The sequence below is a fragment of the Pan troglodytes genome, chromosome 5 (assembly GCF_028858775.2).
Source record: "Pan troglodytes isolate AG18354 chromosome 5, NHGRI_mPanTro3-v2.0_pri, whole genome shotgun sequence".
Classification (NCBI taxonomy): Eukaryota; Metazoa; Chordata; class Mammalia; order Primates; family Hominidae; genus Pan; species Pan troglodytes.
The window spans coordinates 137,406,446-137,651,815 of NC_072403.2; the positions used below are offsets into that span (position 1 = coordinate 137,406,446).

Here is a 245,370-nt window from a genome sequence, read left to right on the forward strand (position 1 = left end):
GGGCAGGAGCCACGCACTCCTGGGGTATATGCCGTGCGGTGTTGTTTGGGGAGGCAGAAAGGGGCAGGCAGCTTGCTCCTGACTCCCACGTGGAGGGGCGCAGGGAGGCCTTCCCAGAGACTCCAAACCCAGGGGTACAGTCGGTTCTTCGGTGCCTTCTTGGCTTCTCTGCTGCTTGAGACTTCAGGAGCCCCCAAGACTTGGTCACCGAGGTGCCACAGGCGCCGGCCTTGACCGCACTCTCCCGCGGGCCCCGGGGCTGCTTTCCCCGGCTTTACCTTTGTTTTCCTAGTCTGTTCCTCCCTGAGCTTGTTTGTGTAAGAAACCCTCTCTCCCTGCTTCCTGTGTCTCTGTCATTTCCTCCCATTGCCATTCTACACTGTGGCACTGAGGGCCATTGTTTTTCCTTCTAACCACAATTCCAGACCCTGGGAATGGCAAGTAGGTGCGCGAGGACGCTGAGGCAGGCGGGACTGCGGGCTGGGGCCGAGCTCCGAGCCCGGGAATACTGGTGGGCTGCTGTTTGCCGGGCTGCTCGGGAAGGAAGAAACTCAGTAACAGGAGACAGCGTCTTGCCAGTTAATCCTCAGGCACTATCTAAATGAAGGCATGTTCCCAGAAGTGAAGATGGGAGATGTCTGAAAGTCCTGATAACCATCTTCGTCAAAGGAAGCTGTGACGGTCCCATTTGGTTTCTGAATTTTTAACATATCCTTATTACTTTTAAACGAACCGAAAAATAAACTAAACCTAATTTATAGGGGAGCTTAACAGAGATACGAAGCCAGGTGCTGGACACATGGATACCTAATTAGAAATGAATTTCCTTGCGCTTCTGTTCAGTGCTTCTGCGTTATCCGCTTTCATCAGCCTCACTATTCGTCCAGCCTGCGCTGTAGTGTAAGATAAACTACTTTATGTTTTCTTGGCAGCGTTTAAATCAGACAGGTTCTCACAGGAGCTCAGATTTTGGGTTGTTTCCCTGAGCACAGGGAGAAGGAACTGAAAAAGTAGCTGGCCTGGGGAAAGAAGAATGTAATGCCTTCTTATTTACCATTGAAATGCCAAAGCCTGGTTTATGTGTTGATTTCCAAATATAAACAGGAGGAACACTGTGGTCGATGTCCCATTGAAGGACTAAACCAGTAACACGTGCGTTTTGCTTTGTAACCCAGGACTTTTTTTTCTTTCTTTCTTTTTAGTGCAACTCTAACAAAGTAAACTGAGCAAGATTTACAGACAACTTCGGCGTGGTTTCATACGAGATGTATTGAAGCACATTTATTTTGTTGACTGTTACCTAGCAGAAGACGGTTGTCTATTTTGGTAGCATTTGTTCCATAAAACTCTCAAGGTTTTTGCCAGCTCCTTTCATTACACCTTTCCTGCCAGTTATGACACTAAGGGTCACTCATCAAAGAGATTTTGTTTATTTCAAGTTTTAATGGGCAATGTGGTTACCAGGAACGTGTAAATTTCCAGGTTTCTGTTAAAGCAGTAGAAAGTTATAAAGCACATAATGGAAAAGAAACATATCAAATTCCTTTATTTCAAATAAAGTTGTGTTTTTCATTAAAGGATTTAAGAGTGCCCTGTGCCACCCCCATACCACAAAGCTACTGATCTTGGAACATGATTTAAATATTGATCAGTCACCATTTACAATTTTAAAAAATAATGTACCCTACTACTTTGTATCAGGAGCAAACTTAAGATTACAAAATCCTTTTCAGGGAACCCCCCAAAAAATTAGATTCATAAAAATCATTTTAGAGAAGACATTCTATTAAAAATAGTGGAGAATTATTTTTAATGGAGAGAGATTTCCTTTTCAAAAGATGGTATTTTTTAAAGAGACTTTTATTGCTGGAATTACATTATTGCTCTTTTCTTGAGTTACAAATGAACTCTAGAGCATGCTGCAATATATAAGGATGAAACGAAATGATTTCTGAGTTCTACTTCAAAATAAAGAGAGGTGAGTTGGCAGAGGTTTCTATGAAAGAACACAGGTGAGGCATTAATAGTGTGTGGGGGTGATGGGTGCGGGAGGGTTCATTATAGCATTCTGGCTACTTCTGAACATTTCAATTATTCAATAATAACAATTTATGAAATGAAAAAGAACAGTGGAAGACATAAATAAACATGTTTTTTTAAAACAGAGAATTAAGTATCATTATTTCTGCATTTAGTAACACTTTATTGCCATGCTCTTCTGGTGCTATCTTCTTGCAGAGGCCAGAAGTGTTGGAACTCTTGGAAATACAAAAATCTGAGCAGATATATCACTTTTCAGATATCCAATGGAAGAAATGCAAATCACCTAACTGCATGCAAATCACCTAACTGCATGCAAACAGCTTGACTTTATTAAAGCAGTCAATAGCCCAGTCTAAACAATTTCCAATTCAGACTCTCAAATCACTGCTTCTTACACCTGGGTGGCCTCTTAAAGGCATTCCTTAGAAGTCTATGGTGACAATGTTTGGGGAACCAGTTACTTTCTTCATTTTACATATTTCTAAGTAGAAGATTTGGAAGAACTCTGAGAAACAACAATATTGGCGAATAAATCTCTTAGAAACATGTTTTTCCACCTCTGGCTCTACAACAAACAAGTATCACACAAACTTAGCTAAGAGTGTTCCAGAATTTGCTTCATCAAGAGGAAGCTGTTTTATGAAACAGTAAACTTCCTCCGCATGTGAAAGAGGAAAGGACATTTTACTCACAGAGACCACCATTCTTGATCCATGCAAGATCAAGACTTTTCTAAGATGACCTCTCGGACTCTTGTCGGTGTTCTTTCTCTGTGCTCCTGCAGACTGAGTCTCATGAATCAAGATTTTTCCATTTCTGGATGACCAATCAGGTAGCGCAACATCTTCCTCCTAGGATATTTCATTTTCCTGTTTATCTGTTTTACCCAATTACATTTATACAGACATATGCCAAGAAAATGTTCAATAATGAATTATTGACATGATTTTCTTATTTTCAAACTTCCCTGTGATGAAATCCTCAAAACATCCATTGCCAGCAAATACACTGCAGAGGAAAATAAATTAAGATCGTCCTGCCCCATAGACAGTTAACCAATTTCATTAGGTGGTCCAAATGAGGAACAGATAAAATGGCCCATTTTGTTTTAATCATTCATGGTATTTAGAGTTTACCCTCCTAGAGGAGATTGAAGAACCAACTTTTGGCATTGCATGGGGAAATACCTCACTTTGGCATGTGCAATATTTATCTATCAGGCCATTATGGATACTGGCTGTCCTCTAAACTGAGCTAAAATAGAAAAGAATCCTGCCTCTGTGTGGGTTAAATAAAGACCACAAGTTACAACAGCCAGCCTCAAAGTATTCCATGGGCCTCTCCCCAGACACTCATTCTACTTTTCTGGAATCTTAATCCTATTCTGCACCTTTTGATCAGGCCAAGCCCCAGACCATGGGTGACTTATCAAAAGGGCTGGAATTTGCACCGTGCCCCATACCCCCATCTCACTGGCCACTTGTAGGCTGGATTATGGGACTAACACTTCAACACTCCCAAGTGGAGGCCTGTGAGTGGTTCATGGTCTCCATCACAGGCAAGGTGCCACAAGTCAAGTGGGAGGTCAAGCAGAACACACCAAGCGGCTCCTGTCTCTGGCTCTTTCCAGCTCCATGTTAACAGAAATATCCTTCTTCACTCCACAGCACCAGGCTTAATTTTTTTTTTTAAATATAGACATGAGTTTTTGAGTTCTCCTTCCCTTCTGCATAGCCTTTCCTTTATGGGTTGGTTTTGCCTTGCCTTCTCACTGACTTCCTATTTCACCCAGGAGGCAGCTCCTACCTGTTCTGCAAGCCTCCAGGTGGCTTCTCATCTTCCAGTCTGACCAGGTTGCCTGTTATCAATCTCCAGGCTCACTGTCTCCAGGGGTCTGCTTTTAGGGACAGCAGTAGGCCCCAGCCCTTCCACCCATTTCCAAGTTAACTTGGACAGTTACTAAGATTAATTAGTATTCTCTGCTCCCAGCCTAATTTCCCATCATATGTGTCTCGACCCCTAATTTGTTACCAATCTTAGCTAAAAATTATAAAATAGTAGCTATGTAAGCCCTCGGTGATCTCTCTACCTGATCTTACCCCTCAATTCCCCCCACCCTCCCACTAATTCCTGGAATGGCAGAGGTCCCTCACTGCACTCCCAGCCTGCCCTGCCAACCTTGTGTAGTTTCTACTCCAAAACCTTCTTTCCCCCTTCCAGAGTATCAGGAGTAACAAAACGTACTTTTCTCACATGGCATTTCTAAAACCTGACCTATCCTATAGCTAACTGTCTTATGGAGAACAAGTGTCAAATACTAATTAACATAAAAATATTAATAGATAAATAGGGCTGAGTGCATGATACCTCGTGAAGTTATTTTAACAAAAGAAATGTTTTTAATACCAGAATTTCCAAGTACCCAGGGACATGATTGGCCAAAGAAAAATTTATTTAGAGGCTAAAGGTCCTTTCCTTTTCATATACTCATGCCAGTCATTATTCTATATGAATGATCCTATTTGGCTTCATGTCAACTTTTCTGGAGGTCATGTGGTGGCCATCCTCATTTCCGCTGGAACTCACACTCTTCCAGGTATGGATGGCTGTCATCAGTGCTACTACTGCTCTCTCAAGGTGGCTGTATGATGCAATGGAAATAATCCAACAGACTCGGGTTCCAGGACCAAGTTCACCACCTACTAGCCTGGCAATCTTGGCCAAGTTACTAACTTCTTTGAGGCCGCAGTGTCCTGATCTGTAAAATGGAAATTTATTACCTACTTCCGAGTTACTGAGCAGATTGAATGAGGCAACACATGCATTTGTTTCATGCAGTAGTTGCCTTTAAAGCTAGCGATCAGTAGTTCTTTGAATCATGGTTTGTTTTTTTTTAACATAAATGTCTGATAATTACAGTAAATATGGATTAACTTGCTTGTGACTTGTCATTTTTCAATAATAGTTGCTTCAGTCAGCACTGCAGAACTAGCAAATAACAGCCTACCTGCTTGATTTAAGTGCTAAAAAATTCAGGATAATATTGAGATCATTTGAAATTCAATTTTTGGCTTATTCTGGACTACTTAGTGTCCCTAACATGGGAAGTTTGGAAATAAATGGAAAAGATGTGGGAAATGAAAACATGGAATGTCTTGGCCGGGCACGGTGGCTCACTCCTGTAATCCCAGCACTTTGGGAGGCCGAGGCGGGTGGATCACGAGGTCAGGAGATCGAGGCCATCCTGGCTAACGTGGTGAAATCCCGTCTCTACTAAAAATACAAAAAAAAAAAAAAATAGCCAGGCGTCATGGCGGGCATCTGTAGTCCTAGCTACTCGGGAGGCTGAGGCAGGAGAATGGCGTGAACCCGGGAGGCGGAGGTTGCAGTGAGCCGAGATCGTGCCACTGCACTCCAGCCTGGGCGACTGAGCAAGACACCATCGCAAAAACAAAACAAAACAAAACAAAAAAACATGGAACGTCTTAATATCACTCTTCCTGTTAAAGACAAGAATTGCCTCCACATTCACGTTTTGAATATAAAGGTTAGCTAGCTTTTAAGTAGCACAAACATTGATTTTCTAACCTGTCCCTTGAGAATATTCACCATAAAAGGATAAGGCTCACTGTGAAGAAGTCTTCCTAAATAACAAACCTAAATTTCCCTTTTTCTCGACAATTCCAAAGGATCCTAATATATTCATGAATGAATGCTTGATCTGTGAAATGTCCTATTTCTGTATAATAAATAGTCTCCTAAGTATACCTTAGGAAAAGATAGCAGTTATTGATTTTTTAAATGTATCAGGAAAGGAAAATATATTTGGCTAAAGCTGTCGCCTACTCTTACACTAGTGATTGCTCTCTCCTCACCATGCCAGTCACTCAAAATTTGCTTTATAGATTCTTCTGTCAGTGTGTTTTCATATAAAAGTCAAAAATCTTCTCACTTCCTGGACTAGGAAAAGATATGCCAATACTTTATTTCCCTTGGAGTCACTGTTGTAAATCTGTGGCAAGTTAGTTGGTTAGAAAGTTAAAAATTATTAAAAGGTGGATATTATTTATTACCCCTGTTTCAGAGTTGAGGTTTTCCAGGCTCTGGGAGATGCCAGTTGTGCCAAAAGTCATCTAGGTCCAGGGGTAGAATTGAGATGAAAACCCTGGCAAATCTGTTATGATACTACTCTGATGTACTGAGGTTGGTATCACAGACTGGTCGCGTAGAAGCCAGTCAACTTTGTATTGTTTGCTTCACCTGAACCATAGCCAGGTATCATCCTTCCAGAGTGTGCTGTTGTCACGAGTGGTGCCAAGTGAGACAGCAAAAGAGCAGCACACACAGCCTCTGCTGGAACCAGCCTGCAGAGTGAATGCTCCAGGAATGCAGTGGCTGGCTGACTTGTTTTCTCTATTATTTAGACTCTGGTCTTCCTCTTTGTATTTCAGAAAAACAAACAAACAAACAAACAAAAAACCTAATATGTCTAATTCTGAGTTCACTTTCCCCATTTGCCTACACAGACTTCCCCTTCTGGCTTTAGTCACCTTTGATGAAACTTCATCCCTCTTTCCACCACTCAGGAGATCACAACTCTTCCTTTCAAGGATCTTCGTTCCTTCATTTCTACTCCTGCTGCCTCCACCTTGGTCCTGTGTGTTAGAGCTCCTTTTCTTCTCTTTAAAAAAATTATTTTTCTATATTGGGTCTCACTCTGTCACCTTGGCTGGAGTGTAGTGGCACAGTCATGGCTTACTGCAGCCTTGACTTCCCAGACTATAACAATCCTCCCACCTCAGCCTCCTGAGTAGCTGGGACTATAGGTGTGCACCACCACACCCAACTAATTTTTGTATTTTTTGTAGAGATGGAGTTTTGCCATGTTGCCCAGGCTGATTTCAAACTCCTGAGCTCAAGTGATCTGCCCACCTTGGTCTCCCAAAGTGCTGAGATTACTGGCATGAGCCACTATGCCAAACCCTTATTTATTTATTTAACACTTACGCCTTAACTGCTGGAGTACGGTTTCATATCTAGGTCCTTGTAAGAATCTCTACACTAATTTCTCACTCTCCAGAACCTTCCTACCACCACCCTCAACACACACAGATACTCACAAACAAACTTCCCAATCTATCCAGTTTATGTCCCTTGGTGCTTCCAGATTAAATCAGCCTGAAGTCCAATTGGTGTGGTGGAAAAAGCAGTGTGTGGAGTCAAAAGACCTTGTTCTAGTACTGGCTCTACTACTAATACATTATTTGACTTTAGTTGAGTTATAGAAAAGGTTGAATTGAAAAGCTGAAGTAGAGAAGTCAGTCAAGTGAAGCAGGGGCTGAGGATGCATATCAGAATGGCCCAATCTGCTGCTTATTTTTTCTAAGCCTCGCCATCTAGATCCATTCTTTGCCCTGATTGGTGTCCCAGGAGGCTGACCCCTGTAGACTGTATCATTGGATTCCTCTGACGGCTGTCTTCCTCTTGGGCAATGGGAGGTAGAGACAGAGAAGCAGAGACAGAGGGCAAGGGAGGAGAAAGAAATTGGAGTATTTCTCCTCTGCTATCTCTCTCCTGTTGAGAAGACTCTCTTACAAGATTCCAGCTCTCACTGGACTCTGGTAACATTATTTCCTTCGCTTGCCTGTGCAGACCTAAGGGCACTAATTCTTAGAGCGATGTGGCTCTTAAAGTGTTGTCCTCAGACCAGCAGCATCAGCATCACCTGGAAACTTCTTAGAAATGCAAATTCAGGAGACCCACCTCATATGCGTTGGATGAGAAATTTAAAACATGAGATCTGATAATCTGTGTTTTCATAAGCACTTCAGGTAATAAATTTGAGAACAACTGCCCTAGAGGAAATTGCTGGGCCTGACCCCAAGACTCTCTGATTCAGTAGGCTAGGAGGTGGACCCAACCATTTGCATTTTGAACCCTTCCTAGATGAAGACTTGGCTCTTCCCAAAACTAGACTTTGAGAACTACAGCTCTAGATCAGCTGCCAAGCAGCCCCTCCTCCCTGCTAGGAAAAAGCAAGCCTTTTTTTCCACTTAAAAACCTTTAAGTGAGTTAACCTGGAGCAGATGCTGGCTCAGGTAATGCCAACTCTCCTCAAGACCCACTTCCCCAATCCCCTAAATGCACAATGCCTATGGGCTCGTAAGGAGGGTTCAATCCCTGTGTGGTTTAGAAGAAATGCTAGGTTTGCTCCTGAAGAAGACGCAGCTCACTCAGCAAAGGAACTATGAAATCTTGCACATTTTTTATTAGCAGTGCTGGGGCTGCCATAACAAATACCACCCTGGATGGCTTAAATGACAGAAATCTATCAGTCACATTGGATTGAGGCCCACCCTTATGACCTCATTTTCCCTTATCTCTTTAAAGGCCTTATTTCCAAATACAATTATACTGAGATACTGGAGTTAGGACTTTAACATACAAGCAGGGAGTGGGCACAATTCGGTCCACAACAAGCAGGATCCTGGAAAACATAGTGCTATGGTTTGAATGTTTTTGTCCCTTCTAAAACTAATGTGCTAAAAATATAATCACCAATGCAACAGTGTTGGGAGGTGAGGCGTAATGGAAGGTGTTTGAGTCATGAGGAAAGAGCCCTCATGAATTGATTAGTGCACTATAAAATGGTCTTTTGAGAGTGGGTTCTCTCTCTTCCACTCTTCTACCATGTGAGGGCACAGAGTTCTTCTCTTTGCCTTCTGCCATGTGATGATGCAGCAAGAAGGTCCCATCCAGATGACAGTGCCTTAATCTTGGATTTCCCAGCCTCCAGAACTATGAGCCAAAATTTTTTTCTTTATTATAAATTACTAAATCTCTGGCATTCTATTATTTTATGCTATTATAGCAGCACAAAACAGACTGAGACACATGGGTAGAAATAGACTTGACCAAGAAACATAAAATATAAATTTTAATGGAATTGAATGTATTCATATGAATACACTTATCTAAGCTTAACACAGTGGTTCTCACCCTTGACACCACATTAGAACCACCTTTAAAAAATACTGATGATGCTCAAGTTCACTCACAGAGACTCTGATTTAATATTTCTGGAGTGTGATCTAGGCATCAGAAATTTTTAAATAGCCCCAGATATTTCTAATAGCCCAGTTAAGAAACACTGCAGAACAGTTTCCTGAGCCAGTTACTAGAACCAGTAAATGAGGCGGAAATATCACAATTGTCCTTGGAAAAACAAGGACAATTGTGAAAAACAAGGAATCCAAAAACACACAGGAGGTAGGAATGTTGGAGTGGATCTATTATGTGCAATCTACACAACCATCCCCACTTTTTTCATGCTTTTGCCTCCACTCAGGAAAACCCGCATGATGCTCCCTCAATTAAGAAATGCCGTGGTCAGAGAAGTGTAACCATCCTTAGAAAACTCTACATAAATGCAGGGGTGTCCCTGTGCCAGAGATCGGGGGAGGGAGAATATTGTAGAACTGGGCTACTGATTTCAGTGGCAATAATGAAATGCTGATGTGAAGACTTGGAGGGAATAATTACCTGTTATGGTAGAGTAGGTAAATATGGTATAATACGGCAGAAACAGGGAACGGCGATCAGAGTATCAAACCTGCAGAAATCTGTGGTGGTGACTTATTGATCACAGCACCTTTAAGAATGGGGAAGATGAACAGATTACCAGATAATTGGTTGATCTACATATCTGAAGAAATTCTAGGTTCATCAGCAGGAAGGAGACTAATTCACCTGGAGAAAACTTTAAGCACACAAATGCCATCTTTTACTACCTACCCCATCAGATGTACCAGCGTCTGCAAAGGGAAAGGAGGGGACTTTTTAAAAAAGTCTCCAAGTCACACTGTTGTGTTCACAGCATTTCCCACCCCCTCTTAGATTGAGAACAAGTGGATTAAATAATTTTTATTCAGGTCCTTCTTAGGTCTAAAAGCTCATGGCTCTATGACAATGCTAATCTTGGGTCAATTAAAATTCTTCAGTAGTTGTTCCTTGACTTCCAGGAAATATCAAATTCTTTAGCCTGGCATTCATTTTTTTGTGCAGTCAGGCTGAATGCTACCTTTCCTGTCTCATTTTCCACTAGTCTTCTAGTGGCGCTTCCCACTATATATATATATATATATATATATATATATATATATATATATATAATATATTATAGAATATTATATTTTCTTGGTGCCGTAGGATGAATGGTCAGAGCTGGTCACAGCTGAAGGTGGCTCCTCCAGTGGCTCTCACAAACCCAACCCCCTCCATGTCATCGCAAAGGCTGAGGAGATCAGTATTTCACCACACCTTTGTGCTTCACTTAGGTGAGTACTTCTGGTTGTGAAGCTCTGCAGGCCCACAGGAATCTGCTCCTCCATTCCATTCCTAGAACTATTAAAAAGCACTACTCATTATCACCTCAACATCTTAGCTTTCTCATTTCCTGCACTCACACCTCACTCCTCTCTGTCTATCCAAGACCAACATATCCTTGGATAAGCAGTGAAGCCCCAAATCCTTCAAGAAGACTTCCCCAACAAACTCAACCCTAGCGGAGTTCCTGGTGCTTATTCTCTGGAGCAGTAATTTGACATTGAATGTTAATCTACCTTGAATCACTATTACATTTCACATAAGTTCACATATCGCAGGATCATGGCTCCAGGAACTCAACAGTTTTGAGGAGGCACTACTAGCATTGCCACCTCTTTGGGCACTGGTAGTGAAAGAATCTACTGCCTGAGTAAGAATGAACTGGAATAGGAGAAGAGAATGGCAGATGCCAAGGAGTGGTTAAGATGACTCTTTTGCAAACAGCAGTGATTATGACACTGCTGCTGAGATGGCTTGGAAAACATGCTTTAGAGAGGAGAATGAGCTTCTGAAAATCAGAAAGCATATCTCATATCTTTGGGAGTGTGTACACAATGAACATAAAAAACTCAATAGATATTGCTTCTGATTAAAATCAACCCGGAAGAGAGCCTTTGTCAATGAATATTTGTAATGGCAAGAAACAAAACCTGTGACTAACTTACACAGGAGAAAGGAGTCTGTGACAAAATACTAGGCAGCTCACAGATTTGAAAGGAAGGCTAAACAATCAGACCTCAGGAAGGGCAGAAACCAGAGTAGCTAGGACCTCATACATAGGAGCTAGTAGATGCCATTGGGCACTATTGCCACTCCAATTCCTTTCATACCTGGATATTCAGGCAAGATCCCAGTTACTAGGAGACAGTCTGTGTGGTCTAGCCTCATTCATGTGTCCCCTGCTGCGGTTGGGGTAGGGCACAGCAAAGTCACATGGACTGGGGAAAGAGTGTTTCCCTAAGGAGAGGATGAACAGGAACAAAAAAGTAATAATTGCTCAGTAACTTTTCCTATTTGATTTGATACTAATATTTCACATCGCTCTACAGTTTATAGGACAATTTTTACATATTGTCTAATCTCATTTCATTTTAAAACTTGTGAGTTAGGTTTTGTTTTTATTCTCCTTGTAGAGAGGAGGAAATGGGGTCTCAGAAAAGATGTTGCTCACATAAGAACTGAAATTCACTTCTTCTGAGTACAAATTCCAGGTTCTTTTCATCATATGACACTGTTCCCTTTAAAATAAAAACTTAAAAATAATGTAACATTTTTTACTCAGGTTTAGATCAATTTGGACTCAGTGTATATTGCTTTTTTCCAAAATACAAAAATTCTGTAATAATATGAGCAAAAGAGTAAGTACAAAATACTACTTCTAAATCAATCATTTACTATATTTTACTTAATTAAATTCAATAAATTTATTTAAGCATATAGGATATTTCCCAGATGCTAGGGAATCAAATATATATGAGATCTATTCCTTGTGTTCACATAGTTCAAATTAAGTCATCTGGATAAATAGAAGCAGGCATCTAAATAAATAAGTGCAATAGAAATGCTTTAGGAGCATTATATTTTAATTGCCTATTTATTTATGCTCCCTAGACACCAACCCTCTTGAGTTAAGAGATCTGGTCTTTTTTATATTCCCAGCACTAAGCACAGTGTCTGAACAGAGTAGATTCTTAATAAATATTTGTAGAATAAATGAATTAATAAATTAATGAAAAGAAGAAAAGTGCAATGGAGACTCAGTTGAAGGAGCAATTAATTTTGACTTTATGCACTAAGAAAAGCTACATTTTGACAAATGGTAGAGTGAGTTTTTAAAGAATCCATGAAAGCAACTTATCTGCATACTGGAGTTTTATTGTGTAAGGGTACATTTTTTGTCATGCTCATAATTGGAAAGGCCTCAACAATGGCAGAGAGACATATTCTCCCCCATAGAGACCTAGTTTATTTCCATTAAGACCTAGTTAAAGTTTCCCACAACTGCATCAATTAAATCTAGCTCTACTCCAAAAACATCCACAGTCCAAATTTCCTGAAGCTGTCCATTTGTAGCATATGAACTGCCCTTCTAGCACTATTTTATCATTTTTTTGGTCATATAATTCACACTCATTCATTTATTTAATAATTTACTAAGCACAGAGCCATCTCCTTGCTTATTCTGCAATTCTGGTACCTACATGTCTCCAACTCAAATGTAAAGGGACTCCATTATTTTTCTCTAGGTTCATTTCTTCCATGCTGGAATTAACATACTGTTCATCAGACATTCAGCAAAATGCTTGCCATCTGACAAGCTAAACTGAAAGCACTTCCTCTCCCAGAGGAATTTAATTACAAGGACAACTGTTGTCTCTGTTAGTCTAGCATAGACCCCAAATGATTCATCCATTCAAGAGCAGTTACATGTAGTATCAAAGGGGCAAAACCTAGGGAGGGTACAAGAAAGATTGAGAGTCATTTGGAACTCTCTGACATCAGATGCCAGGTCACCAATAGGAAAAAGGGATTTTTGAAGTATCTGGGTCTGGAAAGCTTAGTAGTCCTACCTATGGGATCCAGAAAAGTGCCAATCAAAATTAAGCTGCAGTTTTGGACACACTTTGAAGCAAATCATTTTTGGCGGCCGATTTAAATGTTTGTCTTCAATTCAAAGTTTATATTTGATCCTTGGCCATGCTGAAATATGCATCCCTAATTGCAAACAAAGCTGTTAAAATACCCAGAATGGCCATAAGGACATAGTCTTCAGAAGCAGATCCAAAGGCTCATCTACAGCAAAGCCTTGTGGCCACTTTAAAGTATTGACATCAACTCAAAACATATGGCAGCCAGAGTATGAAAAGCCTCTGACTTCCTGGAGAGGTGCCAGTCTTCTACTGGTAGCACTGGGAAGTTCCACCACAGGAGAAGCTCATGGAGAGACACAGTGGCCTGCGCGAAACACATTGGTGGGCCCTCTTTCCTCACTGCCCCACGTGTGGATGATGGAAATTGTCCCGTCAGTTGGCATGAGTTGACATTTCATGCTGCCTAAAGAAACTTGGAAACAGCTTTAGTTTCATTATTCAGATGTGGGCCTTCTCATGTGGGAGTCTGGAGCCAAGTAAGATCCACTAATTAAGTAAATATTAATAAACATTGAATTCCTTAAGTGAATAGAGCTTGTAGCCACAACATTGTAAGTCTTAGATTATCCACAAAGATGAGAGAGTGCGATGTTCTGATTAATTGAGTCTTTTGCTTACACAAGGGCTATGGATAATCCCATAAATAAACCACCAATTTTCAAAAAATTAGAAGATAATATGGTCACCTAGTACTGAAACCATACTGAACAAAGCCATTCTTGATTCAGAAGGCGCCTCAGAGTGTAATGTGCCTCAGGGTCACCATTAAACATGTCATTTTTAAGAGCTGCAGAATAAACTCACTCCCCACAGACCTACTCTGGGATGTGCACTTTTAAACAAATTCTTCACATTAATTCAGTTGCTTGTGATTTATTTCTGTCTCATAAAATAGAGCTCAGTGCATGAAAAAATAAATCCTATTGGTCTGAATGTGGGAACTCAGATTCTCACATCCAGATATAACCAGCCTTTTATTTGTACATATTTTTACATAATTGAGGCGACACTGCATAGAAAAATTACATTATTTTTTCACTTAACCGTCTATGTAGCATGAGCATTTTTACATGTCATTAAGCTCTTTATTAGCAAATTATAATTGCTATATATTACCTCAAATAAATCAGTCATAATATGCTTTACCACTTCCCATTTTTAAACATTTATTTAAATTGTTTATTTCATTTAGGCATCATAAATATTGTTGTGATAATTGTTTTAGTGTGCTAATCTTTGATCATTTTATTTTTCTTTCTTCTTCTTTTTTTTTTTTTCTGAGACAGGGTCTCACTCTGTCGTCCAAGCTGGAGTGCAGTGGCACGATCTTGGTTCACTGCAACCTCCGCCTTCTGGTCAAGCGATTCTCCAGCCTCAGCTTCCAGAATAGCTGGGACCACAGGCACATGCCACCATGCTGGACTAATTTTTGTATTTTGGTAAAGACAGGGTTTCGCCATGTTTCTCAGGCTGGTCTTGAACTCCTCAGGTCAAAGCAATCTCCTTATCTCAGCTTCCCAAAGTGTTAGGATTATAGGCATGAGCCACTGCGCTCAGCCTTTGATCATTTTCTTAAAACAACTCCCTAGAAATGAAATTATGATCAAAGTGTTTGATCATTTTTAAGGTTATATGTATATGTATATACATATATATGCATACACGTACTATATATAAACACATACATATATTATGTATATGTCTGTATATATATATATATTTTTTTTCTCACAGGTTTACCAATTTATTCTCTATAAGCAGTATTTTTAAGTGTTCATTTTAGCACCATCAACACATTGAAAATACACTTTGTTTTTTATTTTATTTTAACTTCTAGTTATTTCTTTCCCACATCTCTCCTGGTAGGTTGTCTTTCTTATCCAACCATTTATTGGTTACCTGGCAAGTTCTTCTGAATGCATTTAAAAAAAATCATATTGTAAATCTATACCTGCTCTGAGGTTACAGTTTTCTGTAATAAAGCAAGATTGTTCTCATAATTTTATATGATTTGAGAAAGGAGGTTGCATATAGCTAGAACACAAAAACTCAGCTACTCTCTGATAAGTTTAACATGACAAGTAGAGGCTGGTATGCTTCTGTGTTTTCTTCAGGAGGGATATATATGACAGAAAATTTATCTGAAAATTCACATTCCTTTTCAAATTATTATATAGAAATATCATAAGATTTTGAAAAACAAATGAATATCCCAGAAACAAAGTTAAAGTATTTATGTTTTCTCTTTTTCTTTGAATAGGTATCGCAAGGAAGGAAAACTGTCTCCATCTGAAGAGGACATAGCCATGTATCAGCTTTGTTCTCTTCTTGATTTCCACGTTCCCCAAAATGGGCAGGGCTGGCTTAAAAAGCAATGGAGAAAAAGTTCTGGAGATGGATGATGGTGATGTTCTCACAACAATATAAATGTACCTAATGCTACAGAACTGTACACTTAAAAATGCTTAAAACGGCAAATTTTACATTATGTATTTTTGACTCTCTGTCTCCCCCAAAAAGCAATGAAGGCTCTTCCTTTTCATCTTCTTGGCCTCTCTGAGCCTCCCGCTGTCTGTTAACCAACCCCTATAATTCTGCACAGCTTGATAGCTGCTGGGAGTGGTGGGGTGAATTCAAATAACTCAGGAAAGCTAGTTGACTAAGAAACTGCCTCCCAGCCCTTCTTCCAAATTAGCAGCAATATGAGTACAGCCATGAACATGAATATATTTGAAAAAAAGAATACCAAAAGAGTAGCAGCTGCTGCTTTGCTGCTGCTTGGTGACTTGGAGACAAGGCTTAGGATTGCCATTAGAGCCCTAACTACAGGCAAAGTCACTCTATAAATGTACCTCACATTCCACAACGGGAAGATTTCCGGAAATGTGACGTGTAGATTGAAATCAATAAAATGACTCATTTATGCAGAGATGAAAATAGTAGTTGTATTTCAATTACATAAATAAAGCAAATGATAGAAAAGAGTCCAAACTATAGAATGCAACCTTTTAGAAATATTTGAAACATAAAACCCTGCTTTTGTTTAAATAGTTAGTGCCCATCCTCTCTTCCACCTGCAAGAAGCCCACAAAACTCAACTTACTTCTTGGCTGAAATTAAATGAGAACAAAACCAAGTATAAATAAAATGTTATAATATTCTTATATCAATACAAGAATATGTTAAAGAATTAGAGAAACAATTTTAAATATATGAAAAAGAAAAGCAGTAAACCAAAAGAATTTTTTTTAAGATCTAAGAGCAGCTAAAATGTTTTGAGTACATACTCTGAACCAGGCACTATTCCAAGTGCTTACCTGTATTAACCCTTTATTCCCCACACATCCCTACCAGGAAAGGTACTACCGCTGCCCCATCTTACAGATAAGGAAACTGAGAGCCAGAGAGTTTAGCAACTTGCCCAAGGTTAGCAATTAGCTTCAATGCTCTGAATCTCTATGTCATATTGCTTTTCTAGAATGTATCTAAAATTCTACTCTGTGTCTAAAGTTGGCAATAAACCGAAAGAAGAAAAACATGGTTGGATGTGGGCTGTAAATAAAAGCATCCGCTGGCTTTGCCAGGTTTGAGAAGCACTTCTTTGAGAAATAATGTTGATTCTTATTTAAAGAAAATTTAAAAGAGAAATAGATTATTTTCCACTGATTCTCAAGTTTGAGCAGTTAATGGAACTTTAGCTATGTCCCAGATCTTTCTTGTGATTTGAATTTTTGTTTGAAGCCTGTCTGAGTAGGGATGAAGAAAATCAGATTTGGCAAAAAGCTTAATGCAGGGTAGCATCTTTCCCTGAGCACTGGCATCCTAAGATGCGGATATTTTCCATCCCAGCAGCTGCTGCTGAGATGATAGTGAGGATGGAGTGTTGTACAAACTGAAGCTCACCCTCTTCAGACACTGCTTATCAGAAAGGCTCTGAGCCCTTCACATGCCCTCTGTTTCCTCTTCGGTGAAAGCCTTTGTTCTTTGCCTTGCCCCATCCTCGACTCCCACCATCAGCCCCAGGCTTCCTGGCCCACGTATAGTCTTAGAGAGGAATTGTGAGATCTTTAAACTTCTAATTGCTGATTTCAATAAAGGCAAACCCAGAAATTGGGGGTAAAGGTAGAATAACTTCAAAATGGCCCCTTGTGCAAATGTTTGGAAGCTTAGATCACATCTGGCTGGAAACTGGGGTTGCGGGTTGATAACTTATCAGTGCTTTGCACTACTCAATTAAACCAATGAGCGCAGTCTGGAAAAGTGGCCAGCATCAGCTCACCTCACCGTGGACGGAAAGGCACTGATGATTATATCCTCAACAAAGCTGGTGACTCAAGGGTTGCCATTAGTGACCAGCTTATTTACTTCTTTTCTTGAGTTTCCATTCTTACGACTACTTCCACATCTACAAAACAAAGACTCTGTATGCTACATTTATTTCCAAATAAAGCTTTCTGGCGCTGATATGGAAATTATGACCCCAGCAATGGACAGAGTATGGTTAACTGCCAGGGATTTGGGTTCTTTCTACAGAGGAGGCGCATTGGAGATGAACAGCATTCAGCAGAAAGAAACCTGGAAATCTCTAGGTCTTTCCATTACTATGTGACCAGAAGCAACTCAGTAAACTTCCAGAACTGCAGGTTCTCATCCGGAAAACAGAGCAAACACTCCTAGGTCTGCCTTTTTTCACCTGATTGGTTCAACAATCAAATAAAGTCATGTAAGTATCAGTGTAAATGAAAGTACTGTGAAAACGGTCACTGACTATTCGAGTAATAAGATATTACCCCACCTCACTCAGGTGATAAAGGTGTTCAGCCTATAATCAAACTAGACAATGATCTCTCAAGGGTGTTTCTAGATTTCATGTTCTGCAGTTTAGCAAATGGAAATAAACTTTGTTATTTAATACAATAAGACAGTCATCTTCAATGAGTCCACAATAACTTAGGCCGGCTCACAGTGATCACACCCTTCTCTAAACACATCACATGTTGTTCATACGATTCATTTGGAAATTAATCACATGCAGCTTGATGCTGTCAATCATTGTTATTTTCCTTTTTAATGTTTTTTTTGCATTCAAATATATATCTCATCTCTCCAACTAGACTATAAATCCCTTCAGGACTATTTGATGTGCTTCTTCTGTATATTAAATAAGATAATGTATATCAAGGACCTAGTATCATATCTAGCACATAGTAAAGCTCAATAAATAATAGTCACTGTTTTCTTTCAGATGACCTAGCATGAATTTCAGTCTAGAGTATAGACAGCAAGCTATCAATTAATCAATTCTAGTAGGAAATGCACATTGTGGGATATTGTTTGAAGACTTTTTGAACAATAATCACATAGGACTTAAAAAGAATACTCTAGGCTTTGTGTCAAATGACATCCTTAATTGAGAACAATATTTTAGACTCAAGAGGGGGCAGTGATGTTGACCACAGTTTTTGGAGTCAGATCCTGTTTTGAATGTCTACTCCAATTTTTACTAGATGTATGACCTTGGCCAAAGTACATCACTCTGTTAACTCCAACAGGAGAATGATAATACCCGCTCCAGGACTGTGGTAAGAATTAAAGGAATTAAAGTGACAAAATGGCATAGGGCCAAATAGTAGTAGTTACTCCTGTTATTAAGAGTCCAGGTCAGGCGAGATGGCTCACACCTGTAATCTGAGCACTTTGGGCGGCCTGAGGTCAGGAGTTCGAGACAAGCCTGGCCAATGTGGCAAAACCCCATCTTTACTAAAAATACAAAAATTAGCTGGGCATGGTGGTGCACCCCTATAATCCCCGCTACTCAGGAGGCTGAGGCAAGAGGATTGCTTAAACCCAGAAGGCAGAGGTTGCAGTGAGCTGAGATAGTACCACTGCACTCCAACCTGGGCAACAGAGTGAGACTCTGTCTCACAAAAAAAAAAAAAAAAAAAAAAAAAATCCAATGATTTTTATTCTAGGACTCAGTAGTCCATCATAAGAGAAAGATTAACATGCCCACAAGGGAAGAGAAATGAGAACATGGTCTGACAATCTCCTACTTCACCAGGCCAATCTTTTTACCCTCTGAGAACTAACTAGAATCGATAGCATAGGAATTAACAAATTTAATGCATTAATACTCTGGCAAAAAATTGCTTCAAATTCTAGGAAATGTATTTCCTATGTGTAGATAGGAGATTGAAAAGATAAAGCATGTGTACCAATCATAGAAACATAAGACTCCTTATCAGTTACATGTTTGAGTAGGCTACATAGCTATTAAATTTACGATTGTAAGACTATAAAGGCATTTTAAAAGAAAAGTAATTGCATTTTGTTTCCAACTGTGAGTTTATGTCATCACAATCTTGAAATATTTGTTTTTATAGAATTTTTAGATTTTTTTATTCAATCAATAGAAACATTATAAAAATTATGGAGAGGAAAGAGCTACCAAATATAGGTAGCTAGGAAATTGAAAAGATAAAGCATGTGTAACAATTACAATTTTTACAATTATACACATGATACAGTTTGAGAATTGAAATCAGATATTCAGTAATGTAGTGATGGGAGGGTGTCTTTTTACCTTTTTGGTGAAAATAATAGTAACTTTATAGAGTTTTCTTTTGGAGGGGATTCTAATACCTGCTTTCATTAATTTATGTATTGGTAAATATATTCAGGCTTTCCTGCATCAGTATTTGACATTTAATTTTTAAAATGGTTTTCTTCCCTAAGCTGGCATTATATTCCCATTTTTTTCAATTAAATAATTATTGCTCAAAAAACTTTGTTCAGCAAATGTGTCTAATATGTAAATAAAATATTTTCTTATGATTTCCAAAGCACTAATTTATAAAAAAACATTTAAAATAGGAAATACACGTTGCAATGTAATAAATAATGCTACTTAATTCTAATATCAAAAGAAGATAACTTACAATAACTAAATCTTTTTTTTTTTTTTTGAGACGGGGTCTCCCTCTGTCGCCCAGGCTGGAGTGCAGTGGCGCAATCTCGGCTCAGTGCCAGCTCCGCCTCCCGGGTTCACGCCATTCTCCTGCCTCAGCCTCCCGAGTAGCTGGGACTACAGGCACCATCTTTTTCCAAATGTATGTGTAAGTCTTTGCTCAAGAGAAATATATATTTTAATTGAGATTAAAATATCATTAAGATTCACATTTATTTCATTCCTAGTGTCCTTGTTTAACTTTTTCTCTTTTAAATTTGGCATCATTTTAGAGACTGTGACACACCTCTTAGTTTTAGAATTTGGTTCTAGTTTTATCTTTATAAAAATGTTCTTTAAAAATACAGCTAGAAAATATTTAATGGTAGTTGAAACTACCTCTAAAAACATTTAAAGTTGGAGATAGATTTAAAATGAAAACAATCTTTAAAACAAAGACCATTACAACAATTAAAATTCAAATTTTTAAATTTTTCCAAAATGTTTAAATGACCAAAAATTATTTGTGTTTTCAATATTTCAGATTTCTCCACCTGTCTGCTGTTCACCTTGCTATATTTCGTATAACAAATTGGAGGAAACAAACCACTTATACAAAGAATCACAATTAATACTAAGAAATATGTATGTCTCATCTTATAATTTCATAAAACAATTGAAAGATTAAATTTTAAAGACTTCTGAGAACTGTGTGAATTGAACACACATTACCTGTGTTTTGTACTAATTGTATTAATAGTAATTATATCTTCTTACCTTATTTAGAAAGGCTGAGTTGGTGCAGGGAGAATTTACATTTATATTTGAGGAATTTTCCTAACACTTGCTTTTAATTAAGGAACATGGATCACAGTGAATCAGCTAGCATGGGTTTACATAGAGCTTTAGCTAATTGCTTAACTTTCAGAGAAGTGATACTTTTTCAAATGAATCATGAAGAATGTCTTCAAAGGTCAACAGAGAGAAAAAACATCAGTTTTCGCTCCTACACAATAATTTGTACTTTTTTTTGTAGAAATCTGGAAGTAATTCTGATTTTAAAAGGCAACATTTTAAGCAGCTTCAATTTTCTAAGTGTCAATTAAAAGCCATGTTTGATGTTTCATTTTAATTGGAGCTGTTACCCTGAACACTAATAAGGTGATGATGGTGGGAAATATAAAATAATATACTAGAAACAATTTAATTTTATATAACTTTTACATAATGAAAATGCATTGACTCTATGCAACATGTTAACAAATTACTATAATGCCATTCATACATCTTTTAAAGTCAAAAATCAAGTTTTCAAAAACCTTTTATACATATTGTACTATCAAGAGAGACTAAATTAGAGTTCTCAAATTATTTAAATAAGTGAATTTATAATTACCAAATGGAAATAAATCGAGATTAGCTGAATTAATTTTAACTGCATAAAAAAGTCCATAATAATTGTATACTTAAATTTTTTTCCAACAATAAAATATATCCCAGGGGCCAAGCAATGTCACTGGAATAAATTCCTTTCACAGACGTAAAGGGCTTGATGACAGTTATTTTCCAAGTCTAGGGTCCCACAATCACATCTCTGAAAGATTTTCTACATGAAGTGTTTGAAGAAGTGGTGGACGTGTCACTGATCTCTGAGGTCCATTCCAGGTCTCCTTTAAGGCAGAGGTGGGGCACGCAGGAGAGAAGAAAAGGTAATACTGATAACAGAATCTGAACCAAATGTTGTTGCATGCTAGAAATGATTAGATGCCCTTGTCATGGAGCTGTTACAGAGGTCTGGGGTGAAAGAGGGAAAGAAGAGGTCAAGTGTAGGCACATGAGTACAAAAAATGTTTATGCTATATAGTGCAGGGAAAGTGAACCCTTAACCTACTCCTAAATCCTCTTTCCTTTTCCTTTCTAAATATCCTTTCGTGCTGTGAAGGGAAGAATGGAGGTGGGTCTTATTGCTACTTATTGACACATATCAGGTTTAGCTACACAATATGTTTGTAATTAAAAGCTTCAGCAAGAATATTCTGCTCCTTTCCTTTGAGGATTTGCAGAGCACAGGCTTAGGGCACTGCTACTGAACTGGCTCTCATTATACAATGCCTATTTTAGAAAGTCTATGTCTTATCACCACAGTTACTTTTGGTGGGATTCATGTCGTACACATTCATTCAATAAATATGCATTGTGTACCTGGTAGGTTTCAGGCCCTGTGCTAGACAGTAAACAGATAGACAAAATTCCTTGCTCTCCTGGAGTTTACATTTTCATAGCAAAAACAGGCACAGAACAAAATAAATGAGTAAATCGAGTATCATGTTTTATTGATTTTTTTAATACACACTTTTTCCCCACACTTTAAAACATGTAAATTAGTACATTCTAAAATTTATGGTGAGTCATATGTTACTTGTTGATATTTTTCTTTACAGTGGCCCATAAAATAATGACATAAACCTTCATTGATAACATTTAGGATTCAACAAAATACAGTAGGATATTAGGAAGTATTTTCAAAGATAAAGAATAGAAAGTGGAATCTTGCAGTTTTTAGTAGTGTGGTCAGGGTTAGCCTCACTGAGAGGTGTCATTTGAGCCCAGACTTGATAGATGAAGGAGCAAGCCCTGGAAGGCATCCCAAGCAGTGGAAACAGCAGATGCAAACGCCCTGCGACAGGAGGATACCAGACCATGCTCTGGGAAATATAAGACCAGAGTAGGTGGAAGCGAATGAGGTAAGAACAGCAATAGTAAAGGATGAAATCAGAGAAATCAAGGGAGCCAGACTGTAGAGGGTCTTGAAGACCATTGTAAGGACTTTAGCTTTCACTCTGAGTGAGATGGGGAGCCGTAGAGGGCTTTGAGAAGACACAATATGAATCATATTTGAAAAGCACAAAAGCACCTCTAATTGCTGTGTTGAGAATGGGTGGACTGAAGAGAACAAAGGTAAACGTAGAGACCAATTAGGAATCTATTGCAATATTTCAAGTAAGAGACCAACATGACTGTCTCCAGGTGTTAGCAATAAAGTGATGAGAAGTGGTCAGATTCTGAACAGATTTTGAAGATAAAGCCCATAACTTGGTTTATGCTGGATGCCGGGTTTGAGAGACAGAGGTGGGTCATGGATGACTCCAAGGTTTGGGCCCGAAAGACTAGAACTAAGGTGTCACCATCAGTCATTCTGATTGTAAACCAAAGGTTCCTCATGCTAAATCAGCAAGTTTCTGACTGTGTCTAGAGTTGTGTATCTAAAACTAAGTATTTCAAACAGTAATGACCATGAGAGTTTTGGCTCACCAAAGGAAGGGAAAGAGGAAGAAAGGCCAGATAAAAGGGGATTAACTATTCTACCAGGTTGTTCACATACAATATCATTGAATTCCAACAACCACCATTCAGTGTTGGTATTATTATCCCTGTTTTACAAGTAAGGAGATTGGGCCTCAGGCTGGTTAAGTAACTTGCCAAGCTCACATGGCTATTGCCACCCTCGTAGAGGTGGGAGTTTTCCCCTTAGAACTGGTTGCAGTTCTTTAACCAGTTAAGAGCTTCCAACTCTGCCCCACCTTATTCTCCTAGAGGCATTGAGATTTTTTTTTCTTTCTTTCTCCAGATCAGTGGAAGAATATTTCAGTTGATACAACATAGTATTGTTCCCAAAACCATCCTTCAGCCAAAAATAGATAAAAGGTAAAAAGGGTAAATATTATAGACTATCCTCATGACTTTCTTATAATAGATGTTTGAGGCAAAAATTATAAGACCACCTGATGTGGTCATCAATATACTTAAATGAAATAAAGAGAATTATATATTAAAACTAAGGGCTGAGAAAGGTGGCTCATGCCTATAATCTCAGCACTTTAGGAGGCAAAGGCAGAAGGATCTTTTGAGATCAGGAGTTTCAGACCAGCCCTGGCAACATAGTGACACCTCGTTTCTTTAAAAAAAAATTTAAAAATTATCTGGGCACGGTGGACATCTATAGCGCCAGCTCTTAGGGAGGCTGAGGGGTGAGGATCACTTGAACCTGGGAGGTCAAGGATGTGGTGAGCTATGATCATACAACTCAGTCTAGCCTGGGCAAGAAAGTGAGACTCTGTCTCAAAAAAAAAAAAAAAAGTAAGGAAGTAAGGACCTAAATGTAAGTAAGCTTTCTACACTTCACCTGAGGTAGTAAAACTGATAACAGTAGACTGTAGTATGTTATACGTGCATATTGTAATATGGACAGCAACCACTCAAAAGTATACAAAGCTATGTACTCAATAACACTATAAATAAATCAAGACGGAATGAATGAATAGAAATTCATTCTCAGAAATATCTAATTTAAGAGGCTTGTTTTCAACAACAAAAAAATCATTGCATATAAAATTTTAACATCGTCATGATATGTGATGCTGATCAAAGGATCTTTTGTAAATCACTGGATAAGATGATGAAAATTTTTAATCATGAAAAAATACAAAATCATTGTAAATGAAAGGTAAAATCAGCCTGACTGTGTCAAAAGCAGAAAGCCTGGGCATTTCATAATCACAATCATGTCCTGAACTCATAATTTCACTCATGTTAACATTTGTTTTTAAATTTACTGCCTCTAACCTGATCCAAAGCAGCTGCTTTCCCACAAGGAGGCTTATCTTTTTCAGCATGGAAAATAAAATGGGGTTAAAAATGCAACCAGATCCAGCCCATCGCCGGGAAATTTCAGTTCAGAAGAGGATATATGCAGTGCCAGAAGCTCAAACAGTTGGTTTGAAGGCAGGATTATCTTGTTCTCAAGACAGAGTCATTAGAACAAGGTAGAGGGCTGCTGTGCACAGGCGTCTCCACGGCGCACGAACGCCAGACCCCTTCCATTGTCCCTGGCTGGGATGAACTCTTCAAAGCTGGCCACTTGAAGCATGCAGGTCCTGGCTGAGGTCAGCTCTGCTGCTGCTCACCCAGTGACCCCTGGTCCAAGCAGACAGAGAAAGGGACACCGCCTCTCTGGAAGATCAAAGCCCAGCTTAATTCACTGTTTCTCTCAACTCTCCTGCTCGGGAGGCTGAGCTGGTTAATGAGGGAGGGGTGGAGGCAGAAAAAAGGAAAGGCATTTTAGCACAATGTAGAGCATTGCTAGCTCCACAAAAAACACTATGCTGAAGTATCACTGGCCATAGTGGCTAAAATGTAACTAGCCAGCTGCCCCTGCCATGCAGCATTGAGAAACACAAACAACTGAGGAAAATGCAGGGTTGACACAGGTAATGAGGTGAGCAGAAATTACGTCGGGAGAGTGGCTCTCACAGACAGATGCTCTCTCTCACCGGCTCACCTTCCAGCAGAAGTTCTGACTCATCACAGCTGTCAAAGAAAGGTCAGAAGGAGGAGAAGGAGCAGCTTGGGGCTGCTTTTTCTCAAAGGTATTTGCTTCCTCTTGTTTTGACATTGTCCCCACAACCTGTACTACAGTGATTTCTGAGCCTCCAGGATGGACATGTTGGTCACTCAGGCTCTGTTCTGCTATTCGGTGATCAACCATTCTGGTTTGCCTGGAACTTTCCTTCTACTGTCCTACGTCCCAGGAAATACCTCATACCTAAAACTCCCACATCCCAGAAAACCTCTCATGGTCATCCTAGTTGTGAGTTAGCAAGATTGCATAGATGACTGTGTGGTTTGGGGAAAGGTAACTATAGTAGGTTGCCTGGTGACCCCCCAGAATAAATGCCCATACCCTAATCCTTGGAACCTGTGAATGTGACCTTATTTGGAAAAGTGGTCTATATAGGTGTAATTAAAGATCTCAAGATGAGGCCAGCTGCAGTGCCTCACACCTGTAATCCCAGCACTTGGGGAGGCTGAGGCGGGCTGATCACGAGGTCAGGAGATCAAGACCAGCCTGGCCAACATGGTGAAACCTCATCTCTGCTAAAAATACAAAAATTAGCTGGGTGTGGTGGCACACACCTGTAGTCCCAGCTACTCGGGAGGCTGAGGCAAGAGAATCACTTGAACCCGGGAGGCGGAGGTTGCAGTGAGCCAAGATTGCATCACTGCACTCCAGCTTGGGCAACGAAAGCGAAACTCCATCTCAAAAAAAAAAAAAAATTAGCTGGGCGTGGTGGTACATGCTTGTAATCCCAGCTACTTGGGAGGCTGAGGCAAGAGAATTGCTTGAACCAGGGAGGTGGAGGTTGCAGTGAGCCAAGATTGCACCACTGCACTCCAGCCTGGGCAATAAGAGAGAAACTCCATCCAAAAAAAAAAAAAAAAACTCCAGATGAGCTCATCCTGGATTTAGGGTTCACTCCTATAAGAAACAGGAGATGAGAAGACAAAGAGACTCAGAGGGGAAGGCAATGTAAAGCCAGAGTCAGAAATGCCAACGCTCACGTGAAGCAGCAAAAAGAAAGGAACAAGAATGAATCCTCTTAGAGCCTTTGGAGGGAGTGTGGCCCTGATGACCCTGAATTTTCGGCCTTCTGGTCTTCAGAACTGGGAGACAATAAATTGTTCTCATTTTAAGACACCCAGTTTGTAGTAATTTGTCATGACAAACAAGGAAAACTAGAGCTTGGCATCTGGGTTTCTCCCCTGAGGCTAGAAGTTAAAAATTTTGGGTGAAGACACTGGATGGCTAGCAGGTGAAACAGATAAAGTATGAAGTCATTTAGGCCAAGAAAGAGCTTTAAGATGAAACTTAGAGTTGTATTAGTCCATTTTCATACTGCTATGAAGAAATGCCTGAGACTGGATAATGTATAAAGAAAAGGAGGTTTAATGGACTCCCAGTTCCACATGGCTGCTGGGGAGGCCTCACACTCATGGAGGAAGGCAAATGAAGAGCAAAGGCATGTCTTACATGGTGGCAGGCAAGAGTGTGCAAAGGACAGATCTCGTGAGACTTATTAACTATCACAAGAACAGCACAGGAAAAGCCCACCCCCATGATTCAATTACCCCCCAACAGTTCCCTCCCACAACATGTGGGCATTATGAGAGCTACCATTCAAGATGAGATTTGCGGGGGGACACAGCCAAACCATATCAGGAGTCATCAATGAGTTTAGCAAATTGACTTTTTTCATAAACACTGCTTATATACAAATTGGCCTGAGGGGGAAAATATGTATATAATATTTTTTTGCCCCCCCATAGGATGTTTGACAATAAGTAAAATATTGTCATATATATGTGTAATATATGAAATATATATTAAGATAATTTTTATATATGTGTGTATATATATATATACTTTTCGTTTTCATAAAAAGGAATTACCAATAACATTTGTTGACTGATGGCCTGATCTTACTGACCTCCCTCAGATATATCTATGCTCCCATAGAATAATATATCCACATATGAAACTTCCCTGGGTGAACTTACATTTTTTTCAAGATGAAGGAATCACCTAGTTTTACTCCCATTTGTAGATAAATAAATTTCTTTATATATTTTCCTTTTTAAATGTTTTTATTAGTACATAATTATACATATGTATGAGGTACATGTGATATTTTAATACATGCATACAATGTGTAATGATCAAATCAGGGTATTTAGGATATCCATCACCCCAAACATTTGCCATTTTTTGTGATGTGAACATTTCAAGTCTTCTAGCTATTTTAAAATATACAGTACATTGCTGTGAATTATAGTCACCCTACTGTGCCATTCAAATACTAGAACATCCTTCTATCTAACTTTATGTTGGTATGAATTAACCAACCAATGAACTTCTCTTCATTTCCCTCCTACCTCTATTCTTTCCAGCTTCTAATAACTATCACTCTATTCTCTACCTCCATGACACCCATATTTTTGGCTCCGCATCTGAGTGAGAACATGTAATACTGGTCTTTCAGTGCCTGGCTTATTTCACTTACCATAATGACCTCCAGTTCCATTCATGTTGCTGCAAATCACAGGGCATTTATACTTTTTTTTTTTTTTTTGAGATGGAGTCTCGCTCTGTCGCCCAGGCTGGAGTGCAGTGGCACGATTTTGGCTCACTGCAAGCTCCGCCTCCCGGGTTCACGCCATTCTCCTGCCTCAGCCTCCCGAGTAGCTGGGACTACAGGCGCCCACCACCATGCCCAGCTAATTTTTGTATTTTTAGTAGAGACGGGGTTTCACCGTGTTAGCCAGGATGGTCTCGATCTCCTGACCTTGTGGTCCACCCACCTCGGTCTCTCAAAGTGCTGGGATTACAGGCATGAGCCACCACCCCCAGCTGGCATTTATACTTTTTAATGGCTGAATAATACTCTATTGTGTGTGTATATATGATATATACAATGTGATATATATGTGTGTGATATATATAATGTGATATGTATGTGATACATTTTATATATATAATGTTATATATATATATCACATTTTCTTTATTTATTCACCTGTTAATGTACACTTAGGTTGATTCCATAGCTTGGTTATTGTGAACAGTGCTGCAATAAACATGGGAGTACAGATATCCCTTTTATAAGCTGATTTCCTTTCCTTTGAATAAATATCCAGTAGTAAGACTGCTGACTCATATTGTAGTTCTATTTTTTGTTTTTTGAGAAACCTTCACAGTGTTTACCATAATGGCTATGCTGATTTACATTCCCACCAACAGTGCACAGCCTCACCAGCAATTAGATATTTTTCTAACAGACTGAGGGCCAGAACATCTTACTCAGCAAAGCATTATACTGAAGACATTACAGTTCATTATTATTGAAATTCTTGGAGGCTAAAAATGAGAAGGTGGAAAGCAAATGCGTGAAATAACTTTGAAAGCTACAATAAAAGAGATACTACAATTAGCATCTTAGCCCATAAAAAACACATTAAAATCATTACAGGGCACACTTCAAATGATGCAACAAGTAGGGAAAAAGTCTACCAATATCCCCAAAGTCTACCCATATCCCCAGAGATATCAGTAGACTTTTTTCACAGGAAAAAAAGGGGTAAACAATATATTTTGTGTTTTCTAACTCTCTGTAGTATGATGTATACCAGGCCAGATGGGGTCTATTACTGATGTCAGTGACTATCTACTGCAGCCCACCAAGAGCAGCTAAATAAAATGTATCCATTTGTCCACTTTTTTGTTTTTCTTCCTGATGTCCTTTCTAGCCCCTAAACTGTAGAACATACGTCCTTCTTTATGTGCCCATGCACTCTCACCTCCCCCATGATCATTTCTGAAGTAGCTTTTTCTCTCCCATAGAAGTTGGTGTCAGTGGCAACGTCTGTCTTTTTAGCCATTGTATGCCCAACATTTTGTTACCTTGCTGTACCTATCACACTGCTTTGCCTGTGATATGCCAACCAAGTTAAAACAAACCACACCAAATGCTTTATTTTCTCTGTTAGGCTCTCCAGGAAATATTGGTGATCATAATCACTACTTAAGTTGGTTTCATATGAAGACATTGTCACTGTGTCATCCATGAGGTTCCTCAAGGGAGTATATGTGTGTGTGTATATATATATATATATATATATTTTTTTTTTTTTTCTCTTACCCACGCTGAGAGATGGATAGAGAAATGCCTCCAGAAAAGCTGGCTTTTTAAAGTGTATCTATTACCTTGGCAGGGAGTTAAGAACTCTAAATGGATGCTTCTGCTCAGGAGTTCTAACCTTGATACTGAAACTACTAATATTTGGGGCTGGATAATTTTTTGTTGTGTTGTTCTGTCCTCTGTTTTATAGCATGTTTAGCAGCACCTCTGGTCTCTACTTGATGTCATTAATGATTTCAATTATATTAACCAGATATTGCCAAATGTCCCCTGGGAGGAAAAATTGCCCCTGGTTGAGAACCACTGCTGTAATATTTTCTCATAAGCACATTGGAGGAGGAAAAAAATAGTTTTTCATCTTATTGTCACCTTGAAAAATACCAAGAATCTTCTCTGTAGAATGAAGCACCAGAGTGAAAGGTGTAAGTTAGGACAAAAACTCCAACTGTTTCTTCATTCTGATAGCTCCATCATGAATCTGTCTCCTAACTGCTCTCCCCTCTATGTCACCCCACCTCATTCTCAGAATTCAGTGGAGTAGCCAAGTCACCCACCTTTATTGTCTAAGCATTCTCTGATTGGAGAAAGGTTTCTGCATCCAAGAAGTGATATAGTGGTTCCCCCCAATAAAAAGAGCATGTTATATGATTGGCAAATTATATTCCCAGAGAGAACTGTGAATTTTCCTTTCTGGATGCTCCACTACAAATGATCAGGAGTGGTAACTATCTTATATGAGGGAAGCCATTTTTGTCCCAACTTAGATTATTAGACATTCTCAACACACCATTGGGAAAGCGACTTTCCCCACCAAACTGTTTATTTAGAGTAACAGATAATAGATCACTGAATTCCACAGCTACAAGTAAAATCTAACTTTAGTCCTAAATGTTGGCATACTCTCTTCTACAATCATGAATCAGAGCAATGAACAAATGACGGAACATGTGACTGCTTTTTCCTTTATGATTTCTCTTCCCACAAGCCTTATTCTGATGACTGTTGGAGTTAATCTGTAAAATGGCAAAACATGAATAGATAAATAAAAAAATCAAAAAGAGATAGGAAGTGGGAAGGAAAAGAAATAAAGTGCCTGGATGATTTGCAACATAATTAATCAGTCCTTGAATAATCAAGATCTAAATGTGCAGGAAACACAAGTAATAATGATAGAGGAGGAAAAAATGAGGCAGTCACAATGTAAGTGCTGAGGCCAACAGGTCCTCTGTAGGACCTCTTGGGAGCACAGCAGATGACTGTTCCGGTATGATGCCTGCTGTGCATTTCAGAGTCTGAGAAACAAAATGTTTGTTAGGAAAGCAAATGAAGGACTGAGAAATAATTCCTTCTCAGGTAACTGGCTGCCCATCACTACAGACATCACTGAGGAGAGGAAATAAAATAGAAAATTACCATAGAAGTTGCCAAAACCCCAGCCCGAATAAAACAAAGTCAGATGGCATGGAAGCCTTGCATGCCTGAATAAAACACGACTAAATAAAACCAAATTTTGTCCCACAAGAAGAATGGAGAAAACTTTTAACCAATTAGAGAAACTCCATCGTGATCAAATATGACCCACGTAATGATTATATGGAACGGTAAACATTTTAATAATATAATTAAATACAAATGTAAAGTTTTTGTTTTCTTCTTTTTGTGAGCTTGTATTTTCTGCTTTCATGGTCAGCCGCCTAACGTAGTGATTTAATTACCTCAGAGTAAGTCAGTCAAGCTGGCCGTCTGAAAACTGCCTTTTCACAATGCCCTCAACTGACCTGAAGTGAAACTCAAACTCACCCTTTGTGCCCAGGGTTTTCCTGACAACAAAAGAGGTATTGGTTCTCCTTCCCCAGATACCAGCCCTGGGCTGATTTTCCAGTCTCTCTCCTCCTCCCTAAGTCTCCTTCCTCTACCCTGTCTTTGCCTTCACTCCACCCTCCACTCACTCCCCACTCCCCACACACAATGGAAAAGAATGCGGAATCTGCCATCTTGTTTCTCTCAGTTATCACAGAGAAGAGCGTGGGGGTTGTCTTTTATTTCCAGGCGCATAAAATTCCTGTCTCTAACAGCTCGGACCTTGGTTATTACAACCAACTGTGAAACTGCTTCAGGAGAAGATCTCATGATAATGTTTTGGAGTCATAGGTAAGAGGAGGAATCAGAAACACTACCTGATAGAATGGACTGAGCAACCACATGGCCTATTGAAAGAACTGGAATTAGACCAGGGAGCATTCAAATCCACTCTTTTGATTCAGATCCTACCTAACTAAAGAGAAATACCTTCTACAAAATAGAAGGGCTTTAATGAACAGGAAGGATTCCCTAATATGTCTTTGTTGGCTTTTCCTGTGCAAACCACACTGCATGTGACAGGTACCAAGGTCACAGCACACTTGAGAAACACATTATGCTTGAGGGTAAAAACAGTACTCAGGACCTTGTAAGGAATCATCCCCTTTCCCTCAGTTACTCAGTTGGTACATTCAGATTCTCTATTAGAAGCTCTGTGTACAAATTTTGGATATTTATCCTTTTCAAGAAGTAGCAATATATCATAATACTGAATATCTAATGGTAGTCAATGCCATGGGAAAAGGTATAGGAGAGGAGAAAGCAAGCATCAAGACTTTTTCTTAAATTATTTAAATATGGTACAGGATATGGGGTATCCATCTGAATGCTAACTTGTTTAGTTCAATATGTTTTCTGTTTCTGTTGGCTAGGGTCTAAGAAAATATCTAACATAATGGGACATAAACTGATATTAAAATCTTCACACTTAAACTTCTTCCACATTAAAAAAAATGAATAAATGAATACACTGTGCATAATGATTCAAGAGTATCCCCTGATAACACTGAAACATCAACCCACAATTAGAAGCTTTCCGACAAACAACAAATTCTATAGCAATCTTATTCTGCAATATTTTTAAAACACAGCCTCACTGAGAACTGTGTAGTCTCCTCCTTCCAAAACTTCTTCAAATCACTTCTATAACTTACTTTCCAGAGAAAGCAATCAGTGGTTACACTTGTTCATTATTCCACAGCCTGTGATTCTCAGGAGCAACTAATGTGTGGGGCAATATGTTTAATGAGACTAATGACATAAACTTTTGTTCTTCAAAGAGATTTGCAGATTGTCTCTTGTAGGTTGACTTGTTTCTGTGGTTCAATTTCTTTACTCATAGAAAGGATGGTAGTTATGTGTCACTCCCAAAGGGAGAGAACTCGAAGAGGGAATTTGTAATCAAGCAATTGGTCAATATGAATTTGTGCCCACTGGCACAGAGTGAAGACAGGTAGGTGGAGACAGATAAGCAGATACAACCTCCTTGTTAGAGGATGCGAATAAATATACTCCATCTCTATTAAGATCTGTTAAAAAAGAGCAAAGAGATTTAAGCTATGGCATAGCATAGGTGAGTGAAATGAAAGAAAAGCCTGTATTTCTATGGAGATTATTTAAGGTATTTATGAAAATTGTAGAATCTATTTCTCTCTATTGTTGAATGAATTATTCCATTTATGTGGATATGTTCAAATAACAGAATGAATTCTTAGGGATACTTTCAACACAATTATTTCATTTCACAGGATGGTTTAAAATGTTACAAATAGTTCAATAGTGAATTTATATTTAAATAATTTCAAACAAACATGGCTATTTCCAATTGCATTGGAATTGTTACTGCAGTACTAGAGAACATTTATTTTGCGCTTAATCCATTATAAACTGCTATTTAATTGTTTGTAGGAGTTACTTAAGGTGGTACAATATGGCTGTCTGATAAGAGTTTATTTGTACATACTTAGCTCTGAACATCCAAACATATGGCAATCTGTTTGCTCCACCAAATGCTACTCAGTATTCTGTTGTCTTTACTATTTTCCGTTAGAGAAGGCATTGTAGGGATTTCTATGGAAAGTACAAGATGTGCATATTTCTGGGTCAAACCAGCTAAAATCAGCCACTGCACTAACCCAAAAAGATGGGTTACTGAATTTCAACCCAAAAAGATGGGTTAGGTTTCAGCCCCTTTTACCTTACGAAAGAATTAAATTTAAGAGAGATACCAATTTTTACTATTAACATGCATTACTTTTGTAAAAATCAAAAGATAAAGACCCAAATGTGGAAAAAATAGAATAGTATTAAAATGATCAGCAATCAGACTCTCCTGGCTCTTCTGCCTCTTAGTCTCATTTCCTTCCGTTTCACCTCCCCATACCCTCCAGGCACCCTGGACTGGCTGGCTTTCCCTGATCACACCATGTGCTTCACACCTACCTAATACTGCTCATGCTAGCTCCTTTGCCTAGAAGGCCAGCCCTTCCTCCTTCTGATGAAAGCACACTCCTCCTCCAAGACCCAGTGTAGCCTCACCTCCTCTGGATAGCAGTCCTTGACTATTGTGGCTAGCCAACCTGAGGCCAGTAGAGTATGTCACCCCAGTCCTGTGTCCCCCGGTTCTGGAATTCTATTTTTCCAATAATAATTTTCTCATGTCAGACTCCTTAAAATTAAGTCAATTTCTCGTTGCTATTCTGTTTCCCAGGACCTACTCCAGAGGCTAGAAGATGAGAGATCTCAAAAATATATGTAAGAAATAATTTAAAAATGCAACTATCTTACTGTCATAATCAGCTCAGGTTCTTATAACAAAACACCACAGACCTAGTTAAATATCTTAAATTATAGATATTTATTTCTGGAGACTGGAAAGTTCAAGATCAAGATGCTGGCAGATTTGGGTTTTAGTGAGGGCTCTCTTCCTGGCTTGCAGACAGCTGCCTTCTTGCTATATCCTGACATGGTGGAGAAAGAAGTTCTAGTGTCCCTTCCTCTTCATATAAAGGCACTAATCCCATCATGGGGGCTCCACACTCATGAATACATCTTAATCTAATTTTCCCCACAAAGGCTTCACCTCCTAATACCATCACTTTTTGGGTTAGGACTTCAATATATAAATTCTGGGGAGACACAGTATTCAGCTCGTAACACTTACCTTCTTCAGTCACTATCCAGAAAAGTATTGCAGCACATTGTTGTCATATGTATCAAAGTCTTATTGCTGTTACTAAAATTTTACCACTCTTTAATCATTAGAAATTCTATCAATGTATACTCAAAAGTAGTCAAAACAACGATCTGATAACACTGAAAGTGAAAACATAAAACAAGCACAATTTTACACACAAAAAAATTGTAATAGAAATGAGTAGATAACCTGGCCTGTAAGGAGTAATATTTTCATCCTCTAAATTTGCATATGATAAAATCAGGAGTTGCCTGCATTTGGAAGCAAATTCTTACGGAACATCAAGAAAATTGGTAAGAATACTTACATTTTTATATATACATATATAAATATGAATAGAAGATAGATGGATCTATAGATAGACAGATTGATATTGCTTGGCTGTGTCGCCACGCAAATCTCATCTTGAATTGTAACTCTCACAATTCCCATGTGTCATGGGAGGTGATTGAATTATGGGGGCGGGTCTTTCCTACATTGTTCTTGTGATAGTGAATGAGTCTCATGAGATCTGATGGCTTTAAAAATGGGAGTTTCCCTGCACAAGCTCTCTTTTTGCCTGCTGCCATCCAAGTAAGATATGACTTGTTCCTCCTTGCCTTCTGCCATGATTATGAGGTCTCCCCAGGCATGTGGAACTGTAAGTCCATTAAACCTCTTTCTTTTGTAAGTCGCCCAGTCCTGGGTATGTCTTTATCAGCAGTGCAAAAACGGACTAATACATATATGTATGTGTGTGTGTGTGTGTGTTTGTGTGTGTGTACGGCTTAGCTATATAGCAAACTGGGAAGGAAACGTGAGCTTTCACCTAATAAAAGATCGTTTGATCCCTCTTTTTCACAAAGAGATTTTTCAATTAGTGCCCACACAAAGGAACAACTTGTGACTGAACAGTCTAATTTCTAGGGATAAGACTAGGAGGCAATATTTACACATTAACCAGTTAGAGGCATGAGGGGAAGGATGCTAGAATTCAGTAAAATTAATTCATTTCTAGTTAATGCCTGAATGTAATGGCATTTAAAACTTGTTTGTTTAGAATGAGCCTTAGTCCATGCATTAGGAATCATGTCCATTTGCTTCCTAAATTGATTTTTGAAAGTGAACCACTTAGTGTTAGCTGTGCAGGCCTCTTGTTTTCTCTGATGTTTGTCTGAGCTCACACTACCCCACACTAGAATGTTTTTCATTCCTAACTCTCCTAACCCTCACATAACTTATCATGCCTGAGGATTTCCTTATTTCCTCAAGATAAAATTTTCTCTACTGGAATAGTTAATTTTATGTACCAATTTGGCGAGGCCACGGTACCCAGATATTTGGTCAAACACCAGTCTAGATATCTCTGTGAAGGTAATTTTTAGATGAGATTAATATTTAAATCAGTAGACTTTCAAGAATGCAGACAGCTCTCCACAATGAAGGTGGGCAATTCATTCAATCAGTCAATCAGTTAAAGGTCCTAAGAGGCAAGACTGACCTCCCCTGAGGAAGAGGGAAATCTCACTCTTTCTCTTTCTTTCTCTTTCTCTACACACACACTCTCTCTCTCTTTCTCTCTCTATTCTGTTTCTCTGGAGAACCTGACTAATCCATCTGCCTTAAAAATCCTATTTACATTTTGAAAATTGTTATTACACTAGTCTTAATGTCTGGCTTTATAGTTATGTATGTGCCCACTGATGCTTGAGCTCACAAAAGGCAGCACCTATGTCTTAGTCTTCTTTGCCTGTCCTGCAGCACTAGGATATCATCTTGCATGCAATATGTACTCAAAAATGCAAATTAATATAAATTTGATAGACGGAAAGAAGTAAGTCACAGATTTGGTCACAGCCTGGTACTTCTGCTTTCCTGAACCCTAAGAAGTACAAACACCATAAAATGATTTCAGCATTCAGACTGATGTTATGAAAATCTCGAATATCTGTGGTCTTCAAATACTTCTCTTTAAAATAAAGCCATTGGAATAGATTAGTAATTCTCAAACTGTGCTACAGGGGTTACCTAGTGGTTCCTCCAAGGAGAAAGCCTGATGGGGGCCCAAATGGTCTACATGTTGTGAATCTAATTCCTATACCTATCCCCTCCTCTGAGCAGATCCATTTTGATTAATTTCACATATACATCCACACAATACTACATTTCAGTTCCTAAAAAGTAAAAAAAAAAAAACCTTTAGAAACCATGAGGCTAGCTGATCTCTCTGAGTTTCCTTCCAGTTCTAAGTCTCTTAAGATTGTTTTGCATCTAGTTTGCAGGTTTATTTTAGCTTTTCTTCTGAAAGATTATTTCTGCTTGAATTATTATTTTAATCCAGGATTGCTCATACAGGAGTCATGCCAGGGTCTTATCTTGTAGAGTGAGTGGTAAGAAAGAGGGAGAGTCCTGGAATTTGGCCAGTTAGGAGCAGCCCCATGAAGGCAGCTGGACATTCTAGGGCCCAGGACCCTGGGGGACTGATTGAGACCAGCATGGCCATACAAGGAGCTCTGCCCGTGGGGACTGGGAAGAGGGTGGTTCCCCCTCACTAGGTAATAGAGTCTCAATTTGGGATAAAAAGTTTATCCTCAGCAAGATCTCACAGTATGGATGGAGCTAAGATCTGAGGCTGTCAAAAATGTTGTGAGGCGCTCAGACTTATCCATGTCAACTAGGGGCCTAAGAAAGGACTCCAGTATAAGCAAAGGACCAAGAACCAGAAGAAGAATACATGACGAAGTCCAGATGGGGCCAGAACCAAGGCAAAGGCAAGTAGACACGAGGCTCCCTGGAAATCACCCAATCTCTCCAGATTGCTGGACAAGACCATTTTCAGATCCCACTAGCTAGCAAAATAATACTTTGGTTGAACTTCCTTCTTCAATAAGATTGGTTCATCCTTAGTGTGAACCAATAGGAAGAGGTGTCAGAGATTTTTGCTGAGAGAGGAGATCACAGAGAATATTTTAAAATGAGTGCTGGACAATAGTGTCCAGAACATGAGAGACATTATCTCATCATATTCTGAACTAGTCAGACCACATCTAAGTATTAATTCAAAAAACCTGGAATTGGCCTGAGCTGTTTTGCTGAAGTAAGAGATGTATCTACACAGACTCACGGTCCAGGCACCAAATGTGCTGAAGCACATTTTATGTACAAAGTGTTGCTTTGTAACCATGAATTCAAGGCAAGTTTCAGGGTGGTTTTAACAGCTTGTCAGCATTGTTTCTTGACAAGAGTAAGATTGATGATTCGCACCCAGTCTTGGTGAGATTCCTACAGGACTCTGCCACTGGATCTGGTTACAAGGCAAGAAACATGGCTACCTGAACAGGAAGTTATAAGGAGCCCGAGCCAAGAATCCATTTTGGGATCCCTGTTCCAAGATGTTCTTTGTACACTTTGGTGTTTTCTCATCCAAGAGGAAAGCATGTCCAGGATATGCTAGACATGAAGGGATCATAATTAGAGCTTGGTCCAGACTTTCATCTCTTGCTGTGAGCCAACCTTTGGCTGTGATGTACATCTTTATTTTAATGTTGTTGCTATATTGTACCTTTTTGCTTACAATAAATCGTAAATCCGTAAGCATTGTCTTTTTAGGTTCCCTGAATCTCCCTTAGCAACTGAACTCTGTGGCTGTCACCATTATCACACCTGGAAACCAAATTTTCATAGGAATTGTGTACAAAGATGGAGACCAAACTGAAGACTAATCTGAAACCATGTCACATAATGAAGAAATGAAAGAAGTAGAGAGGCTTCATTTGGGGAAAAGATCTAAAGAACTGTAATATGTAATAGTGTTTTTTCCACGTCTCTTTCAATTCAAAGATTGCATTATTAATTTTTCACATATCACCAGAAGACAAAACATGGCAGTAGAATGATAGTACTTGGAGGCACTTAAATAAGAGAACAAAATATCTAACAATGTTGGCTGTTTTAACTGAAATGGGTTTCTCTGTATGGTTGCAAGTTCCTTATTTCTAGAAGGTTTGAGAGACTGGATGTCAATATTTACCATATGTGTTGATGGTACTATTGTTTTCATTTTGAGATTAAACACAATCTTTTCTACATCCTCTCTCAATTCTAATATTTTACAATTCTAAGATTTTTGAGAGTACAGATTTTTGAGAGAGTACTGTACAGATTTTGAGAGTACAGTTCTAATCTGTATTACAATGACATCAAAATTCATTAACTTTATTCCTTACTTATATCAAGTCTTCTATATTCCCCATATGTCTGAATTTATTATGCCCTGTATGTACCCCAACTCCTCTGCCTCTCTGCAAAAATGAACATCCAAGATCCAACTCAAAGTCTTAAAAAAATCAAAGCCTTATGTTTTCACAGATTTCCTTGTGATTAATACAAGAAGAAACAAAGGGAAACTGTAAAAGATAATTATCACTACCTCTAGGATGGCTGTTGAGAGCTGGAATAGTGTATCCAGGAAACAAATACAATAGAAGAGTGTTAAGCACCAGAAAAACTCACTGCCCATCAAAGCACCTAGGGCCACAGGGTACCAGCTTGGTTCCCTGAGGAGCAACACACCAGTGTAGCCCAATAAGTTCAAGCACAGCCAGCCGGACAAGAGACTCAAAAACAGACAAGTGTGCTGCAGAGAATGACGCTTCCTGAAGCAGAGAGGTGCTCTCATTGCACTCCAAGTGCAATGGTCTGAGCTGCTGTTGATGGGGCATCAAGGGGGCAAGAGATTGGTTCCGGATCATCCTGCAGCTCAAGATGTGGAGACTTGTGGGGTTGTGGGTAGAAAAGCAAACATCCGTTGGCTTCTGAGTCATTATGAATTGAGAACATTTTGAAAGTCAATTCCAAAAGATGGAGCAAGAGATGATGATAGGACCTAACATAAGGCCTGGTCACAGGAATATTCAACACAGAGGAGTGGATATGGGGAGGCACAAGACTCTTGGAGAATGGAAAACAGCCCTTTACAGTAGAGTGGGCCATGGGTGGGAGCCACTAGGATGCCAAGTTAGCTCCAGCAGCAAACACCCACATTCTTATTCCCATGGTAATACAGGAAAGAGCACTGGACTTTTCAACTCAAAATAACTCCTCAATAAAATGCAGTCAGTCCAATAAGTTTCCTTCAGAAAGATAGCCTCTTGTACAAGTAAGTATTTGCAAAGCCTCTCTCCTCAAATCTTCAATACAGGGAATTAGCCATTGCAGAAAGCCTGGGAAGAATTGGGCAGCCCCCCCTTTCCTCAAGCACCACCGTCAATCATGACCTAACACTTCATAAATAACCCAAAGAGGAAAACTTTCCTCAGTCGCATTTAAGCCAGCGAGGTGTATATAGCTTTAACAGATCCAGGACACTTATCTCAAGCTGGGAGTGTAATTTCATGGTAATAATTTGCTTAAAGTGTTGCTGATTGCTTCCTATTTCTCCCCGTTAATGACTTTTGCACCTTTCCACCATTCCTTTTATATGTGCTGCTATGGCCATTACCTTACAGGAGGCTGTTTGGACAACACAGGGCCTTTCCATAGGCTGCTAAGACCTGTACTGGACACTCCCAAGACCTGAAAAGTCTCTTTTGTATAGGTTCCATTTTTTTTTTTAAGTTTTTTTTTTTTTGACTTCTGTCAATACATTGCTGTTTCACAATCACTGCTACTCTTGCAGTGCATATATTCAGGAAGCAATTGAACAAAGGTAATTTGCTGTTCATAAATTTCCCAGTGACTGAAACCAGCTTGCAAAAGGTGGTGTGGAGAGCATCAATTTGGATGTATAAAAGAATATATCTCGTTATGGCTAGAAGTCCAATGTGGAATATCTTGGAAAGTGAGTTAGCGGTCTGAGGGTCATTTGAGAGCCTCTTAATCTCTACATTTTTAACGCAACTCATGCTTGCAGCTTTTGGAAAAATATTTTCTTCCCCTATTGGCAATGATTCCAACTTTGAATGATGAAGTAGCTTTTCCCAGATTTTATGAAGAAAAAAAATAAATAGTATGTTCCTCATGCAACCAGGGAACATAATGCTTGGAAATGCCAGGGAGTAAGGGCGCATACAGCAAATGAACAGTCCTGTGGGTCAGCTCCACGTCTCAGCCTGACTTCTCCCCTTCTAGTTTCAACCTATCTCTTCTTGCCATATATTCACCTTCTTCCAGCCCTTGCCATCCATCTTTTTTCTTTAGATTTCCCTGATATGTATACAGTGTTCTCTCCTATTCTTATTTGTGATGTCTGCCCTTCTCACCTCACTTTCATTCCACCAGAGGCAGGGCAGTCCTGGGATCAGAGAGGTGGACAGACGGCAAACAGCGGGTGCTCCTCAGGTTCAGGCATTTGATTTCACTGCCCAAATTCCTCATTTCAGCCTGAAGGTGAGCATGAATGAGGAACTGAATAGAGATCCAAGATACTGCACGTGCGTCAGCACCACCGTGACAGCCCAGGCTCTGAATCACAAGGCGCTTTAATCCCTCAGTGACAAACCCACCTAAGGAAAGGGATACCTGAAACCGGACCAGGAAATATTTGTGCAGGAGGCAGGGAACTCGATCTGCACAGCTTTTCTCAGTCATTCAAATTCCAATTGAAAACAAGGACAAGTCCTAACTCCAAAAACAGAGTGTTCTCAACACCCACGTCAATCATCCTGAAATGTAACACACAAAGAGTTTACCAGGGATGTTGTCCCAAGACTCCTTCCATAATTTGTGGTCCACTTGCAGCAAAGGCTTCTCCTCAGGGCCCCCCAATGTTTTCCTCTGCAAAGAAAGAAGGTGACTTCACAGATTCAGACCTTGGAGGAGTGTACTGTCACAGTTCATGTCACACTCACAAAAGAATCAACCTCATAATGTGTAGGTTTCATTCATTCATTCTTCCAGAAAATTTATATAAGCTGCCTACTATGTGCTACACATTGATCTAGTGCTCAATGATCTCTGCCCTCATTGTATTGTAGAAGTAGGTGGGAGAGTCAATAAGCACATTAAGTAAGTAAATTACCTTGTAAATTAGAAGGCAATAAGAATTTAAAAATTGAATAGGGTAAGTGAGTGGGACAGCAAGGGACAGTAGGAATAGGGTAGTCCCAGTGGACCTTATTAAAGAGGAGATATTTCAGCCAAGTCTTTTTTTAATTTTCAACTTTTATTTTAGATTCAGGAGATACGTGTGCAGGTCTGTCACATGGGAACACTGTGGGATGCTGAGGTTTGAAGTATGAATGATCTGGTCACCCAGGCAGTGAGCACAGCACCCATAGGCAGTTCCTCAGCACCCCCTCTAACACTCCCCGACCCCAGCAGTCCCCAGTGTCCATTGCTCCCATCTTTATCTCCACATGTACTTGATGTTTAGTTCACGTTTATAAGTGAGAACATGTGGTATTTGGTTTCATTTTCTTTTCTTTTTTTTTTTTTTTTTTGAGTCGGACTCTTGCACTGTCACCCTGGCTGGGTGCAGTGGCGCGATCTCGGCTCACCGCAACCTCCACCTCCCAGGTTCAAGCGATTCTCCCACCTCAACCTCACAAGTAGGTGGGATTACCACCATGCACCACCACGCCCGGCTAATTTTTTTCTATTTAGTAGAGACGAGGTTTCACTATGTTGGCCAGGCTGGTCTCAAATTCCTGACCTTGTGATTTGCCTGCCTCAGCCTCCCAAAGTGCTGGGATTACAGGTGTGAGCCACCACATCCGGCCCTGGTTTTCTATTCCTTAGGATAATGGCCTCCGGCTGCATCCATGTTGCTGCAAAAGACATGATTTCATTTTTTATGCCTGCATAGTATTCCATAGTATATATGTACCACATTTTCTTTATCCAGTCCACCACTGATACTAGGTTGATTCCATGTCTTTCCTTTTGTGAATAGTGCTGCAAAAAACATGCAAGTGCATGTGTCTTTTTTGTAGAATGATACATTTTCCTTTGGGTACATACCTAGTAATGGGATTGCTGGGTCAAATGGTAGTTCTAAGTTATTTGAGAAATCTCCAAACTGCTTTCCACCGTGGCTGAACTAATTTACATTCCCACCCAAAGTGTATAAGTGCCCCCTGTTTTCTGCAGTCTTGCCAGCATCTGTTATTTTTTGGCTTTTTAATAATAGCCATTCTGGCTGATGTGAGATGATATCTCATTATGGTTTTAATTTGCTTTTCTCTGATGATTAGCAATGGTGAGCATTTTTTCATGTTTGTTGGCTGCTTATATGTCTTCTTTTGAGAATTGTCTGTTCATGTCCTTTGTCCACTTTTTAATGGGGTTGTTTTTTGCTTGTTGATTTGTTTAAGTTCCTTATAGATTCTGGATATTAGACCTTTGTTGGATGCATAGCTTGCAAATATTTTCTCCCATTCTATAGGTTGTTTACTTGTTGCTAGTTTCTTTTGCTGTGCAAAACCTCTTTAGTTTAATTAGGTCCCACGTGTCAATTTTTTTGTTGCAATTGCTTTTGAGGACTTACCCATCAATTCTTTGCCAAGGCTGACATTGAGAAGGGAATTTCCTAGATTTTCTTCTGTAATTTATAGAGTTTGAGGTCTTACATTTAAATCTTTAATTCATGTCGAGTTAATTTTTGTATATGGTGAAAGGTAGAGGTCCAATTAAAGAAGGTGAGGGAGATATCCAAGCAGACATCAAGGAGAGGGCACTGAGAAAGAGTTGGAACAAATAACAAGAGCATGCCTTATGTGACCCAGGAGCAACAAGGAAGCCACTGGGGCAGGATCTGCATAAGAGATCAGAGTAGGAGGCAATGAGGTCAGAAGGTAATGGGGGCTCTACAAGTCCTTGTATGGATTTGAGCTTATATTCAGAGAAAAGTGGAGAGCCATTTGAAAGTTTTTGAACAGAGGAGTAGAATGGCCTGACTTCCCTTTTAAAAAGATCACTTTGACTGAGAATACACTCTGTGTGTGTGTGCATGTGTGTGTGTGACTTAATCTATGTGACAGATGTTGGCAGCTCCACCAGAGTGGTAGCAGTGGAGGTGATGCAAAGGAATCAGATTCTGGTTAAATTTTGAAAGCAGAGCTGACAGGATTTTCTGATGAATTGCTTGTGAGATGAGAGAGAAAGAAGAGTCAAGGATGACGTCAAGTTTTTTTGGCCTAAGCGATTGTAAAAACGGAGTTGCCATCACCTGCAATGGGGAAGTTTAGAAGTTTAATTTAAAATGATTGAGTTTAATAGATTTTAGTCATTTAATAGTGATTACAAAATATTGCAATGACATTATGTACTCTCCTATTATTTCACAGATTGTAAACATTGTGATTTACATTTTGTGCAGGCCTAGAAAAGCTAAATATTCAATTAGGAAGATTAAAGCTGCCTCTGAAAAGCAGCCTAGGACCTGCAGACAGTGATTCTGTCTATGTACTAATCTTATCCGTATGTTAAGAAAGTACACACTCTGTCAGAGGAAACCACTGGATGTTAGACAAACTCCTTACTTAAGGAAGTTGAGCAGCTTGTTCTGATGAATGTGATTTCTTCATTCCCTCTGTCCCCTGCCAGTCTCACACAGGATTTCCAATGCACAGAACATATCAGAGATAATGACAACATGACATGGTTCACAGTTGCGGCTCTTTGAGAAAGCCTACAAAGCTGCCAAATTCAGAGCACAGATCAGAGAAACAGGGGTTTTTCCCCCAAAACTGATAATTTTCCATACCAAAATGGTCCATTCTTAATGCCTGAAGTCAGAGCCAAAGGCTTCCTAGTTGGATGAAATACAGAGTGTATTCTAATAAAACATACAGGAATTGTATGGAATCTCAAGCAAGAAACCCTGTGGGATGAGTAGTTTTTGTGGGGCTGTAAGCAGAATGGAGCAAGGAAAATATCTAGATGTTTTGATTCTTCAGCACACTGGTCTAATCTTAACTAAGTCTGGAAATTAGGTCTGGACTGGCACTGCCCAGGAAAGGAACTTTATTAAAAATTCCAGTAGTCTCCACTCTGTGTTGTTCCCAGGACAAAAGATCCATAAGGCTAATGTTTTTATGATTCTTCTCTTTGGAATAGTGGCTTCCATAAAATAAGTAATTGATTCTTGTTAAATAAAGAAGAAACAAATGAATGTTTTGACTCTAGAAATTAAACAGAATTTCAGAGCTGAATGAGATAGAACAAGTGGGTAAGTGGCTTTAAGAAGATACGTGATAACTATGTGGCTCAAAGAACAAAGAAGTTTATTTCTTTCCTATGCAACAACTCCAAGGTCAACATTTCAGGCCATGGGTAGCTGTGATCCAGGAGGTCATTTGGGAACCCAGGCTGATAGCAGTTCTACCATCTTCCAGATGAGATCTCTAAGGTCACTCTAATCTTCACAGTTCCTGGAGAAAGAGGGAAAAAGTAGGAGTTCAAGGCCAAGGCATTGCTCTTAAGCAAGGGAGGCAGCAGTGGTACACTTCACTTCTGCTCAAATTCCAATGGCAAGAGCCAAGTCACATGACCCCCCCTTGTTGAAGAAGATCTGTGTGTGCAGTCCTCACTGGATAGTCCCATGTCCATTGTAGGTCTATTACTATGCAAGAAGATGAGAACATATTTTAGAGGGAAAATGATCTGTTTCTATCCCAATAGCATTCTTTACTGTGCTAAAGAAATAAGCATGGCGCTCCAAGGAAGGAAAAACATTTAACTGAAGAAACTTCCGTTCTATAAAATTGGCCTGGGGACACCACTACCAACCCAACACTAACCTAGGCAGAGTAATACAAAAGGCAACCATTATCTGAAATTCTCTAAGGAGAGATTTCAGATTATCAGGGAGTTTAGGAACTTGACCTTAGCTGAAATTCTCCACATAGGATCACAATTTTGTTTGGACACTTGTCTAACTAAAATAAGTTAGTTAAATATATCTGAAGAAACTAAAACGCACACATACACACACACAAACACACACACATCATATCAACAATAACAAATATAACTACTAACATCTTTCTGAAAAACCTGCTTTATTTATATTAAACACACCACAGGACACTTGACCATGTATTCCGAACTAGAGAACCTCTACTTTGACCAACAGTCTGAGAATAACCTACGTTAGTAAAAAACTTGGCTCCTTTACCAGAGAAAATGTTAGCTTATAATAATAGCTAATATTTGAGTGTCTACTACATGCTAGATATCTATCATTACATCCTAACCTTCAGAACTGTCCTGTAAAATCTTTAGGAAGATGTGGAAACTGAAGCCTAGGTAAGTTAAGTAACTTCCCTAGGATTTTATAAATAATGAGTGATTGAGCCAGAATTGGAACACACTTCCTGACTGCAAAACCTATGTGCTTTCCTCTATGCTACACCAACTCCAGTTATGCCAGGAGTAATTCATGTTTCAGTCATGTAAGAAGACCAAAGTGTAAATGATAAATTGGGATTATCTTGTGGAAGATAGATTAAATTACTCTGTGTTGTCCTAGAAGGAGCCAGAAAAAGTGGAAGGAAAGCCTGGGAAAATAGATTTATGTTGAAAAGGAGTAAGAGCTTTCCAGCAGCCCTAGCTGTGTAATAGATCAGCTCTACACATGGTAGTGAGTTCCCCAGTGCTGAGGGTATTCATGCAGAGGCTTGGCAAGCATTCATATGAGTTTCTTGCAATGGAGAATAAATCCAATGACATCTAAGCTTCCTTCCAATTTTGTGGTTCCTCTGCCCTAACTCATATAAGATGTCATTTTACTTTCTTTGAAAACTTTTTATTTAGGATCATCAAATATTATTTTGTTTTGGAGATTTAGATACATTTTTTGTTCTGTTGATCTACTTTCGGAACTCATTTTAAATCCTGTCAATGATTGTAGAATATACTAGGAAGCAGTAGAGCATATAGGTTAAGAGTTCATTTTCAGAATCAGATAACTGGCCCCATGACTCGATGACTCCAGAACTCACAAGCTGTGTCATATAAACTCTGCAGGCTTCAGTCCTGAACTGCAAATGGGAGTAATTAAGTCTATCTTATAGTGTTAATGTATTATATAACATAGTATTTATAAATTCCCTAGCATAGCACATGGAACATAGCAAGGGTCCAATGAATAATGGTTATTTTCATAAATAATATAGAATTGAGAGAGCAAATGAGCAACATAGAAAAATCTTAAAACACCACTAGTCCGAGAATTCTTGCTCTTCTCTTGGTAGACAATTATCTGTAAATATAAACCAACTACACACACACCATTTATCACCACCACCACCAAAGGGGCTTGATTAGTTGGTTGGTAGAACCAAAAGTTCACTTGGGTGATTTCATTGCCCTTTTCTCTTAGGAGAACTGGAGTGGGCAGTGAGGATGGAGGGGAAGGAGCATTGCCCCCATGTAAGAAAATCCTTCTGAGTAATGGTTTCTCACAGGAAAAGATGTGCTAAATCACCTTGCCTAGAGTGAATAGAAACTAGAGCTAACTCCGAAGGTATACTGGGAATAAACTACAACTTTTGGAGCAATCCACAACCTGCTCTAGCTTTTGAGAGAGAAGTTGATCTATAAGTCAAGCACAGATTCAGAAATGCTGAAGAAAACTAATGGAACATTGCAGTTTCATTGAAGATTTAAGTATATGCTTTTGTGTGTAAGCATGTTTAAAAATTATCCATATACTATGGTTTTTGCTTTGCTTTGTTTGCTTAAGGTATAGAATTTGATATGTGTTACAAGTTGCATAATTTATATGTTACATGTTAAATATATTTGTTCTGGTGATATACATGCATTTGTTCTTTGGCAATCTCAAAGAACAATGCTTTTCCTAGGAGGCATGCCTGACATGTGATATATCTCTAACAATTGGTATAAAATAATTTGCACTCATCCAGGGTTTGTTATGTGCTAGGTAGAAGCTGTTTTAGCACTCTATATACCATGATTTATTTAATCCTCAAATCATTTGTGAGAAAGATGCTCTTATTATCACCGTTTTATAGATGAAGAAGTATACATGGGAAGGTTAAGAAACTTGCCCTGAGTCACACAGCTAGTGTCAGACACAGAATCAGAACCCAGACAATCTGGCTCCACAGCCTACACCTTGACCATTATCCCTAGTTATCTGAGTTTGACCAAGTCCCAGGAGAATTGGTGGACCCAGCTTGAGAGGCTCAGCTGGACCGAGATGCTGGAAGACCAGAGCTCCAGGTAATATCAACCTGGGTTAAAATGCCAAACATATTTTGGCTTAGAAAATTGAGGTTCCTGGCAGGAAACACTGAAACACTGGCTTCTCATCCAACTTCACTAACGATTCCAAACTGTGAAAAATATCTAATTAGACATAAAATCTCATTTCCCATGTACTTCTATAAATTCATATTCAATTACACCTGGATTAATGTGATTTTGAGGACAGGTGTGGAGACTTAAATGGAAAACATGAAGCCTAATTTTTTATCCAGAAACACTGGCTTCTCATCCAACCAGCTCCAGCTGGTTGATATTTGCAGTAGGTTTGCAGTAGGTGACTTATGGTACACACTGATCATGTCTCAGAGCATCTCATGGATGACTCCTGATAAACTGGCACTAGGGTTTATATATTTGGTCTCCCTAACAGCAAGTCACAGTTGCTTATCTTTCAGTTACATTCCTAATATGTTCATAAATTCCAGCCTTTGTTATCCATGACTGTACTGAGCTCTAACCAGGCTCACTTCTCTCCTTACTAACAATGCATTCCAGCAATGGGTCCAAATCCTGTTTCTACAACTTATCACCTGTATGACTTTGAACAAGTGCTCTTACCTCCTAGAGGCTTAGTAGTCACATCTATAGCCTAAAAGTAATGCTTACTGATGGAAATATGATGGTTTAAGGTAACAAATGTAAACCATACCGCCGGTTCCCTTTCCCTCTAATGTGCAACATTTCAACTCTATTAATTCCTATTTCTGAACTGGATTCACTTCTTGCCATATCAACATGTTGGAAACACATTGAAAACAGGTATTTAACATTACTTTCAATGCTTTTTCTTAAGGTTGAGTATTCATATTTTTTTCTGAGTATTCATATTTTTTGAGGTTCATCGCTTTTTAGCAAAGACACTTCCATGAGGGCACTAGAATCTCTCTTGTATAAACTGATTTTTTAAATTGGGTAAAATACATATAACATGAAATTTACCATCTTGATCTTTTTAAGTGTACAGTTCAGTAGTGTTAAATACATTTACATTATTTTGCACCCAATCTCCAGGACTCTTTTATCTTGCAAAACTAAAACTGTATACCCATTAAACAATGACTTCCTATTCCCCCTTCTCCCCCAGTTCCTGGCAACTACCATTCTCCTTTCTGTCTCTGCGAATTTGACCACTCTAGGGGCCTCATATTGGTGGAATCATACAGTATTTGTCCTTTTGTGACTAGCTGATTGCATTTATCATAATGTCCTCAAAGTTCATCCGTGTTGTAGCATGTGTAGGAATTTCCTTCCTTTTCAAAGCTGGATAATATTCCATTGTATGCATATACCATATTTTGTTTATCCATTCATCTGTCCATGGATACTTGTTAGCTATTATGAATAATGCTGTTATGAACATGGTTGTAAAATTAGCTTCCAGACCCCACTTTTAATTATTTTTGGTACATACCCAGAAGTGGAATTACTGGTAATTTCCTTTTTAATTTTTTGAGAAACTACCATACTGTTTTCCATAGCCATTACACATTTTTACATGCCCATCAACAGTGTACAAGGGTTGCAGTTTCTCCACATCCTAACACTTGTTATTTTCTGTTTTTTGATAACCATCCTAATGGGTGTGAAGTGATATCTCATTGTGTTCTGATTTGCATTTCTCTAATGATTAATGATGTTAAGCATATTTTTATATGTTTATTTGTATATCTTCTCTGGGAACATGTCTTTTCAAGTCATTTACCACTTTTTAATTCAGTTGCTAGCTTTGTTGCTGAGTTGTAGGAATTCTTTATATATTTTGGATATTAACTCCTTATCAGAGATATATATATGATTTGCAAACATTTTCTCCCATTCTGTGGGTTGCCTTTTCACACAGTTGATTGTGTCTTTTTTTTTTTCTTCCTTTTTTTTTTTTTTTGAGACGGAGTCTCGCTCTGTCACCCAGGCTGGAGTGCAATGGTGCAATCTCTGCTTACTGCAACCTCCGCCTCCCGTGTTCAAGCCATTCTCCTGCCTCAGCCTTCTGAGTAGCTGGAATTACAGGTGCCCACAACTGCGCCCAGATAATTTTTGTATTTTTAGTAGAGACAGGGTTTCGCCATGTTGGCCACGCTGGTTTCGAACTCCTTGACCTCAGGTGATCTGCCCACCTTGGCCTCCCAAAGTGTTGGGATTATAGGCGTGAGCCACTGCGCCCAGCTCCTTTTTTTATTTTTAGTTGACGGATAGTGTTTATACACATTTATGTGATTTGTGTCTTTTGATGCACAGAATTTTTAAATTTTGAGGTAGTTCAATTTATTTTTTTCCTTCAGTGTGCTTTTAGTGTCATATCCATGTAAAAATTTATATTTTATATATGGGGCTAATAAAACAAGAATCATCAAAAAATTAAATCTAAAAATTGGTAACCTATTCTTACTTCCCCTTTTAATGACTCAGTGAATTTCATCTGACCTGGACTGTGAACCTCAAGAGTGCTGGGAGACTGCAAATGTTCTCATGCAACCAGTGAAATGTTGATGGGATGTCAAAACTATGTGACTCTAGGGGCTGTGCTCAGTATAACTTTAGGATTTACCATGTTGGTCTCAGTGACCAAAGAGAGGATATGACAATGAGGTTGCTTCACTCACTTTGGCCAACCATGTTTGTTGACCAAAGGAAAAAAAGATTATTCCACTTAATAAAATGGATGGCATCCATGTCTGGAGCAGGACCACATCCCAGGCACTTTTCACATGTTCTCTCACCACTAACCTGTGAGGACATATTGCTAAGCTCATTTCCTAGATGAGGAAACTGAGGTTCAAAAAATGAGTCGCTTTTTCTAGTTCAGATAGCAAATGGTGAGCTGTGAATTCAATACAAATCTGGATGGTTCACAACTTGCACTTAGAACATTTGTCTTGGCACACGCCCTCTGAGGAAAAGGACTGAACAGCACTTTCAAGGACATAGAGAAGACCCAAGTGAGGGTGATAGTGTTTCATGAAGCCATTCCTACCTCTAGACAGACTGTCTGGGCATCCAGAGCCTCCGCCTCAAACATACCCAAGGGAGTTCTGCAGAACTGCGAGTAAATAAACAGAGCAAACCCTGTTGCAGGAACACCACTGAGCTATTCGGCATAAAATTCGTGTCCCTTTGTTTACTCAGCAGCTTATGCATGGAAGCCAGAGGGCACTGAGATGCCGGGATCTTGTTCTCCAAGTGCCTGCAGCTCAGGCCTGCCTGCTGTCACAGCGGGACAGGCAGCCTGTGTGGAGGGTCACATGTCAGTGAGTAATCACTAAGAAAAGCAACTCTCTGAAGGGCTGATCAACATGTCAGGGTCAGGACGCGCCACACAGATGTGTAAATGTCTTTGTGTGTGTGTTCGCATTTTAAGTACCTATTAAGATCTGTCAAACATGATCAAGCATCTTTAATTAAGTGCCTGGGCCAGTTCATATGTACACACATGCAACTGTTCGTTTCTACCCACTTGTAACTTGATAAACATTTTCTGTGGAATTTTATGTTCACTTATTTACCTAAGCAAGTAAATAAAATACATATTGAAGGTATTTTTTTCCTCTGGTCTACTGTAGGTATTCCAAGAAATATTTTTCTATTTCATGTACATAAAACTTTCTCTCCAACTACTCATGCAGCCAAATTCAAATTCAGAATCTAGAGGTGGGTGAACTGTCACTAAATTGTCAAATATCTCTTTTGTTTTAAATACTTTGGCTAGTGGTTGAAACGATGTGATATATCTAGCACGACTTCTCTTAATTTTTAATCCAATGTGTATTTCAAGGGGAATTTAATCCATCTGGTTCTCATTCACTTACTCTTAACTCATCAAAGTGGTACTTTGCAACTGATGTTTGATGTCCAAAATGGCTTACGGGTTTTTAAGTCTTTATAGAGATCTTCCCTGCCTGCCCATTTGTCCTCTCCACAACACCAGTGATAATGAAGAAGTTATATTTTGTTTACCTGACATAGTTTCAAATGACCAGAAAGGTATGCTTGACCAAATGTCAAAGCTCTCAGCCCTATGGGGTCACGATTTTGGAGTGTGATAAAGGGCAATGACCACGATTTTGGAGTGTGATAAAGTGCAATGACCTGGGTGGCACGTTGCTGGAGGCTGCACATGTTGCTCATGGGCAGAGGCCATGTACTCTGTGCTGTACCCTGGCTTGAGGTCCGTGCCCACAATGGATGTCCCTAGGCACCGGGACCTGTGCTCTGAAACTTCCTTCATGTAGCACTCCACACATATGATGCCACAACCTCTTCCACCCCTGTAGCACACACACACACAAAGCATTCTCATCACATGTGTTGTCTATGATCACTTCAAAACAAGTTTTTAACTCAAGAAAGCCCTGTTGTATCAGGAGAAAAACACATTCAGCTGCTCCTGCTGTTCAAATTCTACCAATAAGAAACTTTCTGCCGTCTTCTCAGGCCTTGGTACTTCCCCAGGTCTCTCGAAGAATGACCACAAAATGCTTAAATATCTCTCAGAAGAAGAAGAAAACGCAGTCTACCATTTCAAAAACAGTTGCAGGATTTGGGCACCAGAAGTAGTCTTTCAGATCATGTAGTCTTTAAAATGTTAACTCTCCAGGTATCTGAATAGGAAATTGTTCATCACATTTCTGTATTTTGTTCTTTCTTTTAAATGTTTAGTGATGTGTAGTCATGACCTTAGCCAGCTTCTCCACTCATTAGTCACTCAATAAACATTTAGTGAGCACCTACATTGAGTCAGACACTCTGCTAGGCCCTGAGGTTTTCAGAACGCAATCCTGTCCTGATAAGAGCCACTCATGGATTGCCTGCCCATTGAAAGCTGGCAGCCCAGAGTCCCCTGTCCTGATGATGCTGTGCCCTTCTGAACCAGTCTCAGGTATACACACGTGGGTCCTGAGCAGATAGAGCTAAAAGGCTGCCTGCTCACCAGTCACAAGAAAAACAGTCTCCTGAGCTTCAAATTATTCTTTGTTTTGGCAGAACAGAAAGGTGGAATATATTTTCTCATCCATCATAGGATCATGACCAACACTCCATAACAAAAGACAGGTAAACAAGAAAAAAGCATAATGCATTTATTTAATAAAAGTTTTACATGACATGAGAGCCTTCAGAAGAGAAGATGCAAAGACCTAGAGGAGATTGTTTTTATGCTTCAGTTCAATAAAGAAGGGACAGTCTTGTAGAAATGTGATTAGACCAAAAAGGTATGATCTAAGGATAATAGAATGAAGGGAGGAAACCAACAAGGCCTGTCTCTTCAGGTAATTCCTGGCCTCTCTGTGCAGCATTCCTTCCTCCTGGGTATGGAGCAGGACCCTGCTGGAACCAGGCTCTTATGACCTGATAGGTCAGAGAGTTTCTTTATGGCCAGCTCTAACACAGAAAGGTGGGGAGAAGTTAGGGTAATATGTCTAGGTTTTATGGCTGGTTTGGGGGAGAGGGGTTATAGTTTCTGTGACCCACCTTGGAGGAAAAAAAAAATCTGGTTTCTACTACTCACTTTGGGGGAGAAAAAGGGGTGAGAGACAGAAGGGCAGGAGATCACAGAGAACTTCCTTCTGAAACCCCTCCAATTTCCTTCAGTTCAAAATATTCGCCATATCAAGGCATCATACTTTGTAATATTGTGTTCTGAGCTCCAACAGTTTCCAATATCAAAGACCAAATGTATGAACATTTATATAAACTCCAGTACTCCACATATGACAGCGCAACATTTCATCTCAACCCTCAGCACATTGAGGTGCTCCATTTCATCTCAACCCTCAGCACATACTGGTGCTTTTCTGTCTTAAAGGGAAGATGGAAGGAACTCATAGAAGTAAGAAGGTAGTAATTCATGCTGGGTGCAGTGGCTCACGCCTGTAATCCCAGCTACTCGGGAGGCTGAGGCAGGAGACTCGTTTGAACCAGGGAGGCGGAGGTTGCAGTGAGCCGAGATTGCACCACCATGCTCCAGCCTGGGTGACAGAGCAAGACTCCATCTCAAAAAAAGAAAAAAAAAGGAGGTAGTAATTCATTACTTACAATTCTGCCTTTGTGATAACTAGTGGTACTTTTATCAGTTTAAAGAAATATAGAGTTTTCTTTTTTGAAGTGACTTACGCTAGATATTCCATCTCGCTTAACAACTGCATTTTATCATTATACCAAAAAGGGAAAGTTTTCAGGCTGCTGATTCATATCCCAGTGAGGTCATCTGAATTTTGGGGGACCTCAAATAGAAATCATATTGGGGAAAGAATGAGCCTAGCTCAAACCAGACAGGCTGAGAGCTTATCTTGCCAGGACATAGGCTCCCCGGTGGGTGGGGGAGATGGCCATTGCTGCCTTTCTTTCCTTCCCCACTGAATTTAAGCAGATGCAGTCAGTCACTGTGCAAAGGAGTATGTGCAAATCTAAGTATTCATGTTTATGTGTGGTTGTCAGGTCTAAATCAGCCAGGCAGTAATTTCTCTGGGAGCCCAATGTAGGCACTAAATTTCGCACTCAACCACCGAATGGTCCACATGCCCCTTAATCTGTCTTCCTGCAGGAGGGCTCCCTTGGCACCATCCTGCCTGAACTTGGGGCCAGCCTTTCACTGGAGCCCCTTCTCGTGAATTACGGCCTACAGCATGGGGCCTGAATAGAAAAAAAAAAAAAAAACCCTCCAGAAATTCAACTGGAAGGGCTGACCGGAATTCAACCTAATGTTGAGAATAGCAGGAAAGCTTCTATTATTCTACTTCATTCTATCTGCTATGAGGCAGTGCGGCGCCTGGAGTCTGACTGAGCTTAACTCATTTCCCTGGATTTCCGAGTCACAGCCATGGTGCCTGCTAAAGCCAAATATCTCACTCCTGAGACTCACTACACTTCCTGATAGGATGCACTTGCGTGTCTCCTAGTGACCTTAAACACTAATAAAGGAGTCATAATATGACCTAGACAAGACCTAGGAGCCAATCAGAATGCAAATGATTGATGGGAGTGCTTTTGGTTATCTACTGTTTGTCCTGACGCTTGGCGTGGTTCTTTGTATTATGATTGTGTGGGCAGTAGGCTTAAAAATACATACAGGCATTGCTTTCCACATTGTTGAAGGTTAATCCTAAGGTGTGGCAAAGAAACTATATTTTATAGACTGGAACCTCATAGGCACCAGCTAGTTTTTGCTCTTCCTCTTCCTGGCTTGCTGGAAGGATGACAATAGCACTTTGGAAACAATTCTTAAATGTAAATTGTCTCTAATTCTAGGCATGGGGTTAGAGGAGCAAATTCTCTGATTTGCATTGCTGACTGCTTTGATCTCTGCTTGCCCTCCCTCAAATGTTGTTATCAAAGTGATTAGCATTTCTGCAGAAAGATCGTGAATTCAACATCCTCTCCCTTCTTCTTTTAGTGTATTTATATTCCTTCTAAAGTAAGACAAATGTTTGGTCTGATGCATTATGTGAATCTATGATTAAAATATCCACTCAAATTATGAACCAGGACCTGGGAGATTGTTGGAGTCATCTCTTATGTTTGCTGGTTGTCACATTTCAGTGTCTTTCAGCTCAAATTCCTCTTTTTGAGGAAGGCTTTTTATATTGCTATTATTCCTATCCCTGTCGACTTAATACATTTAGATTCAGAAGGTCAACTTATATCAAGCTGTGCAGAGTGCAGGGTACCTGAATGTTAGTTGCCCTTTTGTATTTGAAAAGCAACTGCTAAATAGTCAATCTGCAGGGAATTTTGTGTAACCTATCCTGGAAATTTTAATCTTCCATTCTTTGGGAACAATGGCCTAAGGTGATCTATCCCAGCTCTAACCAGGAATGGTCATGCTACATGAGCAAAAGCAAATGATTTTGGATTCCTCCATATAGTGTACCAGAGTCAGACTGGAATGGCATGTCTACTTTCCACGACAGCAGCTCCCAGCAGGCGAAGACTATGCTGCAAACATCCCAGCTCCTTCTGTTAGCCATGATGAGTTTATTATTTATTGAGCCCTTCATCAACCTATTTATACTTTTATCCTCTATTGCCTCTTTGGATTTTCTATTTTAATCTGTACTATTTGGCAATTTGATGAATAAGTTATGCTACACTATTCATAATAGCAAAGACACAGAATCAACATAAATGTCCATCAGTGGTAAACTGGATAAAGAAAATGTGGTACATATACACCATGGAATACAATGCAGCCATAAAAAAGAACAAGATCATGTCTTTTGCAGGAACATGGATGTTAGCAAACTAACACAGAAAGAGAAAACCAAATACTGCATGTTGTCACTTATAAGTGGGAGCTAAATGATGAGAACATATGGATACATAGAGGGCAACAACACACACTGGGGCCAATCAGAGGGTGGAGGCTAGCAGGAGGGGGAGGATCAGGAAAAATAGTAATGGGTACTAGGGTCCCCATTACACACTTTACCTATGTAACAAATCTACACATGTACCCCTGAACTTAAAAGTCAAATTAAAAAAAATTACAATTATAGTAAAAAAAACTTTTTTACAAGGACACTGGTGTAAATATAAAATGAAGAAAAATTAAGGTGCACTAGTTAAAACTGCTAGTGAATTCCACAGAGATTACATGCCTCTAAGTCTGTGTTCAAAGACTTCAAATGCCAGGTTTCTCCACATCGTGATACCAGGTGAATTTAGTACAAGCATATATATCACAAATCCAACAAATAACACCAATACCCTTAGAAACAACTGTGAAAAAGGAAGAAATCTTAAAGCCGCTGCCTTACAGTGGCCTCTATATTTTGTTGTTGCTACTGTTCAAGCCTTTTCCTGTATGTCCGAAGAATACTCACTGGCAGCCCCAAGAATACTCGCTGGCTGTTGCTGCTGCAGTGTTTTCTTTGAGATAATTTCACCACAAAATATCTCGCTTTTGTTATTATTTTGCATCGCTTTAGTATACTGACTTTGGAAATAAAAGGCATCATTCTATTTATAGCATTCTGTTTTCACTAGTGATATTTCCACTGCTATTCCAGGTGTTTACAAAATGTAGTAATTCTCCATCACTGAAAATGTCAAATCCTAGAAAACATAGCATTTCCACGTATGATGTTAACATTGTTCTCCAACAGTTGTTGGCCAAAGAGTCATTTGATGAATCCAACTTTTCCAAAATAGATGATTCTGATGATTCAGACGATTCTGATGCTAGTTCTGTTTATAAATAACTCCTAAAATAGTTTTTATATTCTATTTTCACATTGAAAATCAGTCAGAATTTGCTTCAGCCTCAAAGAGCATGTTTATGTAAAATTAAATGAGCTATGGCAGTGAGCTGCACTTTTTTTTCTAAACCGGAAAAGGATTTATTTGAGAAGACTACAGAAAGTAATAGGAAGCCATAAAAAATATGTAGCCACAGTCTTCTCATATTGGTCTTCTTGGGGCCTCAGAATAAATGGATTCTTTTTTTAAAAAAAAGTTGTTCTAAAATTTCCCATCAAGATGTCATATATTTCTAATGTATTTCCCTTTGATACTCCCATTTCTGTGCTGAAGAAATCCACTTTTTAAAAGTCTGTCCTATTAGATTCCAATTTAACTAATACTTTTGAGTTCCACTGTGTGCTGGGCACTGGGCACAGTGTTAGATTCATTCTCTAACAATAATAATAATATCTAACACTTATTATGTGCTTACTGCATGCCAGGATTGTTGAAACAGTTTACGTGAATTGTCTCATTTAATTCTTTCAACCATCCCATGAAGATTTTTATCTCATTTTCTGAGAATAACCTTATAGATTTATGTTGTAATCCTTACTATATAGATGACAATGCTATGCTTCAGAGAATTTTAAGCACCTTGCTCAAGGCCAAGGACCAAGAACCAAGAACCAAGATTAACAACCACATCCTTTTTTTTTTTTTTAAGAGTCAGGGTCTCCCTCTGTCATTCAGGCTGGCGTGCAGTGGCACAATCATGGCCCACTGCAGCCTTGAACTCCTGGACTCAAGGGAGCCTCCCACCTCAGCTTCCCAAATAGCTGGGACTATAAGCATGTGCCACCATGCCCAGCTGAGGTTTGTTTGTTTTGTCTCTGTTTTGAGACAGAGTTTTGCTCTTGTTGCCTCAGCTGGAGTGCAATGGCGCGAACTTGGCTCACCACAACCTCTACGTCCCGCGTTCAAGCTATTCTGCCTCAGCCTCCCGAGTAGCTGGGATTACAGGCATGCACAACCACGCCCGGCTAATTTTGTATTTTTAGTAGAGACAGGGTTTCTCCATGTTGGTAAGGCTGGTCTCAAACTCCTGACCTCAGGTGATCTGCCCACCTCGGCCTCCCAAAGTGCTGGGATTACAGGTATGAGCCACCATGCCCAGCCCCCAGCTGAGTTTTTCAAATATTTTGTAGAGATAGGGTCTCACTATGTTGTTCAGGCTGATCTCAAATACCTGGCCTCAGGCTATCCTCTTGCCTCAACTTCCTGTGTGGCTGGTATTACAGACATGAGCCACATCGCCCCACAATCATATCCTTACCCATATTAGCATTCTCCATCCCTTTTATTGCATAAATCCATAGTAAACTAGTTTTAATTCTATTGGGTGCTTGCCTCATCTAAATAATTCTTAGAGACCAGTTGTTTCTAATTTGTTATACAATTGCTTTTAAAGTAAATTTTTGAATCACTCTTCTTTCTCTCTGTTGCAGATTGATACTGACACATAAAGAAGTTAACCTGATACAGCATCTGAGTAAAACACAGTGTAATTATAGAACAGCAGACCCAACCATCAAATACATAATATGTTATAAACATAGTTTAATTCTCATCAACTAGAAAGTTACAAATTCCATGTTCTACATAAATACTTAATACACAACCATGGTTAGTACCTCTGGAATTTACTTTAACTCATTTGCTGTGTTTGGTTACTCACACTTTGATTATGGAAATGTTATGAAATAGTAGTGATTGTCTATTGAAAGGAAATTCTCCATAAAATCTGGAGCAAGAAATGGAAATGAAGTCTTTAAAATTATTTAAATATGTACATGTTCAAAGGGCCTTTCCTTTCACTTTCTTTTAAATTCATGCCCATTTCCTTAATCCTTTCTTCCACAGACTTTTTTTCCATTCTTTTAATCACCTTTGAATGCCCTGCAAATTCTGTTTCTTTCAAGTTATGAAGCATAGGAAAGGGCACAATTTACCAACACTGAGTCAGACATGGAGACTATCCAAAGGATCTCACACTCTCCTCTTATATTCTAAATTCCCTATATTGTGCTTTCAATGAAACACCATAGGGTAACATGAGTTTTGCTGGGGTTTTTTGCACCTTCAGATTAAAATTTACAAATAAATGGTTCTACAGTTTGATTATATCCCACAAATTCCGTGTGTTGGAAACTGAATTCCCAATGTGGCAGTCTTGAAAGGTGGGGCCTTTAAGATGCGATTGGATCATAAGGGCTCTGCCCTCACGAATGGATTAAGTCATTTGTGGATTAATGGATTAGTGGGTTAATAGATGAGTGGGTTAATGAATTAGTGGATTATCATGAGAGTGGGACTGGTAGCTTTACAAGAAGAGGAGGAGAGACCTGAGGTACCACCCTCAGTGCCCTTGCCAAGTGATACCCTGGGCTGCCTCAAGGACTCCTCAGCAGTCCCCAACATCAAGAAGGCTCTCAGCAGATGCAGCCCCTCAAATTGGAACTTTTCAGCCTTTATAGTTTTAAGAAATAAATGTCTTTTAAAAAATTACTCAGCTTTAGGTATTCTGTTATAAGCAACAGAAAATGCACTAATACCTATGGTTTAGTTTTGTCTTTGAATTAGACTACTTTTCCTTGCCCACTTACTCTCAAACTTGGATAGGTTTTGTTTTTGTCTGTTGTTCACTTTAGAAGCATCTGCACACTTTGTGTTTGCTCTGTTCTCCTATCTAAAACTTTCACTTTAAACATGATCTGAGGATCATAACCCGTAGAATAAAACATTTCCCCAGGATGCCACGGTGACCTAATAATAATACCCCTCTTTGAGTTTGTAGCCCAATCCTGAAATATAGTTGGTGCAAATTTTCATATGGGAATAACATCCTCAGAAGGCATCATGCCACTTGTTTTTTTTTAAATTAATAAGCTCCTAACATGAATTTGATGTCATTTGCAGATGAGAAAACGGGGCTTGATGAAGTTGATTGCTTCAGTGATGCAACCAGTCCTGCTTGAACTCCTCTCTGTCTGGAGGAAGGAAGGCAGAGACTCTAGAAACATACTTGATTCCCACAGCACGTATGTGCTGAGGAAGAGACTGAGTGGGTCTTGGCTTCAGGCAGGTCTGTACTCTACTGTGATATCAGCAGCATTCATCCTTGAGTCTCCAAGAGCTTGTCTTCCTTCAAAAGGCTGATTCAGACACAGAGTCTAGACTTGTTTCTCTTTTCTTAAAAGTACACATCAGGAAGAAAACCTAAGGCCTCTTGTAAAAACATCACTGACATGCTTCCTGGTGATTTCTCAGCAGCTATTTGTCCCCCAGATATATTTTTCCACTGCCATTTCACCCAATGTTAATTGAAATGCTAAACTAAATGTTTAGCCATCCTTGCGTGCATGGATAATTAATAAACTGATTATAAAATTATAGTGATGAGGGATTACTAAGCCATGATAAATTACAATCATTATTTCAGTCTTGACTATAAAGATTATTATAAGGATGATAGAGGTTTCTTATGGATTTTTAGTCATTTACACGTAATGAAGTAAAAATGTCTTTTTCAATTTTCAAATATGTCACCGAAGCCAAAATTGGATCTTGTCATTTTTAAGTTTTGTATATGCTTGATTTCTGTTGTATTTGTTTCAGATTGTGTTTGCTTCTTGAAAAGGATGTTTTCTTTTTTCAGGTAGTGAGGGGTTTAACTACAGTTTATTTCTCCCAAAAGCTTATTAATCTTGGCAATAAAAATTCTACATTTCTCCAGCAAAATCTAAGATGCTTACCTCAAAGCAGCTTTTGAAGTTATTTCTATCAGTGTTGTTCTGATTATGCTGTGAGGAGCCTGAGGAATTCCTCAGAGACACCTGAGGACAGGGGCAAGGAAAAACATCAGAGTAGACTGGGATAGGGGAGGATGGAGATGGCTCTTGCAGTCGTGAGGAACTCACCTCTGGTTGAGTTGAGCAGTTCCACTTTTGATCTGTGTTGCATGTTGGACTTTTACATAAGGTTTTATTTGAAGAAAGATCCATGTGGTACCATGAATATTAATAATATTAACTAATAATAATATTAACTAATAATCAAAAGGACTTGAAATCCAATGATTAAATACCTAAATTTTATAAATGAGGGAACTGAGCTTCAGAGAGAGTAAATAACTTGTTTAACATAACACAGCTAGTAAAAATTTGCCTGAATTAATTATTCCTAAAAATTAAAAGGCTATGATCAACTTAACCAATATTTATCAAATGCCTACAAAGGAAAAGGCACTATGCCAGGCCTCCAGGGAATAAAGAAAATAACAACGTCACACTTCAAGTAAATGGCAGAATCAAGGCATGAATCTGAATCTTCTTACCCCAATTAGAGTGCACTTTCCACTATAGCAGTATGCCCCGAATTTGGTTTATGAACACCTAGTCTTTCAGGATGATCTTCCACTTGAAAAATTCAATTGAAGTTTTGCATTGCATTTTAAAGGGTATGAGAAGTCCTATAGTAAAGAAATGTGCTTAGACTACAGTTCCAAAATTTATTACCATGGAATACTATTCATGTCATATGTATTTATATCCCAAAGAATGCAATTTGAGAAATTCTGCACTATCATAGCTCTCTTTATTAGATTTGAAACTGAAATCTAGCAGAGTCTTCTTTTAAAACCTACATTTCCATGGTTTACATGTAACTGTGGCTTGAGAAATGTTAATCTCAGTGATAAGTGTTAGACTGGATATACTCTTTATATACACATACACATATTGTATGTGGATGTTACAGAAAATACTATGTCCAAATAAGCATAAATTAAATGCAGTATACCAACTGTTAACACAGTATTGTGTTTGCTTTAAAGTCGGCTCACACCTGTCTAATATTTGTCATGAAAATCTCAATGCAGTTTTTATTCCTTCTAAACATTTAATGCCAGCATTATCATTCACTGGAAATGTTGAATTAATTTTAGTAAAATAAGGACTGATTAATACCTCTAGTCCAATTTTCAGATAAATGACTTTCTGCAAAAGGAAAATCAATTTGTTTTTCTTATAAAACACACACACCTTGCTGCATTTTGTTTTGGTCAGAATGTTAAATATAAAAAATAATAAATAGCAAAATTTCCCCCAAAAATTCATTTCAGGTACATCGAACAAAAATAATGCCATAAACCTTGGAAGAGAACCTGTTCTCGCAAGACCAATTTTTCAGGATCAAAAGTGTTTATAAAAGCTCACAAATTTTGGATCTTTTCCAAGACTAAATCTCCAACACTTCTGAGGTTGGCCCATCACTAATATTTACAATCTATTTGACATTTCATGGGATGGACTCACAGGCCTTTATGATAGGCAGCTTCCTAATATGACAGAGTGCCAGAACAATTTGCTGTGTGTGCAAAAGGCAGTAAGATGGCACTGGCATTTTGCAACAGGAAGGAAATGATCTGTAGGTACCTTGAGCCTGTTGTATCTTGTCAGTTTTGTTAGTTGAGAAGTGTCACTGGGGACCCATTAGTACATAGGCAGCCGTGCCGCCCACCTGAGAAGCACTCCTTGCCAAGTGATTTGAGACCTGTGTTTGGGCAAGGTTCCTTTTCATAGTATTACATTGCATTACAGAAAACTTACAGAAACAGGCCCTCACGCATGCTGATTCTTAACCCTTTATAAGACCTAGCATGATGCCTTACATTTATTAGGCCATTATAATAAGATTTTTCAACAGGCTCATGCCCTTACCAATTGGCACATGTAAAATAAAGTGTATTCTGAACTCTTTTATCACACATCCCTCTAATACCCCATTTATCACTGTGTTTAATTTTATTTTTTTCCAAAGTCTGGTCATTCCTAACAATGCTTCTGATGACTGCATAATTATTACACTTTCATTGCCAAGGACAGAAATAGGGTAAAGCCACAGATGCTTTTTCTCCTGCCAAATTAGGATTATCCTCCAAAATCTGTATTATTACTTGGCCTCTTTTAAGAGACCCATTTCTTTGGATTGTGAGGGTTCACACCTGTAATATGCATGCTCAAGGTTCTGTAATCTTGAAAGTTGTTTTGTGAGATCAGGCATAGGAAACTCTATTAGGTATGACAAAGATGGGTATGATATGGATCCTGCTCTCAGAGAGCTTCAATCTAATTGTAGATTCAAGACAAACACATATACATGGGGCACCACTTACCAAACCCCAATGAAAGCACTATTGTAGAAGTGGTTCAGATGCTTGTATTGACCAAAAAAAAAAAAAAAAGAGAAGAGGATTGATATTCATATGCTTCCTTCGTTAGAGAATATGAGATTCGCACGAGCAGAGACTATCCTGATTCAACATGCCACCTTCAAAAGCCAAAACCAGGCTCTGCACTGTCCCCAGCTTCTCCCACCCCAGCAGCACTGTATTCTTCTGAGACTCATGTGTTTCCTTTTGCTCATTCTAACAGTGTCCATGGCTTTACCCTTTTCTTTTGCTACACTGCCATAGCCTTGCTCTTTACAGGAATCTGACCTTTCACTCCCCAGAGTTCTGCAGCATGATGAGAAAGAGACCAATTTAAAAAAAAAAAAAAAACAATAGAAGTGAGCACACCCACAAAGATGACTCCAATTGGACTTCTGTTCCCCTGAGTGATTCCATGTTTATTAATGTGCATGGTAATTTATAACTTGCAGTCCTGTAACATGGCCTTAGGCTATTTCCAAGGCAGCTCCCAGGAGATTAGAAGGCAGCTTTCAGCAGTGAAACATTTAAGAAGGCAAGCAAGAGTTGCCTCAGAGTCCAGCCCTGTCGGAATATGTCCTGTATAGCAAGGCTGCCAGTTGAAGGAAATAATTACAAGTGGCTGCCTAACTGCCATGGCGATAGAAACTTAACCCAAGTGTTTTCAGGTAACTGCCAGCCTTGGGCCTGGCCACCTGCCATGGGCCCCACAGCACACGGCCCTGTGTGAAGTGGGTGTTTTACAGCAAGTGACAGCAACGCGGCTGTTTGCATTAGAATTTAACCTAGGTATGCCAGACAGCTGTGCCAAAGCACGTCCTACTGCTTCATTAATTCAAAAGCAACTGGCATTAAAAAACCATTTGAAACTGACTGCTGGTTTCAGTTCCTTGTCAAGCACTAGCTACTTAATTCAATTTAATAAAATATTTTTATTTTATTACAAATACTATTACGTGTGTGACACCTGGGAATAAAGAAGGTACGGGCCCTAACCCAAAGACAGGAACACCTTCCCAATTCTTAAGCAACTCTCTGTCAAGTAGGGACACACACACACACACACACACACACACACACAAATGTCATAATTCAATTTTAGGTACAAAAATAGAAATAAATACAAGCTAAATAGTGATACAGAAAAGAGACTGGTTACTTCTGACTTGAGTAGTCAGGAATGACTTTCCAAAGGTGATGCTATTTAACTGGATTTTGTAGGGCAAATAGAAACTCTCTAGGCACAAAAGAGAGTGAAGGGGCCACAGACAGAGGGAGTATAACACACCGTGGTATGGAAATGTGAAATTGAATGCTGTGGTCAGAGAAAAATGGGTGGTTCAGGCTTACTGAGGGTAGAGTGAGTCTATATGTCTGAGTGAGCGGTTCCCGCTTACAGAGCCCCGGGTGCCAATCCAGGAATCAGACCTGTACAGCACACATGGGAAGCCATTAATGGGCATTATACAGACTGTGACTCAATCAGGTTTGCTCTCTGAAAGCTCATTCTGGCAGCAGCTGCTGGATGACGTATTAGAGGAGGAGACTGAAGTCAGTTGAGAGGCTATTGCGACAGTCCAGGCAGGAGGAGGTAAGGGCCTGGCATGAGGCATTCACAGTAATGACACTGAGGAAAGGATACTTCTGCTGGGGTGGCAACAATTCACCCATTGCTTCTGCAGTCAGACTTTAGATTTTGGCATGCATAGATTTGTTGGTGAGTAAAGAGGACCACCATGGTCTTAGAAAGAAGTACTGATGTAAGAATGCTAAAATTACGGAATTATAGAACATTAAACATGGAAAATATATTAGATGGTCTATTCCAACTACCTCATTTACCTACAAGAGAGTTGGCTAACGAAGGATAAATTTCAACCTGGTAGCCAAGTACCCAGCCAGTGAGACAGGGAATTGTTTGGTGGGGTATTGTTGGGTTGAATTGTGTTCCCAAAAGATATGTTGAAGTCCTAACCCCTGTTACTTGTGAGTTGACCTTATTTGGAAATAAGGTCTTTGCAGATGTTATCAGATAAATCATTAGGGTGGGCCCTGATCCAGTAGGACTGCTGTCCTTATAAGAAGATGGAAGTGAATATGTGAAGACATAGAGACACAGGGAGAACCCCTTGTGAGATGGAAGCAGAGATTGCCAAGATGCAGTTGCAAACCAAGGAACGCCAAGGATTGGAGGCCAGCACCAGAAGTTAGGAAGAAGCCAGGAAGATTCTACCCAGAACCTCAGGGGGAACCTGACTCTGCCAGCCCCTTGATTTCCAACTTCTAGCCCACAGATCTATGAGAAGATAACTTATTGTTTTATTTTATGTCATTTTATTTTTGTGATCACAAGAAGATAACTTATTGTTTTATTTTATGTCATTTTATTTTTTGAGACAAGGTCTCACTCTGTCACCTAAGCTAGAGTGCAGTGGCATGATCTTGGCTCACTGCAGCCTTGACCTCCCAGTCTCAGGTGATCCCCCTACCTCAGCCTCCCAAATAACTGGGACGACAAGCATGTGCCACCACGCCCAGCTAATTTTTGTTTTGTTTTGTTTTGAGATGGAATCTCACTCTGTTGCCCAGGCTGGAGTGCAGTGGCATGACCTCGGCTCACTGCAACCTCCACCTCCCGGATTCAAGAGATTCTTGCTTCAGCCTCCCAAGTAGCTGGGATTACAGGCGCCCACTACAACACCTGGCTAATTTTTGTACTTTTAGTAGAGATGGGGTTTCACTGTATTAGTCAGGCTGGTCTCAAACTCCTGACCTCAGGTGATCCACCAGCTTCAGCCTCCCAAAATGTTGGAATTACAGATGTGGGACACTGCACCCAGCCTAATTTTTGTATTTTTTGAAGAGACAGGGTTTCATCATGTTGGCCACGTTGGCCTTGAATTCCTGGGCTCAAGCAATTCGCCTGCCTTGGCCTCCCAAAGTTGTTGTTTTCATCTACCTAGATCGTGGTACTTTTTTTTTTTTTTTTTTTTGAGAGGGAGTCTCACTGTGTCACCAGGCTGGAGAACAGTGGCATGATCTCAGCTCACCGCAACCTCCGCCTCCCGGGTTCAAGTAATTCTCCTGCCTCAGCCTCCCGAGCAGCTGGGATTACAGGTGCCCGCCACCATACCGAGCTAATTTTTGTATTTTTAGTAGAGACGTGGTTTCATCATGGTACTTTTTAATGGCAGCCCTAGGAAATGAATACAGATTGGTTCAATAGTAAGTTTCATTTGCAATGAGTTTTTAAACATCAAAAAAATTAACAAAAATGTGAGTATACTTTATAAAGAACTTTCATTCATTTTCTCATTTAATCTTCACATCAGTTCTTGGAGGTGGGGGTAGTGAGGAAAGAGCTGATTGTTCCAAAGTCATCCAGTGATGGAACCAAAGTCAAATTACAAGACTTCTGGCTCCAACTGCTATGCTCTTCCCTGTATCCTATCCCATTAGTGACTTTAACAGTTCATGTATGGTGAAAACCTTTAAGGATATGCTGAGCTTATGAAAGAAGAAGATTTCTGCACTGTGATTGCTTAAGTACATACTCAAGAAGGGTCAACTTGAGATATTAGTGTGAGCACCAGCAAGCAGCTCTGTTTCCAGGAAAGAAATGCTAGTGATATAATGTAATCATGTAAATGGTCTAATTCATTCCAATAAACAGTTACATTCAAAGTTTGACAGGAGAAAAAAAAGCCTATAAAGTGACATAGTGTTACATCTCCTCCCTGGCTGTCTCCTGGGTCTGAAGACATAATCTTTCTTTATAAGAGGAGTATCTGTAGCTTTGGAAACCAAAACCAACTCAGCTATTCCTGGTCTAGCTGGGTTTTGACTGGTTTCATACATGATCCTATAATTTGTTATCTCAATTCCTATTGTGGGGTTTTCATGGTTAGGAGAAAAAAATCATGTCTTGGGCAAGTGACACAATTCAGTTTTTCCTGTTATTATTTTTGATTTGGGGTTTTTGTTCACTCTATTTTTATTTATTTTTTATTTTTATGTTTTGAGATGCTAGAGAATGTGTAGGTAATCGCAGGGAGACAAACCATTGACCAATAATTTAGCATAGGAGGAGGAATCCACTTCTGAAAAATTATCTATGTGCGCATAAATGCCATTTATCAGAAATTGGCTAATGGTATTATGTTAATTAAAGATGTGTCATGCATCTGGCTTCATGCAAAGAAGGAAGAGAGAGAGAAGGAAAAAGGAGGAAAAGAACAAAAACCTCTCCACTTGTATAGGTCTAGGTCATCAAATGACAGTGGTTTCCTAAACAGGAACCTTGTGGATCTTTATTAAAGTAGCAGGAGAGTGGCATCCAGTTTCATTCAGGAGGAGACCTTTGCAGAGCAGCAGAAAAGTGCTGCATTTCTAAGAGTTTACAAAGCTTAGGGTCATTCTCTATTTGGTTCAAGTCCTAAAAGTACTTAGTAGCCAAGAATAGTGATTTAAAGGTAAACATCAGCCTTTCATCTTTCTGACTGGGCTGAAGGCAAATTCATGACCAATCCTCCATCCAGACCATAAAATCTAATGTTTAGTCTCAGGACAGACACCATTAACACCAGAAATAATACCTCTCTCTGCATGTGTATTAAAGTTCTTCTTAACCTGGAGTTGCAACTCTGGGTGTGTGGAATTGTTCTCCAGACTAATAACATTATGCACATGTGAAGAGTTTAAGTTGTAAGTTACCCCAAATAAAGATATCAAATAGGAATAGGTCTTAAACTACAAATTTATTGTTATATTCTATATCAACATCACACAGTAAAATAATTAGAAGTCTCATGTCATATTAATTCATGAGCATTCCCTTGTCTTTCTTCTATAAGCCATAAATTCACACCCTAATATACTGGAGAAAAGTCAACAGAGTCTATAGTACCTCAAGCTCATAATTCTGACCCCTCTACTTTTCATAGTATGATATAAACTGAATAACAAAAAATCTAGGATACTAAGTTGGTATGTATAGAATTTAAAACAGACCACTGAAACTGTTTTGGTTTTTGTTTCTTTGTTCTTTCACTTAATAAATCACCCCCCAAAATACCCCCAAAAACTATGTACCCATTTTTGTTAAAGTACCCAAGTTTATATATTACATCTAAGATGGTATGGAACTTTTAAAAATTAGAAAACTAGTTTTTTATTTAATTTCAATTTTTTTAATTAAAAATTTGAAACCAATTTTTTATTTTTATTATTTTTTGAGACAGAGTCTCACTCTGTCACCCAGGATGGAGTGCAGTGGTATGATCTTGGCTCACTGCAGCCTCCACCTTCTGTGTTCAAGTGATTCTCCTGCCTCAGCCTCCCAAGAAGCTGGGATTACAGGCACCTGCCACCATGCCCAGCTAATTTTTGTATTTTTACTAGAGACAGGGTTTCACCATGTTGGCCAGGATGGTCTTGCACTTCTGACCTCAGGTGATCCACCCAACACAGCCTCTCAAAGTGCTGGGATTACAGGCATGACCCACTGCACCTGGCCCTGAAACCAATGTTTAAAAAATAAAATAGAAAAACCCAATTCATATCTTCAATATCTCTTCTTCAAATTAGCAACTCTTCAAATTCATTCAAAAATTGTGTCAGTTAAAATTATTTGGTTAAAATGTCAGCACTGAAGTTTCTTGTCAGGTTCATAAGGGTACATGAGACATCAAATATCATTAGATTGTTGTTAGAAAAAAATTATAATTAGAAACCAATAACAAAAAGATAATCAGAAAATCTCAAAATACATAGACATTAAACAACACACTTCCAAATAACACCTGGGTCAAAGAAGAAATCCCAAGAAAATTTAAAAGTATTTTGAACTAAATTAAAACAAAAACACAATGTATGAAAATTTGTGGAATGCAGCAAAGTCATGCTTAGGTGGAAATTTATAGCATTGAATGAATGTAATAGAATAGAACAAAGCCTAAAATTAATAATTTAAGCTTCCATCTTAGAAATCTAGAAAAAATAGGGCAAATTAAATAGAAAGTAAGAAGAAGAAATAATAAACATTTGAACAGAAATCAATAAAATTGAAAATAGGAAACCAATAGGCAAAATCAAGGAAATCAAAAGCCAATTCTTTGAAAAGATAAGAAAAATCAATAAGCTTCTAGCAAGGCTAACTAGAATAAAAGAAAGAAGAAAAGACACAAATTGCTAATATCAGAAATGAAAAAGGGGACATCACTACAGCTCCCATGGACATTGATAATAAAGGAATACTATTAACAACTTTATGCCCACAAGCTTGGTAACCTAGATGAAAGGGACCAACTCCTTGAAAGACAATCTGCCAAAACTCACACAAGAAAAAATAAACAATCTTAATAGGCCTAAATCTATCAAAAACATTGAATCAATAACTAATAACCTTCCAAAACAGAAAGCATCATGTCCAAATGAATTCACTGCTAAATGTTACCAAATATTTAAGGAAGAAATTAAAGCAATCTGTACAATCTCTTTTAGAGAATAGAAGCAGAGAGAATACTTTCTAACTTATTCTGAGACCAGCATCATTCTAATACCAAAATCAGATGAAGACATTTCAAAAAAAAAGAAAACTATGTACCTGTATCTCTCATGAACATAGATGCAAATATTCTCAATAATTATTAGCAAATTGAATCCAACAATGTACAAACAGCATTATACACCACAACCAAGTGGGATTTATTTCAGGTATACAAAGCTGGTTCAACATTGCAAATCAATTACTGTAATTCATCACATCAACAGGCTAAAAAAGAAAAGTCATATGATCATATAAATAGATGCAGAAAAAGCACCTGACAGTATCCAATATCCATTTAATTAAAAAAAAAATCTCAGGAAATGAGGAATAGAGGAAAACTTCCTCAGTTTAATAAAAATTATCTACAAAAACCTACAGCTAACTAGAACTGTTCCTACTGAGATCAGGAAAAAGGTAAAGATGTCTCCTCTTACTACTGCTTTTCAAGATTACACTGGAAGTCCTAGCTAACGCAATAAGAAAAGGAATTAAAAGGTATACTGATTGGGAAGATGGAAATAAAAGTGTCTTTGTTTTTATATGACATGATTGTTTAGGTAAAAATCTGAAAGAATTGACCAAAAAATCCTCCAACTAATAAGCAATAGTAGCAAGGTTGCAGGATACAAGGTTAATGTACAAAAGGCAATTGCTTTTCTATATATCGGCAATGAACAAGCGAAATTTGACATTAAAAACACAATACCATTTACTTTGGCATCCCCCAAAAATGAAATACTTAGGTATAAGTGTAACAAAATATGAACATGATCTATATGAGAACTACAAAACTCTGATGAAAGAAATCAAAAAAGAACTAAATAAATGAAGAGGTATCCTATGTTCATGGATAGGAAGACTCAATATTGCCAAGACATCAATAATCCCCAACTTGATCTATAGATTCAATGCAATCTTAGTTAAATCTCAGCAAACTATTCTGTGGACATTGGCAAAGTTATATGGGGAGTCAAAAGACACAACATTGAAGAAGAAGAACAAAGTTGGAGGAATGACAATACCCAACTTCAAGATTTAATATAAAGCTACAGTAACCAAGACTGCATGGAATTGGCAAAAGAAGAGACAAAGAGATCAATAGAACAGGATAGAAAGCCCAGAAATAAACTCACATAAACATAATCATCTGACCTTTGACAAAGAAGCAAAGACAATACAGTGGAGCAAAGATAGTCTTTTCAGCAAATGATGCTGGAACAACTGGAAATTCATAGCCAAAAAATGAATCTACATACAGACCTTACACTCTTTACAAAAATTAACTTAAAATAAATCACAAACACAAATGAAAAATGCAAAACTATAAGCTCTTAAAAGATAATATAAGAGAAAATCTAGATACCTTGGCATGACAATGACTTTACAGACACAACACCAAAAGCATAATCCATGAAAAAAGAATTGATAAGCTGTACTTCATTAAAATGAAAATTTTCTACTCTGTAAAAGACACTATCAAGAAAATGAGATGACAAGCCACAGACAGGGAGAAAATATTTGCCAAAGACACATCTGATAAAGATTGTTCTTCAAAATATACAAATAATGCATAAAAGTCAACAATAAGAAAATAAACAACTTGATTAAGAAATAAGCCAAAAACCTTAACAGACACCTGCTTCCCCAAAGAAGATACATAGATGGGAAATAAGCATACAAAAAGTCAGGACTAGCTACATAATCTTCAGCATCTAGTGTAAAATATAAATATGGAGTTACTTGTTCAAAACTTACTAAGAATTTTAAAACAAATTTCATTTGCCCCAACAGAGTATTAAACTGAGTGTGGGGTCGGTCCTTTGAAGCACGGCGCCCTGTGAAACTGCACTGGTGATACATCCATGAAGCTCCACATTATATGTTATCAGGTAAATGCAAATTTAAACAGATAACACTACACACCGGTTAGAATGGCCAAACTCTAGAACACTGACCACTCTAAATGCTGGCAAGGGTGTGGAACGACAGGAACTCTCATTCATTGGTGCTGGGAATGCAAAATGATGTAGCTACTTTGCAAGACAGTTTAGCAGTTTCCTACAAAACTAAATATACTCTTACCATACAATCCAGCAATTATGCTCTCTGGTATTTACCCAAAAGAATTGAAACTTATGTCCACAAACACACAAAAAATCCTACACACAGTGATTTATAACAGCTTCACTTGTAATTACCAAAACTGAAAGTAAACAAGATACCTTCAGTACTTCAGTAGCTGCATGGAAAAATAAAATGTAGTTCATCCAGTCAATGGAATATTACTCAGTGGTAAAAACAAATGAGCTATCAAGCCACGAAAAAAACATGAAAGAAACTTTATTATTACTAAGTGAAAGAAGCCAATCTGAAAGCCTGTATATTGCATGATTCCAATTATATGACATTCTGGAAAAGGTAAAACTAAGTAGATAGTAAAAATACTTTTTTTGGTCAGGGGTTATAGGTAAGAAAGGAATTAATAGGTAGAAACAGGATTTCTAGGGCAGTGAAACTATTTTATATCATCTTATAATGGTGAGCACATCTCATGATACATTCTCCAAACCCATAGAATATACAATACCAATTTGAAGCAATTGTGAATGGGAGTTCACTCATGATTTCTCCGTTCTTGGTATATAAGAATGCTTGTGATTTTTGCACATTGATTTTGCATCCCGAGACTTTGCTGAAGTTACTTATCAGTTTAAGGAGATTTTGGGCTGAGACGATGGGGTCCGAAATGGTAAGTTTCTTAAAGGAGGACTTGTGCTGTTTATATCCATATTTGACATACCACTCTGCAAAGTATGCTTGGCGCACATTAGGCACTCAATTGAACTGAACTTTCCCGAGTATTGTGACAGCTCCAGTCATGAGGCTAGTGGCCTCAGTTCACAATACCAAGAGTGAACTCTAATGTAAACTATGGTGGATTTGGGGTGCTTATGTTATCTCAATGTAGGTTCATCAAAGGTGACGAATGTGCCACTCTGATGGGGGATGTTAATAATGGGAGAAGCTATGCATGTGTGGGGCAAACAGTATATGGGAAATATCTACACCTTTCTCTCAATTTTGCTGTGAATCTGAAACTGTTCTAAAAAAATTAAGTCTAAAAATGTTCAGTGAAGTATGTATGTTAAAAAGTTAAATTCCAGCACTCCGGGAGGCCGAGCTGGGCAGATCATGAGGTCAGGAGTTCAAAACCAACCTAACCAACATGATGAAACCCCGTCTCTACTAAAAATACAAAAATTATCCGGGTGTGGTGGCAGGCATCTGTAATCCCAGCTACTCAGGAGGCTGAGGCAGGAGAATCGCTTGAACCTGTGAGGTGGAGGTTACAGTGAGCCAAGACTGCGCCACTGCACTCCAGCCTGGGTGACAGAGCAAGACTCTGTCTCAAAAAAAAAAAAAAAAAAAATTAAAGGTGGCCATTGAACAAATGAAAATAAAATCAGTAAATTCCAAACCAACAAAGAAAATATAGGGAAATCGGCACAAACGAAAAATAAAGTTATCTAGCCCTTTATCATTTCTCATTCCCATTCAGTCTTCGTACAATATTTGATGCTATCAATCACTCTCTTTCCAATTATGTTCCCTCTTAGCCTCCAAGATTCCTCCTTCTGCTGTGCAGCAAGTGATGGTTTTGTTTGTTGTGGTCACCTGTGCACTGATTTCATCTCTCCTTCTGAAATGGTAAATTTCTTTCTTTTTTTTTTTTTTTTTTACTATACTTTAAGTTCTAGGGTACATGTGCACAACGTGCAGGTTTGTTACATATGTATACATGTGCCATGTTGGTGTGCTACACCCATTAACTCGTCATTTACATTAGGTATATCTCCTAACGCTATCCCTCCCCGCTGCCCCAACCCCACGACAGGCCCCAGTGTGTGATGTTCCCCTTCCTGTGTCCAAGTGTTCTCATTGTTCAATTCCCACCTATGAGTGAGAACATGCGGTGTTTGTTTTTTTGTCCCTGTGATAGTTTGCTGAGAATGATGGTTTCCAGCTTCATCCATGTCCCTACAAAGGACATGAACTCATCTTTTTTTATGGCTGCATAGTATTCCATGGTGTATATGTGCCACATTTTCTTAATCCAGTCTATCATTGTTGGACATTTGGGTTGGTTCCAAGTCTTTGCTATTGTGAATAGTGTCGCAATAAACATACGTGTGCATGTGTCTTTATAGCAGCATGATTTATAATCCTTTGGGTATATACCCAGTAATGGGATGGCTGGGTCAAATGGTATTTCTAGTTTGAGATCCTTGAGGAATCGCCACACTGTCTTCCACAATGGTTGAACCAGTTTACAGTCCCACCAACAGTGTAAAAGTGTTCCTATTTCTCCACATCCTCTCCAGCACCTGTTGTTTCCTGACTTTTTAATGATCGCCATTCTAACTGGTGTGAGATGGTATCTCATTGTGGTTTTGATTTGCATTTCTCTGATGGCCAGTGATGATGAGCATTTTTTCATGTTTCTTTTGGCTGCATAAATGTCTTCTTTTGAGAAGTGTCTGTTCATATCCTTCGCCCACTTGTTGATGGGGTTGTTTGTTTTTTTCTTGTAAATTTGTTTGAGTTCTTTGTAGATTCTGGATATTAGCTCTTTGTCGGATGAGTAGATTGCAAAAATTTTCTCCCATTCTGTAGGTTGCCTGTTCACTCTGATGGTAGTTTCTTTTGCTGTGCAGAAACTCTTTAGTTTAATTAGATCCCATTTGTCAATTTTGGCTTTTGTTGCCATTGCTTTTGGTGTTTTAGACATGAAGTCCTTGCCCATGCCTATGTCCTGAATGGTATTGCCTAGGTTTTCTTCTAGGGTTTTTATGGTTTTAGGTCTAACATTTAAGTCTTTAATCCATCTTGAATTAATTTTTGTATAAGGTGTAAGGAAGGGATCCAGTTTCAGCTTTCTCCATATGGCTAGCCAGTTTTCCCAGCACCATTTACTAAATAGGGAATCCTTTCCCCATTTCTTGTTCTTGTCAGATTTGTCAAAGATCAGATGGTTGTAGATATGTGGTATTATTTCTCAGGGCTGTGTTCTGTTCCATTGGTCTATATCTCTGTTTTGGTACCAATACCATGCTGTTTTGGTTACTGTAGCCTTGTAGTATAGTTTGAAGTCAGGTAGCGTGATGCGTCCAGCTTTGTTCTTTTGGCTTAGGATTCTCCTGGCAATGCGGGCTCTTTTTTGGTTCCATATGAACTTTAAAGTAGCTTCTTCCAATTCTGTGAAGAAAGTCATTGGTAGCTTGATGGGGATGGCATTGAATCTATAAATTACATTGGGCAGTATGGCCATTTTCACAATATTGATTCTTCCTATGCATGGAATGTTTTTCCATTTGTTCGTGTCCTCTTTTATTTAGTTGAGCAGTGGTTTGTAGTTCTCCTTGAAGAGGTCCTTCTCATCCTTTGTCAGTTGGATTCCTAGGTATTTTATTCTCTTTGAAGCAATTGTGAATGGGAGTTCACTCATGATTTGTCTGTTCTTGGCGTATAAGAATGCTTGTGATTTTTGCACATTGATTTTGTATCCTGAGACTTTGCTGCATGAAACAATATAAACAGCACAAGTCCTCCTTTAAGAAACTTACCATTTCATACCCCATCATCTCAGCCCAAAATCTCCTTAAACTGATAAGCAACTTCAGCAAAGTCTCAGGATACAAAGTAAAACTGGCTAGCCATATGGAGAAAGCTGAAACTGGATCCCTTCCTTACACCTTATACAAAAATTAATTCAAGATGGATTAAAGACTTAAATGTTAGACCTAAAACCATAAAAACCCTAGAAGAAAACCTAGGCAATACCATTCAGGACATAGGCATGGGCAAGGACTTCATGTCTAAAACACCAAAAGCAATGGCAACAAAAGCCAAAATTGACAAATGGGATCTAATTAAACTAAAGAGTTTCTGCACAGCAAAAGAAACTACCATCAGAGTGAACAGGCAACCTACAGAATGGGAGAAAATTTTTGCAATCTACTCATCCGACAAAGAGCTAATATCCAGAATCTACAAAGAACTCAAACAAATTTACAAGAAAAAAACAAACAACCCCATCAACAAGTGGGCGAAGGATATGAACAGACACTTCTCAAAAGAAGACATTTATGCAGCCAAAAGAAACATGAAAAAATGCTCATCATCACTGGCCATCAGAGAAATGCAAATCAAAACCACAATGAGATACCATCTCACACCAGTTAGAATGGCGATCATTAAAAAGTCAGGAAACAACAGGTGCTGGAGAGGATGTGGAGAAATAGGAACACTTTTACACTGTTGGTGGGACTGTAAACTGGTTCAACCATTGTGGAAGACAGTGTGGCGATTCCTCAAGGATCTCAAACTAGAAATACCATTTGACCCAGCCATCCCATTACTGGGTATATACCCAAAGGATTATAAATCATGCTGCTATAAAGACACATGCACACGTATGTTTATTGCGACACTATTCACAATAGCAAAGACTTGGAACCAACCCAAATGTCCAACAATGATAGACTGGATTAAGAAAATGTGGCACATATACACCATGGAATACTATGCAGCCATAAAAAAAGATGAGTTCATGTCCTTTGTAGGGACATGGATGAAGCTGGAAACCATCATTCTCAGCAAACTATCACAGGGACAAAAAAACAAACACCGCATGTTCTCACTCATAGGTGGGAATTGAACAATGAGAACACTTGGACACAGGAAGGGGAACATCACACACTGGGGCCTGTCGTGGGGTTGGGGCAGCGGGGAGGGATAGCGTTAGGAGATATACCTAATGTAAATGACGAGTTAATGGGTGTAGCACACCAACATGGCACATGTATACATATGTAACAAACCTGCACGTTGTGCACATGTACCCTAGAACTTAAAGTATAATAAAAAATAAATAAATAAATAAAAATAACAGTCAGCTCAATTACTTTATAATATAGACCAAAGGAACATCCAGATTCTTCAATTACACTGGAATGTCATGTGTCCTTTATTTTAAATAAAGAAATCATAAATTGCATGTTGGAAGTCTCCTTTTTCTTTCTTTCTTTGGGGTAACATGTTTTTTCATTGTAATGTTTACTGAAACAGGACTTGGGTTTTCCCTGTAGCTTTTAAAGTAAAACTTGCCATTCCCCACCCAATTTTCCCACATACCTGCAAAAGTTTACAAAAGATACTATCCAAAAGTTCCAAAGAAGGTTAGGAAGAGTTTCATATGGATAATTGAGATTGAACAACTAAACCCACTGAGGGTTAATGCAGACAGACTTTTGCGGCTTTAATAGTTAAAACAACTGGACCCTCACCTCTTTACATCTGTCGCCACTTTATGTAGGAGAAACAGAGAGCCTAACCAACCTCAGCGTTGGGAAGAACTGTCCTGGAATGCATGCCCATAGTTCGCTAAGCCGCACCACAGGCAGCTTTTGACTTTTTGCCCTATTAGTTAGCTCTGCCCAGATTTCCCAAAGAAGGGCAAGACTGCATGCTTCCCTACTGCCCTGGTGCTCCCAGAATCACAAAGAAACTTGCGGGGCAGTTGCTGTGAGGTCTGGGATTCCCACCAGCACTGAAGCGGTTAACTTTTAGGAAGACTAGAGAAAGAAAAACAGACTAAGAACTGCCTTGCGCTGGGAGGAGGGTTAGAAAATGAGGCCGTTGCTGTTGTTTTCATTGTGTGCGCTCTAATCAGGGAGAGTAAGAACAATAATGCATGTAATGCTGATTTTGGAACGTGTCCATGCAGCTTTTCCCAGGCTAGACAGCCTTGGGAACCACTGATAGAGTGGCACACCAGGGGCACAGCCTCAATCACCAAGCACAGGGCAGGGCAGCCTTTTCTGTGGATAAAATATGTGAGAGATGACAAGAATCTTCCCAGCATGGGAAGTGGCAGTAACAAAAAAATATATATACAATGGAGTGAAACTGAAGGCTTTGCATCTCGCACCCCAGCCACGGGGACATGATATTTGAAAGATAGGATATTTCTCCTTTTACCCACCCCCATTTTCCTTTTTTGTTTGTTTGTTTCCCTTCTTGCATTCAACTTGCCCTCCCTTTCTTCCCCACTCCCATCCCCCAGATTCCCTCTGCCACACTTTGAAGCCCAGATGAAAGCCGTGTGTTGTGGCTGCTGGCACCAAGCAAGAGCAAAAGTGTGCTTTAGTTTAAGATGCTGTATTTTTCGCTCAAGGAAAAGGGGGAAAAATCAGCTTGAAACAATACATTGCATTTTGCTGGACAGCAGGCTTGTATGTATCTAGGATTCAAACGTGGTCCTAATTTTTTCAGAGCTTTTGTCTCCAAGGACAAGGCAATAGCTAAAATGTGGCATCCTTTTTCAAAGCAAATGCATATAACTGCAAGGGTTTTGCAGTGGTATTGTTTAATAAAATAAACAAGAGACAAAAATCAGGCACATGAGCTTTTTGGTGTTGACACAACAGCAGATCGTAACTATTTCAAGTGTTGTTGAAACAGCTCCCTTACTTTTAAATAGCACAATCTAGCTATGCTGTACTAAATGATTTTTGAAGGAATGACTTCTGCACATTTACTTAGTTATTTGGTTACCACATTTAGCAAATAAAAATTTAGGATACTCAGTTAAATCTGAGTTTCAACTAAACAATGATACAATTTTAGTATATCTCATGCAATGTTTAGGATAAACTTACACTAAAAATTTGTTGTTTATCTGACACATATTTAACTAGGCATCCTGTATTTTATGACAGTTTTTAAATCAGCTCAGTTTTTAAAAATAATTTACATTAAAACATTTTTTAAGAGCCTAAGGTTATAACATGAATTTATTTGAGACTCATAAAATTTGAACATAGGGATAATCAACACATCATCCTCACGACAATAGAGACTGCCTGTAATAAAGTTCTTTTCTTGTCCCTGTCAACTCATCCCCTAAACATACACAAATTATATAGCCGTTCACGTTACACACACACACCCCACAGAGTGGTTTTTGATTGTTTGTATTTTTTCCATCAAAGAAAGGATTGGCTAATAGATCACTATTGAAAATAAACTCATACCATGGAAAGTGCATATAGCTGCCAGTTGGCCATTACTTGAAACCACAGCTGCTTTGTCAAATAGCAATAGCTCATGAGCTCTGATGCATAATAATTTTGGTTAAACTTGTACCCATTTTATCTACTTAATGCCCTGAAACCTGGCTTTGTTTTTTTTTAAATTTACTTATAGATATGTGATCAGCCCAAAGGAACCACTAGGGAAGCTCAGCTTACTTTGTTCTGGATGCTTTCTCTGTAAACCTCTGGCCTTCACTCTTGTTCATATGATCCTGTGTTCACTTGAACTTGGACCAAGATGAAGGCCTGAGACTTTCGTCCCTCATAGCTGTTATTCCTGAACATGACCTGTGAGAGTTGTGAGTTTCCAATTCATGGTGATTGAAAAGGGAGCTAAAATAAAGTCTAAGAATGTGAGGAGGATAGTGCTGGAGGAAAAGATTTAGAGTTGTTTTGAAATCTCAATGCATGTGAAATTCAGGTAGTGCTTACATAAGTGGTAAAGTTGCATTTAACCTGTATCTGGAAGATGGGTAGGTGTCATTGGAGAGTCATGTCTTTTTGGACAACCATTTTTCTTCTACCACTACTAAATTTCTGATTAAGCAAAAGATTTCTTTGTTGGAAAAGCAGTTGCTATTAATCAGTTTGTCAGTGTAAGCTCACTTCTGCTTCCTCTTAAATCAACACCAGAAGAAGAATTAATAGAAAATTTATTTTGCTTGACTATACTTCCGAGGAAAACTAACACGGTTTCAACTTGAGTATCAAACCTAGATAGACTTATATGAACATAGTGTTTTGTTTTTTTTTTTCAATTTTGCCCAGGTTGGCCTCGAACGCATAGCCTTTCCTCCTTGTGTGCCAGGACAACTGGCTGGAGCCACCGCAGCTCCCACATAGTGTTACATGATCTTTTATCATTCAATTTCCTAAACACAGTCAAGATGACACCAAAAGTGAGTTCAGAAATCTACTTTATTCACAGAAAAAAAACGGAAGAGGCCGGGTGCGGTGGCTCACGCCTGTAATCCCAGCACTTTGGGAGGCCGAGGTGGGCGGATCACGAGGTCAGGAGATCGAGACCATCCTGGCTAACTGGGTGAAACCCAGTCTCTACTAAAAATACAAAAAATTAGCCAGGCTTGGTGGCAGGTGCCTATAGTCCCAGCTACTCGGGAGGCTGAGGCAGGAGAATGGCGTGAACCCGGGAGGTGGAGCTTGCAGTGAGCCGAGATCGCGCCACTGCACTCCAGCCTGGACGACAGAGCGAGACTCTGTCTCAAAAAAAAAAAGAAATTTAGTTATCTACCTTCTTGCCCCACTATTCACACATCCACCTATAGTCATTTCCCTCTCCATTCCTCTGCTTATATAGAAAGATAACATGTTTGACTAATGAATTCATTGCCTGTTTCACTGTTGAGGTGGAATGCTGGACTGAGAGTCTGGAGGATTTGTTCTAGTTTCAGCTCTGATGCTAATGACTGTATAAACCTGGACAAGTCTATCTTCATTCTTAACCAAAACACTGAGAAATAACAAGACAATTTATTTCCTATCAGTTTCCTCATTTGAAAAATGAAAAACCAGCTGCTCAAAAATTCCTTCTTATTCTAAAATTCTGGTTCTGTATCTGCTTCCATCAGTAAAACCTATTTTCTACTCCAAGTAACAAAAAGCAATGTTTGTGCCAAGTGATTGCACTTATTGAATATTTTTGATGGTAATAGTTTTTTTAAAAAAATTTACTGCCAGACCAAACATACATTTAAACAGAAGCAAAAAGAAGTACCTGTAAAAAGTTGAAATTGTCAATGATTCGGTCTATAAACCCTCTAGTTTGGGAAATTAGAATTTGTGAATATTGAATGTGGGCCACTGGATCTTCAAATAAGAATAATGCATGGATAGAAATTATTATCTAATCATTCAGATGGTCTGCCCATTTATGGACACCACAAATTCAAGGATTTTAGCTGCACTGGAATACAAACACCCAAATAAAACACACACTTTTTAAAAAGAGTGTAAATGACACTAGCATTGCTTTCAGTGGTGTAATCAAATATAAAAGAACTTGGGTCAATTATAAGATTGATGTGGCATATGGAAAATGCTGTTTTTTTAAAAAAATGCAAAATATGGAGACTGGGAACCAGGAACCAATCAAGGGAAAATCTGAAAAATGAAACAAACATCTAGTCTGCTGATCAGAACCAGGACCCAAGGATTATTGTGGAGAAATCATTGAAATCATCAATTGGGTCTAAGGAGAGTGAAAATGACAACCCGGATAAAGGGATACAGGGAGAAACTGAACAACAAAAGTACCATGAGGGAGCTGTTAGAGCCCTGGAGTCCTTCTTCAGAACTATGAGCCTCTGAGGTCAGCTTTCTTTTCTCTGTAGCTCCGTGGCAAGTGGAATCCACCATCTTCCTGTTCCCTCTTCCCAGACTCAAACTTCAGAGATCTGGAGACAGAGTGATGCCAAAAGAGGAAATTTGTTGCTTTCTCATTTCCTGTAGATCTTTTCTTTTTCTGACACATTTTTTTTGAAGTCCTTTTGTAATGAGATGGCTTAAAATAGCACTGCATGCCAAGTTATAATGCATGACTTTACTGCTGCCAAAATGTATTAGTATTAAAGCCTTAACCTATCTGTATATTTTAACCAAATACTTATTTTGGGGGGGCGGATTTCTATTTAGCACATGTGTCGTTTTTAATGTTTTGTTATTTTGTTCATCATCTTAATAATTAATCGCGTCTTCTAAAATACAGATACAGATCAAGAGCCTGTCTATAATAATCTCTCCAATACAAAGTTTTCTACACTCAAAGCTAGAACTACTTTTTACATCTCCTTTAATTGGGCTGAATTCTTATTCGAATTGACTTTCTGTTGCCAACCAATTGTCTTTAACTGCATTAAAAGTGTACTCAATATTTTCCCTAAGATGGCCATAAAAATCTCATAAATGGAGCCACACTTCCCCCTGATTTTCATGTTCAATTTAGCACTCTGTTTCCTATCTTTGAAAGGAAGTGAAAATAGGATCCCTAATAGCTTCTCAGGCCCCACCTTAGGTGGATAGGAGAAAGCTAAAGACAGCTGGACTTGCCAGGGTTTATTATAGAAGAAATTCACAGCCCCTCTCCTAAAGCATCTATGAAGACATTGAGCTTGGGACATTGACCCTCCAACTCAGATGAAAAAGTTGTCTTTTTCTCTGGGAAATTTAAAGCCATTTTATTCATTCTGACTATAACATGAACATTCTAGTTGCTTTATCCCACCCTCCTTCTTTAATCTTGCTGGCAAGAATTGGAAGGACATGGAGATCCTTGGAACACAGAGCTCTGCCACTGGCCTCTTCCCCACTGTGGGAGGCAGGTGGGTGTCATGTCTAGTTTGCCTCCTTCTCAGACCACAGTCCCAGGAGAACAAGTATTTGTTCTCAACGAATACTACATGAGTGGGGCTGGGAGGAAGGACTTAGGAACTTGACTGCGTCATGCTCATCAACTAATTAAGAAAAGCTCCCCCAACGTTATGTCTTTCTTATGTACTAATTGTTTATAAACTTCTATTATAATCTAGTAACATAATATTAATTTGTTTCATTTTTAACATGTAAGAAAAATCAGTAAATTTTGTGTGGTATCAATTTCTATCTAATTTGACCTTGCCAGCGCCCACAAGCAATGACATCTATATTATAACAGCTTTGTCTTTTCCAGAGTTCTGAAATACCCTTCACAGAAAGGTTATCCTCAGCTTTAGGAAGTTGCCCTCTTTGCTTGTGTCTGAATGGGATGACTGTAAGTCACCTAAATGGCTGTTTTTCAATACCTATACAGGCTATGATATTTGCTTATGAAATTTTAAAACTAGCAAAACATAACTTAAAAAAAAAAAGAACACTCAGCCAATCCAGAAAATAAAAGATCCAAAGTAATAATTTTTGGGAGTTCATGTATGTAAGTAATCAAACATTTGATCTCTTTATCAAGTAGAAAAATGGGTGGTAATATATATCAAAATACTTGATTCTTCTGGGGGTGACCTTGAAGCCCTTAATCTGTATTTCATATCTTTTAGACCTGGAAATGAATACAGTTACACTATCTTCTCATGTGTACCATTAACTTTTTTCAAAATATGTTAATGCTAATGATGGTGGTACTTCCACCATTTATTTTTTTCAAAATTTTAGCACAGAGCTTTAACAAGTTAAAAAAATATTATTGCTGCTACTGATAACAAGAGAAAGCTCTGATACTGAATGGCTGTGTAATCTTTGGAGGTAACTTTAATGTTCTCATCTGTAAAATGAGTGAATTAAGACCCAGCTTACATAATTTTTATCAAAATTAAAGATCACATGTGAAGTGTCTGGGACTTCACATGAGCCCTCCATAAATTTCTGTGAAATGGTGGTGACTAAAGGAGATTGTTACAAGATTTTGGTGATTTAATTTGTTGTCCAAATAACAGAGAAAAAAACCCTAGAGTCCCATATGTAAATTATAACATGAAAACAAGAAAATGTCAACAAAATAGTTTCATTTTATTAAGTGGGTAGAGCACTCAATCATGTAGAATTTCCTAAATGAAGTTATGCCATTCAGGTAGGGTGACACAGTTGGGATCTAAGTATGAGACAAAAGAAAATAGATTTAAAATCGTAACCAGAATGATCCCTGGTTGTGAGACATCAGAGTGGGGGAATAAAATAAAACTGAGGCATCTCTTTGGGTGGTTCAGGGAAAGGAATTTTTGGGCTTGGTTAGCTGACAGCCCACCAGGAGAGTGAGGAAGAACTGGGCAATCTATCAAGGTCCCAATGACCCACTGGAAATTGTCCATTATTGAGCCAAAAATGAAATTAAGCTCAAATTAAAATAACTAGTACTATGTGCCAAAATTCTGCATGTGGTATCATTTTAAGCAATAGAATAATCTTTTCTCACAATTTACAGGAGATGCTGCTACCAACTTCCATGTGATTGAGTAAAGTCAGCACCTGCAGAAGTACTATGACAAGTTTAACATAGTATTCTTATTCATTTTTCATGTGACATTTATTCCAAAGAACATTACACTTTGTAAGATATCTCACAATAGGGTTGCCAATTGGTCTGAACCTCTTAAAATTATTTTCAGAAACCATGATTCTTCCCTTTGACAATATACAGACACATTTTGCATTTGAGTAAACAGGCACTTGCTCCTTTAAAATTGTATATTTTTACTTAAAATCACCTACAGAGATAGCTTACTGGAAATATTAAACTGCTGCTCTAAACAGACTGCTAATAATTTAGAAGTAAATACTTCCTGATTTAATTACTTGGGGAAAACTACTGATTTTTCTTTCTCTAAAATAACTTTAAAAGTACTTCTGTTGCAAATTGTGTAACATATGTTATCCATACAAAACTCTTTAAATAGGATTATGTTAATTCAGGGCCTTAACGTTAAAAAACATTTGACTCTGAGCAGCATGGTCTCCAAATGTGTGAGAAAGACATGTGGACTTGTCCCCACCACTATGAAATGCTTAAGAAGTATCCATCAAGTAATTGAATCTCAACTGGATGCCATAGATTTACATATTATAATGTATTCTGTTCTCAAGGAGCTCCTTTGTTCTGAAGAATTTATAAGCTGGCAAAGAGACATTATCAAAATTCAAAAGTATATTTTATGTATTATATACATAACACATAAGTATGCATATACATTATATGTTAGGGGTGTATGCACATGTGTGTGGGAAAATTAAATACTAAGTAAACAAATAACCCAATTTTTTAAATGGGCAAAAAGACTGGAATAGACACTTCACCAAAGATTTACAAATAGCAAAGAAGCACATGAAAAGATGCTCAACATCAGTAGTCATCAGGAAAATACAAATTAAAGCCCAGTGAAATACTACTACACACCTATCAGAAGGGTTAAAATTAGAAAGATGGACCATGCCAAGTATTGGTGAGAATGTAGAGGATCTGGAACTCTCATACATGTGTACTGGTGGGAATGTAAGATGATACAACTGCTTTGGAAAACAGTGGGCTCTTGACAAACTCATGAGAAGTAATTTGGTAGGAATATTACAGGCACATGGTTATACAGGGTGTACACTGCAAACTTCTAGGGGGAACCATCCACAACCTAGTCTATGTGCATGGTCTATCACTGATTATGTGCAGAGCATAATCTGGGAGGCCTTATGTGGCAAATCTTACTAAGAAAGTTGGTTTTGAAGTGAGGAATAGGATGCGGCAGGAGTTGCTGGGGAGGGGAAAGAACAATACATCTGAGAGCTGAAAAAAGAAGGCTGTTCTTGAGGCATAAGATACCAGTTTTGCCAACAATTGCTGTACAAAAGTTTACTATTAAAAGTAACTGCAATAATTTTTGCACCAGCCTAATAGAAATGAAAAGGAGGACGTGTGTAATTCAGTGGGCAGTCCCCAGTGGCATATGCCTCCAAAGTTGGCAATGTGGAATGCAAACACTCACTCAACAATACAAACCAACATTGGGGTTTGAAATGGAGAAAAATGAGCTAAAATAAGTGAAATTGCTATAATGGGCAGTTTTTCTATTACGCAACATTGACCATTGACCTTCAGAAAACACCGAGAGCCATATAAGAAAATGGCAAAAATTTTATAGGGTTAGGGAGAGAGCTGGTGCACGTGGAGAGATACTGTTTCAGGTTTCTTAAGGAGAACTCAGGAAGGGAAGAAGACTAGGAGAAACTAAGATTCATTGAGCATTTGTCTGCTACATGTCGATTTACTATAGTGGGAAAGCTAAGAATTAATAATAACTTCACTAAATGCACCCAACTCAGTGTTAAACTCTTTATAGGTAGTCTAAGTGAATCTCCCTAACAACTAAGTGACGTAACTACTACTGTTGACATTTTATAGATGAGAATATTGAAGACTAAAGACTTAAGGAACTTGTCATTGACATACAGCACGGAAGGGGAAGAGTTGGGACTTTAACTCAGGTCTTAGTTACTCTTTCACTTACCCAAAACTGAGACCAAGGGTATAAAACTTCATTCTACAAAAACATCAAATAATATGATTACAAAAACTTTGATTTATCAATCAGTGTCACCAGTTGATTAAAAGAGAAAAGGAGCAAGAGGGAGAGAGAGCAGAAAGAGTGAAAAATACAAACATTGGTTAGTAGTCTCCACTTTACAACTCTTGTCTCACCCTGCAGTTCTCCAAGGTCATTCCAAGAGAGCAGTGCAAATTATCACCTGTTTAATCTGTCCTGTAAAAGGATTTGTAGTCCTTTCTGAATCAGAAAGCAGCTCATTTTCCTTTTTAAACTTCAAATTGCAATTTTAAAGTGAAGTTTGATTTTTTCCTAGAAATTCTGAAAATGTTGCATGGATAGAAAGAGTGATATAAATTTGACATTTTGCTTTACAAAAAAATCTGTAAATTTATAATGGTTCTTGACCCAGGTCTCACATCAGAATCACCTGACACACCAATGCGCAGGACCCCACTCCAGATCAATGAAATCTGAATCTGTGTGGGACAGGCACAGGTACCAGCATATTCTTTTAAATAGCTCCTCCCTCAGGTTTCTAATGTGCAGCTAAGTTTGAGTACAAAATTTGGAACCAAAGTTATGGTTTACAGTTAATTTATTTAACTAGTATCCTGCAAATCCATATGACACTGAAAAGCCATCTGATGGCCTCATCTTTGTCTTTGAAAACTTGGAATTGCCTAAATCCTTCTGCGCCTAATTGTCTTGTTCAAGAGGAGACTAACTTCTTCCAGTTCTTGTACTTAGCCTAAAGAAATGAAATGGAGCTCTAGATCTCAATTCACATTCCCTGTTGTGGGTGTAGCTAACACTGGACCCAGGAAAGAAGTGGGAGTGGGGAGGCCCTGCCAAGAGAGGCCAGGAGACGATTTCTCTGCCAAGAGAGGCCAGGCGACGATTTCTCAGCTGTTTGGTTTTTACACTAGTGCCTTTGGAAAAAGCTTAGGAAGGAGAAACACGTATGTGTCATTTCTGCTGCAACATAATATCCAGAACTTTTCAAGTTTCCAAAGCTAAGTCAAAGGACTGGAAAGCCTTCCACTTACAGTTTATCAGGGAAGGAAAAATATATAAATCTGGAAAGATTTAACATCATTTCATTGTAAAAATGATCTGAGGCCTTGCTTTCTTCTTCTCTTGTATTCCCAAGCACCTACATTGCAGGTGGTTTATGAGCAATGTCTGGATGTGATGGGATTAGGTAACAATCAGATGACTCCAGTTCAGGTCCAGGATCAGGTGCTAGGAACTGTGTGACCAGAGGCAAGGTATTGACCACAATGACCTAGAGAATGGTGAGAGGTAATACAAGTCCTACCTATCTCTGGATGCCAAGTCAAAGAAGAGATAACACATATGAAAGCATTATATATAGAAGTCTGGTGTATGTAAATTGTCTTCATTATTTTTCATTTGTATTACACGGGTTTTAGAACCCTGCTTCTAGAGAGGAATGAGGCTAAACCTCTTGCTAACCTCAGACTAATTGGAACCAACCTTCCACAGCTTCCCATTGGCCTGCTTCCATGTGCTATGGAGCCTCAGACTTGCTTTCTCCACCACCAGCCCAGTGGAATGGCTAAAATAAAGCATAGTCAGTCCTATCTTCCACTTGGAACATTGGATTAATTCAGCATTCACAATTATTAGGAAACACCATGTTCTTAATGATGGGAGCCCCTGACTCTGTATTCATCAACATCATAAATTTTTTTTAAAGAAACTCTGCTTCTCTTTTGCATTCTGCAGGCAGACACAGGAGACCTTCAGCAGCCCTGCAGACCCTTTCATTATCATTGCATATTGCTAAGCCTTTGAGGAATACATTTGTAGCTACTAAAGAAAAATTGCAGAATTGAGAAAGTAAGAGAGAAATTATACTTTTGACTGAATGAATCAAATGTTAAATGATTCTGACCAAAGCAAGCTATCTTCTGCACTGTCCAATGTGATACCCACCTGTGGTTACCGAGCTTTTGAAAAGTGGCTAGTCCAAATTGAGATGTGCTGTACATCTAATTTCCAAGAGCTATTCCAAAAACAAAGAACATAAAATATCTCAATAATTTTATATTGATTACATGTTGAAGTAGCAATATTTTGAATTATTAGATTAAATAAAATACATAATCAACTACTTTTACCTTTTTAAAAACTTTAGTTTTTTTTTAATATGTGCAATTTAACTGGAAAATTTAGAATTACATACATGGCTTACATTGTATTTCAGTTGTTCAGGGGTGATTTCGATCTTGTTTTACCTTCAGGAAAACTGTTGATAATTTTCTAGTTGCTTCTACAGTGTTCACATGGTTAGAGCTTGCAACATAAGGAACACAACCACAAACAGGTACCACTAAATAAGAAAGTCCACATTAAATTGCCACTGGTTCTCTCTCTCTCTGTCTCGTCTCTCTCTCTCTATATATATATACATGCATAAAATCAGTAGATAATATATAAAGCAGGTAACTTGAATGCAAATATCTTATATTAGTTTCCCTGGAAACACACATACTCTCTCTCTCTCTCTCTCTCTATATATATATATATAAATATATATATATATACACACACACACACACACTATATATATATACACTATATATATATATATATACACACTATATATATATAATTAGTAGATAATATATAAAGCTGGTAACTTGGATGCAAATGTCTTACATTCGTTTCCCCAGAAACAGATCCTGAGACAGAGATTCAGTTCTATGTGATTCAATGTGGAAACATTCTCAGGAAACTCTTTTGTAAGAAAGGGAGTGAGGCAGGATGGGGAAGGGGATGAAGCCAAACAAGGATTGGCCAGATTGTGGGGAGAGTGAGCTTTGAAATTTAAATCTCACTGCAAAGTTGTCCCACCTTGAGGCCAGGAAGCAGGCAGCACTTGAACAGCTGAAGATACAGCAATAAATCAAACAGACAAGTATCCCTATTCCCACAGGGCTTACATTCTTTTGGGGGAGACAAGATAAACAAATATATAATATGTAAAGAAATAACACATGTTATGAAAAAACAAGCAAGAGAGGCTAGGGATTAGATGGGGAGGGAGCATTGTTTTGGTTAAAGTGATCAGGAAAGACCTCTCTGAATAAGTGATTGATCTGTAAATAGAGACCTGAATGAAGTACGGAATTGAGTCATGCAGGTATCTGGAGAGAAAGTATTTCTATGGAACAGCAGAGGCAAAAATTCTGATCCAGAAGCACATTTGACCTATCCAAGGAAGGAGAGTGAAATCTGTGGGGCAGGAATGTGGGCAAAGGTAACAAGCTAGCAGGGAATCTGACCATGTAGGCTTACAGGTTATTGGAAGAACCTGGGGTTTTATTGTGAAAACTGTCTTATAGGTCCCACCTCCCTGACATAGCAATTAGTGTAGGGCTGGCCTCAACCCTAACTGAACCGATCATAGCCACCCAACATCACTGGTCACATTAGAACCAATGGTGAGCACCTAACTGGGCTGTGCCAGAGCTCTCCCCTGAAATGTTTCCCATTAGAACTAAGAGAAGAGGAAGAGTTCTTCTTATGTGGCAACACTGTGAAAATATGAGCTGTCACCTTTTGCAGAATAGAACCCAAATGGTGAAGAGATGCAAAATGAGTGGTAGAGAAAGACAGTGTCATTTGTGGGGAAATACTTGATTCCAGTCTCTCAGGCAGCTCCGTCCACCCATGCCCTCTCCTCAGTTTTGCCAAATATACCAATATTTAGTCTGAATTAATTAGATCTGGGTTCCAAGACTTAGAAGTCAGGATTTTTCTAATTCATAATGCTCCTCCAAACCTAAACCTTGTCCTCACTGGAGAAAAAAATAGCCACCTGTTTATGACATCTATTTATAGTATGTATCTTTTTTTTTTCTTATTACTGTCATCAAGCAACCTCCTAATCACTCCTTTTCATTCCTGGAAAACTGGCATCTAGTTCAAAGTAGATTTCCCAGTCCCAACCCCGACATCATTGTGAATGTGTCCTTGTGACAGTTCCCTGACCCTGGCCTCACACTTCCTTGGATTCTTCAGTTCATACTACCTCTATCTCCACCTTACTTGAATTAACCATTTGCGTGGCCAGACCCTGCAACGTATTATCCCCCAGTTTTCCACATCAGAAATCTTAAACTCCAGCACTTCAAACTCAATCTTATCTTTCCAAAAGGATATATAAGTCTGGATCTGCTGCTACCACACAGAAGCACCTGTCTTCAAATTAAAGCAACTCAGAGGGAAGCGGAGGCTGAAGATTTCTGGGGACACTGTTTGATGGCTAACCATGTAGGCCAACACATATACTTTTGTTTTTCTTAATCCTTGGTTGGCTTTTTGTTATTTGCAACTGTAAGAGTCACTGCAAATGATTAATTCAAGGCCAGTTGCCTCTTATTTCTCTGAGCAATTATTACATATATGTTTTACTTCACATCAATATACACTGACTATTCTCCATTTTGCTCTAACTTTTTAATATTTCAAGCCAGTTCATATTTCTAATTGCTGACAACCACATTGACTACCACTTCTTGAAAAAATTAAAGCACATACACTCACACATACATACATTTGCATACATCTTAAAATTTTATCTCCTTCCTCTCCTTTGGTTTCAGAGAAAAGGTTCTTTCTCCTATCTGACAAAACTCTACCTAATGCTGATCCAGTCCTCAACCTTGTTCCTACCATTTTTTCCCTGAGAAATCCCATCTCAACCCTAACTCTTCAAACATTTCATTCTCTAAGTAGGCTCACTTTCCTCAGCCTAAAAGCATGCTCATATCACTACCACCCAGAAAGGCTCCCTCCCTTTATGCTGTGCCCTCCCCTCAGCTCTCCTTCATCTCTATAAGTATAGATTTGGTCTATAAACCTTCACAATTGGGCTCACCCACCTCTCACCTATAAGTACCCAGCTATAAGCTGGTGACTGACAAATTGTTATCCAGCCTGATCTCTCCCCACAGCTTCGGAATCGTAAGTCGAATATCTCCTTACATCTCCGTTTACATGTAGGAGTTAGTATGTCTATAACTGAGCTTATCATCTTTCTTTCTTTCCAAACCTACTTGTAGTAGGCCATTCTTGCATTGCTATAAAGAAATACCTGAGACTGGGTAATTCATTTAAAAAAAGAGGCTCAATTATCTCAGGGTTCAGCAGGCTATACAAGAAGCATGATGCTGGCATCTGGTCGGCTTCTGGGGAGGCCTCAGGAAACTTACAATCATGTCGGAAGGTGAAGTGGGAGCAGGCACTGTCACACGACCAGAGCAGGAGCAAGACAGAGAGCCAGGGAGGAGATGCCACACACTTTAAACAACCAGATCTTGTGAGACATGAGGATGGCATCAAGGGGATGGTGCTAAACCATTCATGAGAGATCCACCCCCACGATCCAATCACCTCCCACCAGGCCCCACCTCCAACACTGGGAATTACAATTTGACATAAGTTTTGGGTGGAAACACAGATCGAAACCATACCACTGCTCTTTATCCTATATTCCAAGCCTAACTTACTATCACTGCTATCCATTTAGTCACCTAAGTTAGCCAATCTGTCATCATCCACTCCTGCTAAATTACTTTCTAAATATTTCTCAGATCTGTGCCTGCCTGCCCACCTCAGCACCTGGACCACTGCAGTACGCATCTAAACCAGCCCTCCCTGGGATCCATCCTCCACTGCTGCAACAATCTCCTATCCAAAATGCAACCACTACCATGTCCTCTCTGCCAGCAATTTGTCAATATTTAAAAAAATCTAACTGAAACTCAACAAATGTTTCTAGCATTTTGAGTTTCATAACTAATAGAGACATGAGTCATTCTCAAACAAAATAGAAATATTTTTCTTAGGGCCAGTGTGAACTGCCCATGGCACCTTTATCCTCCATTAGAATACCATCAGAGATCGACTTTGTCCAGCTTTTGTCCATCAAAGGCTGACAGTGTTTTTGTTCCTTTCAAATTTCAATTATTTGTCTATTTCTCCATAAAGTTTAATAAACATCCATTTAGAAATGGAGGAATGGGTTGATATGAAATATTTGGGGAGTGTGGGAAGAGGGTCCAGTATGCTTGGTCTTAGCCAAATACAGATTTCCATGAAAACTCCCAAAATGCTTCAAAAGTTTCCATAAAAAAGATTGAAAAGGCTCTGCAAACTTCAAAATACTGTTTAAAATGTTTTGATGAGTTACGTGTAAATGAACATGCAGATTAAATTTCCATCTAAGTCCACATGCTGTTAAAACATTGAGGGGAAACGGTTTTGCCAAACACGCTCTGTTTTTTTTTTTTTTTTAACTCAAAGCAATTTGCAATATTCAACAAACCTAAATGTGGCAGGGCTCACTCATCCCTTCACCCATCTTCTTTCTAATTCAAAGCATAGTCACTAACCAGCAAATATGAGGAAGAAAGAAAAATGTATGCAGAGGTTTAAAATAAATGGAGCCTGATTTTCTTGCTCATTTAAAGGAGGGGATGACTATCTTAGATCTATCGAAGTTAGTTTCTTTTCCTGCATTTTATTTGCTTTAATCAACAAATATATTTTTGGGCACCTACTATATGCCAAGCATCAAAAAGGAGTCTAAGAGATATGAACTTCCTCTTGACTTTCCTAGGACATAGAAAAAAGACATTTTGCAAGCTTAAATACAGCACCACTACCTGGAAAACAGTGTCAATAAGCTCTGTTGACTTCCCTAAATGTAGCACTATCTGGCTCAGAAATCCAACTTACCAGCAAACAGCCTGGTGACAAAACTAAAAGAAACTTAATTTGAGCTTTTCCAGATTTAAAAAAGAAGTTGCCAGCTCCCCTCATTGACCAGGCTGGTCAAAATTCCCTGTTACCCAAGGTCTTGGTCCCAAAGCTGTATGAGATTCTACCTGATTCATATGGTACAATGAATTCATACGGTACTGGCTGCTACTAATTAACACTTTAAAAGTGTCTGAGCCTGTTCATATGTTCCTAATGAGAAATCAAATGTGATCATCTCACTGTCCCCCAAGGCAGACTCAAGAAAGGGAGGAGGACAGTTGAGTGACTATGCTTAAAATCTTCAAAAGAGAAAGAGAAAAGATTACAGGATACAGAGCCTTTTGATTTTAGGCATTCTGAAAGCAAGGACCTCATATTCTATTTCTTTTTCATGCTACCTAAAATGCCTAATTCAAAGAAACACTCTCCATCAAGTCACAAAACCTCTTAACACGAAAATCAAGCTTAAGGGACAGAAGGACAGGGGTTGTAGGGGAGATGGAGGGTAAGAGGGTGAGGGCGGGTCCCAGAGGGAGGAGGATTCCTTGGTGACAAACTACAACCTTTTTATCTTCTGCTCCTTGTTAATACTTTTAGTCATTTTTGGTGAGATGAAAAATGAGGACATTCACCACTTAAGTGACAATACACACTTAACTCCAAATCTCTAACATATTCCCTGGACAGATTGAAAACAAACATGACAAGAGAATGAGTGAAAGGAAAGGGACTGTACTCCAGAAGTAAAAAAGCTTTTCCATGTGGGTCGTTGCTATCAGTTCTTTCTTCAGAAACTGTCGCACGGCGATTGAGTTACATAAGATATTGTGGGAATGAATTGTTATGCTGGGAGCAGCCTCGTGTTAGAGAAACTCTCTTCCTTAGATCAAGGGTCGCAAAACTAAACCAGAAGAAAAAGGCACACACAAAAAAATCTCCTCTGGAATGTGGAAGTTTTTTTATTTCCATACTGAGTGGTGTTGCATCTTTGCCACATATTCTGAGGTCATACACTGAATTCTCAATTTTTGACCTGCTTCTGAGTTTCACAGAACAAAGACTCACCAAATCAGATTTTCCCAGTACATAAATTACATTCAGGGAATAAATCAGGCACCTCTGGAAGCAGCACTGACTTTTTTAGGCCACCAGGACAACTATAACTGAATTACTGCTTCCATGGAATAAGTAGACTCTTGTCTTGATCTGGGAGAGTGAACTCAGTTTCTTAAAGGGCCAAATCTAGTATTTTTTGAATAAACTGAAAGACTAGGGGTTTAACAGAAGGCAGGTCACACGCCAGAGGGACACACCTGGGATTATCACAAGTGCACGAGGCATCAAGGGAGGACGGTCTGGTGGCCAGAGAGTGCAATAAAGACCTGTAGCAGAGGGTCAGTGGCTTCACTGATGAGTACACCCGAAAGGCCAAAATCCTGTATTTTTTCTCATGCTCATTTACTTCTGAAAACTCAGTGGTCTTGGGTGGAAAGAGGGGGAGATGACCGAGCAGGCAGGTACCAAAAAGCTTCAGCCTCATGTGGCAAGACTACAACCTGTGCTAAACAATGTAAAGAGACTACAGGGCTGTGGACCGAGGGGTTAGAAGCTGTCTCTTTCCCTATCTGTGCCTCACCTTGATCACAGGAATGTCGTGTGGTTAATTTGCTGGCTGAATAAAGATGATTAAATACCATTACATGCACTTGGCTAGATATTAAACAAATCAAGAAAGAATTATTGTGTAAGTATATATTTAATTACTTATGAAGTTTCCAGAGAAAAATTTTAATTTCACTAATGCTTGCAAACCAATGAACATCAAAAATCATAAAAATAAAAAAGAATACAAGAAGCAAGGATACATTAAAGGATCAAATTAAATTTTTGCATAGGAGTTACATATTTTAAGTGCTTAATATAGTCTAGAAATTATTTTAGGCATTTTATATTTTAAAAATCTTATTTGCCTTTGACCTGGAAATACATATTCCAGAATAATAAAACTTGACAATATCTAAAGAACATTTAGCCTAATCCCTTCATTTTTATCAGTTGGTTTCCTATTATGCTATATTTGTAAATATTTTAACTTGAAGAATATTTTTAAAAAGGGACATTCATGATTCTGCAACTTAACTACCTCCTTGGAAAATTATGTAAAGTAAGATTTAAAAGCACTACTCTCCCACTCCATCAGTGAGAAGCAGTCTGAAGACTTCCCTTTCGACTTTTTTCTATGTTTATCAAGTTATTTCTACATTGAAAGAGAAACAGAGAGAGAAGGAGGGAGAGACTTTTAAAAATCATGTTCTATATTTTGATTCAGATGGTACTTTTTCAATTTATAATAAACTACTGACATTATTCAAGAAAAGCAAACATAGAGACTCTTCATTCTTTTTCATGGTTGCGTAGTACTTTATTGTATTATGAACCATAATCTGTCTAATTTTTCCTCTATTGATAGATAGTTAAGTTCTTTTCTATCTTTTTCCATCACAACCTAAACTAAAATGAATAATCTTACATACGCATATATGTAAATTATATATACATACACACACACACATATATATCAATTTTTCTGGGCTCTGGTTTAGACTTGTAAAGAAAGATTCCAGATTAAAGATTTCTCATTTTACATACAAAGGAACTGATGCCCTCAACATGGGTCTACAGAGATTAGCTTGATGTAAACCAGAAGGCTCAGTGACCCTCAGAATGGGGAAAGAAAAGTGAATAGAGGAAATGTCAAGTGAGGAATTAGAAGTCAAAGGCTCAAGTTTCACTCTGAAAGTTAGGAACCTGCTTGGGGTGATATGTATCACTATTAAGCCCTCACTACACAAAAGGGACTCTGAATGAGGTGAAGAGATTGATTGGAGGCCCCAAATCTAGTAGAAGATCAGCCACAAAGAAAGTCGGGACCCCAGACCTGGTGCTTAATTGCAGCCTGCTGTGGTTTAAATGTATGTGTCCCTACACAATGTATATGTTGAAACCTAATTGCCAAGGTGATGGTATACTAGAAGATGGAGATTTGGACAGCTCACGAGGACTCTGCGCTTGTGAATGGGATTAACGCTTTTATAAAAGAAGCTTCAGGAAGCTGCCTTGCCCTTTTGTCCCTTTTGCCATGTGAGGACACAGTGTTTGTCCCCTCCTGAGGGCACAGAAACAAGGCACCATCTTGGAAGCAGACAGCAGCCTCACCAGACACCAAATCTGCCAGCTCTTTCACCTTGGACTTCCTAACTTCCAGAACTGTGAGAAATAAATTTCTATTATTTATTAATTACCCAATTTAAGGTATTTTGTTATAGCAGCCTACATGGACTAAGACATAGTCCTTGAGGATAGAGGAGTGGGGCAGGACTGGAATTCAGACAAGAAACAGGAAAAAGAGAACATCACCACAGGGCGAGTAAGAAGAGGCCATGCCTCACAGCAGCTGGTGAAGGCCACAGGCAAGAACACTCTCGGAGGGGTTTCCTGTTATTGCCTATTCTGTGACCCCTCTCCTCTGTCCCCAAAGCTTCAGTGAAAGCTGCTGCATGACAAACCCTTGTAGCAGCAATAACTTGGGGGAATAAAGGAAATAAAGCAAGAGAGGGATTGTCCCAAGTTTCAAGAGTGGCAAAGGCAGCAGAGGCCCAGGGTGAAGTGGGCAGATGAAGGCAAGAGCGGAAGCAAGCTGGGGCCTGGAGTGACCCGGAGCAGAAAAGACGCAGACCATCCTATCCACATGAGCTAGAGGAAGGTGGCCTTGAAGAAGGAGGAGTTCACGCCCTTAGTTTACGTAAATAGGGGCTGTCCATGAGCAGCCACATGGGTCACAAATGGATAGTCCTATCATCTTAATTTTTTTCATTTCAGCAAATGTACCAGAAACACATTCACCTCAAAGCCCAATAGCAGCTTGAAGAGGAATTTTTTTTTTTTTTTTTGTCATTCATTCCTTGCCACACAGATCTTAAACTTTAATTTCCAAATCTGTATGCTGGCTGCAACAATTTCCTTCTAGTACTTCCCACTTCCACCTGCCCCTCACCCATGCTCAGTCTGCCACGCAGCCTGCCTCCCACTGGCCCCAAGCCACAGCTAGACTGCTGTCATTGTTGACTGCCAGTCTGGCCAAATGGTCCTAGCAGCAGCATATACCTACTTGGCACAGAGAAGGAGAAAACAAGGACTTATGTTTTCCCTCTACTGGATCTCTCTTTTCTTTTTCTCCTCTCCTTCTCTCTCTCTCTCTCTTTCTCTTTTCTCTCTGCAGTTCTTTGCATATTATAAGTCACAAATCAAAACAGATTTCTCTCTACATCCTCCAATACCTCTCTAGGCACATGTCACTCAGGAAAATATTGCCCATCAGACTCTGATGTCGTGAAAAGACAGAGAAATAAACTGTAGTGAATTCTCCAGGGAAGATCATGTCCGAAACTGATCCTTGCAGTTAATCCTTCCATATGTCCTTGATCACAATGTCCCAATAAGTAGTCACACTATTTCTGTTCAGCCAGAGTACCCTGTGACACATTAACTCTACCTCCACCCCCGACCTCGAAAAAGTTTAATTTTCTTTTCATCAATAATTTTTTATTTTTAATTTATGTGGGTTCCTAGTAGGTGTACATATTTATGGGTTATGTGAGATATTTTGCTACAGGCATACAATGTGTAGTAATCACATCAAGGTAAATGGGGTCTCCATCACCTGAAGCATTTATCCTTTGTGTTACAAACAACCCAATTATAATCTTTTAGTTATTGTTAAAATGTATAATTACTTTTGACTATCATCACACTGTTTTGCTAACAAATACTAGGTCTAATTCATTCTTTACATTTCTTGTACCCCTTAAAAAGTCACACTATTGTGCTAGCAAACACTAGCTAGCACTAGGTCTTATTCATCCTTTCTATTTTTTGTACCACTTTAAAATGTCTGATTTTCTGGGCGGGGCACGGTGGCTCACCCCTGTAATCCCAACACTTGGGAGGCTGAGGCAGGTGGATCACTTGAGGTTGGGAGTTCGAGACCAGCCTGACCAACATGGAGAAACCCCGTCTCCATGTTGAAACATGGAGAAACAAAATTAGCTACGCGTGGTGGCACATGCCTGTAATCCCAGCTACTCGGGAGGCTGAGGCAGGAGAATCACTTGAACCCAGGAGGCGGAGGTTGCAGTGAGCCAAGATAGCACCACTGCACTCCAGCCTGGGCAACAAGAGCAAAATTCTGTCAAAAAAAAAAAAGAAAAAAGAAAAAGTTTGATTTTCTGATACAATTGTCTTTATTAGAGTTAGAGCTTAGGAGGGAAAGCTCACTCTCTCGCTTGTCCTTCAGCATTTAGAGCACAGTTTCAGGGTGTAGTAGTGCATACTTGCTTTTCTGAGATCACTGCGCACTATAGAGCAGGATATCTGCGCTGCTTCCTGCAATCCATGGGTTACTTGGCAATGATGAGCTGCCAGGAAAATCAAACCATTTGTGAAGTAAGAAGGCTTCGAGGAAGCAGTATGGCACGCTAGAGAGTGGGCAGTTTCTCTCCTTTTCTGTGGCAGTTTCTTTGTCAAATGGAAGAATCATACCCACCTCTGAGTGTAAAATTGGCAGTGTACACAACATGCACAGTAAAATACCTGCCATGTCACGTGCTCAGGCTTTAGTTCATTGTTTCATCCTGTGATGCTTTGGGGTTTGTGCCTCCTGACAGCTTACCATGTCCTACATCCTCATCCTTCCCTCTTACCAGGATCAATTATATTATGACTGTTTGGTAAATATTCATGAGATTACAGACAACGGCTGTGGTTCCCAGTAAGGAATAAGAGAGGGAAAGAGACAGACCTGACACTTACTGGGTGTCTTCTGTGCTAGGAACTTTATACATTGTCTTCATTCAAGTTCCTGGGAAACACATGTTGAGATGGAGAATTGCATGCAGAAGTTTGATTACAGAATATTTTCAGAGATACACCCACAAGAAAGTAAGCAGGCTAGGATCACACAAAGAGTGATGCTGACCTGCAATGAAGTAACAGTAGAGTTACTTATAAGAATTTCCAGCTTATCATCTGGAAAGCTTTTGAGTGGAAATGCCCTTCAGAGATACTCCAGATTGAGGTAAGGGGTTGGATTTTGCATGTCTACATAAAGCAGTTATTGGCCAGAGACCACCTCTGGGAGGGAATGTAACATTGGATGTGGCATTCCATGCTGTCAAGGACAACTCTTGCAAGGGCACAGCTATGAGTCCTCAGCAGCCAACATCACCAGTGAGGGACTATACCAGGAAACTGCGGTGGGGGAGAGAATCCCGATACATAAACTGAAAAGGGGATCCAGGCAGAGCACCACAGTGTCCACTACAGTTTATCCCCTGCACCATTCAGACCCACTTGCTTCTTATCATAAATTTTCCTCATCTAGTTACAGCTTCTCCACATTCTATCTGATCTGTTCTCCCAGGGACTTTTCAGAAAGAACAGGAAATGAACTAAAATACTGCTACTGAAGCTGACCTCCAAGTCATAACTGATGGTCACCATTCCTCCTCCACATTCCATTCTAGATTCCCCTCACTCTCAGCTAGAACCTCTGCTGGTTTAGACAACTCCTGGTATGGTGACCCAAACCCTTATCACTGGTCACCATGTATTCCATAGGCCATGGCTGTTATAATTGCTTATTTACTGTTACGACTGGGTATTATATGTGAGCAATAATCATATTCTTTCCTGTGCTCTTTCTGTAGCAGCAGCCATGCTTCCTCCCGATGATCAAGAAGAATTCCTCCTGCCAGTACAGTGACTCCTTTCCTGTTGTCCTCTTGGCACAAGGAACCTGAAGGGACCAGACAGCAGCCATACTTTCAAGCTCATGGTGCTTTTACTGTTTCCTGGTGAAAGCATTCTTCTCTGGAAGCCAGAATGCATAGGGCCTAATGCTGATGGTGTATACCATATTTTGGAGGATGGTGCCCCATCCCTAGAGGGATTCTCACTTTTATTTTAAAATCCATCATACCACTCCATCAGGCCAGCAGTTTCCTGTGGGGTGGGACCAGGTTCCCAAGTCATGGACCCAATGCCACACAACCTTTGCTGTAAAGTGGGTGCATTGGCCAAAGGCAATATTGTGCAGTATCCCACACTGATGAATCAAATCTTCTGTAAGCCTGAGACAATGGTGCTGGGCAGAGGCTCTGTGCGCAGGAAAGGCAAATTCACACCCAGAATATGTGTACATAATGGTAAAGATGAATTGCTGTCTTTTCCAGTGTGCAAGAGCTCCAAAGTAATCAACTTTCCACCAAGTGGCTGGTTTTCCCCTCCAGAAATAGTGCTGTTAGAGGCTCTGCTTGTAGAGGAAGGTTGGGTATTTGGTAGCAGCAGTAGCTAGATCAGTCTTGATGAGTACAAGAGGCAGTCCATACTGTTAGGGCCATCATAGCCCCTATCCCTGCCACCATGACTACTCTATTCATGTTCCCATTGTCCTTGTACTGTCAGAGACTGATCAGCCAGTCTCTGATGTCAACTAATGAGTGATTTGGTTTACATGGTTGTTTAATCCCTGTCCCATGGTGAATGCATCTAGGTAGGCTTTAATACAAAGATCTTAAAACTTTGTGCCCATTCTCATAGGTCTATCCATGGTCACTTTCCCAGATCTTGTCCATAATCTTTCAAACTGCTTGGGTGCATGTACATTCTTATTTCAAGCTACTTCTCTTCCCACATAAAATGGATGCACCGCCCAGAACTTTGCCCAGTGGGAAGATTTTTCCCTTAACACTATCTTTCAGGGGCTCCTAAGTGGGGTTGTAGTGTAGCAGCATTTTCAGTTTGCATCAATACACACAAGCTGACCCATAACTACATTCAGACTTTTCCTCCTCTACCAACTGGCCACAGGCTTCTCCCTACCCCCATGCAGCCATAGTGAGAGCTGTGGGAGAGGTGCTGGTACAACAGTGACAATGTCAGAACCCAGCTTAAGATGAACAGTACTGGCCACATGGTTACTTGATGTCTGATGATCAGCTGCTTCATCTTTATCAAGGCATAGTAGCAAGCCAGGAGTTGTTTTCTGTGAATGTTGTATGACAGGCCTTGCTCTAAAACCCTATGAGCCTACACTGTGATTCTCCTGTTGGCCTTTGCCATCAACACTACATGGCATCCTCTTCCACCACAGATATGTTTGACACCATGGAGCCTGCTGAATGATCTGAGCATTCTGCAGAGCTCTTTTCTGCTCTAGGCCCCACTCAAATCTGGCAACCTCTCATATTACCATGCAGCAAATCGGTCTGAGACATATTCCAAATATGGAATATGCTGCTTCCAGAACTTGAAGAAACCTTGTAAGTATTATGCTTTTTTTATAAAGGTGAGAGGTGTAAGATGCAACAATTTGTTCTTAATTTGGAGACGATGCCCCAACATAACCCAGAACACTGAATTTCTAAAACATATTATTGATTTATGCAGCCTACAAACATATGAAAAAGCTCATCATCACTGGTCATTAGAGAAATGCAAATCAAAACCACAATGAGATACCATCTCACGCCAGTTAGAATGGTGATCATTAAAAAGTCAGGAAACAACAGATGCTGGAGAGGATGTGGAGAAATAGAACACTTTTATACTGTTGTGGGAGTGTAAATTAGTTCAACCATTGTGGAAGGCAGTGTGGTGATTCCTCGAGGATCTAGAATCAGAAATACCATTTGACCCAGCAATCCCATTATTGGGTATATACCCAAAGGATTATAAATCATGCATAAAGACACATGCACACATATGTTTATTGCAGTACTGTTCACAATAGCAAAGACTTGGAACCAATCCAAATGTCCATCAGTGTTAGACTGGCTAAAGAAAATGTGGCACATATACACCACGGAATACTATGCAGCCATAAAAAAGGAGGAGTTCATGTCCTTTGCAGGGACATGGATGAAGCTGGAAATCATCATTCTCAGCAGACTAACACAAGAACAGAAAAACAAACACTGCATGGTCTCACTCATAAGTGGGAGTTGAACAATGAGAACACATGGACACAGGGAAGGGAACATCACACACTGGAGCCTGTCAGAGGGTGGGGGGCAAGGGGAGGGATAGCATTAGGAGAAATACCTAATGTAGATGACGGGTTGATGGGTGCAGCAAAACACCATGGCATGTGTATACCTATGTAACAAACCTGCATATTCTGCACATTTATCCTAGAACTTAGAGTATTTTTTTTATATATATATATATACACACATATACACACACACACATATACATATATATAAAATTTATCCAGTAGGCCCCTGAATCTTCATAGGGATTATCACCCACTCTCTGGTGTGGCCGTCTTATCAAAGCCTCTAACATATTTGCCATTTCTTGCTAATCTGTTCCAATTATCAGAATGTCATCAGTATAGAGAACCAACATGATGTTCTGAGGAATGCCCAGATAGCCCCAGTTCTTTCAGACAGAGTGGAGGTATTAACAAAGCCCTGAGGCAGGACTGTAAATGCATATTGTTGTTTATTTCACACAAATGGGAACTGCATACAATAATCCTTTTGATAACTAGAAAAGAATGTATTTGCCAGATCAGTGGCTGCATACCATGTTATTTTGCTCCAGCAAAGATTCTACATGAGGTTGCTGCAAGAGGGTACAACTTGGTCAAGCTATCCAATTTTTATAAAGGCCAGAACGATTAATTAAATTAAGAAATGACAGAGACCACTGCCTGTGCATTCTTAATATCTTTAAAGGTGTCATTAATGTCTACTATTTTCCCTAGAATGTGTTATTAATGTTGATTTATTATCTTTGCTAAGGGATTAAAAAGGCTGTTTTGATGGCTTCCAGTTGGCATTTCACACTCTGATACCTCTTAACCACAGGCCAATAAACCAGTGTGAGGGTTCTACTAACTATCAAACATGTTCATTACAGTTATAAACTCAGGGGCCAGGGAAGTAATCATTATGTAGGTCCATTGACTGAATGGATTCACTGTGAATGGATCTGAGTCAAAATGCCACTTATTACAAGACAACCATGTGTCCTCATTCTAATGGAGAGTCATAATGGCGTTTTGGGTCAGGCATCAATGCCAGTTCAGATCTTGTGACCAACAATTTTGAAAGGTCTAGGTATTCTCTTTTTCCTAATGCACACAAGTAAATAGGCATAGGCCTCTTTGGGTAAAGAATGGGGGAATTACTGCTAAAGATACCTGTGACACTGTTGCAGACCGTGTGGCAGAGTCCCTTCTCATAAAGACCTAACCTCTCTATCAGTTAGTGGGTTCCAGATCTGAGAACTGGGTAAGGTCTCGAAACTTTTAGTAAGACAGCTATCAGCCCCTGACCATCCATCTCCACAGCTCTCTGCAGGTTGGGCCACATGACTGCCTCTTCAACATTGCCATTCCTTGTAATAACTGCCTACCTACTTCTGATTGTTAGGCGCTGCCACCTATCCTCTATTATGTTGAGATCTTATCAGCTCCACTGTGCTCAGAGAGCCCAGTATTCTCACAGCATCTCCTGTCATCAGTCCTGGCCAACAGAGGTCAGTCACTACTGGTCTTCCCAACATTGCTGCTGCTCCTCTCTCAGGCACATTTCTTATTGTCAAACACAGGGTCCTCCAGACCCTCCAATGGGGCAGAGCCAGCTGATGGGTTTTTGGCCTTACATTATATATCCACTCTAGCACATCTGATACTCTGAGACTTTTGATTCCTTCCTCCACCATGTGGCAGGAAAGTTCCGTCTCAACTTGACTTAATATGGACCATCACATTTTCCAAGCTTAAAGAGCCATCCTAGCAGCATATAAGCACTGTACCCAGAGTCCTTGCCAGGGTGTTTAATCCTGTATTATGGGAGAGTGCTCCTGTATGAATAACTCCCCCTTATCCAACTGTATACTCCACTGCTCCCTCATCCAGAACCCTCAAGAACAAGGCCCATGCATACTTTTCCACCCTCGCTGATCTCTATAATCCAGATCCTGCAACCCCTTTGATGTATAGTCTGTCTCCTCCCTTGGCTGGCCCAACCTATCCTCACTCAGGCTGTGCTGAGAATTTACCAGCATCATTTGAATGCCAGGAATAAAAAGAGGGTAGATCTTGGGGGTGGGGGTAGGTGTAACTATTTCCCTCATTGTCAAGACTTCTGCATATTATTTAAGCTAAGTAGAACTACTATTTTCTCACAAGGGAAGGTAGGTCACTTTGCAAGTCCAGCAGATTTAAGAAAATTGAGGATTTCAAAGTTTACAACCTCATCTACCCAGGTATCCACAGCTCAAGTCTCAGGATTCTATTTTTCTTCTATTTGGGCCCTAACACTGTCTCAGGAGAATTGCCAGAATGTGAGTTTAACATTCTCTGAAGCTCCACTCTTCTTATGATTAAATCCTGAGCCTGGTCCTCCGCTCTGTCTGCCCTCCAGCTGCAAGAGATTAGGATTTCCTTAAATATTGCCAAGGAGGCCCTCCAGTTTCCACATTTTGTCTTGAATTGGTAATCACCTGAGCCCATCATTATCCCTCTTTGATGAATGTGTTGCTCAGTAACACCGCCCAATTCCAAAGTCACTGCAATTACAATTCCCTCTACTTCTTAAGAACCAGAGATATTGCACCAGCCAGTCTGTCTCCTTCCACCAATATCCCAACCCAATTTACCACTAGTAAAAGTTTTAACAATTACACCAGTATGACACAGCAGGGAATGTCCATATTTCACTTAGAAATAGTCATGGGGTCCTCACTGTCATTCAGCTGGCAAAAGATTTTTCTCTTAGAATCTATTTCCTATGACCACTCCTGGTTCCAACTGTCTTCAGCTGGCTTCCTTGGAAATAGACTCTGAAAATGAACCATTGCATGCAGAAGATATTTTTAGAAATGTTTTTGGAAGACACACCTGTTAGGAAGTGAAAAAGGTAGGATTGGGCAGGGTGAGAAGCTGGCCCACATGAGGTTACAACAGAACTCCAGAGGCTTCACAGTGAACTCTGGAACTGAGAAGGCCTTTCAGAATTGTCCCATAATGAACCACAGAGGACAGGCTTATGACAACCTACAGAAGCAAATCATTGGTTGCAGGTGACCCTTGGAAGGAAATGTAACATTGAGTGAGACAGTTTTCTGCTGCTGAGGGCAATTTCCAGCAAAGGGAGCTGCTTTGAGCCATCAGCAGCTGTTAATCCCAAAAGCAGGGCATTGGGTATGTCAGCCTTAAGGAGGGAATCTGGGCAGAGCACCGCAATACACACTACATATATCTTGTTTTATTTATATTCCAGCTGTATTCAGCCAAGAGTTTCAATCCTGATTGGTTTCCTGCTTCCAGAAGAACTACACAGAAGGAACTGAACCTCACAGAGATTAAGCCTTGCCCTGAGGTCAAATGAGTTGGTGAGTGACAGAGACAGCAGGATCAGGCAGGCAAGTAGGGTAGCTCACTATTGAGGAAATGGTGAAGTCATAGTCTTCTGTCACAGGATCCAAGCTACGTACAGGAAGTCTCTAGAAGAGCCTCAGCATTTAGAATTCAAAAGACTTAGGAAGCTCATTGTCATAGCAGCAATGGAAGGACTTTGGCACAATTTCTCAAGCACCTGCAAGAGGGTTTCAGCTTGTTTTTAAAGAGAAACAGCTCACGCCAAATTGCCCAATCCATCCTTCAAGAAGAGACTGATTGTCATTAAAAGGCTACTGCTAGTCTCTGTCTAGAACACTCCAATGTCTGCCTTCTGAGAGCATTCATGTTGCCTCGTGTCCTACAGGGCACCAGATGGGTGTTAAATATCTAGAAATCTCCAGTCTCAGGCCCTGCTTTATTTTTTCTTCATTTTCTCAGTGTTAGGCAGACATCAGGATCACTCTCAAGTGGGTGACATGAGCCACTGTTCTTACTCCAGGAAAAGGTGCATGCAACATTTTTCTTTGACTACAGCGTATTGAGATGTCTTTGGAAGAAGATCCACATATATTACCACAACTGCTACCAGATATTCCTTCAAAGCATGTAAAAATGGAATTAGTCCCAGAGTTTGCCAGAGATCGAGTTTCAGTGGCCAGGCTTCACCTCCAAATCATTGTGGTCCATTCATCCATTCACTTAATTGGTGCTAATGAAGCTCAGAACTACTGATTTGGTTGAAATGTGGACCAGTTAGCCCTGTTCTCATCTCTGATTATATAGGCTCTAATCCCAAACCCAGGCATCTTGATCCCAGATGCAGACTGGGTTGTGGTGGAACAGATGGGGCATGTGAATGGACCACAAATGAAAATCACAGGCCAAGTCACCCTTCTGATAGCAAGCCAACTATCTTAACCTCCACAGGGAGATACAATCACTATGAGGGAATATAAGTACTTAATAATCACTTGTGAAATTAATGGACAAACTCCTTAAATGGAGTAATTATACTCTGCATTTCACAGGTCTACCCATGGCTTCTCTGTTTCCGTGTTAAACTAGAAATTGATGCTGAGCAGAGCTTTCCCTCCTCCTCATCCACTGGCAGGAAACATATCATGTCTCAGCACACCAGGGGATACCCGGTGACTTGCTGGGGAGCGTGAGCTGGAGCAAGTCCTATGACAGCATGCGCCACTTTGCCTTAATAAAAATTACCAAACTTAAAACAGATGACAGCTGCAGATGCTGAGAAACTGAAACATATAAACTATCTCTTTTTCTTGGAATTTTTTTCTCATTGGGTGGGTCTTTTTTTTTGCCCAACTGGTGTGTGTGTGTGTGTGTGTGTGTGTGTGTGTGTGTGCACGTGTCGTCCATGTGTTAATGAAGACTGTGGGAGGCCTTTGGCCGGGTGTGCACCAGCTGTAGCCTGAAGAAACAGCTCCCCGGACACTGACCAGACTTGATTAAATGGTGGGGTGGTCTGCTCTAGAAGAATCCACCTCACACAGGGGGTCTCCTTTGATTATTTCTACTTTTGTCATCAGAAAGACACTTGGGAACTATGTCTATTTTCCTGAATCTTCCTGTGTTGCATCACTTCCCCGTTTGGCACTTTCTTTTTCCCCAGGTCACTCTATCAGTCAACTATATTTATTAAAACCCTACCATAGTTAGAATACCTCCATTAGATTCCGCAAAATAAGCAAGATGCTCCCTGCCTATGAGAAGCACACAGACTGCTTTAGGAGAAATCACGCACAAGCATGAGGCCACTTGACATTGTGTGAAAGTAGCGGCGTACCGCAGTGTAAAACATCATTATAAAGCGAACGGAGGGCAACGAAGCACAGGCCAAAACAGAGCTGAGCAACATTCACGAAAACAGGCCTCCTAGGAGGGGCAAATTGTGAAGAAATTATTGTTAACGCCTCCACGTACTATATCCCATGCTGAAAATAATACATCCAATGATTAAGCTCCTTTGATTCTACCTTCAAATTTCCTTTTGTGATATTTCTCAAACCTGTTTTTCCTCCCACCAGCAGGCCATAAATTGCTTTGCTTCTGTCACATATTTTAACTGGCCTGCAGGTGTCCAGCCTCTCTTCCATTTCACCTTGGCAATGTATGATTGTCACATTTTCTTTGCAAAGTGGAATTACTTCAAATAAATCATTGGCCTGTTCAAGAACCAATAACAACTTCATGGTGATTCTTAGGAGAAGGCAGAAGGACTGCACTCATAGACCTCAGATGTAACCTACATATAAGTAATCTTTTAACAGCCAAACAGTATTTAACACTCTTATTAAATTATTGTTATTACAATTTAGTGAATCGTTTAGTAAATTGTATGTATTTGCTTTTATAGAGTTGGTTTAATCACTTACAGATAATTATTTGAGTTCTGAATTAATACGTTTAAACCATGAACCTGATTTGGATAGAGGTAAAAATTGGAATCACTAGCCTAGTGCTCTAAGTAGAGGAAAGATAGGATATGTTGTTCAAATCTACATGTTTAGCCTTTACCCACATCCCTGCCAACTAGCTCAATGGTAAATAGATGAGGCAACAATCAGGAAAGATCTCAGGCTAAAGGAACTATGATTTAAACTAACATCATATTCCATAACTTCCACAGCAAAGCAAGTAACATCATCTTCCTTCACTCTGTAAATTTTTTCTTACTTGTTTTTTGAGAGATAGAAGTGAATCTCCCCAAGGACTACTAGTGGCAAATAAACTACATCAATAAGAGTGGACAAACAAGCAAGAAGAGTTGGAAACCTTTTTGAAAAAGCAAATAATGAGGGAGAACTAATCCTGTCAGAAATTATACTAGAAAAATAAAATAATGAAAACAGTGTGGTACTGGTTCATAAATAAAAATCCATACTAATGAAACAAAAAAGGTCAAAAAATAGATCTAATTACCTATGGAAATTTAGTATATGTAAAGGTGACATTTTAAACTAGTAATAAAAAGATGTTGCTCAGATGAATAAACAGCCCCTTCAGAAAAAAATATGACTTATTTTCCTACCTCACCTCTAATTTCAAAACAAAGTTCAGATAAATATAAGATTTAAATATATTTTAAAATGGAGTGAAAATACAAATATATATATATATATATATATATATATATATATATATATATATATATATAGTTTTGTGGGGGGACGGAGTCTCGCTCTGTCGCCAGGCTAGAGTCCAGTGGCACAATCTCGGCTCACTGCAACCTCCACCTCCCGGGTTCAAGCGATTCCCCTGCCTCAGCCTCCTGAGTAGCTGGAACTACAGTCATGTGCCACCACGCCAGGCTAATTTTTTGTATTTTAGTAGAGACAGGGTTTCACCATGTTGGCCAGGATGGTCTCGATCTCCTGACCTTGTGATCCACCTGCCTCGGCCTGCCAAAGTGCTGGGATTGCAGGCGTGAGCCACCGTGCCTGGACACAGATATATTTTTTAAAGTTCAAGAAGAAAATATGCAATCATTTTTTTTAAACAGAATGTAGGGGCAGCTGTTTTGGACAACAGTTTGTTAGGTAAAGATAGCTGTGTGACTCAACAATTTCACTCTTAGGAATATAGCCAAGGAAACTGTAAATGTAAGTTCACACAAAAGCATTCATGTATGTGAATGTTTATAGCAACATTATTCAAAATAGGCAAAAAGTGTAAATAATTCTAATGTCCATGAGCTGATGAATCCATAAACAGAATGTGTTATATCCACACAATGATATTATTCAGTCATGAAGAACTGTGAAATACTGATGTATGCTACAGCATGGATGGACCTTGAAAACTCTACGCTAAGTAAAAGGAGTCAGACACAAAAGGCTACATATTGTATGATTCTATTTATATGAAACATCCAGAATAGGCAAATTGTAGAGACAGAGAATAGATTAGTGGTTGCCAGGGACTGGAAGCAGGGATGAATGCTCTGTGACTGCTATTGGGTACATGGTTTCTTTGGGGGCTGATGAAAATATTCTGGAATTAGTGGTGATGGTTGTATAGCCTTGGGAATACCCCAAAAACCACTTTAAAAAATATAATTGACATAGTTTAAACAGGACATCTTAATAGAAAATGCACTTGACTGAATGAAAATAAAAATGCACATAACAAAATTCACTGGACAGAGCTAAAACAATGCTAAAACATTTATAGCACTAAACTGTAGCATTAAAAACAGCAAGAGTCTCAAATCAATAATCTAATCCCCCACCTAAACAATGTAGAGAAGACCAAGATGAACTCAAAGGTATAAAAGAAAAATAATAAAGATAAGTGTAGAAATCAATAAAATTGAAAACAGAAAAAATAATGGGGAAAATCAATCAAACAAAAAGCTAATTATTTGAAAAGAATAATAAAATTGACAAAACACCAGCAAAACTGACAATTAAAAAACAAGAGAAGATATGAATTACCAATGTCAGGAATGAAACAGAGGAAAGCACTACAGACCCTGTGAGAGGTGACAGCGTGCTGGCAGTCCTCACAGCCGTCGCTCGCTCTCGGCGCCTCCTCCGCCTGGGCTCCCACTTTGGCGGCACTTGAGGAGCCCTTCAGCCCACCGCTGCACTATGGGAGCCCCTTTCTAGGCTGGGCAAGGCCAGAGCCTACTCCCTCAGCTTGCCGGGAGGTGTGGAGGGAGAGGCGCGAGCGGGAACCAGGGCTGCGGGCGGCGCTTGCGGGCCAGCGGGAGTTCCGGGTGGGCGTGGCCTTGGCGAGCCCTGCACTCAGAGCAGCCGGCCGGCCCTGCCGGCCCCAGGCAATGAGGGGCTTAGCACCCGGGCCAGCGGCTGCGGAGGGTGTACTGGGTCCCCCAGCAGTGCCAGCCCACCGGCGCTGCGCTCGATTTCTCGCCGGGCCTTAGCTGCCTTCCTGTGGGGCAGGGCTTGGGACCTGCAGCCCGCCATGCCTGAGCCTCCCACCCCCTCCGTGGGCTCCTGTGTGGCCCGAGCCTCCTCCACGAGGGCCACCCCCTCCTCCACTGGTGCCCGGTCCCATTGACTACCCAAGGGCTGAGGAGTGCAGGCGCAAGGCGTGGGACTGGCAGGCAGCTCCACCTGCAGCCCCAGTGCAGGATCCACTGGGTGAAGCCAGCTGGGCTCCTGAGTCTGGCGGGGCCTTGGAGAACCTTTATGTCTAGCTCAGGGATTGTAAATACACCAATGGGCACTCTGTATCTAGCTCAAGGTTTGTAAACACACCAATCAGCACCCTGTGTTTCGCTCAGGGTTTGTGAGTGCACCAATCCACACTCTGTATCTAGCTGCTCTGGTGGGCCCTTAGACAACCTTTGTGTCCATACTCTGTATCTAATCTGATGGGGACGTGGAGAACCTTTGTATCTAGCTCAGGGATTGTAAAGGCACCAATCAGTGCCCTGTCAAAACAGACCACTGGGCTCTACCAATCAGCAGGACGTGGGTGGGGCCAGATAAGAGAATAAAAGCAGGCTGCCGGAGCCAGCAGTGGCAACCTGCTCCGGTCCCCTTCCACACTGTGGAAGCTTTGTTCTTTTGCTCTTTGCAATAAATCTTACTACTGCTCACTCTTTGGGTCCACACTGCTTTTATGAGCTGTAACACTCACCGGGAAGGTCTGCAGCTTCACTCCTGAAGCCAGAGAGACCATGAGCCCACCGGGAGGAAGGAACAACTCCAGACGCCCCGCCTTAAGAGCTGTAACACTGACGGAGAACGTCTGCAGCTTCACTCCTGAGCCAGTGAGACCACGAACCCACCAGAAGGAAGAAACTCCGAACACATCGGAACATCAGAAGGCACAAACTCCAGACACGCCACCTTAAGAGCTGTAACACTCACCGCAAGGGTCCGCGGCTTCATTCTTGAAGTCAGTGAGACCAAGAACCCACCAATTCCGGACACACACCTGGAGACATAAAAAGATAAGAATACTATGAACAACTTTACACACATAAATTTGAAAACTTAAAAAAAAGAATAAATTCTTGGAAAAGCACAAACTTCCTTAATTTATCCAATATGAAATACGTAATTTGAATAGTCCTATCATAATAAGGAAATTGAATTCAAAATTTTAAAATTCAAAAAAGAAATCTCCAGGCCCAGATAGTTTCACTGAATATTCTATTAAACATTTAAAGAATTAACAAAGTTTCTTTCCATCTACTTCAGAAAATAGAAGAGGAGGAACTTTCCTAGGTGTTTTGTGAACTAGTATTACCTTGATCCCAAAGCCAGACAGCATAAACAAAGGAAACTACAGACCACTATACCTCAAGAATACAAACACAACAATTCTTAATAAAATATTATGAAATAGAATTCAGCAATATGTAAAAAGAATTGTAGATCATGACCAAGTGGGTTAATTCCAGAGATGTAAGGCTTGCTCAATATTTGAAAACCAATCTATTTAATCCACTATACTGAGAGGCAAAGGAATAAAAATGACACAATGATATCTACTGATGGCAGAAAAAGCAGTTGATAAAATTCAATACCCCTTTATGATAAAAACTCTCTGAAAGTTAGGAATAAGGGAAACTTCCTAAACATGATAAGATCATTGACAAAGCCTACAGCTAATACCGTATACTCAGCGAGGACAAATTGAACTCTTTTTCTTTAAGATCCAGAACAAGGAAATAATATCTATTTTTATTCAACGCACTACTGGAAGTTCTAGCCACTGGATAAGGCAAGAAAGGTAAGTGAAAGCAATACTGATTGGAATGGACAAATAAAAATGTCTCTATTTGCAGATTACATAATTGTCTATGTACAAAATCCCAATAAATCTATCCCCCAAAATTCTAAAGCTGATAAGGATATAAGATAAACATCAAATTAAATTAAAACCACAGTGAGATATCACTACGCACCTATCAAAATGACTAAAATAAAAAGTAGTGACATCAAACGGATGCAGAGAAACTGAATCACTCATAAAATGGTACAGCCACCCTGGAAAACAGTTGGGCAGTTTCTAAAAAAAATTAAACGTACACTTACAGACAACTTACATTTCTTTCTTCACTTTAACATGACTGGTACATTTCTATATTTCATTTCATATAAGCACAGTCTACATAGAATGGCAAGATTTAAAAGACGATATACACTATTTAGAGAAAGGTTTCAAGAAATACGGAAAATATCCTTTCATTGCTCTCAACTACTGCTTAATCTCTTCTGCTCTGGTTGCCAGCTTTAAATAATTTAATTGACCCTACATCTTCCTTAGCTTGCCTTAGACTAGTCAAGTCGCTACTATACCTTGAGAATCTCCTAGCACATTTCTCAGGTACTGAAACCTCTCAGGCTTTGCTCTACTGTGCTTCTAATGGCTCTGAAAAAATAACTATATGTGTTTGTTTTCTGTCTATTTCAAGAAAATATTCATCCCATTTCTATGCCCTTGACACCCATCTATTTTGCTTTTCTTCAGTTTTCCTTTTTATGGTTGGAGGCCCTAAAAGAAAGAACATAATTAGCCTTATTTAATGTTTGCCCAGTGACCTACCTTTGCTAGCCCTTCCACCACACTACACATGTCCCTTCCTGTTCCCAACCTTCCAGCATTTTGAGCTCTGTGCCCTGGAAAAATCCCCTGTGAGCCTTGTAGAATACTCATTCAGCACTTCCCTGGGCAGCACATCTCATTTTCAAGTTCATGATAAAAACATTTGACTTTTCTATTCTTTGAGGAATCGCCACACTTCTTCAAATTAGTTGAACTAATTTACACTCCCACCAACAGTGTAAAAGCCTCCATGGAATACTATGCAGCCATAAAAAGGAACAAGATCATGTCTTTGCAGGGACATGGATGAGTTTGAAGCCATTATCCTCAGCAAACTAATGCAGGAACAGAAAACCAAACACTGTATGTTCTCACTTATTAGTGGGAGCTGAACAATGAGAACACAGGGACACGAATGGGGAACAACACACACTGAGGCCTGTTGGCAAGGAGGAGTTGGGGAAGGGAGAGCATCAGGATAAATAGTTAATGTATGCTGGGCTTAATACCAAGGTTGGGTTGATAGGTGCAGCAAACCACCATGGGACAGGTTTACCTATGTAACAAACCCGCACGTCCTGCACATGTATCCTGGAACTTATAATAAAATTAAATTCAATTTAAAATTTTTGAAAAGACAGATCCCAAAGGAAAAAAATTGACTTTTCTAAAATCCTAGACAATATCAGAACTTTATTTCTTAGTTAACCAGGACATAATAACCTTTTTAAATTGAAATATGGAAAAATAGATTGTAAGTCTATAGGATTTAAATCTGGAAAGAGATTAAATATAATCTATCATTATAAAGAGAGAAAAGTAGCCTGGTTAAGGGCACTCAGAAAGTTTGCAGCAGGGTCAAAAGAAAGTATTTTATCTACACTGTTTTCTGTTGCAAGCTACTAAACACTTTATATTTCAAATGTATATCTTCACTTTGGAATAATAACAGAAATATCCAGGCAAAGCTTCTCAAGGCAATAACCAATCTCTTTCTTATGTGAGCTGAGTCCCAAAGGGTAAACTTTTAGATTTGGAGAAATATATTCATATACTTCAGATTTTTCAATTTATTTTGATTAATATTATAATATTAACTTCCCCTTTAATTACATGATTTTATAATTATGTTACTTTAAGTTATTTTTATTATAAAACCCAACCTGTTTCATTCATAGGTATTCTGTATTAGTAGTATCTGTGGGTTTCTGGTATCTTTGGGATCTAAGGCAATCCATGGGAAAATATGGGTCACATTGAAATATTCACTTTATAGTCAACTCTTCAGGAAGGTGAAAGAGGCAAAGGAAGGAATATCTATAAATAAAAACAAACCTACAGCATTAATTATTTAAAAAACAAATCCATATAAATGGAGGATTCAATGTCAGCTCAACTAAATTCAAATATTATAGTCCATAATTCCTTATCTGAAATCTGTGTAGCCATATATACTTCAAAATTCAGAAATTTTTGAATTTTAGAAAGATAATACAGTACATCAGCTGCATATAACATATCACATCAGCAGAGTCTGGCATAGTCTTATATAATTAAGACCATTAATATTTCTGTAGAGAAAATCACAAATATTCACACTACATATAGTAAATAAGACTATAAAAAGACATCAGATTAAATGAGGTTTCCTACCAAATTTGTTCAGATCAGCTCAAGTTTTGCTATCAAATAAAGCGGGGAGAAAAAAAATAGTGTTCCAAGTTTTTTTGTACTTCAGAATTGTTTCTAAGAGATTACAGACCTAATGTATTGCCAATGAAAATAATTTTGCCTTGAGACTCTTCATATAATAAATTTACTAAATAATTCTGTATTTTAATCATCTTTAAGTTTTGAAGAGGTTCTTTTGGTGTCTGTTTTTTGCTTGTTTGCTTGATTTGGAGAATCTCCAAAAAGAGGTTGTTACTATATTCTCAGTTTTAATAGTGAATTTGCTTGGCAAATCAAATTATACTTTATATGTGCGTAGAAGTAACATATGGCTGCCTCTATGGCTGTTTAAAGTAATCTTGCCAAGGAAGGTTATTTTATACCTAAGTAACCTATGGCTACTTTGATGGCTGTGTAAAGTAACCTTGCCAAGGAAATGATCATTCCAGAACTGATGTGTTGTGTAAGTGGGGATTTTTGGAGATCAGAATTTCTTAAAGCACTCCCATCTGTACAGTAAAAATCAGCAAAAAGGCAGACCAAAGTTTATGATCTGTAACATAAAGAAAGAAGTAACCATAATTCAGGCATGATTTGCCGACTCTTTTGTTGTTGTCGTTTTGTTGTATTTTTGTTTGTTTGTTTGTTTGTTTGGAGAGGAAGGATTCCGCATACCACCCACCCTTTCCCCAGCACCAGCATTCTCAGATTGTCAGGATGTAACTACTGTAATTATTGTCAGCGCTCATGGGAGCTTTTGACTCTTCCAATATAATTGAATTTTTTAATTCCCTTCCTTTCTCCAGGGTTGTAATAACATGCACCTTGTTTTATTTGTGTTAGCATTATATTAATAGCTTATTCAATCATTGTAGATATGTGTTATAAATATTTCATATTCTGACATTTAAAACCCAATGTGTTTTTCAAATAGAATGACTCAGGGCTTAAATGCCAGAATTAGCTAAAAATATAAATCCAAAGAGTTTCTCATCTTCTAAAGCAAAGATTACCTAAAATATTTGGAGATTGGCCTTCTGTCACTTAGAAAATCTCAGAAATAATTATTTATATTGTATAAGACTAGATCTTTGAACAATTATTTCACATATATAACGCATTTCTAACAATGTTACTACCACTTGAGAAGTTGAATTTTATGTTGTAATTATAGAAAATACAATTTAGCATTAGAAGAGAATCTGGAGCTCAACCCCTCATTGCACAGGTAAGAGAACTGCAAACAAGTGGGGGTAGAGAGCTGTGTTGAGGTCAGTTAATCAGAGACCAAGCTGAGATCACCAACTCCAGGACTGGTGTTCTCATCAATGCACCATACTTGGTCTTCTATTGCCTTGAGTATGTTCATCTTATATCCCCATTAGAATCACGGCAACTTGATCTTAAGAACTATGTATTAATATTATTCTTCCTTTTCATTTCTCCTATAGCACATTTTATGCCACACATTCTTAGTTTTATGTGTGGAGCTATCATTATTTCAATAAATGCTTGAAATTATCACTAATCAGTCTTTCACTGGGATTTTAACCTACAACGTCCAAGACTTTGTTGTAATTTTTCCAGTTATTTGCATGTATTTTCAAAGAATTCCAGCCTTGACATAGACCACCAGTTGCATATCCCTTTGCACAATGATATGAAAATAAGAACTCAATGCATAAGTAGAAGTCCTTATGTCAAGTGGAAATCATTGATTTTACTCTAACCATGTATCTTTCCAAAGATGAAAAAGTCAGGTAATTAGACAATTTGGAGAAACCCTCTCAATTTGTAGCCTCAGATATGGGTTGAAATTTACTCTAAAAGCTTTGCTGTGGAAGAAAGTGGTGGAGGGTGGGGAAGTCTTTTTGCCTCTATCCAGCACAAACATCACACTTAACATTTTTTTGGTTTTTTGAGGCAGAGTCTCAGGGGTGCACTCTGTCACCCAGGCTGGAGTGCAGTGGCATGATTTCAGCTCACTGCAGCCTTGACCTCCAGGGTTCAAGCAATTCTCCTGCTTTAGCCTCCCAAGTAGTTGGGACTATAGGCATGTGCCACTACACCCGGCTAATTTTTGTATTTTTGGTAGAGATGGGGTTGCACCATGTTGGCCAGGCTGACACTTAACTTTAAGTGAAGAATATGGTTTGTTGTTGTCAGATTCATTATCACAACATTGTGTTCTGTGGGAGAATCACAAGAATGATTCATTTAAGCTTTCTAACTCTGCAATATATGAATGAGGACAATCTTTGTTCCTGGTTTGCGATGATCATGGTTTCATCATTAAGAGTTCACTGTGCCTTGAAATGCCAGAAAGGTGACATATTCTGCATCCTTTTTCATGTTCCATTTCTAAGTTAAGCTTAATATTGTATGCCAGAATATACAAGTGTTTCTAGGCATTTTCGCCTGCCTATGGATGGAGAAGCAGATCTTCTTTTCTTTGTAGCAGTGATGACAAATCAGGGAGGAAAAAATATCTTCTAGACTGAAACATCACTCCCAAAAATATCTCACTATTTTAAGTAAAGAATTCTTTCATTACCTTTTAAACCTTTTTATATCGATGTAATTTCAAATATATGGAAATGTTACAAAATAGGTAGGACAAGGAATTTCCATATATCCTTTACCCAGATTAACAAATTGTTTATATATTTTTTCCCATTTGTTGTCCTTCATTCTCTCAACCATTTGTAAGTTGCAGACATCATGTCCCTTTACCCCTAAACTCTTCAGTATGCCTTTCCGAAGAGCAAGGCCTTTCTCTTACGTAACCACAGTAGACTTACCAAAATCAGGAAAATTAACATTAATATCATGGATTAACAAATTGGGATTACCTTTTAAAAATAGAATACTGATTTTATAGACTTTGTTGAAGTCTGCTAATTTTAAAATAATGATGGCTTTTAAATGTGATTTCTTTCCCAATTGATTGGGCCTTAATATAAACCCACCACTTTTCTAAATACTATGCTGAACAAGTTATAATTTAAGGCTGATCTAGGGTCTGGTGCCTGTACAGACTCACACATTACTGTGCACTCTGAGAATGCCTTATCAGGCCCACACCAACCACTACAGCTAATATCTATCAACAGATCCCAGAACAGCGGGAAAAGTTGTACAATAACAGGTAGGTCAAACCTTATTAAGTCACTGAAGATCTGTTGGCATAATAACACACTTGATTTCCCTGCTCACATTTTTTTAAGTAGGTAAAATTAAATAAGAAGAATAGAAATTAACTAAATGTGAAAGATATGAAGAGGGTGATTTATGGCAGGGAATTTGAGTACCAGCTGTGACCAAATATGAACCTGAACAAGCCAATCCTTTAAGACAGATCCTGAGTTGTTATCTGGGCCCAAATTTTAAATTGAGCCAAGCAGTCATTTGCTGACTTAGGTCACACAGGTTCTCTGAGTTCCCCAAAAACCCACACCTCTATTTAACTTTGGGATTTTCAGAGCTCACCTGAACCAACCCAATCAGTGCTCACCTACCGCAACGATCAGGGCTCAGCTGTATCAATCAATAAGGGCTCAGTAGTATCAACCAATCAGAACTCAGCTATACAGACAAATCAGAACCCAGCTATAGAGACCCATCAGAACTACACAAGTTTGCCCAGCCTTAATTTGTATAAATATACCTGATTGGGAATCCTGATGGGAATTTTTGATATAAAACCCAAACCCTCCCATTGTTCTCTGAAACGCACCTTTGTTTTACACCAAAGGCTTCATCTCCTTGGTTTGCAAACTGTTCACTGAAATAAAGTCTCTTTCCTCCAAATTCGCTTTTCAGATAACTTTCGTTCACACAGCTAAAAGGGTTGTTTTGTTGTGTTTTGTTTGTTTTGTTTTGTGACAGTCTTGCACTCCCAGGCTGGAGTGCAGGGGTGCGATCTCAGCTCACTGAAACCTGCACCGCCTGAGTTCAAGTGATTCTCCTGCTTCAGCCTCGCGAGTAGCTGGGACTACAGGCATGCACCACCACGCCCGGCTAATTTTTTTTATTTTTTGTAGAGATAGGGTTTCACCATGTTGCCCAGACCGGTCCTGACCTCAAGTGATCCGCCAGCCTCAGCCTCCCAAAGTGCTGAGATTACAGGCATGAGCCGCCGTGCCCCGGTGAGATAATTTCAATTTAGAAACTTAGAAAGTCTCTCTCAAATTTCAGCGTTCACTGACTTCAGATTTTGGTTATCTCACTACTGTGTTTTTGAATTTTAAATCATGCAGCTCTCAGGGGGTAATTAGTTTATCAAATACTTTATCTTTCAGATTATTACTTTAAATATGCCTAGAATTAGGCATGAACATAATCCTAAAAACAACATTTTTATTTATATCCTACCTTATTCTTAAAATAATGCATAAATGCTTATATGAATACATAAAATACAACAAGAAAAGATGAATTTAAATAATGTTGAATTCGAAGAAAAGGTGACAGAGTTAAGACATAATCCAAAATGAAATTAGGGGACACTGTGGAAATCTCCCTCTCCAGCCTCCTGCTTAGCATATAGCGGTATTAAATAATTATTTGTTGATAATATTAATAAAAGCAAAAATTGATGGAGTGCTTCCCATATACTCAACCCTGATTCTTTTCTTTCTTTTTTTTTTTTTTTTAATACTTTAAGTTCTGGGATACATGTGCAGAACATGCAGGTTTGTTACATAGGTATACACGTGCCATGGTGGTTTGCTGCACCCATCAACCCGTCATCTATGTTAGGTATTTCTTCTAATGCTATACCTCCCCACAACAGGCCCCAGTGTGCAATGTTCCCCTCCCTGTGTCCATGTGTTCTCATTGTTCAACCCCTACTTATGAGTGAGAATATGTGGTGTTTGTTTTTCTGCTCTTGTGTTAGTTTGCTGAGAATTATGGTTTCCAGCTTCATCCATGTCCCTGCAAAGGACATGAATTCATCATTTTTTATGGCTGCATAGTATTCCATGGTGTATATGTGCCACATTTTCTTTATCCAGTCTATCATTGATGGGCATTTGGGTTGTTTCCAAGTCTTTGCTATTGTGAACAGTGCTGCATGTGTCTTTATAGTAGAATGATTTATAATCCTTTGGATATATACCCAGTAATGGGATTGCTGGGTCAAATGGTGTTTCTGGTTTTAGATCCTTAAGGAATCGCCACACTGTCTTCCACAATGGTTGTACTAATTTACACTCTCACCAACAGTGTAAAAGCATTCCTATTTCTCCACATCCTCTCCAGCATCTGTTGTTGCCTGATTTTTAATGACTGCCATTCTAACTGGAGTGAGATGGTATCTCATTGTGGTTTTGATTTGCATTTCTCTAACGACCAGTGATGATGAGCTTTTTTTCCATATGTTCGTTGGCCGCATAAATGTCTTCTTTTGAAAAGTGTCTGTTCATATACTTCACCCACTTTTTGATGGGTTTTTTTTTTCTTATAAATTGTTTCTAAGGGCAAAAAAAGTATTGTTTCATTTAATTCTCACATTTATTATTGAGGTAAGTTCTATCATTATCTCCATTGTACAATGCTTACCCTGAGTTTCAGAGGCAAGTTTGTCAATTATGGCAAAGGTGAGCTACCAGCTCAAACAGTCTAATCCTGGGACTTAAACCATGGCACCATGCACCCTCCAACATTAACTGTCTAGAATCCCTGCTCATGAAAAACTAGGTAGAGGACAAATAAGTCCATCTTAGCATCACTTCAGTTCAGTTGAATAAATAAAAGAATAAATGAATGTGATTTGCCACAAATTTTGTCCTAAGTTTTCTAACATCCAAAACAAAAAGGAGGATAAGTTTAATTTTATGATTCAGAAAAAAGCAAACCAATTTCTTGGGAGAAGAATAAACAATAATTTATCGCTTCCTTGTGCATACAAGATCAGAAGACAAATGAAAAGCCTAACAGTGGAAACACCAAGTATACACAGAAATATAACTGGTCATGTATTTTTCTTTATTAATGGAGAATTTCAAACACACATTAAAATAGAACAGCATAATGAACCCCCATATACTCATCACCCGACTCAAACATTACCAGTTCAAGGTAAATCTGGTTTCTTCTGTACCCACCTCCACTATATGATTTGAAGCAAATCCAAAATATATCATTTCATTAATTAATATTTCACTATGGATCTCCTAACAATAATTCTACTTTTTTCTTAACGTAACCACAATCCCATGACCACATCTAAAAACAAAATAATAATTCCTTAATATCTGCTCAGTGTTTTCATTTGCAATCATCTCTTGAATTTCATCATTTTTAAAACTTGTTTGTTTGTTTGTTTGGATCAGCATCCAGATAAGGTCCACACATTGCCGTTTATAACAACTTCATTTTAACTTATCGAAATGAGTTTATTTTAATTACAAAATATAATGGAAAGTGCATTAATCCAAGGGTTAAGAAGTCATGTGGCAAAAAGAAGAACTGTGTTCAGGTCCAGTTTCATCTGCTTGACCTTGAACAAGTCACGTTACCTCTGTAAAATGACAGGGGTGGCAAGATGATTTTCAGCATTTTTTTCAAAGTCATAATGACTGCTTAGATCCTTCCACTTTACAAGTGAGAGGCTCAAGATCAGAGATTTGAGTGGATCACAGATTTAAATTTATAATAGGATAAGTATGATTCATCAACTCATTCCTAAGTAATACGTCAAAAATCTAAAGCAACATCCCTCAAATTATTTGGAGCCTGCATTTTGCTTCTCTTCAATGACTAATTTCACCCTTAAGCTTTACAGGCCCAATTCTATACAACCCTGATTATCAACAGAAGCAAGTCTAAAGAATTCATTACTTTGATTATTCGATATACAAATAATGCTTAGCTTCAGTCTCACGATCACTTTCCCTGTAGTTAATCTATCTAGCTGGTAAAGATGGGATGGAAGGAAAAGGGCAAAAAAAATTTTCGTTGAGCCCCTAAACACTTTTCAAAAGTTGTCTCGTTTAATCCCTAGGTGGGGTAAAGTGAGATAGTAGAACAGGAATCTGAACGCAACATCACTCTTTCAAAACCTGCGCTCTCTTCTTATTTAGAAAAGAAAAATAATGGTCTCAACTTCATAGCAATGTTATGAGGATTAAATGAATGTTAAAAAAAAAAAAAACCAACGGCGCCTTGTAAACCATAAAGTGTTATGCCCACATAGAGCAGAGTACATGCCGTCCCAAAGAATATTTTATGTGTAACTTTTAAGATGTCCAGACTCAACATTAGTATATAAGACATATCTGGTTGCTTCTGTGGACTCCCAAATAGAGTTCTAAACCACACACTGGGATATTCTTAAATTCCAGTTTTTTCTCCCTTCCACGCATATCTCCTCCAGCAAACAATGGTTCTGAACCACAACTGTCTTCTCCCTATTTTCCCCAGGACTGCCCAGTGCTATAGAAAAAGAGAAGACATGTCAATTGTTACACACAGCCAGCTGAGCATAGAGCATGAGACATCCACGGAGTACTTTTCAGGACATTTGATTGCATTAAAATGATCACCCTCTATTTCCCTATAAATTGGATTCCTACACAAACAGAAAGCTAGCAGTCATAAACGTTCAGACTCCATCTGGCAAAACCAGCATTATGCATGGACTTCTATACAATAAGGGAAGAGTATTGTCAGATTTGAACCTTCCCCAGAGAAACTAGGACACCAAGCACAATTGGAGGGAAAAGCAGCACACGCTAACCTATAGTGTTCATTTTAAATGGATGACACATGAACTTCAAAGAGCATTTTACAATGCACTGCATAGTCAAGGGTGACTGGAATTCAAAGACAAAACAAACATTTCTATTTTCTAGGTAGGGAGTAAAACAATCGCAGCGACACCCCTCCCTTTGTTAAAGTCAGGATCTGGTATAAAACGTGTAGTGAACATGCAGAGCTCATTATTGTGCTTCCTAGTAAAGTGAACAAAAAGCCTATTTCTGAAATGATGTTTATTACCATATCATGTATTCGCTTAAGAGGCTCAACAGCTGCCGTTTAACCACTGTCTTAATGGAAAGCAAATTTAGAACTTTGGAAATTTTTGGTGGTGTTGAGGATTGGGGGACCAACTGGGAAAGAGGTGTCCTTTCTTTCTTCTTTTCTTTCTTTCTTTCATTATTTTTTTCTTTTATAATTTTGCAAGGATTTTAATGTAGATTTACAGGGTTATTTAACTAAAGCTGTGTAAACCTCAGGCACACCAAGTTTTTTTTTTTTTTAAAGACTAGAGTTTATGCATAGATGAGGAATCTTACTTTTTCCAAATAACTAAATCACTAATTGCTCTGATGTATTATCCTCAAGAGAAACACCAGAAAAAAAGGGGAATTCAATTTATTTTTACAAAACTTTCCAATTTCCCTGAATTCAATGAACACTTAGTTGAAGACTTACTTTTTGAGATGTCTTGGCAGAGTAGTCTTCCAGATTCTCTACAGGAAGCAAAAACAACCTGCTCAGAGTAGGCAACAAAGGTTCAGAAACCCAATCCAAAAATAGACACACAAACACAAAGTCCAATAATGTTTGCCTGGCATCATTATCACAAAATCATACAACAGAAGAATGGCCAGGTAGCAGGTGTGGGAGCCAAGTGATACTGGGCCACCTTGGGGAAATAGCACAAACTCTCTGAACAGATGACAGGCAGGTATGGACAGAATAAAGAAGCAGCAGCCTGGGAGTCCCAAAATTGTTATTTGAGGCCCAGAATTTCAATATACACTCCCAAGATTAAACTTGCAGTTTTTCAATACTGATTCTATAAACCTGTCAAGTTAGATGAAAAGACAAACAGAACAAGGAATGTGCAAGCTGAGTGCAGTATTACCAAAAGAAGCCTCTCATGGAAAATCAGCAATTTAATGCATAAGAATTCTTCATATTCCTACAGATGATTGTAGTGGTAACTATCAAAATGACAGTGTGTTTGAGACTAATTGGGTATTATTACATACTTTTGGGAAAACTGATTGAGGCTCCCACGTTATGGAACTTTTGAATTTATCCTATTTCCTGATTGCTCATGATTTGTTCTCATGGTCCGACTAAAGTTCTGGATCATCCCAATTACATTTTGTAGTTGGGCACATGTGCAGCACAGCAGTGAACACTGCAGACCTCAAAGGAAAGTCATCCACACGAGATCCATGAAGTGTGCTTCCAGTGTCAAATGCAATTCCTTTTTCAATGGAGACTGGGGTTTTAGAGGTAGTCACTCAAGGCTTTCACTAGCGATTGCCTGAGTGATGATTTCAGTTCTGCTCATCAAGGGCAGCCGTGCTTCTAGCCACTCACTCCTGGCACAACCTGACACCCATCCTAATCCGCTCAGCCATATGGATAAGTGTATCAAGTTTATGCTTGTTCATGACCACCTCCCAAAATAGGAGGTCACTGAGAGGGAAAGACGATGTTTGTGAGAAACATCCTCCATTACTCTACACCATGATTAATAATTTCTTAATTGTCCTTTGACATTTTCAGACTTAAGGTAAAGATAGATAACAGGCTACAAGGTTTAGACTTCTCTATTTCCTGTATAATTGTTCATCTGCTTTAAGAATATGCAGTATTTCATTGGGGCTTTTGTTAAGTAGAAGTCTCACTTGTATTGAATGCAGAATTGTCCATTTTTCTACTATTATTATTTAATCATCCTGAAATTCAGAGAAGTTTTAGTCCCTTTCATTTCTCTGCCCCCACCGAGGCGTCATTTAATTCACATGTGAAAGTTTTTAGATCACTGCTATTATAGTTAAACAGTTTTTTTCTAAAAAGCAGTTAAAAACAGTTTATCTTCCACTGGGGAATATGCAGTAAAGATTGGAGCTTGAGTCTAAGTGGGATTCAGATATATTTGGGTCTGTGTGGCCAAGTGGTAGGGAAGGACTCTGAAGCCATCTGTCTGTGGCCTGAGGCACCTCCTGGGAGGTCTCACAACCTCAGAGTGTAGCCAAGAGCGTTGGTTGAAGGGGAGGGATAGTGCTGACATTTGTGTTACTGCAGTTTGCCTACCAGCCCAGTATCCACCCTTTTCAACCATGAAAGCAAGAGGATTATGAGTAGAGAAGGGAGGCTTCTTTCTTTGAAAACTCTGCAAAATGTTGGACCACAGAAAGGGTTCTTTTAAGATTCCTGTAGCCAACTATAGGACAGCACTCTCCCACATCACCATACGTCACTGCATAGCTGGGCACCTCAGGAATTCAGAGCATCCATAACGATGCCAGGCAGAACAGGCATGGAGCCTGGAAGAGTAGGGGTGGAGGTTATGCTAAGCACATGCACAAAACCCACAGGGACTCATAGGAGCATCTGAGAAGAGAGGGGCATACATCACCAAGTAAAGGAAAGAGCCAGCAAAATCTGAGCTTTGATGATATTACGAGCCATCTATACCCACAGGTGGGGAGACTAGAAAAGACCAGTTTACACTGATTGGTGTTCTGTAGGAGTTCTGTTCTGCCCCTGGCCAATTAGAGATATTGATCGGTGAACTAGGTAAAAAAGAAAAAATATGGGCGGGGCGCGGTGGCTCATGCCTGTAATCCCAACACTTTGGGAGGCCGAGGCAGGCAGACCAGCTGAGGTCAGAAGTTCGAGACCAGCCTGGCCAACATGGTGACACCCCGTCTCTACTAAAAATAGAAAAATCATCTGGGCATGGTGGCGCGAGCCTGTAGTCCCAGCTACTCAAGAGGCTGAGGCAGGAAAATTGCTTGAACCCAGGAGGGAAAGGTTGCAGTGACGTGAGATTGCACCACTGCACTCCAGCCTGGGCAACAGAGCGAGACTCCATCTAAAAATAAATAAATAAATAAATAAATAAATAAATAAATAAATAAATAAACAAACAAACTAAGAAAAAATATGCTACTTATTTTCCACTGATTTTGAAGCTTAGAATTCAGGATTAGGATTCAACACAATCGTAAAAAATTAGTGGTGGGCCCACTACACTTACCTGGAATTCAGTGCTACTGTATGGTAAGTAGGCGGATTGGTAACAGGTTTTCAAAAAGTTCTACAGAAAAGCCCAGCTAAAGAAATATAAATATGAATGAATGAATGAATGAATGATGAAGCAGTCCTATCCTCCTGATGATCCTATGGTAGGATTTTGGTTCTTAAGGGTTTTTAAAGTTCACCCTATAGTTTATCTGTGGGCTCTTGAGTCCCCACCTGCTTCTTCATGTATTGGACAAACCTACACCTGGACAAACCTGGTTGCTCCAGACCCTGCTGCCCAGGATATAAGGAAGAAAGTACACGTTCAGACAGGGAACAAGTCTATCTGAAATTCCTGGCAAAAGTACCTGATATTAAGTACATCAGGTATGTGACTGGTGCTGAATTTCAGATATAAATTAAAAATGGTAAAATAAATAAATAGCACCCAAAAAAGAAAGGGCTGGAATTTAGAATTCATTTACTGAAAGAAAGGAGAACAAATCTGGATGAAATAGGCTTCTTCAAGTACTGTATATAAATGATTATCTTATGAGAAGACATCAGTTGATTCTTAATTCCACTTATTTTAGACTGTAAAATAATTTAATTCAGTTTAACACATACTGAGTGTCAATGTAAAAGCCTCATGTTAGCCAGTGACTGCCTGAGTTAATGTTAGATATTTATGTTGCACACAGAAAGTGTACTTCTGTGCATGCATGTTACTAGTGAATCTGGTTGTGAGGCAAAAAAAATGATTTTAGAGTAATTTTTTTATGATTTTAACAGTAAACATCCACCTGTCTATAGAACAAATCTATGTGGAAATAGCGGAATCTACCATTTCACCTCTCAATGAATCTGTTTCTTATTTACTTCTTTTTATAAAAAATTTCCTATTTGGGCCTCTCTGAATAAATTATAATCTAAGACTTTAGATTTGCCTAACATATATGGTATACTACAGTCACTTCCACCCCTTCATCAACGAAAGGAAGGGTGACACTGGAATGAAGAAGCTCTCTTGCTACAGACAATAACAGCAGCAGCCCTGGACTTGGTGGCAAAGGGTCTGAATTAGCATCCTGGCCCTGCAGCTTAGCAGCCAGGTGACTGCAGGCAAATTATATATCTCTCCAAGTCACATTTTATTCACATGTAAAATACTAATATGGATAATTTTCAACATATTATACTACTCTGAAGATTAAAGATTAGCTCCTAGAATGTAAGTTTTCAGCATCTAGATCCACAACTGACACATTTTATATATATAGTGTGTGTATATATATATACACATATATATGTGTGTGTGTATATATATACACATATATGTGTGTATATATAATGTGTATATATATACGTATATATGTGTGTGTATATATACATATATATACCCATATATATATATATATATATATATTTTTTTTTTTTTTTAACTAGAGACAGGGCTATGTTGTCCAGGCTAGTCTCAAACTCCTGATTCCCGGGCTCAAGAAATTCTCCTGCCTCAGCCTCCCAAAGTACTGGGATTAGTCATAAACCACCATGCCCGGCCCTGACACGCAATATATTCTTAGGAAATATTCATTGTTGAATAAATAAATGACCTAATTAAGATACATTTTTAATTTTATAATCACTAGCAAAAAATGGAAACTGACATAACCTCCTTGGTTTCACTGCACATCTGTGGGATATTTTTCTCGAGGATCTTGTAAGAGTGTCCAGTAGGTGAGCTTCATACTGTAGCTATAATCATATGAATGATTTTCATAATCATTCTTGTTATTCCTCTCACAGAGAGCATTTGTTGAGATGTTTATATGTGCCAGGCACTGTGCTAAATGCTCCACATGCATAGCTCCTATAATCCTGACAATAACCCTAGAAAGTAACCAGAATGATGTCCCTCATCTTACAGATGGGGAGGCAGAAGCTAAGAGGCTAAGTAATGATTGCAGTCTCCCAACTGTGTAGCATTGGAGATCAGAATGAGATGCAGATGTCTGAGTCCAGAGTCCACGCTCATGGGAAAGAGCAAGACTTTGGAGCACGGGGTCCTGGGTTTGAGGACCAGCTCTGACCTAAACATGTGTGAAAATACTGACATCAATTTCACTGTTCCCAGAAATCAATTGCTCCCACCCTAAATAATCATATCTCAGAGAAATAAATCCTGCCTCACACAGTTATCATGAGGACCACAGAAATTATTATAGTTTACTTACCTATGAATTTTCTGAGAATAGACCATGTAGCAGATCCTTAGGAAATTCTGGTGGATGAATTGCTGGTTTCATGAGTTGCTTTTTAACTATACATCACTTTACAAATTTCAATTGTCTTCATTACCGACAACTTTGCCATGTATTGACCAAAAGCTTCCAGACTGTAGAATCGCAGTGATTCCAAAACTCTCCCAATGAACCTGCACTCCTTTGCAATACAAAGCTGACTTTGAATGCCACTGCCCATGAAATTCTGATCTAGGCCTTATAATAGAAGACAAGTAGCTGGTCACCCTAATTCCCAACAGATGATTTCAGAAATGAACTTTTTTTTCAGGGAAGTAGTTGAAAAATTATTAGAAAAACATTCAAAATGTGGTCAACAGCAGGGACTCAGCGTGAGGCTTGAAGCAAACAGTGGAATCTTTAGAAGCCTACTTTGTGTGCCCATGGTCAGGGGAGCAGACACAGAGCAGATTGCAGCCCTGAGCCACTGCGGGAGCTAGAGGTACTCCTTCAGCCATCGGGTTTGGCAGGAAAAAAAAAAAGATTATAATAAAAAGTAAGGAAAATGATATTGCTCATAATGTAAATATCACAACCATGGGCCATATCAGATAGGGCATCTCAGCTATTTAAAATAACTCATTTGCAAAATATAATTTGTGAAATGTCTCCTATTCTGAGATGAAGTGAAACTACAGCTAACTGTACCCCTTGATGGGTTGCCCCCAAAACTGCTGATCATTCACTTTGATGCCGCAGTAAGTACCTCACTGGCATTGGCAAAATGTAGAGAAGACCCAGCTCCTGGCCCTTCTGCTATCAGATCTAAATATTTCAAACAAGACAAAGGCTGAGAGAACATCAGCGGGAGTTTATTTCTTAGCTCTTGAGAGGCAATTTGGCATATGGTTTCACTTTTAAAATCATCAACATCAGTCAATTCTTTCACTTAGAGATATCTTTCATGGTATGACACTGAACACAAAATAGGGTAAACTAGGGATGTAAATGTTTTATCAGGATCAAGAAATCCTTTTGACCTGAACATAAAACAGGAACAATGCATTTACTTCTAATTGTTTTTTTCATGGAAATAATTACAGTATGTATCAGAGTGTGTGTATTGGTAGAGAGATTATCCACCTAGAAATCAGAACCCTGAAGTTCTGTTCCCAGTTTTAAGTAAGCCCCTTTTGGTTTCTTCATCCAAGACCTTTATCATGCAGTTGCAAGATGGACATGTATCATGTTCCATGCACTTCCAAATAGACCACCTCATTTAATCCCCTTATTATTCCCACTTTGCAGACAAGAAAACCAATTCACACCAGGCCAACTGTTAGAGGCAGAGCAAAAAAGCAGAGGATGTGCAGTGTGAAGACCTGGGGTTGAGTCACCGTTCCACCACACTGTCCCACTGTGTGGTCTCTAGCTTAACTTTTTTTTTTTTTTTTTTTTGTGACAGAGTCTCACTCTGTCACCCAGGCTGGAGTGCAGTGGTGCTATCTTGGCTCGCTGCAACCTCCACCTCCCAAGTTCAAGTGATTTTCGTGCCTCAGCCTCCCGAGTAGCTGGAATCCCAGGCAAGCACCACCATGCCCAGCTAATTTTTGTGTTTTTAGTAGAGATGAAGTTTCACCATGTTGCTCAGACTGGTCTCGAACTCCTGACCTCAAGTGATCCAACAACCTCGGCCTCCCAAAGTGCTGGGATTACAGGCGTGAGCCACTGCACCTGGCCTCTAGTTTAACTTTTATGTAAAGTGTATCCATGGACACAGGAAGGGGAATACCATACTCTGGGGACTGTGGTGGGGAGGGGGGAGTGGGGAGGGATAGCATTGGGAGATATACCTAATGCTAGATGACGAGTTAGTGGGTGCAGCGCACCAGCATGGCACATGTATACATATGTAACTAACCTGCACAATGTGCACATGTACCCTAAAACTTAAAGTATAATAAAAAATAATAAATAAATAAATTAAAAAAAAAAAAAAAAGTGTATCCCAGCACACCCCTTATAAATATGGATTCTGCTTCCTTCTTTCTTCATGCTCAAAGACATAAAACTCTTGAGCAACAAGGCTAGGAATGTATCTGAATTCAAATTCAGATACGTTTATTTTAAAGACCATAAGCAATTTTTATTTCTGCAGAGGAGATGACAAGGTCACTCTGAGAGCTTACCAAGAACAGAAAGTGGAGAGAGATCAGAGGCAGGAAATCTGCCGTGGGTCTGTCTGCCTACCTCCAATGAATTGTGTTGTAACAGCCTGCAAGATACTACTTATCAAGGAAATCATTTTTTACACCTCTTTTTTGCTGATTATAAAAATATGTCTAGGTGCTGAATGCAGGGAAGCAGGGCTTTGCAGAGGCTTAGGCTGAGGAGATTTCTCATTCTAAATGACACATATTCCTAAACGGAAATTAGGCATATTATTTCACAGAGATTGAGATTATAAAACCTGCCATTTCTGGAAAAAAAATAAAGTAATGCCTGCTAATGACGGGGAAAGGGAGAATCAGCAAAATGTTAAAATTTTGGTGCATTCACATCCAGTATCTATCAACACATGTATGTTGTGTATTTGCATGGAACTCTACTCTTCTAAAGTAACTTAAATTGTTTGTTAACAAATTTTTTTAGACTCTTAGCCTGTATTCCTGGATATGTTTGTTATTTCCAATTTTTTACCACTATAATATTGCAATGAGTAACCTTGTACATAAATTTGGCAAAGCCATTTCAGAAATATTTTCTAGGCACACTTAGGGCATGTTGTGAGTGTTTACAACGTGCCAGTGTGCACTATTTTATTAGCATTATCAGCTCAATCCTTGCCCACATCCCATGGTGTATCTTTGATTACTATTGCCTTTTACAGATAGGAAAACTGAGCAGAAGAAAGATTAATCCACTTGCCTTAATTCCTACAAAATTACAGAGCCAGGGTTTGAATAGTCTATCTCCAGAGCCTAGACTTTTACTAAGAACATTGCCACAATTGCCTTGTCTCCTGATATTCAGATGAAAGGGGATTTCCCTTCACATCAGATGTAGCATATAGAACCCTCCCAATTAGAGAGTCCAGCTGGGATGACCTGGAAACACTCTGGAATCTGGAGTTATCCTTGGGTTGCCCTAGGTCCACGATGACCATAAAGCCTATGATGTGCACCAAAGTCCACCCCCGAGTCCAGCTCCTGAGTCCATCATGCACAATAGAAAGGACATTTATTTCAAGATCCCTAACAACACACAACCTGATAAAGCCACACTGCAGACAATTCTGCAAGCCTTTCCTCTGAAGTTGATTTTTCATCTTGTTGCTTCAGAGCATGTGTCATTCTTGACTAAATTTCTGTTTCTCCCATTTTTGCACAGGCTGATTTGTAATCCTCAAAGTTAACACAAAGTTACCCTGTGAAAAGTAAACCTATTGGGAAAACACACTAAAGCTTTATAGTCAGATTATAATTAGTTTCTGTGGAGGAAAAAAGAATGACAAAAGCTACAAAAACAAGTTGTTAGTAACACCCAACTTTATGTTGAAGATGAGACAGTACATTCTGTGCTCACATATGCAGAAAGAAGCAAACAAAATATGGTAGAGGGAGTCTCAAAAAGGAACCTCTGCCATCTTCAGAACTGAAAGCAGGATGTGTAAAGGAAAACGAATGACCTGAAAGGAGTTTTCATATAGTGTAGCCCACAAAGGCCAAGGCAGGAAACAGCATGCAGCCAGAGAGGGGAGAGAGGGTGGGTACAAAGGCTGTTCCTGGCTGTAATGAGATACAGCTGAAGAAGGGAAAATTCTAGATGCCTATCAGAGACTTCCTGGCAGTGAGAACTGCTGGATTTGAGAATGGCCTCCCCAGGGAAAGGCGGGAAGCTCCCTCACTCAGGACACTGGAAACCGGACAGAGCCAAACAGTAGTGGCTCTGCTGAAGGAGGAAACCTGCAAACAGAGGATGAACCAGATAACCTGCAAGGCCGTTTCTATCTGGATTCTCTTTGATTATAGTAATATAATCCTGCAGGGATGTAGGAAAAGTTGCAGGGGGTGCTTTGCTTTAAATTTTTGAGTGAACTTAATTCTGATGGTTGGTGCTGGACTGACATCCTAAGAGACAAAAACTCTCTATTCATCCATACAATGGATACAACTTTGACAGGGATACCTTTCTCCACTGGGCTTTACCAAATGTGTCCCCAGTCCAGGTATTAAAGTAGAAGGGAAAGCTGGATCCTTTCACCATCTGACTCATTGCTTCTCTTCATAGCTTCACCACAACAAAAGAGTATTGGTTATAAAGACTGGCTCTCAGACTGAATACCCTGCACTCCGCCCCCACCTAACAACTCAAATGTTACATTGTGAAGAGGCCACACAGAACTTTTAAAAGCACCTATCTGAAGGCCAGGCATGGTGGCTCACACCTGTAATCCCAGCACTTTTGGAGGCCAAGAGGAGAGGATGGCTTGAGCCCAGGAGTTCAAGACCAGCCTGACCAACATGGTGAGACTGTATCTCTACAAAAAAAGAAAAAAAATTAACGGATCCATCTGGGAGGCATCAAATTGAGGCAAACCACTTTCAAAGAATGGTATGTAGTAGCAAGCCTAGGTCTCTTATTCTCTTTTCTGCATGAACATATGTCAAAAAGGATGGATGGATAGATGGATTTGGATATAATTACTACATACCTTTTGCTTCTGGGTCTGGAATAAGAAGTTTTAATATAGCATCCTTTTCCCTTTCTTGTCCTTCTTTATCTTCCATCTCCCTTTCATACTTTCCTTCCAAAGGATAATTTTTATCCTCCCTCAAATTTGCTCAGAACACACCAGGATAAGAGATCTCAGTTACGAGAAGTTAGAGTAAATATCTTCACCTGCCAGACTCTCTGCCAATTGATGCAGATCCCTTGAACATGCTCCTGCATCTCTCCTGAGTTGCTGGTTTCTTATTTTCTTTACTTGCATTTTTGCAGAAGTAACCTCAAAGTGCCAAGAAAGTTCTGCACATAAACCAAACAGTAACATTCATCTGAGATGCAGCTCTTTGATCTCCTCTTCCAAGTATGTGTAAATCTGAACGTTTTATTTTCTGTATTTCTCCTCTACCCAAGCCCAGCAACATTGACACAGCTACATAGCTGACTATCTCCCTATTATATGAAGGCTTGGTCTCACTACATACCAGTGCAAATTTTTTAATCTGCCTTTCTAGTCCCAAATCTCCAGAGCAGGTGGGAGGAGAATGTATGCCACCTTTTCATTTTCACCAGGTATGTAGACCTGACCAGACATACCTTCCATCTATATGGATGCAAACCTCACAGAGGCAAAACCCTCAATTCAGACAATGGTATAGGCGTGCGGTCAAGCTTGCCCTAGGTCCAAGTACTGATCTCAGGGATATTAGCAATAAAGGGAAGACCCAGTTTGCCCCTCATTTTGTGAAACGATTTTAAACAAAATTCCCTGCATATTCTGAGAATGAATATATTTAATCATTAATTTCCTATAGAAGGTTTCTATTACACAGCAATAGACTCGGAGAAAAACAAGGCCTCACGAGCGGCCCCACAGGGTTTGGATGGCGTTCTAGCCAAAGCTTGCCCACAGAGGTTGGAACTTGTTTTTCCCCTCTATGTTTAAGTAATCAAAAGAACATCTACTCAGTGAAAGAGAGAGAACTGAATTTGTCAGGAAGTAGTTGTTGCCTCTGATTTCCTGCTCCTTTATTAGAGACAAAAGCCTGCTATATAGTTACTGCAATTGGTATATGGTGTGCATTGGCAGACCACAATGTAGGTGAGTAATGAATCCTGTGGGAATCTGAGTGACCTGACCCAAGACCCCACTCACTAGTGAGCAGACAACCTGGAGCCTGAAAACACATTGTTTTCAAGTTAGCGAAAGGCAATTTTTAAAAAATTAAAATCCCAGAAAAATAGAACACAATGACAGCCCAACACAGAGTGATTATTTTCATGGCTAATAAAAAGAAAATGATTCAACACATACAATGCCCAAGGGTAAGGCATGACCAAGTGTAAGAAATGCACCTCAGTGAATAATTACCTTCTTGAATCCACTGACCCAAAGATCTCCTGCTTCAGGACTTGTATATCTCCACACCTGAACCAACTAGCGGGAGAAAGTTTCCTTGAAAAAGTACCTGATGTAAACTTGTAATTTAGTAGAGCCATGATAACCTCTTCATGGCTCCTGGAATAAATGTATCGCTCTATCTACCGACACGTCTGCTTCAACTCAGCATCAGTACATTGACTCCCTTGTACTTCCAACACTGAAGGAGAATTATCGCTTTGTTAATTGTTCAATCCTCAAACAGGAACACAGTTTGCCAAGAGTGCCTCTCTCGAACGACAGAACCTCACCCCCTGCCAAAGCGCAGGATGACTAGCATAGACTGTGTACTGCCACTCAATGAGTTCTAACACCCTTAACGGGGTGGTGGTGGCCTTGCATGACCATGTCTAGCTCACTGGCCACAGAATGTCTGATGTAGTATCCTGGGTCTTTCACACAGGGGCCAGGTTTTTGGCCAAAAGGACCTGATCTCTCTCTTTGTACTCAATCATTTCCACATGGTTTTTGTTTTCATTTTAACTCTCTCTTAAGGAGACCTCCCAGCTGGGTCATCAACATAGTAAAGAAGCATTTATTCTGAACAAATAACATAATTCATAGGTATATATTGACTTTGTCTGTTGCCCCAGAGATTCTTTGTGTCCATACCCTGAAGCCATTTCAACATAACCCAGTCCAATATAACTTGGGATGCCAGGGCCAATTCTGGACATGAAGGAGCAGGTTCTCTCAAAGCCTTCTTGATTTGAACTCTGACTGAGGGAATCTATGAAAGCTCATCCACAGGCCTCCGAGATACCATCTGCCCCATGACTTAATTTGAAATTTCTTCCTATGGGAGCCCAAGCATGACCAGAAGGCAGGTCATGGTTAAAATGTTCATAGCCAACTAAACAACAGTCTGCTTTTTCTCTCCCATGAGTGACCAACCTTAACCATCCCCTCATTTCCATCCATAAAATTTTTCTATTATTTCGCAGAAATAACCTTTGAAATTTGTTTTATTTTACAAAATAGCTCTCAGACACGATTTTTAGAACACTTGCAGGACTTGCACACATGTGGTCTTCTCTTCTTTTTAAAGCCACTTAGTGACTTTACATGACTGTAATGTTTTGTTTATTACTCTTTGTGAGGAGAGCTGGGCTTGGTGGCTCATCTCTGATCCCAGTGCCATCCCCGTTGGGCAGCTGGGAATTGAGACTCTTCTTCTGTCATTATTGGCTGTTAAAATGTCTGATGCTTCAGTGCTCCTTGGCCTATCTCTCTCTCCACATGCTGTCTCAGCCTCCAGGACCTATCCATATGGTTTGGACTTTTCATGAATGATGATCTTGAGTAGTTGGACTTCTTACATGGTACTTAGAATTCAGAGAAAAAATCATCCCAAGAGACTCAAATGGAAGCTTCAAGGCTTCTTATGAGTAAGGCTCAGAAATCCCTGAAAATTACTTCTATTTAGTTCCAGTAGTCAAACAAGTCACTAAAGTCAGTCCAGTTTCAAAGGAATTGGAGAAATAGATTCCACTTCTTGGCTGGGGAATGACATGTAGGAATAGAAAGAATTGATGGTAGCCATCTTGTATATAAACTACCACAGAGGGAATGCAACTCTTCCTCTAGCATTATGTTTTTCCACAAAGGTGTGAAAGCAGTGCTGTTTGCTCCCTGGTTTCTTATAAAGCTTTGTTTTTACGAGTTTTTTTTTTTTTTTTCATTTATAGCTCCATTTATTCATAGGCTTCAGATGTAAATCCATGAAAGGCTGGACTCATGAATGTTGTAAGTGACAAACACTATGCTTTACTCAGAAACTCTTCCCTGCTAATAAGGTATTATAGAACTAAGCTTGTCTGTTGAATTTGTTCTTCCCTTGAGATAACTTCTCTTCAAGGATGCTTCTTAGTTCCCTCAAACTGCTGGAAGGTCCATCTTGCCAGGGCACCAGACATGCATGGACATTCCAGACTCCAAATGGTGACTGTAGCCTGGGCTCAAACAGAGACCACTGCTGCACAAGTTATTCCAGCACAGAGCCTGGCATTTGGGAGACGTTCAACAAGCATTAGTTCCCATCTTCTTCTCTTCTCTCTATACAGGGAGACCTAAGTTAAATATCAGTTTATGATTCCCATCTACAGATGATAAAACTGAGGCTCGGAGAAGTTAACATGTCCGATCAAGTTCATGTAACCAGTATGTGAAGGAATTGAAACTTGAGCCTAGTCTTCTGATGCTTAGTTTAGAGTTATTTCAGTTCCAAGGATTACAAGGGCAAGTTTACTCCCTGAATTCAAAGGTATAAAATTGAGAGCAGATTCTTCAGTGGAAAAGAATATAGCGGTAAGAAAATGGGGTGCCAGGGTTGGTACAGACAAGTATTGAAATAGAAGTAGTGTATCATAAAATTACACCACCCATTCACCAGTTTTGCCTGGAGCCAGCCTTATTATATTTTCCAGAAATATATCAGAGGGTTTACTCTTACAAATACATACTAATGATACTGTCTTAAGTTCTTCAGGCTAGTAAATAATTTTTAGCTTTGTGCTGCCCACTCCAAGTGCCCTTTAATCCCTCACGTCCTGCTTACAGTTAATGGAATGCAAAATTCCATCTTGCCCTGTTCTTCAGATCTCCCAGCAGGACGTCACTGCTGTGTATCAGTTACTAGGTGTGGGTTTCCTTTTGCACCAGCTTGTCTGCCTTCCGAGTGATGAAACGAAGCTTTCCCCAAGGAGAGAACCCAACATTATTTCCTCCTGCCTGGTCAGCTTCCACTGAAAGCCTGTGGCAGCCTTTGCTTCCAGCAACAACAGGCTGGTATCCATAACAAAGGCAGCCAGAGGCTGTGATCTGGCCGTCTTCAACTCTGTCATTTAGCCAACATGGTTTCCTAGCCTTGTCCCAGATACTATGCCTCTGGTCTTTGGTTGCCCTACTACCTGGCATACATTTAGGTGTCAGCAGACAAGATGAGCCTAAGTTCCCGTCTCCTTGACTCAAGAGATCTGTGACTGTGCTGAATAAAGTTTACTTCCTTTACTGAAATTACCAGAAGACATCTGCAAAGAGGTCAAGTCACTGTAGGTCATAATCATAATATATTCACTTTTGGAGGCAAAATGCAAAAATGCTGCTCAGAATTAAGACATTTTTTACACATCCTGGAGCAAGAAGCAAACAAGTGCTTTAAATTCTGTGATGACTTTATTTTAAATTGTGTCACTTTTACACTGCACTTATTAAAATAAATGTGTTGAAAATTCTGGAGAGAAGACCAGTGTGAGAATTCCACCCTTGAATTAATGTAACTGTTTTCTCCTAGAGAAATATGCCCAGTAGGACCTGGCATTAAAATGAGAATAACTTCAGCCCTGCAGACAACCTCTTCAACGTTAGTGTCACCAAAGCAGGGAGGGGATGCAATGAAAACAAATATACCATATTCACTTATCTAAAATAGAGTATAACACATCAGCCACAGCCAATTCATTCTATTCACTTTGAAAATAATGTAAATTATGTAGAGTCATCATAAAAAGAAGGAAAATAATCAAATAAAAAAGACAAAATTAAACTCACATATAATCACACTATCTTGACATAACCACTGTAAATGATTTGGGATATATATTCTTCCAAACCTTGCCCTGTGTGTATGTATATATATATCGTTTTAACAAAATTAAGCTGCCTACAATTTGTAATTTTCTATCTATACTTAATAGAACATAAATAATTTTCTATGTTGAAAAATGTACATCTACATTGCAAAATATCACCTATTTTTAATTATAAAGGGGAAAATGTGCCTTTACAATAAAAGCATCTGTTATCCTCCAACCAGGGAAGCTTGACTTTGCCAGTAATTTGGTGGCCTGATACTATATGCTTCCTGATGCAATGTAGTGAGAAGTATGCACATCGCCTATTAAGTGTTCTTGCCTAAAATGTTTAACCAATTCTAATCATGATGAAACAAGCTAATCCAAGATGTTGGGCATTCTGCATAATGGTTATCCTGGACTTCCCAAAGGATTTGAAGTCATCAAAGAATAGAGGAGACAGTGTTCAAAGATTGAGAGCTACTAAGGATATATAATAGTTAACGTCATGAGTAAAATTTCATTGGAATTTGAATCAGAAAAAAAAAGCTATAAGGAATATTTTAGGACAATTTAAGTATGTTTGCAAATGATCTTATTGAATCCATGATTATTTTCTTAGGTGTGGTAATGGTGTTGTGAGAGAGAATACTCTTACTCTTGAAAGGAGTGCCAAATGAAGTATTAAGAGGTGAAATTTCATGACATTGGTACACTACTTTCAGAAGGCTGGGCCAAAAAGAAGAACCTATCCACAGAGACATGTTGTTAACACATATTCACTGCACCATTCCTTCAAGTTTTTGGTGAGTTTGAAATGTCTCAAAGTTATTTATAAGGCATATGTATGTAATATGTAAGCAGGCATATTTCTCCTTATTATTCTTTCAACTTTTATTTTAGGTTCAGGAATACATGTGCAGGTTTGTTATGCAGGTAAAATCATGTCTCAGGAATTTGTGGTACAGATTTCTTGTCACCCCAGATACTAAGCCTTTTTTTTTTTGAAAGGGTTTTGCTCTGTTGCCCAAGTTGGAGTGCAATGGTGCGATCTCGGCTCACTACTCTCTCTGCCTCCCAGGTTCAAATGATCCTCCTACCTCACCTCCCGAGTAGCTGGGACCACAGATGCACACCACCACATCCAGCTAATTTTTGCATTTTTTGTAGAGACAGGGTTTTGCCATGCTGCCCAGGCTAGTCTTGAACTCCTAGGCTCAAATAATCCACCCACCTCAGCCTCTCAAAGTGCTGGGATTATAGGCGAGAGCCATCACACCCAGCTAGGCATATTTCTATCTCATCATATTTAATGACTAAATGAGATTCTATTATATCATAATCTATTTAACAAATCTCTGGTTTTCAACATTTCGTTGTTCCAATTTTTAACTAATATAAACAAGTTTCAAAGACAATTCTTATAGTTGTTTGCATGTATTCTTCATTATTTATTTAGGATTAATTCCCAGAAGCAACTGCTCAATCAAGTTTATGAACATTTTTAAGGTTTTCAGCACTAACACCTGCAACCCAATTATTGGATTCAGCCCTGAATATTTTCTGTAACCCTCAAGCCCCAAAACCTGTTAATTCTCTTTAAAATTACTACAATTGTCATATGATAAGACTTCTAACACTGGTATTTTATTTCCCAAGTTGTTATAATTAGTGCTTTCACTCGTTGACAACACTTAGTAAATTTTTTTGTATACCCATGGACATTTCAACTCTATACAAAACTGCTTTCATTGTAACCATAGAGAACCTAGGAACTGTCCATCATCTTTTCTTGTCCTGTTCATCTGCTCTAAAAATGTCTATCTTTATTATTGGCAGCAACACAACTTTGGTCATTGTCCCCAACAAAAGTGGCACTACCCTGGCCTGACCAGAGGCTAGACCCACCTAGCAGTGTACTGCAGCCTTGTGGCACTTTCCATGACAACCACTCTGGAGGACAAGGAGTCTGGGTGCTGCCATGGTCTCGACCACTATCCCCAGGAAGTCATCTTCCAACACATACTAGGTGATACACACATCACTACATCACACTTATTAAGCAGTATTACGAAGTGCTATTAAGTGTTATTAGCACTATTAGTGTTACTAAGCGCTGTGAGAGCAAACCCTAGCCAAACACTTTCAGAGCTGTTCCTCACAGGTTTGGTCTATTTAACAAGCCAAGCTCACCGTTATCTAACACATTGAGATGCAGCCAGCTCCCTTTACTTGCTCTGTCTCTCACACATACACTCATTTTCCCCACACTAAAGCATGTGCAGAATATTCTCCAGGACCTCACTCTGGCTAAGTGACCAAAAAGGAAACGAAAGTTAAGAAAAATATACATAGCCGTTTTATGTAGTATATTTTTTGCCAGTAGAAGTAAAATCGTTGACCCAAGAATCCAAACAAATTATGTTTTAGCTGGATCCCTTTCAAATAATAATAATCAAGAAAGTTTCAAATAACTGGAATGCAAGTTGCCATTTATGGAAGCATTGAGATAAACTCATACCCATTTCAGGTTTCTCACAAGTTGTAGGATCAATATTTTCTGTTACCGGTTCTAATGTGGTATCCAAGCCCAAATCACGTTGACTAATAGCAGAAAGTTCATCCAAAGAAAACAGATAATGAGTTATATTAAAACCTTTCATCCCTTTCCAGAAGCAATTTTTTTCCTCAGCTCTCATGGGAGATCAGATTTCCAACCCCTCTTTGCAGTGGTTTTGGCTGCTCCTCTCACACTGAAAGCACAGGGGCCTTGGTCCTTCCATTGATTCATAAGTACAACACCTTACTTCTCGGATACAGAGCCATCGCGGAATGTTCGCTGGAGTGAGGCAGCGTATGGAGCACATGGGACATGCAGACCCAGGTAAGGTGTACAGGAGGCCGGGATCACCTGCAATGACTGTAAACTCAGGCAAATCTCACAACTTTTCACAGCCATGGATTTCACATTTATGCTCTGGCAACATTACCTCAAACCCACACTGTGTGGATTATGTGGAGAACTCTATAAACTATAAAAGTTACACAACATTTATTATTTTGGTGTTCCTTAATTCAAGGGACAGTATTTAGCACATTGAGATGGTCTTCTGATCTATTTTTAAGAAAAGGTCAGCTAACATGAGATCTAAGAAGAGTATTATTCTGAAGTTACCATTAAGCTATAAGTCAAAAGAGAAAATCCTGGTGTCAAAAAAATTGTTTGAAAATTTTACCAGTCAAAAATAATTTTTTTATTAAATATATAAAATTTTCTATATTATGCAAAACCAAAAGATATGCACATTTAAATTTTACAGAAATTCAGAGGCACATTTATTTTACTTAGGTCACTGTTCAATGGGAGACCATATCCTGTACCCCTCTGCCAGGGGTGATGTATTATCTGGCTCAACCATGTGTCTGGAGTTGGGCCTCAGCAGAAATAGCCTGCAGCTATTCCTCTTAAAAGTTATGTGACTTTGGGCAGTTAGTTTTCAACCCTGTGCCTGTTTCTTTATCTGCCCAATAGGGATAAAAATCTTTACTTGCTCATCTGGTGACTGATTTTTATTAAGAACTGACATCCTCGGCCCAAGGACTACCCCAGCTCCAGCACTCCCCATAGGAATAGCTAAGACTTTTATTGCAACATCTTTGTAATCCAGCTTCTTCTCTGCCTAATCTTGCATTCTTTACCCCTCAAAGATATTGTTGCCAAGAACCCTTCCCAACACACCCACTGTACACAAATCTCAGTGTATCAGAGTCTGATTCCTGGGAACCCAAACTATAACACCCCTTTTCAGGAAAAATGGACAAAATATCTATTCATAGAGGCTTGTAATGCTAAACATATCTTCTAGAGGTCATGCAAATCAGGTTAAACAACAAGAAAACCTTGGTTTCTAGTTTCTAACTCCTTCAACACCTTCTGTTCTGGAAGCTTAATTAGAGCAACTTAACTCAAGAGGGTATGACAGTTTACCATGAATTGGTGGTCCTCACTCCCAGAAGCAATTCCAAGCATTTACTCTTTTCTCTAGATTTGCCTTTCCTTCCCATGTCAGTTATTCTTGCTTTCCCTTCCAAATATGCAAACCATCCATGTAATGAGATCTTGGTGTCTCCTCACCTGCAAGCATAGATTGCATGCCTGGCTCTGGCAACCCATGTTCTAACTTTATTTCTCGTTCAAGCTCTGTATGCCATAGTCAACCCTATTTCCTCACTGCCTTGATCTTCAATAAAGATCAGAGAGCTATCCATCAGAGAGAATGGGAGAACTTCAAGGCAGACCTAAATTGGCTCAAAGAACAAGTACCTCAAATGCTAGACGATGAGTTCATTTTTCAAAAAGAGATCCAAAGAACTCCTGAGTGGCATATAAAACCCTATTTCTAGACATGGAGTCTTTCAGACTGTATTTAGCTCAGAACATTATCTCCTCCCATTTTACTACCAGTTTTTTGTTTATTGTCTCTGGAATCTGGTTCTAGCAGCCATCCAAGAAAACTGTGGGAACGTCTCAAAGCTGTTGCTAGTTATTCACCTTCATCACTGCTTCTACATTCCTAAGACTGCAAGAGCCTCAGTCAATTAGGGAATAGTGGATAGTGACCATCTAGACACCGTTTGCCACAACTGCTGTGTTATGGCCCCAGCCTTGATTTTCCAGATAAAAGTGAAAGCCAAGTATAAGGAAGTGTTCCCTTGAGAGTGCTCACCTTGGCTGAATAGGATCTTAGAAGCCCACAGATCATAGGCTCAGTTCTTAAACTGTAGATTTCAGTAACAGCACAGACAAAACATTACTGGTTCATCTTGTTTTTAAAAGGGCTCAGAATATGTAAACTTTTAAATAAACACCACTATCCTATGATCCTCATTTTTGAAGTGCCTTTGTGAGAACTGTTCATTTTTTCTTCTGTTCTTGCCACACCAAAAGGGAGTTATGGTGTTGAACTCACTTCATGCCTGAGACAGATCCATCCAAGAAGCAATACTTTGAACAATGTAAAGATGGCTATAAATGTTATATTGTATGTTTTCCCTCAGAACTTTAAAGAAATTCCAATATTTCTAGCTTGGTTGTTTGGATTTTTTCCCCCTGATTTGAGAGAGCTAGTTCTGTTTCTTTCTCTCTCCCTCAACAAATTTCTTAGGAGGTCAAGATTTTTAATTATTTCTAGTCAGTAACAAAAAAAACCTAAGTGTACTTAAATGAATAAGATATTTACTTTTATGTTGTATAATATCACGGCTCCTCTTCAATTAAGGTAAATATATTTGCCTCTTTCTGTGGATTATTTTCCTAATTTTTCAGTGTCACATGATATTAAGTCATGGAGCAAAAAACAAATCCTTAAGTGTAGTTGGAATAGGACCGAGGAATCATTACTACTGTGTGCTGAAATCCCCTCATGATCAAGAATCAAAACTGACATATGATGAATTGAGCTAAAGGGTTAATAAGATGAATTTTTATCAGCGATGGGTTTAAACTGGATTTGGTTCTCCTGAATTTAGAATAAACCTAACTGAAAATGCTTTTTTTTTTTTTTTGAGACAGACCCTCACTACATTGCCCAGGCTGGACTTGAATTCCTGGACTCAAGTGCTCCTCCCACCTCTCCCTTCCAAGAATATGAGACCGCAGGCATGTTCTACCTTACTCAGCTCTTACCAATATCTTTTAATGTTACATCAATATTTTTAGATAATAAACATTGTATTGTTGAACAAACTTTATACTCTAAGTTATTTTTAATTAGGAAGAAACTAAGGAGAAAAGTTTGAAATAATCTTTGTCCCTCCCATTACACCTGTAATTACGTTTACAATTTTAGGAAAATATTTTACAACTATAGGAAGATATTTTTAGAAGCCAACTTGGATGAATCTTGGGGAGCTCCAGAAACCTTTCACAACTTTTTGAAATGGAAATAACAATTAATTTATAGTTAATGTTTGTTTCTTCATGCCTGTATTTATAGTATTTCTCTGGGAACAGAGCTGTAGAAAAAAAAAAACAGATTAAGAAAGTTTAAAATGGCTCATATAGGTAATTTTAAAATCTTTAAAAGATATTACCTATAGCTAGATTTCCTCTTGTTTAATTCTGCAGCTAGGATATAAGCAACCATACAAGTCCCTAAGAGAGGCAATGAGATCTATCAGAGCCAACAGACTAGGAATCAGGACATGGGGACATGATGGGGGCCCTGCCATGAACAAGTTAGGATAGCCACTTAAGTCACTTAAGTATTCTGAGCCTTGGCAGGGTGCAGTGGCTCACGCCTGTAATCCCAGCACTTTGGGAGGCTGAGGCAGGTGGATCGCTTGAGGTCAGAAGTTCAAGACCAGCCTGACCAACATGGTGAAACCCGGTCTGTACTGAAAATACAAAAATTAGCCAGGCATGGTGGCGGGCGCCTGTAATCCCAGTTCCTGGGGAGGCTGAGGCAGAAGAATCGCTTGAACCTGGGAGGCAGAGATTGCAGTGAGCTGACATCGCACCATTGCCCTCCAGCCTGGGCAACAGAGCGAGTCTCCATCTCAAAAAAAAAAAAAAAAGTATTCTGAGCCTTAGTTTCCCAATCTATAAAATGACTGCCCAGACCCCCTCCTCCTCCAGCATTCTGCAGTTTCTTATTCACTTAACAAACCTTATTAGAGCCTATTAAATGCAAATTTGCTTTAAAGAGATTATTTATGTTGCCTTTGTTTAATATAATGCCAACGCCAAATATTACATGTTTATATAATGCTTCACTTTTCACATCATCCGTTATCCTCAAAATAATCCTATTTAGATAGATCAAACATTGCCAAGATCATTTTTGAATGAGTAGACATAGACACAGAACAACTAAATGACTTGTCCAGAACCAGAGCAGCTAGCAACAGAGTCAGTTCAAGATTTGGGTCTCCAGTGTCCAACAGACTAATCTCTTTCCTTGGGCACTCTTTGCACAAATAAAAGTACCTAGCTGTATGGCTGCCTTCTTCCTTCTTTATTGTAAGAATGTCTTGCATCGGCTAGCTGTCCATATGTTTTAGGACATCTGCTGACAGTTATTTGTATACAGTTACTTGAGACCAGGGCTATGGTTTGATCCCAGTCTCTCCTCCCACAATGCAAGGACCTTGGGCTAGTGATCCACCCACAGAATAAAGATCGACAACCTTGAGGATATTCTTGGCATCAGCTGTGTTACTGCCTGGGTATGTTGTGAGGGAAACTATCTGTGGAGTCCTTGAACACATGAGGAAAGGACGGATAAGGCCAATAAACTTTATAAATAGGCTCTTACCAAAGTTTCTTTCAGAAGAAAAAGAGAGCTTTCCAATCCTTGCTTTTCTTAAAGCCATTTTTGACTAACATCTCTTGGTTGTCAAGGACACAATAAGGTCATTAAAACCGTCTTCATGCTCATTTCCATATTATGTTCCCAAATGGCAGAGCTGGTGTCAGATTCCTTGAGGTGCAGGGGGAAGGGAATAATAGGAGACTTGCAAAGGCTGGTAGAGATACTAAAATATTCCATGCACTTTTTGTATATCAAAAATTATAAAAAGTCACACTTTTTCTGTAGCAAATAATATCAACAGGGAAATTCAAGCTAAGATTTATCCCCAGAATTCAACTAGTCCTTTCAGCCTATTTTGATAACATTCTTTTTATGCCCCCTCATTCAATCCCAAGTAGGGAAACTGATCAAACGCATTCTGCACATTCCACTGAGCCCACAGATTCAGCCTCCCAGCTGCAGTGCTAACCTCACAAATTCAGACTAGCTCCAGTTTACAAGAGTGGAGCAACTTTCTTGAATGGAGGAATACCCCAAACATACACAGTTTACCTAACTTGCCTGACTTTTGCAGCTCCAGGCCTTTTTTTTTTTTTTTTTGCTGGCACCATTTTTCTGTCTAATCAGAGACTCTTGGATGGAAAGGATTTTCTCTCTGTACTCTTCCACCTCCCTCTCCACATCACAATTTCAAATTCATATTCAATACTGCATTACAACAGTTGCCTGATTTCTGTCAAGGTTCTGACCGTAATGAGGCGCCAGGATATAGTCAGATTTTCAGTTGGAAAAACTTGGCTTTATGCAGTCTGCATGTGAAGAGTTTGGCAGATGAAAATTCAGAAATACAGCCAATGAGGCAAATATTTAATCTTGGAGAAAGCCCTTCACATGAATGCAGTTGACATAGAAGAAAGGAAACCTCAAAAATAACAGGGCAATAACATTAAAGACTGGGTTTACACACACCAAAAGAAAAGGAAATTCAGAGCTGACTTCCACATCCCTTCTTACAATTCATCACCACAGGACAAAATATGCAGATTTTTTTTTTTTTTTTTTTTTGTGAGACTGGAAAAAGAGCAAAAATTTCAAAATCAGATTAAGACAAATGTAGTAAAATGTCTGGTTATTCTTTGCACTGTGATAGCTATCTTTGATTTTAAGTTCTTCAAATACTTTGCAACAATTAGTCTCCCCATTTCATAGCTGGGGAAAATGAGATCCAGGCCAATAAAGTAACTCCTGCTAACACATAGAAAATCAGAACCACAAATTGAGTTGCAACTTTTTTTCCACAACCTGTTACAAAAGTCATTTTCTTGATAGCATGCTCTTTTCAAAAAGAAAATAGATTCAAGCCCAGTTCTGGGGATAAATCTTAGCTTGAATTTAGATTCTAGAACTTTTATTTAAAAGTATTCAATCAGTCAAACAGAGATGTTCTAACATCAATTGTTACAATAGTGCTTTGAAAAATGCATGTTTTAGGCCAGATTTTATTTGTAATAATGTGAAAATCATTTGGTAATATTTCTTTCCCTTTAGCAACTCACATTTTAGTTCCAGTAATTCAATAAAGTGGCAAGGTCTAATCATATCTGATTATCTGAGAATTTTTTTTTTACTTCTTTTCAGTGAGATTTAAAAATCATAAAACATTGTACTAAACCCCCAATACAGGGAAATCACTTAAAGTTTTGAAGTAAAATTTATATCTACTTAACCAAAGTTTATTGTGCATACGTTGGAACTTTCACTGGTTCCTTCTAAGTAATGTTTACGTTTCAACCTTGATAAATTTTGAGAGAGCTCCTCAACTTCCTCTCTGTCCCTTTTTCTATTAAATGTGTTGTCAGTAGAGTTTTAATTTTTGAACCAATCTACCAGAAGTTGTACCCATAGAAATTGTTCTGAAGTCAGAGCTTCAAGGGTTCAAGCCACACTTGGAAAGAAATTTATCCAGGGTGGCTGGATGGCAGCATAGCTGGAAGGGAACTTGGGTAGCAGTCAAGGATGGAGACACAAGCCTAACCAAGAACACTAGGGAGGAGAATGTAAAATGAGGTCCGAAGGCAAGAGAAACAGATGGCCCAGAAAATCTAGAAGATCAGGACATGCACCTCTACATGAAACAGGGCCAGCCAGTGAGGAAAGGGGAGGGAGAGTAGAAATGATGAGAAGATGCTGAAGTTCCCATTTTTAGAGGAGCCAGATGGCTGAATGTGGATGGGCTGAGAGGCACAAAAGAGTCACTCATGCAGGTCAAACAGGTTAATGCAAATAACACTGAAAGAAAGAATGTAAAGTTCAATACATTTTCATATGAATTTTTAAAAATTTATTCTTATGATTATTCTTATTGCAGAATAAAGGTAAAACAAAGATATTCTTTAAATAATAAGAAGAAACTCAGAAGAGTTTACCTCTAACAGACATGCACCAAAGAAATTCCAAAGGGTGTTTTTTTGTTTTTTTGGTTTTTTTTTTTTTAAGACGGAGTCTGTCTCTGTCGCCCAGGCTGGAGTGCAATGGCATGATCTCAGGTCACTGTAACCTCTGCCACCCGGGTTCAAGTGATTCTCCTTCCTCAGCCTCCAGAGCAGCTGGGACTACTGGCACCCGCCACCACGCCCAGCTAATGTTTTTAATTTTAGTAGAGATGAGGTTTCGCCACGTTGACCAGGCTGGTCTCGAACTCCTCACCTCAGGTGATCCATCTGCCTCGGCCTCCCGAAGTACTGGGATTACAGGTGTGAGCCACCATGCCTGGCCCAAAGGGTGTTCTTTACACAAAAGGAGAGCGGTCCTAGATGCAAAGATGAAGATACAGGAAGGAATAAGGAGCATCAACTTTGGTATATATGGAAGTTAATCTAAATGATTATTGACTCTATAAAAGGATAATAATGATAGATTTAAGCCCAAACCTCAAAAACCATGGGATGCAGGGGACAGGATAAAATTCTAGGAACTCCCAAGAAGTATGGTGAAGGGAGATCCCAGGATGACAGCTGTTCCAGAAAGAGAAAGAAATTAGTTAAGATTGGAAAGAGACTGACTCAAGATACACAAGCACATTGAAGACTTTATCATCAAGACACCTCTGCCATGTATCTATCTCCTTTTTATCATGAGTTGAAAATGCCTGGGTGAGCCAGCCCAGGCTTTTATTTGTATTTGGCTTGTCTTAACCACCTGCTGAATTTATGGTCTCAGCTGAATTAGATCAGCTGAGAACACACAGTTCACTCCACAGACGTGTGCCACTTAGATCTGCTCCTGAGAGCAGGAGGTAGGCTTAGAAGCTTAGTAGCAGTGATAAGCTGAGAAGAAGAAACTACAGAACAATTCACTCCTCTACAATTTTACTCCTAGATAGGTACATAGCCCATGAAACAATCCGGCTTGCTGGCCCAAATCTGGTATACCAGCCCAATGTTTCCCAAGATTTGCTCAAGATCTTGCCTGATGACTTCCCCAGATGGACGTCTTACAAACTTTCAGAGGAGCTGAGGCCAGATTGTGAGTATACAATTCTGTTCAGTCATCTTCTCCGAGAACCCTCTATCTCATCTTTTTTCTCAAAGGTAGGTTTGTGCTTGCTACAGAGTTTTTCAAAACTAAGCCATATATATATATCATGTAGGAATATATTTGTCACTTGTGAATCCATAAAGAAGCACAAAAGATTTACCAAAACAAGGCAGGATGATGGTTACACCTGGGAGACAGGAGAAGAATGTAATTGAGGAGGTGATCACAAAGGCTTTCAAGGTATTGGCAATATTTTTATTTCTTAATCTGGGTAATGAATACTCAAGAGTTCATTTTAGTGTAAATCTTTACACTGTTCCTCTAGATTCTATACATAATTAAAAAAGAAAAGTGGCAAGAAAGTCACTTAGCCCCCCATTTCCATCTCACAATCCCAAACATACTGCACTTGCTATTTCCTTTCTCTTTTCTAGAACCCTGCTGCCACCATTGTCCAAACCAGCACCATAACTTGCCTGGAATATGACATGGTTTTCTAAATTAGAAATTGTCTTTTCACTTCTAACTCTGTCCCCCTACATTGTGTTTTCCACACAAAAGCCAACTGATCCTTTTAAAGCCTAAGTTGGATCTTGTCGCTCCTCTGCTGAAAATTTCCAACGGTTCCCACCCAACTCAGATGAAATCAGAGTTCTTACCATGGGCTGCAAAGCTCTAATTGACCTGGCCCTGTTAACCCTCTGCCCTTGCCTGCTGGCTTGCCCCTTCCATTTCCTGTCAGACTTGGTCCTTGTTGCTCCTTTAACTCACCCAGCACACTTCTAGCTCAAAGACCTGCTTTTTCATCTCAAGAAGTGCATAGAGAAAAATCACTTTTTATTTATGTTTCAGATAAATGACTTTTTATCAGAAAGGCCTTCCCTGACCATGTATCCTATTTAAATGTTATTAAATATTATCCCTGATGTGCTTTATTATTATTAGAACTTATTAAAATAGGACACACATATTTGTTCACTTTTTTCTTTATTCTTTTCTCCTTTACTAGAATGTGAGCTCCATGAGGCCAGAACCTTTGTCTTTTTTTTTTTTTTTTCTTAACTGTTGAACAGTGTCTGGCAATACAGTAGGAGTTCTTTTAATATTTGTTGAGCAAATGAAGAATAATCCTGTATTTACATGGATCCTTAATCTCAGCCAGATCTTCCAACAAGTCCTGGGTTTACTAGACTTTCTTGTTCTTCACTCAGGTTCTTACAAATGGTCACCAGAATGAGGACAATCACATGTCAAGTAAGTCACTCAGGCAAAAACTGAGAGTTCACAAAGGCAAAGGATTATAAAAATATTGATGAACTTTGAAAAACTCAAGTCTGCATCATGTCCTTAAGAATAGAAACAGATTATAAAGAAAAGGTATAATTAGATAAAAATATAACTATGAAGCATGCATGAAGTATGACTGACTCTAGTTGAAATCCACATCTCTCAAGAAAGAGGATGTTATGGACTGAATGGTTGTATTCCTCCTAAATTTGTATGCTGAAGCTTTAACCCCCAATGTGATGGTATTTGGATATGGAGACTTTGGGAGGAAATTAGGTTTAGATGAAGCTGAGTCTCCCATGATAAGACTAGTGTACTTCCAAGAAGAAGAAGAGACCAGAGCTCTCTCTGCCAAGTGAAGACACCATGAGAAGATAGTTTGTCTTCAAGTCAGGAAGAGAGCTCTGGCCAGGAACCAAATCTGCCAGGACCTTGATCTTAGACTTCCCAGCCTCCAGAACTGTGAGAAATGAATGTCTGTTGTTTAAGCCATTCACTCTATGATATTTTACTATAGCATCCCAAGCTGACTAAGACAAAGGCCACTTGACATAGAATAGGAAAAAAAAAAATCCCCAGCCATCCCCAGTCAACTATATTTAAGTTACTATGAAAATAAACAGGAGTAAGTGTATTTGGGATTTAAATCACTATGAATTTTAATGCATTTAATTGAAGTCACAGACCATTGAAAATGAATAAGGTAAATTTTAAGAAAGAGGAGAATCTCACAGCTACATGAGTCAAAATCGAAAATTAATGTTACTTCAATACTTATTGCTACATCTGTTTCTTTGTTTTTGTCTTTTTTCCCCCAGTAGAAAAGCTTATCTCTAAATTTGAATTAGTTGGCTTTTGCTGATCCACGTTTCAAAGATCTTACTTCTTAAGTTTTGTTGAAAACAAACAAGTAACCAAAAAAGAAACCATTAACTCATATCAATGAGTGACAATAAGTTGAAAAAAAATATTTTAGGTTAAAATCCTTCTTAACATAATATGGCTGGAATATAAGAGCTAGTTATTACAATTTAGTCTTGGTTTCATCTTTCATTTACTGTTTTTAAAATTCAGATTTTCCATTAGGAACAAAAATCCATTGTTATCATTCAGCCACATTTCTTTTCCATGTAATTTTGATTTAAAACTTGCATATTTACATGAAACTTTTCATTTTAGGAAAATTTGACAAATAATTTTTCATCTGTCTCTTTAACCCTAAAAAGATTAATTTATATGCTTAATAATAAGGCAATATATGTATACTGTTCAAAAAAACAGCTCCTGGCTGCTATTGGGCCCTAGTAGAGATGGGTGTCTGATTGTGAGTCAAGAGACCTTAATTTTAATCCTGCCTCTAGTAATAACTACTGGCTTTACCACTTTGGAAAGTCATTTAATTTTTGTGTATCTCAGTTTTTTCTCATCTGGAAGGTGACTAAATAAAGGTTAAGGAGGGCACCAGTTTTAATATTATATGAGCCCATATATGACTGTTTCATCTTGCATGATTTGATGCCATCTTAATCTGAATCTGTACAATTGTAAATATATATGCCTCTAACAACAAAGTCCTACAATACATGGAGTAAAAACTTTTAGAATTGAAGACAGAAACAGACAATTCAACAATAAGAGTTGCAGACTTCAATACTCCACTTTCAATAGTGGAGAGAAAAACTAGACAGAAGATCAGCAAGGAAACAGAAGTTTGAACAACATTACAGGCCAACTAGACCTAACATATCCATAGAACATTCAACCCCAAAATAGCAGAATATACATTCCCTTCAAGATTAAAAAGAACACTCTCCAAGATAGATCATATACTAAGCCACAAAACAAGTTTTAATAAATTTTAAAAGACTACAGTTGTACAAGGTGTGCTCTCTGACCCCAACAGAAGTAAATTTAGAATAAGTAACAACAGGAAAATTGGGAAATTACCAAATATGTAGAAGTTAAATGATACACTTCACATAATTATTTAGTCAAAGAAGAAATCACAAGGGAAATTAGAAAATACTCTGAAATGAATGAAAACAAACACACAACATACCAAAATACATAGGATGCAATAAAAGCAGTGTTCAGAGGGAAAGTTATAACTGTAAATACTTACTTTCAAAAAGAATAAAGATCTCAAATCAATACTTTAAACTCGAAGGTAAAGAAACTAGAAAAGGAAGAGTAAATTAAAACCAGAGCAAACAGAGGAAGCAAATAATACATAATAGGGTGAAAATGAATAAAATAGAGAACTCAAAAAGCAGAGCAAATCAACAAAACAGATGGTTTTTTAAATAATGAAAACTAAGTTTATTTCCCTTTCCTCTACTCCACCACCCATTTTTCCTCCCCAGTTGCATTCTCTCTTACAAATTTCTCATGTATCCTTTGAGAAACAGTCTACAAATTTTATAGGTATATATTTTCTTTCTCTCCCCCATAAAATTTTTAGCATAATATGAACACAATTTTCCACCATGCTTAGAGAGCATTGGTATTCTCTATACAGGTGCACAATTTTTAGTTTTTCATTGTATAATTTATATAATATTTTAACAAGACTCCTGCTGATAGACTTTTAAGTTGTTGTTTGCAGTCTTTTGCTATTATAAGCAGTATTTAAGTATACAATGACCTTATATATGTTTCATTTAAATGTGCAATTATAATTCTAAAATTAGTATTTAAAAGCAAATTTTTGTTGAGTCCAAGAATGCATGATGTTTTCCCACACCTTTCTTGTGGGGAGGATGTGCTATCAAATGTCTGATAATTTTCTATCTGATATAGTAAGATTGAAAAAATTAAAAATACATATTATCCTATAGTCATATTGTTTATGGCGTCTGTGTCATAATTCAAAGGGCTTTCCTCCCTCTCAGTTTATTTTTATTTTATTTTAACTTTTTTTAATGTCAATCCTTTTCTGGTAGTTTTTGGTTGCATGGATTAATGCGTTAGTGGTAATTTCTCAGATTTTGGTGTACTCATCACCCAAGCAGTGTACAATGTACCCAATGTGTAGTTGTTTATCCCTCACCTCCCTCTTCCCCCTGAATCCCCAAAGTCCATGATATCATTCTTATGCCTTTGCATTCTCATAGCTTACCTCTTACTTATAATGCATGCATATGCTTGTGTCTTTACCATATAATGACTTATTTTCCTCTGGGTAGACTCTCTACCCAGCAGTGGGATTGCTGGATCAAATGGTAGTTCTACTTTAGTTCTTTAAGGAATATCCCTCCTGTTTTACACAGTGGTTGTACTAGCTTACATTCCCACCAGCAGTGTAAAAGTGTTCCCTTTTCACCATATCCACTCCAACACCTACTATTTATTTATTTTTTTAATTATGGCCATTCTTGCAGGAGTAAGGTAGTATCTCGTTGTGGTTTTGATTTGCATTTCCCTGATAGTGATGTTGCGCATCTTTGCATGTGTTTGTCGGCCATTTGTATATCTTCTTTTGAGAATTGTCTATTCATGTCCTTTGCCCACTTTTTGATGGGATTATTTGTTTTTTCTTGCTGATTTGAGTTCCTTGTAGATTCTTGATATTAGTCCTTTGTCGAATGCATAATTTGTGAGTATTTTCTCCCATTTTGTGGGTTGTCTGTTTACTCTTGCTGATTGTTTCTTTCACTGTGCAGAAGCTTTTTAGTTTAATTAGGTCCCATTTATTTACTTTTGTTTTTGTTGCATTTGCTTTTGGGTTCTTGGTCATGTACTCTTTGCCTAAGCCAATGTCTAGAAGAGTTTTGCCAGTGTTACCTTCTAGAATTTTTATAGTTTCAGGTCTTAGATTTAAGTCTTTGATCCATCTTGAGTTGATTTTTGCATAAGGTGAGAGATGAGGATCCATTTCATTTTTCTAAATGTAGCTTGCCAATTATCACAGCTCTATTTGTTGATATTGGGTGACTTTTCCCCACTTTATGTTTTTGTTTGCTTTGTCAAAGATCAGTTGGCTGCAAGTATTTGGCTTTATTTCTGGATTCTCTATTCTGTTCCATTGGTCTACATGCCTATTTTTATACCAGTATCATGCTGTTTTGCTGGGTAATGTGATGCTTCCAGATTTGTTCTTTTGCTTAGTCTTGCTTTGGCTATGTGGGGTCTTTTCTTTTTTTTTGGTTTCATGTGAATTTTCAGATTGTTTTTTCTAGTTCTATGAAGAATGATGGTGGTATTTTGATGGAATTGCATTCAATCTGTAAACTGCTTTTGGCAGTATGGTTATTTTCACACCATTGATTCTACGTATCTGTGAGCATGGGATGTGTTTCCATTTGTTTGAGTGATTAATGATTTCTTTCAGCAGGTTTTGTAGTTTTTCTTGTACAGATCTTTCACCTTCTTGGTTAAGTATATTTCTAAGTGTTTTAATTTCTTGCAGCTGTTGTAAAAGGGATTGAGTTCTCGGTTAGTTTCTCAGCTTGGTCATTGTTGGTGTATAGTAGTCCTACTAATTTGTGTACCTTGATTTTGTATCCTGAAACTTTGCTGAATTCATTTATCAGATCTAGCAGTTTTTTGGATGACTCTTTAGGGTTTTCTAGGTGTACATTCATATCACCACTAAACAGCAACAGTTCAACTTCCTCTTTACTGATTTTGATGCCCTTTATTTCTTTCTCATGTCTGATTGCTCTGGCTAGGACTTCCAGTACTATATTGAATAGAAGTGGTAGATGTGGGCATCTTTGTCTTTTTCAGTTCTCATGGGAAATGCTTTCAATCTTTCGCCATTCTGTATAATCTGGCTGTAGGTTTTTCATAGATGGCTTTTATTACCTTGAGGTATATCCCTTCTATGCCAACTTTGCTGAGGGTTTTAATTATAAAAAGATGCTGAATTTTGTCAAGTGCTTTTTCTGCATCTATTGAGATGATCATATTAGGTTGGTGCACAAGTAATTGCAGTTTCAGATCATGAATTTTCAGTCATTATAACTAGGCTCAAACCACCTCTTTATTAATCAAAACAGGAACCATTACAATCAACACATTTTTGCCAACAAGAAATGTTTGTTTATTCCTGTAGCATAAAAATCTGTGCCTTGAGATTCAGTGAATGCTTGGAAAGCATTTTCTACATCCAGCTGGTTGTGGAAGTGTTTTCCCTGCAAAAAGCTGTTGAGATGCTTAAAGAAGTGGTAGTCAGTTGGTGAGAGGTCAAGTGAATATTGCAGATTAGACAAAACTTCATAGTACAATTTGTTCAATTTTTGAAGTGTTGGTTGTGTGACGTGTGGTTAGGCACTGTTTTGAGAAGAATTGGGCCCTTTCTGTTGACCAATGCCAGCTCCAGGCATTGCAGTTTTCAGTGCATTTCATAGACTTCCTGAGCATAATTTTCAGATATAATGGTTTTGCCGGGATTCAGAAAGCTGTAGTGGATAAGATTGGCAGCAGACCACCAAACAATGACGATAACCTTTTTTGGTGCAAGGTTGGCTTTGGGAAGTGTTTTGGAGTTTCTTCTCGGTCCAACTGCTGAGCTGGCCATTGCCACTTGTATAAAATCCAATTTTTGTCACATGTCACAATCTGATCAAGAAATGGTTCTTGCAAATTGTTGTTGCAAAGAGTAAGAGGAGATGACACTTCAAAATGATGATTTTTTTGATTTTCACTCATGAGGCACCCATTTATTCAGCTTTTTCACCTTTACAATTTGTGTCAAATGCCAAGTGACCATAGAATGGTAGGCATTGAGTTCTTCTGCAACTTCTTGTGTAGTTGTAAGAGGATCAGCTTCGATGATTGCTCTCAATTGGTCACTGTCAACTTCTGATGGCCCGCCACCACCATGCTCCTCATCTTCAAGGCTCTTGTCTCCTTTGCAAAACTTTTTGAACCATCACTGCACTGTACATTCATTAGCAGTTCCAGGGCCAAATGTGTTGCTGATGTTGCAAGTTGTCTCCACTGCTATACAACCCATTTTGAATACAAATAAGAAATTAGCTTAAATTTGCTTTCTAACATCATTTCCATAGTCTAAAATAAACATAAAATAAACATCAAGTAATACATCACTAGCAAAAAATCATAAAGCAAGATATGCCCATTAAAATGATGTATAACATAACCACATTTATTTAAGAATGTATTCCAATATCAAACAGCAAATTTCTTTTTTATCTTTTTTTATTTTTTTTTTATTTTTTATTGATCATTCTTGGGTGTTTCTCGCAGAGGGGGATTTGGCAGGGTCACAGGACAATAGTGGAGGGAAGGTCAGCAGATAAACAAGTGAACAAAGTTCTCTGGTTTTCCTAGGCAGAGGACCCTGAGGCCCTCCGCAGTGTTTGTGTCCCTGGGTACTTGAGATTAGGGAGTGGTGATGACTCTTAACGAACATGCTGCCTTCAAGCATCTGTTTAACAAAGCACATCTTGCACCGCCCTTAATCCATTCAACCCTGAGTGGATACAGCACATGTTTCAGAGAGCACAGGGTTGGGGGTAAGGTCACAGATCAACAGGATCCCAAGGCAGAATTTTTCTTAGTACAGAACAGAATGAAAAGTCTCCCATGTCTACCTCCCTCTACACAGACACGGCAACCATCCGCTTTCTCAATCCTTTCCCCACCTTTCCCCCCTTTCTATTCCACAAAACCGCCATTGTCTTCATGGCCCGTTCTCAATGAGCTGTTGAGCACACCTCCCAGATGGGGTGGTGGCCGGGCAGAGGAGCTCCTCACTTCCCAGTAGGGGCGGCCGGGCAGAAGCGCCCCTCATCTCCCGGACGGGGCGGCTGGCCGGGCGGGGGGCCGACCCCCCACCTCCCTCCCGGACAGGGCGGCTGGCCAGGCAGAGGGGCTCCTCACTTCCCAGTAGGGGCGGCCGGGCAGAGGCGCCCCTCACTTCCCCGACAGGGCGGCTGGCCGGGCGGGGGGCTGACCCCCCCACCTCCCTCCCGGACGGGGCGGCTGGCCAGGTGGGGGGCTGACCCCCCCACCTCCCTCCCGGACGGGGCGGCTGGCTGGGCGGGGGGCTGACCCCCCCACCTCCCTCCCGGACGGGGCGGCTGGCCGGGCGGGGGGCTGACCCCCCCACCTCCCTCCCGGATGGGGCGGCTGGCCGGGCGGGGGGCTGACCCCCCCCACCTCCCTCCCGGACGGGGCGGCTGGCCGGGCGGGGGGCTGACCCCCCAACCTCCCTCCCGGACAGAGCGGCTGGCCGGGCAGAGGGGCTCCTCACTTCCCAGTAGGGGCGGCCGGGCAGAGGCGCCCCTCACCTCCCGGACGGGGCGGCTCAAACAGCAAATTTCAACAACGCAAAGACCACAATTACTTTTGCACTTACCTAATATGATTTTTGTTTTTCATTCTGTTTATATGGTGTATCACATTTATTAACTTGTATATGTTAAACCATCCCTGCATCCCTGGTATGAAACCCACTTGATCATGGTGGATTATCTTTTTGATATGCTGTTGGATTTGGTTAGCTAGTATTTTGTTGAGGATTTTTGCATCTATGTTCATCAGGGATATTGGTCTCTAATTTTCTTTTTTTGTTGTGTCCTTTCCTGGTTTTGTTATCAGGGTAATACTGGCTTCATAGAATGATTTAAAGAGGATTCCCTCTTTCTCTATCTTTTGGAGTAATTTCAGTAAGATTGGTACCAATTATTCTTTCAATGTCTGATAGAATTCAGCAGTGAATCCATCTGGTCCTGGACTTTTTTTGTTGGCAATTCTTTTATTACTGTTTCAATCTTGCTACTTGTTATTGATCTGTTCAGAGTTTCTATTTATTTCTAATTTAATCTGAGGGTGTTGTATATTTCCAGAGATTTATCCATCTCTAGATTTTTACTTTGTGTGTGTAAAGGTGTTCATAGTAGCCTTGAATGATCTTTTGCATTTCTGTGATATCAGTTACAAATTTCCTATTTCATTTCTAATTGAGCTTATTTAGATCTTCTCTCTTCTTTTCTTGGTTAATCACACTAATGGTCTACCAATTTTGTTTATCTTTTCAAAGAACCAGCTTTTTGTTTCATTTACCTTTTGTGTTATTTTATTGTTTCAATTTTGTTTAGTTCTGCTATGATCTTCGTTATTTATTTTCTTCTACTGGGTTTGGGTTTTGTTTGTTCTTATTTCTCTAGTTCTGTGAAGTGTGACAGATTGTTTATTAGCACTCTTTCAGACTTTTTGATGTAGGCATTTCATGCTGTAAACCTTCCTCTTAGCATTGCTTTTGCTGTACCCCAGAGGTTTTGATAACTTGTATCACTATTATTGCTCAGCTGAAATAATTTTTTAATTTCCATCTTGATTTCATGGTTGAACCAAAGATCATTCAAGAGCAGATTATATAATTTCCATGGATTTTTACAGTTTTAAGAGTTCCTTTTGGAGTTAATTTCCAGTTTTATTCCACTATGGTCTGAGAGGATACTTGATATAACTTTGATTTTCTTAAATTTACTGAGACTTGTTTTGTGACCTATCATCTGATCTATCTTGGAGAATGTTCCATGTGTTGAAGAAAAGAATGTATATTCTGCAGTTGTTGGGTAGAATGTTCTGAAAATACCTGTTAAGTCCATAGGTTCTATGGTATAGTTTAAGTCAATTGTTTCTTTGTTGACTTTCTGTCTTGATGACCTGTGTAGTGCTGTCAGTGCAGAACTGAAGTCTCCCACTATTATTGCATTGCCATCTATCTCATTTCTTAGGTCTAGTTGTAATTGTTTTATTACAATTTGGGAGCTCCAGTGTTAGGTGCATATATACTTAGAATTGTGGTATTTTCCTGTGGACTATTCCTTTTTCCATTATATAATGTCCCTCTTTGTCTTCTTTTACTGTTGTTGCTTTAAAGTATCTTTCATCTGACATAAGAATAGCTACTCCTGCTCATTTTGGGTTTCCATATGTGTGAAATATCTTTTTCCACTCCACTACCTTAAGTTTATGTGAGTCCTTACGTGTTTGGTGAGTCTCTTGAAGACAGCAGGTACTTGGTTGGTGGATTTTTATTCATTTTGCCATTCTGTATCTTTTAAATGGAGCATTTAAGCCATTTACATTCAACGTTGGTATTAAGATGTGAGGTACTGTTCTATTCATCATGTTAGTTGTTGCCTTAATACCTTGGGTTTTTTTCCATTGTGTTATTGTTTTATACGCCCTGTGAGATTTATGCTTTAAGGAGGTTCTACTTTGGTGTATTTTGAGGTTTTCTTTAAAGATTTAGAACTTCTTTAGGCATGTTGTAGTGCTGGCTTAGTAGTGATTAATTCTTTCAGCATTTGTTTGTCCAAAAAACACTTTATCTTTCCCTCATTTATGAAGCTTAGTTTTGCTGAATACAAAATTCTTGGCTAACAATTATTTTGTTTCAGGAGGCTAAAGATGGGACCCCAATCCTTTCTGGCCTGTAAGGTTTCTGCCAAGAAGTCTGCTGTTAATTGATAGGTTTTCCTTTATGGGTTATCTGATGCTTTTTTCTCAAAGCTCTTAATATTCTTTCATTTGTCTTGACTTTAGATAATCTGATGGCTATGTACCTAAGTGAAGATCTTTTTGTGATGAATTTCCCAGGTGTTCTTTGAACTTCTTGTATTTGGATGTCTAGATCTCTAGCAAGGACAGGGAAATTTTCTTCGATTATTCCCTCAAATAAGTTTTCCAAACTTTTAGATTTCTCTTCTTCTTCAGAAACACCAATTATTGTTAGGTTTGGCTGTTTAACATAATCCCAAATTTCTTAGAGGCTTTGTTCATTTTTTAAAATTATTTTTTATTTTACTTTATCAGATTGGGTTAATTTGGAAGACTTGTCTTCAAACTCTGAAATTCTGTTTTCTACTTGTTCTAGTCTACTGTTGAAACTTTCAACTGCATTTTGTATTTCTCTAAGTGTGTCTTTCGTTTCTGGAAGTTGTGATTGTTTTGTTTTTATCATATCTATTTCTCAGGAGAATTTTTCATCTGTATCTGTATCTTTTTAAAATTTCTTTAGGTTGTTTTTCACCTTTCTTTGGTATCTCCTTGAGTAGCTTAATAATCAACCTTCTGAATTCTTTATCTGGCACTTCAGAGATTTCTTCTTGGTTTGGATTCATTGCTGAGGAGCTGGTGTGATCTTTAGCAGATGTTATAGAACCCTGTTTTGTCATATTACCAGAATTACTTTTCTGGTTCCTTCTCATTTGGGTAGACTATTTCAGTGGAGAGGTCTGAAACTCAAGTCCTGTTGTTTAGATTCTCTTGTCCCATGGGGTAATCCCTTGATATGGTGCTTTCCTCCTTCCTCTAGGGATGTGGCTTTCTGAGAGCTGAACTGCAGTGATTGTTATTGCTCTTCTGGGTCTAGCCACCCGGTGGGACTACCAGGCTCTGGGTTGCTGCTGGGGGATATCTGCAAAGGGTCCTGTGATGTGATCCATATTCGGGTCTCACAGCCATGGATACCAGCATCTGCTCTGGTAGAGATGGCAGGAGAGTGAAGCAGACTCTGTCAGAGTCCTTGGTTGCAGATATGTTTAGTGTACTGGCTTTCTTGAATGCTGGTTATGCTAGCTGTGAAATTATCATGTGGACACACTCAGGACCGCTGGTTAGCCGGGATGTTGTAAGCAGTGGAATTATGTGTTGGATTCTCCTGTCTGAGATCAGGTTTATTCTGTCATGAGTTGCTTTAATGACCTGAGTTGTTTGGCCTCTAGCCAGGAGGTGGCACTTTCAAGAGAGCACCAGCTGTGGTAGTAGTAGGGGGTTCTAAGCATGCCATAAGATGACCATGGTATTTTGGTTTCTCCAGTGATGGGCAGGGTCATAAAGTTCCCAAGAGTTTCTAGGTTTTGTGTTCAGCTACCAGGGTGGGTAGCGAAATACTATCAAGTGAGGGCAGGATTAAGTGGCTCTTAACTCAGACTCTCTTTGGGCAGGGCCTGCCATGGTCACTGTTGGGGGGATGGGTTCTCAGTCCATTGGGGCTATATTCCAGAGGGGATCTTGGCTGCCTCTGCTGTATCATATAGTTCACCATAGAAGTGGGGGATACCCAGTAGTGAGAAGCCTGACTCAGCTCCCATGAAGTTGGTGAGGCTGGTCTCACTCCTGCAGTGCCTTGCTCAGACCTTGCACCATGAGCTACCCTACTGAGAAAGCAAGGTGACCTTTAGACCTCATCCCTCCCTGTCTGCCTATTTGAGCAGCAGCAGCTCCTGCGCTCCTGTGCTTGCTCATATCCACAGCAGCATCCACTCATCCCCTGGACTCCACTAAGAAAAAAATTGTTCCCAGTCTAAACCACTACCAATTACAGTTGAGAGTTTCCTTCTCTCTGCAACCCCTCCCCAATTCTGCTGGCTGCCTTCCCAAAGGGCTCCTGTGAGATTTAGTCAGGGATAGCTCCCCTGGACTTTAGCTAGAGACTGGGAGTAAGTGCAAGGCACTTCATGCTGCTACTTCTACTTTTATATTTAGGGTGACTTCTTAACTCCATTTCATCTCTAGGTAAGGTTGAATCCTTCTCCTGTGATCTGGATTTTCAGATTCCCCAGGTGGAATGTGTGTTTGGAGGTAGGTTCCCACCTCACACTTTGGGAACTCACAGTTTCTCACCTGTTTCATGGAATTTGCAGTGGCATGCTGCTTCTTTCAAAGTGTGAATTCTTTCAGTTTTCCTGGTATGTTCCTGCAGTGATCCTTGGAGAAAAGTTCACAGTGTGAGTCTGCACACACTGTTGTGACCATTCATGTGGGAGCTGCACGTTAGCCCTGTTTCCTATCTGCCATCTTCCCCCAATATCCGATAGTTTGCTTTTTGAAAAGATCAACACAATTGATAAACCCTCTGGTTAAAAAAAAAAGAAAAAGACTCAAATTACTGAATCAGGAATGAAAGGGGATATTACTACCAATCTTTGAGAAATAAAAAGAATTATTAGAGAATACTATGAACAATCATATGCCAACAAATTAGATTAATTAGATGAAATGGACAAATTCCTAAAAGAATACAGTCTACTTAAACTGATTAAAGGAGAAATAGAAAATTTGAGTCAATCTATAACAAATTAAAATATTAAACTAATAATCAAAAAAATTGCCACCAGAAAAAAGGTCAGAACGAAATCTCTTCACTGGTAAGTTCTACCACATATTTAATAAGAATAACACTAATTCTTCACAAACTTTTTCAAAAAATAGAAAGGGAGGAGACATTTCCCAGATCATTCTATGAGGCCAGTATTTACCTGATACCAAAACTAGATAAAGCAATCAAAAGAAAAAAAAAAAAAAGCTACAGACCAGTAGCTCTTATAAATGTAATAAATATGGATACAAAAATTCTCAACAAAATACTAGCAAACTGATTTCAATAACATATAAAAATAACTATATGCCATAATCAAGTGAGATTTATCTGAGGTATACAAGTTTGTTTCAACATATCAAAACTAATCAATGTTATACACCATATTAACAGAATATGGGGCCAAAGAAACCACATAATCATCTCAATAGACACACACAAAAAAGCATTTGATGAAATTCAACCTGCTTCCATGAAACACACACACACACACACACACACACACACACACACCAGCTCCTTTGGATACATACCCAGAAAAGGAATTGCATATCATATGGTAGTTCTATTTTTAACTTTTTGTGGAACCTCCACATCATTTTTCATAATGGCTGTACTAATCTATATTCCTACCAACAGTGTACCAGGGTTCCCTCTTCTCCACATCTTCACCGGTACTTATCTCTTGTCTTTTTGGCTAATAATCAATAATAACCTGCCTTTTTAGCAGGTATAAGGTAGTATCTCATTGTAGTTTTAATTTGCATTTCCCTGATGATTAGCGATGTTGACCATCTTTCATGTATCTCTTGGCCATTTGTATATCTTCTTTTGAGAAATGCCTGTTCAGGTCCTTTACCCATTTTTAAATCAGGTTATTTGTTTTTCTTGCTATTAAGTTGTTTGAGTTCCTCAAATATTTATCATATTAGCCCCACAGATTAATGAATAAAGAAAATGTGGTATATATGCACAATAGAATACTATACATCCTTTAAAATGAAAAAAAATTTACCATTTGTGAAAACATAAATGAAGCTGGAAGACATTATGCTAAGTGAAATAAGACAGTCCCGGAAAGAACAAACACACCATGAACTCACTTATATTTGGAATTTTAAAAATCATTACTCATAGAGGCAGAGAGTAAAATGGTGATTACCAAAGGCTGGGGTGGGGAGGGTGGGGAAAGTGTAGTCATGGGTGAAAAGGTACACAGTTTCAGTTAGGCAAGAGGAAGCAGTTTTAGAGATCTATTGCACAGCATGGTGACCATACTAACATACTGCATATTTCAAAATTGCTAAAAGAGTAAAATTTAAATGTTCTCATTATTTAAAAAAGATAAGTAGGTGAGGTGATGAATATATTAATAAGCCTGATTTAATCTTTCTAAAATATGTACATATATCAAAACATCATGTTGAACCCCACATATGTATATAGCTATTATATGTCAACTAAAAATTTTAAAAAGCAAAACATGCAACAGGCTAGGAATATAAGGCACTTTTCAACCTGATAAAGTGTATCTGTGAAAAACCCACAATTCATGTTATACTTAATTGCAAAAGTCTAAAAGCTTTTTTCCTAAGGTCCAAAACAAGACAAAGATGTTCACTGTTGCCACATGTGTTAACATTGTATTGGAGATTCTACCCAGGGCAGTCAGGCAAGAAAAAGAAATACAAGGAATCTAGATTGAAAAAGAAGAAATAAAACTATCTGTATTTGCAGATGACATAATCCTTTTTTTTTTTTTTTTTTTAGATGGACTCTCACTCTGTCACCCAGGCTAGAGTGCAGTGGCACGATCTCAGCTCACTGCAAGCTCCACCCCGGGCGTTCATGCCATTTTCCTGCCTCAGCCTCCCGAGTAGTTGGGACTACAGGCGCCGGCCACTACACCAGGCTAATTTTTTTGTATTTTTAGTAGAGTCGGGGTTTCACCCTGTTAGCCAGGATGGTCTTGATCTCCTGACCTCGTGATCCACCCGTCTGGCCTCCCAAGGTGCTGGGATTACAGGCATGAGCCACCCGGCCGACATAATCTTATACACAGAAAGTCCTAGGAGATCCACACCTGCCCCTCCCCCAAAAAAATCCTATTAGAGGTAATAAGTGAGTTCAGCAAGGTTATGGACAATACAAAAAAATTAACTGTATTTCTATGCACTTGTAATTAACAATCCAAAGATAAAATTAAGAAAATAATTCTATTTACAAAAGAATCAGCAAGAATAAACCTTATGAATAGATGTAACCAAAGAAATGTAAGACATACACACTGAAAAATGCAGAACATCATTGAAAAGGATTAAAGAATACCTAAATAAATGAAAAGACATTCCATGTTCATGGATTGGAAGACTTAATATTGTTTAGACAGCAATACTCTTCAAATTGATCTACAGATTCAATATAATCCTTGTCAAAATTTCAGCTGCCTCTTTTGCAAACACTGAAAAGCTGATCCCAAAATTCATATGGAAATTCAGGACCTATCATACCCAAAACAATCTTGAAAAAGTATAATAAAGTTGGAGACTCACAATTTCCAATTTCAAAGCTAGAGTATTTACCACAAAGCCACAGTATTGAAGACTGTATGGTATTGCCATAAAGATAGAACTACAGATCAATGAATAGAGAGCCCAGAAATAAACCCATGCATTCATGGTCAATTGATTTTGATAAGGATGCCAGGACAATTCAATGAGGGAAAACAGAGGCTTTTCCACAAACGACATTCAGACAACTAGATATGCACATGCAAAAGAATGAAGCTGAATGTCAATCTTATGCCATATATAAAAATTAACTCCAAATAGTCAAATATCTAAATATAAGAGCTAAAATTATTAAAAATCTTAAAAGAAAACATGAGATTAAATCTTTACAACCTTAGATTAGGCAATGCTTTTCTAGATATGAAACCAAAACACAAGCAACGAATAAAAAAATTGAAAACTGGACTTCATCAAAAATTTTAAAAACTTTGCTTCAAAGAAAACTATCAAAAAGTGAGAAGATCAGCAATAAGGTGGGAGAAAATATTTACATCTCATGTATCTGGAAAAGAATCTAGTTTCCAGAATCCTTTATTGTTGTAAGAGCTCTATAAACAGCTCTTACAACTCAACAATGAAAGACAAATAACTCAATTAATAAATGAGCAAAGGATTTGTATAGATATTTCCCCAAAGAATATATGCAGGTGGCCAATAAGCATATGAAAAGATGTTAGCTATCATTAGTCATTAGGGAAATGCAAACCAAAATCATAATGAGATACCACTTCACACCCACTAGATGGCTATAATCAAAAAGACAAACCATAATAAGTATTGCTAAGGATGTAGAAAAATTGGAACACTCATACACTGTTTTTTCAAGTGTAAAATGATGCAGCCACTTTGGGAAACAATTTGCCAGTTCCTCAAAAAGTCAAACATGGGGTTACCATGCAACCTGGTAATAACACTCCTGTGCATATACCCAAGAGAACTGACAACAAAAACTTGTACATTAATACTCATAACAGCACTATTCATAGCAGCCAAAAAGTAGAAACGACACAAAAGTTTATCAACCAATGAAAGATTAAACAAACAAAATGTGGTAAATCCATAGAATGGAATACGATTCAGTCATGAAACAGAATGAAGTACTGATACATGCTACAATATGGATGAAACTTGAAAACCTATGCTAAGTGAAAGAAGTCAGACACAAAAAGCCCACATATCCTATGACTTCAATTGTATGAAATGTCCAGAATAAGTAAATCCATAGAATTAGAAAGTAGATTTGTGATTGCTTAGGGCTAGGGGAGGAGAGGAAACAGAGAGTGACTGCTAATGGGTATGAGTTTCTTTTTGGGATAAGAAAATGTTCTGGAATTAGACAGTGGTGATAGTTGCACAACCTCACAAATATACTAAAATCTGCTGAATTGTACACATTAAAAGGGTGAATTTCATAATATGTGAGTTAAGCCTGAATTTAAAAAAAAAATTGAATCTGGGATATAACAAGTTGTGTAAAATTACACTAAATCCTAAGGTGTACTCTGCTATGTTACATGCACAAAGTGAAGTAAAGTGAAAGAGAACAGGTGAAGGTATATGGCTAGGAAAATGAACAAAATAAATATTTTTTTTCTTTAAGCAGAAAAATTCTTATTCACCCCTGACAAGAAGGTTAGTGACTATTTCCAGAATGTATGTAGATTGTGAAAAATGAAGTGCCTAGTTCTTAGATATACCATTTGTGGTTTTAAGACCAAGAAATGCAAGGTGTCTCAATTCCCAGATCACACTTTTTTATTAAGCAAACAAAAGTCATGAGATGGTCATGTTTAAAATCTGCACCCTTCTCCAATCAGGCTCTCCAACCAAAGACATGCTGTGACAGTTTCCCCTATTCTAGTTAGCATGGCTTTCGGGTTAACAGAAAAGAGCATTTTACCAGAAAAAGAGAGAAAATTTTAAAAGACTTCATATTTTTAAAAAATCTCTACTTTGATGAAAGAAAAAAACATCCGGTTGATTTATACTTTTACTGTAGACAGAATACACACAATTTTAGGATGGTAATTACCTCCAGAGAGGAAGGGAGGAGGGAGAAGCAATGGGAAGAAGAGAGTGAGGAGCTGAAGTGGGTGAGGGTAGCTCCATCTTTAATATTACACTTTTTATAAACACAGAAAACAAGCTAAAGCAAAGCATTTATATTTGTTTAATTTTAATGATAGATGTATGGGCATCTGTTACTTTCTTTTTTAAGCTTTCCCGTATTTTTGAGACATTTGAAAATATAACAATTATTTTTAAATTATTTGATATTTAAAATATATTTTTCACTGTAATAACACTGTATTTTTTAAATTTTTTCCAGTTGTAGTTAATAATAGCTAAGTACTGTTCCAGGCTGGCAAAAAGTCCTTAAAAATACATTCGGTCAGTCATGAAACATTTATTCAGGACCTACCACAGCTCTATGTGCCAAGTGTTATGAAAGGTGCTCGTGATACAAAGATAAATAAGACACAGTCTCTGCTTTCAAAAAGCTCTTGTCCTAGTGGGAAATTCAGACAGGTAAATGGATAATCTCAAGACAATTTAGTAAGTGCTATGAGAAATATATGCACAGGCGAGAGGCATGGGCTCAGAGAAGGGGGTGAAAAAATCAGTCACATGTACTTCCCTGATTCTCCCTGGGGAATTAAACACTGAATACATCAAGCCTAGGTAGAAATGGAAGAAGAAGATAACAAAAAAGTGTTTATCTAGCATAGTGACATAATGCACCAAATGTAGACAATGCTATAATTTTTCCCTCTGTAATTTTTAAAGCCTTAATTTCATATACTTATTTTAATCAAATTCATTTAGCCAACTGTGAAATTTCTGCATACTTTGTACTAAGGAGACTTTTGTTGGCTAGCATTTACTTTTTTACTAAATCTTCATGATATCTGTGGAAGATAAGTGATATTATTATCCCCATTTTACAAATAAGAGGACTGAGTTTTCTGTGTAGCTCAAAAGTTTGTCCAAATTAGCAAATCTGGTTAAACAGTTCCCTAAACCACCTGCCCACACTATCTCAATGTCAGTTATGTAATGGAAAAATAAAAGAGCCATAGAACCTTCTATTACTACAAAGATTATTTTCATCATAATGTCTGAAATTCCATCTAATTTTTAAGATTAAGAAAGCCTTTGAAATTATTTGGTTGATTACATTTTATTAACAGAGTGCTTGTATGTTTAACCATTAACTCTGCAAAGTGTGCAAAGGAAAACCAATCTAATGGCATTCATTTTCCATGACCGAACAACTGGATTTGGTTCTGGTCAATTAAAATGGCCTGTCCAGGACTCTCAACAGGACAGTGATTGATGTCAAGAAAGAGCCCTTATTGAGACCTACTGGCTGTTTTGTAAAGAAAAGTCACAAGGATCCCATTCCTTAGTGGTGTTTGGATGAGGGCGACACAGTGCCATTGGCAACCAGCAGGATGTTAGGGAAAAAAAACAAAAAGAAAAGGCATGTATTGTTTAATAGAGATCAGCTGCTGATGAGACACTTATCAGAACCCCCTTTGTTCCCAAGGCTGGGAGGATTTGCCACAGACTCCCTAGACAACAAGAACACAAGCAGGGTCTCACAGACAAAAAACACATGAGAAATTACCCAGGAGCCCAGGAACCCCAGATGATAGCCACCTCGGAGAGGGAGTGCAGGAGAATGATTGTCCAAGCAGCTCTCTAACACTGTGAGATGCCAGACTTAGGGGACAACAGGGGCCGAAGCTTCAGGGATGCCAAGAGACACAGAACTGTTGCCATTTAAATGAAGCCTGAAACAGAGGGCCTTACTGCTAAGTTTTTATTGTTTGAAAGGATTTTCATTCAGATCTGTGCTAAGTGGGCTCTTGTGTTTCTCAGTAACCCAGCTTCCTGATGGACTGCACGCCCCTGGGGACCCTTCCTGTCCCATCAAGTGTGAGAACAAATTTGCCTGATTCTCCTCCAGAGAGAGCTTGGCAATCACACAGCAGGTTGTGTCTCCCACACAAAGGCATTTCCTTGTATTCCAGTGACCCTTGCTTCGACCCCTTGTTTCCACCTCTAAGTGCCTTCCTCAGATACTACGTTACATGTACCATTGCTTTGTGGGCAAAGGAGACTTCTTTCATTCTTTATTATTTGACCAAACTATAGGTCACAATAGTGACAGTGACAGTCCTCAAAAAGCCTAGGCCAAGGCTAAAGGGGCATGTAACTCCATGACAGTTGCCTTCATTAGAAACAGTGCTTAAAGCAGGAATTCCAGCTGGGTGTCCTGTTTCGAAGTTCACTTACTTTCTCTCTTTTCCCTTCCTTAAGAACTCAAAGTAAGGAGAAGGCTAATTTTGCTAAAGTTTCAGAAAACAACACCCACCTGGTAATTTATCAAAACAAAGTGACTTATTTACTCCTAGAGACAAGTATAGAACTATAAAAAGAATGAAAGAACTCCGAATATGTCAAAATGCTCATAGTACTGTAAGTTAAAAACTGAACTAACTATTCAGCCTACATTGTCTATTTAAAATTGTAAAACGGCCCAGGCATAACAAAGACCTGAATTTTAGGTTCTTAGTTTGTATGGTTAATTTCATGCACGTCTGTGTGAAGATACCACCAAACAGGCTTTGTGTGAGCAACATGGCTGTTTATTTCACCTGGGTGCAGGCAGGCTGAGTCCGAAAAGAGAGTCAGCGAAGGGAGATAGGGGTGGGGCCGTTTTATAGGATTTGGGTAGGTAAAGGAAAATTACAGTCAAAGGGGGGTTGTTCTCTGGTGGGCAGGAGTGGGGGTCGCAAGGTGCTCAGTAGGGGTGCTTTTTGAGCCAGGATGAGCCAGGAAAAGGACTTTCACAAGGTAATGTCATCACTTAAGGCAAGGACCGGCCATTTACACTTCTTTTGTGGTAGAATGTCATCAGTTAAGGTGGGGCAGGGCATATTCACTTCTTTTGTGATTCTTCAGTCACTTCAGGCCATCTGGGCGTATACGTGCAAGTCACAGGGGATGCCATGGCTTGGCTTAGGCTCAGAGGCCTGACATTCCTGCCTTCTTATATTAATAAGAAAAATAAAACAAAATAGTGTTGAAGTGTTGGGGTGGCGAAAATTTTTGGGAGGTGGTATGGAGAGAGAATGGGCGATGTTTCTCAGGGCTGCTTCAAGCGGGATTAGGGGCGGCATGGGAACCTAGAGTGGGAGAGATTAAGCTGAAGGGAGGTCTTGTGGTAAGGGGTGATATTGTGGGGATGTTAGAGGAAACATTTGTCGTATAGAATGATTGGTAATGGCCTGGATACGGTATTGGATGAATTGAGAAACTAAATGCAATAACAGAAGAAGAAAAACAGGTATAAAAGGTCTAAGAATTGGGACGACTCAGGATATCTGATTAGAGAGTGCCTAAGGAGATTCAGCATAGTCATGCCAGCAAAGATTATTTATTTACTTCAAGAGTTAGGAGTGGCAGTTTGGGGATAGCACCAGGAGATATCAGCTGTGATGGCTTGGAAAAACAGTGTAAACCGGCAGTGTAAACAAGAGCAGGGCATGTATGAGTAGTTGAGAACGGTGAATAGGAGTATGACTAGACAGAAGATAGTAGGGATGACAAGTTTTTTGGGGCACAGTCTAAGTTGGTCTGGTGTCTGGAATGAGACTGGGGCCTAACAAAAAGGAGCATCTATACAGGAGCTTAAATGGGCTGTACCCTGTAGCATTCCGAAGACAGGCCTGAATTCTGAGAAGGGAAAGTGGTAAAAGTATTGTCCAGTCCTTTTTAAGTTGGTGGCTGAGCTTGGTGAGGTGTGTTTTTAAAAGACCTTTAGTCCATTCTACTTTTCTTGAAGACGGAGGAACGTAAGGGATATAAAGGTTTCACTGAATACTAAGAGCCTGAAAAACTGCTTGGCTGATTTGAATAATAAAGGCTCATCTGTTATCAGACTGTATTGAGGTGGGAAGGCTAAACTGAGGAATTATGTCTGACAGAAGGGAAGAAATGACTGCGGTGGCCTTCTCAGACCCTGTAGGAAAGGGCTCTACCTATCCAGTGAAAGTGTCTACCTAGACTAAGAGGTATTTTAGTTATCTGACTCAGGGCATGTTGAGTAAAGCTAATTTGCCAGTCCTGGGTGGGGCAAATCCTCGAGCTTGATGTGTAGGGAAGGGAGGGGGCCTGAATAATCCCTGAGGAGTAGTAGAATAGCAGATGGAACACTGAGAAGTTATTTCCTTGAGGACAGATTTCCACGATGGAAAGGAAATGAGAGGTTCTAAGAGGCAGGCTAGTGGCTTGTACTATAGCATAACCTGCCTTTGCTGGTGTGTGGCGATTAGGCCTGGTGGAACCGCCATCAATAAATCAAGCGTGATCAGGGTGAGGAACAGGAAAGAAGGAAATATGGGGAAATGGGGTGACTATCAGGTGGATCAGAGAGATACAGTCATGGGGGTCAGGTGCAGTATCAGGAATAATGTGGGAGGCCAGATTGAAGTCTGGGCCAGGCACAATGGTAATTGTGGGACTTAAAGAGTGAGTACAGCTGAAGGAGCCGGGGAGCAGAAAGTATATGCGTCAGGTATGAGGAAGAAAATAGATTTTGGAAGTTATGAGAACTGTAGAGAGTGAGTTGAGCATAGTTTGTGATTTTGAGGGCCTCTAAAAGTATTAAAGCAGCGGCAGCCGCTGCATGCAGACATGAGGGCTAGGCTAAAACAGTAAGGTCAAGTTGTTTGGACAGAAAGGCTACAGGGTGTGGTCCTGGCTCTTGTATAAGAATTCTGACCGCACTAACCATGCCTAGGAAGGAAAGGAGTTGTTGTTTTGTAGGAAGTGCTGGGGTTTGAGAGATCAGTCGGACACGATTGGCAGGGAGAACATGTGTGTTTTTATGAGAATTATGCCGAGATAGGTAACAGATGAGGAAGAAATTTGGGCTTGATTGAAGTAATGGGGGCTGTCTGTGAAGCTTTGCGGCAGTACAGCCTAGGTAATTTGCTGAGCTTGATGGGTGTCAGGATCAGTCCAAGTGAAAGCGAAGAGAGGCTGGGATTAAGGGTGCAAAGGAATAGTAAAGAAAGCATGTTTGAGATCTAGAACAGAATAATGGGTTGTAGAGGCAGGTATTGAGGATAGGAGAGTATATGGGTTTGGCACCATGGGGTGGATAGGCAAAACAATTTGGTTGATAAGGCGCAGATCCTGAACTAACTTGTAAGGCTTGTCTGGTTTTAGGACAGGTAAAATGGGGGAATTGTAAGGAGAGTTTATAGGCTTTAAAAGGCCATGCTGTAGCAGGCGAGTGATAACAGGCTTTGATCTTTTTAAAGCATGCTGCGGGGTGGGATATTGGTGTTGAGTGGGGTAAGGGTGATTAGGTTTTAATGAGATGGTAAGGGGTGCATGGTCGGTCGCCAAGGAGGGAGTAGAGGTATCTTATACTTGTGGGTTAAGGTGGGGGGATACAAGTGGAGGATGCAAAGGAGGCTTTGGATTGGGAAGAAGGGAGGCAATGAGATATAGCTGTAGTCCAGGAATAGTCAGGGAAGCAGATAATTTAAAGTGTCTCAGCCTAATAAGGGAACTGGGCAGGTGGGGATAACTAAAAAGGAGTGCTTAAAAGAGTATTGTCTAAGTTGGCACCAGAGTTGGGGAGTTTTAAGAGGTTTAGAAGCCTGGCCGTCAATACCCACAACAGTTATGAAGGCAAGGGAAACAGGCCCTTGAAAAGAAGGTAATGTGGAGTGGGTAGCCTCCGTATTGATTAAGAAGGGGACGGGCTTACCTTCCACTGTGAGAGTTACCCGAAGCTCGGCGTCCGTGATGGTCTAGGGAGCTTCCGAGGCGATCGGGCAGTGTCAGTCTTCAGCCACTAAGCCAAGAAGATCTGGGAAGGAGTCAGTCAGAGAGCCTTGGGCCAGAGTTCCAGGGGCTCTGGGAGTGGCTGCCAGGTGAGTTGAACAGTCCGATTTTCAGTGGGGTCCCACACAGATGGGATGCGGCTTAGGAGGAATCCCGGGCTACGGGCATTCCTCGGCCCAGTGGCCAGATTTTCAGCATGTGTAGCAAGCTCCTGGGGGAGGAGGTTCTGGAGGAACGCCTGGCCGCTGTGATTCAGGCGTTTGGAAGTTCTTGTGTGCTGGAGATGTGGCTGGGGTTTGTCTCACAGTGGAGGCAAGGAATTGCAACTTTTTTCTATTATTGTGCCTTGAAGGCGAGGTTAATTAAATCCTGTTGTGGGGTTTGAGGGCCGGAATTTAATTTTTGGAGTTTTATTTAATGTCGGGAGCAGATTGGGTAATAAAATGTATTTTGAGAATAAGATGGCCTTTTGACCTTTTAGGGTCTAGGGCTGTAAAGTGTCTCGGGGTTGCTGCCAAACAAGTCATGAACTGGGCTGGATTTTTATATTTGATGAAAAAGAGCCTAAACGCTATCTGATTTGGGATAAAGAAAAAGGAGCATTAACCTTGACTATGCCTTTAGCTCCAGCCACTTTTTAAGAGTAAATTGCTGGGCAGGAGCGGGAGGGCTAGTCACGGAACGAAACTGTAAGCCGGACCAAGTGTGAGGAGAGGAGGTGATAAAAAGATTATAGGGTGGAGGAGCAGAGGCTGAGGAAGAATTGGGACCTAGCTCAGCCTGGCGAGGAGCAGCCTGGGGAGGAAGGGAGAGGTCAGATGGGTCTGTAGAAAAGGAAGATTAGAAAGACTCAGCGACGCTTGGGGTTGGTACTGAGGGGACAGGCGGGAGGGAAAGAAGGAAGATTTGGGACAAGTTGCACTGGGCACAAAGACTAGGAAGGGACTGATGTGTAAAAGAATGCCTGGACATCAGGCACCTCAGACTGTTTGCCTATTTTATGACAAGAATTATTTAGATTTTGCAGGATGGAAAAATTCAAAGTTCCATTTTCTGGCTATTTGGAACTACTGTCGAGTTTGTATCGGGGTCAAGCGGCATTGCAGAAGAAAATAAGGCATTTAGGTTTTAGGTCAGGTGTGAGTTAAAGAGGTTTTAAGTTTTTGAGAACACAGGCCAAGGGAGTAGAAGGAGGAATGGAGGGTAGAAGGTTGCCCATAGTGAAGGAAGCAAGCCTAGAGAAAAGGAAGAGTAGAGAAATGGAGGGAAGAGGTTTGGGGGTTCTTACCTTCCAGAAAAGTGGGAAAAGGGGTTGGGGTGCAGAGATAAGAGGTCGGGGCATGGAAATAAGGGATGGGGTGCAGAAATAAGGGGTCGGGGCACAGAGATAAGAGGTCGGGGCATGGAAATAAGGGATTGGGACACAGAGATACGAGGTTGGGGTACTTGCCCCTCCTCTAGAAAAGCGGGACTTGCCGCTAAGAGTGAAGGAGAAGGGGTTGAGGGGTACTTTCCCCTCTCCCAGAAAAGTGGGACTTGACGCTAAGGGTGAAGGAGAAGGGGTTGAGGGGTACTTGCCCCTCTCCCAGAAAAGCAGAGAAGGGTAGAGACAAGGAGAGAAGGGGTTGGGGTACTTGCCCTGTCCCCGGAAAAGCAGAGAAGGGGTAGGGACAAGGAGAGAAGGGGTTGAGGTACTTGCCCCTTCCCCAGAAAAGTGGGACTTGCCGATAAGGGTGAAGGACCAAGGCAGGCATCCCTGCGTGGTCTGACACCCTTGAAACGTGGGTGTATAATCAGAGAGGTGTCCCTGCAATGATTAAACACCAAGGGAAAGCTGCCTTCCCAGTCCGTGACCGGCACTGGAGTTTTGGGTCCATGGATAAAACGTGTCTCCCTTGTCTCTCCCAAAAAATGAAAGGAATTGAAATTAAGAGATGGGAGAGATTGAAGAGTGGAAAGGAGAAAGTGGTTGAGGGACAGTGAGAGAGGTTGGAGAAGAGAGTAAGAAGAGGCCGCTTACCTGATTTAAAATTGGTGAGATGTTCCTTGGGCTGGTCGGTCTGAGGACCTGAGGTCGTAGGTGGATCTTTCTCATGGAGCAAAGAACAGGAGGACAGGGGATTGATCTCCCAAGGGAGGTCCCCCGATCCAAGTCACGGCACCAAATTTCATGCACGTCCATGTGAAGATACCACCAAACAGGCTTTGTGTGAGCAACATGGCTGTTTATTTCACCTGGGTGCAGGCAGGCTGAGTCCGAAAAGAGAGTCAGCGAAGGGAGATAGGGGTGGGGCCGTTTTATAGGATTTGGGTAGGTAAAGGAAAATTACAGTCAAAGGGGGGTTCTCTGGCGGGCAGGAGTGGGGGTCGCAAGGTGCTCAGTGGGGGTGCTTTTTGAGCCAGGATGAGCCAGGAAAAGGACTTTCACAAGGTAATGTCATCACTTAAGGCAAGGACCGGCCATTTACACTTCTTTTGTGGTGGAATGTCATCAGTTAAGGTGGGGCAGGGCATATTCACTTCTTTTGTGATTCTTCAGTTACTTCAGGCCATCTGGGCGTATATACATGCAAGTCACAGGGGATGCGATGGCTTGGCTTGGGCTCAGAGGCCTGACAGTTAAGGCCACAATTCACAAACACATGCTTTGTATGTTCAACAATCTCAGAGAAAATGGGGCCTCCAGGTTTGGGGTTTCTTACAAAAACAGCTCTTCTGCAATGACTTAGGGTTCCATGTGGTTGTGGTATTTCCAGGATGAGGGACTAAGTCAATCCTGATGAAACTTTAAAAGATGCCACCAAGTCTAAGTGTTTCAAAGCCAACACTTCAACTGCTAAATCATTCCCTCTGTTTTAAGCAGTGATTATTTGATTGGCAAGGTGGGGGTGGAGAGAAATCCTTCACTAGTAATGCATATGGACATGTCATCTCAATGATTATATATGAAAGAGGATGGGATCTGGAGAAAACCTCCTGATTCATTCAGACACACAAATCATCCAAAGGAGGGGGTTACACCATTTTCTCTTGAACTAAAGTAGGAAGTTTCCTGTGCCATAATTGTATTTGTTATAGTGCGATGATCAAAGTCAATAAATTCCTCCATCTATTCCCATTCAGGGAAACCATATGGCACTACTAGGAGAATCACATGTAGTGCTGGTTTGTCATATACATGATTAAATACCCATGGGGGAAGGAAACACTGGGGAGGGCAAAACTATTTAAAGGAAGAGACTAAAAGCATAAACTCCAAGATACACGTGAATACATATTCTACTTCTGTAAGCTCTAAAGTGGTAGATCTATACAGAAAACATACTGCAATATGACCATGAAAGGAAAAGAAGATAGATTCCTAAAAAAGAAAAAGAAAAAAAAAGATGATTTATCTCAGCAGCTGTAGAAATCATTTAGGTCTTCATCAGAAGTTAGGGGTTCTAGGAGGCAGATATATCCATTCTGAAGTCTACTGGTTATCAAAGACAGTCCTAACAGTTCTATCCTATTTTATTGCAAGGAAAAGGTCACAATTTAGTGAAAAACAAGGAGGTAGCATTTTCTTACCTTTCAGATTGGTGAAGATTAAAATGTCTGATAATTCCCCAAATCAGCATGAATATGTATAAACCGGTATTGTTGGAGAGAATAAGTTTTCAGAAATGCAGTTTGACTACATTTATCAAACTTTCTAATTTATATAAACAATGGCCCCACAAGTCCTTGGCTAGGAATCTATCTTAAAGAGCAAGCACAAGATATGAAAAATACCTGCCAATGAGTATCTACTGTAACATTTTTTATTTTAGCAGAATGTAGAAGAAATCTGAATATCTCACAGTATAGGAGTGGCTAAATCAATTAGAATAATCAATGCAATAGAAGAATATGCAGCCAATAAGAAGAAAAAAGAAAGTAAACCTGCCTTTTCCAGTGTCCATGGTTTTTTTTTAGTCATAGAATATGAGTCTACTTGGATAAAAAGAAAAAAAGAGAAAAGAAAACTTTTAAAGCATAGACATACCTGATCAATGTTTGTTTATACTGTACATTAAAGACTTTTGGAAATTTACATAAGAAATTATGTCTGTTGAGTGATATTAAATAATATGAATAAGAAGTGGAAATTTGAAGGGAAAACAACTTTTGCTTTTCATTTTATACCCTTTGTTCTGTTTGACTTTAAATGAGTGTATATACTCATACAATTTTTGAAAGCTAACTTGTAAGACATCAATTGTAGCTCAAAATTTTCTTATTTACTCCGCCTTTATTGAAGTACAATTTAAATATAATAAAATTCACCAATTTTAAGTGAATAATTCAATTAAGTATGACAAATGTATAGTCATGTAACCACTATCATTATCATAATATAGAATGTTTCCATCATCCCTTTACTTTTATCCTATCTGTGTCTTCATATAAAGTGGCTTTCAGCACAAAATTAAGTTTTGCTTCTCTTAATTCAATGACAATCTTTGACTTTTAATTGGAGTATTTAGACCTAAATTGTACAACATGATAGTCACTAGCCACATGTGGCTATGGAGCAATGAAATACAACTAGTATAAATTGCAATGTGATCACTTTTTTTAGATTCCACATATGAGATCTCATCAAAACAGAACTGAAAGGTGGTTACCAGAGGCTCAGGGGAGGGGAGGATGGGGAAAGAAAAGATGTTGATCAAAGGGTACAAAGTTTCAGTTAGAGTGGAGAAGTAAGTTTTAGTGATCTATTGCACTGCATGGTGACTACAGTTAATAATAATGTATTGCATATTTTGAAATTGCTAAAATAGATGTTTACCAGTCTCACCACAAGAAAATAAGTTGATGGACATGTTAATTAGCTTGATTCAATCTTTCAATAGTTTATACATAGATCAAAACATCACATTGAGAGGAGGTGGAGCAAATTGGCTGAATAGAAGCCTGCACTGATCCTCCTCCCCACAGGAACACAAAATTTAATAACAATCTACACACACACAAAAAGACACTTTCATGAGAACCAAAACTCAAATGAGTGCTCACAGTACTTGGTTTTAACTTCATATTGCTGAAAAAGGCACTGAAGAGGGTAGGAAAGGCAGTCTTGAATCACTGACACTGCCCCTCTCCCAACCCTCAGCAGCAGTTGCATGTTGCAGAGAGAGAATCTGACTGCTTGGGGAGGGAGAATGCAGGAATTGTGGGACTTTTCATTGGTACACAGTGCTGCCAATACCATGCAGAACTCAACTGGTGCCCACAGAGGGAACATTTAAACCAGCCCTAGACAGAGGGGAATCACGCATCCCAGCAGTCAAAACTTGAGTTTCAGCAAGCCTCACCACTGCAGGCTAAAGTGCTCTAAGGTCCTTATTAAACATGGAAGAAATTGAGGCCAAAATGACTGCAACTCCTAGGCAAGTCCTAGTGCTTGTGCTGGGCTTTGAGCCAGTGGACTTTGGGGGCACATGACCTAGTGAGACACCAGCAGGGGCAGCTAAGGGAGTGTTTGTGCCACCCCTCTCCCAACTCCAGGCAGTGCAGCTTGCAGCTCCAAAAGAGATCCCTTCCTTCTGTTTAAAAGAGGAGAGGGAAGAGTAAAGAAGACTTTGTCTTGAACTTGGAAACCAGCTCAGCTGCACTATGATAGCACACTGGGTAGACTCTTGAGGCCTCCATTTCAGGCCCTAGCTCCCAGATGACATTTTCTGACACACCCTGGGCCAGAAAGTAACCTGCTACCTTAAGGGGAAAGACCCAGTCCTGGCAGGATTCATCACCTGCTGACTGAAGAGTCCTTGGGTCCTGAATAATCAGCAGTGGTAGCCAGGTAGTACACAGTATGGGCCTTGAGTGAGACTCTAAGATGTGCTGGCGTCAAGTGTAGTGTAGATCTGCTGTTAGTAACTTCTTTTAACTTCGTATGTCTGAAAAAGTCTTTATCGTTGTGTTCTTGAGTAATCTTTTCACTGGCAAAGAATTTGGGGTTGACCATTTTTTCTTTCAATTTAAAGACATTGCTCCACTGTCTCCTGGCTTGCATTGTTTCCAATGATAAATTAGTGGTCACGTTTATCTTTGTTTTTCTGTATTTAATAGGTCTTTTTTCTACTAACGACTTTTAATAATTTCGATTTATTGCTGGTTTTGAGTAACTTAATGTGATTATAATGTGCCCTAGTGTGGTTGTCTTCATATTTCTTCTACTTGAGATTCATTGAGCTTCTTAGACCTATGATTTACAGTTTTCAGCAAATGTAGAGAGATTTTAGCAATTATTACTTAAAATAATTGTTCTGTCATCCAGTTACTTGGGAGTCCAATTACACCTATGTTGGATAGCTCAATTTTTTTATACTGTGTTCCATGGGAAGTGACTAATGCTTTGTTTACTTTGTAAAGTCATTTTTCTTCCTGTGCTTCATTTTGGATAGACTTTATTATGTCTTTGAGTTCACTAATTTTTTTTCTTCTATGGTGTCTAACATGCAGTAATTACTTCCACTGTACTTTCTATTTCAAATTTTTTATCTTTCAACTGTAGAAGATCCACTTTTGGGTTTTTATATTTTCCATTTCTTTCCATATTGCATTTGTATTATCCTTAATCTTTTTAAATAGATAGAGCATATTTATAATAGCAGTTTTAGTGTCTTTATCTGCTAAGTCTATCTTCTGCATGATTTCTGAGTGTGTTTTTAATGATTGATTTATTTTCTCCTTATGAGTCACATTTTCCAGTTTCTTTGAATGTCCGATAATCTTTTGTTTGCATGACAGACCTAGAAAACATTGTGTTGTTGGTTGCTGGATTTTTAAATATTCTTTTAGTATTGTAAAGCTTTTTCTGTGACAGCTACTGTGAATCAGTTTAGTTACAGTGAATTAGTTTGATTCTATCAATATTTGCTTTTATTACATGTTAGAATAGGTCTAGAGCCATTTTACTCAGGAGTTAATCTGGCTCTTTTTAAGGAATTTATCTAATGCCCATGTATCAGGAGATCTTTCCACTGTGGCTGGTAGGAACATGAACTATTCCCAGACTGTCTAAGCTCCAAAGATTGTTCTACCTGTTCTTTGCAGTGATTCCTTCCTCAGCCTGGAATCATTTTCTTCTGTGCATGCTCAGAAAAATATTCCATCAAATGCTTGAGGAAACCCTTCTGCAAATCTCTGAAATTCCTTCTCACTCTCTTACTCAATTCTCTAATTTTGTTCTGCAATTTCTAGCCAGTTTGACCTTCATGAACTACAAAATCTGTCTTCTGGATAATTCAGCAAATTATCTAGGCCTTATTTGAGTTTTCTTTCCTGGATTGCAGCCTAGATACCCTCCCAAACAGTTAATTGTAGAAATCATAGAGTTCTCCTTGTTTCCTTTGTCTTGGGCACTGTCCTGAGCTATCTGCTGACCATGTTTGAAAACCATAGTTTCATATATATTCTTGGTTTTCTAGTTGTTTATGATGGAATGTATATCCAGTCCCTGTTACTCTATAACAGCCCATACAAAAATTTATAATTTGTAAATAAAAGAAATACAGAATACTGATAACACCAAAACTAGTTTACTTTTTTATGAGACTCTAGACTTAGGTTACCTTCTGGTCATTTTTCTAAAAATCACTTATTATAGTTCTTTAGAATAACAATTAATATATACAAACTTATAGAAGAGAATATTATATCTTTTCTTCACCCCATATCTCACCATCATCCTTGTATTAGTCCATTCTCATGCTGCTATGAAGAAATACCCAAGACTGGGTAATTTATAAAGAAAAGAGGTTTAATTGACTTACAGTTCTGCATGGCTGGGGAGGCCTGAGGAAACTTACAATCACGGTGGAAGGCACCTGTTCACAGGGCGGCAGGAGAGAGAATGACTGCCAACAGAGAAAATGCCAGATGCTTATAAAACCATCAGATCTCGTGAGAACTCACTCGCTATCATGAGAACAGCATGCGGAAACCACCCCCATGATTCAGTTACTTCCCGCTGTGTTTCTCCCATGACACGTGGAGATTATGGGAACTTAAAGATGAGATTTGTGTGGGGACGCAGCCAAACCATTTTAATTCTGGATAGAAACAGTATCTACAGACAATTGCTACAACCCTATTTTCACAGTTCTTCAAAGTGCTGATTATTTTTTGTTCACCCCAGGTCTGTTCTTTATGCTTCTCTTCTTCTTTCTGCCTTCCAGTTAGTTTTAACCAATAGAAGGCCCTACCAGGAGGTCCAAGGGTAGGAGCCAATGATCCCATCCCCACACGTTCTTTTCTAGCCAAAGTCTTAGTAATAGCTGCATTCATCTATTTATGGCCAGAGCTCCTAGGAGCACTCCCTTTCCCATAGCTACCACACTTGCCAGGTTCTAAAACACTACTCTTTCTACTTGATTCTTCAGGCCTAGGGGATAAAAATGACTTGGCCTGAAAATCACATCCATTAACTGTGATTTTCTGGGTTTATCATTAGTTTTTGTTTTGCCCTACCCTCACCTCTATAAACAACTCAAAAAAAAATAATGCTCTCTTCGGCTATTTTTTTAGTGGATCATTTGTTTCCTGCTGGGGACTATGTGACCCCAGGCCACATTGTTCATGATCCACCTCTGAAATCATAAACCTAACATCCCAGTCTCTGACCACAATTTCCTATCCTTTCAGTTCTCTACTTCCCAGACTTTTAATCTGCCTGTTCTTTCTCGAATCCCTTGTCCAGTCTCTCCATCTCCTGCTCCTGTTTCTCCCAATCTTTCATCACTTTCTGGCTTTATTTTCTTCCCAATCCAGCCTACATTCTACAGCTGTTCATGTCACCCTCTCTTATGCCACTCCTTGATAGTTCTCTCTGTTTCAGTGAGTTCTGACTCAGCTTGGTTATCAAGATTTTAGAATAATCTGGGCCTTTATTTATAAAGAGCTGGATATTAGTAGGATAACCATTGACCAACCAGGTTGCTTTTGAGAGTGAAAAGAGCTCTTAATTATTGTACCAGGACAACAGGACAGTCCCAGATAAACTGGGCATATGACCACCTATCTCTCAAGTCATTCAAGAGCTATCCTAACTCTAGAATGCTGTGTTATACATGTTAAAACGGATCTCAGATTTTTCTAGAGTCTCAAGCTTGCTGATTACAGTATGTTCTGCTTAGTAAACATAACAAAACATTTGGGAAAAATAAAAAGAAGCATAATAAAACAAAGACATTGAGGTGGAAGCTGTGAACAGTAAAGACCGTACCAAAAAAAGAAGATTCACAAAACATGCTTCCTTCCAAACATTAGGCTCATCAGACAGTTGCATGAAAGGAAAGGCCCTGATTTTTATGACAAGCAAGTAGAAGCAAACCCACAGAACAATCTATCCATTTGGGTATAAATGGAAAATCTAGTGCCCTCCTGCCTTCTTGTCCATTTGGGTATAAATGGAAAATCTAGTGCCCTCCTGCCTTCTTGTCCTTTCACTTCCATTTTCAGTTTTCATTTTCACACCCCACAGAAGCTGATGCTGTGCCCTATGCACTGACTCCTATCCCACAACAAAAAGACTTCCCCAACTGAATAGGCATGGTTGCCATGGCAGCTAGGGGGTCATAAACTCCTGAGCTGTGGGTCCTGGCACAATTCCACGCACCAGGATGCAAATCAGTCCCTTTATCTAATTAGTAGCCTTACAAATAGCCACCTGCCCCAAAGCTTAACCATTAAAGATGCAATATTGGCTGAATAGCTTGAGACCAGAGGTGAGGATATCAGAAAACTGAAAGCTGATCTGAGTGAGGCCCTATCTCTCCTGGCTACTGACACCTGTGAGCCCTAGCCCACCCACATAGCAGGAGTTCAGAAGAAGACCAAGAACAAATCACTTCTGTCTTCTTTTCGTGACTCACCTTGGGTGTCTTCTGATGCACTGGCCTCCCAGAAGCTGGGCCTGCTGACCTCTGTCTAAAGGACCTGGTTCATCATTCCTGCTTAGATGCCCAACCCTTCCCTGCCTGAGAACTTCCTCCCTGAGAAGTCCAGCCCTGTCTCTCTCTCTCTAGAACTTCATCAACTGCCCTGGCCTGTTGTAGTTCACTACCTGGTCTGGATCCTTCAGAACTATCTCTTGATTTACTCCAAAGACTGACTACTCTGTGACTTGATTAAATGCTAAAACTTTCTCTTGCTAGTGAGACTATATCCCAGATTCAAATTATTTAGATGTTTTTCAGGTTCATCTCTTTTCCTTCCAGTAAAGAATTCTAAAAACAAACACCACAATTATTTTTTCAACATTCCCTATATAGAGGCAAATATCCTCCTACATTTATTTTACAGATAATGATTAACTGAAACTTTAAAAAAAAGTGACACCAATGCACTCTGAAAGTGTACAATGTGGTGAATCTGCCTTTTGCATCCTGAGCTGAATTCCAAAAATGCTATTAAGTGTAGGCAAAAGGTGAAAGCAGAGAATGGGGGAAGAGTCCAGCTTCAATTTTACAGTTGATGCTGTGGCGCCACCTTTGAGTGTTTCTATCCATTATGAGATAAAAAAAGAGGACTCTAATGTGATATATCTACCTTCTGAAATTAAAATATACTAAAAATCTCACCCAATTTTCTCCTTTATGCTGAGTATTTGTTCTATATATACATAAGTACATGTCTCACTATAATTTTATTGTCATGTAATAACTTTGAAATGTTTCCTTTTTATTGTTATACTATGGTTTATGACAATGAATAGCCAATAGAAACTAATTAAAGTAGGAAATAATGATCCTTACTATGCTGGCAACAATTCAGTAAAAAAAACTATAGAAAAAAACTTACAGGTAGAAAATCTTTACAAAGTATTTTCATCTATTCTTTTGTTAATGCAAGCTATGGTTTTCTTTTGCTTCACTATCAGATTATTCCCTCTGGTTTGAAATGATATCAAGCAGCAGGGCTTCTTATATTTCCTTAGAGATGCTATTCCAGAGGTTAGCAGATCTAGCCAATATGGGCTACTTGATATTCAGCTATAGCCTCTTTTCTTGACATTTTCATTGTTCTTATTTATTAATTCATATTTTTAAATAAAATATCTTCAATGCCTATGAAAAGAAGTGTTTTGAATATGTGTAAGCAAAAGTGAAGCCAGGTCAACATTCCCTCCCTGCCCACTGTGACTTCTCAGGCCATTCCAGGAACAACCAGATTAAATACCTGTGCTCTGAACCAAAGCCCAAAGGCCATTGTTTAGGTTTCTTTTGAGAAGAGGAGGAACTACAATCTCAAAAACAAGAGCTATCTTTGTGAAAATTTCTACTTTTCTTCTCTAAGCCTCTTAAGTGAGAGTTATTAATCAATCACCACCATATTCAACATAGGTTGAAATATTTGTGCATTTATCTTCTTGGCCACTCTCTAAGAATTTTTACCTGGGGTTCAATGTAATCTTATTAAACAAAAGTTTTCAGTGCATAAGGAGGTGATGCCTTTCTGATGTGAAACATCTGATTGCTTTCCAGACTGTAAATTCTAGGAAAGTAGGGACAGTCCATTTCTATTTTTTCTTTTCCTTTTTGTTCCCCCCACAAGCTGGAGTGCAGTTGGTTGACAGAACGAGTCACTGCAGCTTTGACCTCCTAGGCTCAAGCAATCTTCCCACCTTGGCATCCCAGTAGATGGGACCACAGGCACACGTCACCATGCTGGGATAATTTTGATTTTCAGTAGAGACACGGTCTTGTTAGGTTGTGCAGGCTGGTCTCGAATTCCAGAGCTCAAGCAACCCTCCTACCTGGGCCTCTCAATGTGTTGGGATTACAGGTGTGAGCCACCATTCTTGGCCCAGGACAGTTCATTTATTAATCTCCATTTCATTCTTGTAAGCAGATGTTTATAACAGGGACAAAGTGTTCAATGACCTCTTCATTGTTTAGGTACGATGAAGAATAGCAAGTTAAAATTCTGTGGCTTTTGAGAATTAAAAAATTACCACTTATATTCCCAGTAACCTCTTAATAATATAAGCCATATTATCATCAATTAATGGGGAAAACAGTGTTTGGGCTTCATACAATAATGAAAAAGATATGCTCACTGAACCTGTTACTTTAAAAATTAATGAAAATAAAAATTTCCCCAACAACCATTATACTGAAAGGACACTCAATTTGAAACTTGTTGAGTTATTCAGAGGCAGTTGTGTAAGCCTAAAATTCATCACTCAGAAACACCTGAGATAATGTAATTTCTCATGTAAGTGGTCTTTGGGATGTAGCTTTTGACTTAAAGATGAACTTCACAACTTGACAAATTTATTTTTTATTATTATTATTAAACAGAATTTTTTTCTCCAGACTGTCTCATCCTCCTCTGCAAATCCCACAGAAAGGACACAGTAGAGTGGGCAAGAATGCAAAGAAGGTCTGTGGTTTGGAACTGGCCCAAGCCGAACTAAACTTTTCTAAATATACATTAAACTGTCAACAAAGAGCACCGTGACCCACAGCCTGAATAAAGGGAAAGCCCCAAGGCCCTCTGAAGCCACTAGTTCTGTGAGTTGTTTTAGGGAGAAGACAGACAACCAAGGATTATTTACCTTATTAGACTGTGCCCATCCAAGCCCAGGTAAAACTTTTTGATGAGCAGAAAACTGGAATTATTTCCCTTTCTCTATCCTGGATTGAGTGTGAATTCCCCAGAGAAACTTGGCTTTGAGAGCACTAGCTGGACATATAGGGGTCCATTTCCAATCTGCTCTGAGAAGGGCCCTGTCTTCATCCTAAAGGAAGGCTTTAGAAAACTGTTATCTAAGATCTAGGATTGAAGATGGTGAGAACCTGAGGCTGAGCAATTGGCCCCAATTCTTCCTGAAGCATTATCTGAGACAGCCAGCCTAGCCTGTGGTTTTTGACCCCTGGCAGAAGAGTGGAGAGAGGGAAGAAGAAAGAAGGAAGCTGAAGACAACTTCCTGCTCAAGACCAACCCATCTCCCCTCATTCTGGGGTGACCAATTGAGAAAACGATGATATCTCCCTTACTCTCATCTGTTTCCAAAGGCTTTGCTTCATCTACCAAAAAACTGTGTGAGTGAGAACCATCTACCCTCATGTGCTTATTAAGCTCTTAGAGTCATTCTCTGGTGACTATATTGATTCATTTATTTGTACTCTAGGAACATAAAACAATATGGCATTATTGACACAGAAAACAAAGAATAGACAGATAGCATACAGCTGAACAACTTTAATTACCAGGGTTCCAGTGTCTGTTTAACTAGCTGTGTAAATATGAGTATTTGAATTAATTTTTCTAGGATCAGTTTCCTTACTTCTAAATGAGAAAGACGGGGCCAAAAGTTCTTAACCTTACTTCTGGCTTTACAACTGAATGGTTCTCTATTCCTAATAATGAGTTCCTTTTTTTTTTTTTTTTTTCTGAGACGAAGTCTCACTCTGTCACCAGGCTGGAGTGCAGTGGCACAATCTCGCTCACTGCAACCTCTGCCTCCCGGGTTCAAGCGATTCTCCTGCCTCAGCCTCACGAGTAGCTGGGACTACACGCGCCTGCCACCATACCCAGCTAATTTTTGTATTTTTAGTAGAGACGGGGTTTCACCATGTTGGCCAGGATGGTCTCGATCTCTTGACCTCGTGATCCGCGGGCCTCGGCCTCCCAAAGTGCCGAGATTACAGGCGTGAGCCACCGAGCCTGGCCCTAATAATGAGTTCTTATGAATGGTATATGTAAGCCAAATAGAAAGCATGCTAATAGCTAAGAAGGAATCGTGAAGGATAATGAGAATTTGCTGCCTTTTCTAGTCATTCTAGAGGAATTTATAAATAAATAAAATGGTTTGATATGTAAGAATGTCTGCTGAGCCAAACAGTGCACACTTCTTAGACATAAGTTGTAGCCAAGGCAATAAAGCTTAAGGATGGAATAGAAGCATTAAGGAAAATTTTCCTAGAAAGGAAAAAAATGGAGGCAGAAAGGGTGGGAAAGGCAGACAGAAGTCAACTCATAGGAAGCAGAGAGATAAAGAGCTTTGAAATATAATGTGAGGACCTAGACATATTTGAGAAGAGAGGTACTGGTCAAAACAAAGGACAGAGATGGCAGAAGCCCACAGGAAACTTATGGCCAATGGTAGCAGTCAGTGAGGATGAGTAGGGTAGTAATAATATATTATAACTAATTACTGCCATTTATTGATCACTTACTATTAAAATTATTTGTTAGGAAATTTATAAATACCTTGTCTCCTTTCTAGAACTCTCTCCAAAGGATATGGTCATATTCATCATATAGATAAGTAAACTAAGGCTCAGGAAAAATGACTTCCTCAAGGGCAAACCCAGGTCTGTCTGTGCTATTTTTACTATACCGTTGCTATTTGTCCATGAACAGGAAAAACCCTCAACTAGGGCCTTGAGCAATCAAGAATTATTGGAAGGAAAAATCGTTACAGGTAACCACGGATAAATCAGATGGAACAATCACTCTTTGAGCAAAGGGATTGTGTCCTCTTTATCTGCGTGTTCCCTGCATTTAGCCCAGGGTCTAGCAACTTGTGATAGACAAAGATGTGTTAGATCCCCCTTCAAAAAAGGACTTGCTGCTCAGCTGCTGGGGTGCAGTCAGCCTCCAGCCTCCAATCAGCTCTGTAAGAGCTGGCCTCAGCTGTAAATAAAAACTGCTTCATTTCAGGTCATGCTGGTATCCAATAACTGAGAAAGGAGTTGGGGGTAGGGGCAAAGAGGGGAGAGTGAAGGGGACAAAGGCCTGAAGCTAATCAGGGACCCCTCTGATGGCCAATTCTGACTCCAGAGCTCCCTATCAAGTGGGCCAAGTTCTTCTCAGCCCTACTCTGGATAGTGACTTCTCCCTTGGCCCAATTCTGTCTCTACCCACTTCTTTTCACAGGTGTTGATCCCTAATCAATATCCGGCACCCCGCATTCCATCTCGGTGACTGCTTCCAGAAAACACAAGCTGTGACATGCCCATTATGTACTCAATAAATCTTTAATAATTGAGTGGATAGAGTGATGTGAGTTGAGAAGCATTATTAAAGATTATTTTCCCAAAAATAAACAAAAAAAAATGTGCCCATTGGCTGGTGACTAGAATTCTACAATTAGAGGTTTATTCCTTTGTCTTAATGCTTCTGCTTTTGTAAATACCCCCGTAATAAATGCATGTTAAGTTTATTAGACACCTATTCCCCAGTGTAAACAAAGTCCTGGAAGCACATTCTAACAGGAAGAGAGAGGGAAAAAAGTATGAGAGCACCGATGGACAAACATCAGGAGCAAGTTACCTGGATTCAGTCCTGGTTCCACCACTTGCTAGATCTGTGTCATTAGACCAATCAATTGACCTCTCTGTGCCTCCGTTTTTGTTCCTGTAAAATGGGAACAATAACTGTAACTACTTCCAAGTATTGTTATGATAATTGAATGAGTTAAAATATAAAAATGTTAGAGACTAGTGAATATGAGACTAGTCAATGAATGTCTAGTGGAGACAAGAAAAAGTGAACAAAATTATACAAGTGCTATTAATAATACAGTCAGATTTATATATTTTTTCCATCACACTGACCTCCAATCCAGGTTGGGAAATGGGTTTTTTAAATCTCTTGCGTGTTTTCCATCACTTGAACTACCATATTGTTTTACAATTATTTGTCTTGTGTCTACTGCCACCCTTACCTCACCACTGTGAGATCCTTAGAGGTAAAATATTCTATCTTATTCATCCTTATATCCCCTTCCATTCATCCATTTATTCTTTTTTTCTAATTTTTAAGTTCATAGGTACATGTACAGGTTTGTTACATAGATAAACTTGTGTCACGTGGATTTGTTGTATGGATTATTTCATCACCTAGGTATTAACTCTAGTACCCATTAGTTATTTTTCCTGATCCTCTCCCTCCTCCCACTCACTACCCTCCAGTAGGCCCCAGTGTGCGTCATTCCCCTCTATGTGTCCATGTGTTCTCATCACTTAGCTCCCACTTGTAAGTGAAAATATGTGGTGTTTGGTTTTCTGTTCCTGTGTTAGTTCGGTAAGGATAATGACCTCCAGCTCCATCCATGTCCCTGCAAAGGACATGATATCATTCTTTTTTATGGCTGCATGGTATTCCATGGTGTATATGCACCACATTTTCTTTATTCAGTCTATCATTAATTCATATGTTCATTCATTAAATAAATATTAAGTGCACATCGTGGACTAGACCCTCCTCTGGCATTGGAATAACACAGTAAACAAAGTTCCTGCTCTCTTGGAGCTTATATGTGGAGCATTTTTATGGACAATAATAAAATACATAAATATTCGTGAGATTATCCAGTGAAAAGTACTGTAGAAAATTATTCCTGTGCAAGGCTCAGAGTAGATTTTCAATAAATTTTGGTTAAATTAATGCATTTGTCCAAAAGAAAAGAGAAATAAGAGCCAAAATGCTAATAAAAGACATTTGTGTTGTTCCCTCTGCTCGATGCAGAATGAAAGAGCTCTGCAGGAAACAGCAGGCTGGGATGGGGGGATTTTTTTTTACCTTTTACAGCTCAGCCCTTCAGAAGTTGAGTAAAGTGAAGCCAAGTTAGCCAAACACAGAGGGGCAAAACATGGGATCATTTCAAGGTAAACATTATTTCCTTATATGTACTACTATAGTGCTGCTTGCACAAAAATTTTTACTCTCTTTTTTTCACGCCTGTGATAATAGAAAGATTCCATCACAGCAGCATAAAAGCTCAAACTTTCCAGTGAATCTTTTGACTAATTATTATTGTTGCAATAACAGGCAAACATGGCATACCCATTCCAGTCACCATAGTGCCGCTCTCATTCTCACTCTTCAGGTCTTTTATAGTATTGTTTTGAGTATTTCTTTAAGAAAATTAAATTGGCACATCCACTCTCACATGCAACAATTCACAAATTCAGCCTATCCTTAGTCACCTGAATTAGTGAAGGAAAATATCTCCTACCATTGATTGAACAGTTAAATAACATTAAACTGCTTCAGAATTTTTTTTTAATTGAGATAGAGTTTCACTCTTTGTTGCCCAGGCTGGAGTGCAATGGCGTGATCTTGGCTCACCGCAACCTCTGCCTCCCGGGTTCAAGTGATTCTCCTGCCTCAGCCTCCCAAGTAGCTGGGATTACAGGTGTGCACCACCATGCCCAGCTAATTTTGTATTTTTAGTGGAGATGGGGTTTCTCCATGTTGGTCAGGCTGGTCTTGATCTCCTGACCTCAGGTGATCCACCCGCCTTGGCCTCCCAAAGTGCTGGGATTACAGGCATGAGCCACTGTGCCTGGCCAGAATATTTTTAGTCTATTCATATAAATACCTTGATATAGAGAAGCTCTTTAAAAAATTTTTTCCTTTAATGTCGCTCCCCTGAGAATGGCCTTAAAATTTAAACATAGTTTCCAAAATACAGTGTATTTGTTTCTATTCAGAAAATTGTATAGGTTTTAAATTAGAGTGTCTTATCCAAAGCACATGAGATTGGAAGAAGGCAAAAACACTCTAAAGATCTTGTGCATACCCATAGCTGCTCTGTTCTCACTGTTGGAGCAATAGAAGGTGATGCTTTTGTTATCTTATTTATCCTCAAAATCCTGTCCAACTCTCTATATCCATCCTTATCATGACCACACCATCACCCCTATGTCATTCCCTATCCATCCAATATCTCCTTCCATAAATGCACATCTTTGCTCCCTCTTCCATGATACCAGGTGTTGAAAGGGGAAAAAAGTTATTTATTTCCTAATTCTATACTCTGTTATTTAAAATCCCTCCCCTTTTACCCTTCTTCTCACCCACTCACCACATCTCCAACTCACCTTTGACCACCACACTTCCCTTGCCATTTCATTACTAACTTGGCCCAAGTCAGAGGAGTGATTCATGGAATCATAAAACTCAGAGTAGAAGAGACCTTAAAGGTCAGCTAATTCAATCACCCAACTAAGTGGAAAATCCAGCTCTTATATTTATTCTTTCTTCCTTGACTTCCCAAATTCAATTGCAAACATTAGACCAGTGTCTATAGTTGTTAGGAAACTTTCTGAGTTGGATATTTTTTTAACCACGGTAAATTCCCCTCTCTCTGAGATGGCTTAGCTAGAGAGAGTCCTGTGAATGGTAAACAATGAATTACAGATAAGGAAATTTCCAAGTAGAGAATCAATGATTTTGAAACCTACAATTCCCTGAACATAGAGTTGATCACTCTAAAATAATGTTCAAAGGTGAGCATATTTATTTCATAAATATTCAATTTATTCCATGGGATAACTAAGTATTATTCTATTAAACAGCATTGTCATAATAGAAAGCACACAGGTAGACCCAAAAGATAGTTTATAATAAAAGTGCCCCTCAAGGGTCCAGAAAAAATACAGACTTTTAAATAATGGTGCTGAGACAACTGGCTAGCCATTTAGAAAATGATTAGATCTTTACCTGATATCATAAGAATAAATTTCAAATAAATTAAATATCTAAATGTTAAAAAAATGAAATTCTGAAAGTACCAGAAGAAAACATGAAGGGATTTCTTTTTAACATGAGTGTAGGCAAAAGCTTTCTAATGTCTCAAAATCCAGATGCAATTTAAAAAACACTGATAAGTATGACTATCTAATTTTTAAATAGCATGACAAAAAAAAACATAAAAAAGCAAAATCAAAAGACAATCAAAGAACTAGAAGAAAATATCTGCAACATATATCATTCATACATATATAAAACCAAAGGCAAAAAGGTTTAATAAGATAAATAGGATGCGGCATTATTCACAATAGCAAAGACTTGGAACCAACCCAAATGTCCAACAATGATAGACTGGATTAAGAAAATGTGGCACATATACACCATGGAATACTATGCAGCCATAAAAAATGATGAGTTCATGTCCTTTGTAGGGACATGGATGAAACTGGAAACCATCATTCTCAGTAAACTATCGCAAGAACAAAAAACCAAACACCGCATATTCACACTCATAGGTGGGAATTGAACAATGAGATCACATGGACACAGGAAGGGGAATATCACACTCTGGGGACTGTGGTGGGGAGGGGGAAGGGACAGCATTGGGAGATATACCTCATGCTAGATGACGAGTTAATGGGTGCAGCGCACCAGCATGGCACATGTATACATATGTAACTAACCTGCACAGTGTGCACATGTACCCTAAAACTTAAAGTATAATTAAAAAAAAAAAAGAAAAAAGAAATGCCAAAAAATATATATATATAAAAAAAAAAGATAAATAGGATAAATGTTAGTTAAAATCACAATGAGATAATATTTCTCATCTATCATATAGTAATTATAGGTGAGGTGCTCTCATACATTGTTGGTGGGTATGCACAAAAATCTTTATGGACAGGGATTTGCAATGTCTAACAAAATGGCATATGTTTACCTTTTGACCCAGCAATCCTACTTCTAGGAATTTACCTTGAAAATATACCTCCAACAACACAAAAATATGTCTGCACAATATTATTCAAATTATTTATTGCAGTATTGGTTATAATGGTAAAATATTGGGAACAACATACATGCCCATTTATAGGAGAGCAGTGACATAAACTATGGTATATCCACACAACGGAGTACTACACAATTATAAAAAAAGAATGAGTAAGATCGGCTGGGCACGGTGGATCACACCTGTAATCCCAGCACTTCGGGAGGCCGAGGCAGGCAGATTGCCTGAGGTCAGGAGTTCAAGACCAGCCTGGCCAACATGGCAAAACCTCGTCTCTACTAAAAATACAAAAATTAGCCAGGCATGTTGGCAGGAGCCTGTAATCCCAGCTACTCGGGAGGCTGAGGTGGGAGAATCACTTGAACCCAGGAGGTGGAGGTTGCAGTGAGCCAAGATAGCACCATTGCACTCCAGAGCCTGGGCAAAAAGAGCAAGACTTTGTCTCAAAAAAAAAAAAAAAAAAAAAGAATGAGTAAGATCTTTATGAACTAATATGGAATGACTTCCAGAATATATTGTTAGTTGAAAGAAGTAAAGCATATCTATAGTAAGCTATTTTTATGTAAGAAAAAGAGGAATTTAGAAAATACACATATGCCTAAAGGCAGATACAGCAAAAACTAAGTAAAAAGAATAATAGGGAACGGTGGAAAATGACACCCCTTTTTATATAATCCTGACTTGTAAACCGTTTAATGTTTCACACGCTGAAGAAGGTAAAGATGGGGGAGAGACCTCAAAAAGGGAACATAAACAGGCCAGGCGCGATTGCTCACACCTGTAATCCTAGCACTTTGGCAGGCCAAGGCAGGTGGATCGCTTGAGGTCAGGAGTTCGAGACAAGCCTGGGCAACATGGCAAAACCGCGTCTCTACAAAAAATACAAAAATAGCTGAGTGTGACGGGGTGCCCCTATAGTCCAGCTACTTGAGGGGCTAAGGTGGGAGGATTGCTTGAACCTGGGAGATCAAGGCTGCAGTGAGCTGAGATCGTGCCACTGCACCCCAGCCTGGGTGACACAGTGAGACTCTGTCTCAAAAAAAAAAAAAAAAAAACGAAAGGAACATAAACAAATGAATGAACCAAATGGGACCAGGGAGGGCTAACTCAAGGTACTTTTGAGCGGAATATTTGGACTGTATACCTTCAGGCTAAAGACAAAAAGAATTGATAACAATTACAGAAAAAAAAAAAAAAAAAAAAAACAATTACAGAAGTCCAATCAGTGGGTTTTTTCTCACAGGCATATGAGTTATCAATTTTGAAACTACATTCTGTATATGCCAGGATTAGGCAAATAAGTAAATATATTACAATCAATGGGAGTCAGCTTTCTCACTGTCAAAAGTGATACAAATATGAACAGGAGGAAGGCTTTGATCTCTGTGGCTTTGACTAGAAATTGGAGGTATTAGTACGAACTTAAGATTATACATTTTGTTTCTGTGTGTGTGTGTGTGTGTTGTGTAATTCCATTTCCCAGCTCTGTCTGCTGAGAAGGCCTAGAAGAAAAGACACTCATACTCCCCTTAAAATATATCCAGGGCAGGGAAAGTACAACTTGAGTCTGGAATATCTTTTTGTGCCGGAAAGTAAGAAAGTGCTCAAAGACACCAACATGGCACATGTATGCATATGCAACAAACCTGCACATTGTGCACATGTACCCTAGAACTTAAAGTATAATAATAAAAAAAAGAAAAATAATAAGCCAAAAAAAAGAAAGTGTTCAAAGAATTGTGGGTACATAAGAAAAAGCCAAAAAGCCATGTTAAAGGGCTTCCCATTAGTCAAATCTTGGAAATTTGAGCATCAAAATAATAATGACAGTAACTGATTATAACTCATTGAATAAAATAAGAATCCGTAAGTTCATAATGAGCTACCTACACACACACACATACATACATGCCTATAAAAGAAGAGAAAGCTCCTTCTTACAGTACAAAGCAAATTAATAAATATGAAAAGAATGATGAACTTGTAAAGTCATCATTTAGCAACGATGGTTGTAATAATTGATTCAGACAAGAATCATTCATGGATGCTAAACTAGAATGTGTAAATTTGATGAGCAACAGGATATCTACATAGTCTCAAAGTTTCTCTCTCAAATATGTATTAATTGCAATGGAAAAAAAATAGTAGTAACTATTTAGTGGAGAAATCTGGCAGAAACCACCTTAACCAAATGATTAAACATCATCAGTAATGGTACCTTTCAATATCGTGTACCTTCTAAGACAAGGCACTGAGAAGGGCACAGCATTACTTCTGTGGAATTCCTGCCAAAATGTGTAACCTGAATCTAATTACGAGGAAACATCAGACAAATTCAAATTGAGGAACACTCTACAATATAGCTGGCTGTACACTTCCAAAATGTCAGTACCATAAAACACAAGGAAAGATTGAGGAATTATTCCAGGTTAAAGGAGACCAAACTTAATGCAATGTGTAATCCGTTGTTGTTGTCATTTGTGTTTGTTGTTTATAAAAGGGAATTATTGGAACAAGTTGAAAAATCTGTGTAACAGTCATGTATTAATGTTAATTTTCTGATTTTAATATTACACTTGGTTATATAAAAGAAGGTTCTTGATTTTAGGATATAGACCTGAAAAATTTACAGGTAAGTGGCATCATGTCAGCAACTTTTAATTTTCATCTTTTTGAGAACGTACAGGTCTGAAATTATGTGAGCATAAAAATTTTAAAGAAAGAAACTATATTATCTTCATGTGGTTGATTTCCTTCACTATGTATTTGGCAGTTATCACGTGCTCTCCACTCTATTTCCTTTTGTGTTTCATTCTTCATTTCTTTCATTCTTGTGTCTCCCACCCACTCATTCTGGTAACAAAATTGAGAGTTTGGGTGGCATGGGCAGCTTTTGATTCTCCTCACTCAGATGTAAAAAGCAGACATATTTCCATTTTTGTTCAACATTTCCCAAGCCCATCTTCATATACAGTAGCAGTTTTTATAGGTACATACGCTGCTTTCATTATGTCATCCACCAAAGGTGGCTGCAAGAATATAATGGGGGACCTTTGGGTCAATTCCAGCCCTTTCAATGAATCTATATAAAGCAAACTGGCCATTCCAAAGCAGAAACACTTACAGACCTGTATAATTAGTTCAAAGAAGACAAGAGGAGACCAAAATAGGTACATTTGTACCTTTTTAAAGTATCTACATTCTTGAAGATGAGCTTGTGCCTACTATATTTAAGTTGTTAAGCAAATGTGTGATTCACATATTCATTCAGAAGGCCTTATGGAAAAACTAGTCCTTGCCAAATTTTATGAATAAGTGCTGTAGATTTCAAAGCTAAGTAAGGAAATGTTCTTCTTCTGGAACAGCATTTTTAAGAAAGAACAAAGTGGTAAGTGCTATAAATGAGTTGTATACTATATATTATGGAAAGACAAAAGAAAACACAACTAACTTTACAAGATTTGGTATTAAATCACAGAAGCAGGAGTCAAAAAAGCCATAAAGCAAACCTGGGCTAACTGGCTTTGCCAGACCCAAATCCTAAATCTTGTCTGTGATTTTCCTGACCAGTGAACATGAGGCGGGGTGCAGCATCCAGCCCTGTCTCCTCAAATTGACTCACAGGCAGAGGCAGGGGAAAGGTAAGTCCCCAAGCTGGGGAGAGATTTCAGCAGAGCAGCAAAGCTTCTGGACTTCTACCTTCTCCCGTTCAGACTTCCTCAACTTTATTTCTTTGAAATGTAGACTTGCCACATATTTCATTACATGCTATTTTATTTGATAAAAATGTGAGTGCTAAAATAATTGAAAACTGAACATGAGTTTTAGCATATGATCTCTCATATAGGTAGGGGAGGAGGTGTTTCCAATTGGAAGGTAATTCAACACTTGGTATCTAGGTACACAAAAAGATTGTTCAAAGAGTCTGTGCTCATAAGAGTTGGTTTATGTAAAAGAGTATTTACTGCTGCAACATTCCAAAGAGTGAAACATTGATGTAACTTAAACATCCAGCCATATGATTAGATAAATCCTATATCGTGCCATCTTAAGAAGAAATTTTTAAAGGAGGCAGATTTATATGTGCTGATATAGAAGACTGTCCCAGGTATGTTGTCAAATATACATGCAATTTTATTAGCATTGCAATGCTAATGTAGTACGAATCTCAGTTTACAAACTCAAATGCACAAGAAATGTAACTTGGCTAAGATAATGAGCTTATTTTCTATTTTAACTCAATTTTTCTGTGATGATAGAAATTTAATTCCTAATGTTGTGTTTGGGTTCCAGGAAAGTTTCTATAGCACCAATATGGGAGCAAGGGGACATCTTGTCCTTGGTCTTGTCATCTATCACTCATGTCCTCAGATAGATTCTCCAGTCTGGTCACCCATCTTAGGATCACGCAAGTCATTGTTGTGTCCTCCTCTTCCCAGGTGTGGCTTTCTCAGCTTTTTTCATGCCCTTCCAAGAGTCATTTCATTCATGCTAGGCTGCAGGAAATTCTGAGTATTTGTCTAAGTCCCAGCAGGTCTCAACACACTCTACTGCCTTGTCTCCTGCTCCTAAGGCCTTGCCACCACCCCTGCCTGAAGGTCTACCGGGAAAGCAGACACAACCTCTCTACCCTCAGATTCTCTAAGCATGCTTCAGTCCGTCTCTCCACTACCAAGTTCCTCTAAGTTGGGAAAACAGGGCAGAGGACCTTCTTTCTCAGGAATGCACAAGGAAGCATACTTCATACAGTTGTGTGGTTTGAACACTGCACACAGTACTTGTTTGGGAATGACTGGGGCTGAAATCTAGAAGGTCAGGACCCTTGGCAAAAAGCCAGGACTGCTGGAAAAAGGAGGGGCCTTTGTCTTTACACGAAGGTGTTGTCAGCTCTCTAAGCTACTGCCTCTGGCAAGGATCCACTCAGCAAGGCATCTCATTGCAATTTAGTCACCAAAATAGGGCTTTGCTAATTTTTGGAAAGAAGCAGTATAAATTGCCAGAGGTACTTTTTCCTCTCTCTTCTCCTAAGAATTGAAATCTTTTTTATCTAATCTTGAAATCTCTAAGACTTTTTATGACTTATCATATATTCTTCCAAATCTCCTTTTATGATCTGTCTTTTTCTATTCCCACAAGGACTAGAAACTCAAAAATTTGACACTGAAAAGTTATTGGCTCCCTTTTTATAATACGTTCAGTTGGGTCATCTGTTCTCTGAGGCAATGAATGCAGAATGTGCTGATGGAATGGGTAAAAGGCCAGGACCATTAGGAAATACAGAGGGAAAAAATACTTCAGTTAATATTTTAAAATGTCATCCTGCCATCGTATGTGTATAAAACAGCTCTGGAAGGCTACATACTTGTCTCAATGATTAGCAGTAATTCACCTCTGCAGTGAAATTTGGAGATGAGACTTCTATTTTTTTGCTGTGTAAATGTCTGCGTTCAAATTGTTTTTATAAGAAGCTGTGTGACTTCTGCAACTTTTTTCTTGAAACATTTTTTTTAACTGGAAAAAATGCTCCAATGTACTTTTAGTGATAGCACTCGGAATGATAACTTGTTTGTTCTCCCATTTCATTGCCTTTTTGGTGATACATCTCTCTATGGCAGAGTTAGACTATTTTTAAGTTCTTGCTCAGTGCTTATATAACATTATATAAGAGAGTTATAGAAATGGCAGGACTGATGGAAACAATATGGATTAAAATGTACATAATTTGCATAATTTAATATGACTTATCTCACAGGTGGAACCTCTAAGGGTTTCATATTTCTCACTTCCTTTTGTAAATGAGGAAAGGCTAAGACTTAACAAATAATAGTAAATTCCAGAGGGTGGCCCAAATCAACAGAGCCTGGAAAAACTAAGACAAAAGCTCCAATCCTCTAGATTCCAGTCCAGTGTTCTTTCTATTACAGGATACTCTTTCTCAGTTTGGGCTACTCCTCTGCCTTCATGAATATAGAATGGTGAGCAGAGGTGACTGTAAGTGAATGAAGCTTAAGCTTCAAGTGCCTAATTTGCACACACCCTTTGCAAAGCAACAGGTTCACATGGACACATGACTTTTGTACAGTTTGCAAAAGTAATTTTTTTTTAACTGCAACAGGTTAAGGCCACTCTACTCTCTCTTTCCACTCCAACTTCCCTGCATACTAAGTGGCACTGGGTAGCCATGTACTTTTTGATGATATGACTAAGGAGAGGTTTATTTTGTTGGGGATACATATGATCTCAATATAGTGTCATATATTTTTAAGTGTACAGATACTTCCATTAAAGTTATTGCCAACTAACCCTGTGTGGGAACAGATTCCAAGAATACCCTTACTGCCCACTATGCCATCTCCCAGTCTCCTGACAAGAAGGTGTGGGCCAGTGGTGAATTCCTATGGTGTGCAGCTGTAACAGCAAAGTCATGGAGGAGAGGCAAGGTTAAACTGTGTGAAGCCAGTAGAAGCTAATCTGTAGAAAATTCTTCCAATCATCGTGTGTATAATTTTAACAGAGAATTTGGTTGTTGTGAAAATCTAATCAAAACAGATTTTTTTCCTTGTCAGAAATAGTTTTGATAGTGCAGTATATATAATTATAAAATCTCAGATTTCTCATATATTTATGGTAATTGTGTGAAATAGAATTTATCTGAGTTACTAGGTTTGAAGGGAACAAATCCGTAACTATACCGAAAACAGAGTAGGCCTATAACAATTCAACAATATAATAAGAGGTTTTTCCCAATTTGACAAGTCATAAAATTTCACAGATTACTAATAATGAGGCTAAAAATTTGTCAGCTATCAACAATTTTTTTAATATTAAATCATACTAGAGTAAGTTATATTTCCATTTTCTTTACAGAATATATAATTGATATTTAGCAAAGAGGCAATAAAAGAGTATACAGCCAAAAACAGTATAAAAATAGTATAGAGGTGTGGCAGATGGTTAATTAATGAAAAAATAAATTTTCTAGATTTTTTTTGGATTTGTAGCTTTGTGAGGTTTTATAAATTTGTTTTTGTGATTTTTTTTGTACCTACCTTTGCATTATTTTTTTTTGAAAGAGGGCCTCTCAAATTGCATAGGCTTTAGGATGCTATGAAGCCCAGATTCACCCTGATAGTGAGCATAATTTTAGTGTTCTTTTGACGCTTGCCTATAGCAGCTTCATTAATCCCTGCAGTTTACAGACTTCCCTTCCCATTTCTCCTCCTCCCCCTCATCCTTGAATGCAATATACACAGAAACCTTTGCAAGGTACCTAGTCAGAATTAGTGGTTCTCTTTTCAATTTCCACAACAGCCAATATTTACCTCTGTCTATCATATTTATCAGAATCTGCCCTAGATTAACTTATCTATCAAATATATATTGAGGATCCATTGTTTGCTGGGGTCTGTGCTGAGTCTCAGGACCACTCTTAGACCAGGCCTTGCCTAGGACCTGTATTTTTAAATATTTTAAAAGGCCCCTCCATCCACATGCCTCCAAATGAGCTGAGGGTCTGCAAGGCCAAGGGCCCATGCTTAGCCATGTCCCTGGTATCTTTTCCTAAGTCACATTCTGGGTACCTGTAACTCCAGAATTCCTTGCCAAAATCTATATTGAGTCTGCTTCCACATGGATCTCTTCCCCTGACCCTTCCTCCAGAGGGTTGATTTGCCTCTGGTACGCTCATTCCCAGGATGAAGAAGAGGCTATTCTTTAGGGTGGGAGAGAGAGAGAGTACAGAGCTCGGAGATGAAAGCTGGGCTATCCATGCACACGTGCAGGTGATCTCACAAAAGTAAAGGGGAAGAGAAAGGGGCAGGCTAGTGGCTCCATTTGTACTCATGCCCTGAACCCTACAAATGTTAGTTATGGGCCTGCTAGAACTATAGTCGCATTCCTATGTCTTGGTTTTATCTCATAGTTTCCTAAACTTTCTTTGTCGCTATAATTTTTTAGTGTTTCTGTAATTTTTTCATGGCATAGATGGGACAGAAGAAATGCCTAACCATTCTGTTTATTGAATAATTAGGGCCAAACAACTTAGTAGAAGTAATTTACATGGTGTGACACATGTCGCTTTGTTTCCCTCAAAAATATAAAATATCCTTCAGTTACCCTGTGAGTTTGTCACAGAAATCTGGGGTGTCTCAATATGCAGGTTGAGAATCATGTGTTTATCCTAGATTGTGAGCTTCTTTGGAAAAGATGTGCACTATGGAAAATTATATTTTCCAAAGATGACCATATTTCTAGTCCGATATGCTTTTCTAGAACCTCACCACTATCTCAATGAGATACAAAGTCTAATTCCCCTCCTCTTGAATTAGGAGGGACTGGTGACTCATTTGTAATGAATAGGATGCAGCAGCAATGACACTGCATGACTGTCAAGGCTCCTAAAGGTCATAAAGGTGACATAACTTCTACACTGTTAGTTCAAACACTTGCTCAGAGCTGCCATGCTGTGAGGAAGCCCAAGCTAGTCAGCTCAGAGAGAGCATCTGGAGAGGCTCTGAAGCTACACAACTATAGAGTCCTCAGCTGCACAAGCCCCCTGCTGTTCCAGCTCCAACCACTGCTGGACTACAACCATGTGAGACACCCCAAGCTATAATCACTCATTGGAGCCCTTTCTGAATTCCTGTCTCCCAGAATCTGTAATCATACATAATAAAATGACTCTTGTTATTTCAAGTTTTGGGGTAATTTGTTAGGTAGCAATAGTAACTGGAAAACTCATTTTTTATTGCTTTGACAGAATAGTATTTAGAATATTTTGGAAGGTCAATAAATGTTCATCAAATTAAATTGAAAAATGAAAAAATTTCAGAGTATTAGTGATGAATCCAGATGATTATAAAGATGTTGAAAATATGAAAACTTAGGTTAAATGTATACTGACCCTAGAGCAAACCCTGCATATTAGTCTTTGAGTTTTTTAAGAGTTTTAATAAGTCCTTAGACAAGTCTGTTTCTTTGCCCTTTGCTTTTGTCTCTTTACAACAAAGGGCAGAAAAAAAATTCTAAATACCCATTTGCAAACTCACTATATCATTAAATCACCATAGAGGTCACATATGTTGAATTATCAATACCAGTTAATTGAGGGTTTTAATTAGTCAATTCAGATTAAGCAAGGTATTACTATAATTGCAAAGACAGCCATCTGTTCCCTTTGTGAGTATTAATATTATGCCATATAAAAGTCTAGCAGAGAGAAAAATTTGTCAAGTAGAAATTATCTCACCATTAGCAAAAGGTAGATCCCTAGGAAGTAAAAGGAAGGGGTGGGGAAGCAAACTGACCAAGATTGGAAAAAAGGAAAAAAGAAAGCCTATGAAGAAAGGAGACTGTCAAATTATTTGCTACGTTAAGAGAATCAAACCGAATTTAACCTTGGACATCTGTTTGTGCCTGGCATTGTTTTTCACTGGAGTGGAGGGAGGTAATTAAAATGCCATGTAGCTACTTGCCTTGTATGCATTGCTAAGTATAATTCAAACTCTTATGAATCTGCCCTCTCAAAGAAATAGCTGATTATAGAAACAGAACAAAACCCCTTTGATCCCTCTTGCGATACAACTAGGTCATGAGAAGCAGAATTCCAAATATATTCTCAGTTTTGGATGACTTTTCACGGAAGGTTTAACTTTGGGAGGTTTCAAAATGAACAATGAGGGAAACCAAGGCAGAATATAAAGCAATAAAGACTTGTTGGCATGAAAAAACAACTCACCAGAGGTAATCTGAATGGACTTTTGTTTACATGGTTATCTTTTTTCTAACCTCCATTGTAATGGGTTTTTTTTCCTAACAAACAGTGCTTACAGGGTACAATGATAAATATCAGGTGTGTGAAACATGGATGAATTGAATGTGGCATGCAAAAGCCCATAATATCTTGGATACTTGTGATAATCAAAAAATGGACAACATTTATGAGTTTCTTATAAACTTTACCAGTTTTTCCAGTGGCTTTGTCATCTAAAATACACAAATGCGTCTTTGTCTTCTAGTCAGAGAAGAACTTTTGTGCTTTTGGAATGAATTGTATCTCCTTCTAAAAGCAAAAACTTAATCAAAATATTTTGTGAAGAATCTAGTATTTTAATGTTTTCATATAAAATAATAAGATCAAGATAAGGCTACATATTGGTTAAGATTTTTTCCCCTTTACAACCAAAAATAAACCAGTTATAAAACAAAAGGGACTTTCTCACATACCACTGAAGTTCAGAGGTAGGACTGGCTTCGGGGGCAGCTCAGTCAGGGACCTGGCTCTGTTTCTCTGTGGTTTTCTAGGTTTTGTCCTTCTCCATATGTCACCCTCAGGTTTCCCTCCTGTTTCCAAAATGTGTCTCCCACGAAAGTGGGTCTCATGTATTCTCATTCACATCTCTTAATTCTCTCACTGATTGAACTCCTCCTAAACCACCCTAATGGCCTAGGAACTGACACACATACATACATAAGCCTATAGTAAGTGACGGAGGAATGTTCTGATTGGTTGGGTAATATAAATTCAGCATCCACCTTGGACTAGAGTCCACGCAATCTCACCCAAACTGAGGGCTGCTACATGGAGGGGTGGCTCTTCAAAGGAAAATCTGAATACTGCAAGGAAGGAAGGAAAGTGGGTAATGGATGCTGGGAAGATAATTAACGTCTACTACAGGTAGTTCCTATCAATTATTACAGCAGCTCCTATGTTTTCTGGGCAAGTGTAACTATGAAATAAGACTTTTCTTGGGGAGAAAAAAAAGAATTCTTCCATTCTGAATTATGCAAAGATTTTTAAAATGCAGAAATCATCTTTATCAGAAACAAGTCAAGGAATCAAATGAGCAAGGATTTCAACCAAGGAAAATGGCTCATGATAGTAATTCCAATTCATTTAACAAATATCAATGGAATGCTGACATGTACCAGGTACTATGCTAAGTTCTTGCCCAGGTTGGAGTGCAGTGTCTACTGACAGGCACGATCATGGTACACTATAACCCTGAACTCTTGGGCCTAAGCATTCCTCCTACTTCAGCCTTTTTATTATTTTTCATATTAATTTTACATTTAAAAATGCCTATCAAAATGCAAAACAATTAATTTGTTTTCCCACATTAAAGATTAATCAATGACATATAAATTATAAGAAATCCTAAAAGGTAAAAAATAACCAGTGCTGAAACATTAAAAAGAGTTGGCATTTTTAGTGGTGTATTCAGCATCATTGTGATATAAATAGATATATTATTTATGGTAGTCTAAAAAGCATTATTAAAGATTTAAATAAATGTGTGTAATTTCTTTTAGACATTTTGAAGTAACGGCTTTTTTCCCCAAAAATATCCATAACTACCATTCTGAATCACTAATGATGCAAAACTATGATCAAAATAAAACAAAAAAAATTCAGACACATATATACTACATATTATATGTAACAACGATAGTATCATATAAATCTTAGACACTATTCCTACAAACACTGAGGCTCAATTCTCCACTAAATCATTTCCTGGTGGTAAGATATATTCTGATGATAAACCGTCAAGTTTCTTATTCACCATGTAGCACAGGAATCAGACTGAGCTCAATTTGGGGTTGTCTCTTCATCAGATGATACTGAGTAACTCAGCCCCAGACGTCAGGATGCCACTGAGTATGCAGTATGCTGACTTAATCATAAAAATTAACACCTTTAGTATTCAAGCAGCTCATATCACTCACAAATTTCTCTTTAACAAAGAAAGGCATGCATTTCATACATGGGTAGGAAATCTAGCAGAAGTATACATAGGACCAGCCAGCGCCACACTGCTGACTTTTAATCAGCAATGAATACATGCCGAGCAGCCACTTCCCACTTTTCCTATTTCCATACCGCCCCCATATGCCAACCTGTGTTCCGATGATCACTTTTACTCAACACTTCACCTCCCACAAAGCAATAGTGTGCAAGGTTTATATAATTAATGTTTGTGCAGGGCTATTAAAGCCTTGTCTGAAAGATGCCTTTGAAGAGGAAAGGACTGTTGATACTATGATGTCCTGGATTTGTTATCCTTATCAAGACTGTTTCTATGAGGAAAAGCTACAGCAATGATAGATGGAACCACTTTTATTCAGCACAGTTACAGGTGGCAAAACACTGCTGCAGGACTCAGGCAAGAATGTGGCACAGGGCAACATCAACATATGTCCTATCAATCATTAGGTAGAATACTTTATAGACCAGAGATAATGTTAATTCTATCCTGCTTACAGTATGCTCTGTACTAGAAAAGTTTGAAGTGCCTTGCAACCACCATAATTTAGTGAAGCATGAAATGAAAGCTACACATAGGAAAGTTAAGACATTATCTTTATTCAGCCATTAATCCAAGCAGGGTTGACATTTGGTGCTAGAAAATCTTTCCTCTATACTACTGTTGTTATCATTTAGGAAAGAAAGAAAAAGGAAATTGATCTTCATCGCATATATACAATGAACTATATACTGCCAGGAGTTTCACATTTAACTTATTTGATCTTTAAAACAACTCAGTGAGGTATATTTTTTAGTTGAGGAAACCAAGACTCAGAGAGAAAAATTAATATGGCTTAGATAACATAGGCTACTTAGTGACAGGGCCATGAATTTAACCCAGGTCTCTGATTCCAAAACCAATGCTTTTCCCACTATATATACAAAGCAGATGAACTAATTTAACCCATCTAAGTTTCTTTCTTCTAGGATTAATCTTTACCTTCAAAAAGAACAGAAGTTCTATAAGTCATATTTCCAAATAAATTATTCTAGAACTATCCATGAAGCTGTCTCATGCCATGCCAACCCTCATTGCTCTTTCCCATCCTTGATCTGTGGACTGCAATATAGAACTGAGCATTTGGTTACCTACAGGAAGATTTCATCTTAAAATAGTACCTTATTTATACCTACCCACTGCCAATCACACATGCAAACCACCTCCCATTTCCACCATCACTGAGGTCACTAATGTCAGTATTATGGCAGGAATTCCAAAATAAAATAAAATCAATGGATTCGTTAGTGAAAATAAAAACAATTTCTGGAAAAAAAAAAAAACAGGAATGCCTCAAGATAGCATGTATGGGCAGCCGATGCAAGAAGCTGGCCCTCAATTAAAAAATATGTTACCCATGTGTAGACTAAAATTTTAAAAGATACTTTATTATACTATTGGAATTCTACAAAATAGAAAATAATTTAAATTCACAAACATCTTTTTCCTAAAATACACATTTCACCAAGAGGGCTAAGAGGATGTAACATTCACAACCTAGGGACAATTCGGTCAGATTGCTTCTTCCCAATACCTCTATGAGATCAATTGCACTGAAGGAATGCCTATTTTTACTAGAAGAACGAAGGTGGAAGTCAATAATTTTGAAGCATGGGGTAGCTTCAGAGGAGGAGAGGTTCAGGGATCGGGTACAAGGCTTGGCTTGGGCCAGGATAAAAATACTCAGTATTAAAAACCTGAGTAGCATTACTAGATTATAATAGAGATAGAAACAGACATGAAAGGATGTTAAGAAGAAATTAGGGGATTTGGGAGAGTTTCAACAAAATTATTCTAAAGTTGTTCCAAAAGTATAAATACAAGGGATGTCCTTAACAGCGGAATAGACTAACAAAATGTGGTATATATACAATGAAATATTTTTCAGCCACAAAAATAAATGAAGTTCTGATACATGCTACAGCATGGATGAATCTTGGAAACATTATGCTAAATGAAAAAAGCCAGACCAAAAAAGGACAAATATCATATGGTTCTACTTCTGTGAAATATCTAGAATTGGCAAATTGGTAGAGACAGAAAGTAGACTACAGGTTACCAGGGGCTTGACAGAATGAATAACGGGAAGTTACTGCTTAATGGGTACAGAGTTTCTGTTTGGGGGTGACAAAAAAATCTTAGAAATAGATAGTAGTGGTGGTTGTAGAATATTGAGTATAATTAATGCCATTGAATTGTACATTCAAAAAATGGTCAAAATAGCAAATGTATATATATTATACCACAATAAAAATATTTTCTAATGCAAGAGACAAGTCAAGGCAAAATTTTAAAAGTAAGAGGAATAAAGATAGCCCTTGCCTTACTATTAAAATACATTGTTTTAAAATTACAATAATTCAAACAGATGCTGACACAGATACAGAGAAACAAATGAATGGAATTAAATAATACGTCTTTAAGCAGACCCAATTCTCCACGTGAATTTGGTATGTAATGAAGCAGACATTTAAGTCAGTGAAAAAGTCATGCATGGGCATCAACAGTTGATAATGACACAACCAGCCATTTGAAGGAGCAGCTGCTTCATGAGGATAGGAATTCTGCCTGTGTCATGCACCAATTATTCCCCAGGCAAAAGCATGATACCTGGTACATTGTACACATGCAGTTAATGTTTTCTTGAATTAATGGACTAAAAATAACTCTTATATCACAAAATATACCAAAGTAAATTCTAAAGTTTTTTTAAGTGGGGAAAAATATTAAAACCTGATAAACTTGGGGGTGGGGGGAGGGGGGTGGATAACATTAGGAGATATACCTAATGTAAATGACGAGTTAACGGGTGCAGCACACCAACATGCCACATGTATACATATGTAACAAACCTGCACGTTGTGCACATGTACCCTAGAACTTGAAATATAATTTAAAAAAACAGATAAACTTCATAAATTAGAATATAAAAATTTCAACACCTGCATATCAAAAAGTTCATAAATAAGATTTTTTAAACAGCAAACTGAAATAAATACATATGTAAATTTGTGATATATGAGGCAAACATTAAGTGCCTTGATTTAAAATGACCACCTTTAACTCACTAATAACAAGACAATTATTTCAGAAATATTAAGTATACTAATAGTCAAAAAAGTATAAATAGCCAATAAAAACTATGAAAACAATCTCTAACATCATTAATAGTGAGAAAAAACTAAAATTAAAATGATAGATCCTGTTTCACCTATCAGGCTGGCAACTATCAAACTATCGAGTATTGATGACAATTCAGAGAAACGAGTACTCTCACTTTGCTGGCAGAGATATAAGTTAGTCAACTGTTATGAAAGGTAGTTTGGCAGAAAATATCAAAAAGTGTTTAAAATATGAACACCATTTGGTGACCTGACTCTATTTCTAATAATTTAGACTTAAAATAATCTAAAACATGTATACTTTTTTAACCTGTAAGATTTCTTCAGCACAATACATTTCTTCAGTCCACAATAGAAAAAATGTAACCATTTAAATGCCCAATAATAACAACTAGTTAAATAAATGTATGATACATTCATACCAAGGATTACTATATTATCAGGGGAGAAAATTATGTTATAAAAGAATATTTAATGAGATGGAATGTCCATCTCATTAAATGTCCAAGCAGATTACAAAACAGTATGAGGCAAAATGATCTCATATTTTGTGAAAAGGAAAAAAAATCATAAAAGCTGGAAGGAAAATCAATGAAATATTAACAGTAACTGTCTCTGGTTATCAATTAAGTGGCAATTTAAATGTTCTTATTACTGCTAACATGATTTACTAATTTTTCTGCATTTAACATGTATTGATATTATGATAGAAAAGCAATAAAAGATGCTTTTAATTTTAATGAGGAAACCAAAAATAATAGGCAACTTTGTCCTTTGTTCTTGGGAGTCAGGATTAATCAGCTATATCACCAGGCATGGTGGCTCACACCTGTAATCCCAGCACTTTGGGAGGCCAAGGCAGGTGGATCACCTGAGGTCAGGAATTTGAGACCAGCCTGGCTAACATGTTGAAACCCCGTTTCTACTAAAAATACCAAATGAGCCGGGCGTGGTGGCATGTGCCTGTAATCCCAGCTACTTGGGAGGCTGAGGCAGGAGAATCACTTGAACCTGGGAGGCGGAGGGTGCAGTGACCCAAGATCATGACATTGCACTCCAGCTTGGGCAACAAGGGCAAAACTCCATCTCAAAAAAAAAAAAAAAAGGTCAGCTATATCTGTCTCTTTCCATATGTCAAACTAGTTTTAAAGCATTATTCTATTTGAGCTTTACTCTATTGTTAGGTATCATTAACCTCTTGGATGAGGTCTAGATTTCAGAAAAAGTAGCACACTCAAGGTCATGCAGCTAGTGACAGCTGAATATGACCGGCCCCCGTGGTATCTGATTCCAAAGCGCATGTTCTTTCTTTATTATTTCCAAAGGTTTCTGGGGAACAGATGGTGTTTGGTCACATGAATAAGTTCTTTAGTGGTGATTTCTGAGATTTTGGTGTCACGTCACCTGAGCAATATATACTTTACCCAATGTGTAGCATTTTCCTGGGGTTTACTGTGGAGTAGTTAGGCGTTATGAGAATAGACCCAAAAAACTAACTGCCACATATCACATAGTTTCTGTGAAAAAATGTTTGGCACTCTAAACACCACACTTATAAATGGCCATTGGGAAGCAATTTTTTCTTAACCTATGTGTTGCTTCTGACTGTTTACACTGTTTATGTCTGTGTCACATGCATTATTATTCTTGGAGGCAATATCCAGTAATGGGTAGGAGCACTGGCTCATAGTTAGATTCCCTTGGTGGAACCTGACTCTACCCTTTAATACCAATAAACTACTTACCTTCACAGGGTCTGATTCGTCACCAGTAAAATAAAGGTAATGACTGTACCTACCTTAGGTTGTTCTACTGAAGATTAAATAATCTACGTGGTGCTTTGTGGATTTAAAAAGTGTCAGACACATAGCAAGCACTAGATAAAGGGGATCTATGATGATCATTATTAATGTATTTGCTAGATATTAAATCCCCCCAAGGGCAATAATCGCATGTTGTATTGCTTTTGAATTCCCTAAAGAGCTCAATAAATGGTTGATCAATGGATAAAGCTGGAAGTAAGGTAATTTCTGACAAGAATTTCTCAGTGCTGCAAAATACCCTCTCTAATTCAATGAGAATGCTCCCTGATTAATTTGTATTGACTAATAGAGGCCTTATTTTTATCTTATTTTTTCTTATCTATGAAAGGGGTACTTAAAATTACCATTTAAGGCTGTCTTGCATTTCCTTATTAAATATCACTTTAATTATTGATTGAATATTCAATATTTAAATGCAAGTTACCTCCATTTCAACAAGGCCTTTCAGGGAAGGGCGTAACTTTGTGACTAAAAATAGTTAAATGACACCTGAGTTTTAAAATCCTTAAACGTTTATTTATGGCACCCTGTAGAAAGATAACAGTAACCTAGTTCTTTCAATAAGAAAGTAGCAGGAAAGAATCATGGCTCAATCTTTCGCTGAAAGTATTTAATCTGAGTAAGTCCCAGATACCTAGCAGTGTTAATGTACTATGTGTTACTTTGAAGTCAGTGAAACTGAAAATCTCACTTTAGAAAGTTCTCTTAATCACTGAGAATATAACCATGTTCTGATTTTAATTATGACATGGCGGATTTTAAAATAAATCTGTAAAAACTGATGTGCAAGTCCTGGCATAATTATTTGACTACTCCACCAAGTAAGCAGTGTACATGTTTTTTTTTTCATATAAATTGGGTCATATTAAATAAACCCAAGCAACCCAATTAAAAGCAATGAGCTTCCCAAGTGCTGAGCCAACAGTCCTACCTGACAATGCTATTCTAATGGCCAAATGGCTTGCACTGAGAAACAAAAAATATCAAAAATTCCATTTACCAATGCAAATTGTCCTGGAATTTTTCTGTTACTGTAATGTTTTCAATTTGATTTAGTGACAACTAGAAAAAGAAAGAAACTTGGCTAGATTGAACAAGCATATCTAATGAATTAGTAGCCGTGAACTTGCCACTTCTCTTAAACACCTCCGGTGGCTCTCAAATAACTTCAAGAAGATACCCTGCTCAGAACGCAAGCTCCTCCATGATTTGCCTACAGCCTAATTCATTTTCCCAAGACAACTCTCTCCTACTCTTTCCTTCCATTCCCCTCATTCCAACTAAGAATAATCCATCTTTCCCTAAGAATCACATGCACTCTTCAGCTTCTGTGTCTCTTTGTAAATGCTGGTCCCTCTCCAAGAAAGTCTACTTACAATTGTAGCTATTTGGTATATCCTTCAAGGCCCTGCTCAAGGCCACTTTTCCCCTTAACCCCGTAATTGCACCAAAGAACAGATAAGATGTTAGATACCTATAAAGTTTAAGAACAATAGAAAGATATTCCAATAAATGTAATATCTAAGTAAAAATAGTGTGTTTGTAATACAAATGGAGCTTGGCAACAAAAATCCTTGGGCCACTCCCGGCCCTCCAACAGGATTGCTGCCTCTAATTCTATACAAAAAGTTTGGAGCTATCACTGCTGAACTCTCCTTTAAAAAGGAATCTTCTCTCTCTTTGTGCCGATAGCATGTAGTCTGCTGTTTACTTTGGCCTTGAACACATCTTATCTTGTCTAACAGTTGTTTGTTTAGACTCCCATATTATTTTCCCTGCTATTTCCTGAGCAGGAATTAAATCTTGCTCACCAGGTACCACCACACTACTTAGCAGACAGTATTGCTCAACGTAGGTAGGTGTTCAATATTTTAGTGGCATGGAAATGAGAATGAATGAATGAAGAGAGGTACAGTCTGAAAAATCAAGCCATGATTAATGAAAATTAGTCTTATTACTTTCAAGTGCACACACTAACAGTTTGTCAGTTATCTCTGTCCATAGCTCTTTGGTTTCATTTTCTGATCATTTCTCCCACAGTTCTGTTTAAGTAGTCCCCACTATGATGTTCCTATTAGTTCTCAAACTACATTTTTGAATAAGAACAAAGTGTTCATTATCAAATTAAAGAATGGACATTCTTTTTCCAATTCACATTGCACAGAAATAAATTTATGATTAAAACGTTAAAATTTGAATTGAACCTTTTTCATCTCAACTAGAATCTATGTTCACAAGTATACTATCTAATTTAGCAATATTTCATGGGTCCATGCAAAGAGGACATGATTTTTCAGGTATACTACCTGAACATCAGAGAAAATCATTCTCCCAACCCTTTAGTATAAAAATTTTATTTCCATCACACCAAGAGGTTTAAAATACTAGTCTGTTTTTCTAAAGGTCTACATTTTAAAAACTGCATAAAGAAAGTTATTTAAAACACAGACAATAGAATCGACAAAACATAAGGATGTTTCAGTATCTAAAATAAAATAAACTGAAATAAAGTGAATGCAATTTTCAAAAATAGAGAAAATATGCAAATACATATAATATATAAACTCCGTTTTGCAAATGGTGGTTTAATTACAAAATGCAGCATTTTCCTCTCTGACTTGAACTACTGTCTTCTGACAGATACTACCCTAGTCCTTCATATACTAACAAGTCATGTTAATTATAAAACCGTTCATTATTTTCTGCCTTTTACATCTATAGACAGACAGACAAGTATATACCCACATACATCATTTATATTTGTCTTCTATTTTCTATTCATATTTTGTCTTCTATTTTCAGGATTTATTAATGTTCCCATTACAACTGTTATTCTAGCAAAATCCTGCTAGCCAGCCTTGACAAGTAAATCCTGCAGCGCTGTGAGTTTTGATACATGATTCAATAATGACCTAGGATTCTCAGATTAAAAGTACTGTGGAAATGTAGTGTCCCTTTCTTCCATATTCAAGGCACAGTACACTGCCCTTCTCCACTGTGCAGTTGAGCATGGTTGTTCTCTGCTAAGCAGCATGACATTTGGTTTCCAAAGAGATTGTGTTGCCCTAATGAATACTGCAATTCCTCAACAAACTATTCGTTTCTTTGAAGTATTCATGTCCCAGAAATGTAAGGAGCTACTATTCAAGACCAAAATCGGTCTCTAAAAATTTTCAGTCCAATATTCTCAATATACTAATATATTATTAAATTATTTTGAAGGCTAAATCCAGAAAAATGTAGTCAAATTCTTCTCTAGTAGAATCAATCCAGTCCCGTCTAGGGAAAAAAACTGCTATGTTTCTGTTTCTTGTAAAGTATATATTTCAATAAGTTTGTAAAATATGGAGGTCTAAAAATAGCCTGTATTTTTTTCCACAGTAAATCTAAAATTAGCAATTCCTTATTTCCAGTCTATGAAGGTTTTTTCCCCAGAAAGTCACCTGCCAATTTAAAAATAATCAGATAAGGGCAAAAATGTGCACACATCTAATAAAAATATTTTAATAAAAGTGTTGAGAAAATATAGATGTTATTTGTAGTCTAGTGGAAAAGACATTTAGCCTTAAATATTTCCACAGCATTTGATATTTCAGAAACCTGCAGAGCCTCTTCTTTTCTTTCACTTTTATCAAATAATGCCAAACAAGCAGATCCAGGAATCTTTGATTTAATTTTTTCTTCTGACACTGAAAGAAGAAACTTTCTTACAGAGAATCCATATTTTTGGAACTCTGTGAGACAGTGGTTTTATTAATGTCAATTAATCTTGACAGCTTAGTAGATGGTTTATACAGCTATTAGAAGATATACTGTTGTCTTCATTTACGCATAATGTAAATGCTATTATTCATGTTATAATTAACAGAGATACATGAGAATTTTAGACAAAATAATTATTTTAAATAATTAAATTATTTGAAGTCCATGAACAAGGCAAACATGAAGTTCTTTTAGAATTCAGTGACTGGGTAATAACTTTCTTTTTTGAAAAACAGTGTGCTTTCTCTTTTCTCATTATGAAAGTTAGAAAACTCACTGTGCTTCTCTTCTGACTTGGCCACCAGGAAGTTCCATGTTGAACTAGGTCTTATTCACAGTTAAGTATTCCTTCCCATTTGAAGGCATATTCTCTTCATCTTTTCATAGCTTTTTAATGCACGGTTGCTTACTTCTATTTTATTATTCCAATGAGTGTAAATTCTACATATACACGTAAAGAAGCAGAGAGTTCATTAAATTTAACAAGAAAATCTGAAACCATTTATTGTACCCCTACTGTGTGCTGGGCATTTTTCTAGGGGATGGGAATGTAGTTTATTAAAAGAATATTTTCATAAGAGAAGTGAATATGTTTCATTGTATCCTTAAGAGAGGGGGGAAATCTGCCAATCAAACCAACTTCAAGAAAATGGAAATTTAAAAGAATTTCCTTAAAGGCAAAGCCTGCCATCATCAATTTAACTCCCACAAAAAGTTAAGCTAATACACTGAGTGTTCTCACTGTTGCTTACTGGCGTACGGAAAACTGGTTACTTGCTATACACCCCTCTTCTCAAGGGTCCTGCAATAAAACTAGTCTTTATCCTGAGGCATGCTAAGCACTAACAACACCATAAAATAAAAGCTTTTAAATAAATTGCCCCTCAACAACAGTTTTAAAGATCAGTTTAAACATTCTAACTTTCGAGAGAGAGCTTTGGGTCATAGATTTCCTACCTTGAAGCTTCTGCTGTAACAAGTAAGTCGCAATTACTGGGGCAAGCCAAGAAATACAATGCATTTTGTGTGGCTGACTGGGCAAGAAAAATTAACTAGTAAAGCAGCTCCCTTTCAGGGATGACTTCAAGGTTGGTGGGCCTAAATTTGCACTTGCTTTCAGCTTTGTTTTGCTTTACTGGCTTGCAAATATGTGTCACACAGTGACCCTAGGTTGGCCTGCCTGCTGCCAGCCTGATGTTGGAAAAGGTATTGAAATGTACAAGGATCTTGCCCTTGGCCTCCACTCCTAGGGCGCAGCATTCTCACACATTTTAAGGCGTTACCAGCTCACAAAAGCCTTGTAGTCAGGGAAGGCAGCCCAACAAGGCTGCCCACAGATACACACGTGTTTGTCACCTGCCCCAGCAATTGCAAATAGAATAGCTCTTCTCAAGGCAACCTGTTTGTCCTCCCTTTGAAAGAGAAGGCTGTGTAAATAATTATATTTCAGATGTGGCAAAATATTGGAATTTTCAATTTGGACTATGCTCTTAGGCATCTCAGACTAACACAAAGTTTTCTAATTAACAGAGATGCCCTTATTTCACTGAGAAACCAAGCTAAAACTTTTAAATGGTGTCACATCTTGGTGACTTTCTAAGCCCATCAAATACCTGAGTGGCCAACGTTTTTCAAGTAGCTGCGAGCAGCATCTCAAAGGATTTAGAGAAGCAACAAATAACAAAGTGTGACAGTCGGTCTTGGAAAACCAGAGGGCTCTAATGAAGCAAAAAGTAGATGAAGAGGCATAAAAAAAATCCCGGTTCGTTCCAAAAAAGTTTTACAATTATAGCAAAGCAATCATTTCATCGGTTTGTGCAACAAAATTCAAAATCTGCGGGGCGAGATAATACTTGGCCAACATCGCCAAATTTATCCATACGGGTGTAAAAACTGTAACTTTTTATTAAATGGGTGTGAAAAGAGTCGGGGAGGAGGAACAGGACCACTAAATCTGGTATTTCCAGATCTCTGCATTCAACATCTCACTCCCACGCCATTAAGTTAAATAACATTTAGCACAAAACACAGGCTAGACCACCAATTTCGGGAAGGCGTCTGAGTCTTCCCTTCTCCATTCCCTTTAGATCGGCCGTCCTGGCCTTTCTTTCCTAACGGCATCTCCTTTCTAATAAAGTCCCTCGTATCTTTTGGTGTAATTAACTCATGGTACAAATCCTTCAAAAAGAAAGGAAAGAACTGCGGTTTGCTCTACGCGCGGACATCTTTTCTTCCTAAGCCTTCCCTTTCGCTGAAAAGGTTGTCGCAGAAGGGCGGGGAGGCTTGAAATCCCGCCGTTCCCTCATTCTTTCTCTTTTCTTTCTCTCCACATAACGCCTCCCCTACACCTCCCCACCTCCAATCCACTACCGTATTTAAGTCGGCGGGGGCGCTTTAAAGGGTTTCCCGTGTCTGTTTCTGTCTCTCTGACCCGAAACGCACTTTCGGTTATAGACAGACAAGGCGCTCAACCAAGGGACAGGCAAATGGAATAAATAGCTGAGGAGAATAAACGACCTAATGGGGAAATCTCGTGCTGCCTAATGGCTATTGTGTTTTGCAGATAAATAAGCATATTATTTTGATAGTGTTCAAAACCCTGAGCTCTCTTGCCCTATGCATTCTTAACAGACTTCTATGGCGCTTACTATATACCAGGCGCTGTTTTAAATGCTTTTAAAATACCACCTTCTTTGCTTAAAAAATATTTTTAACAGATTTAAAATTCCGTGTGTGCTTTCGAACTTCCCTGCTATACTCTTCTTTATACATAGTACAGCAGTTGTCTTCAAAGACAAATTGAAAAAAAACTTTAACCAGTTGCTACTTAATTGCCAGCAAATCGTTTCCCTCTGCAATTTTTCGCAATCATAATTAAATACACTAGTATAGTGGCAAAGAACTGTTAGATTTTTTTTTTTTTCAGTGATGATCTCAGGTTTTGCCTCAGGCGTTTGGACGCGCCCGCTAATTAATTGCCCGTGTAGCAAACATTAGTTGCACCTGCAGGCATTTGAATTCGGAAAAACGTGCAGCCCTCACGGAAAGTTGTGACGGTCGAGCTTGAGCCTGGCGGGCCGCGGAGCGTTCACCTGCGGCCGGGAGGTACTGGCCCAGGGCGCTCGGGGCGGGAAGTGGCAGGCGACCGGCGCGCGTCAGGCTCGTCACCCGCTGGATTGCGGGGCCGGAGCGGGGACGGGGTCTGGGTCCTGGCCCGCCCTCGTGCAGCCGACCGGAGGCCCCGAACCCCGCGCCGACCCAGCCACCCGCCCTGAGGCCGACAGGGGAGCTGGGGTTCACCGACCCCCGCGGCCCCGCCGTCGGGCGCGGACCCCATCCAGCCCCACCTGGCCCCGCCGAGTGTGTGCTTTGCCTGAGGTTAAGTTTCAGAAGCCAAGATGGAACGATTCGGGTTTCTATTCACAAGGTTATTGAAGGCATGGCGGTGGGGACAGCGCAAAAGAGATGAGAGTGTGGGGGGAAAGGGGTTTCTGTTCTAATAAGGGCTTAGCACGCTGGCCGCAGGTCCTCCGCGCCGACCGGGCTCCTTCCCGCTCTCCCCCGGGCCAAACCCCGCCAGGGTCCCGTCTTTCCCAGTCGCGTCCTTTCCTCTTCTCCCCGCCCCGCGCCGGGCTTGTGTGGACAGAGAACGGAGTGTCAAAGGGACGCCCTGGGCCGATCCCCAGGAAGCTATGAATCCGTCCGTGACGGAGGGCTCTGGGGATCGATAGACGGCCCTTTCTCAGAGGCTCTCTCCACTACTGACCAAGCGGCCCTGCCAACGTGTGGTTTCCGGCTGGACCCCAACCCAGCCGCCGCCAGTCTCCCGGCACCGCCGCGCCGGAGCCGGCGAGCGGACCCCGGCGCCCCTGGCTGGGTCTCGCTCAGTCCCTGCCCTCGCAGACGCACAGCGGGGTGGCCAGTTCAAAAGTCCTACATAACTTGGAGAGAACCAGCAGCTAGAAAACATGTTTTAAACACACAGCTTGAGTTTTATACAACCCACGTTGTCCAAGGCACGAACTGTTGGACACGAATTCATACTTTAGAAACCAAATCTAATTTCCAAGCGCCAATCTTCACGTCCCGGACTCTAACTCTGCGGCTGCGAGTGCATACACCAGGGGGACTGGAGGAGACTGGAGGCAATTATCTGGACAATCGAAGCCCGAAAAACTCGAACTTGAAAATATACGATTATGTCCTGAAATGCCCGCGTCATTGATCTAGTCTTTCCTACCATCAGAGCTGACACAGCTCCAGTCCACGGGCTTCTCCGCGGGGTCTAGGATCCACAGTCCCTGCGGGCTGAAGACCCAATGGAAGTAACTGATGGATCGCAAATTGGAAATCGTAACGTGGCCGACCGACCTGATCGGGAAAACTCGCGTCCTTATATGAAACAGCCCCGAGGCCGCGAAAGTAGCCTCAGGAGTTGTCAGATTCAAAAGCAATTTTGATTTAAGCTTTTCAAAAGCCCCAGAGGGCAAATGTGACCACTCGGGTCAGCCAGTCAGCAGTTTGGGTCCAGACAGGGGACCACCGAGTGGGGCGGCCGAGGAGCCGCGGCGCCTCCCGACATCACACGCGCCTGCTCGCACTTAGCCACGCGCTCGGGGTTATTCTTTACACTCAGGACTGAAACTTCGCCCGCGAGACCGCGGGGCGCGGAGGAGGGCCGAAACCCAAGGTCCAGGTCCAGGGCCCGCCCCCGCCGCGCCCGCGTTGGCGCCCGCGCGTTCCCTCCGCAGGGGTTAGCAAGATTGCGCTCACTCTCGCCCCGGCTGCTCCCCACCCGCTCGCTGCTCTGGGGTACCAGGTCCGCGGCGGCGTTCCCACGCCTCTGCTGGAGCCTTGCGGCGGTCATTGGCGAGCGCAGCCCCGCCCCCTGGCCCAGCCAATCGCGGGCCACGCCGACCAGCGAGGGGGCGGTGCCGGGCGGAAGGCCTGGGCCGGTGCGCGGGGGCGGGTGAGGTGGCCCCACCCGCTCGAGGGGGGGGCGTGGCCGGCGCCGGCTCTTGGGGCCGAGCAGAGTTGCGGCGTGGGAAAGAGCCGCTAGGAGCAGACCGCGCCGCCGCCGGAGCCGCGCCTGCCCAGGCCCGGGGAGGGAGGAGGCGGGCGCCAGGGTGCTGCGCCCCGCTCGGCGTCCGAGCTTCCGGCCGGGCTGTGCCCCGCGCGGTCTTCGCCGGGATGAAGCGCCCCTGCGAGGAGACGACCTCCGAGAGCGACATGGACGAGACCATCGACGTGGGGAGCGAGAACAATTACTCGGGGTGAGCGCGGGCTCCGCGGGAGCGGCCCGCAGCTCGGGAGCTTGGGGTAGCTTTGTGAATGCGTGGCTCCCTGGAAATCCCGAGGCTGGTCTCCGCAGCATCTGGGTAGAGAGGGAAAGTTTGGCCTGAGAAAGTTTGAGTGGTGGGCGCTCGCAGAGCGTGAGTTGGGATGGGGCAAGGGATGTGGATTTTCACCGTAGGGGTGGAGTAGCCAGGATGGGAGACGCCACTGAAAGGCAGAGCGCAGGAATTGGCGAGGGAGGGTCCTGGCTGTCACAGTTGGACGCGCGAACGGCAGCGTCTGGGCGACAGGCGATGTCCCAGCCACTGAAACCGTATTTGGGGGCACTTTCAAAATAGATCAGGAGAAAATAAAAACAATTTGATTTTTGATTTTTAGAGATACCAAAATCACAACTTGATCTTTGGAGGAATTAAAGCAACCTGCGATGTCAAGGCTACGTAGGTTGAACTTTGCAGGTTGACCGTGTGTGACTTGGCTAACGCAAGAGTGAGTGACAGATGTAAGCATCGGAAAGGGCATCATTTCTTTGACTGCTTGTTCTCAAGTCTGGAAGAGATCGGCGTCGTAATCACAGAAGCCAGACCTCCACTTTCCTGTGACAGAGGGAGATTACCGAGGCATTTTAGAGCCAAGGCGGGTCAAATGATAATTGCTTCTAATTGGCATCCCCAGAAGCACCTTAATTATTTATCTGCAGCTGTCACTCAAAGAGGGAAATTCTTCCTACCTTTGGAAAACTGGTTTTCTTTCATATTGTTATTCTAATACATACAAAGCAAAGCACAAAATCTGCAAGAGCAAAGATATTTACACGAAACCGAAGGTTTAAGTATCTAATCATTAAAGTGTTGTTGTGCCGTCTTTAAAAATGAGGTCTGAAAAACAGAAGCTATCACGTGAAAGGTGAAACCCGTAAAGAAGGGGTGAAAATGAGGGGGACAGGTAATTCAGAAATAAGATCCAGAAGTGAGAAGGTGAGGTAATAGCAACCTGGTGTGTGCAGCATTTCTAAAATGAAAGAGAACAAATAACAGGAACCTGGGGAATTTGAGAACACAAAGAAGCATAGTATCCATGAATTATGAAGAGAAACAGATACAAACTAGAAAGGATTGTAAAAATTATGTGACCAAATAATACTTTGATTGAACTTTCAATATAAAAATATATTTTCATTAGTAAATCCAAGGTGCATTGCAGCTTCTGGAGATTTAAGCTTAGCCTAAAGTCTGAGACACACCTACGGTTTCATTTTCAAAGTAAAACATTCACCTAGTAATAAAATGAGTTTTAATTTTCCTATCAGTGGCATATTTAGGGCATATTTTTGGAAGATTAGTATGCAAAACATCAAGTTTGTCAATTTTTTCATGTTGCAATATATGACTAACTGAAGTTTTGAAACAGTAAGATAACTTCTATTTATTTTAAAGTTTGCACCTAGAGACAAGAGTTTGACGTATGACGACTGCACATCTGTTTGATAGTGGTGCTTAACATAACCCTGATTTGAAAAAGTGGCATTATTTTGTTCAGTGTGCCTGACAGGAGGGAGAAGGAAAGCTATTTGAGATTAGTTGACTTTAAAATATATGAGTGGAACTAGGAAATGCTAATATCTAACTTCTCAGCCTAACTGCCGGTAATTATTTCACTGGGAGACTTTCAAGTAAAAATTCTGGGACATTTTGGCCAATGGGTTAGCATCTGGATTACAAATTAAGGCATAATTTTTACCTGAAAAGAGACAGCCGGGCTGAAAGCAAAGTCTGTTAAGAGTGAAACAAGAACTAAGAATAAAATAACACAGACTTGAACTGTGGAATCACTCTGAATATTTAATGGGTGCCACAAGTACCCAGAAGAAACTGTTGTTATGTTAATGCAGCACCTGACATACTCTTCTTATTTCATAGGCAAAGTACTAGCTCTGTGATTAGATTGAATTCTCCAACAACAACATCTCAGATTATGGCAAGAAAGAAAAGGAGAGGGGTATGTGACTTTTCCCCCTTGTAATTTCATGTAACTTATACTATTGTGTAACAGTTACATTTTTTCATTTGAGTAATTTTATCATTTGTGAATTCATAAACTTTTGTTGTTTGCTTCTTTTGGATAGATTATAGAGAAAAGGCGTCGGGATCGGATAAATAACAGTTTATCTGAGTTGAGAAGACTTGTGCCAACTGCTTTTGAAAAACAAGTAAGCTATCCCCTCCCCAGAATCCCCCCACCCACCCCGCCACCCCCCCCAAAAAAAGCTCAAACACAATCTGATTCGCTCATCTGGGAATGTGGGTTCTTGTTAAAGCTCATTAAAATAATGGTGTATGTGCCCTGATCTGGCACAGAGCAGCTATTTCAATAAAATGCTTTGTTGTGGCAAAACTATTAAAAACATAATCCATCATGAAGTTGAAAAACATTTCCATTCTTTAGCTTATTTTCCCCTTAAGGGTAACAGTGTTCATGCTTTCTCTGTTCTTTCTATGAATACCAGTAGTGGTTTTATTTAAAACTGTGCTGTATACCGTATCCTTCAAAAAAAAAAAGAAACCATTTTTTTCTCAAATTTTTTTTAAAATGTAATCTTTTTAATTAAAAAACAATCAGAGCCCAAGAAGTAACATCTCTAGCTCTATTTCCTAAATGATAATACCAATAAAATTTATTTACCAAGCCATTTGCTTTCATTTTTAATCCCTGGGTTGGTAGAATGCCATTTGATTTGGGTCATCTTTTTAGAAGTTTGGTAAAAACGAAGTTAATCATAAATGCCCCTTTTCATAGTTCACCTATTCCTTTACAAAAAAAGAAAGAAAAAGATTTTGCACACTTAGAAAAGTAGAAAGCCAAATGTTTAAATCTTTTGTGGTTTTAGAAGTCATGGCTCTCCCCCTGCCGCAGTGGTTAATGACACAGATTTCTAAGAGTATCTTTCAAAGGATATGGCAGCATGTCCTTGTTGAAAATACTTTCAGTTTAATTCCAATAAGACAACAGTTGTTTGTTTATTCCATTTTGTTTGTTTACTTCATGAATCTGCAAACATTATAAAACAAGCCCTACAAAGTCCTTGGAAATTATCCAGAAAGTGCAGTTTCAATTATTAGTGACTTTACTAAATCTGCTTGTACCATTTTCATGGAAAAATTAAACGCTGACCAAATACAAAACATAATATGCTACTGATCATACATTTTTAAGACAAAAAGCACACCCAATCTATATGCAGAGACTGTGTTTGATAAACTAAAAATAATGTGGAAATTGTAGTTCTGATTAGTAGCATTTTCAGTGCCAAATAGGCTTCAAGTGAAAATGTCAGTAATCAATCATGTTTTTAAAATTTGGAAGTACTGAAATGTCTGCAGTTATGAGGCGAAGTCTGTTTGATTTTTTTTCTTGGTTTGTTAGATTTTTTTTTCTTAAATGTTGACTTAAACCTTAAAAGCAAACATCAGTTGTTTGGCAGTTAGTTACCATAAACACAAGCTTTCCCATTTGCAGAGCTTGGCTACCAACCCAAGTGAGTTGGCCCTGTCACAGTATGATTAGAAAAGTGTTCTTTAGAGCAGTTAAGTAACTCTGGCACTCTCACCGTACGTGGTGCTGATAATTTTTACAAAACAAGTAAAGCATAGGGACCTGAAATAAACCTTAGTGTCCTTAAAAAGAAAAAAAAAGAGAACATATTGGTAATTATTTAGCTCTTCCAGGAAATGAGAAGCCACCCACAGTCCCCGAGACAGCTTGAAATGGCACATTTGTATTTCAATTGGTTACCAGAGGTTTCCTTATTCTGAAAGCAGGGACATAAAAATATATTTGCAAGACAATTTTATTAAGAACTATTTTAAAAGGTTCAAAAATCCTTAAGCATTTATGATGCTTCCTAGGTAAGCAGTAAATTATTGCTTCTTGTTTGTGAGCTTAGAAATTCACAGTGACACCTGCTGGTAATTATTGGGGAAAAAAAACCTTAAAAGTCTTCCTTTTTAAAATTTTTGGATCTGCTTGAAATGCAGATCCAATTATATTGTTCTAGTGTGAATACCTTATTTCGGGACTTAGTAGGCCTGTGAAAGGACTTACTGGAGTTTTCTATTTTAAAAATATTTAACAATCAATTGCTAAAATCCTATCTCCTTATCTTCTGGAGTTGTTATGCAACTCCTCTAGACTTTGGCTTTATAGAAGACTATTGATGCCCCATAATAAAACATATTATTAACCAAGACACAGATTGAATGCAAAGTTTGAGATTTTTACAACTGAAATCATTTTGCTGTGGTGATCTTAGGAGAATAATTATTCTTATGATTTAAAAAAGTCATTCTAGTTTCTTTTAGTCTTTAAAAGTTAAAATGGCAAATACTTGTCATTAGGTATGACATTAATTAGTGCTTTCATGTAAAGTTTGGAAAGAATTCGAAGTTTTCTGTGAAAAAATAAAAGTTGGAATTGTCTAGTGAGAGGGAAATTGAAGCCATAATGTTAAATTCAGTGTATAATATTTCAGATTAGTTTCTGTAGGACATATGATTATTTATTTATTTATGAAGGGATCTGCAAAGTTAGAAAAAGCTGAAATATTGCAAATGACAGTGGATCATTTGAAGATGCTTCAGGCAACAGGGGGTAAAGGTAAGTAGATGACTTCATTTTTTTATTTTTTTTTTGCCTTTTTTACCTTTCTCTTTTCATGTTATTCCCCCTAATATTGTAAGGAAGTCATAGCTGAACAGTTCTTTAACAAGCTGAGATAGGAGGCCCCAGATTAAAGCCATGGAAATCAATGCTAATGGCAGGATTGAACTCGTGGGAAAGAACTTCTGGAACAAAAGAAGCACTTGACCCTGGGCTTGTGTTTGCTTTCATAATACTGTGGGAGTAAAGCTTCATTCACAGCAGCCTGGTCAGAGATTTGTTTAGGACTTAAGAAGCGCATGCTGGAATCTGTACAGAAAGAACAAAAAACAAACACACAAACATCCAAACATAAACAGGAGGTTAGAGGCAATCCTTTTCTCCTCCTTCTGCTTCTTTCTTCCTACTCCTTCTCCTCCTCTGTCTTCATTAAATGAAGGCTAAGACTGAAAATAATTCAGCTATTCCAAAGGAAGTGACTCTAGAGTTATTTTCATTATTGTTTTCAGATTTTTGCTTGGTCTTGAATTTAGACCAAACAGAACAGTTGAAGTGCAGGTAGGAAGTCTCTACACCAGAAGCCATTAATGGAGCAGAGTCATTCTTGGGGAAAGCAAACAGGAGCAGGCACTCCAGGTCCAGGGCCCTAGAGAGGTGTCCTCTGTACTGGATAGTGACTTAGGGAGGAATTGTTGAGGTGGTGAGAGAGGATCTCATCTCATGCTAAAAACAGCCTTGAGATCCTAGTTCACTCAGATTTCATTATCCCACTTACACATCACAACTCAGACTTGATTTTGTCTCTCTGAATCTTTTTCATCCTTCAAAGAATCCTTTGATATTCACCTTAGCCAAGGGTGTTATTCAGTATATTTAACAACTGAATAAGGAGAAGGTATCAGAAGGATTTAAGGGCTCCAACTAAATCCTGAAGGCCTCCCGGTGCTCAGCATTAACCTTTTACTACACAGTATACGGGTCCTAGATCAGGGCAGAGGCAGGACATTGGAGGGAAGCAACTGTTACCAATATTTAACTCCTGTATGGCCATACCATTGAGGATCTCTAGACCATCAGCCCTGATCTTAACCATCTTTTTCCTGTGTCTAGTAGGGAGGGAGGGTAACCATTGTACAGAGAAGCCCCAATGGGTTGACTTTTCCCAGATTGTACCTTCTCAAGGAACCATCCTGAATGATGGCATGAAATGCAAACATTCTTACATAATAGAAAAGATAACTGGATTAAATCACAGAAGCCAATGATCCAGCCTAGCTTGACCACTGCTGTGCCTCTGACCTAAGAAAAAAGTCTGGGCTGCACTTTGAGGGCTACACTAGCAGCATGAGCGCCAAGGGCCCCTGCAGCTCCATGATTCTGTCTCTACAACTGCTACCTCAGGATGTTAGGATACTGATTGAATTAGTCGTGCTACAAGAAAATTTGTTTGATTGCTTTACTTCCCTTAGCATTGTTAGCCACAAGTCTAAGTTTTCTTATCAGGGTTTCAAATATTTGGCATGAGCTGTACTTCTAAAGAGTAATATTGTTCTTAGGCTTTATTATAAAAACTAAGTTCCATCTTGGTTGCTATTCTTGGCCACCTAGACAGTCCTAAAATTTGTCCCAGAATAGTTTGTGAACAGATATTTCCAAGTAGGCTCCATACACGTCACCTGACTGTCAGATCATTGAAGAGGTCATTGCACTGGAGAATGGCCTTCAAGAAGGGAGCTGGCGGCTGGGTGTGGTGGCTCATGCCTGTAATCCCAGCACTTTGGGAGGCCGAGGTGGGCGGATCACCTGAGGTCCAGAGTTTGAGACCAGCCTGACCAACATGGAGAAATCCCATTTCTACTAAAAATACAAAATTAGCTGGGCATGGTGGTGCATGCCTGTAATCCCAGCTACTCAGGAGGCTGAGGCAGGAGAATTGCTTGAACCCGGGAGGCAGAGGTTGTGGTGAGCCAAGATCGCGCCATTGCACTCCAGCCTGGGCAATAAGAGTGAAACTCCATCTCAAAAAAAATAGAAAAAATAAAAAGAAGGGAGCTGGCTGTTTGGGTTAACATTGTAAAAGAATACCAACTGCCTCATAGTGCAGTGGTGAAGGGCATCGTATCTGTAGCTGGATTGCCTGATTTCAAATCCTGGTTCTGCCACTGATCAGCTCTGTGACTTTGGGTAAATTACCCCCTGGGAGCTGGTCCAGTTTTATCATCTGTAAAAAGAGGACAGTTGTAGTGTCCATACTATATAACCCATAAGGCTGTTACAAGTTAATTCACTTAAGGCCGATAGAATAGTGCTGGCGTAGAGGGAGTGGTATGGACATGTATGTTACTGTTGGCCCAAGATCCATTCACAAAAGGGAGCTACTTATCATTTCCCTCTGAAGTCCACAATAGGATAGGAATTGCATAATTTATATTCCTTTAAGATATAACAGAGAGCTCAGCCATATATGACAACATAGCAGGCAAACCACAAATTTCAATTACTTCATGACCAGTAATGAAAATTCTTAGAAGCTCTTGGGGCTCCAATTCTGTTAGTTCATTCTTTATAGTCTGTCTTGGTATGACAATAGTATCTAGAGAGGATTTAGTAGAATAACCTAAGTTTCGAAATCCCTCTGGATTTCTGGACTCTGTCTATTCTATTCATTACCCCCGTCTTTCTCTCATGGGAGTCAGAAGTCTGCAAAGCCCTACAGAACCCTGAGGACCAAAAAGTGAAATCTTTCCATGAATACCTCTTCTTCAGGAATAGCTTTTCATCCTAATCCAAGAGGCTCTGTTTGTTAACTATGTCAGAGTCCTGGGATGATAACTATTTTTGCTGCTGATCTTCCATATTTCATGATATTCTCTTGGTATCAGCTTTGTACTGTTGTTGTTTCTGTTTTAGTAGTGTATATATTTGCCACAAATATCTTCTGGGAACTTCCAAATTGTTGGAATTTTAGCTTTAGGACTCTTAATATATGTGACTACTATCTCCAAAGTTCTTTGATTACAGATTAAGATAGCCAAATTTTTAATAGGTGATGAATAAACAGGTAATGCTTTGATCAGCAAAAACATAGATAATGTAAATGTTTTAGATAAAAATAACTGCTGGGTGTGGTGGCTCACGCCTGTAATCCCAGCACTTTGGGAAGCCGAGGCAGGAGAATGGCTTGAGTTCAGGAGTTCTAGACCAGTCTGAGCAATATAGCGAGATCTTGTCTGTACTAAAAATCACACAGATTAGCCAAGTGTGGTGGCACATGCCTGTAGTCCCAGCTACTCAGGAGGCTGAGGCAGGAAGATCACTTAACCCCAGGAGATGGAGCCTGCAGTGAGCTGTGATCGGGCCACTGCACTCCAGCCTGGGTGACAGAGTGAGACCCTGTCTCAAAGATAAATAAATTAATAAATAACCTTATTTGAATGTGATATTTCTTATTCATGTATATACACATCCCCAAAATGAATAGACCAAACTTTTGATTTGGAAATTACTTTTTAAAAAGTTGTAAATGAAAAATAATCTGTTTTTATATACCAGACGTCACTCATTCAGAGTGGGCAGCATTTCTCCAAATGTCTGATTATTATTGTGCCCTACATGGGCACTCCAATAATTAGACATTATTATTTTCTATTCTAATGTATTATCTTCAGACAGACACTCAGATAAATGTGACCAAGCTCTAGCCATTTTTATGGTAGTAACGATAGGTATAGGAGTGCATGCATATACACTGACAAAATTAATATACATTTTTTTCTTGGGTGTATGCTAGAAAAATGTAAGGACATATATTTGAACTTCAGATAAACTAGGTGTTGACATATAGTATTTTCATATCAGGAACTTAGCCTTATATTACTGACAGAAATATAAGATCTTCAAGTAAGAAACCAAATTTTTTTTTAAAAACTCATTTTGTTTTCATTAAATTTTTTATACAAAGTTATGACAAGATGGTTTCACTTTGTTGATAAAAAACATTGTTAGTCAAGAAGCAGTTATGAATTTATTGCGATTCTAGCACATTTCTAAAGTCCTCAAGCTACTAAGATGCACTTGGCATCTCTGTTAAAATGCCAAGAGAGTAAAGATGTTTCAGATAAGCCCTTTAATCTCCAACTCATGTGACAGAGACAGAGAGACTGGAACTCTGTATTTCCATGAAAAAATTTCCTGGAGAATTTCACTATCCCACAATACAAAGGGGGAGACCCCATTTCTTTCTCTGAAAGTGTTTGAAACGCGGATGTTCTTAATTTTTTCCCCACTGTGATATTTAGCTGCAAGAACAACTGTAGCATATTGCATTGCCAGAGTTGTCACACATGTGAGTGGCAAAGTATACTTTCTTAACTTCTGCAAAAAATTAAAACCATAAATAGCTGGCAATATTTCCAGAAAGGATTATCGTTCCACTTCAGTCTTCTGAAGGACTGAGTGGAACATCAGTGGGTGGTTATTCTTGACTATACCATTTTCTCACCCCTACCTCCCCCCCATCTCTCTCCTGTTCCCTACTTTGCTCAAACCCACTTTTAGGCTACTTTGACGCACACGCTCTTGCCATGGACTTCATGAGCATAGGATTCCGAGAGTGCCTAACAGAAGTTGCGCGGTACCTGAGCTCCGTGGAAGGCCTGGACTCCTCGGATCCGCTGCGGGTGCGGCTTGTGTCTCATCTCAGCACTTGCGCCACCCAGCGGGAGGCGGCGGCCATGACATCCTCCATGGCCCACCACCATCATCCGCTCCACCCGCATCACTGGGCCGCCGCCTTCCACCACCTGCCCGCAGCCCTGCTCCAGCCCAACGGCCTCCATGCCTCAGAGTCAACCCCTTGTCGCCTCTCCACAACTTCAGAAGTGCCTCCTGCCCACGGCTCTGCTCTCCTCACGGCCACGTTTGCCCATGCGGATTCAGCCCTTCGAATGCCATCCACGGGCAGCGTCGCCCCCTGCGTGCCACCTCTCTCCACCTCTCTCTTGTCCCTCTCTGCTACCGTCCACGCCGCAGCCGCAGCAGCCACCGCGGCTGCACACAGCTTCCCTCTGTCCTTCGCGGGGGCATTCCCCATGCTCCCCCCAAACGCAGCAGCAGCAGTGGCCGCGGCCACAGCCATCAGCCCGCCCTTGTCAGTATCAGCCACGTCCAGTCCTCAGCAGACCAGCAGTGGAACAAACAATAAACCTTACCGACCCTGGGGGACAGAAGTTGGAGCTTTTTAAATTTTTCTTGAACTTCTTGCAATAGTAACTGAATGTCCTCCATTTCAGAGTCAGCTTAAAACCTCTGCACCCTGAAGGTAGCCATACAGATGCCGACAGATCCACAAAGGAACAATAAAGCTATTTGAGACACAAACCTCACGAGTGGAAATGTGGTATTCTCTTTTTTTTCTCTCCCTTTTTTGTTTGGTTTAAGGCAGCTCGGTAACTGACATCAGCAGCTTTTGAAAACTTCACACTTGTTACCATTTAGAAGTTTCCTGGAAAATATATGGACCGTACCATCCAGCAGTGCATCAGTATGTCTGAATTGGGGAAGTAAAATGCCCTGACTGAATTCTCTTGAGACTAGATGGGACATACATATATAGAGAGAGAGTGAGAGAGTCGTGTTTCATAAGTGCCTGAGCTTAGGAAGTTTTCTTCTGGATATATAACATTGCACAAGGGAAGACGAGTGTGGAGGATAGGTTAAGAAAGGAAAAGGACAGAAGTCTTGGAATAGGCTGCAGACATTTTAATACCATGCCAGAGAAGAGTATTCTGCTGAAACTAACAGGTTTTACTGGTCAAAATGACTGCTGAAAATAATTTTCAAGTTGAAAGATCTAGTTTTATCTTAGTTTGCCTTCTTTGTACAGACATGCCAAGAGGTGACATTTAGCAGTGCATTGGTATAAGCAATTATTTCATCAGTTCTCAGATTAACATGCATTTCTGCTCTGCCTGCAAGCCCCCAGGCACTTTTTTTTTGGATGGCTCAAAATACGGTGCTTCTTTATATAAACCTTACATTTATATAGTGCACCTATGAGCAGTTGCCTACCATGTGTCCACCAGAGGCTATTTAATTCATGCCAACTTGAAAACTCTCCAGTTCGTAGGAGTTTGGTTTAATTTATTCAGTTTCATTAGGACTATTTTTATATATTTATCCTCTTCATTTTCTCCTAATGATGCAACATCTATTCTTGTCACCCTTTGGGAGAAGTTACATTTCTGGAGGTGATGAAGCAAGGAGGGAGCACTAGGAAGAGAAAAGCTACAATTTTTAAAGCTCTTTGTCAAGTTAGTGATTGCATTTGATCCCAAAACAAGATGAATGTATGCAATGGGATGTACATAAGTTATTTTTGCCCATGCCTAAACTAGTGCTATGTAATGGGGTTGTGGTTTTGTTTTTTTCGATTTCGTTTAATGACAAAATAATCTCTTAATATGCTGAAATCAAGCACGTGAGAGTTTTTGTTTAAAAGATAAGAGACACAGCATGTATTATGCACTTCATTTCTCTACTGTGTGGAGAAAGCAATAAACATTATGAGAATGTTAAACGTTATGCAGAATTATACTTTTAAATATTTGTTTTGAAATTACTGTACCTAGTCTTTTTTGCATTACTTTGTAACCTTTTTCTATGCAAGAGTCTTTACATATCACTAATTAAATGAAGTCCTTTTTGACTATTTTTTATGTGGATGAGTTGCTTTGCAGAAAAGTTTCCTTCCACTTTCTATGTGGAAAGTCAACATGAATTTCAAGAGGTCTTTATTTACTAACGATCCAAGCTATGGCTTTTCTTTATGTCTTTCAAAATCATTTGATATAATTCACAGCTTGCCTGAAAATAACATTTATCTGAGCTTGTAAACTAAGCATAGGCAGTAAGATACTTGGAGGCAAGAAATAATCAGTTTCCTCTGCCTTGTATTCTTAACTACAGTTCTTGGGAAAGTGCAAATTCAAGACTTCCAAATGGTATACCAAATGTAGGATAATAAGCTAGAACATGTCATACATGTTGTAATTCAAAAACATTTGTAGAGTGTTTTAAAAACATCACATACACACATGATAGGCATGTACATACGTCCTAATGATAAATCCCTTGTGCTTCAATGACAATTTCTTTTGTTGCTGTGGAGATTGTATGGGTATTGCCTCTGCTTCAGTGAGGCCTAAATAAACCATCATAGAGCTCCTGAAGCTATTGGGCCAAACAACATAAAAAGAATGAAAGTGATTTTTATTATGCTTATCAATTTGTTCAAAGGAAAAAGGAGGGCTTTTATATTCTAGTTTTGAAAAATCCAGCAAGTAGTTTAATTTCTGTCTGTAAGTGGGTAATGAAAAGGTCGAGGGGAGGCAAAGGCAAATCACCTTGTTTCTTGTGTCTATAAGCCTTGTGGTTCTTATATTTTCCAGTTGGCTCTAATAGAATGAGGTAGCAAATAAGAAAATTGATTTCGTTGTCTTAGGTGTTTGCTTTATAATCATGATTTGTGCACAACAGCCATATAATTTTTACTTTAAGATCTAAAACCTGAATGTATTCCTATTGTAATGTCAGCATTCAGAGAACTTCTTTTCCTTTTTTGAAATGTAAACTTTTAGAGATCAGGAATTTAAAATTTATTTGAATTAAATATTTTAAGATAAATTCCTTTCCTTCCTCCTTCCCTTCCTTTCTTTTACTTTTTGTTTTTTCTTACATTTTTTATTGCAGGTTATATATGTATTATTATTTTTCTTTTCTTTTTTTTTTTTTTCTTTTTTGAGACAGGGTCTCACTCTGCTCACTCTGTCACCCAGGCTGAAATGCAGTGGTGTGATCATGGCTCACTGCAGCCTCGACCTCCCAGGTGCAGGTGATCCTCCAACCTCAGCCTTGCGAGTAGCTGGGACCACAGGCACGCACCAGCACACTCGGCTAATTTTTGTATTTTTTGCAGAGACGGGGCCCTACTATATTGCCCAGGCTGCTCTTGACCTCCTGCACTCAATTCATCGATCTGCTTCAGCCTCCCAAAGTGCTGGGATTATAGGCATGAGCCTTCAGGCCCAGCCAGATTATTATTTTTCAATTCCACTGACTAAAATATTTGCAAATGAACTTGCAACATAGTTAATAAGAAAGTGTTCCTAAAGATAATCGTTGTCAGTAATTCAATCATTTCAAGTTAATTATGATCAATGTTTCATATGATCAACCTGTAGCATCACATCTCACTGTTTATATTAACCTGACCACCGGAGGTTGCCATCTCCCATCCAAGTGTTCTGTGAAGGTGGTATTCCACCATCAGATGTGGTAATTCTCATGTTTGCTACCAAAATAGAAAAAGAGTTATACCCTTTAAAGTTATTTTAGGGAAAAAGAATTTTCAGGGTTTGATTTATTGATGGTTGCTTTTATTTGTGTAAAAGTCCCAAAATTAACTCAAAGGATTTTTAGTAGGATAAAAGGAAAAAGGTAACACTTTTAGAAATTTGTGTTTTTCCAGCTGTTTAAAGCTATGTGCATGACTAATTAGAAATTTTGTTTAAAGTTCACATCAGTGAGCCAGAAGGTATTTTTTTAAAATAACTGTTATGTGGCCCAGCATTGCACTGTATATGTTGAGTTTTGCATGGTGTATAGTAGCACATCAAAGTACAATCCTATAGACTGATAGTGATAGGTATGGCTGCCACCCTAGCTATTCACAGGAGTTCTCAAAAGAAGGAGGTGCACTAAAAGTGACAAAAGGAGATTCTGGGAGCTAGGGGGAGGAGGCTTTTTGCTCTTCTTTGGATATTTTACTATCACAAATATGATACTGCAGTTTTGAAGAAATATGAGAGAACTTTAAAGTGATGTTGAAACATTAAAAAGTCAAAATATATATATTTTTTGAGACAGGGGCTCCCTCTGTCACCCAGGCTGCAGTACAGTGGTGTGATCATGGCTCACTGCAGCCTCAACCTCCTGGGCTCAGGTGATCCTCCCACCTCAGCCTCCCAAGCAGCTAGGGAAAAGTTCAAATATTAACCAGAGAGATGGCTCTCCTATGCACCTGTGCATAGGTATTATCAAACATAATGAAGCCTTTTGGATTATCTTTCTTATATATTCAAATTGTTCTTTTTGCCAATCATTAAGTTATCACAAAGTCAGACTAATCACCTTAGGTAACATCATGAGAAAGCAATATGATTTTAGAATTCTATATTTCTGTGAGTCTAAGACTCCATTAGTTACAAGATACACTATTGGTTGAAGATCAGTTTTTAAAGAAAAAGAACCACTACAACATAAATTTACACATTGACCATAAAACTTCCTAATTACTAGAATGTAAAAAAAAAAATTTCAATGGCATCTCGGATTTTAGGCAATACAATAACACAGTATTGTACTCCAATGCAATTTTAGAAATTCATGGCTAGAGTTGTACATAGATTAAAATGTGGCTGTTCTAGCTTACTTTTAAAATGTCTCAATAAGATAGAGTCCTACCTAGTCAAATCAAAGAATCTAGATTGACTTTGTAAGCCTAATGGTCTAAAGATAGATGCATTTTTTAAACTTTTTATTGCCCAATGGGACTGCTTCTAGTTGTTCTGCTGCATTTTACTGAAGAATGGAGTTTGACTTCCCCTTATAATTCTTTTAAGATCTAAGCACTGACTGAGGCTGTGAATATTTCAGCAACTACAACAAAGCATTGCAGCAAACCTGACATCATAAACTGTGACTATAGCTCATATTATTCGGAAGGCTAAGTCTTTGAACTTGGTTGGGAGATCTTAAGAAGAAGAAAAGCCCCTGAGCTTACATAGACAGTCTTGCGTGAGGGGCCAGAGGCAGACGGGAAATGGTTCTCTAGGCATGAGGTGGTGCTTTTTCCCATGGCTCCCTTACTTCTAACTTCAAAGGAAAGGAAAGGAAGTGGTCAGGGAATCTGCTCTGACTGTGGGAACCAGTACCCACTGTAAGGTGCAGGTCTGAAAAAGAAAATCAATTATGATACTAACTGCTAATACTGGTCAGTTGTTCTCTATACTAAGCCCCATGCTAAGTGCTTGAAATCTGTTTCTTCATTTAAGCCTCATAACTGTCCTGTAGAGTAGATAATAGTTTACTTACTTACATATTAGGAATTGGAGAATAAAGCTTAATTGTCCAAGGCCATTCCTAGCAGGTTGAGCTTTGAGTTAAACTATCTGAAAACTATCTGATACTTAAATTCATACTTTTGACCTCTAGGCTGTGGCTTTTGACACTGCTTTTTTGGTCTCAGAGTTATCCAGACTCCCCCAGGATTTCAGCCTGCCTAGGATCAGTTTGGACTAAAGATGACAGTAAATCCAGCTATAGTATTATCGTAAAACCACTTCCATCTCACTCTTTTAATATATGAAAGGATGAAAAAAGGAATAACTCCACTTTATAATGCAACATAAAAGGGAAATTATTTTGGCAGTTCTCTAGTTTTAACTCAACTTTCAATCAAGTCACACGTATCTTTTCTTCATCTATGAGCTTAATCTTTAAAGGCTACCAAAGAAAATTCTATAATCTCACTCAAAGTGGTTGACAAAGGTGTGGCAAAATGGTGAAGTATTAAGGTACTAAGCAAATTGAGTTTGAAAAAAAGAATCATTTCCAATCTTCCATATCTAAAAGATAAGAAATTGTTGTTGTTGTTGTTTAGGGAGAATGCTGGATTATTCTGAATGTTTATACACCATAGGTCCATATGCCATAAAACAAAATTCTTCATTTGACCTATGAAGACCTGTCCAGTAACCCATTCACTTTAATAATTCTTGTTATCAGAAAGGGCCTTTTAACTGACCTAACTCTTCAGCCTAGAGTTAAAGAATGTTTTTGATAGCAGTTAACAGTTAATACGTGTATAATTTTTCAAAAATCTTATGCCCAGAAAGGTTTTTAGATGCCTCTAAGTTCTTAGCCTTCTATAAACTAAATATTTGGTTTTCTTGACCTTTGTTGTCATTCTGTTAGTGTGTGGAAATGAAGAGATTCATGCATATGAAGTGTGACATGGATGTAACAGAATGTATTATAAGTTTTTTTAAGGGTTAGAAAGAGGTTGAATAACCTTGGCACTTAACTCTAAAGTTTCTTGTATCAAGTTTGCATTGTAAGTCTTGTGTTTTCATTACAATGAAAACAAAGTCACATTTTCTCATGCAGAAGAAAAAGTATTTTGCAAAGAATGGCTATTATTCATAATGTTTTACTTGTATAAGTGTAGTAATAAATTATGACTCTGAACACAAGTGAATATCTTAGTTGCGTTAACCCCTCCTTTCCTGATTATAAGCTATCAAGATGAACATGATTTACCTTCCTAGGTCTTTCAGCACTTCTTTTTTAACCTTTTTCCTAATTGCAGAGAACCTAAAGACTTTTTTTTTTCTTTTTCCACCAAAACAATGTGCCTGGAGCTTTGCATAGCTCTGTTTGGGTAGACTTTCCCTTATGCCAGCAATGACTGGCTTCTTTCCCTGTCCTAACCAGTCTGTCCCAGCACAGCTGCATCATATTGGCTTGTCTGGGATCTGGCAAGATGATGGAGATGTGTTTGCAGTCATGAGGGCAAAACACAGAGGCACATAGACCATGACTCTCATGATAACACATTTCTGTCCCAGGTACAAGCCACTCTTAAATGAGAACTAAGCCAGTCACATTTTGATCTTATAAGCAGCCACTGTTAGATTTATTTTATTGTTTTGACATCTTTCTGACAATGAAAACATAAGCATAAAATAGTACAAATGGTTGGGTGTGGTAACTCATGAAAACTCATGTGCAAGCCGAGCACACATGTGCCTGTAGTTCCAAGTACGTGGGAGGCTGAGGCAGGAGGATCATTTGAGTCAGGTGTTCAAGGCTGCAGTGAGCTATGATTATGCCACTGTGCTCCAGCCTGGGTGACAGAGGGAGGTCCCATCTCAAAAACAAAAACCAAAAAGACCTGTGCAAGCTGGTGACCATCAGATAAGCGAGATGAGGGTATGGCCAAGCTCAGGGGAAAAACCTTGCCTGTGGTAACACGTCTTTTACTGATACTTGGAAGGAAGCTTGAGAGGCCGTTGGGCCCATCTGAAATATATTCATGAGTCCATCACTGCTAAATCATTAAACAGATTTAAGGCATATGTGTTGCATCAAGAGAATAGGCTTAAAACACCAAGTGCCTCCTGACCAAGATGATCATGGGAAACGAGTCTCAGTGCTCAACCCATGAATTATCTGGCCACACTGACCATTTCTCATACCAGAGATACTTTTTTGATGTGATCCTCAAACCCCAAGGATTCCCAAGAGTGGGAGCCACAGACAAAACAACACAGGAACAATAATTCGATATAAATGCATTTAGCCACTTCTCCAAACACCAAGATGCAGCAGACAAGACAACCCCTTTGCTCTGGATATCAGGAGCTTGGACAAAAGAAGAAACAAAGTTCACAAATTGTTTGTCTTTAGGATATGACACAGTGAGAGAAGTGGTGAAAGTTATTTGTTTGTTATGCTTAAATGTATAGTTTAAGAGTTAAAACTCCGGCCTGGCGCAGTGGCTCATGCCTGTAATCCCAGCACTTAGGGAGGCCGAGGTGGACGGATCACAAGGTCAGGAGTTTGAGACCATCCTGGCTCACACAATGAAACCCCATCTCTACTAAAAGTACAAAAATTAGCCAGGCGTGGTGGCAGGCACCTGTAGTCCCAGCTACTTGGGAGGCTGAGGCAGGAGAATCACTTGAACCCAGGAGGTGGAGGATGCAGTGAGTCGAGATCACGCCACTGCACTCCAGCCTGGGCAACAAAGCGAGACTCCATCTCAAAAAAAAAAAAAAATTGTAAGTGTATTTTCTACTGATACAGTAAAGACATTAACAAGGAAGTTGTTTGCTTAATAATACAGCAACTTCACAGCCATATCTAGGAAAATGCATGTTTAATTACTTAAATCAAGTTTATTAAGCAATTTTGTTTAAGATGTGGGAGCTTCTTAAAATTCTTGGTGCTTATTCATCAGACCACTTATAAACAACTTGAACTCCATATTTATAATTCTAGTGAATTTATCTCTATTCAATATTTATAAGTCATTATAAAATATCTCAATTCTTCAAAAAGTATAATAAGTATAAAGACTAAAGGAACAGGTTTTGAAATCAGACAGACCTGATGCATCTTGAGATTTAATGGCTATGCAACTTTGGACAAATTACTGAACTTTGGACAAATTACTAAGCTTTGTTTTTATCATTAGTAAGATAGTTTTGTTTTGTTTTCAGACAGGGTCTTGCTCTGTCACCCAGGCTGGAATGCAGTGACACGATCACAGCTCACTGCAGTCCTGACCTCCCAGGCTCAAGCAATCATCCCTCCTTAGCCTCCCTAGCAGCTGGGAATATAGGTGTGGGCCACCATACCTGGCTAATTTTTTTTCTGAGGATTTTCTGAGGATTACATGAGATAATGTTCATAAGACCTGACACATAGTATATTATCAATAAATGGTAGTGCAGCTTATTCAAATTTAGTTTATTAAAGATGTTTTAATATCCACATTAAGTCTCATTTGGTCTTTTTTTTTTTTTTCTTAGTCAGAGTCTTGCTCTGTAGCCCAGGCTGCAGTCCAATGGTGAGATCTCAGCTCACTGCAACCTCCACCTCCCAGGTTCAAGCAATTCTCCTGCCCCAGCCTCCTGAGTAGTGGGGATTACAGGCATCCACCATCATGCCCGGCTAATTGTTTGTATTTTTAGTAGAGACAGAGTTTTGCCATGTTGGCCAGGCTGGTCTTGAACTCCTGATCTCAGGTGATCAACCTGCCTCAGCTTCCCAAAGTGCTGGGATTACAGGAATGAGCCACCGCGCCTAGCCTCATTTGGTCTTATACACAATTTCTGCTTTCCCACTCAGACACTTTCATTCAAATATATACCAAGGTAGTCCCCCAATATCCATTCTCTTTACATTAAATGAATAACATGTACATATTGATTTTTATGAATATATTCACAGATTTGCAGAATTTCAGAGTTAGAAGAACATAAACTATGCTTCATTTCTCAGATGAGAAAAATGGAGGCATAGCCACGTTAGATCATCTTTCCCGCAGTGACATGATCCAGGTCTCCTAATTTCTAGTACTTGATTCTTTCTGAGGTGAAGTGACCACAAAGCAAACAACATTTTCTTTTATATCTTGTATATTTGAGGTGCCAGGGGTTTTTATTTTGTTGTGGATGAGCTAAATAGGTCTATCTGTTTGTTAGGATAGAACACTTTATGTTTCCTGTCTTCAAAAGCAATGGTTTTTAGTCTGATTCAAAATAAATACAATGGGGTCATGTTTCTTCAAAAGAAAAAAATATAGTGAGCATGGCTGAGATTAAAATTGCATTACTGTTTTCAAGTGATGTCCCTCACTATCAAAAAGCAAATCACACAAAGATGAACGGAGTTGGGCCACTAATACTCAGTGCAGGATCTTTCTTATATACAGTACTCATAAAACTACTGAACCACCCATGACTGGGCATGGGTTTTGAGCTGCTACTTCATCTTCCTTGCTGTGGCTCCTTAATGTTCTTAGTGTGAAGACAAAATCCTTCACCTCACTACGAGGCCATGCAAGATCCATCTACTGCCTACTTCCCAGGCCTCTCTTCACCTCTCTGTGATACCTCTGCCTTGCCATCCAGCCCTCCTGGCTTTCTTTCAGCCTCTGGTATTCTCCTCGCTCCCTCCTGCTACAAGGCCTTGCACATGTTCCTTCTGCGTGAATGTTCCTTTCTCTCCTTCTTACCTAGGCAACTCATCTTCATCTTTCAGATCTCAACAAATGGATCACTCCTCTGACATCTCCAACTGGTTCAAAACCTCACTGTAGAACTATATGAACCACCTATTTCTCCTTTCTTCCTCATAGGCTTTGTCAGTCACAATTTAAATTTGTGATTGTATGATTACTGTCTATCTTCACCACCACACTCAAAGCAAATGACAGTGACTATGTTTCTGCTTATCATTGAGTCTCCAGGACCTCTTGCCCTGCGTCTATCTGACACAGAAAAGAGGCTCAACAAATATTTTTGGACATTGGTTAAATGAATGAATACATGAATGCATGACTGATGGAATGAGGAAGGAATGAATGAACGTCATATGCTGAACCAGCATACTTGTTGCATTGAATTTATTTGAATGGCTTTCCCCAGTCTTTAATCTGATAGCACAGTACATATACAAGTAAAATAAAGCACAATTGATGACAAGAAGAAAGAAACTAAAGGGAAAAAATCCTCAACATTTCAAAAGTGGGATTACTTGATTAAAGAATCATAATGAGACACATGAGACTAGGACGCCACCTTGTGGTTTATTTTCACATTTACCATTTTTGACCCGCTTTCAGAACAACTTCAGAAAGTTCAACCTGGAACTTTTGTACTTCAGAAAAAGCGAGTGTGTGTTGTTCAACCCCATGTGTCCATGTGTTCTCATCATTCAGCTCCCACTTATAAGAACATGTGGCAGCCCTCTCCCTCTCCCTCTCCCCATGGTCTCCCTCTCCCCACGGTCTCCCTCTCCCCACGGTCTCCCTCTCCCCACGGTCTCCCTCTCCCTCTCTTTCCACGGTCTCCCTCTGATGCTGAGCCGAGGCTGGACTGTACTGCTGCCATCTCGGCTCACTGCAATCTCCCTGCCTGATTCTCCCGCCTCAGCCTGCCAAGTGCCTGCGATTGCAGGCGCGTGCCGCCACGCCTGACTGGTTTTCGTATTTTTTTGGTGGAGACAGGGTTTTGCTGTGTTGGCCGGGCTGGTCTCCAGCTCCTAACCGCGAGTGATCTGCCAGCCTCCGCCTCCCGAGGTACCGGGATTGCAGACGGAGTCTCGTTCACTCAGTGCTCAATGTTGCCCAGGCTGGAGTGCAGTGGCGTGATCTCGGCTAGCTACAACCTCCACCTCCCAGCCGCCTGCCTTGGCCTCCCAAAGTGCCGAGATTGCAGCCTCTGCCCGGCCGCCACCCCGTCTGGGAAGTGAGGAGCATCTCTGCTTGGCCGCCCATCGTCTGGGATGTGAGGAGCCCCTCTGCCCGGCTGCCCAGTCTGGGAAATGAGGAGCGCCTCTTCCCGGCCGCCATCCCGTCTAGGAAGTGAAGGGCGTCTCTGCCCGGCCGCCCATCGTCGGAGATGTGGGGAGAGCCTCTGCCCTGCCGCCCCATCTGAGAAGTGAGGAGCCCCTCCACCCGGCAGCCGCCCCGTCTGGGAAGTGAGGAGCGTCTCCGCCCGGCAGCCGCCCCGTCCGGGAGGTGGGGGGCGCCTCTGCCCGGCCGCCCCTGCTGGGAAGTGAGGAGCCCCTCTGCCTGGCCGCCACCCCGTCTAGGAGGTGTACCCAACAGCTCATTGAGAACGGGCCATGATGACGATGGCGGTTTTGTGGAATAGAAAGGGGGGAAATGTGGGGAAAAGATAGAGAAATCAGATTGTTGCTGTGTCTGTGTAGAAAGAAGTAGACATAGGAGACTCCATTTTGTTCTGTACTAAGAAAAATTCTTCTGCCTTGGGATGCTGTTGATCTATGACCTTGAACCCAACCCTGTGCTCTCTGAAACATGTGCTGTGTCCACTCAGGGTTAAATGGATTAAGGGCGGTGCAAGATGTGCTTTGTTAAACAGATGCTTGAAGGCAGCATGCTCGTTAAGAGTCATCCCCACTCCCTAATCTCAAGTACCCGGGGACACAAACACTGCCGAAGGCCGCAGGGTCCTCTGCGTAGGAAAACCAGAGACCTTTGTTCACTTGTTTATCTGCTGACCTTCCCTCCACTATTGTCCTATGACCCTGCCAAATCCCCCTCTGCGAGAAACACCCAAGAATGATCAATAAAAAACAACAACAACAAAAAAAAAAAAAAAGAAAGAAAAAGCACCTTTATAAACTATGGCAATAGAGGGGAGTGGAATTTTGCTTAACTATCGCTTACATGCCATAATCCCAAAGAGTTGGCCCAAACATTACCTATCATTTATTTTTATTTTTCATTTTAATTCAATATTGAATTAATATAGAATAGCATTATATATATGCTATTCTCTCTATATAATATATAATATATAGAATAGCATATTATAACATTATATATAATATATTATATAACATCGCATTATATATGTTATGCTATTATATATATAATATATAAATATATAATATGTATTTATCAATTAAACCAAGAAGTAGACTTCTAGGACTTCACTTGAAAACAATTATATGCAGGCTGAGCCCATCATAATGCTTTTTTTTTTTTTTTTTGAGACGGAGTTCTTGCTGTCGCCCAGCCTGGAGTACAGTGGCGCGATCTCTGCTCACTGCAGGCTCTGCCCCCCAGGTTCACCCCATTCTCCAGCCTCAGCCTCCCGAGCAGCTGGGACTACAGGTACCCGCCACCTCGCCCGGCTAGTTTTTTTGTATTTTTGGTAGAGACGGGGTTTCACCGTGTTAGCCAGGATGGTCTCAATCTCCTGACCTCGTGATCTGCCCGCCTCGGCCAGCACTTTGGGTGGCCGAGGCTCTACATTTCTGTCTACATATATAATGCTATATATATGCTATGCTATTCTATAAATTATTCTATATATAATATATGCTATGCTATTCTATATATTATTCTATATATAATATAGAACATATCCTATATATTATTCTATTATATATGTTATGCTATTCTATATATTATTCTATATATAATATATTCTATTATATATGATATATAATATATTCTATTATATATGATATATAATATATTCTATTATATATGATATATAATATATTCTATTATATATGATATATAATATATTCTATTATATGATATATAATATATTCTATTATATATGATATATAATATATTCTATTACATATTATATATAATATATTCTATTACATATTATATATAATATATTCTATTACATATTATATATAATATATTCTATTATATATAATATATTCCATTATATATAACATATAATATATTCTATTATATGTTATATATAATATATTCTATTATATATAATATATAATATATTCCATTATATATAATATATTCTATTATATATTCTATTATATATAATATATTCTATTATATATAATATATTCTATTATATATAATATATTCTATTATATATAATATATTCTATTATATATAATATATTCTATTATATATAATATATTCTATTATATATAATATATTCTATTATATATAATATATTCTATTATATATAATATATTCTATTATATATAATATATTCTATTATATATAATATATTCTATTATATATAATATATTCTATTATATATAATATATTCTATTATATATAATATATTCTATTATATATAATATATTCTATTATATATAATATATTCTATTATATATAATATATTCTATTATATATAATATATTCTATTATATGTAATATATTTATTATATATAATATATATAATATATTCTATTATATATAATATATATAATATATAGATTATATTATATATATTATATATAATAGAATATATTATATATTTTATATAATAGAATATATTATATATTATATATTATATATAATAGAATATATATATTATATATAATATATAATATATAATAGAATATATATAATAGAATATATAATATTCTATTATATATAATATATTCTATTATATATAATATATAATATATATTCTATTATATATAATATATAATATATTCTATTATATATAATATATAACATATTCTATTATATATAAATATATATAATTATATAATATATTCTATTATATATAAATATATATAATTATTATATAATATATTATTATATAATATGTTATTTATATATAGAATATATTCTATATATAAATATATAATTATATAATATATTATTATATAATATATTATTTATATATAGAATATATTCTACATACAAATATATATTCTATATATTATTCTCTATATATTATATATAGAATAGCATATTATATAATATATAATTATATATTATATAGAATAGCATAATATATAGCATATATAATATATAGCATATGTATAACATATAGCATATATAAATATAGCATATCTAAATCATATTATATATGGAATAGCATAACATTTATATAATGCTGTGTTATATAATATGTAAAGGTATAAATAATCAAATGAGAATCAATACCTTCGTACCCACCACCCAGCTTAGCACTTAGCACCACTAGTACTTTGAAAGCCCTTTGTGTACTTTTTCTTTTCTCCATCTTCTCCATTCCCCATTCCCCACTATTTTACTTTTATTTATGGTTTACCATCTATATGTCTATCAATGAACAATATTTTTAATTTAGCATTTTAAAACTTCATATAATATGGGATTATACTGTATTTGACTTGCTTATTAAGTTAAACATTATTTTCCTGGAATTCATCATGTTGATAAGTGGAGATGCAATCCATTTTTTTTTTTTTTTTTTACTACTCTGTAGTATTTCATTGTATGACTATACCACAACATATTTACCCACTCTACTCTTGATAGACAGTCAGCTTGCTTCCAATTTGGGTGTATTATAAATGGTGCTGCTGTGAACATTCTTGTACACATCTGGTGCACACATGCAGGGATTTCCCAGAGGTTGAATTGCTGGGTGTGGGAATCTCCAAATTTAGACAATATCAAATGTTTTCCAGTTTATTTTATTATGCCAATTTATACTCCCACCATTAGTGTATAAGACTTTTCATTGTTCTATATTCTTGGCAACAGTTGATATTGCCAGATTTTTCCATTTTGCCTCTTTGATGAGTGTAAACAGTATCTCTTTTGTTTTAGTTTGCATTTCCCTGATCACGAAAAGAGGTTGATTCTGTTTTCAAAGATTTATTGGTCACCCTTGTTTCTTCTGAAAAGTTCCAGTTTCAGTCTTTTGCCTCATTCTTTCATTTCTTCACACAAGAGTCATTTGAATTGCTACTATATGCCAAGTACTATCATAGCCTGGAGGATACAAAAATGAATACAACATAGACCCTGCCCTCTGCTGTGGAGCTCTTGGCTTATCTATCATTTCGTTGCCTTCAGCGGTCAAATGAAGACTAAAAAACAGGAAAAATTTTTGAGCACCAATTATACAATTACCACTTTAACACAAAGTAATAGAAAGTTATGAACTCTGGTCTCAGGGAATTTACAAAAGCACAACTTACACAAAACAATAACAAATTATATAAAGTCCTATATATACCACAGAAATTCAGAGGCTATAATAAGCAGAAGAAAAGGTAATTGATCAAGTAGATCCATAGTTTAAATTTAAATGTGTTTCTTTTTAACTAACGGAAAAATGTTTTTCTATAGTCTACTCGTTAAAGTAAGAAGATAAAACAATAAAGAACCATTTTTAAGTCAATAAAATAATAATCAACATGGAGATGTGGCAAAGATTATTTTTAAATGGGTAAAAACTGTGCTAAAGAATGAACCACTGTCACATACAAACATGCCTATTCATAAGGGCAAGTACACTTGTATTTGTCATTAAACTTACTAATGAAAATTTCCCAGTTCTTTCTATGGAATCTAATATCTCCTAATAAGCAGCTACCAGATTAACTTTCACCAAACTTGGTAATGCATAGAATTCAATTATACATTTTAAAAATAACTTCCAGTGATTCTTCTTTGCTTCTATGCAAAAACTCCCCATAAACCACCCTATTTGTAATAATCTCTCCAAAGGAGACTCTCCATAGTGCTACCAGACAATTTGTTATAATTGGGGGAGTATTAAAGAATACAAGATTCAGGCTGGGCATATCCTGTTTGGAATTCTGATTCTTCCACATACTTGTGTGACTTTAGATAGGTTTACATAAACTTTCTGAATCTATGTTTTCTAAGCCACACAATGCAAGAATAATTATTATATTCACTTGATTGGTGTAGACAAAGGACCCAATTCAGTGTTCAGTATCTAAAATAACTCCATAAAAGGCAGACATTATTCACAATAACTCAGTTTAACTCTATTTCCACTTGCTCTTCTCTCAGCAGAAATGTAGAGCTGTCATTCATATAAGAATAGCATTATGATGGACTCAGCCTGCATATAATTGTTTTCAGGTGAAGTCCTAGAAGTCTACTTCTTGGTTTACTTGATAATTTCTTTTGTTCATTCAATACTAATCATATGTAAAGCACTGTACTAGATGCTGGTAAAAGTCCTTACTTTCCTCCTTCCTCACTCCTGGTTACTCTCAGGCATCCTTACAATTCTGAGTATGCCTCAGCCCAAATCACCATTCACTGTAGTAGTCCAACTCTAGATGAATGACAATTTTGTATTTAAAACAAAATAATTGGACAAGTCCAGGAAAAATATTTTTGATATACAGCAAATAACCTTTGCTTTCATTTGTGCAGGTCAAATAATTCATGTTCCTTTACCTTTGAAGCACCTGTTCACATGTGGAATATTTCTGCAAATAATCCTTCAGCATTTTCCCCTTCTTCACAAGCACAGAATAAGAAGAGCACAATTTTCTGGCTCTACAAAGCAGCAACTTTGAGCTGTGTGTAGGTGATGTAATCTATTGCTGTGTCTAAATAACAATATCAATTGTTGCCTAAAAATAACAATAGAATAAGTAAAACACAACAAGGAAGATATTAACTAAAACCTTAAAAAAAACTCCATTAAAAATTAACCAAATAAATAACATGCTGGATTCTATTAATGACTACACAGCAATCTCCAGACTGTATTTGCTTTTGTCTTTATTGACCTGAGTTTTCCTGACTCTCATCCTTCAGACTTTCCTCCTATGTCCTCCTCCAGCCAAAGTCAAGCCTGCAAACCTTGGTGAAGGGGTGGGTTGTCCCTCCACACCTGTGGGTGTTTCTCGTTAGGTGGAACGAGAGACTTGGAAAAGAAAAAGACACAGAGACAAAGTATAGAGAAAGAAATAAGGGGTCCCAGGGGACCAGCGTTCAGCATACGGAGGATCCCGCCAGCCTTTGAGTTCCCTTAGTATTTATTGATCATTCTTGGGTGTTTCTCAGAGAGGGGGATGTGGCAGGGTCATAGGATAATAGTGGAGAGAAGGTCAGCAGATAAACACGTGAACAAAGCTCTCTGCATCATAGAAAAGGTAAAGAATTAAGTGCTGTGCTTTAGATATGCATACACAGAAACATCTCAATGCCTTACAGAGCAGTATTGTTGCCCGCATGTCCCACCTCCAGCCCTAAGGCGGTTTTCCCCTATCTCAGTAGATGGAACATACAATCGGGTTTTATACCGAGACATTCCATTGCCCAGGGACGGGCACGAGACAGATGCCTTCCTCTTGTCTCAACTGCAAAGAGGCATGCCTTCCTCTTATACTAATCCTCCTCAGCACAGACCCTTTACGGGTGTCATGCTGGGGGACGGTCAGGTCTTTCCCTTCCCACGAGGCCATATTTCAGACTATCACATGGGGAGAAACCTTGGACAATACCTGGCGTTCCTAGGCAGAGGTCCCTGCGGCCTTCCACAGTGTTTGTGTCCCTGGGTACTTGAGATTAGGGAGTGGGGATGACTCTTAACGAGCATGCTGCCTTCAAGCATTTGTTTAACAAAGCACATCTTGCACAGCCCTTAATCCATTTAACCGTGAGTTGACACAGCACATGTTTCAGAGAGCACGGGGTTGGGGGTAAGGTTATAGATTAACAGCATCCCAAGGCAGAAGAATTTTTCTTAGTACAGAACAAAATGGAGTCTCCTATGTCTACTTCTTTCTACACAGACACAGTAACAATCTGATCTCTCTTTCTTTTCCCCACACCTTGGCCCCCTTGTTTTTTGTTTTTTGTTTTTTGTTTTTTCTGCACCAATCTCTTGGCAATCATTTCCACTATTGAGGCTTCAGTTGTCACTGCAGAGCTGGATCTACTTCAAATCTATCATCATTAGTCAAACATATCAACCCATGTACAAGACAGCTTCACTTGGGTGACCTCTCTTCAGTCCAAATCTAAATGCAACATGGCTTCCTCTATTGCCCACCCCCACCCCCGTCTCAAACAGCACCCTTTCTAAATTAATAGGCCATGATCAAAACCTTAATGATTTTCTCCTTTGATTCCTATTCAACTGTCATAGAAACAGTCTTGTT

The 245,370-nt window shown here is 39.0% G+C and overlaps 2 protein-coding genes and 1 long non-coding RNA gene across 12 annotated transcripts; 1 reads left to right on the forward strand and 2 right to left on the reverse strand.

The window, feature by feature from the left end:
- Positions 1 to 44,802: 44,802 nt before the first annotated feature.
- Positions 44,803 to 217,003, reverse strand: LOC129144317 (uncharacterized). Of its 4 annotated transcripts, none has more exons than XR_010158185.1 (4): positions 212,447 to 217,002; positions 187,443 to 187,526; positions 111,139 to 111,205; positions 44,803 to 44,963 (listed from the first exon to the last, which is right to left on the reverse strand). XR_010158185.1 is itself a non-coding variant. In XM_063813424.1 (3 exons), exons 1-3 carry the CDS (start codon positions 212,482 to 212,484, stop codon positions 111,025 to 111,027), a joined length of 303 nt encoding a protein of 100 aa, XP_063669494.1. In that variant the 5' UTR covers positions 212,485 to 217,003; the 3' UTR covers positions 110,808 to 111,024. The 4 variants fall into 4 exon arrangements, 1 of the variants encoding a protein (XP_063669494.1); XR_010158186.1 differs by lacking the exon at positions 44,803 to 44,963 and adding an exon at positions 81,184 to 81,384; XM_063813424.1 differs by lacking the exon at positions 44,803 to 44,963 and having other exon boundaries at positions 110,808 to 111,205; positions 212,447 to 217,003.
- On the reverse strand, positions 154,573 to 174,263 carry LOC129144318 (uncharacterized). Its single transcript, XR_008548651.2, has 3 exons — positions 174,148 to 174,263; positions 161,214 to 161,445; positions 154,573 to 155,552 (listed from the first exon to the last, which is right to left on the reverse strand). It is a non-coding gene; the product is annotated as an uncharacterized LOC129144318 (long non-coding RNA).
- Positions 215,439 to 227,499, forward strand: HEY2 (hes related family bHLH transcription factor with YRPW motif 2). 7 transcript variants are annotated; one of them, XM_009451940.5, is made up of 6 exons: positions 217,148 to 217,442; positions 217,843 to 218,100; positions 219,384 to 219,462; positions 219,590 to 219,673; positions 222,036 to 222,117; positions 226,678 to 227,499. In XM_009451940.5, exons 3-6 carry the CDS (start codon positions 219,439 to 219,441, stop codon positions 227,361 to 227,363), a joined length of 876 nt encoding a protein of 291 aa, XP_009450215.3. In that variant the 5' UTR covers positions 217,148 to 217,442; positions 217,843 to 218,100; positions 219,384 to 219,438; the 3' UTR covers positions 227,364 to 227,499. The 7 variants fall into 7 exon arrangements, with proteins under 7 accessions (XP_016811757.3, XP_009450215.3, XP_527497.5 ...); XM_063813422.1 differs by having other exon boundaries at positions 217,193 to 217,442; positions 217,843 to 218,441; XM_063813423.1 differs by having other exon boundaries at positions 217,197 to 217,442; positions 217,843 to 218,409.
- Positions 227,500 to 245,370: the final 17,871 nt, after the last annotated feature.

Coding starts and splice junctions, on each gene's coding strand:
- HEY2 (XM_527497.8), top strand. CDS start 217,360: ATGAAGCGCCCCTGCGAGGAGACGACCTCCGAGAGCGACATGGACGAG. Junction 217,443..219,383: donor AGCGAGAACAATTACTCGGG/GTGAGCGCGGGC, acceptor CTTATTTCATAG/GCAAAGTACTAGCTCTGTGA. Junction 222,118..226,677: donor TCAGGCAACAGGGGGTAAAG/GTAAGTAGATGA, acceptor ACCCACTTTTAG/GCTACTTTGACGCACACGCT.
- LOC129144317 (XM_063813424.1), bottom strand. CDS start 212,484: ATGGAACTTCCTGGTGGCCAAGTCAGAAGAGAAGCACA. Junction 187,527..212,446: donor CAAGTCAGAAGAGAAGCACA/GTGAGTTTTCTA, acceptor CCCATTTTACAG/GAACAAAAACGGAGGCACAG. Junction 111,206..187,442: donor GGAACCAGGACTGAATCCAG/GTAACTTGCTCC, acceptor TTATGTCTCCAG/GTGTGTGTCCGGAATTGGTG.